Below are 288358 nucleotides of genomic sequence, written 5' to 3'. Positions count from 1 at the left end.
CTTATCTTATTTATCAATGAACGTATAATCATGCCTTCAAATTCGAATAACAACTGTCGCTCAATCATATAAATCAAACTCTCACATATTCATTATATCGCCAACCAAAACATAGTCATTTATTAAAAATCATACATAAAGTTCTATCAATTTCTTTATAAGCACTTCCAAACTCAAAAATCCATAAACCAAATTCGCACAGACCAAATTCACATAAACCAAATTCGCATACTTGAATAATATAGTTAACCAAGATCAACTTTATTTTACTAAATATATATTACATATAAAGCATACACCAACTAAACCATTTTAATTTCATTATCTATTCAAGTTTTCAAACTAAAGATCATATAGCAAAGCCATGTTTCTTATTTCATAATTCTCATGTCTGAAACTTAGAACCATAATTTCATATAACGAACATATATATAACACATCATTAATTTATATACACTCATACCATTCTTTATCATATATTTCACATATAGTCATACGATACATATTTACCTTTCGTTTCTGAATTTCATATCAGGTCACATGTACCTAAATCGGATACAATTTCACATTTTTATTCATTTCTCGGAATGCCCATTGAACCATTCAGAATTAGATAGGACACTCGGATAATCACACATATCGCACAATGACAACGTCCCAGATGTGGTCTTACATGTAATCACATATCGATGCCACTGTCCCAAACAGGGTCTTACACAAAACAAATACGTTGCCGATGTCCCAGACATGGTATTACTTGTAACCACATATATCGATGCCAATGTAATAGACGTGGCCTTACTTGCACACATATATTGAAATCACATATCGATGCCAACGTATTAAACGTGGTCTTACTCGCACACATATATCGATGCCATGGTCTTACTCGTGCATCACATATCAGAATCCTATGTCATGACATATGTATCCCAACTATTCCTAACATTCATATGGGGCTTTTCGGATGTCGGAACTTTGTCGATACTTTTTCGGATGTCTCATATTTCTCAACTCGTATAATCATTCATTATAGTTCAATAGCTTATAATAAATAATAATTCAATTCATAATATATTTATTTGTATTACCATTTGGCACATATATGTATATTTATCACAAATCAAATTAACACATATAATATATATTTCAATTAAACAACCTTTATTTACTTATGATTTACCTTGTTCTAACACGAACGGACTAGAACGACTATTCAAAAATTTTTGACTTTCCCCGATCCAAATTTGATTTCCATATTTCTTGATCTAATTCAATACAAATTCGACTTATTTAATCATTTATTCAATCAAATTAATCCAAAAAACACATAAATGAGAAAATTACACTTTTTCCCCTAACATTTCATATTTTTCACAATTTAGTTCGTATTTCACAAAACACAAAATAAACAAAATTTCTATACACCCATGCTTAGCCGAAACTTTATGGTGTTCAAACAAGCCCACATATTTCATTTATTTCTCATTTTAGTCCCTCAAAATCTCATTTTTACAATTTAGCCCAAATTACACAAATTCATCAAAAATTCAAAGACAAAATATATCAACCCAATGCATATCTTTTATTTTCCAACAACTAACATCACAAAGCTCACAATTTCATCAATGGCATATTTCAAAATTATCAACAAAACCAGAAATTAAGACATGGGCTAGATAGAAGATAAAGCAACGATCTCAAAAATGTAAAAATCATAAAAAGCTGAACAAAATCCATACCTTAATTAAAGAACATAAGAGCCGAACCTAGCTTGCTTAAAAATGGTGTCTTTCACCTTTAAGATTCGGCAATAAAAGAAAGGACGAACAAAATGCATGTTATGTTTTATTTTATTATCATTTTATTACTAAATTACCTTATTAACCTTTATAAAATAATATAAAAGCTTATTATAGTTGTCCACTACCGTCCATGTTACTAATTATTGGCTTAATTGCAATTTAAATACCTCATGCCATTAAGACAACATCAATTCGGCCCTTTTACAATTAACCATCAAATTTTCACTTTACGCGATTAAGCCCTTTTAATTAAATCAACACTCAAACGGTAAAATTAAAACACGAAAATTTCACAGATATAAATTCACACATAAAATAATTGCTAAATATTTTTCTGACTCCAACTTGTGGTCCCAAAACCACTGTTCTAAATAGGGTCTAAACAGAGTTGTTACAACTCTCCCTCTAGGGATTTTTGTCCCCGAAAATCTTACCAGAGAGTAGATTAAGGATTTACTTCCACATAGTACATTACAAATTCACACATGATTTCGAATTTCATATTTCTTTAATCTCTTAAGTAAGATTCTGATCTGTCTTTCACTATACATCATATCAAACTGAACTGTTTATAACCGTATTGAATTACCTTCATTTTCTACTCAATTTCTTCGATAACATTAATCCCGCGGATAATTACCTCATAGAACTCAATCTCGAAACAATAGAGTTTGATAACTGCAACCATACGATACCTCATATTATGTCATTAATATAATCACATGATAGCTTATCGAACAACAATAGTCTTTCTTTGTTGCCTTCAAACTCTTACACATTGACAAAACATAGTTTCAAGAATTTGAATTTTGCTTTTTCTGATTATACCACAATCTCGTACTCAAAACTTATAGTAATTTCTTCCAGAATCACATATAACTTCTAGAATTCAATCTGAAACAATGATAAATGGGCACCACGTGCAAACTGACAATCCCTGAAATGAATAACTCAACTAATTTATCAAAAGAGAAATCCATGCATACAGAAAGACTTAACAGTCATCGATAATTCAGATAACATCTATCTTTTTTAAAGATAAAGATAATCCTGATACAGAATTGATCAACATTCTATTTCTATAATTAACAAATTCAAGAATACCACATTTCACATTCATTTAATGATATCACATCTCAAATTGTTGTGCATCTTGTTAATCCCGTATGAATAAACAAACTACCACTGAGAGTTTCTTGTAGCAGTTGTTGTAACACCTCTTACCTGTACCCAAGACTAGGACAAGGTACGAGGCGTTACCAGACACATACTCAGACACTTTCAAAAAATATGGGTTATAGAATTTCATTCTAATTTAAAACCGGCCAAATAACATCATAGTGTCCCAATTATGGACCTACAAGGTCCAAGACGTACATTAAAATTGATCCAGGACTAAACCGAGAACTATAGAAAATTTTTAAAAAATTTACTGGGGTTATGCCTCACACGCCCGTGTGCTTAGGGACACGGTCGTGTGTCCCACCCATGTTGAGTTACTTGGATTTATTTTTCATTTCAAACCTACAGGGATTTTCACACGGCCTAGACACGCCCGTGTTCAAAAACTTGAACATTCTGTTTATGACATCATCATTCATTTTGAGGCACACGGCCAAGGCACATGCCGTGTGCTAGGCCGTGTCCTCTACACGGTTGAGACACATGGCCGTGTCTCTACCGTGTGTTTACTACCATGAAAACTGACCTAAAATTTTAAGTGCAGGGGACACACGGCCAGGCAGCACGCCTATGGGGCTGACCGTGTATCACACACAGCCTAGACACATGCTCGTGTGTCTACCCGTGTGGACCTTTCTAGGATTATTTTCCAAGCCTTTGGTCACCCTCTTTCATCCATACACACTTAGAGACTTCAATGGTATTTAACATGGCCTAATTATACTCTTAAACAACCTTGACATAATGCATGTTAACCTCATCTCATCGGTTTAGTACATGCTGAATTATCCTTTTCGTATTAGGGATTAACATAACACATTTTATATTTTACACTTAGGCCATATTATAACCACATACCATTATATGCTATGTCCACTCTCAAATTATTAAGTCCCATTTCAATCATCCATTCATGATAAGCCTCATCATCATATCTCATAAAACATTTAAACATAGACATGCATCATTAGTAGGTTTACAACCTACATCAATATGAGCCATATCTCATGGCCATATACAAAGGAATAAGTATACCATTTAGGCCCTTACATTAGCTAGCCAAATGACCCATATAACAAAATAACCAAAAATCCTATACATGCCATTAAATAAAATAAAAGTATCTATATACTAAAGTAGAACAAGTTGATAGTGTGTTGATTCTCCAACCGTCTTCCAATCTTCACGAGTCCACGAGCTCTGTAAGACAGGGAAAGGAGAAAAGGGTAAGCATTTATATGCTTAGTAAGTCCGGACAACTGGAAAGTAAACTTACCGATTAATTAGCATACAATCATATTTAGGCAATAATTCCAACAAGCATGACATAGTTTCCTTATCACATACACTCAATCATCAAATTAGTCTCATAATAAAACATCATGTCATTAGTCTTAGATGAACTCATCAATTCAATATTTCCATTTCTATTTCTCATGTTAGTCTTGTTGAATTCCTCGGAAAGCTCAATAGATAGCCCAATTACCATCAAGTCATACAAGTGATCGTCTCAAGTACGCACCCCCGTGAACCTTATATCTTACGGCGAGATTACCAGTCCAGGCTAAATCCCCCTTAGTAGTAACTCATAGAGCAATGTCGAGATTACCAGTTCAAGCTAAATCCCTCTCAACAAAAATTGCTCTCATAAGCTGGAATCTGAATTTCCAGTCCAGGTTAAATTTAATCCTCAATCGGATTACCCGTCCAGGCTAAATCCTTAATGCACCCATATTCTTTGGGAGGCTCAATCACTCAAGGAACACCCATCTAGACTAGATCCTTTCTATTTTGAGATCATCGAATTACCCGTCAGGGCTAAATCCTTTTCTACAACACATGCAGGATCTCACGTCATGTAAGCCATAATTTATCCATCGGATCTCCCTTTCTATTTCAACCGAGACATTTATCATCTTTCATTTACTCAAGCACATTTCATGAATTATCATGCCATGAATATCTAAATTTTCATACATTCAAGAACATGCATGTTTAAGTGTATTAAAAGTTTACTTCGGGTTATACGAACTTACCTGGTAATTACTTCAGTTTCGTATTTCGATTATTTCGAAACCTTTCGTTTTCCACGGTCAACCTCTGGAATTGGTTCCTCGGGGTTATTGAGCTTGAAATGTTGAAAACCCTAGCTATGGAGAGCATGCAAATTTCGGCAGCATGGAGAAGATGAATGACATGATTTTGGCTTATTTTTCCCTTTTTATTCTTTAATTAACCAAATGACCAAAATGCCCTTCATTACTAAACTTCCAAAATTTTCCATGCATGCCCATTTTTGTCCAAAAACTTAAAAATTGGGAAAATTACTCTTTAAGGACCTCTAATTAATAATCCATAGAAATTTCATACTAATTGCTTCTAAAACCCAAGTTTTGCAATTTATTCAATTTGATCCTTAATTTCCAATTGGACACCTTACACATAGAATTTCTTCATGAAACTTTAACATATGCTTATTTTCATATCCTAGACCTCATAATGATTATAAAATGATTATTTTAACATCAGATTTATGGTCCCGAAACCACTATTTTGACTAGGCCCTAATTCGGGATGTTACAGTTGTTATGTAATCGTAGAGCTTTTCAGTATACACACTCTATCTCGAAATAACAATTAATCTTCGATTCCATATCTGAGGTTCTGAATAAAAAATCAATTTATGCTGAACCCCTTTTTAACTTATAATTCACTGACACATTTCTAAATTTACAACTTCGCTAAATAGACATTTATTTAGCTTCAAATCCAGCTAACGATTGTTCATCATCTGATAAGATCAATCACGTATTCGTTGCTCGTAAAAAACAAAAAAAATTCCCATTCAGAACATCCGAAACTATAATCATTTCCCTTAGATAATAATCACTTACAGACTCAAAAGTTTTTTTGATGATTTCGAGCTAGCCTTGTTGTGCCAAGTTCGGATCTTTCTCTGACATTAAACTTTTTAAACTCTTAGAGTCATCAAATATGTCACATAACTCTTTTTATGCAGTTTTAATTGTATGAAATCACAAGATATCTCTGTACATTCTTGTATTAGAACACATTTCGAATCATGCAATAACGTATGGCTGAAAATCATAAACTCTTTATTTAACTCAGATTGAACCAGAACTGATGTTTTAGCTGACAATATCTCCGTGCAAAAAGGAAAACTACAACAATTGAATTAACTTTAATTTACCACAACATTTCTCAAGTAGAATTGTTCCGACAGATATAATTCTTTATGAAGTCTTCAAGATTATCCCTTAAATCACATATGTACATTCAAAGCTCATTTCCAGTCTAATGGATAGAGTCAAATACATATAGTTTAATCATCTTTTTAATTAAATAATTCGAGTCAGACTAAATCACTGAATCGGTCTTTTCGAAGAAATCTTTTCTTCTCATTAAAAGGATAACCCCAGACATATCATTATACAGATTTAATCTTGATCTTCTATCACTTTTACTTTTGTCGATGTCAAATCTTTCATGAAAACTAGAAAAGAGTTTATAAGAAAGCTGTCTTCTATATTAATCATCACAGTTTTGAATTATACTTATCAGATAGAAATCATAATGTCATAATAAGACCGATGTTTTACTCGTAACAATAGATAATATCTCAGCTGTTAATAAAGCATTTGAACCCAGAAGAAAATCAAATATGATTTGAACAACAACCAATGTAAAAGCACAACTTTTATAACTCTGATAACGGTATTGCAGTATTCCCAAATTTCAAAATAGAAATTATGATTATAATAGATATAGCCATTTCTGTCAAATAGAGATCTCTTGCAGATAATCACATGGGATCATAAGAAAACCGGAATAGCAAAATTTTAATATCTGATGCTACACAGAATATCTGAGGATTACAACCCATATAGAATGATATCAATTCCGATGATATCCTAGAACAGGTCCAGAAAGAATAATGTCACTCATAAATACAGAAATCCACAATAACAGAAGCAATATAATCCTCACGTATATTCAATAGAACAATAGCCAGTAGAAACAAAATATTAGCCTTATTCAGATTTTACCGTCGACTTTCATATCCACACAATGGAATAAAATACCAGAGAAAGATGAAGCAATGTCGAACATAACTAAAACAAATCAACGATGCTTTTGTCTATTAGTATGTTTAGCTAATGTTTTCATGCGATAAATATCCTCTTGAAATTAAACAATCACATATACTTCTGAGGATAAATGTACACATAGAATATCCAGAAGAAATTATAGTAATTATCTAACTATAACCACTGCACTCAGCGATCTATACAATTCAAACATTATCCCTTCACTGACAGAAATCAATTCAGATAAGCTTTCAGTTAATACTTTCTTTAGATAACATACCTGAATGGGTCATTTGATCAGAGTTAACTTCTTTAACAGTGACGTTGCATAATCTGAATAGTCTTCAGAACTATTCTATATCTCTTTTAATACTGTCTTCATTTGCTGATTCATTCAATTTTCTAACCACATTATTAATTTTCTAAGCACAAAATTCTAAAATTCCACACTCATGATCTTATTCAATCCAAATATTACAGATTTCATTGTAACATTTTACAGATAAGGGGGTGAGGGTAGTAAAGTCTTAAGTTTAACGCATACACAAATACACATATCACATACTATCAGAAATAGCCAGTTCTTTACTAATTTCACATTCTCATTTCATTTAATAAACATTTGCTTTTACTCACTTTTGTGCTTGTCACATATTTATATGTCAACTCAATTTAATAATTTACAATAAAAACATTCCATATAGTAATCATAGGCCACATATCACAACTCATATAATCATATGAGTATCCTAGAAACATAGTCATATACCTTTATGAGTTTCAACTCATAATCAACATATTTCAATTCAAAAATTTGAATATACATTCTGTACTATCAAAATTAGCTCGGTTGGAAAACTTGTCTGTCTCATCAAAATAATTTTCGTTAGAGTCAGGAGATATCACACTATCGCAGGTTATCTATGGCATGTATAGCTAGACTCACATACGCTATGGTAGTCCTAGAATCGACTAAATCATAGCTCTGATACCAACTAAATGTAACACCCCTAACCCGTATCCATCACCAGATTAGGGTTACGAGGCATTACCAAACAAAACACACCTCAAAATAGTCTTTCAATTTAAAACATGTACAAAATCATAATGCATGTACCTTACAAAGCTTAGTTTGAACCACATGTGTTTCACATTCATATATCGAGCATACTTCAAGTCATCCGTATGTAGGCATTTGATTCATTTAAAAATTACTAATCAAATCACATATAAAACACATAGCTAATGAAATCATTCAAGTTTTATTAGTAAAAAATCATATACGAACCATGCTTCATCAATTCAATTACTTCAATATTATTGATCAATTCCAATTATTAGAACTAAGTTATTATACAACAAAACCAATTTACACATGTTTCGTATTTATAGGATTTAAACCGTCTAAGCCATTTCAATCCATGTCTTTAACTAAATAACAAACGTAACATTTAATAAACATTATTCCTATGCCTGTTAAACTAATTTGGTCAAATCTCACAGTTCAATAATCATTTGCACATAAAATGTTAGTAACTTTATACATGATCAACTATTTATATATTGTCACTATCAACTTATATACATTACACCATAGTCATGTCAACAATTTTAAACATAAACAACCATTTTAAGTACACCTAATTTGTGTGCTAAATATCACATAAACATAACAAGTCCATTATCCCTATTTTCATCATTAAACATGAACATCATTTGCCCTTTTCTAACTATATTTGCCGAATTAAAACATGATAATTGCATATGCTATGCTTCACGCCAAAATGTCATATACACCACCAAATCATTTCTCACTTATTCAACTATCAAATTTTTAAATATAACACATTATAAAATAACCATATGACTACAAATCATAATCGTTAATAGCCATTACTTATGCACTTAAGTAACTAACAAATTAGCAATTAAAAACACATCCATTCCTTATCAAGACTTTAATCTGCATATATGACACATATCAAATTTGAGCATTAAACCAACCACCATGGTCTCTAAAATACCTATCCATGAATCAATAACATATGCATATAATTAAAATACATATATATACCTAGCACAAAGCCAAATGCATATACACATTATAAACCTAGTTTGTCTCATAATATGACTGAATCAAATTTATCAATTACAGTATTTTCCAGTTCAATTCACATAGTAAATTATACATAAAAATTAGGTCATTATTAAACCACACCAAATAGCCAAATTCACAAGGCATATCATATAACATCTTGATTTTGGGCATAATCGAAACAGTGGTTTTGGGACCACAAATCTGATGAGAAAATTTTCATTTTTATTACATTTTCATGGTATACAATTTCATGAAATGATTTTTTAAAAATTTCGTTCGAAAATTTTGACATTTGGGCACTCAATTTGGTCAAAAGGACTAAATTGTAAAAAGTGCAAAAGTTGAGTTCTACATATTAGAAGTGTCTAATTGTTGAGTTTCTAAATTAAAGGTCCTTAAATGGTAATTAGACCATTTTGAAGTTTGTGGACAAAAATAGACATGGTATGATAGGTTTTTAAAAGTTTGTCATTAAGGGCATTTTAGTAAATTGGTAATTAAATGAATTAAAAATGCCAAAATAAGCCAAATTTGCTCATCTTCTTCCTCATGGCTGAATGTCTCATGCAAAACACCATGGATAGGGTTTTCAAGCTTTCCAAGCTCATTTGTAAGTGATCCCGAGCCTCGTTTTTAATGTTCTTTACATTTTTGAAGTCCCGATAACATGTTCTAGCTATTTCTACCATTTATTTGAGCTAGGGTTTGTGTTTAAAAATTTACCCATGAATGATATGCATGTATTTTGATGTTTAATGGTAGAATATGAAGCTTGAGATTGTGTTAAACAACTTTTGCTAAGCGATTTTACGTGAAAACGAGTAAAATGACATAATCGGTAAAAATACCTAATGTTCATAAGTACATGCTAGAGTGAGAATTTGATGTTTCCATAGAAGGGAAAAATGATCACCATGTCATAAAACATAATAAAATAGGAAAAATTTTAATTTCCGAGCCTTGGGGCAAAAGTGAAAATATGCAAAAGTTTAGGGGTCAAAATGTAAATTTGTAAAAATATAATTTTTGGACCCGTATGAATAATATGACTAATTATTAGGCTAAATGTGATATTATAGATCAAGGAAATCGAGATTCAGGCTTAAATCGGGAACATACAAGGTTATAGACTAAAATGGTAAATTGCCGTTTGTGGATCGAGGTAAGTTCGTGTGTTAATAATAATGCAATACCATGCATGAATTGTATTTCTCTATTGATATGGCATAAATTTTATGATTTAATATGTTTAAGAGAAGTTGATGGATGGTGTGTATGATATGGAAAAATGTAATGCTTGTTGTGTCATGTGAAATTGAATGGCAAATTATTGTTACGTGAATTGAATGCTAAATTACTATTACTTGGGATGTATGAATTGCTACACGGTTGTATTTGACAAGATTTCAACAAGTAAGTTCGGATAACTTAAAGTAAACTTCTAACATGCCTAATTGTATGATTTATGAGTGCATGATAAGTGCATTTATTGATGGCATGAAATTACATGAAATGCATATTTGAAAATGATTTGTCAAAAAAATGTCTCGGTTGAGGTTAAAAAGGGAATTTGATGGATAAAACATGATTTACAAGCGAATTGAGATCCTGCTTGTGTTGCAGAAAGGATTTAGCCCGGACGTGTAATCCGTTGATCTCAATTATGAAAAGGATCTAGCCCGGACGGGTGTTCCTATGGATGATCGAGCCTCCCGAAGAATACATGTGCATTATGGATTTAGCCCAGACGGGTAATCTGATTAGGGTCTAAATTTAGCCTGGACTGGCAATTCAGATTCAAACTCAGTGAGGGATTTTGTCCCAAAAAGGGATTTAGCCTGGACTGGTAATCCTGACATCACCTTATGAGTTTACAATACTGGGGATTTAGCCTGGACTGGTAATCCCACCATAAGATGTTATGTTCGCGGGAGTGCATACATGAAATGATCATTCTTATGAATTGATGATAAATGGATAATTCATCGAATTTCCTAGAAGCTCAATGAGATTAATATGATGTATATCAATGAAATGATAAATGATGAGCTCTTCTAAGAAAAATTTACATTTTGCATTGTCATGAGACTAAGTGTGCCCATGATAAATAATAACTTTTATATTGAGCTCCATTGTGAAAAAAATGAGTAAGGGATCCATGAAATGGTAAGTTCATGATAGTTGGAAATGATCTTATGATAGTGATCATTATATTGTACCAAAATAGATTTGGACGCAGCATTTTTTTGAATTTGAAAATCCATTAAAAATAGTGGAAATTGAGTTAGAAGCTTAATAAAATATGAAATTAAAGCTTAATGAGTCTAGTTTCACATAAAGGAAACGGTGAAAGTAAAAAAGTTTCTGTATCATGAGATATTTTAATTCTTATGAGACAGAGTTAGAGTGATTCTAGACTCCCCTGTCTCAACTTTGGAAAATCAGTAGAAATTGTGAAAAAATAATTACAAGTTAAAATCTATATGAATGAAATCCTTAATGAGCTTATTTTTAGGAGAAATAGACAAAAACATTATCCAAGTCTCGTACCATGAGATAAATAAATTTTAGTGAAGAAAGGTCGAAGCTGTCAAATAGAAAAATAGGGGAGACTTTGAATAATAAACTGTACTTATTGGCTAGGCCAAAAATTCTGAAAATTTTATGATAAGAATAGATATGAGTCTAGTTTTTTGGAAAAGTAACAGATCTTTATTTGGAGTTCCGTAGCTCCAGATATAAATAATTTAATGATTGTGACTCGGGAAAATAGCCTAGCTAGAATTTGAATAAATAGAAAAAAAATGAAAATAGCATGTTATCGCATTGCTTGTTATTTTCATGCGAGCTTACTAAGCATAAAGCTTACTCCATCCTTTCCATTTCTTTTAGTTTTGTCAAGTTAGCTCAGGGTTGGAGATCATCGAAGGCAGCATCACACTATTGAGCCATTATCTGTGGAGTATTGATATGTGTATGTTAAATGTTTTCAAATGAGTGGCATGTATAGGGACTTAGTTTTTCTATGATGACTATTGTTGTGATTAGCCAAGGGTATTGGTTTATATTGATTTTTTGTTTATAGCCATGAGATATGGCTTATAATGATTTTGGCTTGTAAGCCTATTTATCCATGATGTGTGTTAATGTCTTGTGATGTGGTTATGTGATTGTGCTTGTTCACTATGTATGAGAAGTATATGGCATATGTACATGATGAATGCCATTGAAATCGTGTATGTGTGTGTATGTAAAGATCACAAAAAGGCTTGGAAATTAGCCTAAGTCTTGACCACACGGGTAGAGACATGGCCGTGTGGAGAACACGGCTTTTGGCCACGGGTGTGTGCCTTGGCCATGTGCCCAAAGACTTTTGAAAGTTCTCTGTTTAGTCCTGAACCACCCTGATGTATGTTATAGGCTTCGAAGGCCTGTATAAGGAACAATATGCATGTGTTTGAAAAGTTTTAGTTTTGGGCGAAATTTGGTAACCCAATTTTGTATTTTTGTGAATGTTTAAGTTCGGTAATGCCTCGAACCCTGTCCCGGAGTTGGATACGGGTGAGGGGGTGTTACATAGTAATATCATCTCATAACTTTTCTTATAAGAACGTATACAATGAAGCAAAAACACATTCATCAACTAAGATATACCATATATCATAATTCCAAAATGAGCTACTTATGACTGGAAGTACGTAACCAATAACAACATTATTAAGTCATTTTCGCATGGCTAAATATATACAAATTAAAAAAAAACAAATTGAAACTAGCCTATACATGCCACCTAACCAAATCTCAAAACATTATTTACGGAAATGATAACCGGATAGTGTGATGACATCTCCTACAACTTCCAACCTGAGCTGTCCCTGAAATTCTATAAGCATAGGAAAAACACACAGAGTAAGCTTTGAAAGCTTAGTAAGCCATAAGCAAATAAATCATTTCAATGATATTTATAAACCAATGTCACTAAGCCAAATTTAACAAATCTAAATCATATACAAACATTCATTGTAATCAGAAATTCATATAACTACATAAAATAACTCCACTTATCTTATTTATCAATGAACATAGAATCATGCTTTCAAATTCGAATAACAGCTATTAGCTCAATTATATAAATCAAACTCGCACATATTCATTATATCGCCAATCAAAATATAGTCATTTATTAAAAATCATACATAAAGTTATATCAATTTCTTTATAAGCACTTCCAAACTCGAAAATCCATAAACCAAATTTGTATAACCAAATTCACATAAACCAAATTCACATACTTGAATAATATAGTTAACCAAGATCAACTTTATTTTACTAAATATATATTACATATAAAACATACACCAACTCAACCCTTTTAATTTCATTATCTATTCAAGTTTTCAAACCTTAAATCATATAGCAAAACCATGTTTCTTATTTCATAATTCTCATGTCTGAAACATAGAACCATAATTCATATAACAAACATATATATAACATATCATTCATTTATATACACTTATACCATTCTTTATCATATATTTCACATATAGTCATATGATACATGCTTACCTTTCATTTATAAATTTCATAACAAGTCACACATACCTGAATCGGATACAATTTCACATTTTTATTCATTTCCCAGAATGCCCATTGAACCGTTTGAAACTGGATAGGACACTCGGATAATCACACATATCGCACAATGGCAACGTCCCAGACGTGGTCTTACATGTAATCACATATCGATGCCACTGTCCCAAATAGGGTCTTACTCGAAACAAATACGATGCTGATGTCCCAGACATGATCTTACTTGTAACCATATATATCGATGCCAACGTACTAGACATGGTCTTACTCGCACACATATATTGAAATCACATATCGATGCCAACATATTAAACGTGGTCTTACTCACACGCATATATCGATGCCATGGTCTTACTCGTACATCACTTATCAGAATCCTATATCATGACATATATATCCTAGCTTTTCCTAAGGTTTATACGGGGCTTTTCGGATGTCAGAACTTTGTCGATACTTTCTCGGATGTCTCATATTTCTCAACTTGTATAATCATTCATCATAGTTCAAGAGCATATAATAAATAATAATTCAATTCATAATATATTTATTTGTCTTACCATTTGGCACATATATTTATATTCATCACAAATCAAATTAACACATATAATATATATATTTCAATTTAACAACATTTATTTACTTATGACTTACCTTGTTCTAACACGGACGGACTGGAACAACTATTAAAATTTTTTTGACTTTCCCCGATCCAGATCCGATTTCCACATTTCTTGATTTAATTCAATACAAATTCAACATATTTAATCATTTATTCAATCAAATTAATCCAAAAACCACATAAATGAGCAAATTACACTTTTGCCCCTGACATTTCATATTTTTCACAATTTAGTCCGTATTTCACAAAACACAAAATACACAAAATTTCTATACACCCATGCTTAGCCGAAACTTTATGGTGCTCAAACAAGCTCACATATTTCATTTATTTCTCATTTTAGTCCCTCAAAATCTCATTTTTACAATTTAGCCCAAATTACCCAAATTCATAAAAAATTCAAAGACAAAATATATCAACTCAATACATATCTTTTATTTTCCAACAACTAACATCACAAAGCTCACAATTTCATTAATGGCATATTTCAAAATCATCAACAAGATCAGAAATTAACACATGGGCTAGATAGAAGACAAAGCAACAATCTCAAAAACGTAAAAATCATCAAAAACTGAACAAAATCCATACCTTAATTAAAGAACATAAGAACCGAACCTAGCTTGCTTAAAAATGGTGTCTTTCACCTTTAATATTTGGCAATAAAAGAAAGGATGGACAAAATGCATGTTATGTTTTATTTTATTATCATTTTATTACTAAATTACCTTATTAACCTTTATAAATAATATAAAATCCTATTATTGTTGTCCACTACCATCCATGTTACTAATTATTGGCCTAATTGCAACTTAAATACCTCATGCCATTAAGATAACATTAATTCGGCCCTTTTACAATTAACCGTCAAATTTTCACTTTACGTGATTAAGCCATTTTTATTAAATTAACACTCAAACGATAAAATTAAAACACAAAAATGTCAACGATATACATTCACACATAATAAACACATAAAATAATTTTTAAATATTTTTCTAACCACTGTTCCAAATAGGGTCTAAACCGGGTTGTTACACGATGAGATGGTATTTGATCATGTTTTGAGACATGAGAAAGGTTTGTAGTTAATGTGTATAATTGGTTGATTTATATTTATTTGATGAATTAAGTTATTCATATACGAGCTTGCTAAGCTATGAAGCTTACTTCATGTTATTTTTTTATGTTTTATAGTGAATCAAGGCTAGCTCGGATCCGGGAGTCGTCGGGGACATCATTGCACTATCGAACATCTATTTGGTACTTTTGAGTTGTATATACGGTATGTGGCATGTATAGGCTAAATGTGGTATTTTGGTTGTGAATATAGCCATTGAGTTGGCTTATGAATATCTATGTTTGGTTTGTATATGGCCAAGGAAGTTGACATATTTTGGTTGATTAGGTTGTGTTTATATTTGTACAAATGGCTTATATTATAAGGTGATGAATGAAATGTGTTGTTTGTTAATGATAGGTATTATGGATATCAAGTAGTAGAGTTTTATGTATGCTATTGAATCAAGATAAATAATGCATATTTGATTATGACCACATTGATGAATTATGATGATGAGTTTTCGGTAAGAAATTTGCATGGCCTAATTTGGTATTTGGATACTTGAATTGTTGATATTGGGAAAGCATGTTTTGATCTTGATTTGGTTGATTGGAATTATGCTATTATTATGTGTCATGTGAGCTGTGTAGGTGGATGATAAATTGGGGTGGCAAAATGGCTTGGTAAATAGCCTATTTTTTGTCTCAGCCATGTGTGACACACGGTCAAGTTGCACGGCCGTGTGTCCCGTGGTGTTGAAATTGAATTGAAGTCAGTATGCTCCACACGGTCTCATACACGGGCATGTGACTGGCCGTGTGGTACAAGTCAGTATACCCCTTAATTAGCTTACAATCTAGCACACGGGCGTGTGACTTGGCCTTGTTGCATAAGTCAGTATACCCTACAATTTTGGCTTGGCCTAGTACACGGCCTAGCACACGAGCGTGTGTGGCCACTTCAAAGGGCACACGGGCTGGACACACGGGCGTGTGGTTGGCTGTGTAACCCAAGTCAGTATGTATGCCCTATTTTCACATGGCTTGAGACATGGGCGTGTTTGGAGCTATGTGAGACACACGGCCAGTTCGCACAGGCGTGTGACCCCTGTATGTTTGAAATTTTACTAAGTTTTCAAAATTTTTGTATGATATCAATTTAGTCTCGAACCACTTATAAAGCTTGTTTAAGGCCTTGTAGGCCCTTGTAAGGGATAATGTGATTGTATTGAATGATTTATGTTTGATAAATGTATGCTATACATTGTGTATTGATCGGTAATACCTCGTAACCCTACTGTAACAGCCTGATTTATACCCTAATCGGAACGGTGGTTTCCGGGCCACGATTTTGAGTCAGAAAAATATTTAAAAATTATTTTCTGTGTTTATTTTGTGTGAATTTATATCTGTGAAATTTTTGTGATTTAATTTTATTGTTTAGGTGTCCGATTGAATAAAAGGACCTAATCACGTAAAATGCAAAATTTGCATGCTAATTATTGAAGTGCCTAATTGCCTTGTTCTTTTAATGTAGGGTATTTATTATGTAATTATACCCTTGAATTTTGCATGGACACATTCAGCCATTAGCTAGTGGGATATGAATAATTTAAACTAAGGCTAAATAGGTAAATTATGTAATAATAATATGCTTATAATAAAACATAAAAAATTAAAACATGGTTCATAATTTTTGTTCATGACCGAAATAAAAATAACAAAAGAAAAGAAAAGAAGCTAGGGTTCAGTCGATTCTAAGCTCAATCAAGGTATGTTTTTAGCTCGATTTTTGATAATTTTTACGTTTTTGAGATCGTTGCTAAGTTATCTTCAAGACCCATGCTTGAATTTTTTGTTTTGGTGAATATTTTGAGTTATGCCATTATTGAGAGCTTTTGATTATTGTTGTTTGATGATGAAATATGAAAGATATGTTTTAGATTAACATGTTTTGTATTGGAGTTTTTGATGATTTTGAGTAATTAGGACTAAATTGCAAAAATAATAATTTGAGGGACTAAAATATGAAATAAATGAAATATATAGACTTGTATGAATACTAGGTATATTCAGCGAAACATGGGTATATTGAAATTTTGCATATTTTCTATTTTGTGCAATAGGGACTAAATTGTGAAAAGTGTAAATATCAAGGGTAAAATGGTAATTTTCCCATTTATGTGTTTTTGGACTAAATGGAATGAAAATATGTTTGAATGAGTTTAATTTGAATATTTTTAGATCAAGAACCAAAGAAATCGGATTTGGATGGGGGAAACTGAAAGTTGTCGACTAATTGTCCTATTCCATTTTATATCGTCCGAGGTAAGTTTATAAGCAAATAGACATACTTAATTTTAATTAAATGCAATATATATATGCTGAAATGAAATATATGATTTTATACATGTTATAGACGAATGTGAAAAAGCTTGGTTAGTATGTTTCCAAATTCATTTCGACCGAGTTACGACGTCCGAAAGCCCCGTATGAACCTTAGGAATAGTTAGGATACATATGTCATGACATAGGATTCTGATATATGTGTGCGAGTAAGACCATGGCATCGATATGTGACTCTGATATAAGTGTGCGAGTAAGACCCTGTATGGGATAGTGGCATCGATATGTGACTACATGTAAGACCACGTCTGGGACGTTGGCATTGTACGATATATGTGTGACCATCCTACTGTCCTATCCAATTCCGAATGGTTCATCGAGCAAAGATAATTTGTGTTCGAATGTGTAAAAAGAGTTAATGGGCAGGTATGAATTAGTTTGTTATTACTTAAAATGAGGTAAGTGTATTCGGGCTTGTGAATATTATTGAATGAGTTTTAATTATATGCATGTGTGATTGTGTATATTCGGCAATTTAACACCCCAAACCCGGCCCGGACATTATGGCCGGATCTGGCATGTGATTGAAGTGTTTTAGTAAAAATCTTGTTTTCTTTAAAAACCCTTCCTTGAAAAAAAATATGAAACCTTAATAAACTTATTAAACTCTCTTTTCAATCACAAATACCTGTTTATAACATATAATTTTATGAAAACCTATGAAAACCTGTCATTTTGAAATTTAGTTGCGGAAACGTAGTATATAAAAAACTAAGGTTTAGAAAATCCATGTTCAACTTCTAGTAATTACAACGTATAAAATAATAATCCAAATAATAACAAAAAGGAAGCCTTATTACATTCCGGTCTGAAAGTACTTAATAAAATAAAGAACTTATATGCTTTTAAAAAAGAAACAAGTCCAAGTCGTCTTGCTAGCTGGTCACCCAAAGTCCCTCCAAACAGCGAACCTTCTACTGAGCATCACCTGAAAATAAAATAAAAGAGGGGCATGAGTTTACGAAAACTCAGTGTGTACAACCCTCGAAGAGTAACAATCATTCAATATTCACCATACATTAAACATGCAATGCAATGCAGTGCAATGTCATCCCAATAATCCATCCGCTACACACCAGCTCCGTCCCCTGATACACATCATGTGGGGATATAAATATCGACCCACCCAACCGATACACATCCATGGTAGCCCGGTTGTGGAACTACCTTCATTTATACATTGGGCTTAAAAGCTGTCAGTTGATCCACGATTGTCAAGCAACCATGTGATCCTCATATACTTCCTCCGTTCCATATTTCCCAACCCCTATGCAACTTAAGCAGAATATCATATGTATGCAGCAGATATGCATGTCATATCCATAAAACCTACATTCAACACATAGGGGTATTTCAGTCATCTTTGCCCTTAGGGGCATTTCGGTAATTTTCCCATTATTATGGTTTTCACTTACCTTGTCCCATTAACAAATCCCGTGAGCTAAGATGATGAATACTATGCACCAGGTAGGATTCTAGAGAAGAGGAGGTGAGTCATTAAGACCGCTTAAGTACCAAGCTCTCTCTCTAGATCCAATCCTAGACATGCATATACCTGTTGCCATATCTTAACCCTATGACTTGTCCATGGTCGCATTAAATTAATTAAGTTTTATGTAGTCATCATATACTAGTCCCAAAACCCCTTACAAAGCCCAGACAAGTTCACATACCTGTATATGGCCAACTAGACCCAATTATATTCACATGGCCCATTAGGCGCAGATCACATTATATGGCCCTTTAGGCCCAAATCACATTTATATAGCCCTTTAGGCCCAAATCACATTATATTCATGCTCACATACGAGTTTCTATCACATAGCATCAATGATCAATTTTTGGCTTATTATGGGCCCAATGGCCAATTGGGCCCATTAAGCCTATTCTGGCCCGGTTGGCCAATTCACAGCCCAAGTCCATGGAGTCGCCCATGGGCCTCAGATAACCTATTGATTTTCTCCTCATAAGTGTTCGCGCACTCGCAAGACTACTGTAGCTAAACTTTCGGCTTTTTGGCATTTCGACTTTTGTCGATCTACTTATGTGTGCAGTGTATGTACACACCTGGTAAGCAAGCGTGCTACGATTCCCTTAGTCACCAACCTACAAACAATATCACCCTTCAATTAATCGCATGCTTAATACATATCTTTACTAAAACCGAAACCTCACCTTAACCTTACCTTGTGCGATAAGTATAACAGCACCTTCTTAAATCACTAATCACGATCAACTCCTAGATCTGCACCAATCTTAACTATTAAAACCAGAATAATAGGTGACTCGTATCCAACACAAGTCCCCTTACCGTAACTATGAACATTTGGCCACCTTAGCCAATGGGAGAGGAATACTTACCAAAATCGCAAACACCTAAAGAGCAATTTCGGCAGAGAGCTAAGATCTGAGATCCGATACTAATTCCTTACCAATGTTGATTGAAAAGAGTAAGGGAGGGGAGTAATCAGTATTAACAATACTAGCTGAAAAAGAGATAAGGTACTTACCCCAAAAGAGTATTCGGCCCAAGGGAGATTCAGCTTTTCGACTTTCAAACTAATATGGAGAATAAGGTTTATTTGGTACAAATTAAAGAATAAGGGTAGAAGAAGGAATCGACTAACCTAAAGGGTAAATCAAAAGAGATCTGAGGAGAGAAAGAATGGCAAAAGAATCAGCTAGCAAAGATGGAAAGCCAATCGGCACTTAAAAAAAATGAAGAATTTGGCATTAGTCTAGGATCCCAAACTCAGTACATATTTATAGCCTCTAGCCAAATTGCCTGACCCTCAATTCCCAATTCAGCTCCATCACTTCCCCCTTCTCATCTCCTCATTTTTCTCCCTAATAACTCCTCAATCCATTTCCTAAATTTTCTCTTCTGAACACTCCCCTTAGAGCCCATCTTCACGCCACTTCCAACCTTCTAGAAGGCCAAAATTAAACTTTTAAAAAAAATACTAACCTAGGATTCGAACCTAGGATCTCCTTGCTATCTACTAATGCCACCTCCCTACACCCTAAGTGGCGTCAGTTAGCCACTCTTCCACAAGGCTTTTTGAAGCCATTTCCCCCTTTCTTTATTTAAAAGCCCAACTACTCCCAACCCTGATTCCTTTAATAATTAAATTAAAATTCCTCCACCATAAAACTCAAACCCAGAACTTCTCCAACATACCTTGACACTTCAAATTCCTTAAACCCTTAAAGCCAACATGTCATTTGTCATTTTCTTGCTCACTTAAAAATTTTATGAGACCCAAAGCCCATTTTATCTAGGCCCAAAATTCGGGGCGTTACAACTCTACCCCCTAAAAGAAATTTCATCCTCGAAATTCCCAACTATTAGTACAGCTGCATAACATAAACTACCACACCACACTCCCGCTGCGTACTCTAATTCCAAACTAAGTAAATAGCACCTCATGGATAAAGTACGTACCAATATCTGCCTCTGAAGCGTCTCCGTCCTCTCGACAACGTGCTGCATAGACCAACGCTGACTGTCTCACCTTAACATGACCAGCACCTCTGCCTGGTGCTCCACGGCCCAAGCCGTTTCCACCCCTAGCCTGACCATGGCCTCTCGGCGGCTGTTGACCACCCCTCGGTGGCTATACATCACCTTTACCCATGCCTGGCACCTGAGCTGGTATTTTAGGGCAATTCTTGATCCTATGCTCCATACATCCACAAGCTAGACAGGCTCCTATCCTCTTTCAACACTCGCATACATGACGTTTCCCACAATCAGCACAAGGTGGCACCCCTGGATTAACAGCAGGGGGCCCTGCTCTAACTGGCCCATTATCTCTGGCCCTAGCCCTAGGCCTCTCTCCAACACCAAGTGTAATAGCCCAAAATTGGGTCTAGTTGGAATAGAAGTTTCGGGACCACAAAATCCGAGATAAAAATAATTATTTTATGATTATTTTTAGGTCTATGATATGATTGCATGATTTTGTGAAAATTTCGTGAAGAAATTCTATGCATAAAGTGCTCAATTTGAAGTTAGGGACTAAATTGAATAAGTTGTAAAACTTGCATTCTAGAAGTTTCTAGTATGAAATTGCTTTGAAATATTAATTAGGAGGTATTAAATAGAAATTTGACCAATTTCTAAGTTATGAACAAAAATTGGACATGGATGGAATTTTTGAAAGTTTAGTAAGGAAGGGCATTTTGGTCATTTGGTAATTAAAAGAAATAAAAAGGGAAAATAAAGCCAAAATTGACTCATCTTTTTCATGGAGGCCGAAATTAGCATGGGGGAAGCCATGGCTAGGGTTTTCAAGCTTTCCAAGCTCAATAGTAAGTTCGTTCTAACCCCATTTTTCAAGTTCTTTACGTTTTTGGAATCCCGGTAATTTGATTAAGCTTATTCTAGCAATAATTAAAGCTAGGGTTCATATTTGGAAATATACCCAGAGGAGAAATGTGTTTATTTTGATGTTTTATGATAGAATATGAGGTTTTATATTATGTTAGACAACTTGTGCTACTCGGTTTTGAGTGAAAACGAGTAAAAGGGCTTAATTGGTAAAAATACCTAATAGTCATAAGTATATGTTAGAGTGAGAATTTGATGTTGCCATAGGAGGAAAAGTGATCAGCATGTCATAAAACATAAGAATAAGGGATGAAGTTTAATTCCCGAGCCTAAGGGCAAAAGTGTAAATATGCAAAAGTTTAGGGGAAAAATTGTAATTTTTCCAAAGTTTGAGTTAAGGACTGTTTTGAATATTAAATTAATTAAATAAGTAAAATATGATGTTTTAGATATCGGAAAATGAGATTTGAACCTAGAATGAGAGAAAAATCGAAAATTGGGAATGTTGGTAAAATGGCCGTTTTAGTATCGAGGTAATTTCATATGTATAATAAGCATTAATTTACGCATGTTTCAATGTAAAATTGATATATTTACTATGATTTCCGAGGTGTTGAAAGTATGTAAGTTGGTGTGATAATAATACAACAATAATGTTGTAATTTATATTTGAAAGTTAAATTTAGTGAATTAATTGAATTATGTTAAATTAAATGTTTATGGTGCCCAGTTTATGAATTGATTTAAAAATATGTATATGGTACATGAAGTGCATTGAATTATCATACATAAATGTGATTTCTATGATTATGGATATTATGAGAAATTGTAAGTTTATATGATTTTTAATAAGGCAATGTGTAATTTAATGTTATTACCTTGATATTAAATGAGATGTAAGTTTATATGTAAGTAATACATCAATTTTACTTGTATTATGATATTTTATAATAATATTGGAAATATGTTTGTTGATAATTACTTGATTGGTGAAATTGTTGGAAAAGAGAGAGAAATCCCGGTTGAAACTTCGGAAAGATTGGATGATACAGATGGTATGTAGCTAGGTCACATGTATGGTGCTGAGTGCACATCATGTGTACAAGAGAGCTACAAAACATTATGATATAGCTAGGTCGCATGGGTGATACTATGTGTACACCATGTAGACAAGAGAGCTACGAGATATATGTATCTAGGTCACATGCGTGGTTCCAGGTGAAGGACACCATGTAGACAAGAGAGCTACGAGATAAACTGGCTAGGTCACATGGGTGGAACTAAGTGCTCACCATGTGTACAAGAGAGCCGAACTATATGATGGGTGGAGCTATGTCCTGAAACCACCAAGTATCGAGGATTGATCCGAAGTGTTCAACAAGAGACTCTCTATGTATTGCTTTGTGAGTTTTGTGATGAATAAGTGCAGGAACTTGGTTATGTGAATGATGCGTACATTAAGTGACCGGGATGTGGTAAGGTTATAAACAAGTAAATTATACGTGAGGATGATTTTATGGTGACCTTGTAATCATGGGCCTATACTTATGATGTATGAAATGTGGTGAAAATGATTTGTGATATGTATGTTAAAATGAGGTTAATACAAAGAAAGTGTGAAAGAGTGAATTAGCAATAAAATTATTTTGGACAGTAGCAGTGACGTGATTTTTAAAAATCACCAAAAATAGTATAAATTGAATAAGAGACTGAATGAGATATCAAATTAAAACTTAATGAGTCTATTTTCATATAAAAGAAACAGAGCAAGAAAAGGATTCTATATTTTGAGATATTTATGTTTTTGTGAGACTGGTTTAGAATGATTATGTGATCCCCTGTTCTGACTTTGGAAAATTACAAAAATTTGGAAAAAAATAATTAGAGGCTAAAACTTATATTTTTAAAATCCCTAATGAGTCTATTTTCAAGATAAATTAACAAGAACATTGTCTGAGTTCTGTACTGTGAGATAATTAATTTTTAGTGAAGAGAGGTCAGAACTGTCAGAAAGTGAAATAAGGGAAAATTTAATGAATAAACTGTACTAATTGGATAAACCAAAAATTATGAACATTTTATGGTTGAAATATATATGAGTCTAGTTTCAGGGGAAATTTACGGATCTTAATTTGGAGCTCTGTAGCTCGAATTATAAATAAGTAAGTGATTATGACTCGTGTGGACAGTTTGTTGTGAGCATTTATTAGTAAATTGTGAAATCGTACTTACAAGAATGCTATTACATTAAGGATGTGGAATGGAGAGGAGGAGGAGGAAAATAAATATATGTGGAATACATGGAAACTATGGTATATGGAATATTGATATAATGAAATAAATGATATGTGTTTATAAGAAAACAGAAAGAGAATGATATGTATCATGACATGTATATATATATATATGACTAGTCTCAATGTAATGCTTGTTGGGTATGGAGTTGAATTGAAATGTTTCAGGCAAACATGTTATTCTGCGCATCTAAATTGTGGTATTTTATAAAGATATGATCTAGCTTTAAATATGAATGCTTGATGATTAAGCTGAAGATATTTGGTAAGATGAATGTCTTGGTATAAATGTATAAGTGTGTAAGAGATTAAGGTTGACCAAAGCTTGGAAAATAGCTTAGGTATATTCCACACAGGCAGAGACATGGCCATGTGTCTCAGCCGTGTATGGAACACAACTTTGGGACACGGGCATGTGGAACCTTAAAGCATAAAATTTCCAAGATTTTCGTAAGTTCTCAGTTTAGTGCTGAACCCTTTCTAAAGTATGTTTTGGGCTTCGTAGACTCAAATAAGGGACTGTGTAAGTGAATGAACGTTTTGAAATATGAATGAAATTTTATGGCCTGTATTTTAGTTTAATGTTTGTATGTTTGTCCGGTAACGCCTCGTACCTTATCCCGGCCTCGGGTACGGGTAAGGGGTGTTACACCAAGAGTCTCAGCCTCCCTTTTATTCTTACCCCTTTCTTTTTCCTGATTCAGGCGCTCAGTGCGCTTCACCTCCTCTGCTATCTTCGCTTTCTCTACCAACTTCGAGAAAACTCACCCCTTTGTGGAGCTATCAACACCCTGAGGCTATCTCTTAGTCCATCCTCAAATCTAATGCAACGCTCATAGTCCGTTGCCATGCAACGCTCATAATCCATTGCCACCATAACTCTTGCATACCTACTAAGGCATAGAAATTCTGTTTCATACCCCGCCACCGATTTATTTCCCTGTGTCAAGTTCAAGAACTCCTTCCTTCTAGCGTCCACGTAACTCGGACCTACATACTTCCCCTGAAATGCCACCTTGAAGAACTCCCACGTGACCCGCTCAGGTTGGATGCCCTCTTTCACTGTTAGCCACGACTGGTAAGCTTATTCCCTAAGTAGTGACACCGCCCCTTTCAGCTTTTGTTCAGGTGAACAGTTCAAATCCTCCATTATCCTTTCCGTGGCCTCCAACCAGTATTCAGCTACATTAGGAGCCACACCAGCCATGCCCTTAAAAATCTCAGCCCAATTTGATCGAAGTTGTTTCGGAATGGACCCCCGATTCCCTATGCCATATTGGGTCCAGCGACCCTTTCCAAAATCCTTATCATTGCCTGAGACAATGCATCTTCTCCCGTGGCCTGATCATACGGTCCATTCCTAGCCACAGGTGAGGCCGGAGCCTCTTCTACTCCAACATCGGGCATATGGCCCGATGCCGATGATTCAGCCCTAACACTTTCGCGACCTCGGTCAAGGCCTCTCGTACCTCTTCTAGCACTCATTGTCGATTCACGTATTTTTTTGATTAGAAATTTTATGAAGTTTTAGTTAGTTTCAATAATTAAACCGATGTTTTACGAAGGTATTTAAAGAGAAGGTTGTTTTCGTAAATCCTCTACAGTTTCAAGATTCTATGGGCTTTAGTTCTATTCTAACATAATCATATGGACACTCAGCAATTTAAACAGTCTTAAGAACAAAAGAACTTACTTGGTTTGACGTCGGAGACTCGGTGTGCTGCTCAGCAAGACTTCTCTTTTTCCAAAACATTGTGAGTCAAAATTTTTTTAAAACACAAAACCAAGTAATAAGGCCCACTTCACAGCCCGAGTTTTGTAATCGGGGTCTGATACCACTAAATGTAACACCCCAAACTCGACCCGAACATTATGGCCGGATCTGGCGTGTCACATTAAAGTGTTTTAGCGAAAAACTTGTTTTCTTTGAAAACCTTTCCTCGAAAAAAAATGTGAAACCTTAATAAACTTATTAAACTCTCTTTTCAATCACAAAAACCTGTTTATAACATATGAGTTTATGAAAACCTATGAAAACCTGTCATTTTGAAATTTAGTTTCAGAAACGTAGTATATAAAAAACTAAGGTTTAGAAAATCCATGTTCAACTTCTCGTAATTACAATGCATAAAATAATAATCCAAATAATAATAAAAAAGAAGCCTTATTACATTCCGGTCTGAAAAGTACTTAATAAAATAAAGAACTTATATGCTTTTAAAAGAGAAACAAGTCCAAGTCGTCTTGCTAGCTGGTCACCCAAAGTCCCTCTAAACATCGAACCTTCTACTGAGCATCACCTGAAAATAAAATAAAAGAGGGGTGAGTTTACGAGAACTCAGTGTGTATAACCCTCGAAGAGTAACAATCATTCAATATTCACCATACATCAAACATGCAATGCAATGCAGTGCAATCCCATCCCAATAATCCATCAGCTACACACCAGCTCCGTCCCTAAATTACACATCATATGTGGATATAAATATCGACCCACCCTGATTCCTTTAATAATTAAATTAAAATTCCTCCACCACAAAACTCTAACCCAGGACTTCTCCAACATACCTCGACACTTCAAATTCCTTAAACCCTCAAAGCCAACATGTCATTTGTCATTTTCTTGCTCACTTAAAAGTTTTATGAGACCCAAAGCCCATTTCATCTAGGCCTAAAATTTGGGGTGTTACAGGCCACATAATTAATATATGTATATGAAACTATATTGTGACACATGAGCTTATGTGTTTATGGTATGTGAACTAGGTTTGTAATAATTATTTAGCTGTGGAAGTTAAATGATAACACTGATAATTTGGTTACATGAACATTCGGCCAAGGTGATATTTAAGAATGAATATATATATAATTTGAACTTTATATGTTTGAACCCAAATGTGTTATGATAATAAAATTTGGCTTGGTTTAATTAGGTTGATAATGTTATTTGGTTGTACATTTTCTTATGAGTTACTAAGCTATAAAAGGCTTACTCTATGTTTATATGTGTTTCTGTTTTATAGATTTTAAATCAAGTTACGAGCTCAGGGATTGTCAGCAAGATCATCACACTATCTACTAATTTTGTTACCTTTATAGTTAAACTCGAATTATGGCATGTATAGGTTAGAGTATGTTTCAAATGATGAACTTTGGTTTTGTATAATGGCCATGCGAAAATGGCTTAATTTCTATGTTTGATTTCAGTTATGCTTGGTTGTGGCTTGAAATCATTTTGGTTATATTGTTAAGTACTATGAAGGCATAATGTTCATGATAGGTGTTTTATGTTTTGGAAATGGTTAATGATTTTGGATGAATATATGGCTCACTCAACTAAGGTATACATAGAGTAGGGTATATGTGAATGGGGTGGTTGTATTAGGATAATGAATTATATGTGTTTCGGCATTATAGGTTGGTTTATTATGTCCGAACATGAAATAACTTTGTCTTGATATGTTCATTATATGGTATGGCAATATTCATGTTACTAATATAAATATGTATTAGTTAAATGACCATAAATGAAGTAATGGCATTCGAATATGAGATGGGAGATATGAATATTTCTTTTTGAGCTACCTATGGTTCGGCATTTGTGATGATTCATGTATTGAAGTGGTTTGATGTATCATTTGAATTATATGTTTATAAAATAAAATGATTTAGAATATGGGGATTTGGAAATTCGGTTGTGGTCTATGTTCATTGATAAGTATGAAATTTATATATTTAGTTATAAGTATTCGGTTACCTTGACAAAACATTCATTTAAGTCATAAAGGTTAGTTTCATAAATGAACTATTACATGGTATTAGCATGCATAAATGTTCGGCAAAATTATGTGACTTATGTGGTTGTTTTCTTTGAAGTTAGATATTCGGCACTAATTGGGTTAGTCATTCTGCAAATATTTATTAAGATATTTGTTTGTATAATGTGTTGACATATGATTTAAGTATAAATATAATTGATATTAGATAATAATATGATGCTTGAATTTGGGTTGAGTAATGATATCATTAGCAGTTAATTTGGAAAATAAGTGTATACTCATGTATTTAAAATAACTAAATAATCATTTAGATTTATATCATATCCTTGTTAAAGTCCGTAAATGCTTTAATATTTGAATGTTATAAATCATTTTATGGCATGTGAATGATATGACTGTATGTTTATGTATGATATAAAATGCTTCAAATTTAAGTGCTATGTTAGTTCATGAAATAAATTTTGACTGATTTTCAAGACTCGTTCATGTGTATATATCAATGTTTGGAATTGTGCTTTTGATTGGTAATGCCTCATAACCCTAATCTGATGACGGATACGGGTTAGGGGTGTTAGCTACTCCGGTGATGAATACAGGATAGGGGTGTTACAACTAGCCATTCCAATGGCTAGATTACAAACAACCATTTACATGCCAACATTGACCAAGTTAACCTATACATGCCATTATACCAAAACAAGTTTACTATTTACACCAAAACGAGCTGAACGTGTAACACCCCTCACCCCTATTCAATTTCAAAATAGGGTTATGAAGAACTGCCAGGCTTATAACACATTTTAAACCTACATTTCACATACAATTAATCAAATCATGTACATTTCATGTAACATCTCGATTTAAGGTCTAGTCGGAATAGGGGTTTCAAGACCACAAATACGACATAATAAAATCTATTTTCATTATATTTCTATGGTCTACGATTTCACGAAATGATTTTTGTGAAAATTTTGTTTGAAAATTTTGACGTTTGGGCACTCAATTTAGTCAAAAGGACTAAATTGTAAAAAGTGAAAAAGTTGAGTTCTACATCTAGAGGTGTCCAATTGTTATGAAATTTTAAATTGGAGGTCCTTATATGGTAATTAGACCATTGGTTAATTTGTCAGACAAAAATGTACATGAAATGGGTGAAATAGAATATTTTTAAGTTAGGGGCATTTTGGTCATTTGGTAATTAAAATAATAAAAAGGAAAAATAAAAGCCAAAATTATGCTCATCTTCAACCTTTGGCAAAAATTTTGCATGGAAGCCACGGCTAGGGTTTTGTTCAAGCTTTCCAAGCTCAATAGTAAGTTCGTTCTTGCCCCATTTTTAATGATTTTCACGTTTTTGAGATCCTTGAAGCATGATCTACCTATTTCTAGCCTTATTTTGAGTTAGGGTTCATGTTTAAAATTTACCCATGTGTTACATGTGTGTATTTTGATGTAAGTTTGATGTTTAATGGAGGAATATGCAAGTTTGATGTTTGAGAAACGACTTTTACTAAGTGATTTTCGGTGAAAATGTATAAAAGGGCCTATTTGTAAAAGTTATAAAATTTGTCATAAAAGTGTGATTTAGTGGAAATTGTGGGCTGATATAGTTATGAAAATGACTCAGCTAGGCTTAAAAAGTGAGGAAGTTGAATAAAAATCATTTTATGAGCCCAGGGGAAAAAGTGTAAATATGACAAAGTTTAGGGGCAAAAACATAAATTTTTCATAATGTGATTTTTGGATCACATTGAATCATGTGACTAATAAATAAGTTAAATGTGATGTTTTAGATAAAAGAAAATGAGGTTTTGACCAAGAACGGGGGAAAAACGCATATTTGATGGTTAGGTCCTTTTCATTATTTTTGGTATCGAGGTAAGTTTGTATGAAAATAATGCAACAAGTTGTTATTATTATATATCTAATGTTTAAACATTGCATGAAATGTATATGTGAGCCAGTGTAAGACCATGTTTGGGACATGGCATCGACGTTGATATGTGACCAGTGTAAGACCATGTTTGGGACATGGCATTAGCATTGATATGTGAGCCAGTGTAAGACCATGTCTAGGACATGGCATCGGCGTGGATATGTGAGCTGGTGTAAGACCATGTCTGGGACACGGCATCGGCGCTGATATGTGTGCTAGTGTAAGACCATGTTTGGGACATCGCATTGGCATTGTCATGAGATTTTGTATAAGACCATATTCGAGATATGGCATCTATATGTGGATTCATGTAAGACCATGTCTGGGACATGGCTTTGGCACACTATTTGGTGCATGATGATTTCGAACGTCCTTCAGTATTCCAAGTGGTTCAACAGGTAATTCAAAGATGATATTAAAGTTGTGAAAAGGAATGATTGTCATGATGTAGTACAGGTATGTACACAAAACTCATGAGAAATGATTTGGTTTAAGATGCATCTTTGGTAAGGATGCAAATAAGTAAGTCATGTAACACCCCACACTCGTACCCCACGTCGGGAAGGAATACGAGGTGTTATCTGACTTGAACACATACATTCACACATTTTTGAGTCGCCAAAAAGTTAAGTCAAATTTAAAACCTTTCTGATCTTTATCAAGAACTTCATAATAAAGGCCTACGAGGATCCAAACATTCATTTAAAATCATTCAGGAAAGATTCAGATCTTCCCACAAACTCTGAAAAATATTACTAGACACAGGGGCACATGTCCGTGTGGGAGGGGCAACACGCCTATGTGACCAATTCGGCATGGTTATGCTGCCGGTTAGTGTGGCTCACACACCTAAACAATACAAGGACACACTCGTATCCTCTACCCGTGTGGAATTAGTTCTAAATTCACACCTACAGGGGTTTTCACACGGCCTAGCACACGCTCGTGTCCTTCACACGGCCATGACAAGCCCGTGCACAAAAACCTGGACATTATGTTTCTGACGTTAGCAATTCTTAAGGGTCACACGGCCAAGGCACACGCCCATGTGCTAGGCCGTGCCCTTCACACGGCTAAGACACACGGCCGTGTCTCTGCTCGCGTGTTTACTATCATGCATACTGACTTGTAAATTTTACGTGCAGGGGGCACACGATCGGATCAGTAGCCCATGTGGCGGGCCCTAGACACACGCCCGTGTGCCTACCCGTGTAGACAAAATGAGGCTATTTACCAAGCCTCTTTGCCACCCTTAGATACATAACCTGCATAAAATCACTCTATGCCAAAACAAAGGTATATCACATAGCCAAAATAGCCACAATGGACAACATTTCATTTGTATAATATACTCATCCATGAAAATATCATCTTCTATTTAGGAATATCAAAATGAGTATTGACCATCATCCATGGCCTTATACAAAATTAAATGTATTCATTCCTAGCCAACACATTTGGCTATTTCTCAATGACACACAACATTAAAGTCTAGCCCTATACATGCCATATGCAAAAACAAGAATTCTAACTATGCCGAGTGTTCAGGATAATAGTGTGATCGTAGCCTCCGAGGTCCGATGATCCTCGAGCTATTTATGCGAACTATAAGAAAATAGAAAAAAGAGGGAGTAAGCATAAAGCTTAGTAAGAAGCATGCAAATACATAGGAGCAACTATACCATTCATCAACATGCTATTAATATAAAATAGTTATAAGCATAACTTACTCATCACATCCCCCTACACATCATATAATATATTTTGAACTCATGTCTCATACATACCAAATAGGTACCTGTATCATTCATAATACGGTTATACTTTTCTCTTAATTTTAAACCATAACTCTCACCGTTGAACCATTCAGAACATTATCGGATATTCAATAAGCCTCAACATGGGATAGGATATTGATGCCATGTCCTGGACATGGTCTTACACTAGCTTAACTCATAGCAGATGCATGTCCTAGACATGTCTTACACTGGCTTACATCTCGAGGCTGATGCATGTTCGAGATGTGTCTTACACTAGCTCTCGTCTCACTATCGATGCCATGTCTTGGACATGGTCTTACACTAGCTTAACTCGTAATGTGGCTGATGCATGTCCCAGACATGTCATACACTAGCTCATAATAGTCCATACATCATGGCATGAATATCCGATTTATTTCCCATGGTTCAAACGGGAATTCTACTATCTTAATTATCATCATGCCTTCTCATTTCCACAATCAAGTAATTCATGCTAAATTAACTCATTGCATATAATGACAATGTAGTTGTAATATTTGCATACAACTTACCTAGATTACAAAATATGGTGTCTAAACTGTTGAATCAACTTGTTTGGCCTTCCCCCGGTCTAAGTTCTGATTTGGTATTTCTTGATCTATAATAACAAAAATTCACAAATTTAATCATTTTATCAATCTAGGCACCCAATAATCTATATTTGGGCAAAATGACCATTTTGCCTTTAGACTTTTGTAAAATGATTATTTTACCCCTAGGTCTGAAAATCAATTTTTATCGAATTTCTTCCTATTAAAATCTTATCCAAACCATTTTTACTCTTATAGCAATCCAAAATTCCCACTATCTCGCACATTTATTATCAAACTTTCAACTTATGCAAAATAGTTCCTACTAGGGTTTTCATGAGAAATCCTTTCACAAAAGTTGTTTATTACAATCTAATACTCATATTATTCCATAAAATTTTAGAAAACTATGCATATGCTTTAATGGCAAAACCCTAAACTCTCCACCATTTTGCAAAATTCTCCCCTTAATAGAAAGCTTATGCTTTAAGTGGTACAAAAATGTAAAAATCATCAACAAAAAGTATGTAAATCACTTACTTGCAAGAGGAATAAGTTGCTGAAATATTTTAAGCTCAAAACCCCTAACAATGGCTAAAAAATTGGTGGGAGAAGGAAGAATGAAAGAAAAAAAAAGATGATAGCTAGGCTTAGGCATTATTTTATTACACATTATGTCATCCATTTAACTAATGTTGACTTTTCAACATTTTTATCTTTCATGGCCAGCCAAGCTAAGATCTAAGGGTATTTTTTCCCTTTAAAGACTCCAAATTAAGATTCATAACAATTGAAGACTTTTGCACTTTATGCGATTTAGTCCTTTTTCGCAATTGGGCTTATAAACGTCAAAATTAACTCACCAAATTTTTCATACACTACTAATAACATGCTATGACTCTGAAATAATAATTAAAATTTTTTTCTGACTTCAAATTTGTGGTCCCGAGACCATTATTCCGATTAGCCCTAAAAATCGGGCTGTTACAAGTCATGTTTATGAGAATGATTTTGTGATGACCTTATGGTTATGGGCATATGTTCATGAGGTATAAATATATGGTAAATTTAATTGATGATCATGTGTGAAGCTTTTAAGCCAAATTGAATTGAGGTACTATGTGTTTATTTCTTTAATTTTGTGGTTCAATGAATAATGAAAAGAGGAAAGGATCAGCGTAAATGCCTATTAAAAATGGTTATGAATGTATGGATAGATAAGGGTTTTTGGACATTTGAATGATGTTAGGTTATATGCTTGGAAATGTGAATATACAAAATTAATGTGTACTAAAATAGTCATGGACAACAGTAGCAGTCCAACTTTGAAAAACCACCAAAAATTGTAGAAATCAAACTAGAGGGTAAATAAAATATGAAATTAAAGCTTATTAAGCCTAGTTTCACATAGAAGAAACTGTGTAAGCAAAAGGAAATTCATATTATGAGATAATTAAATTGTTGTGAGATAGGGTCAAGTGATTTTGGGCTCCCCTGTCTTAACTTTGGAAAATCATTAAAAATTACACAAAAATTATTATAGGTTATAATTTATATGATTAGAATCAAATGAGTTTATTTTCAAACAAAACAAACAGGAACATCTTCTAAATCCCGTATAAAGAGATAATTAAATTTTAGTGAAGAGGGGTTAGAACTATTGAACAATGAAATAGGGGTGAATTTGAAGAATAAACTGTACTTACTGGCTAAACCAAAAATTCTGAAAATTTTATGGTAAGATTATGTAATAGCCCGGTTTAGACCCTATTCGGAATAGTAGTTTCAGGACCAAAAATTTGAGTCAAAAAAATATTTTAATATTATTTTCCGTGCTTATAATGTGTGAATTGATATTTATGAAAATTTTGTGATTCAATTTTATCGTTTTTGTCGAATTTTGAAAAAGGACTTAATTGTGTAAAATGCAAAACTAGCATGCTTTATGTAAAAGTACCTATTTGCTATGGCTTTTATTATATCCAATCATTATGTTGTAAATTAACCATTAGAATTATGCATGGACAAAAATGGAAAACCATTATAAAGTGATTATATTATTTCATTAAGGTTAAAATGGTAAATTATGAACTAATGTTAATAAAATAAAAATAAAATAATGAATTAGTGGCATTCATATTTGTTTTGTCGAATCTTGAGAAGGAGACGTTCATCCATGGAGTTTTAGGGTTTGTCAATCTTAAAGCATAATTTGGGTATGTGTTTTGCTCGGTTTTTGATGATTTTTACGTTTTTGAGATCGTTGCTTTGTGTTCTAGCTAGCCCATGTCTCAATTTTAGAAATTGATAATGATTTTGTGTTTTTCCATTGTTGAAGGCTTGATGATTTTTGTGTTTGATAATGAAAAATAAATATATGTAGTTAGATCAATATGTTTAATTAAGTATTTTTTTTATAAAAATGCCTATTTAGGACTAAATTGTAAATTTTACAAATTGAGAGGTCAAAATGTGAAATAAATGAAACATATGGGCTTATATGGGCTAGGGGTAAATTCAGCCTAACATGGGTGTAGTCAAATTTTGAATATTTTGTGTTTTGTGAAATAGGGACTAAATTGTGAAAAATGTGAAATGTTAGGGGCAAAAGTGTAATTAGCCCATTTATGTGTTTTTGGATGAATTTGATTGAGTATTTGATTAAATAAGTTTAATTTATATTAATTTAGATCAAGAAAAGAGAAATTCGAATTTGGATCAACGGAAATCTAAAGTTGTTGAATAGTCGACTCGGTCTATTTGTCTTCGTACGAGGTAAGTTCATAAGTAAAAAATGTTGTTAAATTCAATTGTATATATTATATTTGTGCCGAATAGAAATATTGCTTGTATATATATGTTCAAGCTGAATTTGTTTAAGATGGAGAAGTACTATAAGCCTGAATCGATCGAGTTACGACGTCCGAAAGTCCCGTACGAACCGTAGGAATAGTTAGGATACATATCTCATGACATAGGATTTCCATATGTGATTTCGAGTAAGACCATATCTGGGACATTGGCATCGATTTGTGATTTACGTGTAAGACCATGTCTAGGACATCGGCATCGTACACGAGTTTGTGTAAGACACTGTCTGGGACAATGGCATCGATATGTAATTACATGTAAGACCACGTTTGAGATGTTACCATTGTACGAGCCTTTCGATTATCTATCCTTATTAATTCTAAATGGTTCCACGGGCAATATCGAATATTGATCGAATGTAAAATCGAGCCAAGAGGTCAGGTATGTGCTAAGTTAAAAGGTTGGGAAAAATAAGGTAAGTGTGTACTTGTGATATATATATATATGAAATATGCATATAAAAGTTAGTATTATATATGTTTATGAGTATATGTACATTCGGCCATTGATATTAAAATGTTCATGTTTATGAGATATGTTTGAACTTACAAGAATGATATATGTACATTTAGTTAAGGTTTGTTTGGTTTGGATATATGTACATTTAGTTAAGGTTTGTTTGTTTGGTCTGCTTTAATTGAATTAAGGATGTTATTAAAAATAAATTATTTGCTTATGACTTACTAAGCTATTTTAGCTTATAGTGTGTATTTGTTTATTGTTTTGTAGATTTTGGGAGTTGGTTACGAGCTCAGGGATCGTCAAGGAAATCCGTCAAACTATCAATCGTTATTTCAGTATTACAAAAGTTTAAAACTATGAACTTATGGCATGTATAGGCTAGCCTTTGTGTTAGTTTATTTTGAATGTGTATATATTTAGCCATGCGAAAAATGGCTTAATCTTTATATTAATGCTTATATGCATTCAGTTAAGACTTATTATTAGAGTATATTTCATGGTGTATATATGTGTGGTATTTGTCTATATGGTTCGGCTTGATTATTAAGTTAGTTGATGGTTTAGTAATGTGACATGGGATAAGTACATTTTGGTAAGTATGTTCCATGACATGTTTGAACGGTGTTTTGGTTATATGTTTTAGTCGAGTACTGATATGAATGAATTATAAATTAGTTCATGTTGATAAGCTTAATACATGACATATATGTTTGTCGTGTTTGATCATATGTTTCGGTAGTGAGAAATGCTCAATAAGATTTTTATATATATTAGCTTTATAAGTGACGTTTTGGCATATTACAAAGTATATAAAATTTGTATGATTCTTGTGGTTAAATTTAATACCCGAATTGATAAGAAGCAAGTTGGTCTTATGTTATATTTTGGTATAATGCATAGTATGTGTAATAAACATGATTTGATTCGGCATTTGTACTTATAAATTAGGATGAATTCGTTTGATTTCATGATTATATTATAAACATGTTGTATTGGTTATATGACTAGTTAATAAGTGGATTAAATGCATGATTATATTCGAGTAGTAATAGGTTTAATTAATAAATTATGCCTATTAAGTCATTGGCTGTGAAATGATCAACTTTGTTATGATTAGAAAATGGTGTATTTAAGCTTGTGGTTGAATGGCATAATTTGTACTATATATGTGGTTAACCTTGATAGCCGAATAAGTAAGGAATGAATTTGTTAAGTGTGTTTGAATTTTGACATGATGATTAGCTTATAATGTTATTATAGATAATTTTGCATTGGAGTTTATTATAGCTATGTTTATTTTTATGGTGACTTGCGCATATTTCAATAAAGTTTAAACGTAGATAGGATTATGCTATAAAGTTAGTTAATGATATATAACCATGTGATATGGATTGGTATAGTTATTTTTGTGTTTAGTTTATAAAGTGAAACATACATAGTTTTAATTTAAATGTTTGAACATCATGGTATAATGGTAATTAAAGCATATTTGGTCATATCTTTATATCACTAATGCCGCACAAATGAATGAAAAATTTTAGTAGCGAAATATGGTTTGTTAGAAGTTTAATTTGTAATGTGAAAAAGCTTTATAATAATATGTTTGATATTCGATTAACGGAATAGTTGTTTTGTTATATGTTCTGAATATGATATGATTATATATATATGCTAGAATATATTTTAATTATGTAATGTTATGACTTAAGATTCAATATTTGATTAAGTTGCAAGCATTGATGTGATTGGATTTCGAGTTGTGAAATGTGATGTTTATTTGTATGAACTGTGATAAGACCAGTAATGCCTCGTAACCCTAGTCTGGCAATGGATATGGGTTAGGGGTGTTACATTTGATTAGTATTAGAGCTACGGTCTAGCTGATTCTAGGACTAACATAGCGCGTATGAGTCTAGCTATACATGCCATATTTATATATTGCGATAGTGTGAGGATTCCTAATAATTAGAATGTGTTTTTGTATAGTAAATGGATCCCAATCGAGCCACAACAGATGACGTAGAAAGTAATGCGCCTGCTCCTACTCAAGGGGTAGCGCCGACTGATTCTAGGCCGATTACGAGTAGCCACGATGGAGAGGCTAAACAAGCCTTCTTCGAGATAATGAATGAGTGGTTCACTCAATATATTAGAGCTAAAGGAATAAATTATGTAAATTCATGAGTATATATATTCTAGAAAGTATGATATAGAGATATACTTATTGGATTGCTCTAGCGGAATGATGTTATTACGAGTTAATGTTGTTCGGATTTGAAAAGTTAACACATTTATGAAAGCTTGAGTAGTTGGATTCGTGTTAGTAAAGTTTCAAACAGTTAAAGGTATGGTTAACCGAAGCAATGATTCTAGAATCGCCTGAATTGAGTAAAGAATTTGTGATTTTTGTGATGTACTAATGAACAGATTGGAATGTGTTTTAATACAAGAATATAAAGAGATAGTTTGTATTTTCAAACGATTAATGTCACATTCAAAAGAACTGTTACACTGGTGATTTAGAGATAGCTGTTATTATGTCTGTGTTGAAAATTGGATGATTTCGTGTGTTCAATGGGAAATGTCACGTGCTTACTGGTCCAAAAAGTTAAAGTATCGAATGTCCTAGAAAGATCGAAAATTTAAAACAGTGTTAATGATTTGCGATGATGAAAGATTTCGAGTTAGTTATTGATTTAATCTCAGAGAAAGCAATTATAGTTACAGATGCCTAGATGGAAAATATTTGTTTATTTTGTGAGTACTGGTTACTTGATTGACCTTATTTGATGATGGTCTAATTTTAGCTATATTAAATGCTAATGCGTGCCCCTATCCGCACGGGCGTGTGGCCCTGATTTATGGAAAATTTTATTAAGTTTCCAAAGTTGTCAGTTTAGTCCCAAACCACTCTCGATATATATTTTGGGCCTCTTAAGGCCATATAAGGGACAATATGCATGTGAATGAAATGTTTTAAATTGAACAAAATTTTATGGCCCGGTTATATATATGTATTTGTGATTAAGTCTAGTAATGCCTCGTATCCTGTCCCAACGTCAGACATGGGTAACGGGTGTTACATTTCATTCACAAACAATCATTTTTGTTCCTAATACAAGCCTATGAGGCCCTAAACATGCATTGAGAGTGGTTTGGGACTAAACCAATAACTTTGGAAACTTTTTGAACGCTTAAGAAATTTTCTCAAAATAAGGGACACACACCCGTGTGGCCCGGCCATGTCTCTCACATGGCCAAAGACACGCCCGTGCCGTAGGCCGTGTGGACATTTGAAATGGGAGCACATGGTCGTGTCCCAGCCTGTGTCTGACCCATGTAACTCATTGACTTGGGTCACACGACCAACACACACGCTCGTGTGGCTAGGCCGTATGCTCTAAAAATGGCCATACATGCCCTTGTGCCAAGCCGTGTGCTAGGCCGTGCCAAACCTGTAGGATATATTGACTTATGCCACACAGCCAAGTCATACGCTTGAGTGTGAGGCCATGTGGAGCATACTGACTTGGTTTCTAAATCAACACCAGGGGACACACGGTCGTGTACATGATCGTGTATCACACACGTCTAAGACACACTTCTGTGTCTCTGCTCGTGTGGACAAAAATAGGCTATTTACCAAGCCATTTTGCCACCCAAACTTGCATGTACCTATACCACAATTCAAAGGCACAAACACAAGGCATAAATAAGCACTCATCAACCTCAACCAAGTATCATTTATACCATTTCAATACTAGCAATATACAAGATACACAATATTCCAATTTGCCATCCAATTCATACCAATCTTTATCTTCTCAAATTATCAAAATGACCATTTACAAATATGCATGATTTGATCTAAACTCTCAAGCATTTCAGCCATTTAAAACTTAGCTATTAGATATTTATAATACTAACTATCCACAAGCATCACATGTTCAAATTTCAAAACATCACATAAGCTACATACACAAATATAAATACATGATTCAAACAACCAAAATAACCCAAAATAAGCCAACACTCATGGCTATATATACAAACCAAAATATAAAAATTTACAAGCCATTTCAAATGGCACAACACATTACCAAAATGACCTAAGTCCCTATACATGTGTAACACCCCGAACCCGAGACCGACACCGGAGTCGAACACGAGGTGTTAACAGACTTTAAACCCCTTATAAAAAATATTTCCCAGACACTGCCAATCTGCGTACTAGTCGCTTTAAAAATCATATCTTGAGTTTCACAACTCGAAAATCAGTTTCGTGATTTTTCCCTGAAACTAGACTCAAATTCCCATCTACATATTTTTTTCTAGAATTTTTGGTCAGGCCAATTAGTACAGTTTATTAGTCAAAGTCTCCCATGTTACAGGGATCGACTACCCTGACCTTTGCGCATTACGACTTGGATATCTCCTTGTACAGGGCTCCAATACTGATGCCGTTTGTTTCTATAGAAACTAGACTCAGAGAGGAATCTATACATATATGGTATGACTCCTAATTATCTCTGGTTAATTTATAATGAATTTCCAAAGTAGGAACAGGAAATCCAGAAACCGTTCTGGCCCTGTCTCACGAGAACCTGAATATCTCTTAACATACTGTCCGTATGATTGTTTCGTTAGTTTCCTATGAAAAGTAGATTCATCAAGGTTTGTTTACATAATTTATTCACTATTTAATTCCATTCCTACTATTTTTAGTGATTTTCCAAATCTACATCACTGCTGCTGTCAGCATCTGCCTTTAAGGTAGACTTTACGTATTTCATGGTTTCCATGATTCAACTAGCCCTTTTTGCATAAATAGCACAATTTATGAAAGTGATTAACCATCCCCGTGGCCAATCCTTGTCAAGCATATCCACACCAAATAATTATAACATTATACTCAAACACATATAAGCCATTTTCGCATGGCTCCAAAATTTATACAAGTCCAAAGGGTCCACGACCCACAACAAACGGGTAGTCCTATACATGCCATTTCGAAGTTCAACCAAAATTGTACCAAAAGGGGGGGCTTTGATAGTGTGGGTGACTTTGACTTCAAGGTCCCGAGTCCGATAGCTGGAGAACCAAATCTATAAAACAGAGGAGCAATGAAACGGAGTAAGCAATTTATGCTTAGTAAGTTTTGAGCAAGGAATTCCAGCACAACAAAAGTATAGCATTCATATAGCTAAACGGATAATTTCATATGCACAAATTTACGATATCGTACTTGCTTCACATTATCAACCCTTATGTACATACACAAAAGATCAACTCAGCCAAAGGCCGGTAGCTCGTTTATCAACTGAGCGAATACTTATTTGTAAGGGCTCAACTAAATTCAAGCACATACGAAACATACCTCAATGTTGGGATGTTTCGAGAGTATTAACTGGAATTTTACAGCAAGTTCATTCATTCCCAAATCACGTACCTTCGGAATTTAACCGGATATAGCTCCTCGTTCAAATGCCTTCGGGACATAGCCCGGTTATAGTAATTCGCACAAATGCCTTCGGGACTTAACCCGGATTTAGTAACTCGCACAAATGCCTTCGGGCTTAGCCCGGAATTAGTATCTCGCACAAATGCCTTCGGGCTTAGCCCGGAATTAGTATCTCGCACAAATGCCTTCGGGCTTAGCCCGGAATTAGTATCTCGCACAAATGCCTTCGGATCTTAGTCCGGATATTGTCACTTAGCACAAGCCTTCGGGACTTAGCCCGGACATCATTCAAATAACCATGCACATTTAACAATAAATCATGGCCCATTCATATTTCATTTTCGTTAGCAAAACTCAAACACAAGACATTTATCATTCTTGCAAATTCGGCTCAATAGCCACACAAAGAGCATGATTTTAATTTGCTTAAAACATGATCTAATCACATCATAATTTAAGCTCTCTTACTCAAGAACTTACCTCGGGTGTTGTCGAACGATTCCGATAGCTATTCGACCACTTTTTCCTTCCCTTTATCGGATTTAGTTCCCCTTTGCTCTTGAGCTTAATTAAACAAATAAATTGATTTAATCATTTGAGCATCGAAAAGAGGAACACAAGGCACTTAGCCCATATTTATACATTAGACATTAAAGTCACATATGTACGGAATCATGAATCAAACTCAACATTTTAGCTAATTTTTCCCCCTTGGCCGAATATGCATGTCTATTTTGGGGCCGATTTCAACACTTAATACATTCTACAAGTATGGTCACTTGTATTGACTAAACACCCTTTTGTTTCAAGTTCAAAACTTGGCTAATACACACATATACACACTAGTAAAGCATCCTCTCCCTTTCCATCAATTTAACACATGCATTGCTCATTAACATGCAAAAGTTATATTCGGCCTTAGCACACAACTTGCTAGCCGATTCTTCTCCATTTAGCAACCAATGCACATATGTGCTCACTCAAAAATGCTAAAAAGGAGGTTCAAGAATCATCAAGCCACCATCACATGCATCATTAACAAGCTTCATATTTAGCATGCAATGGCATTAACACAAACTCCACCTAGGCCGAATCTTAACTCATCCTCATGCCTCATCACCACAACATCAAACATCAACCAAGAATGATGCATCCATGGCCGAGTGTCATTTCCATCACATAGCAAGATTTAGACCATGGGCTAGGTAGAACTCAAGCTAACAACTAAAACATGCATGCATCTCATGGAACATCATCAAACATACCTTAGCCTAGCTACATGCATGGCCGAACCTCTTCAACCTTTCTTCTTCCTTCCTCCTTAAAATTTTTGGCCACGGATGAACCAAAGGATGAGCATTTTTTTTTCTTTGTTTTTTTTCTTTCTAGTTTCGGCTAAATGAAGATGAGAAAGGATGAACAAAAATTTTCTCCTTTCTTTTCTTTAGCTCACGGCAATGGGGGGGAAAACAACTACACACATTTTTTTTTTGTATTCATCATACTCCTTTTCATTATTTTATTGCCCATGCCCCTTATTTTATTTTTTTCCTACATACCTCACTAGGCCAACATGTTCCCAACATGTTTCCACCCATAGCATGGCCAACCACTAGCTCAAATTTTGGGTAATTTGACATGCAAACCCATCATTTTCACAACATGCATTAATAGACCATTTTAAATTAGCCTATCATATTTTCACCATGTCTCATATCAATCCCTATTTAATAATTTCTCATGAAATTGGCAAAATTGGAGAATGAAACTTCCACATACTCATGTACACACATAATAAGCATAGAATATGGAAATCAATTATTTTTATGACTCGGTTTTGTGGTCCCGAAACCACTTCCCGACTAGGGTCAATTTTGGGCTGTCACAACTCTCCCCCACTTAAGAAATTTTTGTCCCCGACAATCTTACTAGTAAATAGGTTTGGGTATCATTCTTTCATCGAGCTCTCGGTTTCCCAAGTAGGTTCCTCGATCCCGTGTTTGAGCCATAACACCTTCACTAACGGAACCCTTTTGTTTCGCAACTCCTTCACTTCACGAGCTAGGATATGCATCGGATCTTCTTCATAACTCATATTGGCTTGAATTTCAACCTCTGATGGGATAATTATGTGCGATGGATCAGATCGATAGCGTCGAAGCATCGAAACATGAAAGACGTCGTGAATCTTTTCAAGCTCAGGGGCAAAATCAATCTATACGCAACTGGACCAACTCGTTCGGAGATTTCGTACGGCCCAATGAATCTCGGGCTCAACTTGCCCTTACGGCCAAACTTGAGTACCTTTTTCCAAGGCGAAACTTTAAGGAACACTTTATCTCCCACCTAATATTCAATGTCCTTTCGTTTCAAATCCGCATACGATTTTTGACGATCTGTGGCTGCTTTCAGGCTTTCACGGATTACCTTTACTTTCTGTTCAGCATCCTTAATCAAATCAACTCCGAAAATTTTACTTTCACCGAGCTCGGTCCAAAACAACGGTGTACGACATTTACGACCGTACAAAGCCTCGTAAGGTGCCATCTTAATACTTGATTGAAAACTATTATTGTAAGCGAATTCAATCAAAGGTAAATACCGTTCCCATGAACTACTGAACTCGAGGATGCAACATCTCAACATATCCTCAAGTATCTGAATTATCCGCTCAGATTGACCATCGGTTTGGGGGTGAAAAGCAGTGCTAAAATGCAGCTTGGTACCCAAAGCTTCTTGCAATTTCCTCCAAAATCGCGAGGTGAATCTCGGATCTCTATCCGACACGATAAAAATAGGTACCCCGTGTAATCTCACAATCTGAGAAACGTACAATTCAACTAGTCTATCCAATGAAAAATCCATACACACGGGGATAAAGTGAGCCGACTTAGTCAGTCTATCAACAACAACCCAAATCGCATCCTTCTTACTTGTTGACAATGGCAGTCCGGACACAAAGTCCATTGTGACTCGATCCCATTTCCACTCGGGTATCATGATCGGCTGAAGTAATCCTGAAGGCACTTGATGTTCCGCTTTCACTTGTTGACATATTAAACATCTCGAAACAAAGTCGGAGATGTCTCGTTTCATACCATGCCACCAAAACCAACGTTTCAAATCGTTGTACATTTTCGTACTCCCCGGGTGACTTGACATTCGGCTACAATGGGCTTCGTTCAGAATCATCGAAATGAGTTCCGAACTCCTTGGAATACACAAACGACTTCTGAACCTCAAACAATCATCATCATCAATTTGAAACTCCGATTCCTTGTTCGGAGCACACTCAGCCCGTTTTGCAACCAATTCATCATCAACTTTCTGGGCTTCACGAATTTGATGAATCAATAATGGTTTGGCTTTTAATTCAGCTATTAACACATTGTCGGGTAGAACAGACAAGTGCACATTCATCGCTCGTAAAGCAAACAATGATTTCTGGCTTAAGGCGTCCGCAACCATATTAGCCTTTCTCGGGTGGTAATCAATGACAAGCTCGTAATCTTTCAACAACTCAAGCCAACGTCTTTGTCGCAGATTTAAGTCTCTTTGAGTCATCAAATTTTTGAGACTTTTGTGATCCGAAAATACATGGCACTTCTCACCAAATAAGTAATGTCGCCATATTTTTAAAGCAAATACGATGGCAGCTAGTTCAAGATCATGGGTCGGATAATTTTTCTCATGTGGCTTTAATTGTCTCGACGCATAGGCCACCACTCGAACTTCTTGCATCAATACGCAACCCAACCCAAGTAGGGATGCGTCACTATAAATGACAAACTCTTTGCCTGATTCGGGTTGCACTAAAATTGGAGCTTCAGTCAAATAAGTTTTTAGTTGATCAAAACTTTTCTGACATTTCTCCGTCCATTCGAACTTAACATCCTTTTGAAGTAGCTTCGTCATTGGTGTGGCTATCATCGAGAAACCATTGACAAATCGTCGGTAATAACCGGCGAGTCCCAGGAAGCTCCGAACTTCGGTAATATTTCTTGGAGGCTTCCAGTTAAGTATGGCTGAAATTTTGCTCGGGTCAGCTCGAATACCCGATGCGGATACCACATGACCCAAGAAGCTAACCTCTCTTAACCAGAACTCACACTTACTGAACTTAGCATATAACTGCTTATCCCGCAAAATTTGCAACACTAGCCTCAGATGCTCAGCATGTTCGGTCTCATCTCTTGAATAGACCAAGATGTCATCAATGAACACAACTACGAACCGATCCAAATATGGTCTGAAGATCCGATTCATCAAATCCATAAATACCGCAGGGGCATTTGTGAGCCCAAACGGCATCACTAAGAACTCGTAGTGACCATATCCCGTTCTGAAAGCAGTTTTGGGTATGTTCGAATCTCAAATTCGCAACTGATAATAGCCCGATCTCAAATCTATTTTTGAGAACATTGAGGCTCCCTTCAGTTGGTCGAACAAATCATCGATACGCGGTAACGGATATTTGTTCTTTATCCTCACTTTATTCAGTTGACGATAGTCAATGCACAACCTCATGGTTCCGTCCTTCTTTTTCACGAACAATACTGGTGCACCCCAAGGTGAGAAACTTGGTCGAGCAAAACCTCTATCCGTCAATTCTTGCAACTGAGCTTTCAACTCTTTTAACTCGGTTGGTGCCATACGATACGGAGCTATCGAAATCGGCGTAGTCCCAGGTACAAGCTCAATACCAAACTCTACCTCCCGAACAGGTGGTAAACCCGGTAATCCTTCAGGAAAAACATCCGGGTATTCACAAACCACCGGCACAGATTCGGGTTTCTTGTCTAATTCTTTGTCATCCAGTACATACGTAAGGTATGCTTCGCACCCTTTTCTTACATATTTCTGGGCCAACATTGCTGATATTACAGCTGGCATCCCCTCCAAGTCCGTAGACTCAACTCGGATTACTTCGTTATTTGCGCACCTCAAATCAATAGTCTTGCTTTTGCAATTCACAACCGCATCATGCGCGGTCAACCAATCCAAACCAAGAATAACATCAAATTCATCAAACGGCAAAAGCATCAAGTCCGCCGGAAAACAGGAACCTCGAATTTCTAGGGGACATTTCTTACACACTTTGTCGACAAGCACGTAACGACCCAAGGGATTTGACACCCGAATTACGAACTCAGTAGACTCAATAGGTAAAGTCTTACTGGATGCTAAGGTTTCACATATGTAAGAATGAGTAGAACCGGGGTCAATCAAAGCAATTACATTAGTATCAAAGAGAGTAAAAGTACCGGGAATAACATCAGGCGAAGAAGCATCCTCGCGGGCACGTATAGCATAAGCTCTAGCAGGCGCACGAGCCTCGGATCTGGTCGTAGCATCTCTAGATCCTCTCTGACCACCACTAGCATTGCCCGTATTTCCAGATGGTCTACCTCGAGCAGTGGTAGCACCCGGTTTCCCACTCTGATTTTCATTCTGTTCAAACAACCTCGGGCAATCTTTAATGAAGTGGTCAACTGATCCGCACTTGTAACAGGAGCGGTCAGGGAATCTACAACTCCTCGAATGCCATTTACCGCAATATCGACATTTCGTTCTATCTCGACGTTCATTCCCAACACTGGCGACCGAAGTGCCTCGTGTACCCACAGGGGGTCGATCACGATCTCGTCTAAAAAGGCCCGAAGTGCCTCTAAACTGGCCCGCATCATCTCGAAATTTCTTCGATGCCTGTTGAAGAGACTTTCCCGAAGATCTTTTACGAAACTCTCCAATTCCCACATCAACTTTTTGTTTTTCTTTTCTAAGCTCTTCGGCTTTACAAGCTCGCTCGACCAGTACTACGAACTCTCGTATTTCAAGAACGCCAACGAACATTTTTATATCTTCATTCAGCCCATCCTCGAAGAGTTTACACATGATAGCCTCGGACGAAACACATTCCCGAGCGTATCTACTAAGTCTAACAAATTTTCGCTCGTAATCAGTAACTGACATGGAACCTTGCTTAAGCTCAAGAAATTCCTTCCGTTTTTGATCAACAAATCTCTGACTGATATACTTTTTCCGAAACTCAGTTTGGAAAAACTCCCAAGTTACTTGCTCTCGGGGCACAACGGAAGTCAGAGTACTCCACCAATAATAGGCAGAATCACGTAGCAAGGAGATAGTACACTTTAGGCATTCATCGGGTGTACAAGATAGCTTATCGAGTACCCGGATAGTGTTGTCCAACCAAAATTCAGCTTGCTCGGCATCGTCGCTATCCGTAGCTTTAAATTCAGTAGCCCCATGTTTTCGGATTCTGTCAACTGGGGGCTTATTTGACCTTATTTGGTCAGTTACCGGAGGTATTGTAGGTGCGGGGGTGGTATTAGTTGGGAATGGAGGTTGTGGGACAGCCGTATTAGTTCGAATGTATTGGTTGAACCAATCATTCATCACGCTATAGAAAGCTTGTCTATCTTCATCATTCGGGTTACTAGCATTAGGTTGAGAGTCCGCCGGCGCTGTCCCTTGTGCGGGAGCAGGCGCTACACTCTCAAGATCATCAGCTACCTCTCGGTTGGGATCGGGATCCATTACTATAAATAAACACATTTACAATTGTCAGAAATCACCACACTATCAAGTAATCACATAAAATGGCATGTATAGCTAGACCCAACACATTACGGTAGTCCTAGAATCGACTAAACCGTAGCTCTGATACCAATCAAATGTAACACCCAGAACCCGAGACCGACACCGGAGTCGAACACGAGGTGTTAAAAGACTTTAAACCCCTTATAAAAAATATTTCCCAGACACTCCCAATCTGCGTGCTAGTCGCTTTAAAAATCATATCTTGAGTTTCACAACTCGAAAATCAGTTTCGTGATTTTCCCTGAAACTAGACTCATATGCCCATCTACATATTTTTTTCTAGAATTTTTGGTCGGGCCAATTAGTACAGTTTATTAGTCAAAATCTCCCATGTTACAGGGATCGACTACCCTGACCTTTGCACATTACGACTTGGATATCTCCTTGTACAGGGATCCAATACTGATGTCGTTTGTTTCTATAGAAACTAGACTCAGAGAGAAATCTATACATATATGGTATGACTCCTAATTATCTCTGGTTAATTTATAATGAATTTCCAAAGTCGGAACAGGGAATCCAGAAACCGTTCTGGCCCTGTCTCACGAGAACCTGAATATCTCTTAACATACTGTCCGTATGATTGTTTTGTTACTTTCCTATGAAAGTAGATTCATCAAGGTTTGTTTACATAATTTATTCACTATTTAATTCCATTCCTACTATTTTTAGTGATTTTCCAAATCTACATCACTGCTGCTGTCAGCATCTGCCTTTAAGGTAGACTTTACCTATTTCATGGTTTCCATGATTCAACTAGCCCTTTTTGCATAAATAGCACAATTTATGAAAGTGATTAACCATCCCCGTGGCCAATCCTTGTCAAGCATATCCACACCAAATGATTATAACATTATACTCAAACACATATAAGCCATTTTCGCATGGCTATCCAAATTTATACAAGTCCAAAGGGTCCACGACCCACAACAAACGGGTAGTCCTATACATGCCATTTCGAAGTTCAACCAAAATTGTACCAAAAGGGGGGCTTTGATAGTGTGGGGGACTTTGACTTCAAGATCCCGAGTCCGATAGCTGGAGAACCAAATCTATAAAACAGAGGAGCAATGAAACGGAGTAAGCAATTTATGCTTAGTAAGTTTTGAGCAAGGAATTCCAGCACAACAAAAGTATAGCATTCATATAGCTAAACGGATAATTTCATATGCACAAATTTACGATATCGTACTTGCTTCACATTATCAACCCTTATGTACATACACAAAAGATCAACTCAGCCAAAGGCCGGTAGCTCGTTTATCAACTGAGCGAATACTTATTTGTAAGGGCTCAACTAAATTCAAGCACATACGAAACATACCTCAATGTTGGGATGTTTCGAGAGTATTAACTGGAATTTTACAGCAAGTTCATTCATTCCCAAATCACGTACCTTCGGAATTTAACCGGATATAGCTCCTCGTTCAAATGCCTTCGGGACATAGCCCGGTTATAGTAATTCGCACAAATGCCTTCGGGACTTAACCCGGATTTAGTAACTCGCACAAATGCCTTCGGGCTTAGCCCGGAATTAGTATCTCGCACAAATGCCTTCGGGCTTAGCCCGGAATTAGTATCTCGCACAAATGCCTTCGGGCTTAGCCCGGAATTAGTATCTCGCACAAATGCCTTCGGATCTTAGTCCGGATATTGTCACTTAGCACAAGCCTTCGGGACTTAGCCCGGACATCATTCAAATAACCATGCACATTTAACAATAAATCATGGCCCATTCGTATTTCATTTTCGTTAGCAAAACTCAAACACAAGACATTTATCATTCTTGCAAATTCGGCTCAATAGCCACACAAAGAGCATGATTTTAATTTGCTTAAAACATGATCTAATCACATCATAATTTAAGCTCTCTTACTCAAGAACTTACCTCGGGTGTTGTCGAACGATTCCGATAGCTATTCGACCACTTTTTCCTTCCCTTTATCGGATTTAGTTCCCCTTTGCTCTTGAGCTTAATTAAACAAATAAATTGATTTAATCATTTGAGCATCGAAAAGAGGAACACAAGGCACTTAGCCCATATTTATACATTAGACATTAAAGTCACATATGTACGGAATCATGAATCAAACTCAACATTTTAGCTAATTTTTCCCCCTTGGCCGAATATGCATGTCTATTTTGGGGCCGATTTCAACACTTAATACATTCTACAAGTATGGTCACTTGTATTGACTAAACACCCTTTTGTTTCAAGTTCAAAACTTGGCTAATACACACATATACACACTAGTAAAGCATCCTCTCCCTTTCCATCAATTTAACACATGCATTGCTCATTAACATGCAAAAGTTATATTCAGCCTTAGCACACAACTTGCTAGCCGATTCTTCTCCATTTAGCAACCAATGCACATATGTGCTCACTCAAAAATGCTAAAAAGGAGGTTCAAGAATCATCAAGCCACCATCACATGCATCATTAACAAGCTTCATATTTAGCATGCAATGGCATTAACACAAACTCCACCTAGGCCGAATCTTAACACATCCTCATGCCTCATCACCACAACATCAAACATCAACCAAGAATGATGCATCCATGGCCGAGTGTCATTTCCATCACATAGCAAGATTTAGACCATGGGCTAGGTAGAACTCAAGCTAACAACTAAAACATGCATGCATCTCATGGAACATCATCAAACATACCTTAGCCTAGCTACATGCATGGCCGAACCTCTTCAACCTTTCTTCTTCCTTCCTCCTTAAAATTCTTGGCCAAGGATGAACCAAAGGATGAGCATTTTTTTTCTTTGTTTTTTTCTTTCTAGTTTCGGCTAAATGAAGATGAGAAAGGATGAACAAAAATTTTCTCCTTTCTTTTCTTTAGCTCACGGCAATGGGGGGGAAACAACTACACACATTTTTTTTTGTATTCATCATACTCCTTTTCATTATTTTATGCCCATGCCCCTTATTTTATTTTTTTCCTACATACCTCACTAGGCCAACATGTTCCCAACATGTTTCCACCCATAGCATGGCCAACCACTAGCTCAAATTTTGGGTAATTTGACATGCAAACCCATCATTTTCACAACATACATTAATAGACCATTTTAAATTAGCCTATCATATTTTCACCATGTCTCATATCAATCCCTATTTAATAATTTCTCATGCAATTGGCAAATTTGGAGAATGAAACTTCCACATACTCATGTACACACATAATAAGCATAGAATATGGAAATCAATTATTTTTATGACTCGGTTTTGTGGTCCCGAAACCACTTCCCGACTAGGGTCAATTTTGGGCTGTCACAACATGCCATATACTTAAAACATAAGCTCAAAAAGTACCAAAGTGATAGTAGGATAGTGTAACAAAATCTCCGACAATCCCCAAATCTGAGCTCGCTTTGAAGTCAATATAAAACATGGAAAATAAACAAAGTAAGCTTTATAGCTTAGTAAGCTCGTATGAAATAAAATCAATCTTAACATGAATATACAAATCATCAATTTGAACTTATCAACATGAATTCATTTAACTAACAAGCCTTTCACATTTTCAAACATAATCTTATATATGAACTTCACAACTTCTTCGATTTAAGCTTATACGGTTCATGTACATACCTGTACCATCTCGTATCAATCTCATACACAATCACATCTTTCATTTACCCTTTGAACCATTTGGAATACTATTGGATACTCAAGAAACTCGCACCAAAGTGCCAATAGCATGGCCTAAAGCCAGGTCAATGTATCTTGCACTCGAAGTGCCACATATATAGCTAAAGCTATCTCAATCTCATATCACATATACTGCTCACACTAGAGCTATCAACAAGCCTGCTCGCACAAGCTTTGGGTCAAGACATAGCTACACGGTGTTGCTCACACAAGCTGTGAAGTAACCGCAACACATGCCGGTATACTCAACCACCGATAGGACGTACAAGACTAGCACCCAGATCACATAATCACAATAATCCCCTAATGACATGTCACTTGTAATGCTTTAAAAATTTTGGGTTTGTAATTTTGCTAGTTTTAGCATAAATTCCTATTTGCTATAGTGGTTAGTTGATTTAGGTGTGTTTGAGGGTGTTTGGAAGGTCCTGGGTCCAAGTTTCAGTTTTTGCAGCATCTTTGTTTTTGCTCTTAAAAGAACCTAAGTGCTGGCACTTAGGCCTTATCAGTAATCGTGGTTGGTTGATGACACAAAGAGCCTTGTGGCTTAGTGGCAAGTGGCATGTGGAGCAACTGAGGAGGCATGAGTTCGAATCCCATGGCAAGCAAAAGAGTAATTTTGCTAGAAGGGGGCGGCAAGAGTTTGAAGTGGTTTCAAACTCTGCTGTGTGAGAGTTTGAATCGGTCTTAGGAGTGGATCATGGAGAGATAAGGGGAGGATTATGTGGAGAAAATCATGGAGATTATCATGGAATTTGAATTGGGAGGGAGTTGTAGCCGAATGGGTGTGTGTGGGGGTGCAAATTCGATCAAGAGGTTTAGGTTAGGCATTTTCGGCAATTGTTGTTTGGGGTAGGTACCGAATCCTTCTTTGCAAATTTTTGGCTTTTCTTTTTGCTACCCTTTGGTGCCGATTGTAAGTGACTTCTCCCTCCTCCCAATTTCTTCTCTTTTCTTCTTTGAGTCAAGCTTGCCGAATCCTCTTTAACCAAACATTAGTAACCTGTTTCTTTTTGTTGTCTCAAACATCTTTTCTTCTTGCTTCTAAAGTCGAAGAAACCGAACCCAACTACTCCTTCATCCTTTTCATTGTTCTTTCTCTCCTGAAGTTAGCCGCTTGTTTCTCTCTCTGTGTGACCGAAGCAGTGGTGGCCTAACTGATTCTTAGTCTCTGTTAATTAAAGGTAAGTGCTTTCGCTGGCCAAATAGTTAAAGCCTCCTTTTGTGTTCTTGTTTGATTTGGGTGTTCCTGAGCCAAATCCTCTTGACTGTCGTGAGGATGGGCTCATCTAACGTTTTCTTTTTCGTTCAAAGGGTGCTAGGGGGTTGTGACGTTACCCAAGGGGGTGGGCTGAATGCTATAGCCTTTCGTTTTACTTCACGTCGTGGTAAGAAGTGCGTTTGGTTTTGATGGAGTATTATTAAGTTGCTAAATAAATGGGTTGGTGATGCAGATTGTGGTTTATAGATGGGTGATCATTGGATAAGGGTGGTTTAAGCCCCATTGGTCTTAGCAAGGTAAGCGGTGCTTATTGTTGGGAATTGGTGAGTACGTAGTTGGGGTTAACCCAAGCGTTGGAGAATTAAGTAAGGTTCATAATTTTGGATTTAGGTTGAGCACGCAGGGCTCGACGTCTTTCTTTCCAAAAAAAGGTGTGTAACCGTACACCACTCTATTACTGATCATAAGAAAAAAGGGTGTGTACTCACACCACTGCGTAACTGTGAATCCGCAGAAGCCGAAGAGCCCAAGAGCCGAAACTTCGACATTTGCAACTGTATGAGCGCGTGAATGCTCGCAAGGTCAATCGAGCCACAAAACCTGTGTGACAGATTGTAAAGGCCACCGCGAGCGCTCTCGTGGGCTTAAGCTGTTGTGGGCCTCTATGGGCCGTATGGGCCAAATGGGCTCGTGGGTCCATGCAGATTAAAGTTTAAAAAAGATGGAAAATATTGGACTGGGCTGTGGAATTCGCATAGCCATGGCTAAAATTAGGTCAACGGGCCACACGAGTCTGTGGGCCACTTGGGCCGAATGTTGGGCTGAGGTCCATTTCACCGTTTCACTTGAATGAGTTATCGGAGTCACACAAGGTAATTGTAGGCCTTCGATGAGGTCATTATCTATATCGAGACTTTAAAATCTATTAAATGACCGAAATACCCCTAAAGGGTCGTAAGTACTGTTTTGCCCCTAATCGATGATATAACCTTTATAATGCTAGTGGTAGGTTAAATAATGTGCGTAGTACTTTTAAATGACTGGTTTTGAGTATGACATACTGCATGCACGTATTATTTATGACACGACATCTGCATGGGGTTGGGCTCATGATATGGATGAAGTACTGTATTGGTGACTTTGTCACATATATATTTCACTGGTGGCTTGCTACGCTGGCAGCTATGCTGCGTTATTATTACTACTAGCAGCTTTGCTGCGATATTGGTGTGATGGTTGGATGGGTCGATTGATATCCCCACAGGTGCGCTGGTTGGTACGGGTGGTGTGCTGGATGGTTATGGGATGGGTTGCATTATGCACTATAGTGATACTGAATAGGGCTTTTGCCCAGACTGTACTAATACTGAATAGGGCTTCGGCCCAGACTGTACTGATACTGTGTTGATCACTGTCTGATTGATATTGGGATTACACACTAAGTTTTTGTAAACTCACCCCGTTTTTAAACTGTGCAGGTAATCCCCAAGCTTAGATTGATTGGTGCTGTGAGGGACTCGGAGATGGCCACACTACTGCTTCTGTTTCTTTTAATTGCAGTTAGATTTCATCTTGGGTTTTAAATTTATGTAATAAAGCCGCTGGTGGGTTTTAAATTTTAATTTGGAATTTGATTGCTTATACTAAACCGCTAGTCTAGGAAAACACGGGTTTTCAAAATAGCACGCTTTTTTCTAAAGAACTCGAGCGTTCAACAACGAGTTTTTAAAATGCTTCCGTGGTTTAAAATGAAGTAATACCCCCAAGGGAAGCAAATTGGTAAACGTTTTGATGAGAACTTTAGTTAGGTAATAATAAAAGGATTAGATTCAGTAATGAATTTTTACCGAAACGATCAAATTTGAAAAACGGTTGAGGTGTCGCACCAAATTCGGCCGTAACGTCTAGGTTGGGTTTGGGGTGTTACATTTAGTAATATCAGAGCCAGGTTACAAAACTCGGCTGTGGTATGGGTAGCAGAAAAGTATTTTTCCTTCTTTTCTAAAATTGGGGTTTAAAAAGGTTTTTCTAAAATTTGGTTTTGGAAATTTTCAACGGTATTTGACTTGCTTCTGAAATGATGTTACTGAAGGTGTGGCACACCGAGTCTCTGGCGCCAAATCTGTAAGTTCTCTGCTGGTATTTACTATTGTAAGTTATAATGTGATGTTGGAAAACTGTTATAGATAGTAGCATTAAATCTCTAATTAGAGTAAACTGAGACTGTAGAAGACTGATATTGGTAGTGGGATCTCGATCTGTAGAAAAAGAACTCTAAATAATGTTTATCATAAAATATCTGTTAATGTCAAACTAGAATTATAAACTGATAGCATAAAACTTTTAAACGTATATCGATATGAGCACTAGGGGTACTCGTGGAAGTGGTACGCGAGGCCGTGGAAGAGGCCGAGGGGGTGCTAGGGCTGGGTCTTCAGCGTCGGGTCACATGCCTGCTAGGGCGTAACTGACTTCACTAGTAACTGAGACAGGGTCTCATGATCGAGCAATTGGGGATGACGCCTTGTCTCAGGCGATGCTGCAAGTTCTTGAAAGAGTTGCTAGAGCGAGTACGGGATTAATGACCCAGGGGTCATTTTCTGAATGACTCTGATCCAATGGGGAAGAGATTTTTAAGGGTATCTCTAGTGTAGCCCTGAACGTGGCAGAATATTGGTTAGAGGCTACGGAGTGGATAATGGATGATCTGGACTGTACTGTGGAGCAGAAATTGAAAGGGGCAGTGTCGTTACTGCGAGATGAGGCTTACCAATGGTGGCTCACTGTGGGGGAAGGTACACAAGCTGATCGTCTGACATGGGATTTCTTTAAGGCGTCCTTTCAGGGGAAGTATGTGGGCACGAGTTATGTGGATGCCCAAAGGAAGGAATTTCTAAACTTGACCCAAGGGAATAAGACTATGGCGGCATATGAGGCGGAGTTCCTGCGGTTGAGTCATTATGCTCGTGGGATAGTAGTAACTGAGTACGAATGCTGTATGTGCTTCAAGGATGGTCTTCGTGATGAATTGAGAGTTTTAATAGCTCCACAGAGGGAGCGAGACTTTGCTGCTTTAGTGGAGAAAGCATAGATTGCTGAGGATGTGAAGTGCTCTGCGCGCCAGAATCGTGATAAGGATAGGGGCAGAGGCAAAAGGGACTTTGGATCCTCTATTTCTGCTAGTAGGCCTGTTAAGAGGGCCAAGTTTGATGGCTGGTTCGAGTTGGAGATCCTGTTGTTGTTGCAGGACCGCAGCCCTGTGCTGAATGTGGAAGATCTCATTTGGGTGAGTGTTGGAAAAAGATTGGGGCGTGCTTCAGGTGTGGATCCTTAGATCATCAGGTAAGGAATTGTCCTCAGAAGCCCACTCAGATGCAAGTGACAGGACAGGGTCATGTTCAGCTAGTGAGAGGTGGTCAGCCACTGAGGGGTCGTAGATAGGCTAGAGGAGGAAATGGGTTTATACGTGGTCGTGGAGCACCGGGTAGAGGCACTGGTAATACTGAGGCGAGACAACCAGCCTTGGTTTATGCTACTCATCGCCGAGAGGATGGTGACGCCCCTGATGTCATAACCGGTACGTTCCTGATGTATAATTTTCCTTATGTTGCCTTAATTGATATTGGATCCATGCATTCGTATGTTGTGTGCACTGTGTCTGGAATGTTGGGTATTCAATCTGAGAACACTGATAGTAAAATGACGATGTTGAGTCCGCTAGATCAATCGGTCAGGGTGGATAAATTGTTCAGGGATGTGCCCTTGGAAGTTCAAGGGGTCGTATTTCTTGCGAATTTGATGGAACTGCCATTCGGGGAATTTGATATTGCTTTAGGCATGGATTGGCTAGTGAAGCATCGTGCAAAGCTGGATTGTGCTGCTAAGTAGTTGGTGTTGTAGACTGTGAAGGATGAGGAGGTGACTGTAATAGGGGAGAGAAGAGATTTTTTATCTAATGTGATATTGGCGTTAAGAGCCGAGAAGCTAGTTCGGAAGGGTTGTAAGGCTTTCCTGGCATATGTTAGCAACTTTGAGACTAAAAGTCTTGCTATTGAGGATGTTAGAACTGTTAAGGAGTTTTCGGATGTTTTTCTAGAAGAGCTTCCGGGCTTGCCCCTAGACCGTGAGGTGGAATTCAGAATTGAGCTTCTACCAGGAGTAGCTCCGGTGTCCGCCCCTGATAGGATGGCACCAAAGGAGCTAATGGAGTTAAACGCTCAAATTGAAGAGTTGTTAGACTGAGGATTCATTCGACCGAGTGTGTCTCCTTGGGGAGCACTGGTATTGTTTGTGAAGAAGAAGGATGTGTCCATGCGCATGTGCATTGACTATCATCAGCTGAATAGGCTAACCATTAAGAATAAGTACCCACTGTCGAGGATTGATGATCTATTTGATCAGTTACGAGGAGCTGCTATGTTCTCCAAAATAGATCTTCGATCTGGGTATCATCAGCTTAGGGTTAAGGAAGCTGATGTGTATAAGACAGCGTTTAGGACTGGTTATGGTCATTACGAGTTCCTAGTAATGCTGTTCGGGTTAGCGAATGCACCAGCTGCTTTCATGGACATGATGAACCGAGTATTTCAACCCTATCTGGAACGGTTCGTAGTAGTGTTCATAGACGATATTTTGGTGTATTCGGGAAGTGAGGAGGAGCATGATGAACACTTGCGGATTCTCCTTCAAATTTTGAGACAGAAACAGTTGTACACAAAATTCAGTAAGTGCGAGTTTTGGTTGCATGAGGTGACATTTCTGGGTCATGTGGTCTCTGCTGGGGGGATTAGGGTTGATCCTCGAAAAATTGAAGCTGTACTGGGTTGGAAACCACCAAAGACTGTATCTGAGATTCGAAAATTTCTGGGTTAGTGGATATTACAGACTTTTTGTGGAAGGGTTTTCGGTGATAGTTGCACCTTTGACTAAATTGCTACGAAAAAGGGTGCCTTTTGTTTGGTCCGATAAACAGCAGGAGAGTTTTGAGAAATTGAAAAAAGTCTTAACTGAGGCTCCTGTTTTGATACAGCTGGAGTCTGGGAAGGAATTTACCATTTATAGTGATGCATCACACGTTGGATTGGGGTGTGTGTTGATGCAAGAAAGGAAGGTGGTTGCTTATGCGTCGCAGCAGCTTAAACCTCACGGGATGAATTATCCCACTCATGATTTGGAATTAGCAGCGGTGGTGTTTGAACTAAAAATTTGGAGGCATTATTTGTATGGGGAAAGAACGATTATTTATACAGACCATAAAAGCCTCAAGTATCTCCTTACTCAGAAGGAGTTGAACCTTAGGCAACGAAGGTGGATTGAGTTGCTTAAAGATTACGATTGTTCAATTGAGTACCACCCAGGCAAGGCTAATGTGGTAGCTGACGCACTGAGCCGTAGAGTTATCTCTGATTTAAGAGCAATGTTTGCTCGCCTTAGCCTATTCGATGATGGTAGCTTGTTAGCTGAACTGTAAGTGAGACTGACTTGGACTGATCAAATTAAGGAGAAATAGTTGTTGGATGAATCGCTAGTTCCTCATTTTCAGCAAGTGGAAAAAAGTGAGACTTCAGATTTTGGGCAGAATGGGGTAGGGGTGTTATGTTTTTGTGGAAGAGTGTGTATGCCGAATGATTCTGGTCTGAGGCAGTCTATTCTACGAGAGGCGCATGGTAGCCCTTATGCCATGCATCCTAGTGGGAACAAGTTGTACTAGGATCTTCGTGAGTTTTATGGGTGGCCTAGGTTAAAACGCTAAGTTACAGATTATGTGAGTAAGTCCTTGACGTGTCAGCAGGTTAAGGCGGAGCATCAGGTACCTTCTGGGTTACTGAAACAAGTTAAGATCCCACTCTGGAAGTGGGAGAGGGTGACCATGGATTTTGTGAGTGGTTTACCCTTGACACCTTCTAAGAAGGATTCAGTTTGGGTGATTGTAGACCGACTGACTAAGTCTGCCCACTTTATACCGGTCCGCACATATTATTCGTTACGAAAATTGGCCAAGTTGTATGTGGCAGAGATTGTAAGGTTGTATGGAGTACCAGTTTCTATCATATCTGACAAAGATCCTAGGTTCACATCTCGGTTCTGGAGGAAATTACACGAGGCGTTGGGTATGCGACTGGATTTCAGTACTGCGTTTCAACCTCAGACAGATGGACAGTGTAACACCCCGAACCCGAGACCGACACCGGAGTCGGACACGAGATGTTAACAAACTTTGAAAAATTTTTCCAGACACTGCCCAGTCTGAGTACTAGTCGCTTCAAAAATCATATCTTGAGTTCCACAACTTGAAAATCAGTTTTGTGATTTTTCCCTGAAACTAGACTCATGTCCCCACCTATGTATTTTTTTCTAGAATTTTTGGTCAGGCCAATTAGTACAGTTTATTAGTCAAAGTCTCCCATGTTACAGGGGTCGACTACACTGACCTTTTCCCATTACGACTTGGATATCTCTCTGCACAGAGCTTCAATACTGATGCCGTTTGTTTCTATGGAAACTAGACTCAGAGAGGAATCTGTACATATATGGTACGACCCCTAATTATCTCTGGTTAATTTATATTTAATTTCCAAAGTCGGAGCAGGGAATCCAGAAACCGTTCTGGCCCTGTCCCACAAAAATCTGATTATCTCTTAATATACTGCCCATATGATCTTTTCGTTACTTCCTCATGAAAACAGACTCATCGAGCTTCGATTACATAATTTATTCATCAATTAATTCCACTCCTACTATTTTTAGTGATTTTTCAATCTCATGACACTGCTGCTGCCAGCATCTGTTACGAAAGTAACTAGGTCCATTTCATGCCTACCCTTGATCCAACTCAATCGAACATTCGTGCCATCTTCGCATGGCTTAAAGTTTACATGCCAAAGTTCAAACACAACGTAATAGCTTATACATGCCAAAATGTTCTTCTAAGCCAACTAAGAAGAAAGTACCAAAACTTGCTATCCGGTGTGATGACTTCGATGACGGCCTGACCCCGCAAAAATAGATGAGTCCAAGCAACCTATAATGGGTGACAAGGAAACACCGAGTGAGTTTATAACTCAGTAAGTCATAAGCTATGCACTACCATCCATCAATAACATTATCACAAGAGAAAACAAAATGGAACGAGGCTAATTACTCCATCCATTCCGAACCATACCATAGTTCCTCCAACCTATCGATTCAATTTCATATCAATTCATGCATTCACGTTCCATATACTCATCAATAGGACATTGAAGCATTTTCATAAATCAATTTATTTTCGTTACAATCAAACGACTAAACGGCCTTTCACCCATCCTATGATAAATTTTATGTACGTGACTTCAAGTATATTTGTCACATAGGTTCAAACTTACCGAGCTCAACACCAAGTATAAGCATAGCACCTATTAGCCATGTACTCAAGACACTTACCCGATCCGCTGTCCGCGATCGACTCAATAGTGTCGCACACGTAGTGTCCATAATGATTCACGAATGTATATTGAGTCCGCACACTCAGTGCTATATAATCAACTCGCACACTTAGTGCTACGTAATCAAATCGCACACTTAGTGCTACATAGTCAAACTCGCACACTTAGTGCCGCATGGTCAATTCGCACACTTAGTGCATCATATTCATTTCGCACACTTAGTGCAACATAGTCAAATCGCACACTTAGTGCTGTACAATTTAATCCCGCGCACTTAGCACCAATCTCATGGTCATAAATGGTTATATCCGCACGTTTAGTGCCGAGATCAACAACTCAGTACATCTTACCTCTTTTCTTTTCATTCAACAATTTCATCATCACATACGTACATGCATATATATATATGTATATTTATTCATTCCATTCAGCATCAATACATAAACATTATGACCATTTGAAATAATACCAACTACATGCTTAATGACTTACCTTGTGTTGGGTAAGACGGTTCCAACTCGGCTACTCGATGACCTTTTCTTTGCCTTTGCTCGATTCACCTCCTTTAACTCCTTGAGCTAAATCAAACAAATTTGACTCATTAAAGTCTCATTTTGCTAGCTTATGGCCGAATATGACAAGGAGTTTGATGGGTCATATGGCCACCTTTTAGCTCAAATACACAATGGTCATATACATTTTTAATCACATCAAATGATTCAATACAATTCACTCGAACATCAAAAGAGAACCTCAAGGTACTTAGTCCATATACACATTAGACATTAGAGTCACATATGTACGAATTCACGAATCGAATTCGACATATTGGCTAATTTTCCCTTTAGCCGAACCTTCTAAGTCAAGATAAAGCCATCAACATGCTTACCTTTGGCCGAACATACACATCAACTTAGGTGCTCATTTATGTGGCCGAACACACACATGTCTATGTTAAGGCCGATTGCAACACTCAATACATTCTACAAGTATGGACACTTGCATTGACTAAACACCATTTCTATTATTTTTACTCCAATGCCGAATGCCTCTCAAGCCCTAAGCTCATGATCCTTTCATCATTAAGCAAGTGTTATAGCACAACTAACATCCATTCTCAATTTGAACACCAACATAAAAATATTAAACATGAAAATCCATAGCCGAAACCTATACATGACATTACTCATTCCACCCATCGAAACAATATTTGTTCAAGACATCAAGCATTTTTATTTGGGTATTACATATATGAGCATTTAGAATTTATATTTTTAGCAAGATCAATTTCTTTCCTCAACACATTCTTCATCAAAACTTTAAGGAAGTAATCAAATTTCCTTCTTTAATAGCCATAGCCGAATGCTCCATCCATCCATCAAAGTTAAAAATTTTGCATGGTCTAAGTAAGAACCATGATAATTAACCTAAAACAAGCTAAAATTTCACAACTTTAACACGATATACTAACCTTATTAAGCATTCAAATGGCCGAAAGTTCTTTGCCCCTATTCCTTCCTTCAATTCGGCCAAGAAGACAAGGATGAAGCCTTTTTTTTTTTCATTTGCTTTCTTTCTTACTTTCACGGCAATGGGGAGGGGAAGAAACAATTACACACATCCTTTCCTTTTTCCATTTCTTTATTCCCCATACTTCTTATTATATTTTATCCTACATACCTCACTAGGCCAACATGTTCCCAACATGTTTCCACCCATAGCATGGCCAGCCACTACATATTAGGGAGGGGGAATTTGACATGCAAGTCCCCTTTTTCTTCCACATGCACTAATAGGTCCTCATGCATTGACCTATCACATTTTAAAATTTTCTCATATAAGTCCTATTGACTAAATTCACATGCAATCGACTAAATCGAAGCTTGAAATTTTCACACATTCCTGATTACATATTCTAGACAATAAACATCACATTCAAACCTTTCGGTGACTCGGTTTAGCGGTCCCGAAACCACTTCCCGACTAGGGTCAATTTTGGGCTGTTACAACTCTCCCCCACTCAGGAAATTTTCGTCCCCGAAAATCTTACCGGTAAATAGGTTTGGGTATCGTTCTTTCATCGAGCTCTCGGTTTCCGAAGTAGCTTCCTCGATCCCGTGTTTGAGCCATAACACCTTTACTAACGGAACCCTTTTGTTTCGCAACCCCTTCACTTCACGAGCTAGGATACGCATCGGCTCTTCTTCATAACTCATATCAGCCTGAATTTCAACCTCCGACGGACTAATTATGTGCGAAGGATCAGATCTATAGCGCCGAAGCATCGAAACATGAAAGACATCGTGCATCCTTTCAAGTTCAGGGGGCAAAATCAATCTATATGCAACCGGCCCCACTCGTTCGGAAATTTCGTACGGCCCAATGAATCTCGGGCTCAACTTGCCTTTACGGCCAAATCTGAGTACCTTCTTCCAAGGTGACACTTTAAGGAACACTTTATCTCCCACCTGATATTCAATGTCCTTTCGTTTTAAATCCGCATACGATTTTTGACGATCTGTGGCTACCTTCAGACTTTCGCGGATTACCTTTACTTTTTGTTCGGCATCTTTAATCAAATCAACTCCGAAAATTTTACTTTCACCGAGCTCGGTCCAAAACAATGGCGTACGTCATTTACGACCGTACAAAGCCTCATAAGGTGCCATCTTAATACTTGATTGAAAACTATTGTTGTAAGCGAATTCAATCAAAGGTAAATACTGTTCCCATGAACTACTGAACTCGAGGATGCAACATCTCAACATATCCTCAAGTATCTGAATTATCCGCTCGGATTGACCATCGGTTTGGGGGTGAAAAGCGGTGCTAAAATGCAGCTTGGTACCCAAAGCTTCTTGCAATTTCTTCCAAAATCGTGAGGTAAATCTCGGATCTCTATCCGACACGATAGAAATAGGTACTCCATGTAATCTCACAATCTGAGAGACATACAATTCGGCTAGTTTATCCAATGAAAGATCCGTACGCACGGGGATAAAGTGAGTCGACTTAGTCAGCCTATCAACAACAACCCAAATCGCATCCTTCTTACTTGCGGACAATGGCAGTCCGGACACAAAGTCCATTGTGACTCGGTCCCATTTCCACTCAGGTATCATGATCGGCTGAAGTAACCCTGAAGGCACTTGATGTTCCGCTTTCACTTGTTGACATATTAAACATCTCGAAACAAAGTCGGAGATGTCTCGTTTCATACCATGCCACCAAAACCGACATTTCAAGTCGTTGTACATTTTCGTGCTCCCCGGGTGAATTGACATTCGGCTACAATAGGCTTCGTTCAGAATCATCGGAATGAGTTTCGAATTCCTTGGAACACACAAACGACTTCTAAACCTCAAACAACCATCATCATCAATCTGAAACTCCGATTCCTTGTTCGGAACACACTCAGCTCGTTTTGCAACCAATTCATCATCGACTTTCTGAGCTTCACGAATTTGATGAGTCAATAATGGTCTGGCTTTTAATTCAGCTACTAACACATTGTCAGGTAGAACAGACAAGTGTACATTCATCGCTCGCAAAGCAAACGGTGATTTCCGGCTTAAGGCGTCCGCAACCACATTAGCCTTTCCCGGGTGGTAATCAATGACAAGCTCGAAATCTTTCAACAACTCAAGCCAACGTCTTTGTCGCAGATTCAAGTCTCGTTGAGTCATCAAATATTTGAGACTTTTGTGATCCGAAAACACATGGCACTTCTCACTAAACAAATAATGTCGCCATATTTTCAATGCAAACACAATGGCGGCTAGTTCGAGATCATGGGTCGGATAATTTCTCTCGTGTGGCTTCAATTGTCTCGACGCATAGGCCACAACTCGACCTTCTTGCATCAATACGCAACCCAACCCAAGTAGGGATGCGTCACTATAAATGACAAACTCTTTACCCGATTCGGGTTGCACCAAAATTGGAGCTTCAGTCAAATGAGTTTTCAGTTGATCGAAGCTTTTCTGACATTTCTCCGTCCATTCGAACTTAACATCCTTTTGAAGTAACTTCATCATTGGTGTGGCGATCATCGAGAAACCTTTGACAAATCGTCGGTAATAACCGGCGAGTCCTAGAAAGCTCCGGACTTCGGTAACATTTGTCGGAGGCTTCTAGTTAAGTATGGCTGAAATTTTGCTCGGGTCAACTCGAATACCCGATGCGGATACCACATGACCCAAGAAGCTAACCTCTCTTAACCAGAACTCACACTTACTGAACTTAGCATATAACTGCTTATCCCACAAAATTTGTAACACTAGCCTCAGATGCTCAGCATGTTCGGTCTCATCTCTTGAATAGACCAAGATGTCATCAATGAACACAACTACGAACCGATCCAAATATGGTCTGAAGATCCGATTCATCAAATCCATAAACACCGCAGGGGCATTAGTGAGCCCAAACGGCATCACTAAGAACTCGTAGTGACCGTACCTCGTTCTGAAAGCAGTTTTGGGTACGTCCGAATCTCGAATCCGCAACTGATAATAACCCGATCTCAAATCTATCTTTGAAAACACCGATGCTCCCTTTATTGATCGAGCAGATCATCAATACGCGGTAACGGATACTTATTCTTTATCGTCACTTTATTCAGTTGACGATAGTCAATGCACAACCTCATGGTTCCGTCCTTCTTTTTTACGAACAATACTGGTGCACCCCAAGGTGAGAAACTCGGTCGAGCGAAACCTCTATCCGTCAATTCTTGTAACTGAGCTTTCAACTCTTTTAACTCGGTTAGTGCCATACGATACGGAGCGATCGAAATTGGCGTAGTTCCAGGTACAAGCTCAATACCAAACCCTACCTCCCGAACAGGTGGCAAACCCGGTAGCTCTTCAGGAAAGACATCCGGGTATTCACAAACCACCGGCACCGATTCGGGTTTCTTTTCTAACTCCTTGTCATCAAGTACATACGCGAGGTATGCTTCGCACCCTTTTCTTACATATTTCTGGGCCAACATTGCCGATATTACAGTTGGCAATCCCCTTAAGTCCGTAGACTCAATTCGAATTATCTCGTTATTTGCGCACCTCAAATCAATGGTCTTGCTTTTGCAATTCACAACCGCATCATGCGCGGTCAACCAATCCAAACCAAGAATAACATCAAACTCGTCGAACGGCAAAAGCATCAAATCGGCCGGAAAACAGGATTCTCGGATTATTAGAGGGCATCTCTTACACACTTTATCAACAAGTACGCATTGACCCAAAGGGTTTGATACTCGAATTACGAGCTCAGTAGACTCAACAGGTAGAGTCTTACTGGCTGCTAAGGTTTCGCATACATATGAATGAGTAGAACCAGGGTCAATCAATGCAATCAGATTAGTATCAAAGAGAGTGAAGGTACCAGTGATGACGTCGGGGGAGGATGCCTCCTCTCGTGCGCGAATGGCATATGCTCTAGCAGGAGTACGGTTCTCGGCTCGATCGGCCGTATCAGAGGCCCCCTCTGACTACCACCCCTGCCTCCTAAAATTCTCGGTGGTCTACCTCTAGATGTCACTCCACTAGGTCTTGCACCTTGAATCTTATTCTTCTCATCCAGCTCCGTGCAATCTCTAATGAAGTGGTCCTTCGAACCGCATCCGTAACAGGCCCTGCTAGTAGACTTGCCCCAACATTCACCTAGGTGTCGTCTTCCACATTGGGGACATTCAGGTTTCTCGTGACGATTATTGCCCACACTAGCTACCGAAGTAGCTCGGGAGCCCATCGATGGTCTTGCCCTGATGGAAATTCCCGCAGTCGCCCTCGACTTATTAATGTCCTCCCTGAACTTCTTTACAGCTGAGAACGGAGCTTTACCCGTCGATCTTTTACGATAATCTCTAGCTTCAAATTCAGCCTTCCTCTTCTCCTTTCCAAGTTCTTCCGCCTTGCAGGCTCGTTCGACTAGTGTTACGAATTCTTTTATTTCCAAAATACCCATTAGTAGCTTTAAATCTTCATTCAATCCTTCCTCGAATCTTTTGCACATAGCAACCTCATCAGCTACACACTCCCGGGCATACCTACTGAGTCTTACGAATTCATGTTCGTATTCAGATACAGTCATACGGCCATGCTTGAGTTCCAAGAACTCCTTACGCTTCTGATCAATGAACCGTTGGCTAATAAATTTCTTTCGGAATTCCGTTTGAAAGAAGTCCCAAGTTACTCGCTCGTTCGGGACTATGGAAATCAAGGTCCTCCACCAATAGTAGGCTGAGTCCCGCAACAAGGATATAGCACACTTTAGACATTCATCGGGTGTGCATGACAGTTCATCAAACACCCGAATGGCGTTATCAAGCCAGAACTCGGCCCTTTCAGCATCATCAGTAACTATGGCCCTGAACTCCTCAGCCCCGCGCTTCCTAATCAAGTCTACAGGTGGCTTACTCAGCCTCACAGGATCAGTAACTGATGGCATTACTGGCTCCGGGGTGGATTATTCAAATTTGGGAATTGTTGGACAGCCGGGTTGGTTCGGGCATATTGCGCGACCCACTCATTCATCATGGTAAAGAAGGCTTGTTTAGCCCCCTCACCTTGATTATTCGCAGATGACTGAGGTTCAACAGGCGGCGTCCCTTGTGCAGGAGCAGCCGCTACGCTCTCAACGTCATCCGCTAGGGTTCTTTCTACACCGGGATCCATTTACTAATCAAAACAAAAACATTTCAACCGTCGGAAGTCATCACACATTTAAACATTAACATTCGGCATGTATAGCTAGACTCATACGCGAAATGGTAGTCCTAGAACCGACTAAACCATAGCTCTGATACCAATAAAATGTAACACCCCGAACCCGAGACCGACACCGGAGTCGGACACGAGATGTTAACAAACTTTGAAAAATTTTTCCAGACACTGCCCAGTCTGAGTACTAGTCGCTTCAAAAATCATATCTTGAGTTCCACAACTCGAAAATCAGTTTTGTGATTTTTCCTGAAACTAGACTCATGTCCCCACCTATTCATTTTTTTCTAGAATTTTTGGTTGGGCTAATTAGTACAGTTTATTAGTCAAAGTCTCCCATGTTACAGGGGTCGACTACACTGACCTTTTCCCATTACGACTTGGATATCTCTCTGCACAGACTTCAATACTGATGCCGTTTGTTTCTATGCAAACTAGACTCAGAGAGGAATCTGTACATATATGGTACGACCCCTAATTATCTCTGGTTAATTTATATTGAATTTCCAAAGTCGGAGCAGGGAATCCAGAAACCGTTCTGGCCCTGTCCCACAAAAATCTGATTATCTCTTAATATACTGCCCATATGATCTTTTCGTTACTTCCTCATGAAAACAGACTCATCGAGCTTCGATTACATAATTTATTCATCAATTAATTCCACTCCTACTATTTTTAGTGATTTTTCAATCTCATGACACTGCTGCTGCCAGCATCTGTTACGAAAGTAACTAGGTCCATTTCATGCCTACCCTTGATCCAACTCAATCGAACATTCGTGCCATCTTCGCATGGCTTAAAGTTTACATGCCAAAGTTCAAACACAACATAATAGCTTATACATGCCAAAATGTTCTTCTAAGCCAACTAAGAAGAAAGTACCAAAACTTGCTATCCGGTGTGATGACTTCGATGACGGCCTGACCCCGCAAAAATAGATGAGTCCAAGCAACCTATAATGGGTGACAAGGAAACACCGAGTGAGTTTATAACTCAGTAAGTCATAAGCTATGCACTACCATCCATCAATAACATTATCACAAGAGAAAACAAAATGGAACGAGGCTAATTACTCCATCCATTCCGAACCATACCATAGTTCCTCCAACCTATCGATTCAATTTCATATCAATTCATGCATTCACGTTCCATATACTCATCAATAGGACATTGAAGCATTTTCATAAATCAATTTATTTTCGTTACAATCAAACGACTAAACGGCCTTTCACCCATCCTACGATAAATTTTATGTACGTGACTTCAAGTATATTTGTCACATAGGTTCAAACTTACCGAGCTCAACACCAAGTATAAGCATAGCACCTATTAGCCATGTACTCAAGACACTTACCCGATCCGCTGTCCGCGATCGACTCAATAGTGTCGCACACGTAGTGTCCATAATGATTAACGAATGTATATTGAGTCCGCACACTCAGTGCTATATAATCAACTCGCACACTTAGTGCTACGTAATCAAATCGCACACTTAGTGCTACATAGTCAAACTCGCACACTTAGTGCCGCATGGTCAATTCACACACTTAGTGCATCATATTCATTTCGCACACTTAGTGCAACATAGTCAAATCGCACACTTAGTGCTGTACAATTTAATCCCGCGCACTTAGCGCCAATCTCATGGTCATAAATGGTTATATCCGCACGTTTAGTGCCGAGATCAACAACTCAGTACATCTTACCTCTTTTCTTTTCATTCAACAATTTCATCATCACATACGTACATGCATATATATATATGTATATTTATTCATTCCATTCAGCATCAATACATAAACATTATGACCATTTGAAATAATACCAACTACATGCTTAATGACTTACCTTGTGTTGGGTAAGACGGTTCCAACTCGGCTACTCGATGACCTTTTCTTTGCCTTTGCTCGATTCACCTCCTTTAACTCCTTGAGCTAAATCAAACAAATTTGACTCATTAAAGTCTCATTTTGCTAGCTTATGGCCGAATATGACAAGGAGTTTGATGGGTCATATGGCCACCTTTTAGCTCAAATACACAATGGTCATATGCATTTTTAATCACATCAAATGATTCAATACAATTCACTCGAACATCAAAAGAGAACCTCAAGGTACTTAGTCCATATACACATTAGACATTAGAGTCACATATGTACGAATTCACGAATCGAATTCGACATATTGGCTAATTTTCCCTTTAGCCGAACCTTCTAAGTCAAGATAAAGCCATCAACATGCTTACCTTTGGCCGAACATACACATCAACTTAGGTGCTCATTTATGTGGCCGAACACACACATGTCTATGTTAAGGCCGATTGCAACACTCAATACATTCTACAAGTATGGACACTTGCATTGACTAAACACCATTTCTATTATTTTTACTCCAAAGCCGAATGCCTCTCAAGCCCTAAGCTCATGATCCTTTCATCATTAAGCAAGTGTTATAGCACAACTAACATCCATTCTCAATTTGAACACCAACATAAAAATATTAAACATGAAAATCCATAGCCGAAACCTATACATGACATTACTCATTCCACCCATCGAAACAATATTTGTTCAAGACATCAAGCATTTTTATTTGGGTATTACATATATGAGCATTTAGAATTTATATTTTTAGCAAGATCAATTTCTTTCCTCAACACATTCTTCATCAAAACTTTAAGGAAGTAATCAAATTTCCTTCTTTAATAGCCATAGCCGAATGCTCCATCCATCCATCAAAGTTAAAAATTTTGCATGGTCTAAGTAAGAACCATGATAATTAACCTAAAACAAGCTAAAATTTCACAACTTTAACACGATATACTAACCTTATTAAGCATTCAAATGGCCGAAAGTTCTTTGCCCCTATTCCTTCCTTCAATTCGGCCAAGAAGACAAGGATGAAGCCTTTTTTTTTCATTTGCTTTCTTTCTTACTTTCACGGCAATGGGGAGGGGAAGAAACAATTACACACATCCTTTCCTTTTTCCATTTCTTTATTCCCCATACTTCTTATTATATTTTATCCTACATACCTCACTAGGCCAACATGTTCCCAACATGTTTCCACCCATAGCATGGCCGGCCACTACATATTAGGGAGGGGGAATTTGACATGCAAGTCCCCTTTTTCTTCCACATGCACTAATAGGTCCTCATGCATTGACCTATCACATTTTAAAATTTTCTCATATAAGTCCTATTGACTAAATTCACATGCAATCGACTAAATCAAACTTGAAATTTTCACACATTCCTGATTACATATTCTAGACAATAAACATCACATTCAAACCTTTCGGTGACTCGGTTTAGCGGTCCCGAAACCACTTCCCGACTAGGGTCAATTTTGGGCTGTTACAGACAGTCTGAGAGAGTAATACAGATATTGGAAGACATGTTAAGAAGTTGTGTTTTGGACTTCAGGGGCAGCTGGGAGGATTATTTTCCGATGGCGGAGTTTGCGTATAACAACAGCTACCAGTCCAGTATTCGAATGGCACCGTACGAAACGTTATATGGTCATAGGTGTGGTACCCCTACTTGTTGGACAGAACTGGGTGAGCATTGAATATTGGGGCTAGAGTTAATTGCTGGTACAGAAGACAAGGTAAAGCTGATTCGAGATCGATTGAAAGAGGCATTTGATAGGAAAAAGTCCTATGCAGACTTAAAGCAAAAACTGATCGTGTACTCTGTAGGGGATTATGTCTTTCTTAAGGTATCACCGTGGAAGAAAATTATGAGATTTGGACGGAAGGGCAAGCTGAGCCCTAGATTTATTGGGCCTTACCGGATACTTAAGCGGGTGGGACCGGTTGCGTATCAACTTGAGTTGCCTCCGGAGTTGGAGAAAATTCACGATGTGTTTCACGTTTCAGTGCTTAGGCGATACCGTTCTGATCCCTCGCACGTTGTACCAGTCGAGGAAATTGAAGTTAGGCCTGATCTAACCATCGAGGAAGAACCAGTGCAGATATTGGAGCGTGATGTTAAGGTATTAAGAAAGAAGCCTCTTCCACTGGTCAAAGTTGTAATGCCCCCGTACTCGAGACCGTTGCTAGAGTTGAGCACGAGGTGTTAACGAACTTAATTCATTAATTAAACAGCTCAAACAATTTATTTTAAAAATTTTCTAACAAGCTGACCAATTAGTACAGTTTATTAGTTAAAGTCTCCCCTGTTTCAGGGTTCGACTACTCTGACCCCTGTGTATTACAAATAGGATATCTCCCTGTACAGAGTTTCAATGTTTATGTCGTTTGTTTCTATTAAACTAGAATAAATAAGGAATCTGTACATATATAGTATGACTTCTAATTATTTTTGTACAATTTATGGTAAATTTTTAAATTCAGAACAGGGGATTCACAGACCACTCTGACCCTGTTCCACCAAAACCTAAATATCTCATAAAATATAACTCATTTACCTGTTTCATTCCTTCCATATGAAAATAGACTTATCAAGCTTTAGTTTTACTTATTTATCATTTAATTCCCGTTCTACTATTTTTAGTGATTTTTCAAATTCATGTCACTGCTGCTGTCTGATTCTGTTTTGTGGGCAAATTTATCTTTTCAGGGATTTTCATGGTTTAATAAAGACATAAAGCATACATGTTATCATATATAAACTTGATTAGCCTTTCCAATAACTAATAATTTACAAACTCTTTTCTTACCAAACCATAACCATATCATATCATCATTTACACAAAGTGAGTATAGTGCTATACATGCCACATTCAAAATATACAAGCCATTTACCAATTTAGGTCTTCGGATAATGTGAACGAGCCTTCGACCTATCCCGATTCTCAAGCTGGCTTGTCAAAACTACAATGAATGAAAAGGAGGAATAAGCATAAATGCTTAGTAAGTTCACATGCAATAATAAGTAACATGATCATGCAATCCAACATAAACATCATTAAAACACACATAACATAAGAATACTTACTATCTTACCACAATTTTGTCTCATCAAGTTCTCAACCAGGAATTTAAACTCGTACCTGTCCATTTTCACTTCTTCAACACATTCATCATCGAATCACTATCGTTTTAAGTATTCTCCATATTCTCTTAGGATTTTCTCATTGAACACATCGGAATATAATTTCGGATACGCGATAGTGTGCACGTAAGTGCTATACTCATAACTGAACAAGCTCAATAGCTTTTGAAATCTATGTTGCCAAGCTACCATGTAAGCCGCCCATAAACGAACTCGGACTCAACTCAACGAGCTCGGCGTTCGCATCCATAAGTGAACTCGGATTCAAATCAACGAGCTCGGATACCTAGTTACATCTCACGAACTCGGAACTCAACTCAACAAGTTCGGAACTCAACCATCATAGTGACATGTCACTTGTACCCTAATCTATTCCCAAGGTTCAAACGGGATTCTTCTCAATTTTACATTTTGATCACCTTCTTCGAAATGTAAAACCGATACTTGCTAACATCTCATACTTATCAAATTATTCACATAATTTGCATATTACCAAATAATAATTCACAAAGCACAATATTTCATGATAATAAATATCATATCATACAAATATCATTAAATCACTTAAAATAAAAATTATGTTACCTTATTTACACATGAACTTACCTCGATACAATATATTAGCAATCGAGCCTATTCCTTGTAAACCTTGTTTTTCACTTTATCACGACTTGAATCTTGTTTCTCTTGATCTATAATACCAAATTAATTTTATTTAATACATACATTCATCAAAACAGCCCTTAGTACGAACTTTGGCAAAATTAACATTTTGCCCCTACACTTTCACATATTTGCACTTTTGCCCCAAGGCTCGTAAATTAAACCTCATCCTATTTTCTTATGTTTTATGACATGCTGATCATTTTTCCCTTCTATGGAAACATCAAATTCACACTCTAACATGTACTTATGAATATTAGGTATTTTTACCGATTAAGCCCTTTTACTCGTTTTCACTTAAAACCGAGTAGAACAAGTTGTCTAACATAATTTAAAACCTCGTATTCTATCATAAAACACAAAATACACAAATTTCACCTATGGGTATTTTTCCAAATATGAACCCTAAGTTGACTTATTTCTAGCATAAGCTAAATCGAGCTATCAGGATTCCAAAAACATAAAAATCATTAAAAACGGGGCTTGAAATCACTTACTATGAAGCTTGGAAGTTGACGAAACCCTAGCTATGGAGAGAGGTAAGGTTCGGCCAAGGCTTGATGAAGATGAACACATTTTGGCCTTAATTTCCCTTTTAATTAATTTTAATTACAAAATGACTAAAATACCCTTAATATCTTTCTTTAAAAATTTTCATGTACAAGCCCATTTTTGTCCAAAATTTTAGAAATTGGTCAAATTGCTATTTAATACCTCCTCATTAATATTCCAAAGCAATTTCATACTAAAAACTTCTAGAATACAAGTTTTGCAAATTATTCGGTTTAGTCCCTAATCTCAACTTAAGCACTTTATGCATAGAATTTCGTCACGAAATTTTCACACAATCATGCAATCATACCATCAACCTCAAAATAAGTATAAAATAATTATTTCTATCTCAGATTTGTGGTCACGAAACCACTATTCCGATTAGGCCCTTATTCGAGATATTACAACTCTCCCCCTTTAAGGATTTTCATCCTCAAAAATCTTACCGGTAAATAGGTGTGGGTATTGATTTCTCATGGTTTCCTCAGGTTCCCATGTAGTCTCTTCTACCCCGTGCTTTTGCCACAATACTTTCACGAGAGCGACACTTTGATTTCTTAGTTGTTTGACCTCTCGAGCTAAAATCTTAATCGGCTCTTCTTCGTAAGTTACATCCGGTCGTAACTCAATTTCTGTCGGTGAAATTATATGTGAAGGATCCAAACGATACCAACGTAGCATAGATATATGGAAGATATCACGCATCTTTTGTAATTCAGATGGCAATGCTAGTCGATAAGCTACTGGTCCAACTTTTTCAATTATTTCATACGGCCCAATAAAACGCGGACTTAACTTGCCCTTCCCTCCAAATCTAAGAACTTTCTTCCATGGAGACACTTTTAAAAATACCTTATAACCAACTTGAAACTCGATTTCCTTTTCGTTTCAAATCCGCATAAGATTTCTGTCTATTCGAAGCAGCTTTCAAACTATCTCAAATCACTTTCACTTTTTCTTCAGTTTTTTTATTAGATTAACTCCATAAATCTAATTTTCCTTGAGTTCAGTCCAATAGAATGGCGTCCGACATTTACGATGTAACAGCCCAAAATTGACCCTAGTCGGGAAGTGGTTTCGGGACCGCTAAACCGAGTCACCGAAAGGTTTGAATGTGATGTTTATTGTCTAGAATATGTAATCAGGAATGTGTGAAAATTTCAAGCTTCGATTTAGTCGATTGCATGTGAATTTAGTCAATAGGACTTATATGAGAAAATTTTAAAATGTGATAGGTCAATGCATGAGGACCTATTAGTGCATGTGGAAGAAAAAGGGGACTTGCATGTCAAATTCCCCCTCCCTAATATGTAGTGGCCGGCCATGCTATGGGTGGAAACATGTTGGGAACATGTTGGCCTAGTGAGGTATGTAGGATAAAATATAATAAGAAGTATGGGGAATAAAGAAATGGAAAAAGGAAAGGATGTGTGTAATTGTTTCTTCCCCTCCCCATTGCCGTGAAAGTAAGAAAGAAAGCAAATGAAAAAAAAAGGCTTCATCCTTGTCTTCTTGGCCGAATTGAAGGAAGGAATAGGGGCAAAGAACTTTCGGCCATTTGAATGCTTAATAAGGTTAGTATATCGTGTTAAAGTTGTGAAATTTTAGCTTGTTTTAGGTTAATTATCATGGTTCTTACTTAGACCATGCAAAATTTTTAACTTTGATGGATGGATGGAGCATTCGACTATGGCTATTAAAGAATGAAATTTGATTACCTCCTTAAAGTTTTGATGAAGAATGTGTTGAGGAAAGAAATTGATCTTGCTAAAAATATAAATTCTAAATGCTCATATATGTAATACCCAAATAAAAATGCTTGATGTCTTGAACAAATATTGTTTCGATGGGTGGAATGAGTAATGTCATGTATAGGTTTCGGCTATGGATTTTCATGTTTAATATTTTTATGTTGGTGTTCAAATTGAAAATGGATGTTAGTTGTGCTATAACACTTGCTTAATGATGAAAGGATCATGAGCTTAGGGCTTGAGAGGCATTCGGCTTTGGAGTAAAAATAATAGAAATGGTGTTTAGTCAATGCAAGTGTCCATACTTGTAGAATGTATTGAGTGTTGCAATCGGCCTTAACATAGACATGTGTGTGTTCGGCCACATAAATGAGCACCTAAGTTGATGTGTATGTTCGGCCAAAGGTAAGCATGTTGATGGCTTTATCTTGACTTAGAAGGTTCGGCTAAAGGGAAAATTAGCCAATATGTCGAATTCGATTCGTGAATTCGTACATATGTGACTCTAATATCTAATGTGTATATGGACTAAGTACCTTGAGGTTCTGTTTTGATGTTCGAGTGAATTGTATTGAATCATTTGATGTGATTAAAAATGCATATGACCATTGTGTATTTGAGCTAAAAGGTGGCCATATGACCCATCAAACTCCTTGTCATATTCGGCCATAAGCTAGCAAAATGAGACTTTAATGAGTCAAATTTGTTTGATTTAGCTCAAGGAGTTAAAGGAGGTGAATCGAGCAAAGGCAAAGAAAAGGTCATCGAGTAGCCGAGTTGGAACCGTCTTACCCAACACAAGGTAAGTCATTAAGCATGTAGTTGGTATTATTTCAAATGGTCATAATGTTTATGTATTGATGCTGAATGGAATGAATAAATATACATATATATATATGCATGTACTTATGTGATGATGAAATTGTTGAATGAAAAGAAAAGAGGTAAGATGTACTGAGTTGTTGATCTCGGCACTAAACGTGCGGATATAACCATTTATGACCATGAGATTGGCGCTAAGTGCGCGGGATTAAATTGTACAGCACTAAGTGTGCGATTTGACTATGTTGCACTAAGTGTGTGAAATGAATATGATGCACTAAGTGTGCGAATTGACCATGCGGCACTAAGTGTGCGAGTTTGACTATGTAGCACTAAGTGTGCGATTTGATTACGTAGCACTAAGTGTGCGAGTTGATTATATAGCACTGAGTGTGCGGACTCGATATACATTCGTGAATCATTATGGACACTACGTGTGCGACACTATTGAGTCGACCGCGGACAGCAGATCGGGTAAGTGTCTTGAGTACATGGCTAATAGGTGCTATGCTTATACTTGGTGTTGAGCTCGGTAAGTTTGAACCTATGTGACAAATATACTTGAAGTCACGTACATAAAATTTATCGTAGGATGGGTGAAAGGCCGTTTAGTCGTTTGATTGTAACGAAAATAAATTGATTTATGAAAATGCTTCAATGTCCTATTGATGAGTATATGGAACGTGAATGCATGAATTGATATGAAATTGAATCGATAGGTTGGAGGAACTATGGTATGGTTCGGAATGGATGGAGTAATTAGCCTCGTTCCATTTTGTTTTCTCTTGTGATAATGTTATTGATGGATGGTAGTGCATAGCTTATGACTTACTGAGTTATAAACTCACTCGGTGTTTCCTTGTCACCCATTATAGGTTGCTTGGACTCATCTATTTTTGCGGGGTCAGGCCGTCATCGAAGTCATCACACCGGATAGCAAGTTTTGGTACTTTCTTCTTAGTTGGCTTAGAAGAACATTTTGGCATGTATAAGCTATTACGTTGTGTTTGAACTTTGGCATGTAAACTTTAAGCCATGCGAAGATGGCACGAATGTTCGATTGAGTTGGATCAAGGGTAGGCATGAAATGGACCTAGTTACTTTCGTAACAGATGCTGGCAGCAGCAGTGTCATGAGATTGAAAAATCACTAAAAATAGTAGGAGTGGAATTAATTGATGAATAAATTATGTAATCGAAGCTCGATGAGTCTGTTTTCATGAGGAAGTAACGAAAAGATCATATGGGCAGTATATTAAGAGATAATCAGATTTTTGTGGGACAGGGCCAGAACGGTTTCTGGATTCCCTGCTCCGACTTTGGAAATTCAATATAAATTAACCAGAGATAATTAGGGGTCGTACCATATATGTACAGATTCCTCTCTGAGTCTAGTTTCTATAGAAACAAACGGCATCAGTATTGAAGCTCTGTGCAGAGAGATATCCAAGTCGTAATGGGAAAAGGTCAGTGTAGTCGACCCCTGTAACATGGGAGACTTTGACTAATAAACTGTACTAATTGGCCCGACCAAAAATTCTAGAAAAAAAGACATAGGTGAGGACATGAGTCTAGTTTCAGGGAAAAATCACAAAACTGATTTTCGAGTTGTGGAACTCAAGATATGATTTTTGAAGCGACTAGTACTCAGACTGGGCAGTGTCTGGAAAATTTTTCAAAGTTTGTTAACATCTCGTGTCCGACTCCGGTGTCGGTCTCGGGTTCGGGGTATTACATTTTATTGGTATCAGAGCTATGGTTTAGTCGGTTCTAGGACTACCATAGCGCGTATGAGTCTAGCTATACATGCCGAATGTTAATGTTTAAATGTGTGATGACTTCCGACGGTTGAAATGTTTTTGTTTTGATTAGTAAATGGATCCCGGTGTAGAAAGAACCCTAGCGGATGACGTTGAGAGCGTAGCGGCTGCTCCTGCACAAGGGACGCCGCCTGTTGAACCTCAGTCATCTGCGAATAATCAAGGTGAGGGGGCTAAACAAGCCTTCTTTACCATGATGAATGAGTGGGTCGCGCAATATGCCCGAACCAACCCGGCTGTCCAACAATTCCCAAATTTGAATAATCCACCCCGGAGCCAGTAATGCCATCAGTTACTGATCCTGTGAGGCTGAGTAAGCCACCTGTAGACTTGATTAGGAAGCGCGGGGCTGAGGAGTTCAGGGCCATAGTTACTGATGATGCTGAAAGGGCCGAGTTCTGGCTTGATAACGCCATTCGGGTGTTTGATGAACTGTCATGCACACCCGATGAATGTCTAAAGTGTGCTATATCCTTGTTGCGGGACTCATCCTACTATTGGTGGAGGACCTTGATTTCCATAGTCCCGAACGAGCGAGTAACTTGGGATTTCTTTCAAACGGAATTCCGAAAGAAATTTATTAGCCAACGGTTCATTGATCAGAAGCGTAAGGAGTTCTTGGAACTCAAGCAAGGCCGTATGACTATATCTGAATACGAACATGAATTCGTAAGACTCAGTAGGTATGCCCGGGAGTGTGTAGCTGATGAGGTTGCTATGTGCAAAAGATTCGAGGAAGGATTGAATGAAGATTTAAAGCTACTAATGGGTATTTTGGAAATAAAAGAATTCGTAACACTAGTCGAACGAGCCTGCAAGGCGGAAGAACTTGGAAAGGAGAAGAGGAAGGCTGAATTTGAAGCTAGAGATTATCGTAAAAGATCGACGGGTAAAGCTCCGTTCTCAGCTGTAAAGAAGTTCAGGGAGGACATTAATAAGTCGAGGGCGACTGCGGGAATTTCCATCAGGGCAAGACCATCGATGGGCTCCCGAGCTACTTCGGTAGCTAGTGTGGGCAATAATCGTCACGAGAAACCTGAATGTCCCCAATGTGGAAGACGACACCTAGGTGAATGTTGGGGCAAGTCTACTAGCAGGGCCTGTTACGGATGCGGTTCGAAGGACCACTTCATTAGAGATTGCACGGAGCTGGATCAGAAGAATAAGATTCAAGGTGCAAGACCTAGTGGAGTGACATCTAGAGGTAGACCACCGAGAATTTTAGGAGGCAGGGGTGGTAGTCAGAGGGGGGCCTCTGATACGGCCGATCGAGCCGAGAACCGTACTCCTGCTAGAGCATATGCCATTCGCGCACGAGAGGAGGCATCCTCCCCCGACGTCATCACTGGTACCTTCACTCTCTTTGATACTAATGTGATTGCATTGATTGACCCTGGTTCTACTCATTCATATGTATGCGAAACCTTAGCAACCAGTAAGACTCTACCTATTGAGTCTACTGAGCTCGTAATTCGAGTATCAAACCCTTTGGGTCAATGCGTACTTGTTGATAAAGTGTGTAAGAGATGCCCTCTAATAATCCGAGAATCCTGTTTTCCGGCCAATTTGATGCTTTTGCCGTTCGACGAGTTTGATGTTATTCTTGGTTTGGATTGGTTGACCGCGCATGATGCGGTTGTGAATTGCAAAAGCAAGACCATTGATTTGAGGTGCGCAAATAACGAGATAATTCGAATTGAGTCTACGGACTTAAGGGGATTGCCAGCTGTAATATCGGCAATGTTGGCCCAGAAATATGTAAGAAAAGGGTGCGAAGCATACCTCGCGTATGTACTTGATGACAAGGAGTTAGAAAAGAAACCCAAATCGGTGCCGGTGGTTTGTGAATACCCGGATGTTTTTCCTGAAGAGCTACCGGGTTTGCCACCTGTTCGGGAGGTAGAGTTTGGTATTGAGCTTGTACCTGGAACTACGCCAATTTCGATCGCTCCGTATCGTATGGCACTAACCGAGTTAAAAGAGTTGAAAGCTCAGTTGCAAGAATTGACGGATAGAGGTTTCGCTCGACCGAGTTTCTCACCTTGGGGTGCACCAGTATTGTTCGTAAAAAAGAAGGACGGAACCATGAGGTTGTGCATTGACTATCGTCAACTGAATAAAGTGACGATAAAGAATAAGTATCCGTTACCGCGTATTGATGATCTGTTCGATCAATTAAAGGGAGCATCGGTGTTTTCAAAGATAGATTTGAGATCGGGTTATTATCAGTTGCGGATTCGAGATTCGGACGTACCCAAAACTGCTTTCAGAACGAGGTACGGTCACTACGAGTTCTTAGTGATGCCGTTTGGGCTCACTAATGCCCTGCGGTGTTTATGGATTTGATGAATCGGATCTTCAGACCATATTTGGATCGGTTCGTAGTTGTGTTCATTGATGACATCTTGGTCTATTCAAGAGATGAGACCGAACATGCTGAGCATCTGAGGCTAGTGTTACAAATTTTGTGGGATAAGCAGTTATATGCTAAGTTCAGTAAGTGTGAGTTCTGGTTAAGAGAGGTTAGCTTCTTGGGTCATGTGGTATCCGCATCGGGTATTCGAGTTGACCCGAGCAAAATTTCAGCCATACTTAACTAGAAGCCTCCGAGAAATGTTACCGAAGTCCGGAGCTTTCTTGGACTCGCCGGTTATTACCGACGATTTGTCAAAGGTTTCTCGATGATGGCCACACCAATGACGAAGTTACTTCAAAAGGATGTTAAGTTCGAATGGACGGAGAAATGTCAGAAAAGCTTCGATCAACTGAAAACTCATTTGATTGAAGCTCCAATTTTGGTGCAACCCGAATCGGGTAAAGAGTTTGTCATTTATAGTGACGCATCCCTACTTGGGTTGGGTTGCGTATTGATGCAAGAAGGTCGAGTTGTGGCCTATGCGTCGAGACAATTGAGGCCACACGAGAGAAATTATCCGACCCATGATCTCGAACTAGCCGCCATTGTGTTTGCATTGAAAATATGGCGACATTATTTGTTTGGTGAGAAGTGCCATGTGTTTTCGGATCACAAAAGTCTCAAATATTTGATGACTCAACGAGACTTGAATCTGCGACAAAGACGTTGGCTTGAGTTGTTGAAAGATTTCGAGCTTGTCATTGATTACCACCCGGGAAAGGCTAATGTGGTTGCGGACGCCTTAAGCCGAAAATCACCGTTTGCTTTGCGAGCGATGAATGTACACTTGTCTGTTCTACCTGACAATGTGTTAGTAGCTGAATTAAAAGCCAGACCATTATTGACTCATCAAATTCGTGAAGCTCAGAAAGTCGATGATGAATTGGTTGCAAAACGAGCTGAGTGTGTTCCGAACAAGGAATCGGAGTTTCAGATTGATGATGATGGTTGTTTGAGGTTTAGAAGTCGTTTGTGTGTTCCAAGGAATTCGGAACTCATTCCGATGATTCTGAACGAAGCCTATTGTAGCCGAATGTCAATTCACCCGGGGAGCACGAAAATGTACAACGACTTGAAACGTCGGTTTTGGTGGCATGGTATGAAACGAGACATCTCCGACTTTGTTTCGAGATGTTTAATATGTCAACAAGTGAAAGCGGAACATCAAGTGCCTTCAGGGTTACTTCAGCCGATCATGATACCCGAGTGGAAATGGGACCGAGTCACAATGGACTTTGTGTCCGGACTGCCATTGTCCGCAAGTAAGAAGGATGCGATTTGGGTTGTTGTTGATAGGGTGACTAAGTCGGCTCACTTTATCCCCGTGCGTACGGATCTTTCATTGGATAAACTAGCCGAATTGTATGTCTCTCAGATTGTGAGATTACATGGAGTACCTATTTCTATCGTGTCGGATAGAGATCCGAGATTTACCTCACGATTTTGGAAGAAATTGCAAGAAGCTTTGGGTACCAAGCTGCATTTTAGCACCGGTTTTCACTCCCAAACCGATGGTCAATCCGAGCGGATAATTCAGATACTTGAGGATATGTTGAGATGTTGCATCCTCGAGTTCAGTAGTTCATAGGAACGGTATTTACCTTTGATTGAATTCGCTTACAACAATAGTTTTCAATCAAGTATTAAGATGGCACCTTATGAGGCTTTGTACGGTCGTAAATGCCGTACGCCATTGTTTTGGACCGAGCTCGGTGAAAGTAAAATTTTCGGAGTTGATTTGATTAAAGATGCCGAACAAAAGTAAAGGTAATCCGCGAAAGTCTGAAGGTAGCCACAGATCGTCAAAAAATCGTATGCGGATTTAAAACGAAAGGACATTGAATATCAGGTGGGAGATAAAGTGTTTCTTAAAGTGTCACCTTGGAAGAAGGTACTCAGATTCGGCCGTAAAGGCAAGTTGAGCCCGAGATTCATTGGGCCGTACGAAATTTCCGAACGAGTGGGGCCGGTTGCATATAGATTGATTTTGCCCCCTGAACTTGAAAGGATGCACGATGCCTTTCATGTTTCGATGCTTCGGCGCTATAGATCTGATCCTTCGCACATAATTAGTCCGTCGGAGGTTGAAATTCAGGCTGATATGAGTTATGAAAAAGAACCGATGCGTATCCTAGCTCGTGAAGTGAAGGGGTTGCGAAACAAATGGGTTCCGTTAGTAAAGGTGTTATGGCACGGGATCGAGAAAGCTACTTGGGAAACCGAGAGCTCGATGAAAGAACGATACCCAAACCTATTTACCAGTAAGATTTTCAGGGACGAAAATTTCCTGAGTGGGGGAGAGTTGTAACAGCCCAAAATTGACCCTAGTCGGGAAGTGGTTTCAGGACCGCTAAACCGAGTCACCGAAAGGTTTGAATGTGATGTTTATTGTCTAGAATATGTAATCAGGAATGTGTGAAAATTTCAAGCTTCGATTTAGTCGATTGCATGTGAATTTAGTCAATAGGACTTATATGAGAAAATTTTAAAATGTGATAGGTCAATGCATGAGGACCTATTAGTGCATGTGGAAGAAAAAGGGGACTTGCATGTCAAATTCCCCCTCCCTAATATGTAGTGGCCGGCCATGCTATGGGTGGAAACATGTTGGGAACATGTTGGCCTAGTGAGGTATGTAGGATAAAATATAATAAGAAGTATGGGGAATAAAGAAATGGAAAAAGGAAAGGATGTGTGTAATTGTTTCTTCCCCTCCCCATTGCCGTGAAAGTAAGAAAGAAAGCAAATGAAAAAAAAAGGCTTCATCCTTGTCTTCTTGGCCGAATTGAAGGAAGGAATAGGGGCAAAGAACTTTCGGCCATTTGAATGCTTAATAAGGTTAGTATATCGTGTTAAAGTTGTGAAATTTTAGCTTGTTTTAGGTTAATTATCATGGTTCTTACTTAGACCATGCAAAATTTTTTAACTTTGATGGATGGATGGAGCATTCGGCTATGGCTATTAAAGAAGGAAATTTGATTACCTCCTTAAAGTTTTGATGAAGAATGTGTTGAGGAAAGAAATTGATCTTGCTAAAAATATAAATTCTAAATGCTCATATATGTAATACCCAAATAAAAATGCTTGATGTCTTGAACAAATATTGTTTCGATGGGTGGAATGAGTAATGTCATGTATAGGTTTCGGCTATGGATTTTCATGTTTAATATTTTAATGTTGGTGTTCAAATTGAAAATGGATGTTAGTTGTGCTATAACACTTGCTTAATGATGAAAGGATCATGAGCTTAGGGCTTGAGAGGCATTCGGCTTTGGAGTAAAAATAATAGAAATGGTGTTTAGTCAATGCAAGTGTCCATACTTGTAGAATGTATTGAGTGTTGCAATCGGCCTTAACATAGACATGTGTGTGTTCGGCCACATAAATGAGCACCTAAGTTGATGTGTATGTTCGGCCAAAGGTAAGCATGTTGATGGCTTTATCTTGACTTAGAAGGTTCGGCTAAAGGGAAAATTAGCCAATATGTCGAATTCGATTCGTGAATTCGTACATATGTGACTCTAATGTCTAATGTGTATATGGACTAAGTACCTTGAGGTTCTCTTTTGATGTTCGAGTGAATTGTATTGAATCATTTGATGTGATTAAAAATGCATATGACCATTGTGTATTTGAGCTAAAAGGTGGCCATATGACCCATCAAACTCCTTGTCATATTCGGCCATAAGCTAGCAAATGAGACTTTAATGAGTCAAATTTGTTTGATTTAGCTCAAGGAGTTAAAGGAGGTGAATCGAGCAAAGGCAAAGAAAAGGTCATCGAGTAGCCGAGTTGGAACCGTCTTACCCAACACAAGGTAAGTCATTAAGCATGTAGTTGGTATTATTTCAAATGGTCATAATGTTTATGTATTGATGCTGAATGGAATGAATAAATATACATATATATATATGCATGTACGTATGTGATGATGAAATTGTTGAATGAAAAGAAAAGAGGTAAGATGTACTGAGTTGTTGATCTCGGCACTAAACGTGCGGATATAACCATTTATGACCATGAGATTGGTGCTAAGTGCGCGGGATTAAATTGTACAGCACTAAGTGTGCGAAATGAATATGATGCACTAAGTGTGCGAATTGACCATGCGGCACTAAGTGTGCGAGTTTGACTATGTAGCACTAAGTGTGCGATTTGATTACGTAGCACTAAGTGTGCGAGTTGATTATATAGCACTGAGTGTGCGGACTCGATATACATTCGTGAATCATTATGGACACTACGTGTGCGACACTATTGAGTCGATCGCGGACAGCGGATCGGGTAAGTGTCTTGAGTACATGGCTAATAGGTGCTATGCTTATACTTGGTGTTGAGCTCGGTAAGTTTGAACCTATGTGACAAATATACTTGAAGTCACGTACATAAAATTTATCGTAGGATGGGTGAAAGGCCGTTTAGTCGTTTGATTGTAACGAAAATAAATTGATTTATGAAAATGCTTCAATGTCCTATTGATGAGTATATGGAACGTGAATGCATGAATTGATATGAAATTGAATCGATAGGTTGGAGGAACTATGGTATGGTTCGGAATGGATGGAGTAATTAGCCTCGTTCCATTTTGTTTTCTCTTGTGATAATGTTATTGATGGATGGTAGTGCATAGCTTATGACTTACTGAGTTATAAACTCACTCGGTGTTTCCTTGTCACCCATTATAGGTTGCTTGGACTCATCTATTTTTGCGGGGTCAGGCCGTCATCGAAGTCATCACACCGGATAGCAAGTTTTGGTACTTTCTTCTTAGTTGGCTTAGAAGAACATTTTGGCATGTATAAGCTATTACGTTGTGTTTGAACTTTGGCATGTAAACTTTAAGCCATGCGAAGATGGCACGAATGTTCGATTGAGTTGGATCAAGGGTAGGCATGAAATGGACCTAGTTACTTTCGTAACAGATGCTGGCAGCAACAGTGTCATGAGATTGAAAAATCACTGAAAATAGTAGGAGTGGAATTAATTGATGAATAAATTATGTAATCGAAGCTCGATGAGTCTGTTTTCATGAGGAAGTAACGAAAAGATCATATGGGCAGTATATTAAGAGATAATCAGATTTTTGTGGGACAGGGCCAGAACGGTTTCTGGATTCCCTGCTCCGACTTTGGAAATTCAATATAAATTAACCAGAGATAATTAGGGGTCGTACCATATATGTACAGATTCCTCTCTGAGTCTAGTTTCCATAGAAACAAACGGCATCAGTATTGAAGCTCTGTGCAGAGAGATATCCAAGTCGTAATGGGAAAAGGTCAGTGTAGTCGACCCCTGTAACATGGGAGACTTTGACTAATAAACTGTACTAATTGGACTGACCAAAAATTCTAGAAAAAAAGACATAGGTGGGGACATGAGTCTAGTTTCAGGGAAAAATCACAAAACTGATTTTTGAGTTGTGGAACTCAAGATATAATTTTTGAAGCGACTAGTACTTAGACTGGGCAGTGTCTGGAAAAATTTTTCAAAGTTTGTTAACATCTCGTGTCCGACTCCGGTGTCGGTCTCGGGTTCGGGGTGTTACATACGACCATACAATGCTTCATAAGGTGCCATCTTCAAACTCGTCTGATAACTATTATTATAAGCAAATTCTACTAACGGTAAGTACCTTTCCCAACTACCTTGAAATTCCAATACACAACATCTGAGCATGTCTTCAAGAATCTGAATCACTCTCTCTGACTGTCCATCAGTTTTTGGAAGAAAGGCAGTACTGAAATTTAACTTCGTACCTAATGCCTCTTGCAACTTTTGCCAAAACTGCAAAGTAAATCTCAAATCTCTATCCGAAATGATTGAAAAAGGTATTTCATGAAGTCTAACAATCTCACTTATATACAATTCAGACAACTTATTAAGAGAATAATCCGTACGTACCGGAATAAAATGAGCCGATTTAGTTAGTCTGTCAACTATTACCCAGATGGCATTTTTCTTCCCTGGAGTTAATGGATCCAATCCCATTTCCATTCAGGAATCATGATAGGCTGGAGTAGTCCCGAAGGTACTTGGTGTTCAGCTTTCACTTGTTAACAAATTAAGCACTTTGATACAAACTCGGAGATATCTCTTTTCATTCCACTCCACCAATACATTTTCTTCAAGTCATTATACATTTTCGTACTGCCCGGGTGAATTGCCAAACAACCATTATATGCTTCATGCTAAATCTTTTGAATCAACTCATCATTTTTCGGTACACAAATCCTGTTTTTAAACATCAAGCAACCATCAGAACCGATTCTGAAATCTGACCTTGTATCAACCTCACTTTGTTTTTTTTGGCTTGCAAATCTTCATCGCTTTTCTGAGCTTCACAAATCTCTTGTAAAAATATCGGTCTTGCTCTTAACTCTGCTTAAATCGAACCATCATCTGATACCTTTAATTGAGTATTCATAGCTCTCAAAGCGAATAGCAACTTTCCTGCTCAAAGCATCGGCAACCACATTTGCTTTTCCTGGATGGTAGTCAATAACAAGCTCGTAATCTTTCAATAACTCTAACCATCTTCGCTGTCTCCAATTCAAGTCTTTTTGTGACATCAAGTACTTAAGACTTTTGTGGTCGATATATACTCGGCACTTTTCACCATACAGATAATGCCGCCAAATCTTCAAAGCAAACACTATAGCAGCCAATTCCAAATCATGAGTCGGATAATTCCTTTCGTGAGATTTTAACTGCCTCGAAGCATAAGCCACCACTTTTCCTTCTTGCATAAGTACACATCCTAAGCCATTTCGAGAAGCATCACTATACACCACAAATTCTTTACCTGATTCGGGTTGTACCAACACTGGTGCTTCAGTTAATAACTTTTTCAATTCTTCAAAACTCTGTTGACATTCTTCCGTCCACTTAAATTTAACATCCTTTTGGAGTAGTCTAGTCATAAGAGCAGCAATTATAGAAAATCCATTTACAAACTGCTGATAATACCTAGCTAGCCCTAAGAAACTTCTAACTTCGGTTACATTTTTCGGTGGTTTCCAATCAACAATGGCCGAAATTTTACTAGGATCAACCCGTATACCATCACCTGAAACAATGTGACCCAAAAAATCCAACTTCTCGAAGCCAAAATTCACTTTTACTAAACTTGGCATATAACTGCTTATTTCTCAAAGTTTGTTTTCAAGTGCACGGCATGCGCTGTCTCATCTTTCGAATAAATTAAGATGTCATCTATAAATACCACAACAAATTTGTCCAAGTATGGCCGAAATATGCGATTCATCAAATCCATAAACACAGCAGGAGCATTTGTTAACCCGAATCGCATAACTAAAAATTCATAATGACCGTACCTTGTTCTAAAAGAAGTTTTAGGCACATCCGACTCTTTTACTCGTAGCTGGTAGTACCAGATCTCAAGTCAATCTTTGAAAACCATGTCGCTCCTTTCAGCTGATCAAACAAATCATCAATTCTCGGAAACGGATACTTGCTCTTGATTGTCACCTTTTTTAATTACTTATAGTCAACACACAATCTTATAGAACCATCATTCTTTTTCACAAATAACACGGGAGCACCCCAAGGTGAAAAACTCGGTCTCATAAAGCCTTTGTCAGTCAACTCTTGCAATTGCGACTTTAATTCTTTCAACTCTGCTGGTGCCATTCTATACGGAGCAATCGAGATCGGAGCTGCTCCCGGTATCAACTCAATACCAAATTCTACTTCCCTGACTGGAGGCAAACCCGACAACTCTTTTGGAAATACATTCGCGAATTCACACACAATCGGCACTGATTCAACTTTCTTTTCAATTTCTTTTGTATTAAGTACATACGCCAAATAAGCTTCATAACCCTTCCTTAAATATCTCTGAGCCAACATCGAAGAAATCACACTAGATAATGCCTCTGATTTGCCTGGTTCAACCTGCAGAATTTTTCCACTTTCACCCTTTAATTCTATAACCTTTTCTTTGCAATTTACTATAGCATCATGCAATGTCAACTAATCCATACCCAAAATAACATCAAATTCATCAAACGGCAACAACATCAAGTCGGTCGAATAGTAATGACCCTGAATCATTAAAGGGCATTTCTTGCATACTTTATCAACTATCACACATTTGCCTAATGGATTCGACACTCTGATCATAAATTCTGTGTACTCAATAGGTATATTCATACTAGACACCAATTTCATGCACATATATGAATGAGTAGAACCGGGATCAATCAAAGCAATAACATTAACATCATGAAGAGAAAATATACCAGTAATCACGTCAGGTGATGAAGCATCTTCACGTGCCTTTATGGCATAAATTCTAGCTGGAGCCCTTGCTTCAGGTTTAGCTGCTGAATCTCTGACTACATTCTTGCTGCTTGCTTCATTTCTAGCTTTTCTCGAAAATCTTCCCCTCAAGTCTGCACCACTAGCCTTTACACTCTGAAATTTTTCTTTTTCAACTCTCTCTGGGCAGTCTCTAATAAAATGATCCAGAGAACCACACCGAAAACATTCATTCACTCTACATGGGCCAAAATGATTTCTACCACACCGCTGGCACTCGGGCTTAACAAATCTCAAATTCCCCATACTAGCCACGGAAGTAGTCTGAGATTTAAGACCCACATTTTGCTTCTTAAAATTTCCATATGATTGTCCGGCCGAAATCTGAGAACCAGGATTCATATTTCTAGATTTTCTAGATTGCTATGAGAATGAACTGCTCGTTGATCTTTTCTTCCAATTTCTAGTCTCAGCCTCTACTTTTTTCTTCTCTTTAAGTAGTTCTTTAGCCTTGTAAGCTCGATCAACAAGTACTACCATTTCTTTTAATTCAAGAATCCTAACAAATACTTTGATGTCTTCATTGAGTCCGTCTTCAATTCGTCTACACATTTTAGCCTCTGTAGGAATATATTCTCTAGTATACTTACTCAACCTAACGAACTTTCTTTCGTATTCAGTAATTGGTGTATTTCTTCCGAAATTCTTCTTCAAAGAACTCCCAAGTTACTTTCTCTTTTGGTACTACTGAAATCAATGTCTTCCACCAATGATAGGCTGAATCCCTCAACAATGATATAGCACATTTCAAGCATTCCTCATGTGTACAAAACAATTCATCAAATACCCGAATAGAATTCTCAAGCCAAAACTCTGCTTTCTCGGCATCATCATCAACATTTGCCTTGAATTCTTTGACCCCTTACGGATTCTATCAACTGGAGTTCTGTGAAATTTCATCAGATCTACACCTTGAGGCATCGGGGGTACAGGTTGAGGAATCGGGGGAGGTGGGGGAGGTTGTGCATTCGGGTTCGTACGAACGAACTCAGTATACTAGGCATTCATCATCTGGAGAAAGGCTTCCCGAGCCCCTTCTCCTCCTCCTTGACCAACAATAGGAGGTGGATTTTCAGTTGGCACCTCCCCTTCAGCCGGAGCTGGTGTATTACTCTCTACATCATCAGCCACAGCTGGATCGGGATCCATTTACTATAAAAAAATCATTTAAAAGGTCAGAAGTTGTCACACTATCACAATATATATATGGCATGTATAGCAAAACCTATACATACAACACGTTAGTTCGAGAACCGACTAAACCTGCTCTGATACCACTAAATGTAATGCCCCCATACCCAAGATCATTGCTAGAGTCAAGCACGAGTTGTTAACGAACTTAATTCATTAATTAAACAGCTCAAACAATTTATTTTAAAAAATTTTAAACAAGCTGACTAACTGCGTCACAGTCGATTAAAAATTCATATCTTGAATTCCGAAACTCAAAATTAAGATCCATAAATTTTTTTTGAAACTAGACTCATATATCTATCTAATAATTGTTTTCAAGAATTTTTGGTTGGGAAAATTAGTACAGTTTATTAGTTAAAGTCTCCATTGTTTCAGGGTTTGACTGCTCTGACCCCTGTGTATTACAAATCAAATATGTCCCTTTACAGAGATTCAATGACTATGTAGTTTGTTTCTCTTAAAACTAGACTAAATAAGGAATCTGTACATATATAGTATGACTTCTAATTATTTTTGTACAATTTATGGTAAATTTTTAAATTCAGAACAGGGGATTCAGAGACCACTCTGACCCTGTTCAACCAAAACTTAAATATCTCATAAAATATAACACATTTACCTGTTTTGTTCCTTCCATAAGGAAATATACTTATCAAGATTCAGTTTCATAGCTTATTTGTCATTTAATTCAATTTCTACTATTTTTAGTGATTTTTCAAATTCACGTCACTGCTGTTGTCTGATTCTGTTTTGTGGGCAAATTTATCTTTTCAGGGATTTTCATGGTTTAATTAAGACATAAAGCATACATGTTATCATATATAAACTTGATTAGCCATTCCGATAGCTAATCATTTACAAACTCTTTTCTTACCAAACCATAACCATATCATATCATCATTTACACAAAGTGAGTATAGTGCTATACATGCCACATTCAAAATATACAAGCCATTTTACCAATTTAGGTCTTCAGATAGTGTGAACGAGCCTTCGACCTATCCCGATTCTCAAGCCAGCTTGTGAAAACTACAATGAATGAAAAGGAGGGAATAAGCATAAATGCTTAGTAAGTTCACATGCAAATAATAAGTAACATGATCATGCAATCCAATATAAACATCATTAAAACACACAAAACATAAGAATACTTACTATCTTACCACAATTTTGTCTCACCAAGTTCTCAACCAGGAATTTAAACTCGTACCTGTCCATTTTCACTTCTTCAACACATTCATCATCGAATCACTATCGTTTTAAGTATTCTCCATATTCTCTTAGGATTTTCTCATTGAACACATCGGAATATAATTTCGGATACGCGGATAGTGTGCACGTAAGTGCTATACTCATAACTGAACAAGCTCAATAGCTTTTGAAATCTATGTTGCCAAGCTTCCATGTAAGCCGCCCATAAACGAACTCGGACTCAACTCAATGAGCTCGGGCGTTCACATCCATAAGTGAACTCGGATTAAAATCAACGAGCTCGGATGCCTAGTTACATCTCACGAACTCGGAACTCAACTCAATGAGTTCGGAACTCAGCCATCCTAGTGACATGTCACTTGTACCCTAATCTATTCCCAAGGCTCAAATGGGATTCTTCTCAATTTTACATTTTGATCACCTTCTTCGAAATGTAAAAACCGATACTTGCTAACATCTCATACTTATCAAATTATTCACATAATTTGCATATTACCAAATAATAATTCACAAAGCACAATATTTCATGATAATAAATATCATATCATACAAATATCATTAAATCACTTAAAATAAAAATTACATTACCTTATTTACACATGAACTTACCTCGATACAAAATATTAACAATCGAGCCTATTCCTCGTAAACTTTGTTTTCCCTCGATCATGACTTGAATCTTGTTTCTCTTGATCTATAATACCAAATTAATTTTATTTAATACATACATTCATCAAAACAGCCCTTAGTACGAACTTTGGCAAAATTATCATTATGCCCCTAAACTTTCACATATTTGCACTTTTGCCCCAAGGCTCGTAAATTAAACCTCATCCTATTTTCTTATGTTTTTATGACATTCTGATCATTTTTCCCTTCTATGGCAACATCAAATTCACACTCTAACATGTACTTATGGATATTAGGTATTTTTACAAATTAAGCCCTTTTACTCGTTTTCACTTAAAACCGAGTAGCACAAGTTGTCTAACATAATTTAAAACCTCATATTCTATCATAAAACACCAAAAGACACAAATTTCACCTATGGGTATTTTTCCAACTAAGAACCCTAGGTTGACTTATTGCTAACATAAGCTAAATCGAGCTACCGGGATTCCAAAAACATAAAAATCATTAAAAACGAGGCTTGAAATCACTTACTATGAAGCTTGGAAGTTGAAGAAACCCTAGCTATGGAGAAAGGTAAGGTTTGGCCAAGGCTTGATGAAGATGAACACATTTTGGCCTTAATTTCCCTTTTAATTAATTTTAATTACAAAATGACAAAAATACCCTTAATACCTTTCTTTAAAAATTTTCATGTACAAGCCCATTTTTGTCCAAAATTTTAGAAATTGGTCAAATTTCTATTTAATACCTCCTCATTAATATTCCAAAGCAATTTTATACTAAAAACTTCTAGAATACAAGTTTTGCAAATTATTCGATTTAGTCCTTAATCTCAACTTAAGCACTTTATGCATAGAATTTCGTCACGAAATTTTCACACAATCATGCAATCATATCATAAACCTCAAAATAATTATAAAATAATTATTTCTATCTCAAATTTGTGGTCACGAAACCACTATTCTGATTAGGCCCTAATTCGGGATATTACAAAAGTACTTTGGCGCAATCACGGTGCAGAGGAGGCCACATGGGAACTAGTAGAGTCGATGTGGCATCAATACCCTCATTTATTCTGACCAGGTAAATTTCGAGGCTGAAATTTCTTTAAGGGGTAGAGTTGTAACGCCCTAAAAATTTAGGGTTTGTAATTTTGGCGATTTTAGCATAAATTCCTGTTTGCTATAGTGGTTAGTTGATTTAGGTGTGTTTGGGAGGTCCTGGGTCCAAGTTTCGGCTTTTGCAGCATCTTTGTTTTTACTCTTAAAAGAACCTAAGTGCTGGCACTTAGGCCTTATCAATAATCGTGGTTGGTTGATGACACAAAGAGCCTTGTAGCTTATTGGCAAGTGACGTGTGGAGCAATTGAGGAGGCATGAGTTCGAATCCCATGGCAAGCAAAAGAGTATTTAATTTTTCTAGAAGGGGGCGGCAAGAGTTTGAAGTGTTTTCGGACTCTGCTGTGTGAGAGTTTGAACCGGTCTTGGGAATGGATCATGGAGAGATAAGGGGAGGATTATGTGGAGAAAATCATGGAGATTATCATGCAATTTGAATTGGGAGGGAGTTGTAGCCAAATGGGTGTGTGTGGGGGTGCAAATTCGGTCAAGGGGTTTGGGTTAGGCATTTTTAGCAATTGTTGTTCGGGGTAGGTGCCGAATCCTTCTTTGCAACTTTTTGGCTTTTCTTTTTGCTACCATTTGGTGCTGATTGTAAGTGACTTCTCCCTCCTCCCAATTTCTTCTCTTTTCTTCTTTCAGTCAAGCTTGCCGAATCCTCTTTAGCCAAACATTAGTAACCTATTTCTTTTTGTTGTCTCAAACATCTTTTCTTCTTGCTTCTAAAGTCGAAGAAACCGAACCTAACTCCTCCTTCATCCTTTTCATTGTTCTTTCTCTCTTGAAGTTAGCCGCTTGTTTCTCTTTCTGTGTGACCGAAGCGGTGGTGGCCTAATCGATTCTCAGTCTCTGTTAATTAAAGGTAAGTGCTTTCCCTGGCCGAATAGTTAAAGGCTCCTTTTGTGTTCTTGTTTGATTTGGGTATTTCTGAGCCAAATCCTCTTGAATATCGTGAGGATGGGCTCATCTAACATTTTCTTTTTCGTTCAAAGGGTGCTAGGGGGTTGTGACGTTACCTAAGGGGGTGGGCCAAATGCTATACTCTTTCGTTTTAGTTCACGTGGTGGTAAGAAGTGCATTTGGTTTTGATGGAGTATTATTAAGTTACTGAATAAATGGGTTGTTGATGCAGATTATGGTTTATAGACGGGTGATCGTTGGATAAAGGTGGTTTAAGCCTGATTGGTTTTAGCAAGGTAAGCGATGCTTATTGTTGGGAATTGGTGAGTACGTAGCTGGGGGTTAACCCAAGCGTTGGAGAATTGACTAAGGTTCATTGCTTTGGATTTAGGTTGAGCGCGCAGGGGTCGACGTCTTTCTTTCCAAATAAGGTGTGTAACCGTACACCACTCTATTACTGATCATAAGCCAAAAGGGTGTGTACTCACACCACTGCGTAACTATGAATCGGCAGAAGCCGAAGAGCCGAAAAGCCGAAACTTCGGCATTTGCAACCGTACAAGCTCGTGAACGCTCGCAAGGTCAATTGAGCCACAAAATTTGGTCGACAGACTGTAAAGGCCACCGCCAGCGCTCTCGTGGGCTTGAGCCGTTGTGGGCCTCTATGGGCCGTATGGGCCTAATAGGCCCAATGGGCTCGTGGGCCCACGCGGATTAAAGTTTACAAAAGATGGAAAATATTGGACTGGGCTGTGGAATTCGCAGAACCATGGCTGGAATGCAACACCCCAAACCCGGCCCAGACGTTATGGCCAGATCTAACGTGTCACATGGACTTACGACTTAGTATGCATTCGCTGGTTTAAGTGATTGGGGTGGTCTTTGTAAAAATAGCGGTTGAATAAAAATCCGGTTTATCAATCTTTAGGCTATCCATTTGTTGTGCTTGTTGAGCCTTGAAAATGTTCATTAATTTTGAAAACCCGCGCAGCCTAACACTAGCAGTTTCGTCATAGTATAAATATAATCAGAAAATAAAATCATAGCGGAAAAAAAAATTAAATAGCGACCTTATTACAACTTAAAACCTAAAATTAAATCAAAATATAAAAATAATAAAAATAAACTAACTTAGAAAAACCAACTTTGCAGATGATGTGGCCACTCCGAATCCCTCACAGCTCCAAGCCCACTATGGTTGGGGATTTCCTGCAGAGATGAAAATAAAGGGTGAGTTTGGTAAACTCAGTGTGTAACATAACCCAACCATAGCCCAAAACAGATCAAACCTCAGAGTCAGACTTATCTGGGCCTTGGCCCAGTATAGAAATCAGAATGAAACCCATAGGCCCATAGCAGATACAGAACAAATATATCATGAATGCAGAAATCCCAACCCAGAGCCATCCATAACACCCCCGTACCAGCCTTACACCATGTGGGGAGACTACTCGAACCACCCAACCGCTACACACCATAGAAATTGCAGCAAGGCTGCCAGATATTGTGACGAAGTCACTAGATACAGATATTGTGGCTAGGCCACCAGAACAGATATATATATGTGGCGAAGCCACCAGATTGCAGCGAGGCTGCCAGATATTGTGACGAAGTCACCAAAACAGATATATGTGGCGAGGCCACCAGATTGCAGCGAAGCTGCCAGAACGCTTCCTCCATCAATATAAACCCATGTCCCATGCAATAGAAATAATATGTCATGGCATACGTATACAGAAACAGAACATCATGCTTTTCAAAAAAAAAACAACCCTAGGGGTAAAATTGTAATTTTGCATGCATAAGGGTATTTCAGTAATTATTACCTATTGCTAAGGTTTCATGCTCATTCTAACGTTTACCAAGTAATCAGAAGTACTTACCTTGTCTTTTTACCAAAGTGGGCCCGTTGGCCCATCGGCCCGTTTTCGGCCCATTAAGCCCAAAAATACCATTGTGCACGAAACTGCACACTCTGCACTCTAATCATCCAAATGCACCATATTAATTAACAACTGTCGCACGAGCGCTCGCACGCTCGCGAGTTCATAAAATACTAACGTTTCGGTATTTTGACTTTTACCGATTCAGTCATTTTACCCTCCAGGGGTAAATCAATATTTCTACCCTACAAGGGTATTTCAGTAATTCTATCCTACAGGGGTATTTTAGTAATTCTACAACTTATCCACTTGGGCCTACGGACCCATTGGGACCACATGGCCCATTTCAGCCCATCGCAGCCCGAAATAGTTGTCCTACTGCTAGAGTAATGAGAAATACACACCTGTTAGGAGACTGCAGTTAATCCGTGCTCCAAACACTCTTAGCTGACGCCCAACCCAAACGAGCACGTCACAAAGCAAAAGGGATCAGCCAAGAAGGGTATGCCTACTCTCCTCATGGTTTGCTCTATTTAAAGCCAGCTCTCCATCTACTCTTATGTTAGCTTCCCAATGTGGGATCCCTCCATCACCAGTGTTTAAAACCAACACCAACTCTTGTCGTCCCAACATAGCAAAATAATCAACCTTTACGTGCCAAGGGATTCAAACCAAAGTCCTCTCACATGCCAACTCCCACCACCACTAGGCCATCAACTCATTTGTGTCATAAATCCTACACATTAAACTTTAAATCGCACCTACTTGCTTCCAGATTTATTGAAAAGAAAAACCAAAATATATTGCAAGAGCCAAGACTTGAACCTTGGACCCCTTGCTTCCTCTATGGCGTCACTTCCTTGTCCCCTAAGTGGCGCCACCTTGCCACTACACCACACTCCTTTTTGTGTCATCTTTTACCGCTTTACTCTTAAAAGCCCAAACGCCAATGCACCACCTGTTCATAAAATTAAAATTCTGAAAACTACCACGGATTTAACTTAAGTTTGGGTCTTCCAAAGGACCACTAACCTACTAAAATATATATTTTAACCAACTAGAACACACACAAATTTTAAAAATCACAGAAACACAGAAAACCCAAAAATTGGGGCGTTACAAGGAATTAATCAATGGGCCACACGAGTCTGTGGGCCCACTTGGGCCGAATGTTGGGCTGAGGCCCATTTCACTATTTCACTTGAATGAGTTATCAGAGTGACACAAGGTGACTGTAGACCTTCGATGTGGCCGTTATCTGTATCGAGACTTTAAAATCTATTAAATGACCAAAATACCCCTGAAGGGTCGTAAGTACTATTTTGCCCATAATTGATGATATAACCCTTATAACGCTAGTGGTGGGTTAAATGATGTGCGTAGTACTTTTAAATGACTGGTTTTGAGTATGACATATTGCATGCACGTATTATTTATGACACGGCATCTGCATGGGGTTGGGCTCATGATATGGAGGAAGTATTGTACTGGTGACTTTGTCACATATATATTTCACTTGTGGCTTGCCACATTCACTATTACTGGCAGCTATGCTGCGTTATTATTACTACTGGCAGCTTTGCTACGATATTGGTGTGCTGGTTGGGTGGGTCGATTGACTTCCCTACAGGTGCGCTGGTTGGTACGGGTGGTGTGCTGGATGGTTATGGGATGGGTTGCATTATGCACTGTACTGATACTGAATAGGGCTTCGGCCCAGACTGTACTGATACTGAATAGGGCTTCAGCCCAGACTGTACTGATACTGTGTTGATCACTGTCTGATTGATATTGGGATTACACACTGAGTTTTCGTAAACTCACCCTGTTGTTAAATTGTGCAGGTAATCCCCAAGCTTAGATGGATTGGTGCTGTGAGGGACTCGGAGATGGCCACACTACTGCTTTTGTTTTTTTTAATTGCAGTTAGATTTCATCTTGGGTTTTAAATTTATGTAATAAAGCCGCTGGTGGGTTTTAAATTTTAATTTGGAATTTGATTGCTTATACTAAACTACTAGTCTAGGAAAACACGGGTTTTCAAAATAACACGTTTTTTTTCTAAAGAACTCGAGCTTTCAACAACGAGTTTTTAAAATGCTTCAGCGGTTTAAAATGAAGTAATACCCCAAAGGCAAGCAAGTTGGTAAATGTTTTGATGAGAACTTTAGTTAGGTAATAATAAAAGGATTAGATTCAGTAATGGATTTTTACCGGAAAGATCAAATTTGAAAAACGGTTGAGGTGACGCACCAAATTCAGCCGTAACGTCTAGGCTGGGTTTGGTGTGTTACATCACTAGTATCCAAATCTATTCCTAAGGTTCAAACGGGATCTTGAATGTCGAATCGTCATATAAGCGTTGTCGAACATGTCTGAAGTCTTGTATTCATAGTTTATGCAATATCAAAGCATTTAAAATACATTTATAATGAAACTTATTACATACGAACTTACCTCGGATCCTAAAACGGCAAAATGAGTCAACTATTCCGTAACTTTGTTCTTTTCCTGATCTAAGTCCGTATTTCACCTTTCTTGATCTAAATGTAAGCAAAATTAACTTATTTAATAACCTCTCTATTCAATTTATCCGAAATTCACTTTAAGGCATTTTTACATAATTGCCCTAGTATTTACATCTTTTACAATGTAGTCCTTATTTCATAATAACACAAATTAATGCAATTCAACCACAACTCATGCTAGCCGAATTCCAATTAAGTCCCTAACAACCCATATTTTTCATTTATTTTACATTTTAACCACAAAGTTTCCATATTTCACAATTTAATCCCTAATTTACATTTTCACTAAAAATCACTTAACATAACTTGTATAACTAAAATGAAACATTTATAATTTATCATCAAACATCAAATCACTTAAAAATTGCTATTCTTCATACTAAGAATCGGCTAAGGAAGATGAAAGCACTTAGAATTTGGTTTTTATTTTATTTATTATACTTTAAATAACCAAATTACCAAATTAACCTTAATATTAATTCATTAAAATTCATTAATCATGTCCATATTTGTCCACTCACACTAATCATGGTCTAATTACAACATAAGTACCTCTAATTTAAGATTCCTTAAGTATTAAATACCTTTAACTAATAGAACAACATTTTTACACTTTATGCGATTTAGTCCTTTTTCTCAAATTAACTAATTAAATGATAAAATTTCTTAACGAAAATTGTCCACAAACATATTATCATGCTGTAGAAATTAAAATAATAATAAAATAATTATTTCAACTTTAGATTTGTGGTCCCAAAACCACTGTTCAAATTTGACTAAAAATAGGCTGTTACAACTCTCCCCCTTAGGGATTTTCGTCCCCGAAAATCTTACCAGTGAACAGGTTAGAGTATTGTTTTCTCATAGCTTCCTCAGGTTTCCACGTAGCCTCTTCAACCCCGTGACATTGCCAAAGTACTTTCACGAGGCCTATGCTTTTATTTCTCAATTGTTTAACCTCTCGAGCTAAAATTCTGATCGATTCTTCTTAGTACATCATATTGGGTTTAATTTCAATCTCTGTAGAAGAAATGATATGCGATGAATGTGATCTATATTAGCACAACATTGACACATGAAACACATTGTAGATCTTTTCTAATTCTGACGGTAATGCTAGCTGATATGCCATTGATCCTATTCTTTCAATGATCTCGTACGGCCCAATGAAACGCGGACTCAATTAACCTTTACGACCAAATCAAAGGATTTTCTTCCACTGAGAAACTTTCAAAAACACTTTACACTACAAGAAAATAGACTTTTAGCGGCAATTTTTAAAAACTATTAGTAGCGTTTTCCCAAGCGCCGCAAAACAGCCGCTATAGGGAACGCCGCCAAAGTTTGCGGCGTTTATCTGAAAAAAAAGGGAAAAAAGATCAAGACTTTTAGCAGCATTTGTGAGAAAAGCGCCGCTAAAAGCCATGACTTTTAGCGGCGTTTGTTGGGGAAGTGCCGTTAAAAGTCATAACTTTTAGCGACACTTTTCTCACAAACGCCGCTAATTTTGGTAGATTTAAAATGTACATTTTACACCAATATCCAACCCTTTTGCATTAAATCCTACCAAAAACAGCAAATATAGCATGAAATCCAAGCAAAAACAGCAAATGTAATATAAAAAATACAATAAAAAACATTAAATCTAAATGATACTTCAATTTCAATGAAAGATCTATGATGTAAATTAATAAATTAAGTAATATTCTTACAATAATGTTAAATGTGACAATGTTAAAAACATTCTTACAAGGAAGAAACTAATGTCTAAGATGGCGGCTTTTGCGACTGCTAAAACATCTGCATCATTTGTTGAAGCTGTAGCTGGAGCTCATCGTACTTTCTACTCTTCTCTGCTGCCTCTGCCTCCCTTGCTACTACCGCTGCCTCCCTCGCTGCTGCCTCCGCTATAAGTTGTTGCTGGAGTTCTTCATATTTTTTTTGAACCTCGACAATTTGCTCAACTGTGCTCACTTGCATCTGAGCTATCTGGTCCCTTAACCTCTGAACTTCAGCTTGAGCTTGACTCTCGGAAGGCATGTATTGCTGGGAGCCGAATCCAAAATATTGGGTCGGGGTAACACCAGATCCTTGAAATCGAACCCGATCATACCTTTCAAGACCCAAAACTTCAGTGATAATTCTATTATCAATGTTCTAAAGATTAACAAAACTATCAGTCGAAGCAATCGCTTCGTACTCCACCTTCTTATCCTTTCTTTTCTCCTAATAAATCAATCAAAGAGTAAGAAAAGAAATATTTAATAAAAAGGAATGCAAATTTAACATTATTTAAAACCACTAACGACAAATTAAACCATTATAATTAAACATTATAAATATTTGTAATAAATCAAATTTTATTAAGTAAATATACCATAATTTCTCCAGCTTCGGATGTCATAGGAGATCCATCTTTCTTCTTATGCGTAATCTCAAAAAGCTGAAGGCGTCCAACTTTTTGACCTGACGAGACTTCCTACAATATAGTAGTGAAAATATTATTTAATAGTACAAAGTCATTAATATTTGACAGAATTAATAAATTCATAATACCTCAGCCTCAGTTACAGAAGCAAAACTTCTCGACCCTTCCATGTGCGTAAATTTTTATTTTTGCCTGTTGCTTGTTCCAACTCACTCACGGTCCTACATAATGAAATTATTATTATGTATATAGTAAACACTATATGTAAGAGTTTGGAAATACATAATACCTCTCATTTCTTTCAATTCCAGAATCTAACGGCATCTTCCTATTGGTACCTCAGCATTCCCGGCGGGACATTTCTCAATTTTTCCTCGAGGCTGATGTCTTTCTTAAAATATAGTTTTTTCAAAGTGCTTTTATGGTCTCTCCATTTTTTACCCAATGCCTTCTTGATATAGTCACCGGAGACCTCTAAAGCAAATCTCTCCTAAAGAAACACAAGTTTAGAATGTAAATATAAATGAAAGTTAAACTGAAGTATTATAAATTACTTTAATGTTTTGTTACCTTAATATTATCGAGAGCCTAATTTTTGTTGCTATCAGGCATGTGATGCCATGATTCATAGTTGATGGGCAACATATTGGCATTTGATGCTATAATGCCCAAATAACCTGCTAAAAGTCGAGCTTCAGATCCAACAGGCTAACCATGACTGTTTCTACTTACTTTGACACGCTCGACAGGATTTAAGTCGTATAAATCTTTAAGCAGTGTAGGTCCTCGACCTCTGCGCGTCCCACCACTTTCAGCTAAAAAATGGTATATTATTATATTAAAATTGACAAATAAATCAATAATAAAAGTCAACACATGTAAAATGAACTTAACATTACTTTGAAATTCTGCAGGCTTGTCAAGTGTCTCTGGCACATTCGAAGATCCAACAACTGTCTGCTGTTCACTATTTGCTTTTTCCGAATTTGGAGTATTCTGGACAATACTTAAATCTCGTAATCTTCTTCTACGCATTTTTCCTGCAATACACATAAAATAGTTGAAGTTTTAGTAACAAATTACAACAATAATAGTACATATAAAATAGTTAAATTATATAACATGACCAAGATTAAAATTATAATATTACATATAATTAAAAAATCGTAAAATCTTACTACATCATTATTCATAAATATCTTCATCCACATCATGTCGAACCCATTGATGTTGTGTTCTAGTACTAGGGATGTTTTCATCTAAGTTTTGTTCTGGAAAAGGTAATGTTTTTGATCTTTCGACGATGTCATATCTATTTACATTACCCATGTCAAACAAGTCTCTAGGGGTGTTCCGGAGTACAACATACCAACCCTCTTCAGTTGGATCTTTTGAATAAAAAACTTGTTTCACTTAAGAAGAAAATACGTATGGCTCGTCCATCAATTGTTGTCCAGTGTGAATCAAGCGTGAGAAATTAACCATTGTAAAACCAAATTGATCTTTTTTAATTTCGCGAGCAGTATTAACATCAGCCCAATCACATCGAAATAAGACAACTTTCCATTTGCCATAGTAATCCAACTTAAAAATGTCAGTAAGAAGTCCGTAATACTCCACATTACCCTCAACCGGATTACTGTCCCTAGCACTAGCATAACTTGTAATTGAAGAATTAACAACAATTCCACAATTTTGAGTTCTCCTCATTCTCTCGCAATATTTTGTATGAAATCTGTATCCATTGATGAGGAATGCATTATATCTTTTTATTACTCTGTTCGGACCTTAGGAAAGCCATTTAATTTCATCATTGACATCCTTCCCACTCCAAACCTATTGAATCGAAAGTAAATTGAGTAATTATAGATGTATTATGAACATTCTTATTTGATTAACTAAATTTTGCGATTATATGTAACTTATTAACTTCAGTTACATACCATTTGGCTTAACCATTCATGAAAAGATTCTGTGAATAACTTATTAATCTCTCGATGTTGTAATCTTCGAGAGCTTGCACAAGATCTCAAAATTTGTTTGTACTCACTATGTTAAAAACAAGTTTAATTGGTTAGAAGATAAACAAATAAAAATGATGAATATGTGAGGAAATTTTAGAACTTACTGGCGTAACAGTTCAACTGAATCGTGGTGAAAAAGTACATATCGATGTGCTTGTATCCACGATATATCATCTAATTCTGCAATTTCAACTTTGCCGATTGGTTCTCCATAACTTTGGAATAAATAAGTTTATACTAAGTTATGATCATTGAGCCCAGAATTTCTATTTGGTCTATTCAATCGTGTTTCAACATCTTCTAAATATCTAGAACAGAAGGTCATGCACTCCTCTGCCAAGTAGCCTTCAGCAATTGATCCTTCTGGTTAACGTTTATTGCGACAATAAGACTTCAGTTTGCTTAGGAACCTAAACATGATATACAATATTTATCAAAAGCTGTGACTAAATGTATAGAGTCCAATGAATGAATACTTCACAAATAAATTAGCACCTTTCTATAGGATACATCCATCGATAAAAAACCGATCCACCAAGTATTGCTTCATAAGGGAGATGAATTACCAAGTCCACCATAATAGTGAAGAAGGAAGGTGGAAAGATCTTCTCCAAATTGCATAAAGTCAAAGCGGCTCGATCCTGTACTTTCTCAAGTTTTTCAACATCCAAAACTTTGCCACAAATAGCTTTCATTATATTGGATAGTTCAATTATACAGGACGTCACATTTTTTGACATACAGCACCGTAAAGCAACTGGGAGTAAACCTTGCATCAAGATGTGGTAATCATGTGATTTTAATGAATATAATCTTCGATCTTTTAGACTCACACATCGAGATATATTTGACGCATACGCATCTGGGACCTTTATATCCTTCAACACCATGCAGAACACCTCTTTCTCTTTCTTTGACATTGAAAAAATAGAGGTGGCAATCGATATTTACCATTCGGAAGTACTTGAGGATGAAGATCACGCCGAATTCTCATGTCAACTAAATGAAGTCGACTCTGAAGATTGTCTTTTGATTTTCCATCGACATTCAAAATTGTCCCAATTATGTTCTCACAAACATTCTTCTCAATATGCATGACATCAAGATTGTGGCGTAAAATGTTGTGCTCCCAATAAGATAACTAAAAAATAATACTCCCTTTTTTCCACAAGTCAGCCTCATTAGGATCATTCTGTTCGTCAGATTCATCATCAGATTCATCCCTCGATCTTCCTTTTTTTTGCGTGTTAGGTGGTTGATTCATCTTCCCATAACTAAAGTTGATATCTTTTAACATAAACAAGATTTCAGATCCAATAGTTTACTCAGGAGCTCATCTGTACTCTTCAGTACCGTCAAATAGAGTCCTCTGAAATCTAAATTTATGATTTCCATCTAACCACAGACGATGGCCCATGTAAGAGAACTTCTTCCCATTATACAACCACTTCGAACAAATTTAGGCAGCACAATAAGGATAGGCATAACGTCCTTTAGTACTCCAACCCGATAAATTAGCATAAGCCAGGAAATCATTAATTGTCCACAACAAAGTTGCACGTAAATTAAAGTTCTCCTTTCTCAATACATCATATGTCTCAACACCTGACCATAACTGTTTTTAATCTTCAATAAGTGGCTGCAAATAGATGTCAATATCATTTTCGGGGTCTTTTTCTCCAGGGATAATCATTGATAAAATGAATCAAGATTGCTTCATGCAAATCCATGGAGGCAAATTGTAAGGAATAAGTACTACAGGCCAAGTACTATACGAAGTACTCATGATTTTAAAATGATTAAAGCCATCAACTGCTAGCCCAAGCCTCACATTCCAAGGATCGCTTGCAAAGCTTGGAAATTTACTGTCAAACGATTTCCAAGCTAAAGAATCAGCAGGATGCCTTAATAATCCATCATCCGTTCATTGATCATTATGCCACCTCATAGAATCGGTCGTCTTTGACGACATAAAAAGCCTTTGAAGTCTTGGTATTAGGGGAAAATATCGCAAAACCTTGACTGCATATTTCTTAACTGTACCCCACCTTCATCCGCATCCACATCTTCTATATTCTCATTCATCCAACAAGACTTACCGCAAACATGACAAGACTGTTGGTTCTTCTAATCACCCCAGTACAACATGCAGTCATTTGGGCAACTATGAATTTTATCGTACCCAAAGCCGAAATCTTTTATTAGTCTCTTCATATCTTGATAAGACTAGGGGATTTTTGCAAACGGAAACATCGCTCTCAGAAACTCTAGCAGCATTATAAAAGAGTTTTTGGTCCTTCCTTCCAAACATTTTAAGTTAAATAGACGAATGCAGAAGGACAATTTCAAATATTTTGATCCCTCGTAAAGTTCTTCGTTCATTTCATTCAGTAAATTGTAGAACTTCGCCACTTTTTCATTTAGCTCCTCATTAGGTGCACTTGTTTCCGTTTCGCAAAAAACATTTCCACCAATATTACAATCATCAGATGCAATAAAGTCAGGTGGAAACGATTGCTCAACATGACTGTGCATATTAAATGCATCCAATAACATACCTTCCATGTCATCTTGTCTAACATACTGGTGGTAATCAGTATTAGGATAAGTCGGATTAATTGTTGAAGAAGTTCCACTAGATGTATACTCTCCATGGAAAATTCATTTTTTATACCCCCGAATTAAGCCACCAACAATTAGATGTTCGTAGACAACTTTACGAAAATGCCAATTGATGTTGCCACACTTCTTACATGGACAAAGAATCATATTCTCTCGGCTTGCATTCTAAAATGCAAAATTCAAAAAAGTTCGTACTCCATTTCAATAGGCGTTCCTTACCCTTGACAATTTCATCCATGTAACACCCCTCACCCAGCCCCGACGCCGGAACAGGGTTCAAGGTGCTACCGAACACTTTTACACTATTTCAGGCTGTGGCATTCAAAAATTACCTTCACGGAATACATCTAATTTCAATTTTATTATTTATTTACGTATCGGGCCCATAGCACACATATAAGTGGGTTAGGAGATAAACCGAGACCCTTCAGTCACTTAAGAAATTTAGCATTTAACTACGTCACACGCCCGTGTGACATTAGACACGGTCATGTTATAAAATAGAATAGGGGTTTAAGTTGCAGGAGACACACGTCCTAAGAACACACCCGTATGGTGTGACCGTGTATCACACACGGCCTAGACACACGCCCGTGTGTCATCATGTGGACACTTCTACGCTATATGACAAGCCATTTGCCACCCTGAACAATCCTAAACACTCATACAATTATTCATACATTCAAAACTTTATAAACAATGAAATTATATCATATGATTACACATTATCATTATACATAACTTACACTCAGAAAAAATGGAGTCCCCTATACATGCCTTAAACCTTAATGATTTACAATCCTTCTCACCTCACATGATAACTCGATAGTGTGGTGTTATCTCTGGCCCTTCCAACTCGAGCTATTGTACAGACCTATAAGAAATGGGGTAAGAGAACAGGGAGTAAGCTTCAAAGCTTAGTAAGTTCATAAGAAAACAATTAGCAACTCATTAACAAGTTTTATCAATGTTTGCAACATAATCACAAATTCACTACAATCTGTCTTCTTGAGCAATAGTCACTAAATTATTTATAACTAGAGCTACGAAACTCCAAATCAAGTGCCGTTAATTTTCCCTAAAAATAGATTCATATATATTCTATCCATAAAATTTTCAGAATTTTTTGTTTAGCCATTCAATACCATATTTTCTTAAAATTTTCCCTGTTTCACTGTTTGACTATTCTGACCACTCTTAACTTCGAATCAAATTTATCATTGTACAGAATTCAAAATATGTTCTTGTTTATTTCATTTGAAACTAGACTCATCAAGGAGTCTAAGCATATAAATTTTATCTTATGTTCATTTTTATACAATTTATAATGATTTTATATAATAGAATTAGGGATCTAGAAGTCATTTTGACTCTGTCCCACATCACTTCAAATATCTCATTATCGGCAATTCTTTTGCTTACAAAGTTTCTTTTATAAGAAACTAGACTCATTAAGCTTTAATTACATATTTATTCAGCCTCTAACTCAACTCCCACAATTTATGGTGATTTTTAAAAATCGCATTACTGCTGCTATCCAAAGCAGATTTATTACAAATTTACTCTTTCACACATTCTTTTCATTCATATTATTTAAACATGTATATCACCATTCAATTTCATCACATTTTTATTCATCACAAGCATGGACCTATGATTACAAGGTCACCATAAATTCTATTTCAGATATATATAACATCTTCACATATACTTCTCATTTCACATCCATGATTCAATTCCGATCAATCTAACATATATAGGTATATAACATATACCTGGTCAACTTAATGTATTACACAAATTCAATTGCTGATCTAACATAAGGTCTCATAGTTGAACATAAACATGAAACTATTTCTCATATGTTCGATTCACATCAATCATCAAATTCATTTAATTCACATGTACATAATTAGGTTGTCCGTACCTGAATAATTTACTTTACGGAACGAATCCACATATCGTATTAGCCCATAGTCTTATAGCACCACACTTTAAATAGTTCACTGGAAATTTTCCTGCTAGGTAATAACCTGATTTCATCACCGGTAATAAGCCTGCTAGACCTTTAAGTCCGATATCATTTCACCGGCATTACGCCTGCTAGGCTCGGAGCCCGATAATATTCACCAGTTTAAAGCTTGCTAGACCTTTAAGTCCGATATCATTTCACCGGCATTACGCCTTCTAAGCTCGGAGCTCGATAATATTCACCAGCTTAAAACTTGCTAGACCTTTAAGTTTGATATCATTTCACCGGCATTACACCTACTAGGCTCAAAGCCCGAAATTCATCACCAGCACAAGGCCTGCTAGGTTTAAAACCCGAATATATATTATAATGTATAACTTATATCATCGATCACTAACATTTACCTCATCGAAGTTCACATTTAATCACTTTAGTACCAAGCCACATTCGGCTACCACATATGACGAATAATAATTTTACACACATCATGGTTTCCTTTAGATATTCAATAATCACAAATCGCGATATCTCTTCCAGCACATATACGGCATAGTTTATTCATTGTAACACTCATTTAGTGCATCAAATTTCCAAATCCAATTCAACTTAAGCATAATAGCCATAATCGACTTATAGCCTTAAATCATTATATATTCGGCACATTAACTAAATAAATTAACATTCTCTTTGCCATATTAATTTAACTCTTAGGCATATAAAAATAATCAAGTTTAAACACTTAAGAACTTACCTTGAATGTCATTGAACAATTACGGTTTGATTAATCAGCTACTTTTGCTTTCCCCCTATCCGAATTTGGCTCCCTTTGCTCTTGAGCTTAATTCAAGCAAACAAATAAACATTTATTCACCTTAATCCATCGCATGACTGAATGCCTTTAAGCTTAATAATAGCAATCCTTTAACAAAATAACACTCAACCAAAACAAATTCAGTTATACAACTATATAATTAAAAGCATCAATCATGCTTAACTAAACGTTAAGCTATAATCGAAATCACTCAAACATATTTATGGTCAAATATAGCAAGAAAACTAAATAGGCTTTATTAGCCACACTTAGCTCAATTATAACATAACTTCACTTACTTATAAGCACATTCGGCAACTTGATAACTAAGTTAATATCATGGTACCATAACTCAACATTTATCAACATGTCATTAGCAAAATATGCTCATGTTAAATTTGCTCCCAATCACATCTCAAAATTCAACAAGCTTAGAGCTCATTTAATAATTAAATTCCATTTCAAAGCATCAAAATATTATCAAATGTATACTCATCCCAAATGACCGAATGCACATTAACTAAGCACTTAACAATTTTCTTTAACCATTAAACTCATTCGGCAATGATAAGGACAAATTTACAAACCTTAAATTCAACTTATAATTGTGCATATCTCATTCAAAGCATCCACACCAATTTATTATCCAATCATCCATAGCCGAATACACATATTTCTTTCATTCATTCTTAACAAATTTTTATCAAGCTTAAATCTCCATTCCATCATTTTAAAATGCAAACATTACTCAAATGTTATCTAAATTCACATTCGGCAACTACACATACACACAAGCCGATTTCCCCTTATTATCTAATGCACCTATATGAACATTTAACTAGCTCAAACTTCACCCATCCACAATTACTCATTAAAACATAAAGACAACAACCATTCCCTTCAAATTCTTCCATGGCCGATTGCACATATCACCACAAAATTCAAAATTTTGACATGGGCTAAGTAAGGGACTTAGTAACTAGCTTAAAATATGCTAAAATTTCAAGAACTAACATGAATTACTTACCTTAATTCAAGCTTAAAGGTGACCGAATGGCTTAGCTCCCTTTTCTTTCTTTAAATTCGGCTAAGAAGAAACAAAAATGAGCACTTTGTTTTTTCACCCTTTATCTATTTTACTTATCTTTATTTTATATTATAAAACCATTTAGTTATTATAATACTAATATAAAATACATATATTTTGTATCAAATATCATCATGGCCTGCCACTATCTCAAAAGTGGGGAATTTGACATGCAAGTTCACATTTTTTTTAAACCATGCATTATTTGACCACTACAATTTAACCTATCACATTTTCAAAGTTTTACACATAAGTCCTTTTTAATAATTTCACATCCAAATGAAAAAATTAAGACATGATACTTTCATACATGATACTTCACATATAATAAACATAGAAAAGAGCATTTAAATAATTTTGTGACTCGGTTTTGTGGTCCCGCAACCACTTTCTGACTAGGGTGAAATTAGGGCTGTCACAATCCAACTCCTATCCATTTTGTAGTTCTTGAATTCTAAAGTTGACAATAAATTACACGGGTAAGTTGTTTATTTATAACTCTAATTAAGTTATGTAAGTTATGATATGATATATATTTATGTATTATGTAAGTTATGTAAGTTATGTGAGTTATGTAAGTTATGTGAGTTATATGAGTTATGTAAGTTCAAATATATATTTTACATACTAGTGATGTATTCAAGTATATATATTTTTAGAATCTTATAAATTTTGCACATTAAGAATTTATACAGTATAAATTCTTATATATTAAAATGATATAATATTTTAATTATTTTCAGCATTCCATATTCTTAGATTTAATATGTTCTTATATATTAAACTTGGCAATAAATTTATTACTTCAGCATTCCATCTTTTATACCTTGGAAAAAAAATAAAAATAAATTTTGACGATGTGGAAAATCACATGGAAAAAAAATTATTTTAATTAAATAATATTTATATTAATTTAATAATATTTAAATAAATTAATCCAAATTATATTATTATATTAATTAAATAATATTTAAATAAATTAATCTAAATTATATTAATTAAAATAAGATTGAACCTTGTTTTAATATAGACATGTCTTTTGCTTTTATTTGACAAATCACATGTGCAGTTAAAATATAGATGTACAATAGTCCACATTTAATTTAATTTATGTTTTACAAGTTATCTTTTCTTAAGTACATGTTAAAGCATTGTGTGAACATCCATATTTAGCTTAAAAGCTATGATTTATTTTGAATAAAATGTTTTAACTTAAATGATAAAACGGACGAGAATATTTCAATAATAATTTAAATTTAATTATAAAAAATATAAAAAATATTTTATTAAATATTTGTATCGGTGATGGGACATATTATACTAATAATTTAATTTATTAAAAATCGTGATAGAAATATAGAAATATTTAATCACAAATTACAAAAATAGGGTAGAAAAAAATTCACGTGGCAGGCATACATGTAGAGAGGTATAATATTATTAAAAGGTTGCTAATTGAGCAAAAATTCACTTAGCTCATGGAATACATGGCAGATTTCAATGTAGAGACATCAAATAAAGATTTATCAAATTAAATATACATACCTCTTAGAAATTGTAAATTGGATGGTAGAGTCAATTCTAGCAAATTAAATTAAACCTGCAAACAATGAACAACCATGAAATTAAAAAATAATCCAAGGATAAACATGAATAGTAATTTGATTTTTACATTACAAAAAATGTACAGTAATAAACTTGAAAATTTATAGACTAAAATGGAAATTCAAAAACCCTTTGAAATTAGACTAACATGGGTTTACTACATCCACCATTTACAACATGGGTTTATTGATTCTATAAACTCAAATTAGACATTGTTGAGGAAATATAACACATTCTGATAAAGTACAAGGCTAATGGATATCAAAAGTTAATCCATAAGTAGAAAACCTCACAACTATAAACCTGTTAATTTGCAACATCAATTTCATTACACAGGAAATTTATGTGTAATCAAATCTGCATTAACCAAATAGATTATCCAGTATCATCATCACACGTGTAATGGAAAAATGCATTAAACAAACTGATTGTGAATCTCAAAGTTCTTGATATTAGAAAAGTGCTCCCAAAAAATGACTTATTTCATAGTGCCTGTGAACTTTAAAGCATTTGAAACGTATACCTGATATTGAAAATTGCAAATTGAGTAGTAAAAAAATGCATTAAACAAAGTGGACGAATCCCATCCAAGGAAGCAGTGCATTAAACCTATATCATTAACCTATAAGTTGAATTCTATCAATTTGTAAATAAGTAAAGAAAAATGAAATGGCATTACTCTATGTGTTCCTTGCTATTGATACTATACTAGTGGGCCTACCGTACTATATATGAACCAATACCTAAAACACGAGATGAGGAATTTTATGAAACAAATTTTTTCATTTCACAAACTTGAACGTTAAAAATTATGTCGAATAAATTAGTTGAAAATGGTCTTCCACCTTCTCTGGCAGCCTCCTAAGCATTTCTAGTGCTATATATGAACCAATAGAGTGCCCTACCTTCATGGAAACTTAAACATCTACAACGAGTTTAATCTTAGAAATCAGAATCAACTGCAAGAATTTTGGAATATATCACTTTATGAAATTTTAGTGTTTCTTTCCAAGCCAAAATATTGTTCACTAGTAGGAATCAAAATCAAACATGTGTCCTTAACAGAAAAACAAATAAAAAGGCACTTATTGAAAAAGATGTTGCACATTATCAAATGTTAGATCGAAAACTATATGCCAAGAATGAAAAAGATATTTCTCCTTGTATCGGGGGAAAAGAAAAACATTTCAAGAGGTTATATTCTTGGAAGAAGAAACTATTTCTACGACTAGCAGAAAGATAAAACAACAGAAAGAAATTAGTCTTACATGAACTAAAGGGGCTTCAATATTTTGCACTTTGATGAGCTCAATCTGTAAAAGTAAAAATTAAAGCAAAGTTATAATCCTTTATGATGAATTGGTAAGCTAAACACGGTTTTCATCGTGATTCTGAGCTAAAGATCTTCATCTAGAAAGATAGGCTAGGTAAAAAGGATAACCAATAATCCAATTCAACAAGAAAAAGAAGCTTGGTCAATTGTGGAGAATAGTTAATTTGATTTTCAAGCGACTAACACATAAAACTTTAGTTCTCAAGTTTATCCTAACTAAATTCAGTCTTCCAACCACGGTAGTCAGTACCGTACCAATACTTGCCAGTAAGTACTGTTCCAGTCCTAAACTGGTATCAAGTAGTCTATTTTCTGTTTCAGTCAAATTTTAGGTGCATTGTGGATATTTCGGTGTGTTTCAGCCTATATCGGTCAATTTCAGCCCATACCGATTGGTACACAATTTTGATATTTTAATCCAATCTTTTTAAATGTTCCTTTTTTTATTTTTCTATAATTATATTTAAAATTAAAATATAGTTATAAATTAAGTTATTGAACCTAATTAATAATTTTAAAACTTATATTTACATATAAATATATTTATATGGATGTAATTGAGATATATTATGTATATATAACATATATGGATGTAATTGAGATAAATCATGTATTATAACATTTAAGTTATTAAGAAACTAAAAATTAGAATAAAGATATATATGTGAAAAATATTTAAAAATACTAATACACTGAAACATGTGGGTACTGGTACGAACTAGTATCAAGGCAAAAACGGTACGCCCACCAGTATGGTATTGACTAACTGGCTTCCAACTCATATTATATGCATAAATTTTAATACAATTTCACTTCAGTAAAAATTCATTACTCTTACATCACCGGGTAAATGATTCTTTACTTATTTGTAAATAAGTATGGTACTGACTATCTGATTTAATTATATGAGTTACTTTGCTTTTGATCATATTTTTATATTGCTGCATCTTTTTAGTTATACTATTATATGCATAAATTTTAATACAATTTCACTTCAGTAAAAATTCATTACTCTTACATCACCGGGTAAATGATTCTTTTTTTACAAATGGTCAACAACAGTAACTGTTGTATATGAACAACATGAACACAAGATCTCATAACATGAACAAACTGGAAAACCCTTTTCTCAAACTCGAAAACCCTTTTCTCAAGATCTCATCATTTCCTAAACACCCAAGTAAGACACATTGTACTCGTAAAAAAAATATAAATTCGAAGCTTATAAAGTAATAAAATACAACCTAACAAAATCAATATAAACAAAAAGATGACATGCATTATCCATTTTCAAAGAGACTAAAACTAAATAAAATGTCCATATAAGTAGTAACAATACCTATAGGACTCGAAATTCCAGCAAAAGCGGCGGAGAGAAGAGGCAGACGCAGACGCAGACGTAGTTAGGGAAAATGAGAGAAAGGAAAATGGGTAAATGGGGGAATGAAATCGAGTTTAAGTTGGGGAAGACACAAACACAGTTAGGGTGCAAAATCAAAAATTTTGATTTGGGGTTATGGGAAAACTATTGATAGCAGAGCAAATCAAAGGGACTTCGGGGAAAACGATTTGAGGATATCCCTTTGGGGGAAATTATAGGGGATTTCTGAAACCAGGGTTTGGAAGTAATGGGAAATTTTAAGGGATTTCTAAAACAGACGAAGTAAAGGGAAAAGCAATCGGGGTAAACTAAATTGGGGAAAAGTAAAAGGAACTTAGGGTTTCAAAAAAATGACACCATTTTCAATCTATTAATAAATATTTGTGGCATTTTTATAAAGAACTACTAATTAGAAGGCTACAAACGACGCAATTTTTGCAATCTGTTAATAGATTTTTATGGAGTTTCTAGTGAAAACGGTATTTCACACCTTTTGTGGAGTTTATAAAAGCGCCACTAATTAAAGGCTATAAAACGACGATGTTTTAAAATATCTTTAGATGTTTTGTGGCGTTTTGATAAAAAGCACCACTAATAATAGGGTAATAACGACGCTGTTTTGCAATCTATTAATAGATGTTTGTGGCGTTTTCTAGTGAAAACGTTTGTAATTCACACCTGTTGCGGCGTTTATAGAAGCGCCACTAATAACAAAGATGTAAATGACGTCGTTTTACATTCTCTTAATAGATGTTTTGTGGCGTTTTTTTAAAAGTGCCACTAATAACAAAACTTCAAAACGACATAGTTTAAACTATTAATACATGTTTGCGGTGTTTTTTTTCTAAAACACCACTAATTATGCAATATTTTTTCATTCCTTTTTTTTCTCTTTATTATTATTATTATTATTATTATTATTTACTATTAATACATGGTTAAATTTTAATTTGGTCTCTCTAATATATTTAAATTTCAGATTTATTTGCATATACTTTAATTTTTAATATCATTTATTCTATATATTTTTATAATATTATTAATTAATCTAAATAGTTAATATTATTAACTTTTTTATTAAAACATTACATGGTATATATAATTTGAATATTTAGAGAATAGAGATTGAAATGTGGTTTCCCATTTTTTATATGTTTGTGTCGTTCTTTTACATTAATATCTATATATCTATATATATCCATATGAAATTTATTCTTACATGTTTAAGATTTAGTATTTAAGTGTTTAAGGGTTTACTGTCTATAGTTTAAGGTTTTATGGTTTTGGATTTAGGGTTTATAGTTTTAAGGTTTATAATTTAGGGTCTAGTGATTTAGGTTTACAGTTTTATGATTTAGGAATCTATATTTAAGGGTTTAAGGGTTCAGTGTCTATAGTTTAGGGTTTTATAGTTTAGGATTCAAGGTTTAATATTTAGAGTTTAAGGTTTATAGTTTAGGGTTTATGACTAGAGATTTAGGGTTTGGGATTTAAAGGGTTATTGATTTAAGGGGCTAGGGTTAGGGATTAGAGAAAGCCATAACATTGATTTTAACAGCTTCGTAACTTAATTAAATGAAAACTTCTAAATAGTTTATTTATCAAACTGTAACTTTTCACAATTAAGTAACTTTCCCATAGCTAAGTGAATGGTGTAGTTAATTTATATTGTTTATAAAGTCGGTTTTAGATATGATCAAAATAAAATCGAATTCAAAATAAAAATAAGGCCTTATTTAATTTGTTATAATTTGGTCCTATCCAAAATAGATAATTACATATCCATATCAATCTGTTACTTTTTTTTATTTATTTTTTAATAAATAATTTGTTATAATTTTAATATAATATTAAAATTAATATTATCTCTTTTACAATTATATAAGAAATTATTTAATATATAAATTAAAAAATACTAATTAATCTAAACCCTAAGCTACAATCTCCAAAACCTTAAATCATAAAACATAAACCATCAAGCCTAAACCCTAACCCTTAAACCCATAATCTATAAAACTTAAAATAGCTTAGATCTATAACGGCGTTTTCCATAAAGCGCTGCTAATGCCACTAAAACTCAAAGAAAAACGATGTCGTCCTGCTTAATCTTTTTAGCGGTGTTCTTTTAAAAACGCCGCTATATGTGGACCATTAGCGGCGCATTATTAAAAACGCCGCTAATGCTAGATCTATTGCAGCGTTTTTTAGGAAGCGCTGCTAACAACATAAACGACGTCATTCTGTTTAATCTTTTAGCGTCGCTTTCTTAAAAACGCCGCTAATGTTGGATCTATTGTGGCATTTTTTGCAAAGCCCTGCTAATGCCACTGAAGCTCAAAAAAATGACGTCGTTCTCTTTAATCTTTTAGCGGCGTTTTTAAAAATGTGCCTCTATAGGTTGATCTATAGTGACGCTTTCTCAAAAAAGCCGCTAATACTCGATCTATTCAATTTTTAGTGGCGTTTTCTTTTCAAACACCGCTAAAAATGCCACTAAAACCCTATTTTGGTGTAGTGTTATCACCGATCTGAAATTCAATGTCTTTTCATTTCAAATCCGCATACGATTTCTGTCGATCTGAAGCTACTTTTCAGTCTCTCGAATCAAATCAACTCCTTGATTCTTTTTCTCACTCAATTCAATCCAATACAATGGAGTTCTACATTTACGACCATACAAAGCTTCATATGGTGCCATCTCTATACTCGATTGAAAGCTGTTATTATATGCAAATTCAACCAACGACAAATATTTCTCTCAATTGCCTTTGAACTCCAAAACACAACAATGAAGCATATCTTCGAGAATCTGAATTACTCTCTTAGACTGATTGTCAGTTTGTGGTTGAAATGCTATACTAAAATTCAACCTCGTACCCAAAGCTTCTTGCACTTTCTTCTAAAATCGTGATGTAAACCTCGGATCTCTATCTGAAATAATCGAAATTGGCACCCCGTGCAATCTAACGATCTCAGATATGTACAGTTCAGCTAATTTATCAAGTGAATAGTCTGTACGTACCAGAATGAAATGTGCGAACTTCGTTAGTTGATCTACAACAACCTTGATAGTATCTTTCTTTTTTGGAGACTAAGGTAAACCCGATACAAAAGCCATCGTAACTCTATCCCATTTCCACTCTGGTATCATCACTGGTTGTAACAATCCCGAAGGTACTTGATGTACAGCTTTAACTTGTTAACACACTAAATATCTTGATACAAATTCTAAAATGTCTCGTTTCATACCCGACCACCAATACAGTTATTTCAAGCCATTTTACGTTTTGGTACTCCTAGGGTGAACAGATAAACAATCACTATGTGCTTCGTACAAAATTTTCTGAATGAGCTTGGAATTTTTTGGTACACAGATTCTGTTTCGGAACATTAAACAATCATCAATTCCGATCTAATATTCTGAATCACTATTCGACTCATATTGCACTCTTTTAGCTTGTAACTCGGTTTCACACTTTTGAGCTTCACAAATTTGCTGAAGAAAAACTGGTTTTAGCTTTCAACTCTGCTAGAATCGAACCATCATTAGACAAAATCAATCTTGAATTCATCGCTCTCAAAGCAAATAGAGATTTTCTACTCAAAGCATCTGCGACTACATTGCTTTCCCCGGATGATAATCAATTACTAACTCATAATCTTTCAATAGCTCGAGCCATCTCTGCTGTCACAAATTCAAATCTTTCTGAGTCATTATATACTTTAAACTTTTGTGGTCAGTACAGATATGACACTTTTCACCGTACAAATGATGTCTCCAAATTTTCAATGCGAAAACAATAGCGGCCTGTAACACCCCAATCTCGGCCTGGACGTTATGGCTAGATTCGGCGTGTCACATTGAAGTGTTTTAGTGAAAACCGTGTTTTCATTAAAAATCCTTCTTAAAATAAAAGAAAATCTTAATTATCAAAAAAATACTCCTTTCAATCACTTGTTCAAAACATATGATTTGATGAAATAAGTCACTTTAAAAAAAAAATTAGTTGCGGAAACAAAGAAAAGACATACTATAGTTTAAGAAACCATGTTCAACTTCTTATAATTACATCACATAAAAATAATAATCCAAATAAAAAAATGGGAGGCCTTATTACAATCCAGTCTGTAATCACTTGATAATCAGAGACTTATAAGCTTTAAAATGGAAAAAAAAACAAGTCCAAATTGTCTTGCTAGCTAGCCACCCAGAGTCCCTCAAAATATCGAACCTCCTACTGAGCATCGCATGAAAATAAAATAAAATAAAAGAGGGGGTGAGTTTTCACAAACACAGTGTGTACAACCCTCAACGAAAAACAAGCATTCAAAAATTATCGTACATCAAACATGCAATACAATACCATCCCAATAATCCATCCGCTACACACCAGCTCCGTCCCCCGTCACATCATGTGGGGAAATAATATTGACCCACCCAACCGACATATCAATGGTAGCCCGGTTGCAGAACTACCTTCATTTACATATTGGGCATAAAAGCCGTCGGTGGATCCATGATTGTCAAGCAACCATGCGATCCTCGTATACTTCCTTCGCTCCATACTTCCCAACCCATATGCAATCTAAGCGGAATATCATATGTATGCAGCAGATATGCGTGTCACATCCATAAAATTTACATTCAACACCTAGGGGTATTTTGGTCATTTTTGCCCTTAGGGGCATTTCTGTAATTTTCTCTTTAATACGGTTTCCACTTACCTCAGCCTGTGAAGAAATCCTGTGAGCTAAGATGAATGAATACTATGCACCAGGTAGGATTACAGAGAAGAGGAGGTGAGTCATTAAGACCGCTTAAGTACCAGGCTCTCCCTAGATCCAATCCTAGATATGCATATACCCGTTGCCACACCTTAACCCTATGACTTGTCCACGGTCACAATATATTAATTAATTTTTATGTAGTTATCATATACTAGGCCTAAAACCCCTACATACATGCATATGGCCCACTTAGCCCAATCTCATTTATATGGCTTACCAAGCCCAATTCACATTCATATGGCCTATCAGGCCCAAATCTCCTTTATATGGCCCGTTAGGCCCAAATCACCTTATGTTCATGCTCACACACAGATTTTCTATCACATAGCATCAATTATCAAATTTTACCTATTATGGGTCCAACATCACATATACTTTCACGTATACACTTTGTCTTGGCTGAATCTACATCTATCATTTTCCAATGAATAATTCAATTTCATGCCATACTATCATTTCATATTCGAATACTTATAAACTTACAATTTCACAAATTTTAATATCAAAGATCCATCTAACACTCATATATCATTTTACAATATCACAAATTAGAATTCACCTATGGGTTTAATCAATAGCTTATGAGCAACAAAAACAAGTTTTATCCATGTTTACAACATAACCACAAATTCTCTACAAGCTGTTTTTCCTGAGCAACAGTCGTTAAATTATTTGTAACTGGGGCTACGAAATTCCAAATTATGTGCCGTTAATTTTCCATGAAAATAGACTCGTATATCCTCTATCCACAAAATTTTCAGAATTTTTGGTTCGGCCAATAAATACCAGATTTTTCTTAAAGTTTCCCCTGTTTCACTGTTTGACTAATCTGACCACTCTTTACTACGAATCAAATTTCTCATCGTACAGAATTCAAAATGTGTTCTATTTGATTTCATTTGAAACTAGACTCATTAAGGAGTCTAAGAATATAAATTTTATCCTATAACCATTTTTGTACAAATTATAATGATTTTCTAAATACAGAACAGGGGATTTCGGAGTCATTCAGACACTGTCTCACACAACTTTAAATATCTCTTAATAGGAAATTTCTTTGCTCACACGGTCTCTTTTACAAGAAACTAGACTAATTAAGCTTTGATTACATATTTTATTCAGCCTATAATTCCACACCAACAATTTATGGTGATTTTCTAAAACCACGTTACTGCTGCTGTCCTAAGCAAATTATTACAATTTGCTCTTAAATTTCCAAGTCCAAACACTTATGAACTTACCATTTGAGTTTAAAACATATCATGGCCACATCATATCTTATTAAATCAACTCATTATGTCCTATTATGATTGAATTTACTCAACATTTAATCACTTAAAACTTACCTCGGAAGTGGTCGACGACTAGATATCCACGACTATTCGTTTACTTTCTCTTTTCCCCTATCCGACTTTGATCCTCTTTGCTCTTAAGCTTAATTAAAACAAATGAATTTGTTTCATTACTTATTCAACATTACTTCTTTAATAGTCACAGTTGATAATCGTATAACTTCAGTGCATAATGTGTTTATGAAATATACCATGACTAACTTTTATTTTTATTTCACTAATACCCAATTCACATGCACAAACAAGAATTCACATTACTTGCCATTATAAATGGAACCTAGATAGCCAATTACCATGGCCGAAAATACAGCCACTTATATAAATAACACAAAGTGATACAAATTTATTTTTACCATTACAAATCATAAAAAAAATGACCAACGCATACGACATCAACAATATATATACATACCAAATACCTATATTGTATACTTATCAATATGAACTTAAAGCCCTATCCTAATACTCATGTACATATTATCCACCATTTTCAAACCAATTCATCAATGCAATCATACCATTACAAATCAACCTAAAATAACCATATCTAATAATCAAATACCTATAGCATTGCATATTTCTCACATAGCAAGTACAACTAAATTCATTATTAATATATATATCTAAATACTTAACTACAAGATTTAATCACCATTATCAAATCCTAAAACAGCTTATAATCATCATCTATATTTACTTCACATAAACCGAAATATCCATTACATCATCTTTAATACACTTAGCATTTTACCCATTTAATCAAGCCAAATCTCAAGACCATTCCATCACACAAATTATACCATAAATCATACTTACAATTTAAGTTAATACATGACCGAAAATCACCATCCTTAACATCGTTATCAAACGAAAACCAAAACACATCTATCATCCGTATACCAAGCTTACCAAAACAAACTACTATGAGTTTCAAGCTTATTGACCGAATGTCAAACCTCAAAATTCTAAGTTTAATCTATGGGATAAGTAGAGTTTGAACTAATCATCTCAAACATACATAGATTTTCAAGAATCATTCAATACATACCTCATTCTAGCCATCTTCTAAGCCAAAAATCAAAGCAACCAAACTTTCTTCTCCCTCCCTTTAGGCTACGGCAATGGAGGACAAGGATCAACCAACTTTTGATTCAATTTTCTCTATGACCGAATGCACATACCTTAAATTTTTAGCTTGCTATCTTGCCGAAATCCTCAAAACATATTTCTTCTTTCTTTCTCAAACATTCGGCAAGAACAAGGTAAGGATGTATGGCTCTCTTTTCTTTTAATACTTATTTCCTATTATAAAACCATGTAGTCATTATAATATTAATACAAAATGCATATATTTTGTATCCCATACCATCATGGCCGGCCACTTCCTCTAAAGTGGGGAATTTGACATGCAAGACCATTATTTTCAATACATGCTTTAATAGACCCTTATAGATTAACCTATCACATTTCAAAAATGTCACACATAAGTCCTATTAACTAAATTTGCATGCAATTTACTAAATCAAAGCTTAAAACTTTCACACATTCATATTCACATATAATAAACATAAAATATGACGACTAATTATTTTTATGACTCGATTTTGTGGTCCCGAAACCACTTTTCGACTAGGGTCAAATTAGGGGTGTCACAATAGCTCTCAAGTCTGACTAGCCCTACGACTTAACGCGTCGGCTACAACATTTGCTTTGCCTGGGTGGTATTCAATCTTGTAATCATAATCCTTCAATAATTCCACCCACCTATGCTGCCTAAGGTTTAGCTCCTTCTGGGTAAGGAGGTACTTCAAACTCTTGTGGTCCGAATAAATTACGCACTTCTCCCCATATAAGTAATGCCTCCATATCTTTAGTGCGAAAACCACTGCAACTAGCTCCAAATCATGGGTTGGGTAATTCACCTCGTGAGTCTTAAGTTATCGTGATGCATACGCAACCTCCTTTCCTTCTGGCATCTATACACATCCTAAGCCAACATGCGACGCGTCACTATAAACTGTAAACTCCTTCCCAGGCACTGTCTGAATCAACACAAGGGCCTCCGTTAAAACTTTATTAAGTTTTCCAAAACTCTTTTGCTGCCTGTCCGTCCAAACAAATGGTACCCCATTCCTCAACAATTTAGTTAAGGGTGCAACAATTACTGAAAAGCCCTCAACAAACCGTCTATTGTATCCTACCAAGCCCAGAAAACTTCAAATTTTCGATACTGACTTGGGTGTTTTCCATTCTAACACTGCCTCGATTTTTCGGGGATCTACCTTAATCCCCTGAGCTGACACCACATGTCCTAGAAAAGTAACCTCCCTTAGCCAAAATTTGCACTTACTGAATTTGGCATACAGCTGCTTCTCCCTCAAAGTCTGCAACACAATCCTTAAGTGCGCATCATGCTCATCCTCATCCCTTGAGTACACCAAGATGTCATCTATAAAGACTACCATGAACCGATCCAAGTAGGGTTGGAAAACCCGATTCATTAGATCCATGAAAGCGGCAGGTGCGTTCGTCAGCCCGAATGGCATCACCAAGAACTCGGAGTGCCCATAACGAGTCCTGAAGGTTGTCTTATGAACATCCGCCTCCTTAACCCTCACTTGGTGATACCCCGACCGCAGATCAATCTTCAAGAAAACAGACGCTCCCTTAAACTGATCAAAAGGATCATCGATTCTCAGCAGAGGTTACTTGTTTTTAATAGTTAACTTGTTTAACTGTCGATAGTCGATGCACATTCGTAAGGTTCCATCCTTCTTCCAACACTCGCCTCTGTGGCTTCTCCTACAATCAGTACAAGGTCGTACCCCTAGATTAGCAGTCGGGGCCTCTGCTCTAATTGGCCCGTTATTTCTGGCCTTAGCCCTAAGCCTCTATCCAACAACCGGGGTCTCAGTCTCCCTCTTATTCTTACCCCTTTCTTTCTCCCGATTTAAGCGCTCAGTGCGCTTTACCTCCTCCACTATCTTTGCTTTCTCCACCAACTCCGAGAAAACTCGCTCCCTTTGTGGAGCTAGCAATACCCTAAGGCTATCTCTCAGTCCATCCTCAAACCTAACGCAACGCTCATAGTCCGTTGCCACCATTACTCTTGCATACCTACTAAGGCATAGAAACTCTGCCTCAGACTCCGCCACCGATTTGTTTCCTTGGGTCAAGTTCGGGAACTCCTTCCTTCTAGCATCCACATAGCTTGCACCCACATACTTCCCTTAGAATGCAGCTTTGAAAAACTCCCAAGTGACCCGCTCCGATTGGGTGCCCTCTTTCACCATTAGCCACCACTGGTAGGCTTCTTCCCTAAGTAGTGACAGGCTCTTTTTAAATTTTGTTCCGGTGAATAGTCCAGGTCCTCCATTATCCTTTCAGTGGCCTCCAACCAATATTCCACCACGTTAGGAGCCACACCAGCCACGCCCTTAAAAATCTCAGCCCCATTTGATTGAAGTCGCCCCGGAATGGATCCTCGATTTCCAGTGCCATTGTTGGGCCCAACGACCCTTTCCAAAATCCTCAGCATTGCCTGCGACAATGCATCTTCTCCCGCGGCCCGATCATATGGTCCATCCCCAGCCACAGGTGAGGCCGGAGCCTCTTCTACTCCAACATCAGGCATATGGCCTGATGCTGACGATTCAGCCCTAACACTTTCGCGGCTCGGCCACGGCCTCTTGCACCTCTTCTAGCACTCATCATTGATTCACGTATTATCTTGATTAAAAATTTTATGAAGTTTTCATTAGTTTAATAATTAAACTGATGTTTTATGAAAATATTTAAGAAGAAGATTATTTTCAAAAATCCTCTACAGTTTCAAGTTCCTGCGGGCTTTTGTTCCATTCTAACAAAATCATCTAAAGTAGCCCTTTAACTATCTACTATATAACAATTTAAACAAACTTAACAACAAGCATACTTACTTGGTTCGACGTCGGAGACTCGGTGTGTCACACAACAAGATTATGATTCAAAATATTGTTAAAATCAAAGTAATACGTAGAAAAATGAAACCAAATAATAATAAGGCCCACTTCACAGCCCGGGTTTTGCAATCGGGCTATTATACCACTAAATGTAAACCTCAATCCCGGCCCAGACGTTATGGCAAAATTCAGCGTGTCACAATAAAGTGTTTTAGCAAAAACTATGTTTTAATTGAAAACCCTTCTTAAAATAAAAGAAAATCTGAATTATCAAAAAAAAAACTCCTTTCAATCACTTATTCAAAACATATGATTTGATGAAATAAGTCACTTTAAAAAAAAATATTTGCGAAAACGTAGAAAAGGCATACTATAGTTTAAGAAACCATGTTCAACTTCTTATAATTACATCACATAAAAATAATAATCCAAATAACAAAATGGGAGGCCTTATTAGAATCCAGTCTGTAATCACTTGATAATCAAAGACTTATATGCTTTAAAATAAAAAAAAAGTCCAAATTGTCTTACTAGTTGGCCACCCAGAGTCCCTCCAAACATCGAACCTCCTACTGAGCATCACTTGAAAATAAAATAAAATAAAAGAGGGGGTCAGTTTTCACAAACTCAGTGTGTACAACCCCCAACGAAAAACAAGCATTCAAAAATCATCATACATCAAACATGCAATGCAATCCCATCCCAATAATCCATTCGCTACACACCAGCTCCGTCCCCCGTCACATCATGTGGGGATATAAATATTGACCCACCCAACCGACACATCAATGGTAGCCCGATGGCGGAACTACCTTCATTCACATATTGGGCTTAAAAGCCGTCAGTGGATCCACGATTGTCAAGCAACCATGCGATCCTCATTTATTTCCTCCGTTCCAAACTTCCCAACCCATATGCAACCTAAGCAGAATATCATATGTATGCAGCAGATAGGCGTGTCACATCCATAAAATTTACATTCAACACCTAGGGGTATTTTGGTTATTTTCACCCTTAGGGGTATTTCGATAATTTTCTCTTTTATACGGTTTCCACATACCTCAGCCCGTTAACAAATCCCGTGAGCTAAGATGAACGAATACTATGCACCAGGTAGGATTCCAGAGAAGAGGAGGTGAGCAATTAAGACCGCTTAAGTACTAAGCTCTCCCTAGATCCAATCCTAGACATGCATATACCCGTTGCCATACCTTAACCCTATGACTTGTCCACGGTCGCAATATATTAATTAAGTTTTATGTAGTTATCATTTACTAGGCCCAAAACCCCTACATACATGCGTGTGGCCCACTTGGCCCAATCTCATTTATATGGCCCATCAAGCCCAATTCACATTCATATGGCCCATTAGGCCCAAATCTCCTTTATAGGGCCCGTTAGGCCCAAATCACCTTATATTCATGCTCACACACAGATTTTCTATCACATAGCATTAATTATCAAAATTTGCCTATTATAGGCCCAACAGCCCATCGCGCCTATTAAGCCTATTCTGGTCCGGTTGGCCAGATCACAGCCCAAGTCGATGGAATAGCCCGTGGGCCTCAGACAACCTATCAGTTTCCTCCTCACGAGTGTTCGAGCACTCGCAAGACTACCGCAACCAAACTTTCAGCTTTTTAGCATTTCGACTTTTCAACATTTTGGCTTATACCGATCTACTTGTGTGTACAGTGTATGTACACACCTGGTAAGCAAGCGTACTGCGATTCCCTTAGTCACCAACCTACAAATGATATCACCCTTCAATTAATCTCATGCTTAATACATATCTTTACTAAAACCGAAACCTCACCTTAACCTTACCTTGCGCGATAAGTACAACAGCCCCTTCTTAAATCACTAACCACGATCAACTACTAGATCTGCACCAATCTTAACTATTAAAACCATAATAATTGTATCCAACACAAGTCCCCTTACCTTAACTCTGAACATTCGGCCACCTTAGCCAATGGGAGAGGAATACTTACCAAAACCGTAAACACTTAAAGAGCAATTTCGGTAGAGAGCTAAGATCCGAGATCCGATACTAATTCCCTACCACAGTTGATTAGAAAGAGTGAGGAAAGAACAGTGTAATAGATTCTTAGCAAAACCGGTTGGAATAACAAACAGTTACACTAGATTCGGTCGAAGAGTATTTGGCTCTTGGAAGATTCAGCTTTTCGGCTTTTAAACTTAGTATGGTAATAAGGTTTATTTTGTATAGATTAAAGAAGAAGAGTATAAGAAGGAATTGGCTAAGTGAAACAAAGAAAATTGTGTAGAGAAAGAATAGAAATTGGCACAAAGAAAAGAGAATAAAACAAAAGGGTTTTCGGCTTTTAGGGAAAAGTGTTTTCGGTAACAGGATGAAGGAAATTCAGCATTAGCTTGGCAACCTTGCATTCGGCACTTATTTATAGCCCCTATAGATGAATTGCCTGGCCCTTAATTCCCCATTCGGCTCCATCTCTTCCCCCTTCTCATCTCCTCATTTTTCTCCCTGATAACCCCTTGATCCTTTCCTAAATTTTCTCTTCTGAACACTCCCCTTGGAGTCCATCTTCACGCCACTTTCAACCTTCTAGAAGGCCAAAATTAAACTTTTAAAAACACTAAGCTAGGATTCAAACCTTGGATCTCCTTGCTAGCTACTAACGCCACCTCCCTAAACTCTAAGTGGCATCACTTAGCCACTCTTCCACAAGGATTTTTGATACCATTTTCCCCTATCTTTATTTAAAAGCCCAACCACTTGCCAAAAAGGTTCTTTTAATTATTAAACTATAATTTCTTCTACCCTTAGATTTGAACTCAAACCTTGACCAAGACCTACTATCGTGTAACTAACACTTAACCGGAATTGCTAAGCACAAAAAGGTCAGGATTTTTGGGTTTTGGGATTTTTGGGGCATTACACGGCCAATTTTAAATCATATGTTGGATAATTCTTTTCATGCGGTTTCAACTGTCTGGAGGCATAAGCTATGACTTTTTCTTCTTGTATTAAACGTAACCCAAACCATTCAATAATGCGTCGTTATAAATCATGAATTCTTTACCCGGCTCAGGTTGAACCAACACTGGTGCATCTGTTAACAATGCTTTCAACTGATCAAAACTCTGTTGACATTTCTCGGACCACTCAAATTTTACATCTTTCTGTAGCAATCTAGTCATTGGTGTAGCAATCATTGAAAATCCCTTTATAAAATGTTGATAATAACTAGCTAACCCCAGAAAACTTCTAACTTTAGATACATTCTCGGTGGTTCCTAATCAACAACTGCTGAAATCTTGCTCGGATCAACTCTTATACCTTTTGCTGAAACAATGTGTCCTAAAAATTTGACCTCTCATAGCCAAAACTCACATTTGCTTGTTTTAGCATACAGTTGCTTATATCTCAAGGTTTGTAGCACAATTCTCAAATGCTCAGCATGCTCAGACTCATCTCGAGAGTAGATCAGAATGTCGTCAATGAATCCAACAACGAATCTGTCTAAATACAGTCTAAAAATTTGATTCATCAAATCCACAAAAACTACAGGAGCATTAGTCAATCCAAAAGGCATAACAAGAAATTCATAATGTCTGTAACTCGTTCAAAATGCAGTTTTTGGCACATCTAAGTCTTTAACTTGGAACTTATAATAGTCAGATCTCCAATCAATCTTTGGAAACACTGTTGCCCTTTTCAACTGATCAAACAAATATCTATTTGTGGCAACAGATACTTATTCTTTATTGTAACCTTGTTGAGCTGTCGATAGTCAATACACATTCTCACTGACCCTTCTTTCTTCTTTACGAACAATACTGGCGCACCCCAGGGCGAAAAACTAGGTCATGCAAAACCTCTATCTGTTAACTATTGCAACTGAGATTTCAACTCTTTCAATTCTATCGGAGCCACTCTGTATAGAGCTATAGTTATTGGTAAAGTTCCCGTACTAACTCAATAGAAAATTCAACCTCTCTAATTGGTGGTAATCCCGGTAATTCTTCTAGAAACACATCTGAAAACTCACAGACTATCGGTACTAATTCAATTTTCAATTCAGACAGTTTTGTATCTAAGACATACGCAAGGTACGCTTTGCAACCTTTCCTCACACGTTTCTAAGCTGACATCAATGAAATCACAAATGGCAACCCACTCAACTCATTAGATTCAATTCGAAGGATTTTACTATTCTGACATTTCAATTCTATAGTCTTTCGTCTACAATTGACAACGGCATTACGTAGCATTAACCAATCCAAACCCATAAAATAACAATGAATTCATCAAAAGGTAGTAGCATCAAATCAGCCAGAAAACAGTAAACCCCTAGTCATTAAAGGACAGTTCCTGCAAACTTTATCAACTAGCACATACTTGTCTAAGGGGTTCGATACTTTAATCTCAAACTCAGTAGACTCAATAGGAAAATTCTTACTAAACACTAAATTCATACAGATATATGAATGAGTTGATCCAAGATCAATCAATGCAATCACATTAGTGTCGTAAAGAGGAAATGTACCAATGATAACATCATGTGACGACACCTCTTCGCGAGCGCGAATAACGTAAGCTCTAGCATGAGCTCTAGCCTCAAATCATGCTGTAGAATCTCTCGTAGTACCACGATTACCACTCGCATTTCCTGCATTTCTTGGTGGCCTCCCTCTAGTGGCTGTGTTACCCCATCTTGCATTTTGAATATTATTTTTCTCCACTAGTTTTGGGCAATCTCGTATGAAATGATCTTGCGAACCACATTTAAAACAAGCTCAATTATTCATGCTACATTCACCAGGATGTAATCTTCCACATTGCTGACATTCAGGTCTATAACTTCTCACACTGCCAATACTCGATACCAATGTAGCTTGAGCTTTAGGACTTGAGAATTGTTTTCCACGATCTCTACTCGAATACCTGATTGAAACATTTGGATAAGTGAACGAATCTCAGAATTTCTTTGACGAAGATTGATATGACTTACTCATCAATCTTTTTCTCGAGTCTCTAGCCTCTGAATTTACTTTTCTCTTTTCTTTGCTCAGCTCCTCGACATTGCAAGCTCTATCAACCAGGACAACAAATTCTTTCAATTCTAGAATTCCAATGAGAAGTTTTAATATCCTCATTCAACCCATCAACGAACCACTTGTACATGATTTCTTCCGTAGAAACATATTCTCGAGAATACTTACTCAATCGTAAAAATTCTCTTTCATACTCACTTTAGTCATACGACCCTGTTTCAATTTTAGAAACTCTTTGTGCTTTCAATCAATAAATCTCTAACTTATATATTTCTTCTGGAACTCAGTCTGAAAGAATTCCCAAGTTACTCTTTCTCTTGGTACCACAGATACTAGGGTGTTCCACCATTGATACACAGTGTCCGTTAATAATGAAATAGCACATTTTAAACTCTCAGCTGGTGTGTACGAAAGCTCATTGAATACCCGGATAGTGTTTTCAACCTAAAATTCAACTCGCTTGGGATCATCATCAACAATAGCTCTGAACTCTTCAGCCCCATGTTTTCAACCTAAAATTCAGTAGTTGAAGTTCCACAACTTGAGGAGCTACAAGAACAGGTTGGGAATTAGGTGGTGGTGAGGTTGTTGAGCAGCTGGATTTGTCTGGAAAAATTGCATGAACCATTCATTCATCATTTGGAAAAAGGCTTCTTTAGCCTCTCCTCCGTGACTACTCGATACATTTCTAGATTCAAACGGTGTTGTCCCTTAGGCAGGAGATGGCGCATTAATCTTGACATCGTCAGATAGAGCTCGATCGGGATCCATTTACTATATGAAAACAAATTTTAAATTGTCAAGAGTCATTACACTATCACATGTTATATATAGCATGTTTAGCTAGACTCTCACACAAGCTACGTTAGTTTGAGAATCGACTAAACCGTAGCTTTGATACTAATAAATGTAACACCTCTCATCGGTATTCAATGTCAGAATAGGGTTATGAAGCATTACCGGACTTATAACACATTTTAAACATACATTTCACATACAATTAATCAAATCATGTACATTTCATTCACAAACAATCATTTTGTTCCTAATATGAGCCTCCAAGGCCTTAAACATGCATTGAGAGTGGTTTGGGACTAAATCGATAACTTTGAAAACTTTTTGAACACTTAAGAAATTTTCTCAAAAACAGGGGACACACACCTGTGTGGCCTAGCCGTGTCTCTCACACGGCCAAAGACATACTCGTGTCGTAGGCCGTGTGGACATTCAAAATGGGAGCACATGATCATGTCCCAGCTCGTGTCCGACCCCGTGTAACTCACTGACTTGGGTCACATGGCCAACACACACGCCCGTGTGGCTAGCCCGTGTCCCCTAAAAATTGCCATACACACCTATATGCTAAGCCGTGGCTAGGCCGTGCCAAACCTGTAGGATATACTGGCTTATGCCACACAGCCAAGTCACACGCCCGTGTGTTAGGCCGTGTGGAGGATATTGACTTGGTTTCTAAATCAACACTAGGGGACACACGGTCATGTGCATGATTGTGTCTCACACACTGCTGAGACACCCACCCATGTCTCTGCCCGTGTGGACAAAAATAGGCCCAACCAAACTCGCATGTACTTATACCATAATTCAAAGTCACCAACACAACGCATAAATAAACATTAATCAACCTCAACTAAGTATCATTTATACCATTTCAATCTACAATATACAAGACACACAATATTTGTAACACCCCAAACCTGTAACCGTCGCCGAAATAGGTTAAGAGGCATTACCTGACTTGTGACTCATTTTAGAACAATCATTTATCAAATGTCATCTCATTTCAGTATCTATCATCCATTCATATTCAATATTTACCTAAAACATGCATACAAAGCTTAAATCATGCATTTGGGACTAAATCAATAACATATAAAAATTTTCAAGTTTTCAAGTGTCACACGCCCGTGTGAATAGGCCATGTGTCTCACACGGCTACCAGACACGCTCGTGTCATAGGCTGTGTGAAAATAGGGCATACATACTGACTTGCACCACACGGTTGAGGACACACTCGCGTGCCAGGACATGGGACAATTAGGGAGGTTACTTACTTGGGTCACACGGCCAGCCACACGCTTATGTGCCAGCCCGTGTACCACACACGACCAATAGACACACCCGTGTGTCTAGGCTGTGTCAAACCTGTAGGGTATACTGACTTTAATTTGAATAGGGGACACACGGCCGTGTAGCATGACCGTATGTCACACAAGGCTAAGATACACGCCCATGTCCCTTCCCGTTTGGACAAAAATACGCCATTTGGAAAGCCATTTTGCCACCCTATAAACACAAGCTTTTACTAGCACAATTGACCATATTTTTACAGCTTAATAGGCAGCCAAAATAATCATTTCAATACACATTATATGTCATGTCAAACCTACCAATTTCATATCCAATTACCTATTTAACAACGTGCATAATCCATTCATTTAACATCAATATATCAAGACTTCACTTGAATAGTTTCATTTCATCATCCCTTGCCAAAACACATCATAATTGAACACTTCAATTCAACCAAAACCTAACATCAAAATAAGCCAAATCACATGGCTTACATATACATAGTAATATACCAAAGTCATAATATCAAATAACATAACCAACATCTTTCAAAATAGCCTATACATGCCATATTTACAAATATCCACAAGATTAAAAGTACCAATTGGGAATTGGATAGTGTGATGTCCAACTCTGATTTGTCCAGAATGAGTGAGCAACGAGCCTCTATAAAAACATAGAAGAAACAAAGTGAGCTTTATAGCTTAGTAAGCCCGTATAATTCAAAATTAAACTTACCATTTATACATAATCAAAGCAATACAAAAATGCAACCAATTCAATCATCCAACACATAATCACAAGTATTCATCACATGTTAGTCATTTTACAAATACATGAAATCATCCATTCATACAATACTTTGTATCATTTCAAAGTCACATATCATATATAATATTATAACTTGTAACTTATCTGTATAAGTAGTATTTATGCCCATTGAACTTATTAAAACTTGAAAGGATACTCGAGTGAACATCATTAGTAGTCCATCAATTCATTATCATATTTGCTCTTTAGAGCCATGACCGGTAAGCTCCTCCTAAGCTAATGAACAGTAAGCTCTAATGAGCTAAAACGGTAAGCTCTATTGAGCTGAACAGTAAGCTCTTACAAGCTGATATATCGATAAGCTCATACGAGCTGTGGTGAGTCTGCGACAAATGCAGGAGCTCAACCAAAACAGTAATCCAAGTAACATGTCACTCATATCCAATGAATTATTACAGTTCAAACAGGACTCGATAACATATACATTGTACCACCCCAAACCCGGCCCAGACGTTATGACTAAATCTGGCGATGTCGCCATGAAGTGTTTTTCGTAAAATATAATATCGTTGAAAAACCCATTCTATTCTAAATCTCTTTGTGGTCTTCATGAAGATTTAGGATGTCTCATTCATTGTTAAAACTCAAGTAGTTTAGAAAAATGTTAATCATAATAATTTTTTATTACTTTTTAAAATATTGTTTCTGCGAAAGATTTTAAAATATGTTGCGTAAATGTGGTGTTTTGAAAAACATTTATCTTTTTGAAAACCCGCGTCCTACTATTAGCAGTTATGATTCAAAATAAATAAAACCCCATATTAAAACTTAAAATTTAAAGAGGCCTTATTACATCAAAATATCCAAATTAAATTAGTTTTAAATAAAAAGTCGAATGTGTAAGCAAGTGCGGTTATGTGGCCACCTTCGAGTCCCTTGTAGCATCGATCCTCCTAGGGATTACTTGCACAAATAAACAGTAGGGTGAGTTTATGAAAACTCAGTGTGTAATCCCTAAGTAACAAACAGTCAGTTATACAGTAGGCAAATATAGTTTAGGCCTAAGCCCATATTAATAATCGTTCAGTTTCAGTTAGGGCCTTAGCCTAATACAGTAACAGTATCAGTATGGGCCTTAGCCCATTTCACTAATAGTAACAGTACATATATGCAATCAGAAATCCTACCCAACCAGCCTCTACACTCCACTTCGTCTAGCCCTACACTCCATGTGGGGATAAAATCAACCCACCCATCCCTACACTCCAAAATAGCACCGGTTGCAACACTAAACAGTATATGCAGCAGATGTGCCAGTACATTACACTTCCTTCAATCATAATAAACCCATCCCAATGAAACATATCATAATATCATGCATTTATGCAATATATATAAAATGGCATGTTCGATTACAGTCATACATCTCATAAGGGCATAATAGTCAATTTAGCACAAAGGGGTATAACAGTCATTTTATCAATTTGGTGGTCAAGGTATACTTACTGACCCAACAGTAGGTCCACAGTCATCTCGGGCAATCCTTGCAACCTTAACAGTCAAACAATGAAAATGGGCCCAAGGCCCATATTACAGGTCCATGTAGACCCACACGCCTGTGCGGCCCACATAGCTCAAAAATGACCTTGGCCGCGTGGATACACATCCTGGCCCAATATTCTCTACACATCCGTGCGATTTACCCGTGTTGAGCCCACAAGTTTGTGGGGCCCACATGGCCCATTTCGGCGTAACATGGCCCAAAACAGCCTAAGCCCACGAAATCGCTCATGGTGGCCTCTACGGTCAAACGCCCACGAGCGATCGTACGTTTGTGTTGTGTCAATGGTCACATTTTTCGGCTTTTGTCGATTTATGATTTGGGCAGTGTTTACCTGTTTGGGAAAAAGTGCAACAAGCCCACGAGCGCTCCAACCTATTTCAAACAGAAGCTTCGGTTAATAGGCTAACAATTGAGTCGAAGTGAACTCTAATCAAAACACTTATTCATAAGATTACCTATCACTTGTGCAGATCAAACACACACTAAAACCGTTGCAAGAGATCGCTTGGAATCCTTAAAGAATACCTGCATCCATATCACAATTTGTTAACTAAACCATACCCGTAAGCCACTGAACCAAATCTATAGTAACATACCAAAAGTGCACAGTCGGAAAAGGAGAAGAAACAAATCGGCCCACACCCCCAACAAAAGCCGAAAGCACCTGATTCGACAAAAGAAAGGGCTAACAAAACTACACTCCTATTAGAACCGGCAACATAGAAGGGTTAGGTAAATAGACTTATACAGCTGAAAGAGGAAAAAACAATAAATGTGCACTCGAACCTGATATGGAATATTTGGCTAACACAAAAAGTAGAGAATCGACAAAAAATAATGAGGGGAAGAGTATTAGGTTTTAACAATGCAATGAGGGGCACTCGAAAAGAGTCGAAAGAATAGAGAGAAAGGGATAAAGGGTATTCGGCTACCACTGGAAGAAAGGGAAAATTTGAGAGAGGAAAAAAAGGGGATAATCGGCCAAAGTTTGAGAAAGGGAGAGACAAAGAGTATTCGGTTTTAACAAACAAAAGGGAGAATAAAGTTGCAAAAATAGGAAGGACATACTCGAATAGTCTTTCCTATGCTCAGCCCCAAGAAGAGAGGGAATAATCACAAAAACAATAGAATACCAAAATGCAATATTCGGCCTTAAGAGAGATAAGAACCGAAAAGAATGACAAAACCCACAGTGATTTGCACAAAACCAAAAATGCAAATAGGCAGAGTTCCCATTCGGCACACTCTCCTCCACACTCTTCAAAATCTCTTAATTTCTCTCCCCATAACACTCTTAAGATCACTCAACTATATCTCACCAATCCACATCCCAACCAGCCAAAATTCCCTCCAACAAGCTCCTAAAATTCAGCCACAAATCCCTACACTCCTCAAACACTCAATTTTAGTCAAACCACAACACTTCCACGGTGTCAGTTGCAAAATAAAATACTCTTTTTAAATCGCCAAGCCTCGAGCCTCAGACCCCATGGAACACTCTGCACCCCTCTATCCCTTAGACCAGCAGGCCTTTTCTGACATGTTTTACCCACAATAATTTAAAAGCCTACTGACTAGAGACAAGGGTTTATTCAAGTAAAAACAAAATTTTGCACATGCCAAGGCTTGAACTCAGGACTTCTCCTACACTCCTCAGGACACTTGACCACTGAAGCAAGCATGTACTTATGCAACACAACATACAAAAATAGTTACTCAAAATTTGAGGCGTTACAACTCTACCCTCTAAAAGAAAATATCGGGCTCAAAATTTACCTAGTCAAAACAGATGTGGATATTGTTGTTGCATCGCCTGCTCTGGTTCCCACGTGGCCTCCTCTGAGCTGTGATTATGCCCTAGTATCTTAAACAGTGGGATAGACTTCTTCCTCAAAGCTTTCACATCATGATCTAAAATCTGAACGACTCCTCCTCAAAAGTTAGATCTGGCCTAACCTTAACCTCCAAAGTTCAAATGCCGTGCGTGTGATCAGAGTAGTAGTGCCTCAACATAGAGACATGGAACACATCATGAATTTGGTCTAACTCTGGAGGTAACTCTAGCTGATATGTAACTGGTCCGACATGTTTCAGTATGTGGTAAGTCCCAATGAACCTAGGGCTTAGCTTGCCCTTCCGTCAAAATCGCAGTACCTTCTTCGATGGCGAGACCTTAAGGAAACAAAGTCTCTTGTAGAATACTCAATCTCCTAATGCTTTAGATTCACATACGACTTCTGTCTGTCTGATGCTGCCTTCAGTCGATCCCAGATTAGTCTAACTTTATCCTCAGTATCAAAGACCAATTCAGCACACAAAACATACTGCTCGCCTCAGTCAGTCCAACACGAAGGAGTCCAACACCTACGACCATGTAATGCCTCGTAAGGTGCCATCTGTATGCTAGAATGGTAGCTATTGTTGTACGCAAACTCTGCCCCAGAAATCTATTACACAACTCCTTAACATATCCTCCAGTATCTGAATCACCATCTCTGACTGACCATCTGTCTGAGGATGGAACGCAGTACTGAAGTCCAACCTTGTACCCAATGCTTCATACAGCTTCTTCTAGAACCGAGACGTGAAGCGAGGATCCTTTTCAGATATTGTGGAAATCAGTACCCCATGCAGTCTCACTATCTAAGACACATATAGTTTAGCTAGCTTCTGGAATGAGTAATTGGTACGAATTGGTATGAAAACGACAAATTTGGTCAATCGATCCACGATGACCCATACTGAATCCTTTTTAGAAGGTGTTAGGGGTAGCCCACTAACAAAGTTCATAGTTACACTCTCTCACTTCCAAAGTGGAATCTTAACTGGCAGAAGCAACCCTGAAGGCAAATGATGTTTAGCCTTAACCTGCTGGCAAGTCAGGCATTTACCCATGAAGTCAGTAACCTCACGCTTGAGACCTGGCCACCAATGCAACTTACAAAGGTCTCAGTACATATTGTTTCCACGAGGATGCATAGCATAAGGGCTACTATACGCCTTTTGCAGTTTAGACTACCTCAAATTAGTATCCTTCGATACCCAAACTCTCCCACGAAAATAGAGTACTAATGTGCTACCATTCTCAATCTGTCAAAATCGAAGACCCAGTGACTCATCCTCCAGCTGTTTACCCTTAATCTACTCAATCCATGTCGGTTTAACCTGAATCTCAGCCAACAGAATACCATCATCAAATAAGCTAAGACGAGTAAACATCTCCCTCAGATCAGTGGTAGCCCTACGGCTCAACATGCCAGTGACAATATTGGCCTTCCCCGGATGGTATTCATCGTATAGTCATAGTCTTTTAATAGCTCAATCCATTTACGCTGTCTAAGATTAAGCTCCTTCTGAGTGAGGAGATACTTAAGGCTCTTGTGATCCTTGTAAATGATACACTTCTTACCGTACAGGTAATGCATCCAAATTTTCAGTGCGAATACCATAGCGGCCAATTCCAAGTCATGCGTAGGATTATTCGCCTCATGAGTCTTAAGCTGACGAGATGCATATGCCACCACCTTACCCTCTTGCATCCACACACATCCCAAACCAACATGTGATGCATCGCTGTAGATAGTGAATTCTTTCCCAGACACTGGCTATATTAGGACAGGGGCCTTAGTCAGAACCTTTTTAAGTTTCTCAAAACTCTCTTGCTGCTTATCAGTCCAGTAAAACTGTACCCCTTTATGCAACAACTTAGTCAGAGGTGCCGTAATCAACGAAAACCCCTCAACAAAACGTCTATAATACCCTCCCAGACCCAGAAAACTTCAAATCTTAGATACCATCTTAGGCGGCCTCCAGTCTAGAACCGCTTCAATTTTTCGAGGATCCACCCTAATTCCTTTAGCAGATACCACATGGCTTAAAAATGTTACCTCTCGTAACTAGAACTCACACTTACTGAACTTGGCGTATAGTTGTTTCTCCCTCAGAATCTGCAAAACAACTCGGAGATGTGCATCATGTTCATCTTCATTCTCGAATTCACCAGGATGTCATCAATAAAAACCACTACGAACTAATCCAGATAGGGCTAGAACATTCAGTTCATCAGATGCATAAAAGTCACTAGTGCATTCGTCAGTCCAAACGGCATCACTAGAAACTCATAATGACCATAATGAGTCCTAAACGCTGTCTTATATACATCAGCCTCTTTAACTCTCAATTGATGGTACCCTGATTGGACATCAATCTTAGAGAAAATCGAAGCTCCGTGAAACTGGTCGAATAGATCATCAATTCTCGGTAGGGGGTACTTTTTCTTAACAGCCAATTTATTTAGTCCCCGGTAATCAATGTACATACCCATGGATCTATCCTTCTTTTTCATAAATAAAACCAGTGCTCTCCACGGAGACACACTAAGGCTGATGAACCCTCGATCCAATAATTCTTGAGTTTGAGCTTTAAGCTCCACAAGCTTCTTTGGTGCCATTCTATAAGGGACGATGGACACCGGAGCTGTACCAGACAGGTGCTCAATCCCAAACTCAACTTCACGGTTTGGAGGTAACCCCGGTAGCTCATCAGGAAAGACATCCGGATAGTCTTTAACTGTTCTGATATCCCTAACAGAAGAACTCTCAGAATCTAAAACACCAATGTAGGCTATATACGCCTCACAACCCTTATGAACCAATTTCTCGGCCCTAAGCACAGAAATCACAATTGACAAATAATTTTGATGCTCCCCAATCACGACTACCTTGTCACCCTCTACAGTTTTCAGTACCATCCGCTTGGTAGCACAATCTAAGTTCACTTGATGTGTAACTAGCCATTCCATACCCGGTATTAAGTTGAATTCTCCAAAAGGGAGTTCCATCAAATCCACCAAAAATATGGTTCCTTGAACCTCTAAAGGTACATCTCTAAACAATTTATGTACCCTCACTGATTGCCCTAATGGACTCAACACAGTAACCTCACTCGTAGTGCTTTCAACCATGAAACCCAAGGTCTCAGATACAATACATGCTATATAGGAATGAGTAGATCCAACATCAATCAGTGCAATATAAGCTACATTATGGATAAAAAGCGTACCTGTGATAACATCTGGGCCATTTCCATCCTCTCGGCAATGTGCAACATAAACCAGAGCTACTGCCTCGCCTCAATATGACCAGCACCTCTGTCCGGTGCCCTCTGTCTACAACCCATACCATTACCACCTCTGGCCTGACCACGGCCTCTCGGTGGCTGTTGACCACCCCTCGGCGGCTGTACATTACCCAAACTTGTAGGTCGCATATGCTCGGGCCTCCATGGGCAACTCTGATACGAAACTCCAATGATCTACACCTCAAACATGCTCCAAATTATTTCCAGCATTCGCACAAGGCTGTGGTCCAATAGCAGTAACAGGGGGCCCAACTCTGATTGGCCCATCAACTCTAGCCTTTTTCTTAGGCCTCTAAAATGAACTTGAGGGCTCTGGATCCCTCTTGTTCCTACCCTTTTCCTTCTCACGGTTCTGGCACTCAGCGCGCTTCACATCCTTAGTGATCTTCGTCTTATCGACCAAAGCAACAAAATCTCGCTCCCTCTATGGAGCTATCAAAACCCGTAAACTGTCCCTGAGGTCGTCCTCAGAACGAACGCAATGCTCATATTCAGTTGCCACCATCCTACGCGCATAGCGGCTCAATCGTAAAAATTTAGCCTCATATTCAGCTACTAATTTATCCACCTGAGTCAAGTTCAGAAACTCTCCCCTCCGAGCATCTAGATAACTAGCACCAACATACTTTCCTTGGAACGTGTCTTGAAAAATTCCTAAGTCAACTGATCGGGCTGAGTACCCTCTTTAATTGTAAGCCAACACTGATAGGCTTTATCTAGCAACAATGACAGTGCACCTTTTAGTTTCTGATTGGGGGAGCAGTCGAGGTCGTCCATGATCCTCTCTATAGCCTCAATCCAATATTCAGCCACATTAGGGGCAACTCAGCAATACCCCTAAAAATCTTAGCCCCATTAGACTGGAGTCGTTCTGTAGCCGACCCACGACCCACAGTACCAGTATTGGGCCCAGCGACCCTCTCCAGAATTTGCAACATAGCTTGGGACAGTGTGTCATCCCCAGCCGCACGATCGTGAGACCCAGTCTCAGTCACAGGTGAAGCCAGTGCCTCTCTAGCTTCAACGTTAGGCATGTGCCCAGATGACGAAGACCTAGCCCGAGCACCTCCACGGCCTCCGCTGCGGCCTCTTGTACCCCTTCCACAAGTACCTCTGGTGCTCATATCGAATTATGCTTTATCTGTTTTAAAATTTTATGCATCAGATTACAGTTCCAGTATTCATTAAAGAATATTTTATGAAAAGCAGTATCAGTATTTCAGAGTTTATTTTCATAGATCACAGTCTTACTATAGTTTTCCCCTACATAGAGTATTTCAAAAAAGTTTTACTACCTACAGTAGTCTCACTATTTCAATTCTAAACAAGTAATAGTTTTTAAAAGACTTATAGAATCGGCGCAGGAGACTCGGTGTACCACACATTTGATAAAAACATTTAAAATATTTCTAAATCATTTGGAACAGTTCTTTTGGAATTTCAAGTTTTTAGAAAAAACCCAAATCTACAGTCGAGTTTTGTACCCTGGCTCTGATACCACTAAATTAACACCCTAAACCCAGCCCAAACATTGTGGCCAAATTCGGCGATGTCACCGTGAAGTATTTTTCGCAAAATATAATATCATTGATTGTTAAAACTCACGTCGTTTAGCAAAATGTTAATCATATTAATTTGCTATTACTTTTTAAAACATTGTTTGTTCGGAAGCTTTTAAAATATGTTGCATAAACGTGGTGTTTTGAAAATCGTTTATCTTTTTAAAAACCCACGTCCTACTATTAACATTTATGATTCAGAATAAATAAAACCCCATTTTAAAACTTAAAATTTAAAGAGGCCTTATTACATCAAAATACCAAACTATATTACTTTTAAATAAAAAGTTGAATGTGTAAGCAAATGAGGTTGTATGGCCACCTTCGAGTCCCTCGCAGTATCGATCCTCCTAGGGATTACCTATGCGGATAAAAAGTAGGGTGACTTCATGAAAACTCAGTGTGTAATCCCTAAGTAACAAAAAGTCAGTCATACAGTAGGCAACTACAGTCTCGACCTAAGCCCATATCAGTAACCGTTTAGTTTTAGTAAGGACCTTAACCCAATACAGTAACAATATCAGTGTGGGCCTTAGCCCATTTCAATAACAGTAATAGTATAGATATGCAATCAGAAATCCTACCCAACCAGCTTCTACACTCCACTCCGTTCAGCCCTACACTCCATGTGGGGATAAAATTAACCCACCCATCCCTACACTCCAAAATAGCACCGTTTGTAGCACTAAACAGTATATGCAGCAGAGCTGCCTGTACAGTACACTTCCTCCAATCATAATAAACCCATCCCCATGCAACATATCATAATATCATACATGTATGCAATATATATAATGGCATGCTCGATTACAGTTATACATCTCATAAGGGCATAATAGTCATTTTAACACATAGGGGCATAATAGTCATTTTATCAATTTGGGGGTCTAGGTATACTTACCAACCTAATAGTAGGTCCACAGTCATCTCGGGCGACCCGTGCAACCTTAACAGTCAAACAATAAAAATGGGCCCAAGGCCCATAATGTGGGCCCATGTGGACCTACACGCCCGTGTGGCCCACATAGCTCAAAAATGACCTTGGCCACGTGGATACACAGCCTGACCCAATATTCTCTACACATCCATAAGATTTACCCGTGTAGGGCCCATGCGGCCCATTTTGACCCAACATGGCTCAAAACGGCCTAAGCCCACGAAATCGCTCATGGTGGCCTCTATGATCAAACGCCCATGTTTATACGTTCGGATTACCACACGAGCGAGCGCACGCCCGTGTACCATCAATGGTCACATTTTCTAGCTTTTACCGATTTATGATTTGGGCAGTGTTTACACACCTGTTTACGAAAAAGTGCAACTAGCCCACGAGCGCTCCAACTTATTTCCAACAGAAGCTTCGGTTAATAGGCTGACAATTGAGTCGAAGTGAACTCTAATCAAAACACTTTTTCATAAGATTACCTATCACTTGTCCAGATCAAACACACACTAAAACCGTTGCAAGAGATCGCTTGGAATCCTTAAAGACTACCTACATCCGCATCGTAATTTGTTAACTAAACCATACCCGTAAGCCATTGAACTAAAAGTATAGTAACATACTGAAAGTGCCAAGTCAAAAAAGAAGAAGAAGCAAATCGGCCCACACCCCCAACAAAAGCCAAAAGCACTCGATTCGACAAACGCAAGGGCTAACACAATTACACTCCTATCAGAATCAGCAACATAGAAGGGTGTTAGGTAAATAGACTTTTATAGCAGAAAGAGGAAAAAAACAATAAATGTGCACTCGAACTTGATATGGAATATTCAGCTAACACAAAAAGTAGAGAACCAATAGAAAATAATGAGGGGAAGAGTATTCAGATTTTAACAATCAAGGAGGGACACTCGAAAAGAGTTGAAAGAATAGAGAGAAAGGAATAAGGGGTATTCGACTACCACTGAAAGAAAGGGAAAATTTGAGAGAGGATGGAATAGGGGATAATCGGCCAAAGTTTGAGAGAGGGAGAGACAGAGAGCATTCGGTTTTAACAAACAAAAGGGAGAATAAAGTTGCAAAAATAGAAAGGAGATACCCGAATAGTCTTTCCTATGCTCGGCCCTAAGAAGAAAGGGAATAATCACAAAAACAATAGAATACCAAAATGCAATATTTGGCCTCAAGAGAGAAAATAACAGAAAAGAATGACAAAACCCACAGTAATGACAAAACACACAGTGATTTGCACAAAACTGAAAATGCAAAGAGGCAAAGTTCCCATTTGGCACACTCTCCTCCACTCTCTTCAAAATCTCCTAATTTCTCTCCCCATAACACTCTTAAGACCACTCAACTATATCCCACCTATCCACATCCCAACCAGCCAAAATTCCCTCCAACAAGCTCCTAAAATTCTGCCACAACTCCCCACACTCCTCGAACACTCAATTTCATTCAAACCACAACACTTCCACGACGTCAGTTGCAAAATAAAATACTCTTTTTGTATCGCCAAGCCTCGAACCTCAGACCCCATGGAACACTCCACACGCCTCTATCCCCTAGACCAGTAGGCCTTTTCTGACATGTTTTACCCATAATAATTTAAAAGCCTACTGACTAGAGACAAGGGTTTATTCAAGTAAAAACAAAATTTTGCACATGCCAAGGCTTTAACTCAAGACTTCTCCAACACTCTTCAAGACACTTGACCACTGAAGCAAGCATGTACTTATGCAACACAACATACAAAAATAGTTACTTAAAATTTAGGGCGTTACATATATTATATCAATAAAGAATTCATACTTCAAGTATTTCAATTATACATATTCATTTAACTAATTACAAGTATAGAAAAGTTTGATTCAAATTATATGAATTTACCTCGTATCCTCGGATAAAACTATAGGGTATTCGTCCACTTTTCGTTTTCCCCGATCTAGTTCCGGTATTTGCTTATCATGATCTATATAATACCAAATTAACTCATTTGGGGAACTATAGGGATCAGTTGGGGAACATGTGGGGGTGGAGGTTGCGGAACAGCAGGGTTCATACGAATGTACTATGTGAACCACTCATTCAATATCTGAAAGAAGGCTTCTTTAGCCTCACCCCCATGACTACTCATCATGGGTCTAGATTCCGTAGGCGCTATTCCTTGAGCGGGAGCTAGCGCGTTACTTTCTACATCATCTGCTACAGCTCGTTCAGGATCCATTACTATATAAAACACATTTGAAAATGTCAGGAGTAATCACACTTCACAGTTTTATATATATGGCATGAATAGCTAGACTCACATATGCTAGTTAGTCCTAGAATTGACTAAACCATAGTTTTGATACCAACAAATGTAACATCCCTAACCCGTAACCATCGTCGAAATATGTTAAGAGGCAATACTGGACTTGTAACTCAATTGAGAACAATCATTTATCAAATTTTATCTCATTTCAGTAACTATCATCCATTTATATTCAATATTTACCTAAAACATGCATACATAGATTAAATCATGCATTCGAGACATGTAACACGTTGAATTTGGGCCTAGAAGTTTTGGGCCTTGAGCATGGGAGCGGTTGAAGGCAGCTTATAATATTCTGTTGTGCATGAAAATTTTGTTAATGAAGGCTTGTTTTAATGGTTAAGTGTGCCGAGAAGTGTTGGAGAAGTCCTGGGTTCAAACCTGGACTCAAGCAAAAATTTTGGTTTAAGGTGAATCAACCCTGGGTGTAGTAGGTAGGCCTTAAAAATATTGTTGGAGAAATTGTGACACAAAAAGCCTTGTGGCTTAGTGGCAAGTAGCGTGTGCAGCATTTAAGGGGAGGCATGGGTTCGAATCCCATGGCAAGTAAAGAGCATTTATTTTGCTAACAGGGGGCGGCAAGAGTTGGTGTTGAATTTAAACTCTGATGATGGAGGGATCCCACATCGGGAAGCTAACATAAGAGTGGATGAGAAGCTGGCTTTAAATATAGAGAACCATGAGGAGAGTAAAGGTACCTTTCTTGGCTGATCCCTTTCGCTTTATTGCGTGCTCGTTTGGGTTGGGCGTCGGCTAAGAGTGCTCGGAGTGTGGATTAACTCCAGTCTCCAATCAGGTGTGTTTTTTTTACTACTCTAGCTGTAGGATGGCTACTTCGGGTCGCGATGGGCCGAAAGGGGCCATGTGGGCCTAATGGGCCTACGGGCCCAATTGGATAAGTTGTTTGGACTAGGCTAGGTGAATCTCATATCTGTGGCTAGATTTGGGCTAAAAGAGCCACACGAGCGTGTGGGCCCATTTAGGCCGAGAATAGGCTTTAGGCCCATTTGTATTGTTATACCTGTTTAGAATACTTTAGTTTACCAAATTACCAAAATACCCCTGGTTTGTAAAATTACTAAAATACCCTTAGTTTATAAAATTACCAAAATACCCCTATTTTGTAAAATTACCAAAATACCCCTGGTTTGTAAAATTATCAAAATACCCCTAGTTTGTAAAATTACCAAAATACCCCTGATTTGTGAAATTACTGAAATACCCTCAACGTAAAATTATTGAAATACCCTCGACTTGTAAAGTTACCAAAGTATCCTCGATTTATAAAATTACCTAAATATCCTCGATTTGTAAAATTATCGAAATACCCTCAATTTGCAAAATTACTGAAATACCCTCGATTTGTAAAATTACTAAATACTCTTGTAAGATAGAATTACCATTTTACCCTCGATTTACAGAATTATCGTTTTACCCTCAATTTATAAAATTACCATTTTACCCTCGATTTACAAAATTACTGAAATACCCTTGGTTTACAAAATTACCAAAATACCCTCGATTAATAAAATTACCAAAATACCCCTGGTTTGTAAAATTACCAAAATACCCCTGATTTGTGAAATTACCAAAATACCTTTGTAGGGTAAAATTACTGAAATACCCTTGTAGGGTAGAATTACCAAAATACCCTTGTAGGGTAGAATTACCGAAATACCCTTGTAAGGTAGAATTACCGAAATACCCCTGTAAGGTAGAATTACTAAAATACCCCTGTATGGTAGAATTATCGGAATACCCCTGTAGGGTAGAATTACCGAAATACCCCTGTAGGGTAGAATTATCGCAATACCCCTGTAGGGTAGAATTACCGGAATACCCCTGTAGGGTAGAATTATCGCAATACCCCTGTAGGGTAGAATTACCGAAATACCCCTGTAAGGTAGAATTACCGAAATACCCCTGTAGGGTAGAATTACCGAAATACCCCTGTGGGGTAGAATTACCGAAATACCCCTGTAGGATAGAATTATCGAAATACCCCTGTAGGGTGGAATTTCGAGACACCTTGTGGGGTAAAATTACCATTTTGCCCATATGGTGTTAAATGACTATTTTGCCTTTGTGGCCAAGTGACTAACTTGGACTGTGTGGTTGACAAATTTGATTGTGAATATATGTTGGTATATGAATGACTTGACTGTGATTGTTTGATTCAAATATGGGCATGACATTCTGCATACATGGCATGTTGCATGGGTTGGGATTTTGTACGGAAGAAGATCTGATCTGTTAGGATTGCATGGTTGCTTGACGATTGTGGATCCACCGAAGGCTTAAGAGCCGTATATTCGTACTGATTTGATAAGGTCGCACGGGTCGCCCAAGATGACTGTGGACCGATCAATGGCTGAGTGCCGATCATATTTACCCGAGGCTGTGCCGACTATATTACCGTCGCTGATGGCTATGTGCCTAACATGATACAGCTATCGATGGCTTAAAGCCTTCTGATTATGGCTTTGTGTCAACCTACATATGGCTCTGTACCAACCTGATTATGGCTGTGTGCCAAACGTATTTGCCTAAGGCTATGTGCCAATATATGGTTATTGACGACTCTGTATCGATTATGTTACTCTAGTTGATGGCTATGTGCCTAACATAATGCAGTTATCGATGGCTTTGTGCCGCGTATTCTGTTAAGTGGCTTTGCCACATTATCTGTTTCTGGTGGCTATGCCACAAATATCTATTCTGGTGGCTCTGCCACAATATCTGTATCTGGTGACTCTGTCACAATATCTGATAACTGAGCAGCAATGCTACAACTGTGGAGTGTAGGGCTAGGTGGGTTGAGCTATTCTCTACATGGAGTGTAGGGCTAGTACGGGTGGACTGTAGCGGTTGGTTATAGGCTGGATTAGGTTGGGATTGCATTCACATTCTGATTTTTGATTCTGTTACCTGATACTGATTCTGATTCTGATTCTGTCACCTGATTCTGATTCTGATTCTGATAATGTTTCTTATTCTGTAATGGGTTAAAGCCCATCTGGTACTGTCTGTTAAAATGGGCTAAGGCCCAATTGATACTGAAACTGTAAGTAGGGCTGGGGCCAACTTTTAATTCTTTTATACGATTGACTGTTCCTTTTATATAGTAGGGGATTTCACACTGAGTTTTTGTAAACTCACCCCGTTTATTAGCCTTTCAGGTAATTTCTAGCCTTAGACGGATCGGGGCTACGAGGGGCTCGGAGGAAGCCACACACACTGTTTATGTTATAGTTTTGATTATTGCTTTTAAATGTTTTTATGTGGGTTGTAGTAAAGCCGTTGTAATTTTCTGGATTTCAAATTTGGAATTTTATTTATTGTTCTTATAATTGCTAGTATTAGAACACGGTTTTCCAAAGCAACTACTGTTGTTCAAAACATCACGTAACTGCAATTGTTTTTAAATTAAGCTTCCACAACTGCCAGGATTTTTTACAAAGTTGTTAAGAATGTTATTCAGCTGAGGTTGTCTAACAAGGTTTAAAAAGGGTACAAGTTTTTAATTATTAAAAAGGGTTTTTAATGGAAACATGGTTTCTGAAAAACACTTCAATGTGACACGCCAGATTCGAGCCAAACTTCTAGGTCGGGTTTGGGGTGTTACAAGACTAAATTGATAACATATAAAAATTTTAGGAACTTAGAAAAATTTTCAACTTTTCAAGTGTCACACGCCCGTCTGAACAGGCTGTGTGTCTCATACGGTTACCAGACACGCCCTTGTCATAGGCCTATGAGAACAGGGCATACATACTGACTTACACCACACGGCCGAGGACACGCTTATGTGTCAGGTCGTGAGAAAATTAGGAAGGTTACTGACTTGGGTCACACGGCCAGCCACACGCTATGTGCCAGCCCGTGTACAACACACGGCCAGTAGACACACCTGTGTGTCTAGGCCGTGTCAAACCTGTAGGGCATACTGACTTTAATTCGAAAGGGTGCCCTAGGGGATACACGAACCGTGAAGCATGACAATGTGTCACATACGGCTGAGACACACGCCCGTGTCCCTTCCCGTGTGGACAAAAAATAGGCTATTTGCAAAGCCATTTTGCCACCTTATAAACACAAGCATTTACAAGCACAATTGACACCCCATTTTTACAGCTTAATAGGCAGCCAATATAATCATTTCAATACACATTATAAGTCATATCAAACCTACCAATTTCATATCCAATTACCTATTTAGCAACATGCATAATCCATTCATTTAACATCAACATATCAAGACTTCACTTGAATAATTTCAGTCCATCATTCCTTGCCAAAACACATCATAGTTGAACACTTCAATTCAACCAGAACATAACATCAAAATAAGCCAAATCACATAGCTTACCTATACACAATAATATACCAAAGTCATAATATCAAGTAACATAACTAGCATCTTTCAAAATAGCCTATACATGCCATATTTACAAATATCCACAAGATCAAAAGTACTAATTGGGAATTGGATAGTGTGATGTGCAACTTCGATTTGTCCAGAACAAGCAAGCAACGAGCCTCTATAAAACATAGAAAAGAAACAGAATAAGCTTTATAGCTTAGTAAGCCCATATAATTCAGAATTAAACTTACCATTTATACATAATAAAAGCAATAAAAAAATGTAACCAATTCAATTATCCAACACCTAATCACAAGTATTCATCACATGTTAGTCATTTTACAAATACATGAAATCATCCATTTATACAATACTTTGTATCATTTCAAAGTCACATATCATATATAATATTATAACTTGTAACTTATCTGTATAAGCAGTATTTATGCCCATTGAACTTATTAGAACTTCAAAGGATACTCGAGTGAACATCATCATCAGTAATTCGTCAGTTCATTATGATATATGCTCTTTAGAGCCATGATCTATAAGCTCCTCCTGAGTTGGTGAACAGTAAGCTCTAATGAGCTGAAACGGTAAGCTCTATCGAGCTAAACAATAAGCTCATACGTGCTGAAATGATCAGCTCTAATGGGCTAAAAATAGTAAGCTCTTACGAGCTGATATATCGGTAAGCTCATATGAGAAGTGGTGAGTCTACAACAAATGCAAGAGCTCGACCAAAACAGTAATCCCAGTAACATGTCACTCGTATCCAATGAATTCTTACAGTTCAAACAAGATTTAATAACATATACATTATATTAATAAAGCATTCATACTTCAAGTATTTCAATTATACATATTCATTTCAATAATTACAAGTATAGAAAGGTTAGATTCAAATTATACGAACTTACCTCGTATCCTCGGATAAAACTATCAGGTATTCGTCCACTTTTCGTTTTCCCCGATCTAGTCCGGTATTTTCTTATCTTGATCTATATAATACCAAATTAACTCATTTAAACTTTCATTCAATTTAATTTAGCCTAAAACATTCATTTTGGCTAATTTCCAAATTTACCCCTAGACTTTTGACGATTTTGTAATTTCGTCCTTAACACATAAAAATGCAAAATTACACAATTAGGTCATAACCCATAGTAGCCAAATTTCTTATATACTACTAGCAACCCATATCTTTCATTATTTCACACTTTTAACCACCTAATTTTACACATTTCTCAATTAAATCCCTATTTGACATTTTTGTCAAAAATCATTTGACAAAACTAGTTTAACTATTAACAAATATTCAAAATTCATCATCAAACATCAAATAACTCAAATATTCAATAATGGAACTTCACAAAATCATGAACAAATTCAAAAATTAAGGCATGGGCTAGCTAGAGTACAAAGCAACAATCTTAAAAACATAAAAATCATTAAAAACCGATCCAAAAACATACCTTAGCCTAGCCCTTAAAGTAGCCGAATGTTTAAACTTGTAAAGTTACCAAAGTATCCTCGATTTATAAAATTACCTAAATATCCTCGATTTGTAAAATTATCGAAATACCCTCAATTTGCAAAATTACTGAAATACCCTCGATTTGTAAAATTACTAAATACTCTTGTAAGATAGAATTACCATTTTACCCTCGATTTACAGAATTATCGTTTTACCCTCAATTTATAAAATTACCATTTTACCCTCGATTTACAAAATTACTGAAATACCCTTGGTTTACAAAATTACCAAAATACCCTCGATTAATAAAATTACCAAAATACCCCTGGTTTGTAAAATTACCAAAATACCCCTGATTTGTGAAATTACCAAAATACCTTTGTAGGGTAAAATTACTGAAATACCCTTGTAGGGTAGAATTACCAAAATACCCTTGTAGGGTAGAATTATCGAAATACCCTTGTAAGGTAGAATTACCGAAATACCCCTGTAAGGTAGAATTACTAAAATACCCCTGTATGGTAGAATTATCGGAATACCCCTGTATGGTAGAATTACCGAAATACCCCTGTAGGGTAGAATTATCGCAATACCCCTGTAGGGTAGAATTACCGGAATACCCCTGTAGGGTAGAATTATCGCAATACCCCTGTAGGGTAGAATTACCGAAATACCCCTATAAGGTAGAATTACCGAAATACCCCTGTAGGGTAGAATTACCGAAATACCCCTGTGGGGTAGAATTACCGAAATACCCCTGTAGGATAGAATTATCGAAATACCCCTGTAGGGTGGAATTCCGAGATACCTTGTGGGGTAAAATTACCATTTTGCCCATATGGTGTTAAATGACTGTTTTGCCTTTATGGCCAAGTGACTAACTTGGACTGTGTGGTTGACAAATTTGATTGTGAATATATGTTGGTATATGAATGACTTGACTGTGATTGTTTGATTCAAATATGGGCATGACATTCTGCATACATGGCATGTTGCATGGGTTGGGATTTTGTACGGAAGAAGATCTGATCTGTTAGGATTGCATGGTTGCTTGACGATTGTGGATCCACCGAAGGCTTAAGAGCCGTATATTCGTACTGATTTGATAAGGTCGCACGGGTCGCCCAAGATGACTGTGGACCGATCAATGGCTGAGTGCCGATCATATTTACCCGAGGCTGTGCCGACTATATTACCGTCGCTGATGGCTATGTGCCTAACATGATACAGCTATCGATGGCTTAAAGCCTTCTGATTATGGCTTTGTGTCAACCTACATATGGCTCTGTACCAACCTGATTATGGCTGTGTGCCAAACGTATTTGCCTAAGGCTATGTGCCAATATATGGTTATTGACGACTCTGTATCGATTATGTTACTCTAGTTGATGGCTATGTGCCTAACATAATGCAGTTATCGATGGCTTTGTGCCGCGTATTCTGTTAAGTGGCTTTGCCACATTATCTGTTTCTGGTGGCTATGCCACAAATATCTATTCTGGTGGCTCTGCCACAATATCTGTATCTGGTGACTCTGTCACAATATCTGATAACTGAGCAGCAATGCTACAACTGTGGAGTGTAGGGCTAGGTGGGTTGAGCTATTCCCTACATGGAGTGTAGGGCTAGTACGGGTGGACTGTAGCGGTTGGTTATAGGCTGGATTAGGTTGGGATTGCATTCACATTCTGATTTTTGATTCTGTTACCTGATACTGATTCTGATTCTGATTCTGTCACCTGATTCTGATTCTGATTCTGATAATGTTTCTTATTCTGTAATGGGTTAAAGCCCATCTGGTACTGTCTGTTAAAATGGGCTAAGGCCCAATTGATACTGAAACTGTAAGTAGGGCTGGGGCCAACTTTTAATTCTTTTATACGATTGACTGTTCCTTTTATATAGTAGGGGATTTCACACTGAGTTTTTGTAAACTCACCCCGTTTATTAGCCTTTCAGGTAATTTCTAGCCTTAGACAGATCGGGGCTACGAGGGGCTCGGAGGAAGCCACACACACTGTTTATGTTATAGTTTTGATTATTGCTTTTAAATGTTTTTATGTGGGTTGTAGTAAAGCCGTTGTAATTTTCTGGATTTCAAATTTGGAATTTTATTTATTGTTCTTATAATTGCTAGTATTAGAACACGATTTTCCAAAGCAACTACTGTTGTTCAAAACATCACGTAACTGCAATTGTTTTTAAATTAAGCTTCCACAACTGCCAGGATTTTTTACAAAGTTGTTAAGAATGTTATTCAGCTGAGGTTGTCTAACAAGGTTTAAAAAGGGTACAAGTTTTTAATTATTAAAAAGGGTTTTTAATGGAAACATGGTTTCTGAAAAACACTTCAATGTGACACGCCAGATTCGAGCCAAACTTCTAGGTCGGGTTTGGGGTGTTACAAGACTAAATTGATAACATATAAAAATTTTAGGAACTTAGAAAAATTTTCAACTTTTCAAGTGTCACACGCCCGTCTGAGCAGGCTGTGTGTCTCATACGGTTACCAGACACGCCCTTGTCATAGGCCTATGAGAACAGGGCATACATACTGACTTACACCACACGGCCGAGGACACGCTTATGTGTCAGGTCGTGAGAAAATTAGGAAGGTTACTGACTTGGGTCACACGGCCAGCCACACGCTATGTGCCAGCCCGTGTACAACACACGGCCAGTAGACACACCTGTGTGTCTAGGCCGTGTCAAACCTGTAGGGCATATTGACTTTAATTCGAAAGGGTGCCCTAGGGGATACACGAACCGTGAAGCATGACAATGTGTCACATACGGCTGAGACACACGCCCGTGTCCCTTCCCGTGTGGACAAAAAATAGGCTATTTGCAAAGCCATTTTGCCACCCTATAAACACAAGCATTTACAAGCACAATTGACACCCCATTTTTACAGCTTAATAGGCAGCCAATATAATCATTTCAATACACATTATAAGTCATATCAAACCTACCAATTTCATATCCAATTACCTATTTAGCAACATGCATAATCCATTCATTTAACATCAACATATCAAGACTTCACTTGAATAATTTCAGTCCATCATTCCTTGCCAAAACACATCATAGTTGAACACTTCAATTCAACCAGAACATAACATCAAAATAAGCCAAATCACATAGCTTACCTATACACAATAATATACCAAAGTCATAATATCAAGTAACATAACTAGCATCTTTCAAAATAGCCTATACATGCCATATTTACAAATATCCACAAGATCAAAAGTACTAATTGGGAATTGGATAGTGTGATGTGCAACTTCGATTTGTCCAGAACAAGCAAGCAACGAGCCTCTATAAAACATAGAAAAGAAACAGAATAAGCTTTATAGCTTAGTAAGCCCATATAATTCAGAATTAAACTTACCATTTATACATAATAAAAGCAATAAAAAAATGTAACCAATTCAATTATCCAACACCTAATCACAAGTATTCATCACATGTTAGTCATTTTACAAATACATGAAATCATCCATTTATACAATACTTTGTATCATTTCAAAGTCACATATCATATATAATATTATAACTTGTAACTTATCTGTATAAGCAGTATTTATGCCCATTGAACTTATTAGAACTTCAAAGGATACTCGAGTGAACATCATCATCAGTAATTCGTCAGTTCATTATGATATATGCTCTTTAGAGCCATGATCTATAAGCTCCTCCTGAGTTGGTGAACAGTAAGCTCTAATGAGCTGAAACGGTAAGCTCTATCGAGCTAAACAATAAGCTCATACGTGCTGAAATGATCAGCTCTAATGGGCTAAAAATAGTAAGCTCTTACGAGCTGATATATCGGTAAGCTCATATGAGAAGTGGTGAGTCTACAACAAATGCAAGAGCTCGACCAAAACAGTAATCCCAGTAACATGTCACTCGTATCCAATGAATTCTTACAGTTCAAACAAGATTTAATAACATATACATTATATTAATAAAGCATTCATACTTCAAGTATTTCAATTATACATATTCATTTCAATAATTACAAGTATAGAAAGGTTAGATTCAAATTATACGAACTTACCTCGTATCCTCGGATAAAACTATCAGGTATTCGTCCACTTTTCGTTTTCCCCGATCTAGTCCGGTATTTTCTTATCTTGATCTATATAATACCAAATTAACTCATTTAAACTTTCATTCAATTTAATTTAGCCTAAAACATTCATTTTGGCTAATTTCCAAATTTACCCCTAGACTTTTGACGATTTTGTAATTTCGTCCTTAACACATAAAAATGCAAAATTACACAATTAGGTCATAACCCATAGTAGCCAAATTTCTTATATACTACTAGCAACCCATATCTTTCATTATTTCACACTTTTAACCACCTAATTTTACACATTTCTCAATTAAATCCCTATTTGACATTTTTGTCAAAAATCATTTGACAAAACTAGTTTAACTATTAACAAATATTCAAAATTCATCATCAAACATCAAATAACTCAAATATTCAATAATGGAACTTCACAAAATCATGAACAAATTCAAAAATTAAGGCATGGGCTAGCTAGAGTACAAAGCAACAATCTTAAAAACATAAAAATCATTAAAAACCGATCCAAAAACATACCTTAGCCTAGCCCTTAAAGTAGCCGAATGTTTAAACTTGTTTTATAGCTTTCTCAAGCTTTCATTTCGGTGGAAAAGATGAACATTTGCATGTATTAACAAATTTTACTTTAGTTAATAAATCTTAATAGACATTTTACTATTTTAAACTTTGTAATTAAACATAAAAACCACCTATAACATGTCCAAGATTGTCCACTTACATTATAAATGGACTAATTACATAATAAGGACTTCCATATTAGTAAACCATAGCTATTTAATACTTTTAAACAATAGAACTCAACTTTTACGCGTTACGCAATTTAGTCCTTTTTACCGAATTAAGCAATTAAACAATAAAATTTCTTAACGAAGCTTTTACATAATTAATATATCATGCTAAGACCTTATTAAAATAATAAAATAAATACTTTGACTTTGGATTTGTAGTCCCAGAACCACTATTCCGATTTGAACTAAAAACGGGCTGTTACAATATTCCAATTTGCCATCCAATTCATACCAATCTTTATCTTCTCAAATCATCAAAATGACCATTTACAAATATGCATCATTTGATCTAAACTCTCAAGCATTTTAGCCATTCAAAACTTAGCTATTAGATATCTATAATACTAACTATCCACAAGCATCACATGTCCAACTTTCAAAACATCACAAGCCACATACACAAATATAAATACATGATTCAAACATACCAAAATAACCCAAAACAAGCCAACACTCATGGCTATATATACAAACCAAAATATAAAAATTTACAAGCCATTTCAAATGGCACAACACATTACCAAAATAACCAAAGTCCCTATACATGCCATATACTTAAAACATAAGCTCAAAAAGTACCAAAGTGATAGTATGATAGTGTGACGAAATCTCCAACGATCCCTAAATCTGAGCTAGCTTTGAAGTCACTATAAAACATGGAAAAATAAACAAAGTAAGCTTTATAGCTTAGTAAGCTCGTATGAAATAAACTCAATTTTAACATGAATATACAAATCATCAAATTGAACCTATCAACATGAATTCATTTAACTAACAAACCTTTCACATTTTCAAACATAATCTTATATATGAACTTCACAACTTCTTCAATTTAAGCTATATGGTTCATGTACATACACCTGTACCATCCCGTATCAATCTCATACACAATCACATCTTTCATTTACTCGTTGAACCATTTAGAATACTATCGAATACTTGGGAAACTCGCACCAAAGTGCCAATATCATGGCCCAAAGCCAACTCAATGTATCTCGCACTCAAAGTGCCACATATATTGCCGAAGCTATCTCAATCTCATATCACATATACTACTCACACTAGAGCTATCAACGGGCCTGCTCACACAAACTGTGAGTCAAGACGTAGCTATACGGTGCTACTCACACAAGCTACCAAGTAACCGCAACACATGCTAGTATACTCAGCCACCGGTAGGACATATAGGACCAGTACCCGGATCACATAATCACAATAATCCCCTAATGGCATGTCACTAGTATCCAAATCTATTCCTAAGGTTCAACTGGGATTTCGAATACCGAATCATCGTAGAATCATTGTCGAACATGTTTGAAGTCTTATATACACAGTTTATACAATATCAAAGCATTTAAAATACACTTATAATGAAACTTATTACATACGAACTTACCTCGGATGCTAAAATGACGAAATAAGTCAACTATTTTGTAACTTTGTTCTTTCTCTGATCTAAGTCCATATTTCACTTTTCTTGATCTAAATATAATCAAAATTAACTTATTTAATCACCTCTCTATTCAATTTAGCCCAAAATTCACTTTAAGGAATTTTTACACAATTGGCCCTAGTATTTTACATTTTTTACAATGTAGTCCTTATTTCATAATAACACAAATTAATGCAATTCAACCACAACCCATGCTAGCTGAATTTCAATTAAGTCCCTAGCAACCCATATTTTTCATTTATTTCACATTTTAACCACAAAGTTTCCACATTTCACAATTTAATCACTAATTTTCATTTTCAGTAAAAATCACTTAACAAAACTTGTATAACTATAATCAAACATTTATAATTTATCATTAAACATCAAATCACATGCTTATTCAACAATGGAAACATTCAAAATCTTTAACGGTTATGTAAATTAGTCCCTGGGCTAGCTAGACCTAGTTGCACGATCTCAAAAAAACAAAAATCATTAAAAATAGAACAAAAACTGTACCTTAATTAGCTATCCAAGCTTAGCCGAATTTAAAAGCTTAAAAATGGCAATTCTTAATACTAAGAAACGGTTAAAGAAGATGAAAGCACTTAGAATTTGGTTTTTATTTTTTTTATTATACTTTGAATAACCAAATTACCAAATTAACCTTAATATTAATTCATTAAAATTCATTAATCATGTCCATCTTTGTCCACTTACACTAATCATGGTCTAACTATAACATAAGGGCCTCTAATTTAAGATTCCTTAGGTCTTAAATACCTTTAACTAATAGAACAACATTTTTACACTTTACTCGATTTAGTCTTTTTTCTTAAATTAAATAATTAAACAATAAAATTTCTTAACGAAAATTTCACACAAACATATTATCATGCTGTAGACATTAAAATAATAATAAAATAATTATTTCGACTTCAGATTTGTGGTCCCGAAACCACTGCTCTTATTTAACTAAAAATAGGCTATTATAGAAGGATAGTGTGATTATGCTTCGACCGATTCCAGCCTTTACGAGCTTTCGAGCACTATAAAATAGAGAAAAGAAAATTGCGTAAGCATTTTCAAATGCTTAGTAAGTTCGTATAACAAGAATTTAACTTACCAATCATGTACATTCAAAATAAGTATACAAACATGCATCCAAATCATTATGGACATTTGCCTAAACATATATGATCTCAAGAAACTTGTTAGTCATGTATATCATTAAAATATCGAAAATCAAAGATGAGCTCATCATGTAATAACTTTCATATCATATTTTTTCATATAACATTTGCATTTCATAGTTAATCATCTTAAGTTCAATTCAACCATGTCAAAACTATTCCCGTTGAATTTATTTGAAATATTGATGGATACACATGTAGTACACTCAAAGTGTACATAATTGTAAACCGTCAACTCAGATTGAGGGGTACCAGACTAGGGCACATAATCAAGAAGCACTCTCTCGAGCCATATAATAGGATGCTTATGTGAGCCATGTAACAAGAAGCTTATCCGGGCTAAATCAAGAAACTCATAAGAGTTTAGAACAGGAAGGTCATTGAGCTTAACATGTAAATCTGAAGAGCTATTATCAAGGAGCTCCGGATAGCTATATAATAGGATGTTCGAGCGAGCCATGTAAGGATAATCACAAAGAGTCTATATCAGGATGCTCATAAAGAGCTGCGTTTGTGTCTGTAATATATGCAGGATCACAACCGATCATATGACAAGACGCTCACAAAGAGCTGCGATTGTAACACCCCAAACCCGGCCCAGACGTTATGGCCAGATCTGACGTGTCACATGGAGTTACGACTTAGTATGCATTTGTTGGTTTAAGTGATTGGGGTGGTCTTTGAAAAATAGCGGTTGAATGAAAAGCCAGTTTATCAATCTCTAGGCTATCCATTTGTTGTGCTTGTTGAGTCTTGAAAACGTTCATTAATTTTGAAAACCCGCGCAGCCTAACACTAGCAGTTTGGTCATAGTATAAATATAATCAGAAAATAAAACCATAGCGGAAAAAGAAATTTAAATAGCGGCCTTATTACAACTAAAAACCCAAAATTAAATCAGAATATAAAAATAATAAAAATAAACTAACTTAGAAAAACCAACTTTGCAGATGATGTGTGTGACAGCCCAAAGTTGACCCTAGTCGGGAAGTGGTTTCGGGACCGCTAAACCGAGTCACCGAAATGTTTGAATGTGATACTTATTGTCTAGAATATGTAATTATGAATGTGTGAAAATTTCAAGCTTCAATTTGGTTGATTTCATGTGAATTTAGTCAATAGGACTTATGTGAGAAAATTCTAAAATGTGATAGGTCAATGTGTGAGGACCTATTAGTGCATGTGGACAAAGGGGGGACTTGCATGTCAAATTCCCCCCCTACTAGTAGTGGCCGGCCATGACAAGCATGGTAGACCAAGTTTGATGGCCAAGACATGTCATAGACATGTTTTGTTGGTGCATCATGGGTGGAAAAAAATAAAATAATAGGCATGGAAATTAAATAATGGAAAGGAGTATGATGAATACACAAAAAAAAATGTGTAGTTGATTCTTTTCCCCCCCATTGCCGTGAGCTAAAGAAAAGAGAGGAGAAGATCTTTGTTCATCCTTTTCTCACCTTCATTTAGCCTAAATTAGAAAGAAAAACAAAGAAAAAAATTTCTCATCCTTTGGTTCATCCTTGGCCAAAAATTTTAAGGAGGAAAGAAGAAGAAAGGTGAAGAGATTCGGCCATGCATGTAGCTAGGCTAAGGTATGTTTGATGATGTTCCATGAGATGCATGCATGTTTTAGTTGTTAGCTTGAGTTCTACCTAGCCCATGGTCTAAATCTTGCTATGTGATGGAATTGGCACTTGACCATGGATGCATCATTCTTGGTTGGTGTTTGATGTTGTGGTGATGAGGCATGAGGATGAGTTAAGATTCGGCCTAGGTGGAGGTTGTGTTAATGCCATTGCATGCAAAATATGAAGCTTGTTAATGATGCATGTGATGATGGCTTGATGATTCTTGAACCTCCTTTTTAGCATTTTTGTGTGAGCACATATGTGCATTGGTTGCTAAATGGAGAAGAATCGGCTAGCAAGATGTGTGCTAAGGCCGAATGTAACTTTGCATGTTAATGAGCAATGCATGTGTTAAATTGATGAAAAGGGGGAGGATGCTTTACTAGTGTGTATATGTGTGTATTAAGTGTTGAAATCGACCCCAAAAATAGACATGCATATTCGGCCAAGGGGAAAGAAATTAGCTAATATGTTGTGTTGATGCATGATTTTTGCATGTATGAGACTTTAATGTCTAATGTATAAATATGGGCTAAGAGCCTTGTGTTCATCTTTTTGATGCCTAAATGATGAAATCAATTTATTTGTTTAATTAAGCTCAAGAGCAAAGGGGAAATAAATCCGATAAAGGGAAGGAAAAAGTGGTTGAATAGCTAGCGGAATTGTTCGACAACACCCGAGGTAAGTTCTTGAGTAAGAGAGCTTAAATTACGATGTGATTAAATCATGCTCTATGTGTGGCTATTGAGCCGAATGTGCAAGGACGATATGTGCCTTGTGTTTGAGTTTCGCAAATGAAAATGAAATATGAATGTGCCATGAATTATTGTTAGATGTGCATGATTAATTGAATGCTGTCCGGGCTAAGTCCCGAAGGCTTTGTGCTAAGTGAATATATCCGGACTAAGATCCGAAGGCATTTGTGCGAGATACAAATTCCGGGTTAAGCCCCGAAGGCCTTTGTGCGAGATACTAAATCCGGGTTAAGTCCCGAAGGCATTCGTGCGAGTTATTAAATCCGGGTTATGTCCCGAAGGCATTGTGTGAGTTACTAAAACCGGGCTATGTCCCGAAGGCATTTGAACGAGGAGCTATATCCGGTTAAACCCCGAAGGTACGTGATTTGGTAATGAATGAGCTTGCTGTAAAATTCCAGCGAATACTCGAAAAACATCCCAATATGGGGATATGTTACGTATGTGTTGAATTTAATCGAGCCCTTACAAATAAATGTTCGCTCAGTTGATAAACGAGCTACCGACCTTCGGCTAAGTTAGTCTATTGTGTATGTACATAAGGGTTGTTAATGTTGTGAAGCAAGTGTGATATCGGTAAGTTGCGTATTATGAAATATTCCGTTTAGCTAAATGTGTGTTATTCTTTGTTTATGCTGGAATTCCTTGCTCAAAACTTACTAAGCATAAATTGCTTACTCGTTACACTGCTCCTCTGTTTTATAGATTTTTGGTTATTTCGATCTCAAAAATATAAAAATTACTTCAAACGGGACATAATTACCTACCTAATTAAGCTTGCTTGGTTTTCTTTCTCTTTCCTAGGGTTTCCATAGGAAATTTGGGGATGATGATGAAATAAGATGACATTAGGCTATTATCATCTTTATTTATTCCAAATTCCAATTTAGTCCTTTTCTTTTTCTAATTTTCCATGGATGATTCATCCTAAATATCTACTAACTCCATTTAATGGTCTAATTACCATATAAGGACCTCAAGTTTTAAATTCCATATCTATTTGATACTTATAGCTACTAGAACTCAACTTTTACATTTTATGCAATTTGGTCCTTTCTATAATTAAACACAAAATCAGTAAAATTTTCTTATCGAAATTTTCATACGTCGTTCCTATTATAATGCAGACCATGCAATACTGTTAAAATAAATTTTCTTTCTGTGTCGAATTTGTGGTCCCGTAACCACTATTCCGATTTCACTAAAAACGGGCTGTTACAACTCTCTCCCCCTTAAAGAATTTTTGTCCTCAAAAATCTTACCAATAAATAGGTTCAGATATTACTTTCTCATGATATCCTCTGCTTCCTAGGCAACTTCTTCAATCCCATGTCGTTGCCAAGGAACTTTTACTAAAGCCACTTTTTTATTTCTTAATTCTTTTGTCTTTTGCGCCAGCATTTTAATCGGTTCTGCAATGTAAGTCATTGCAGGCTGAATTTCACTTCTGTCGAAGAGATAACATGTGATGGATCTGACCGATATCATCGTAACTAGACACACGGAAAACATTATGAATTCTGTCAAGCTCTAGTGGTAATACTAATCGATATGCAACAGGTCCAATTTTTTATGTGATCTCTTATTATCTAATGAACCGTGGACTTAGTTTTCCTTTACGACAATGCAACACCCCAAACCCGGCTTAGATGTTATGGCCAAATCTGTGATGTCACATTGAAGTGTTTTTTGAAAAACATAATTTCATTGAAAATCCGTTCTATATCAAACCCTCTTTGTGATTTTAACAAAATTCTAGGATATCATGTTCATTGTTAAGACTCAAATCGTTTTAGCAAAATGTGGATCATATTAGATTGTTATTACACTTTAAAACAATGTTTGTTGTGGAAGCTTTCAAAATAGGTTGTGTAAACGTGGTGTTTTGGAAAAGCATTTATTTGTTTGAAAACCCGTGGCCTACTACTAATAGATATAAATCAAAGAAATAGATCCAAAATTAAAATAAAAACTTATAGAGGCCTTATTAAAAAATAAATACCCAAATTAAATTACTTAAAAATGAAAAGTTAAAAATGGAAGCTAATGTAGTTGTGTGCCCACCTTCGAGTCCCTCGCAGCACCGATCCGCCTAAGGATTACCTGTACAGTTAAAATAGATGGGTGAGTTTACAAAAAATCAGTGTGTAATCCCATATAAGCAAACAATCAAAAAACAAACACAGTCTGGGTCTATGCCCTTTTTAGAACAGTGACAATATCAGTGTGGGCCTTAGCCCAATTCAGTAGCGGTCACAGTATAGATATGCAATCACAAATCCTACCCAGCCAGCCTTAACACACCACTCCATCCAACCCTACACACTATGTGGGTATAAAACCAACCCACCCATCACCTACACACCACTCCGTCCAGCCTTACACCCATCCCTACACACCAAAAATAGCACCAGTTGTGACACTAAACAGAAATTGCAGCGGAGCTGGCAGTACAGTACACTTCCTCCAATCGTAACAACCCATCCCCATGATACATATCATAATATCAATCATGTGTGCAACATATAAAAATGGCATGCTCAATACAGTCATACATCTTATAAGAGCATAATAGTCATTTTACCTCATAGGGGCATAACAGAGATTAATAAATTTTAGGGTCAAGGTATGCTTATCGACCCAACAGTAGGTCCAGAGTCGTCTCGAGCGACCTGTGCAATCTTCGCAGTCAAATAGTGAAAATGGGCCCAAGGCCCATAATGTAGGCCCATCTAGGCCCACACGCCCGTGTGGCCCACAAGCCCATATCTAGCCTTGGCCGTGTGAACTACACAGCCTGGCCCAACATTTTCCATTCATCTGTGTGGTTTACCCGTGTGGGGCCCACACAGCCCATTTAGGCCCAACGTGGCCCAAAACGGCCTAAGCCCATGAAATTGATAATGGTGGCTTTGACGATCCAGCACCCATGTTTTTGTGTTTGAACTACCACACGAGTGAGCTCACGTTCGTGTGGCACTGATAGTCTCTTATTTAGGCTTTTGCTGATTTACGAGTAGAGGCAGTGTTTAACACACTATGCTCACGAAAACGTGCTAATAATGTAACACCCTGAATTTGGGCCTAGAAGTTTTGGGCCTTGAGCATGGGAGCGGTTGAAGGCAGCTTATAATATTCTGTTGTGCATGCAAATTTCGTTAATGAAGGCTTGTTTTAGTGGTTAAGTGTGTTTAGAAGTGTTGGAGAAGTCTTGGGTTTAAACCTGGACTCTAGCAAAAAATTTGGTTTAAGGTGAATCAAACCCTGGGTGTAGTAGGTAGGCCTTAAGAATATTGTTGGAGAAATTGTGACACAAAAAAGCTTATGGCTTAGTGGCAAGTGGCGTGTGGAGCATTTGAGGGGAGGCATGGGTTCGAATCCCATAGCAAGCAAAGAGCATTTATTTTGCTAATAGGGGGCGGCAAGAGATGGTGTTGAATTTAAACTCTGATGTTGGAGGGATCCCACATCGGGAAGCTAACATAAGAGTGGATGGGAAGCTGGCTTTAAATAGAGAGAACCATGAGGAGAGTAAAGGTACCTTTCTTGGTTGATCCTTTTCGCTTTATGGCGTGCTCGTTTGGGTTGGGCGTCGGCTAAGAGTGCTCAGAGCGTGGATTAACTCCAGTCTCCAATCAGGTGTGTATTTATCACTACTCTTGTTGTTGGATGGCTACTTCGGGCCGCGATGGGCTGAAAGGGGCCATGTGGGCCCAATGGGCCTACGGGCCCAATTGGATAAGTTGTTTGATTGTGTAGTAAATATTGGACTAGGCTAGGTGAATCGCATATCTTTGGCTAGGTTTGGGCTAAAAGGGCCACACGAGCGTGTGGGCCCATTTGGGCCGAGAATAGGCTTTAGGCCCATTCGTATTGTTATCCATGTTTAGAATACTTTAGTTTACCAATTACTGAAATGCCCTCGACTTGTAAAATTACCAAAGTACTCCCGATTTACAGAATTACTATTTTACCCTCGATTTACAGAATTACCATTTTACCCTCAGTTTACAGAATTACTGTTTTACCCTCGATTTACAGAATTATCGTTTTACCCTCGATTTGTAAAATTACTGTTTTACCCTTGATTTACAGAATTACTGGTTTACCCTCAGTTTACAAAATTATCATTTTACCCTAAATTTACAGAATTACCGTTTTACCCTTGATTGTGAAATTACTGAAATACCCCTGTAGGGTAGAATTTCCGAAATACCCCTATAAGGTAGAATTACTAAAATACCCTTATAGGATAGAATTACCAAAATACCCCTGTAGGGTAGAATTATCGAAATACCCTTGTAGGGTAGAAATACCGAAATACCCCTGTAGGGTAGAATTACCGAGATACCCTTGTGGGGTAAAATTACCATTTTGCCCCTAGGGTGTTAAATGACTGTTTTGCCCTTGTGGGCATGTGACTGACTTGGACTGTGTGTTTGACGGATTTGATTGTGAATATATGTTGGTGATATTAATGACTTGACTGTGATTGTTGGATTCTAATATGGGCGTGACATTCTGCATAAATGACATGTTGCATGGGTTGGGATTTTGTACGGAGGAAGCGTTCTGGTGGCTATGCCACAAATATCTGTTCTGGTGGCTCTGCCACAATATCTGTATTTGGTGACTCTGTCACAATATCTATTGACCGATCGATGGCTAAGTGCCGATCACGCTACCGAAGGCTGTGTGCCGTTGTTGTGGGCTTCGTGCCGATTATAGACCCGTTTTTAATGGCTCTCTGCCAACCTAAATATGGCTTTGTGCCATCTTGACTATGGCTTCGTGCCAAACGTATTTACCTGTAGCTATGTGCCTAACATATTTGTTGATGACTCTGTGTCGATCATATTTACCGAAGGCTGTGCGCCAGTTATATTACCGTCACTGATGGCTATGTGCCGAAGTTATTACAGTTATCTATGGCTTTGTGCCACATATTCTGTTAGGTGGGTTTGCCACATTATCTGATTCTGGTGGCTCTGCCACAATATCTGTATCTGGTGACTCTGTCACGATATCTGTTCTGGCAGCCATGCTGTAAATTCTGTGGTATGTAGCGGAAGGGTGGGTCGAGTTGTCTCCCCACATGGTGTAAGGTTGGTACAGGGGTGTATACGGCTGGATTGGGTTTGGATTGCATTCACATTCTGATGCTGATTCTATCACCTAATTCTGATTCTGATTCTGATTCTGTTACTAATACTGATTCTGATTCTGATTCTGTCACCTAATTCTGATTCTGATTCTGATTCTGTTACTAATATTGATTCTGATTCTGATTCTGTTATTGATTCTGATTCTAATTCTCATTTTGGTTCCAATTCTGATAATGTTTCTTATTCTGTAATGGGCTAAGGTCCATCTGGTACTGTCTGTTGTAATGGGCTAAGACCAGATTGGTACTAAAATTGTAAGTAAGGTTGGGGCCAGACTTTTAATTCTTTTAGATGACTGACTGTTCCTTTTTTATAGTAGGGGATTTCACACTAAGTTTTCGTAAACTCACCCCGTTTATTAACCTTTCAGGTAATTTCCAGCCTTAGATGGATCGGGGTTGCTAGGGGCTCGGAGGAAGCCACACATACTGTTTATGTTACAGTTTTGATTATTACCTTGAAATTATTTTATGTGGGTTGTAGTAAAGCCGTTGTAATTTTCTGGATTTCAAATTTGGAGTTTTATTTATTGTTCTTATAATTGCTAGTATTAGAACACGATTTTCCAAAGCAACTACTGTTATTCAAAACATCACGTAACCGCAATTGTTTTTAAAGTAAGTTTCCGCAACTACCAAGATTTTTACAAAGTTGTTAAGAATGTTATTCAACTGAGGTTTTCTAACAAGGTTTAAAAAAGGAATAAGTTTTTAATTATTAAGAAGGGTTTTTAATGGAAACATGGTTTTCGAAAAACACTTCAATGTGACACGCCAAGTTCGAGCCAAACTTCCAGGCCGGGTTTGGGGTGTTACAAATAATCCCCAAGTACTCCAACCTACATTCAATCATAAGTTCTGGTTAATCGCATCGTAATGGAATTGTCAAAACCCCACCAAAATACTTGATCAAAGGATTACCTACACTTGCTTAGATCAGTCGATTGTGGCTTGCCCATTTAAACCGTTTGCAAGAGACAAATCACTAGGCCTTAGGGGGTTATTTGCACTTCAACCAAACCTTATCAACCATCAAACAAAAGAACAATTTGAACTAGACAAAAAGTCACTTACTAAAAACGCAGAACAGATAAGAAGAACATTCGGCCCACACCCACACAAAAGCCGAAATAACACAGAATGGTAGAGGCAAAGTGGAATAATTGCACCCCTAGTTGTAATTGGCAAAGGGAAGAAGATGTTAGAAGATAGATCACAACGGCAGAGAGAAACAAGAGAGAATTATGTACACTTATAGATTTGTCAGAGAACCGTTACTAAACCAATATCGAAAATAAAAGAGAAGAAAACAATAACTGTGTACTCGAACTTGAGATGGAATGTTTCGCTAATATAAAACGTAGAGAACTGACAGAACTAAATGAGGGGAAGAGTGTTCTGTTTTAGCAATACAAGGAGGGACACTCGAAAAAAGTTGAAGGAATAAAGAGAAAAGGGGAAAGGGGTATTCGGCTATTACTGGAAGAAAAGGAAAATTTGAGAGAGGACGAAATAGGGGATAATTAGCCAAGCACAAGATTTAGAAGAGCAGGATTGATAGTGTCAAAAGAACTGAGAGAGAAAGAGGAATGAGAGAATTCGACTAAGAAGAAGGAGGGAAAGAAGAGCAAAATGATGAAATGAGGGACCTCAAGAGAAGTGAAAAATTGATGCCAGCAAAAATGAATGATACTACCAAAACCTCCCTATCATTATTCGGCCTCCACAGAAAAAGAGAGAGCCAATATGTTCATAGCACCCAAAAATAGATGGCTAAACTCACCAAAATCGAAAGTCCAGAGTGCAACAAATCCCATTTGACACCAACTCTTCTCCTACCACAAAACCCCACGATTTTCTCCTATAATCTCTCCTAAAATCCCTCTAACCAAACACTATCCACATCCCAACATTCCCTCCTACAAGCCCTCCATGACCAGTTCAAACTCCACTCCACTCAGCAGTGTTTTGGTCAAACTCTACTACCCACACAACTTAGGCAGCAAAATAGAACCCCCATTGCGTAAACCAGGACTCAAATTTCAGACCTTAGACATTAGTAACATGACACTTATCCCCTGGACCAGCATGCCCCTTTGTTCATGTTTTTCCTTTATTTACTTAAAAGCCTACTGCCTAGAGACAGTGTTTATTCCTTTAAAAACAAAACTTTTTGCATTTTCTTAAGCTTGAACCCAAGACTTCTCAGACACTTCCTAGAACACTTAACCACTGAGGTAAGCATGCATTTGTGTCACCGTCTTGCACAACTAAATATTTATGTACATCCTTCTAACTATACCCCTGCTCAAAACCTAATACTTCTAGGCCCAAAATTCCGGGAGTTACAATTCACCCCACTTTAAAGAAATTTCGTCCTGAAATTTCCAACTATCAGATTAGTCACATAACATAGTCATCACCACTACGCTCCCGCTGCGCACTCTAGTTTCGAAATGCAACCACATTTAACTTGAATGATTCCAATACGGTCTATAGATAGATCAGAACAATGCGTTAATCCAATACTCAGCCGCACGATCATGAGACCTAGCTCGAGCACTCCCGGGCTGCTGCCACCGCCTCTTGTACCCCTTTCGCAAGTACCTCTGGTGTTTATTATCGAATTCCGTTTTATCTTATTAACAGTTTTATGCATCAGTTTACAGTTCTAGTGTTTATTAACGAATATTTTATGAAAATTATTATTAGTATTTCAGAGTTTTGTTTTCGCAGATCGTAGTCTTACAACAGTTTTAGTTTACCATAAATAGGATATTTCAGTATAGTCTACTACCTACAGTAGTCTCAGTATTTCAATTTAAACAGACAGTAATTTCAAAGGACTTACAGAATCGGCTCCGGAGACTCGGTGTACCATACATTTAGTAAAACATTTCCAAGTACAGTTCTTTTTCGAAATTCCAAGTTTTTAGAAGAAACCCAAATCCACAGCCAAGTTTTGTAAACTTGGCTCTAATACCACTAAATGTAACACCCCAAACTCGGCCTAGACATTATGGCTGAATCTGCGATGTAACATTAAAGTGTTTTTGAAAAACATAATTTTGTTGAAAGTTCGTTCTATATCAAAACCTCTTTGTGATCTTAACGAAAGTTTAGGATATCTTGTTCATTTTTAAGACTCAAATCGTTTTAGAAAAATGTGGATCATATTAGATTGTTATTACACTTTAAACAATGTTTGTTGTGGAAGCTTTGAAAATAGGTTGTGTAAACGTGATGTTTTGGAAAAGCGTTTGTTTTTTTTGAAACATGCGTCCTACTACTAACAGATATAAATCAAAGAAATAGATCCCATATTAAAATAAAAACCTATAAAGGCCTTATTACAAAAAAAACCAAAATTAAATTACTTAAAAATGAAAAATTAAAAACGGAAGCTAATGTAGTTGTGTAGCCACCTTCAAGTCCCTCGTCGCACCAATCTGCCTAAGGATTACCTATACAGTTAAAAAAGTTGGGTGAGTGTACAAAAACTTAGTGTGTAAGCCCATACAGACAAACAATCAAAAAACAAACACAGTCTAGGCTTAAGCCCTTTTTAGAACAGTCACAATATCAGTGTGGGCCTTGGCCCAATTCTGTAACGATCACATATAGACATGTAATTAGAAATGCTTCCCAGCCAGCCTCTACACACCACTCCATCCAACCCTACACACTATGTGGGGATAAAATCAACCCACCCATCCCTACACACCAAAAATAGCACTAGTTGCGGTACTAAATAGAAATTACAGCAGAGCTGCCAGTGGAGTACACTTCCTCCAATCATAACAATCCATCCCCATGCAACATATCATAGTATCATGCATTTATGCAACATATATAAAATGGCACGCTCAATACAGTCATACATCTTATAAGGGCATAATAGTCATTTTACCTCATAGGGGCATAACAGATATTTATAAATTTTGGGTTCGATGTATGCTTATCAACCCAACAGTAGGTCCAGAGTCGTCTCGAGCGACCTGTGCAACCTTCGCAGTCAAATAGTGAAAATGGGCACAATGCCTACAATGCAGGCCCATCTGGGCCCACATGCCCGTGTGGCCCACAAGCCCATATCTAGCCTTGGCCGTGTGAACTACATAACCTGGCCTAATATTTTCCATTCATCTGTGTGGTTTACACGTGTGGGGCCCACGAGCCTGTGGGGACCACACGACCCATTTCAGCCCAACGTCGCCCAAAACGGCCTAAGCCCATGAAATCAATCATGGTGGCCTGTACAATCCAATGCCGATATTTTTGCGTTCAAACTACCACACGAGCGAGCTCACGTTCATGTGGCACCGACGGTCTCTTATTTAGGCTATTGTCGATTTACGAGTAAAGGCAGTGTTTAACCCACCTTTCTCATGAAAATGTGCGAATAATCCCCAAGTACTCCTACATTCAATCACAAGTTTCAGTTAATCGCATCCTAATGGAATTGTCAAAAGCCTCACCAAAATACTTAATCAAATGATTATCTAACACTTGCTTAGATCAGTCGATTGTGGCTTGCCCATTTAAACTGTTTGCAAGAGACTAATCTCTAGGCCTTAGGGGGTTATCTGTACTTCAACCAAACCATATCAACCATAAAACAAAAGAACAGATTGAACTAGAAGAAAAGTCGTTTACCGAAAATGCAGAGTCCAGATAAGAAGAACATTTAGCCCATACCCACACAAAAGCCAAAGTCACACAGAATGGTAGAGGCAAAGTGGAATAATCACACCCCTAGCAGTAATCAGCAGAGGGAAGAAGATGTTAGAAGAAAGATCACAACGGTAGAGAGAAACAAGAGAGAATCATGTGCACTTACAGATTTGTTAGAGAACCCTTACTAAACCGAAATTGAAAATAAAAGACAAGAAAACAATAACTGTGTACTATAATCTCTCCTAAAATCCCTCCAACCAAACACTATCAACATCCCAACATTCCCTCCTACAATCCCTCCATGACCAGTTAAAACTCCACTCCATTCAGCAGTGTTTTGGTCAAACTCTACTACCCACACGGCTTAGGCAGCAAAATAGAACCCCCATTGCGCAAAGCAGGACTTGAACTTCAGACCTCAAACATTAGTAACATGACACTTATCCCCTGGACTAGTAGGCCCATTTTTTCATGTTTTTCCCTTATTTACTTCAAAACCTACTGCCTAGAGATAGTGCTTATTCCTTTAAAAACAAAACTTTTTACACTTGCTCAAGGTTGAACCCAAGACTTCTTAGACACTTCCCAGAACACTTAACCACTAAGGCAAGCATGCATTTGTGTCACCTTCTTGCACAACTAAATATTTATGTACATCCTCTTAACTGTACCCCTGCTCAAAACCTAATACTTCTAGGCTTAAAATTCTGGGCGTTACAGGCCAAACCAGAGAACTTTCTTCCAAGGTGATACTTTTAAGAATACCTTGTCTCCAACTTGAAATTCTATCTCCTTTCGTTTAAGATCAACATAAGACTTTTGACGATTAGAGGCTACTTTCAAACTATCCTAAACCACCTTCACCTTTTCTTCAATTTCACGATTTAGATCAACTCCATATATCTTTTTCTCACTGAGTTACGTCCAGTACAACAGAGTTCTAAATTTACGACCATACAGAGCCTCATACAGTGCCATTTTAATACTTGACTGATAACTATTATTATATGCAAATTCAACTAAAGGCAAATATTTTTCCCAGTTACTTTCAAATTCCAACACATAACACCAAAGCATATCTTATAAAATCTGTATCACATGTTTAGATTGTCCATTAGTCTGAGGATGGAATGCAGTACTAAAATGTAACCGTGTACGCAAAGCTTCTTGCAACTTGGTCCAAAACAGGATGTAAATTGAGGATCTCTATCAGAAATAATAGAAATCGGTACCCCATGTAAATTAACAATATTAGAAACATATAATTCTACTAACCTGTCCAGGGTGAAATCCATACGTAGCAGAATAAAGTGTGCAAACTTTGTTAATCGATCGATGATTACATAAATGAGATCTTCCTTTTTTGGAGATAGGGGTAACCATGATACAAAATCAATAGTAACTCTTTCCTATTTCCATTCCGATATCATAATTGGCTGTAATAATCCAGAAGGTACCTGGTGTTCAGCTTTAACTTGCTCACATATCAAACACTTAGACACAAATTCAGAAATATCGCGTTTCATTCTCAACCACTAGTACATCTTTTTCAAATCATTGTACATTTTGTTACTTCTTGGATAAACAGGCATAATACCATTATGAGCTTCGTTCAAAATCTTTTGTACATGTTCTGAATTCCTCGATAGACATATTCTACCTCTAAATAATAGATAATCATCAGACCCAATCTGAAATTATGAATTAGAATTCAACTCACACTGTACCTGTTTAACTCGTAGTTCATCATTATTTTCCTGAGCTTCAGAAATCTACTGCAAAAAGTCAGTCTAGCTTTTAACTCAACTATGATTGAACAATCATCAGATAACAACAATCAGGTGTTCATTGCTCGTAAGGCAAACAGGGATTTTCTACTCAGAGCATCTGCAACCACATTAGCTTTTCCCAGATGATAATCAATAACCAAATCATAATATTTTAATAGTTCAAGCCACCTGCGCTATCTCATAATCAAATCCTTTTATGACATCAAATACTTTAAACTTTTATGATCAGTAAATATATGGCATTTCTCACCAAAAGAAATGTAACACCCCAAACCCGGCCTGGAAGTTTGGCTCGAATCTAGCGTGTCACATTGAAGTGTTTTTCGAAAACCATGTTTCTATTAAAAACCCTTTTTAAACCTTGTTAGAAAACCTCAGTTGAATAAAATTCTTAACAACTTTGTAAAAATCTTGGCAGTTTCGGAAGCTTAATTTAAAAACAATTACGGATACGTGATGTTTTGAACAATAGTAGTTGCTTTGGAAAACCGTGTTCTAATACTAGCAATTATAAGAACAATAAATAAAATTCCAAATTTGAAATCCAGAAAATTACAACGGCTTTACTACAACCCACATAAAACATTTAAAAGTAATAATCAAAACTATAACATAAACAGTGTGTGTGGCTTCCTCCGAACCCCTCGCAGCTTCGATCCGTCTAAGGCTGGAAATTACCTGAAAGGTTAATAAACGGGGTGAGTTTACGAAAACTCATTGTAAAATCCCCTACTATAAAAAGGAACAGTCAGTCATATAAAAGAATTAAAAGTCTGACCCCAGCCCTACTTACAGTTTCAGTACCAATTGGGCCTTAGCCCATTATAACAGACAGTACCAGATGTGCCTTAGCCCATTACAGAATAAGAAACATTATCAGAACTAGAATCAAAATGAGAATCAGAACCAGAATCAAGTGATAGAATCAAAATTAGAATCAGAATCAGAATCAGAATTAGGTAACAGAATCAGAATCAGTATCAAGTAACAAAATTAGAATCAGAATGTAAATGCAAACCCAACCCATATCCATCCGTATACACCCCCGTACCAACCTTGCACCATGTGGGGAGACAACTCAAACCACCCATCCGCTACACACCATAGAATTTGCAGCATGGCTGCCAGAACAAATATTGTGACAGAGTCACCAGATACAGATATTGTGGCAGAGCCACCAAAACAGATATTTGTGGCATAGCCACCAGAAACAGATAATGTGGCAAAGCCACTTAACAGAATACGTAGCACAAAGCCATCGGTAACGGGTTTATAATCGGCACGAGGCCCACAATATTGATACGAAGCCCACAATAACGGCACACAGCCTTCGGTAACATGATCGGCACTCAGCCAACGATAACGGGTCTATAATCAGCACGAAGCCCACAATAACGGTACACAGCCTTCGGTAACATGATCGGCACTCAGCCATCGATCAGTCCACAGTTGTCTGGGGCGACTCATGCGACCTTATCAAATCAGTATGAATATACAGCTCCTAAGCCTTTGGTGGATCCACAGTTGTCAAGTAACCATGCGATCCTAACAGATCAAATCTTCCTCCGTACAAAATCCCAACCCATGCAACATGTCATGTATGCAGAATGTCATGCCCATATTTGAATCAAACAATCACAGTCAAGTCATTCATATCACCAACATATATTCACAATCAAATCCGTCAACCACACAGTCCAAGTCAGTCACTTGCCCATAAAGGCAAAACAATCATTTAACACCCTAAGGGAAAAATGGTAATTTTACCCCACAAGGATATCTCGGTAATTCTACCCTACAGGGGTATTTTGGTATTTTACAAATCGAGGGTATTTTGATAATTTCACAAATCAGGGGTATTTTGGTAATTTTATAAGATAGGGGTATTTTGGTAATTTTACAAACTAGAGGTATTTTGGTAATTTTGCTGATCGAGGGTATTTTGGTAATTTTTTAAACCAAGGGTATTTCAGTAATTTTGTAAATCGAGGGTAAAACAGTAATTCTGTAAATCGAGGGTACTTTGGTAATTTTAGAAGTCGAGGGTATTTTAGTAATTTGGTAAACTAAAGTATTCTAAACAGGGATAACAATACGAATGTGCCTAAAGCCCATTCTCGGCCCAAATGGGCCCACACGCTCGTGTGGCCCTTTTAGCCCAAATCTAGCCACAGATATGAGATTTACCTAGCCTAGTCCAATATTTACTACACAATCAAACAACTTATCCAATTGAGCCCGTAGGCCCATTGGGCCCACATATCCCCCTTTCGACCCATCGCGGCCCGAAGTAGCCATCCTACAGCTAGAGTAGTGAAAAATACACACCTGATAGGAGACTGGAGTTAATCCGCGCTCCGAGCACTCTTAGCCGACGCCCAACCCAAACGAGCACGCCATAAATCAAAAGGGATCAGCCAAGAAAGGTACCTTTACTCTCCTCATGGTTCTCTCTATTTAAAGCCAGCTTCGTATCCACTCTTATGTTAGCTTCCCGATGTGGGATCCCTCCATCATCAGAGTTTAAATTCAACACCAACTCTTTCCTCCCCCTGTTAGCAAAATAAGTGCTCTTTGATTGCCATGAGTTTTGAACCCCGGACCTCCTTGCAAACTCTATGATGCCACCTTCCTGCCTCTTATGTGGCACTACTTTGCCACTAGACCACAAGGCTTTTTGTGGCACAATTTCTCGAACAATATTCTTAAGGCCTACCTACTACACCTAGGGTTTGATTCACCTTAAACCAAAATTTTTGCTAGAGTCCAGGTTTGAACCCAGGACTTCTCCAACACTTCTCAGCACACTTAACCACTAAAACAAGCCTTCATTAACGAAATTTACATTCACAAAAAAATATTATAAGCTGCCTTCAACTGCTCCTATGCTCAAGGCCCAAAACTTCTCGGCCTAAATTCAGGGTGTTGCAAAAATAGTGTCACCAAAATTTCAAAGCAAATACAATGGCTGCCAATTCTAAATCATGTATCAATTAATTCTTTTCATGTGGTTTTAGCTATCTAGAAGCATAAGCTATTACTTTACCTTATTGCATTAAAACACAAACTAAACCATTCAATGTTGCATCACTATAAATTACAAATTCCTTACCCGATTCAGGGTGAACTAGTATGAGTGCTTCAGTCAACAAGGCTTTCAACCTATCAAAACTCTGCTGGCATTTATTAGTCCATTCAAATTTCACATCCTTCTTTAACAAATGGGTCATTCGAGAGGCTATCATCGAGAAACCTTGTACAAATCTCCAATAGTAACCAACTAATCCTAGAAAACTTCTGACTTCAGACACATTTTTTGGTGGCTTCTAATTAACAATTGCTGATATTTTATTCGGGTCAACTCCAATGCCTTCAGAAGATACTATATGTCCAAGAAAACTAACTTCCTGAAGCCAAAATTCATATTTACTAAATTTGGTATACAGTTGTAATACAATTCTCAAATGATCAACATGCTCATTTTGATCTCGAGAATATGCCAGGATATTATTAATAAATACTACCACAAATCTATCTAAATACAGTTTGAAAATTCTATTTATCAAATCCATAAATAATGGAGGTGCATTAGTCAAACTGAACGGCATCACAAGAAACTCATAGTGCCTGTACTAGGTTCTGAAGGCTATATTCAGTACATCTGAGTCTTTCACTTGTAACTGATAATAGCAAGAACAAAGATCAATCTTTGAAAATACAGTGTCCCTTTTCAAATGGTCAAACAAATCGTCAATATAAGGAAATGGATACTTGGTCTTGATTATAACTTTGTTGAGCTGTCTGTAATCAATACATAATCTCAACGGCCTATCTTTCTTCTTAACAAATAAAACTAGTGTACCCCAAGGTGATCAACTGGGTCGAGCAAAACTTTTATCTGTTAGTTCTTGCAATTGTGCTTTCAACTACTTTAATTCAGTAGGAGCCACTTTGTAGGGTACTATGGATATCGGTGTTGTCCCCAGAACAAGATCTATAGAAAATTCTACCTCTCTAACAGGTGGTAAACCAGGTAATTTTTTCGGAAACACATCAAGAAATTCACAAACAACTGGTACTGACTTAATCTTCAATTCAGACACTTTACTGTCCAACACATATGCAAGAAAAGCATCATACCCTTTTCTGACATATTTCTGTGCTGATATAGCTAAGATTATAATGAACAACCCATCCAGTTTATCAGATTCAATACGAAGTAATTCACCATTCTGACATTTTAACACAATGTACTTCTGTTTACAATTTACCACTGCATCATGCTAAGTTAACTAGTCTATACCCAAAATTATATCAAATTCATCAAATGGCAACAACACTAAATCAGCCAAGAAACAATAGCCCTGTACCATTAATGGACAATTTTTACAAACATTATCCACCATCACATACTAGCCCAAGGTATTTGAAACTTTAACCACGAATTTAGTGGACTCAATAGGTAAATTTTTAATAGACACTAAATTCGTGCATATGTATGAATATGTTGAACCAAGATCAATTAAATTAATAATATCAGTATCAAAAAGAGAAAATGTACCAGTAATAACATCAGGTGCAAAAGCATCCTCACGTGTACGTATAGCATATGCTCTGACTGGTGCTTGTCCTTCAGATTTAGCGGTTGAATCTTTTGTAGCACCTCGGTTACCACTGACATTTCTAGGATGATGGGGTGGTCTACCTTTCCAGCTGGGGTTACTTGGCTTCAAAGTCCGAACAGTATCATTTCAAGCCTTTCTGGACAATCTTTAAGATAGTGGTTGAGAGAACCACATCTAAAGTAGGCTCTGCTTCTCATATGACATTCCTCAAAATGAAATGTATTAGAATATTTACATCGAGGTTTGGGACTACCAACACTTCCAGCACTTGCAACTGATGGAGACAGAAATCTTAAATTAAAGCATTGAGAGCCTCGATCCTTTCTAGAATACCCAATAGATAAGACAGAATGATCATCATATTTCTTTGATTTTTTTGAAGCTGACAATTGTGATTTCCCCATAAATCTTTTATTCAAAGTTTGGGCTTCCATCTCTGCCTACCTATTTTCTTTATTTTATTCTTCAGCTTTATGTGCCCAGTCAACCAGTACAACAAATTCTTTTAATTCTAAAATCCCAGCTAACAACTTGATGTCTTTATTTAATCCCTCTTCAAACTATTTACACATAGCACCTTCAGTCGGGATAATTCTTTGGCATATTTACTCATTCTGACAAATTCTCGTTCATACTCAGATACCGTCATATTCCCCTGTTTGAGCTCTAAAAGTTCTTTCTTTTTTTTTGATTAAGAAATCTCTAGCTAATTTACTTCTTTTTGAATTCTGTTTGGAAAAGTTCCCATGTAACATTTTTTCTCGGTACAACAGAAATGATGGTATTCCACCACTGAGAGGCTGAGTCTTTTAGCAAAGATACAACACATTTCAAACATTCTTTAGGTGCGTAAGACAATTCATCTAAAACCCTGATTGTATTTTCTAATCACAATTCAACCCTTTCTGGATCATCATCGGTAGTAGCCCTGAATTCTTCTACCCTATATTTCTGAATTTTATATACCCGAGGCTTATGAATTCTAACAGATTCAACATCTTGTGGCATATCGGGAACCGGTTGAGTGGCAGGAGGGGGAGGTTGTTGTACAGTAGGATTTGTTCTCAAGAATTCTGTGAACCAATTATTCATCGTATGAAAGAAGGCTTCTTTTGCCTCCTCATCTCAGCCCTCAGATCCGGGCCTTCTATTACTACTAATGTAGCTCTTTGAACCAAAGTTGGAGCATTGCATTCAGCTTCCTCGAATTCAGCTCTAGCTTGGTTGGACGATATTACTATATGACAAACACATTTAAAATGGTCAAAAGATATTACACTATCACAAATTATATAATGACATGTATAGCTAAACTCATACTTGCTATGTTAGTCTGAGAATCGACTAAACCGTAGCTCTGATACCAATAAATGTAACACCCCTAACCCATATTCGTAGCTGAAACAGAGTTAAGAGCATTATCAGAGTTTACAGAACAAATACAATTAATTCATGTCAATTACTATTTATATCAGGAATCAATCAAATTTAATCATATTGTCCCTTATTGAGGCCCAATTTATGCATTTGAAACAAGTTGGGACTAAATTGTGAAATTTCAAAATTTTTCTTAAGTGCAAGGGACATACGCCCGTTTGGTCAACATGCCCCTGTCCCAGGTCGTGTGGGCATTTGATGTGAGACACACGGTCGTGTCCTTGCCCGTGTTCATACCCGTATAACTCTCTGACTTGGGTTACACGACCAACCACACACCCGTGTGTTAGGCCATATGGACAATTTAATTTTCAAAAATTGTGTGTAGGATTCAGACGGCCAAGACACACGCTTGTGTCTCTACCTATGTGACTAATTCTGAGCATTCTATTTCTCAATTTTTAAGATACAGGGGACACATCGCCAAACTACACGCCCATGCACATGGCCATGTGTCATACATGATTGAGACACACGCTCGTGTATCTACCCGTGTGGACAAAAAAAAGGCCACTTCCAAGCCTTATTTGGGTACGTGATATTCGCGACAGGTTTTAAATATTTATAATTAATCATTCTTGAAACTAACTATTATTACAATGTAGGTAAGTGTACTTATCGAACAGTAGTATAGCAAGACCGGATTGTCAAAACCAAAGGAACCAAGAGTACTAGTAATTACTTTCTTTTTATTATCTGACCTAAAAATTAAGAGATTTGTTTATCTAGACTAATTAACTAAACTAAGGGTGCACAGAGAAAAAATTGGGAAAAAGCTTTTGGGAAAACTCAATTGACTAAGACAATACCCAAGGAAAAATCTACCTAGACTTCACTTGCTATTTGACTCTGAATCAGACGATTTATTCATTTGAGTTGATCCGTAAAATTCCCTAAGTTATATTATTATCTCTCTCGAGACTAATAATGTCTAACCCTAGGTTGATTAATTAAAATCTCTTTCTAATTAACGCCTTAGTGTTGCATTAACTCAATCTATGGATCCCCTTTATTAGGTTTCACCCTAATCCGGTAAAATCTTATCACCTTGTCTCTAGGCGTGCAATTGACTCCGCTTAATTATGACAAATTTACTCTTATACAGGTCTATTCCTCCTCTGAATAAGAACATTAACTTAAATCAATATCCTGAAATATTAAAATAAGAATTAAGAATACATAATTAAGAACAAGTCAAATATTTATCATACAATTCAGATAATAATAACAAGATCTATTCTTAGGTTTCATTCCCTTAGGTATTTAGGGAGTTTAGTTCATAATTATAAAAGAAAACATCTCAGAAGAATAATGAATACAAAACATAAAGAGAACCCAAAACCCCTGAGTGGAAATTGAAGGGAGATTTTCAGTCTTGACGATGAATCCGGCTTCTGAGATGGATCAATCGGCTTCCCCTGAGTAATTCCTTGCCTCCTACTTCGTGTGTCCCTTTTAAGTGACTCATCAGGTGTTTAAATAGGCTTTATAATGCCTGAGAGCCTTCAAAAGTGGCCTTTTTCGAATAGGACTATACTTGGGCTCAGTAGGGACACGCTCGTGTGCGATTACTCCAGCCCGTGGTCAAAGCTGTTGAATAGGAATGGGTGTGTAGCCTACCCGTGAAAATCGTCCTTCGATCCTGCCACATGGACATGGCCATGTGCCACGCCCATGTGAGGAAGTCTAGGCCGTGTTAATTTCTCACGTGGGTCTATTTTCTCCATTTTCGGCCCGTTTCTCGCTCTTTTTACTCTCTTGTGCTCACCTAAGTATAAAACATGAAATTAAAGAATTAGGGGCATCGAATTCACCAAATCTAAGGAGAATTCATCCATAAATGTGCTAAGCATGGGATAAAAAGATGTATAAATTGGTTTATCAAATACCCCCACACTTGAGCTTTTGCTTGTCCTCAAGAAAAATCCTCAACTCACATTCAAAATAAATTCTTCTCAATTTATAATCCCTATCAATAATATCTCAAAATAATCCATAAGTAACCATACATTGAAAATTCAACTAAAAGTAATCAAAGTCTCTAACATTCCAAGTTGAGCATTTTATCATGTAAACATAGGTGTCCCCCCTCATCTAAGTAATCATCTTTGATCAAAATATCACAGAGTTTAACATCCTCACTAAAGATTCACTCAAATCACTCGAGGTGTTTAAGGACATCAAATAAAGCACACATTAGTCAATATGAAAAGTTATTACCATAGGCTTGCATGAAAATAAAATCTCCACCAATAGAAATTGAGATGATACAACAATCAAAAAGGTCTTTAGAGGCTTGTAATGTGGCTTTGGTTAGGGGGTGTGGTCACAAGCTGAAAGAAAATGTTAGAATCGAGATTGATTTGAAGAAATCACCTAACTAGAAAAATAACTAATTATCAGTTGAATACAAGTGAGCTTCTTCTAAGGATATGGAATGAACATCCAGGCTCAAAAATGAGGAATTACTACTAATATGTATGTATTTTTTTTAAGAACAAGTCAAATAACATAGAACTTTGAAGAATAAAACATAGCTAAGCAATTGATTCAAATCAAACCTCGAAAAAAATAGGGATCAAATTAGGGGATTTCATCAATAATGAGTTATGGGTTAATATTGAGGGTAAATCAATTAATGGCTTGTTAGGCTCAAAGGGGTTTACTAAGTTTTAATTATGAAGGTAGGCTTTTGTGGAGTGAGTGGGTTAAACTAAGTGCCTTTGTCATCTCGACATATCAAATCAAATGGTGTGGCCTTGACATGCATAATCAATCAAGTTCTAGAATAACAAATCAATACTAACGCACTCATAGTAAAAGTGAGCATGAAAGAAATAAAATATGCTCTAAAGGCTCAAGATCTCACACAAATTATGGGTTTTTGATGTTTAAACTTGTGAATTTCAACTCAAAATAATACCTAAACTTAGGGAAGCAACCTAAAAGTTATTAATTCTTCAAAAATCAACTTATCATGCTTGATTCCTTAATGTCTCAAAGTTTAAACAATCAATGCATAAATGCCTATGTTTTAATTCAATACATATCAATAAAAATTATAAATTAATTAAAATTCATTCTAATAGTGATATGAGTGATTCACATGAGAATAAGACAAAATTTAGGGATCTCTAATAATGATATGAAAGAACCCCCCACACTTAAGATGTACATTGTCCTCAATGCACAAAGATAGATATATTAAAAAATATAGATATATAATCATAAGATAGAGAGAGAGGTGAAACTTCCTAAACGATGAATGAACTCCTTGAATTGGAGTTATGGAGAATAATCAGCCAAAGGCAATGATAAGACTGGAGGAGGATACTCTGGTGGTGGTAGAGGTTGGGTTCCACAACCACAGTATCCATTGAAGAGGTTATCGTAGTGGTCGGGCAGGACATGGTAGTCGTAGAGAACCTTTTCCAATGGAGTGTCAAGTTCCTAAGTGATGGTAAGCTTTGGAGCTCTTAATAACTGTGATAAAATAAAGAACTTTTTTAGGAGATAAATAGGGGCAGAAATACTTGTAAAGAAATAGCCAAAAGCATAATTTGTTCAATATAAATTATAAAACCTAAATAAGAGAAATACGTTTAAAGAGGAATAAAATAAAAAAAATAGTCTTAAAAAGATAAAAGTAAAAACATAAAAAATAAAAATAAATAAAAATTTTTAAACATCTTCATCGCTAGATTGTTCGCGAGGTGGGGGTGGTAATGAGATATGGAAGTGCTGACAAATCTGATGTAGAGTCGCATCAATGTGATCAAAGTGCTGAAAACATTGCTGCTCAAATCGTGTAAGGCACTCAGAGATGTCAGACAGTGAAGCCGCCGCATGAACTGAACGATGAGGTGCTGGTGGCTGAGTCGGAAGGTCCTCTTGATGTGGAGGGACATCATCAGTAATGTCCTCTGGGTCCTCCTCCTCGGTGGACTGGATGAGGCGGTACTGAGGAGGGTAGGTGCCATGTCATTTCTCGATCATTCTCATATGTAGCATGCTCGAGATGCCCTATGGGGACATCTGACCGATGAGAGTGAGGGAGGACGATTGTGCCACTGTGTTAAGGAGCTCGTAGTGCCGAGCCAATTGAGTCACATAGGGCCCGATTGGGATGACTCCTCTCCTATGTTACTTCGTTTGATGGTGGATGGCGAGGGCAATGAAATAGGCAAGGTCGACAACGTGCCCATTTGCCATGCACCATAGAAAGTGAGCGTCGTGAGTGTTGACGATGTCGGTGCCCTATCGTCTCCCTGTTAGAGTGTGAGCCAAGATGGCGTGTAAGCACCTTAAGGATGAAAGGAGAGCTGATGCCTTGGAGCGGCTAGGATCGTAGGTGGCTGAGGCAAGGACGAGGGCGTTCCAACACTTCGAGGAAGAGTAGTAGATATGGCGATGGAGGCTGTCGAAGTCTTCCTCATCCATGAACTCCTCAACTAGCAGACTAGACCTCCGAGATGAAACTAGATCGTTCCAGGATCATCAAAGTTGGTCATGACGGTCTGAAGATGGAACATCGAGTAGAGTTCCAATGTGAACTCGAGATACGTCGACTCGATGATCTCAAAGAAGAGCCTCCACAGGTCAGTCGTTAGGAGGGCTCGAACCGCGTCAGCCAATTAGATCTGTTCAAGTGCTGCCCAGTCAATGTAGTAGCCTACACCTAGGGGTCGGGCCCGTAGTATTTGATATAATTCCTCCTGGGGTCCCAAGGGAACCTAGAGGAACGGGTGCCTAATCTCTGCGGTAGGACTCGAGGATAACGCTGCTTCTTTCCTCTTCTTTGAGGTGGGGATGGCAGTTTTCTTCCCTCGTGAAGATGACATGTTATGTCTATAGTAAAAGAAAAAAAATCGAAGTTGAACCAATACGCCCCAAAAATAACATGGAAAAAAAAAACAAAACTAAATAGGAATATTTCATGAGACTCACGAACTAGATGAAGAAAACAAAACTAAAAATAACTAAAGCAAATATATCAAGTTATTAAATTAGAACTCTGAGAATAATGCTATGGGAATATCTAATGCATGAATGCTGTGGGTAAGCATAAAATCCACGGAAACACGAAAAATGGATGAATGTAGTATGAAATTTGGCAATATTCTTTAATGACAAGCATGAGTATGTCTATTATTCTACTATGAATATTCACTTAAGATAGTCAAATGGATCAGAGAAATCATGAAATAGGCAAAATATTTAAAGAAAATAGAGAGAAAAGAGTAAACAAACACAAAAGGGAGAAGCTTGGGTCGTCAAAAATAGTGTTGTAGGTGGCACACAGGCGTGGCAGGTAGGGCTTGTGGAGTTGTAGCGACTAGGGTTAGGGATTTTTGGGAAGGGAGATGATGAATAGTGAAGGGTTTATATAGATTCCATGTGCCCTAATTTTGCTCGTGTGTTTCGTGATCTTCAAATTTGGGCGCGTTTGACATTCGATCCACGCCCGTGTTCCTTGGGCATGTGGGTGTACACAGCCGTGTCGCACGGCCGTGTCCTTCTTGTTCGCTTCTTTCACATCTGTGTATATAGGTCCACGCCCGTGTTAGTTTGACAGAGTCAACCACGGGTAAATAGCACGGGCATGACTTACGCTCGTGCTAAATTCTCAGGTTCAACCATGGTTTCAAGACACGGGTGTGTCACATGCCCGTGTTATTTTGGCAGTTTCACCGACGGTAATGTCGCACGGCTGTGGCAACATATCGCATCCCGTGTTGGGGAAAAATTTTGCCTTGTTTTTACACGGCCGTATCGCATGGCCGTGTCTCCTCCTATGGTGTGAGCATGGCCTAACGCACGCCTGTGTGCATGGCCATGTGGATGGGAAAGCCCTGTGTTCCCAGACTCAATTTGTAGGTTAGATGTGAAAAACTAGAATTTAAAGAAATCAATACTGTTAGTGCTTGGGTTGCCTCCCGAGAAGTGCTTATTTATAGTCTAAGCTTGACTTACCTCTCTGGTGTGTGATCATGGTGGCTCGAGGAGTTTACACTCATCATCCCTGCTATCAACTTTTTTAATATAAGGTTTAAGACGAGTATTATTTACCTTAAAAGTGCTGAATTTGGGATGAATTACCTCGATTGTACCATATGGGAAAATACTGAGTACCGTGAGAGGAATTTCTTCATTAGGTTCAGAAGTGGCAATGCAAGCATCTGCTGCATCTAGTAGTACTTTGTCTCCAACCTTAAGTTGATTTGGTGAGGTATTGAGCTCATCCTGGCTCAGTTTTGGTTTATCAGGTGTTCTCAGTTTCTTGTCCGCCATTCATCTAGCCCCTCGATTTGTAGCCTTCGTTCTTCATAGATAGGTCATTTGATGTTGCTTGAACATGGCTCATATATGTTCTTCGAACCTGTTTCCTGTAAGGTAGGTTGTACCACATGGTTAGTTTTAATAGTATAATTTATACAACCGCCTTCAATTTTCGATGTGTTATTCGAATTGCGAGCTTGAAGAGTGACTGTTTTGTCTCCCACACGAAGTGTGAGTTCACCTATGCCAACATCAATAACTGTTTTAGCGGTTGCTAAAAAGGGCCTCCATAAAATTAAAGGAACATTACTATCCTCCTCTATGTTTAGAACAATGAAATAACTGGGAATATAAATTTGTTAATTTTAACGATTACATCTTCAATACTCCCCCTAGGAAATCGGATTGTTTTATCGGCTAATTGAATACTCATCCTAGTTTGTTTGGGTTTCCCAAGACCTAGTTGCTTAAACATTTTGTAAGGCATAACATTGAAACTAGCCCCTAAATCAGCCAAAGCATTATTAACATCTAGGCTACCAATTAGACAGGGAATCGTAAAACTCCTTGGATCTTTTAATTTGTTGGCCAGCTTATTCCGTAGTATGGCTGAGCAAACCACATTTAGCTCTACATGCGACGCCTCATCCAACTTCTGCTTATTTATTAAAAGCTCCTTTAGGAATTTGACTGTATTTGGCATTTGCGAAAGAGCATCAATAAACGAAAAGTTAATATGTAACTTCTTTAATAATTTAAGGTATTTACCGAATTGTTCTTCTGTACAGTCTTTCCTTCTCACGTTTGGGTATGGCAGACGAGGTTTGTATTCTGTACTTACCGGTTTCTGGTCATTGTGGTCCACCTCACCTTTACCTTTACTTAGCACAGTTTCTTACCTTGGTTCTGGTTCATGTGCAGCTAACCCTTCCTCATCTTGAACGATAATTTCATTGATTTGCTCACTTGGGTTAGGTTCAATGTTACTCGGCAGGCTACCTTGTGGTTGTTCAGATATCAATTTAGCGAGACAACCTATCTGAGTTTCGAGCCCTTGGATTGAAGCTTGTTTATTTTTAAGTGCTATTTCAGTATTTTGAAAATGAGTTTCTAACTCCGAGATGAATTTTGTTAGCATCTTTTCAAGGTTTGGTTTTTTCTCTTGTTGGTAGGGTGCTTGTTGGAAGCCTGGAGGTGGTGGTGGTTTCTTATTTCCTTGGCCTCTCCATGAAAAATTTGGGTGATTCCTCCAACCTGCATTGTAAGCATTACTATAAGGATTATTTTAAGATCGAGAATTATTACCCATGTAATTTAACTGCTCGTTGGGTATTCTAAATTGCTTGATCCACCTCCACTTGCTTCGTATTGCATTACTAGGTGAACCTGTGAAGAACCGAGAAAACCGTCAATTTTTCTATTCAAAAGTTCTACCTGATTAGAGAGCATGGTGACCGAATTGATGTTAAATACACCGACTGTTTTTGTTGGTTTTGTCCTCATGACTTGCCACTGATAATTATTCAGTAACATCTCTTCTATAAATTCATATGCATCCTCAGGTGTCTTATTATTGATAGTTCCACCAGTGGCTGTGTCAATCATTTGTCAAGTCAAAGGATTCAGGCCATTATGAAACGTTTGAACCTGTAGCCAGAATGGTAACCCATGGTGAGGACACCTTCTCAAAAGGTCCTTGTATCTCTCCCATGCATCATAGAGTGTTTCTAAATCTATCTGCACAAAAGAACAGATATCATTACGTAATTTGGCTGTTTTAACTGGCGAAAAATATTTTAATAAAAAATTTTCGATCATTTTTTCCCAAGTAGTGATTGACCTCGTGGTAACGAGTTCAACCATTATTTATCCTTATTCCTCAATGAAAAGGGAAACAACCGAAGGCGAATGGCATCATCAGAAATGTGATTGATTTTAAAAGTGTCACCAAACTCTAAGAAATTCGTCAAGTGAGCGTTGCGATCCTCGTCCTGCAAACCATCAAACTGAACAAACTGTTGGATCATTTGAATGGTGTTAGCTTTCAGTTCAAAATTATTTGCAGCAACAACAGGCCTAACTATGCTCGATTTAGTTCCTGTTAAAGAAGGTTTAGCATAATCATACATAGTACGTGGAGTAGGATTCTGATTAGCAGCAATTGTAGGAGGTAGCAGATTTTCTTGGTTTTCAGCCATCTCTTCGGTTGTGGTTGAAGTATCATCCTCTTGCTCTTCCTCTGTATGTCGTAAGCTTCTCCTTATTTCTCTTCGATTTCTGCAAACTGTGCGATCGATCTCACTATCAAACAGTAATGGTCCTGACGGGTTTCTTCTAGTCATACACTATAAAAACCTGCTCAGAACGAATAAAATAAAAATTAGAAAGGAAAATAGAAATTTAAATAAATAACGTAAAATGGCTAAAGTACTAAAAATCAAGTGTTCCTAATATCTTAGTCCCCTAACAATAGCGCCAAAAACTTGGTACGTGATATTCGCGACAGGTTTTAAAGATTTATAATTAATCGTTCTTGAAACTAACTATTATCATGATGAAGGCAAGTGTACCTATAGAACAGTAGTATAGCTTTAGCAAGACTGGATTGTCGAACCCAAAGGGAAACAAGAGTACTAGTAATTACTTTCTTTTTATTATCTAACCTAAAAATTAAGGGATTTGTTTATCTAGACTAATTAACTAAACTAAGTGTGCACAGAGAGAAAATTGGGAAAAAGCTTTTGGGAAAACTTGATTGACCAAGACAATACCCAAGGAAAAATCCACCTAGACATCACTTGTTATTTGACTTTGAATCAGACGATTTATTCATTTGACTTGATCCGTAAAATTCCCTAAGTTATATTATTATCTCTCTCGAGACTAATAACGTCTAACCCTAGGTTGATTAATTGAAACCTCTTTCTAATTAACACCCTAGTGTTGCATTAACTCGATCTATAGATCCTCTTATTAGGTTTTACCCTAATCCAAAAAAATCTTATCTCCCTATCTCTAGGCGTACAATCGACTCTGCTTAATTATGACAAATTTACTCCTATACAGGGTCTATTCCTCCTCTGAATAAGAGCATTAACTTGAATCAATATCCTAAAATATTAAAACAAGAATTAAGAACACATAATTAAGAACAAGTCAAATATTTATCATACAATTTAGATAATAATAACAAGATCCATTCTTAGGTTTCATTCCCTTAGGTATTTAGGGAGTTTAGTTCATAATTATAAAAGAAAACATCTCAGAAGAACAATGAACACAAAACATAAAGAAAACCCAAAACCCCTTAATGAAATTGAAGGGAGATCTTCGATCTTGACGATGAATCCAACTTCTGAGATGGATCAATCGACTTCCCTTGAGTAATTCCTTGCCTCCTACTCTGTGTGTCCCTTCTAAGTGCCTCATCAGGTATTTAAATAGGCTTTAGAATGTCTGAAAGCCCTCAAAAGTGGCCTTTTCTGAATATGACTATACTTGGGCTTGGCAGGGTGATGTGATCCGGCTCGGGTGGTTGAGTTGAATTCACGTAGTTGCCTGATCATAGACGAGAAGGGTCGTTCGTGCCTCGGTCTCAGAAATAGAATTGAAAGAATAGGTTTGAATTAGCGGAAGGTTTTCAAAGATATGCAAAAAGGTAGTGATAGGTTCGGCTAAGGAAACAAGAAAGGGATGTTGAAGGGATGGTTCGGTTTTAAAAAAATAAGAATGAGATAATGTAAGGTGAAGATGGAATAGTGAACTTAACGTCAGGAATGATTCAACACTAAAAAGTGTCACCCCGGTTCCTATATTGTTAAGGTGGAAAGATGGATAGAAGGATAGGTGAACGCCACACCAAGGATGGTGATAAGTTCAAACAAGGTTGATTGACGCCACTAGCAAAAACTAGATAAGTCTTTCGAAACTTGTACGAGATATGAGAGGAAGCAACCTCACAAGAACAATGTTCATTAACAAATTGGCAAAAAGTCCTTTTACAATGAAATGAACAAACTATTTATAGTCTAACAAGTGATAGCCGAATGGTCAAGTTATCTAGCTTAAAGACTAGGCAAATTCGGTCATGAACTAGCTAGAATGTTCTAGAATGAAACATTAATTGACTAAGTCTTGATTCAGCTGATGGGGATGTATTGGACAGTTTCATGTATGAGCTTTAAACACCTTGAATGAATGCGAGCCTTTGGAAGCTCAACGGGTTGTCTAGGTTCAGCCATGGGGTGCATGAAGCTTCCAAGAGGTGTCTCTTGGCCGAATAGGTGCATAGAAACTCCAAGGGTCCTCCTACATACATTCGGCTATACATGGAACTTGGAAGAGAGCTTGAACCTAGCCGTACATGAACTTGCATTAATTGTCCTTCATTCATGCATGTGTGCCGTCCAAAGGAGATGTATTCTTCAATATCCATTGCATGCAATTAATCCTCCATGTACATGAATATAAGTCCTCCAAACATTGAACCGAACCATGCATGAACCCTCTCATGCAATGAACAAACCTGTACATGCACCTTGCCATTAATATACCTCCACATTCGGCTGAACCTACAAGAATTAAACACATAATTAAAAAATATAATTATTCATATAATTATAATTTAAAATAGTAACTAAACAACTTAATAACACTAACTAAATTCAGACACATTAATTAAAGGTCACCTAGCATAATAAATTCGGCTAGCTCAAATAATCAAAAACACTTAATGAACTAATTTGATCTAGGGAATTCAGCATGAGCTGTAGCAAATCAGGTTAAAAACTAAGTTTAAGCATAGTTTATTGTAATGGAAAAGAAATGAGCTGAAACGAGCTAAAACGAGCTCAAGTGACCTGCTTGGAGCTGAATGGAGCTGGAGGAGCTGGAGAGGAGCTGAAATCGGATTGCTCCTTAGCTAAAATGAATCTTCGAGGAGTTGTCCTTAGCTCCTTCAACGTCATGGACCTTGATATCATCCCAAATACGCATCACCAAGGCTGAGAAAGCGCCTTGAAATTGCTTGGTTCGAGCTCGAGTCACGGGGCCTTATGGAAGCTCGATTAGTTCTTGATTTGCATTCGAGGATGCCCCCGGTGTGCTTACATCACATGGAAATGCCTATGTACGATTACTCCAGCCCATGGTCAAGGCTATTGAATAGGCATGGCGTGTAGTCTACCCGTGTAAATCGTGCTTTGATCCTGCCAAATAGACACGACCGTGTCACACCCGTGTGAGGAAGTCCAGGCCGTGTTGATTTCCTACGTGGGTCCATTTTCTCTGTTTTCGGCCCATTTCTCACTCTTTTTACTCTCCTATGCTCACCTAAGTATAAAACATGAAATTAAAGAATTAGGAGCATCAAATTCACCAAATCTAAGGAGAATTCATCCATAAATGTGCTAAGCATGGGATAAAAATATGTATAAATTACGGTTTATCATATTTCTTACCCAAAATTTTCCTTGTACCTACATTAATACTTGCATACATATACCAATCAATTCAAGATGTTAAAACCCAGCTAGCATTCACATTATACTTGATATATCATCACATGTATTCAAACTTACCTTTTTAAAAGATATATATGTTTACCATATTTCAATCTAACCATACCAAGCATACATATATAAATCATATTATAACCTCAAGTATATATTCACTAAATATACCAATACTAGTGTAACACCCCTTACCCGTATTCGATGCCGGAATAGGATACGAGGCATTACGGACTTATACATAAGCAATCGTGAAGAACTGAGACATATATTTCCATCCAAATTAAAACTTTTCAAAACATTCGTATCGTCCCTTAGAAGAGCCTACGAGGCCCAAAACATACATTGGAGGTAGTTCGGGACTAAACCGAGAACTTTAGAAACTTTCCAAACACTTAGAAAATTTTTCACAAAAATAGGGGTCACACGTCCGTGTGGCTTGGGACACGCCTGTGTGGGTAGGGTGTGTGGTCACACACGCCCTTGTCCCTAACCCGTGTAACTCTCTGTTTATGACATCATCAACAACTTAGGATCACACGGCCAAGGCACACGCTCGTGTACTAGGCTGTGTAGGCAATTTATTTTTCATAATTTTTTTTCCTAAAATAGGTATAGACTTCATACGCCCTAGGCACACGCCATGTCCCTAGGCCGTGTCTTTCACACGGTTGAGACACACGGCTGTATCTCTGCCAATGTGGCTAATTTGAAGCTAAAATTCAAAAATGGAGGGGACACACGACCAAATCAGACACTCAATGGGTAGCCGTGTGTCACACGCAACCTAGACACACGCCCGTGTGTCTACCTGTGTGGACAAAAATAAGGCTATTTGCCAAGCCTTTTTGCCACCTTTACTTGCACCAATCTACACAACATCAAACAACACTAATCCAAGCATATACATACAACCAAGACATCCTCACGTCAATTACATGCTATTTTCTATCACATAGAACATCTCATACTTATCATCACAAACCATGCAATAACCACATCCATGAAAGGCATCATCATATGTATAAATACTTAACCAATATTAGCCATTACAAAATGGCCATTTACAAAATGAATCAAATACCATTACAATCCAACACATTTGGTCAAATCAATAATGACACATATCACAAAAAGACCAAGTCCCTATACATGCCAAACTCAAAATAATGTAATAATAAGTACCCAAAACTATAATTTGATAGTGTGAGTGGATCTCCGATCGTCTTCGATCCTCGAGCTACCTTGATGACACTATAAGGAATAAAAAGGAAAGGGGTAAGCTTTAAGCTTAGTAAGTTAGCATGTAAATAACAATCAACTTTAAACATACAATTACATACACATAACTTAATGTAAATTAGCAAAAAATCATCAAGTGATCATAGACATATCTTACTCATTTGCATCCTTACCAATAGTGCATCTTAAACTGAGATCATTTCTCTTGAGTTTTGCGTATGTACCTGTACCACATCATAACATAATCATAACCTTTCACATTTTTGACATAATCTTTAAATTACCCGTTGAACCACTTGGAATACTAAAAGATACTCGGGATTTGCATTCACGTAGAATCATACCAATGCCATATCCCAAATATGGTCTTACATGGGATCTCATATCGATGCCAATAGCCCAGCTATGGTCTTACACGATTCACATATCGATACTATGTCCCAGACATGGTCTTACACGAAATCTCATAACGATGCCATATCCCAGATATGGTTTTACACGTAAACTATAGCCTTAATGTCATGACATTTGTATCCTAACTATTCCTAAAGTTCAACCGGGAATTTTGCCATAACGAATCTTTGCCGAACGAATTCGTAATGATAGTTGTACAAGTCATGCAATAACAAGACATTAAATACATAATATAAGTTGCATTATTTACACATGAACTTACTTGGTACACAGTATGGCTAACTAATTCGATTTAGTCTACAACTTTGTTCTTTCCCCAGTCTAGGTCCGGACTCTGTTTTTCTCGATCTATAATAGCAAATTTAGCTCATTTAATTATCACATTGTTCAAATCAGTCCAAAAACCATACTTTGGCAAAATTATAATTTTTCCCTTAAACTTTCACATATTTACAAATTAGTCCTTAGGCTCGTAAAATGAAATGTACTCATTTTCTTTGTTACCCTAGCCTAGATGAGCCTATATAATGCTTATACCAGCCCAGAGTTTTCATCAAATCACATTTCTACTACCCATTTTTATAACTATTCCAAATAAGTCCTTTTTAGGTGTTTTCATCAAAAGTCACTTAGTAAAAGATGTTTACCACACATCAACTTTCATAATCTACTATGAAACATCAAAATACATGCATGTCACACATGGGTCAAACCTTAGGAATCAACCCTAGGTCAAATAAATGTAACATCTCGAATTAGGGCGTAGTCAATATAGTGGTTTTGAGACCACAAATTTGAGATGGTATAATTATTTTATGATTATTATAAGGTCTATGATGTGTCTCTATGCTTGTGTGAAAATTTCATGAGGAAATTTTATGCGAAAAGTGCTTAATTAGACTTTAAGGACTAAATTGAATAATTTGTAAAACTTGTGTTCTAGAAGCAATTTGCATGAAATTGAATTAGAATATTAATTAGAGGTCCTTAAAGAGTAATTTGACCAAGTTATAAAAATTTGGACAAAAATGGGCTTGGAACGGTAAAATTTGAAACAATGGTAAAAAGGGCATTTTGGTCATTTAGGGGTAAAATGAATTGAAATACAAAAATTAAAAGCCAAATGTGTCCATCTTCCTCCCATGGTTGTGTGAATCAAGAGGGGAGCCATGCCTAGGGTTTCCAAGCTTTCAAGCTCAATAGAAAGTGATCCTGAGCCCCGTTTTTAATGTTTTATTCATTTTTGAAATCCCGGTAACATGCTCTACTCATTTCTACCATTATTTTGAGTTAGGGTTTATGTTTAGAAATTTATGCATGCATGACATGCTAGTATTTTGATTTCTAATGGTAGAATATGAAAGATTGGAGTGCATTTAACACCTTTTACTAAGTAATTATTCATGAAAAAGCCTAAAAAGGACTAAACTGAAAAAGGTGTAAAATAGGTAACTAAAAATCTATTTTAATGAGAAATGTGGGCTTCCATAAGCTTGAATATGGTTCAGCTAGGCTTGGCTAATCAAGAAATTGAACACATTTTATTTTACGAGCCTAAGTCTAAATTACAAATATGTGAAAGTTTAGGGGCAAAATTATAAATTGGCCAAAATATATTTTTGGGTCAATTTGAAATATGTGAGTCCAAAATAGGCTATATTTGAAATGATAGGTCAAGGAAATCGAGATTCGGGCTTAAATCGGGAAAATACAAGGTGATGGATTAAAATGGTATTTTTGTCATTTTCGTATTCGAGGTAAGTTCGCGTGATTTAATAAGCCTATTATTCATGTTATTATTGTTACACATGAAATATATCTTGCTATAATTGTATTGAATTTGATGTAAATGAAAATTTGATGGAATATGATATTTTAAATGAAATGAGTAAGTTTGTATAGAAACAAGGTGACATGTTATTTTGATTGTATGGATTTATACTCAAATAAACATGAAAATGTGTTGATTTGAATGTACATTGCATGATCATCAATGCATATTGATATACTTGATGAAAAGAGAAAATCTCGGTTCACTGGTAATTCAGCCTATAGTGATCAAGCCTCCCGAAGAATATGTGTGCTGAAATGGATTTAGCCCAACGGGTAATCCAATTAGGGTCTGAATTTAGCCTAGACTGGTAATTCAGATCTGAGCTAATAAGAGTGTATGTCGTTGCAAGGGCTTTAGCTTGGACTAGTAATCCCGACATTGCTCTATGAGTTTATGTTACGGAGGATTTAGCCTGGACTGGTAATCCTACCGTAAGAGCGAGGTTCGCAGGAGTGCATACTTGATAATGATCACTTGCATGGTAAATAGGATATCCATCGAGATTTCGAGAGATACAATGGGATTAATATGAGAAATGGAATGGAAATACTTGAAATGATAAACTCATCTATGCTTAGTTGATACTAGTATGATGCATATGATTGTCTTGTTTGGAGGGTGGTTGTGCTAAGAGATAGCACAGGTATGTACTCGAAGCCCATGAGCATGTGTTTGGCATGTGAAATGAAATGGACTTGTGGTAATAATGCAAATAAATAAGTGATACATATAAGAATAATTTCTATGACAAATTTGTGATAGTCATCATTATGTTGCACTAAAATAGATTAGGACAATAGCAGTGGTCTAATTTTGAAAATCCCTCAAAAATTGTAGAAACTAAATTAAAGGCTGAATAAAATATGGAATTAAATCCTATCGAGTATAGTTTTTTATAAAGGAAATGGTGTGAGAAAATAAATCTCCTATTATGAGATATTTGAATTTTTGTGAAACAGGGTCAGAGTGGGACTCCGCTGCCTTAACTTTAGAAAATCATTAAAAATTGTAAAAAAATTATTATGAGTTATAAATTATATTCTTAAAATCATTAATGAGTCTATTTTCAAGGGAAATAGACAGGATCATCATCCGAGTCTTGTACTATGAGATAATAAATTCGTAGTGAAGAGAGGTCAGAACTGCCAGACAGCGAAACAAGGGTAATTTTAAAGAATACACTATACTTATTGGCTAGACAAAAAGTTCTAAAAATTTTATGGTAAGAATATATATAAGTCTAGTTTCAGGGAAAATTAACAAATATTAATTTGGAGTTTGATATTTATAGATATAAATGATTTAGTGACTGTGACTCAAGAAAATAGCTTGACTGGATTTTGAATAAATAGAGAGAAATTGAAATAGAATATTAATTCATTGCTTATTATTTTCATGCGAGCTTACTAAGCTTAAAGATTACTCCCTCCTTTCCATTTCTTTTATGTTTTCAAGTCAGGACAAGGTTGGAGAACATCGGAGGCAACATCACACTACCAAGGTATCACCTTGGGATATTGATACATAGGTTGAGAAGTTTCAAGTGAGTGGCATGTTTAGGGAATAGTTTTTATGATAAGTGTTCTATGATTAGGCCAAATGTATTGCCTTATTCTGATTTATTTGTATATTGCCATAAGGTGTGGCTCATATTGAGTATAGTTTGTAAATCGATCTATCCATGCTATGTTATAATGTTTGTGATAAAATGATGTGAGCATGATGGTTGGCCATGCATGATTCGTATTGTGACATGCATGTGTGATGAATGGTTCACGACCATTCGAAGTGGTCATGACCATGGTTAATGTATAATAGGGAAAGTAAGATAATAATGCCTTGAACGTGAATGCTGGATAGATAAGTTGATTATCATGGTATAATAGAATAAGTGGTAAAGTATTTGACTTGGTCAAATAGATGAGATTTGGTATGCCTAGAATTGATATAATGTAAGAATAAGTAAAACGTGTATGATGCCTAAAAAATGTCATGTTGTGTCTTAATAAAGAGTGTTTTAATCATTAAAATGTTGCTATGAATTGTGATTATGTTGTGTATAAATATGTAGGGGATTGTGGGTAACATGAAGGCTCAAAAAATAGCCTAAGTGTTGGCCACACGGGCTGAAACACGGCCGTGTGTCTCATCCGTGTAAGGGACACGACCTGGTGACACGGGCGTGTGGCCTGGCTGTGTGGTTCAAATTGTGTGCTGACGTCATAAACAGAGAGTTACACGCCCTGAGGACACGGGTGTGCCCTTGTGCCCACACGGGTGTGTGACCCTATTTTATGAGAAAAATTTCTAAGTTTTCCTAGAACTTTCCAAAGTTCTCAATTTAGTCTCGGACCATTTTAAATGCATGTTATGGGCTTCGTAGGCCCATAATAGGGAAACTATGAATATATTCGATTTGTTTTAATTTGGAACGAAAATTTTATAGCTCGAATTGCATGATTGTTTGCATTTAAGTCCAGTAATGCCTCATATCCTGTCCCGACATTGGATACGGGTAAGGGGTGTTACAATAAATAGTATAAATGGCTAGATCGGTTGATAAAAACTTCAAAAACGTAAAAAAAAATAAAAACGGGGATGGAATGCACTTACAATCAAGCTTAAAAGTTGAAGAAACTCTAGCTATGGTGACCTTAGGAATTTAGGCTACGACATGGAGAAGATGAGAAAATTTTGACTTAATTTTCCCTTTTTATTCTTTTATTAACCAAATGACCAAAATGCCATATTCATGCCCATTTTTGTCCATGAAAATAGAATTTGGTCAAATTGCTATTTAAGGACCTCTAATTAATAATCTATAGCTATTTCATGCTTAAACCTTCTAGAATCACATATTTTGCAACTTTTGCAAGTTAGTCCTAAAAATCAAATTGGACACTCTATCAACAAAATTTCTTAACCAAACTTTCATACAATCAAGCAAACATATCACAGCCCTCAACACATTCATAAAATAATTATTTCTACTTTATATTTGTGATCTCGAAACAACTATTCTGACTAGGCCCAAATCGGGATGTTACAACTAGCCATTCCAATGGCTAGACTACAAACAACCTTTTACATGCCAACATTGCCCAAGTTAACCTATACATGCCATTATACCAAAACAAGTTTACTATTTATACCAAAACGAGCTGAAGGATAGCATGATTCCAACCTTTACGAGCTTTCAAGCACTATAAAAGAGAAAAAAAATTGAGAAAGCATTTTCAAATGCTTAGTAAGTTCATATAACAAGTATTTAACTTACCAATCATCTACATTCAAAATAAGTATACAAACATGCATCCAAATCATTATGGACATTTGCCTAAACTCATATGATTTCAAGAAACTTGTTAGTCATGTAGATCATGTAAAAATAAAAAATCAAGATGAGCTCATCATGTAATAACTGTCATAACTATATGCTTTTTCATATCATATTTCCATATAATATGTGCATTTAGTCAATCATCTTAAGTTCAATTCAACCATGTCAAAACTATTCCCATTGAATTTATTTTAAATATCAATGAATACACATGCAGTACACTCAAAGTGTACATAACTATAAACTATCAACTCATATTCAAGGGTACTCGATTAGGGCACTGTAACGCCCATTTTTAGTGAAATCAGAACAGTGGTTTCGGAACCACAAATCCGAGTTAAAAATAAAATTTATTTTAAGGTCATTGCATGGTCTGTATTATGATAGGAAGGATGTATAAAAATTTTGATAAGAAAATTTTACTAATTATGTGTTTAATTATGGAAGAACCAAATTGCATAAAATGCAAAAGTTGAATTCTAGTAGTTAGAAGGATCAAATAGCTATGCAATTCAAAATAAGAAGTCATTCTTTGGTAATTAGACCATTAAATAAAAGTTAGTAGATATTTTTGGTGATTCATCCATGGAAAATTAGAAAAAGAAAAGGATGAAATTGTAAAGTGGAAAAATTAAAAGATGATAAATTAAATAAAGGTTTAATATCATCATTTTATATCATCTTCATCCCCAAATGCATGGAAACCCTAAGAAAGAGAAAGCAAGCTTTCTTGGCTTAATTGGATCTGGAAAGAACAAATATGAAATTGGATCGAGGAAAAAGAAAAGTAATGGATTAGTAGACTTTTATACATGAACAAGTGTCGTGGTAAGTTCATGTAACTAAATTGTGTTTATTTTTATGCTTGATTTGAATGTGGTATTTGATTACATGAATTATATAAATGTTATAAATATATGAAATAATCACATATCAAATTATGTCCGAAAGATGTTAAATTCCACTTGAATAATGAAATTTGATGAATACAAGATTTCTGTACTGATTATAGTCCTGCATATGTTGTAGATATTATAGCTTAGACGAGCATCCTGTTAAAAGGCTTTTCGAGCATCTTGTTATATAGTTCCTACAAGCATCCTAACTGGTAGTGATTCTGCATGTGTTGCACACACCGAAACTCTTTATGAGTATCCTGTTACATGATTCGATTAGTTGTGATCTACTATATAATGCAGACAATGTAGCTCTATGTGAGCATTTTGATATAGGCTTTCATGAGCTTCCTGACATGGCTTGCTTGAACTCTCTATTAAATGGCTATCTGGTGCTCCCTGATAATAACTCTTCAGAGTTTCCTGTTAAGCTTTATGAGCTCCTTGATTAAAACTCTTATGAGTTTCTTGTTTAGCCCAAATAAGCATCCTGTTACATGGCTCATTTGAACATCCTGATATGTGGCTCGAGAATGTGGTCCCTAATCATGTACCCTATCGAGTACCCCTGAACATGAATTGACAGATCACTGATTTGTATACGTCACGTATACTACTTGAGTGTCTATCGAAATTTCAATAATTCAACAAATAAAACTCCTGACATGAAAAATTAAGAGATTAGAAGTATTACGTCTCGAACGCTTCTAAAATATCTGAATGTTTATAGCATGATGAGCTCATCCATGTTTATTTGATATACATGTGAAATACGTGACTAACTTGCTTAATTGAGTGTATGTGATTAGACAAATTGCCAAATTGTTGGAAAGCATATTATTGAATGCTTATTTTAATGAATATTATTGGTAAGTTTAATTCCTATTATATGAACTTACTAAGCATTAAATGCTTTCTAGGTTTTCTTTTCTCTATTTTATAGTGCTCAAAAGCTCTCAAAGTTAGAGACCGGTAGGAGCATCATCACACTATCTACTAGCTTGTTTTGGTATAAATAGTAAACGTATTTTGGTATAATGGCATGTATAAGTTAACTTGGCCAGTTGTTGGCTAGAAAATGGTTGTTTATAATCTAGCCATTGGAATGGCTATTGATAGTTTGTTTTGGTATATTTATAAGGTTAAATCATTGTAAATACATATGTGTTTAGTATGGTTTAATTGAGTTATGTTAAACATGTATGCTTATAAAAGGTATAATCCATGAATGCATGTGATGATATAATATGCTATATGATAGAATTGGCTCGGTTATAATGCTTGAATTGGTTGGTATATGGTTGCAAGTATTGGTGTAGGTTGTTGGCAAATTTGTGTGTAACAGTCTAGTTTAGACCTTAGTCGGAATAGTGGTTTTAGGACCACAAATCTAAGTCAGAAAAATATTTTAATATTATTTTTCGTGCTTATTATGTGTGAATTGACATGTGTGAAAGTTTCGTGTGAAAATTTTATTATTTGTGTGCTTAATTTGCAAAAAGGACCTAATTGCAAAAAATGTAAAAATGGCTTTCTAATTGTTAAAGTGCCTATTTGATAAATATTTATAATTGAGAGGTCCTTATGTTGTTATTTTACCATTGGAAGCTTGAGTGGACATTAATGACCTTGTATGTTAATGGTTTATGTAACACCCCTTACCCGTGTTTGACGCCGGAACAGGGTACGAGGCATTACCGGACTTAATCACTAATCATCGTATAAAAACCGATTCATAATTTCACTCTAATTTAAAACTTTTGCAAACACATTCAAGCTGTCCCTTAAAAAGAGCTTACAAGGCCCATATCATGCTTTAATTCAACCACACACATAGGCAAGCATGCACATTCATAATGTAACACCCCGTACCCGAGACCGTTGTCGGAGTCGAACACGAGGTGCTAACCGACTTAATTAATTTACTTACACAGTCCACTTTAAAAAAATTCCAGGCAGTTGGCTAACTGTGTCACTGTCACCTTAAAAATCATATCTTGAGTTCCAAAACTCGAAAATCAGTTTCGTAATTTTTCCATGAAACTAGACTCATATGTCCATCTACAGATTTTTTTCTATAATTGTTGGTCAGGCCAATTAGTACAGTTTATTAGTTAAAGTCTCCCCTGTTACAGGGTTCAACTACACTGAGCTTCATGCATTACAACTTGGATATTTCCCTGTACAGGGCTTCAATACTGAATACTTTTGTTTCTATAGAAACTAGACTCCAAAAGGAATCTATACATATATGACATAACTTCTAAATGTCTCTGGTTAATTTATAATGAATTTCCAAAGTCAGATCAGGGGATCCAGAAACCGTTCTGGCCCTGTCTCACGAAAACTTTAACATCTCATAATATACTATTCACATGAACGTTTCGTTACTTTCCTATGAAAATAGATTCATCAAGGTTAGATTACATAATTTATTCACTATTTAATTTCATTCCTACTATTTTTAGTGATTTTTCACATCCACATCACTGCTGCTGCCAGCATCTATTTTTAAGGTAAACTTTACCTATTTCATGATCCTCCATGGATCAACTAGAGTTGTCATACATATACCAAAAGTGATCATGAATAACCATCCCCATGGCTAACCGTTACCAACAAATTCCATACCTCTCGACGGACAACATACAAAATGATTATAATGCTATGATCAAAGTATATTTAAGCCATTTTCGCATGGCTATCCAAATTTACTCAAAACCGAAGGGTACATGACCAACAACAAAGGGTAGTCCTATACATGCCATTTCAAAGTTCAACCAAAAGTATACCAAAAGGATCTTTGATAGGGTGGGCGACTTCGACTTCAAAAATCCCGAGTCCGATAGCTGAAGAACCAAAATCTATAAAATAGAGAATTAAATAAACGGAGTAAGCATTAAATGCTTAGTAAGTTTTGAGCAAAGAATCTAAGCACAACTGAAGTATAGCATTCATATAACTAAACAGATAATTCCATATATACATATTCTCAAATAATTCCTACTTCACATTCCAACCCCTATATTCATACATAAGGGGATCATCTTAGCCAAATACCGGGAGCTCATTACTCGACTGAGTGAATATTATTCGAAGGGAATCAACTATTCCAATGCACATACGAAACATACCTCATTGTTGGGATTTTACAAGCGTATTAACTGAAATTTTTACAGCAAGATCGCTCATTCCCAAACTCAAGAAATCTTCGGGATTTAGCCGGATATAACTACTTGCACAAGGCCTTCGGGTCTTAGCCCGGATGTGGTCACTAGCATAAATGCCTTCGGGACTTAGCTCGGATATAATCGCTAGCACAAATGCCTTCAGGTCTTAGCCCGGATATAGCAACTCGCACGAATGCCTTCGGATCTTAGTCCGGTTATAGTCACCTAGCACAAAAGCCTTCGGAACTTAGCCCGGATATCATTCGAATAACCATGCACATATATCAATAAATCATGACACATCCATATTTCATTTTCATTACTAAAGCTCAAACACAAAACACTTATCACACTTACAAATTTCGACACAATAGTCACATACAAAGAGCATGATTTTGATTTACTTAAGACATAATCTAATCGAATCATAATCTAAGCTCCATTACTCGAAAACTTACCTTGGATGTTGTCGAACGGCTTCAACGGCTATTCAATCACTTTTTCCTTCCCTTTATCCAACTTTGTTCCTCTAGACTCTTGAGCTTAGTCTAGCAAACCACCATAGCCGATTTTCTCAAGCTCTTCCCCTTCTTCTCTTTCTTCTATTCGGCCAAGAACAACCAAAGAATGAAGCCTTTTTTTTTCTTCTAGTTTCGGCAAAATGGGGGGGGGGAACATGGATGAGATAATTTTTTTTCATCATCATACTAACACTAATACTTTATTGCCCATGCTCTTTATTTTATTATTCCTTACATAATGCATTAACCCAACATGTTTATGACATGTTTTTAGCCATAACATTTTGTCCACCCATGCTCATGGCCGGCCACTACTAATTAGGGGGGAAAAATTGACATGCAAGTCCTCCCTTTTGATTACATGCACTATTAGATCCTTGTAGATTAGCCTATCACATTTCAAAAGTGTCACACAAGTCCTATGTACTACATTCACATGCAATTAACTAAATCGAAGCTTAAAATTTTCGCACATTCATATTCACATATTTTAGACCATAAATATCATATTCAAATAATTTGGTGACTCGGTTTAGCGGTCCCGAAACCGCTTTCCGACTAGGGTCACTATAGGGCTGTCACAACTCTCCCCCACTTAAGAAATTTTCGTCCCCGAAAATCTTACCGGTAAATAGGTTTGGGTATCGCTCTTTCATAGAGTTCTCGGGTTCCCAAGTAGCTTCTTGGATCCCGTGTTTGAGCCATAACACTTTCACTAACGGAACCCTTTTGTTTCGCAACTCTTTCACTTCACGAGCTAGGATACGAATCGGTTCTTCTTCATAACTCATATCGGCTTGAATTTCGACCTCGGAGGGGTTTATTACGTGCGAAGGATCGGATCTGTAACGTCGAAGCATCGAAACATGAAAAACGTTGTGCATCCTTTCGAGTTCAGGGGGTAAAAGCAACCTATATGCAACTGGACCAACTCATTCGGAGATTTCGTACGACCCAATGAATCTCGGACTCAACTTGCCCTTACGGCCAAATCTGAGTATCTTTTTCCAAGGTGAGACCTTAAGAAACACTTTGTCTCCCACCTGATACTCAATATCTCTTTGTTTTAAATCCTCATACGACTTCTGACGATCTGATGCTGCCTTCAGACTTTCACAAATTATTCTTACTTTCTGTTCAGCATCTTTAATCAAATCCACTCCGAAAATTTTACTTTCACCGAGCTCGGTCCAAAACAATGGTGTACGGCATTTACGCCCGTACAAGGCCTCGTAAGGTGCCATCTTAATACTTGATTGAAAACTATTGTTGTAAGCGAATTCAATCAAAGGTAAATACCGCTCCCACGAACCACTGAACTCGAGGATGCAACATCTCAACATATCCTCAAGTATCTAAATTATCCGCTCGGATTGACCATCGGTTTGTGGATGAAAAGCAGTGCTAAAATGCAGCTTGGTACCCAAAGCTTCTTGCAATTTCTTCCAAAATCGCGAGGTGAATCTCGGATCTCTATCCGACAAAATAGAAATCGGTACCCCGTGTAATCTCACAATCTGAGAAACATACAATTCAGCTAGTTTATCCAATGAAAAATCCGTACGTACGGGGATAAAGTGAGCGACTTAGTCAGTCTATCAACAACGACCCAAATCGCATCTTTCTTACTTGCCGACATTGGCAACCCAGATACAAAATCCATCGTGACTCGTTCCCATTTCCATTCAGGTAACAGGATCGGCTGAAGCAAACCCATAGGCACTTGATGTTCCGCCTTCACTTGCTGACATACTAAGCACTTCAAAACAAAATCGGAAATGTCTCGTTTCATACCATGCCACCAAAACTGACGTCTTAGGTCGTGGTACATTTTCGTACTCCTCGGGTGAATTGACATTCGGCTACAATGAGCTTCATTCAGAATCATCGAAATGAGTTCTGATTTTCTTGGAACACACAACCGACTTCTGAACCTCAAACAATCGTCATCATCAATTTGAAATTCGGATTCCATATTCGGAACACATTCAGCCCGTTTTGCAACCAATTCATCGTCGACTTTCTGCGCTTCACGAATTTGATGAATCAATAATGGTTTGGCCTTTAATTCAGCTACTAACACGTTGTCGGGTAGAACAGACAAGTGTACATTCATCGCTCGTAAAGCAAACAGTGATTTTCGGCTTAAGGCGTCTGCAACCACATTAGCCTTTCCCGGGTGATAATCAATGACAAGCTCATAATATTTCAACAACTCAAGCCAACGTCTTTGTCGCAGATTTAAGTCTCTTTGAGTCATCAAATATTTGAGACTTTTGTGATCCGAAAATACATAGCACTTCTCACCAAATAAGTAATGTCGCCATATTTTCAAGGCGAATACGATGGCAGCTAATTCGAGATCATGGGTCGGATAATTTTTCTCATGTGGCTTTAATTGTCTCGACGCATAGGCCACAACTCGACCCTCTTGCATCAATACGCAACCTAACACAAGTAGGGAGGCGTCGCTATAGATGACAAACTCTTTGCCTGATTTGGGCTGCACTAAAATTGGAGCTTCAGTCAAATAAGTTTTCAGTTGATCAAAACTTTTCTGACATTTTTCCGTCCATTAGAACTTAACATCTTTTTGAAGTAGCTTCGTCATGGGTGTGGCTATCATCGAGAAACCTCTTACAAACCGTCGATAGTAACCGGCAAGTCCCAAAAAGCTCCGAACCTCAGTAATATTTCTCGGAGGCTTCCAGTTAAGTATGGCTGTAATTTTGCTCGGGTCAACTCGAATACCCGATGCAGATACCACATGACCCAAGAAGCCAACCTCTCTTAACCAGAACTCACACTTACTGAACTTAGCATATAACTGCTTATCCCGTAAAATTTGCAACACTAATCTCAGGTGCTCAGCATGTTCGGTCCCATCTCTTGAATAGACCAAGATGTCATCAATAAACACAACCACGAACAGGTCCAAATACTGTCTGAAGATCCGATTCATCAAATCCATAAATACCGCGGGGCATTAGTGAGCCCAAACGGCATCACTAAGAACTCGTAGTGGCCGTATCTCGTTCTGAAAGCAGTTTTGGGTATATCCGAATCTCGAATTCGCAACTGGTAATAACCCGACCTCAAATCTATCTTTGAAAACACTGAGGCTCCCTTTAGTTGATCAAACAAATCATCAATACGCGGTAACGGATATTTATTCTTTATCGTCACTTTATTCAGCTGACGATAGTCAATGCACAACCTCATGGTTCCGTCCTTCTTTTTCACAAACAATACTGGTGCACCCCAAGGTGAGAAACCTGGTCGAGCGAAACCTCTATCCGTCAATTCTTGCAACTGAGCTTTCAACTCTTTTAACTCGGTTGGTGCCATACGATACGGAGCTATCGAAATCGGCGTAGTCCCAGGTACAAGCTCAATACCAAACTCTACCTCCCGAACAGGTGGTAAACCCGGTAATTCCTTGGGAAAAACATCCGGGTATTCACGAACCACTGGCACAGATTCGGGTTTCTTTTCTAACTCTTTGTCATTAAGTACATATGCAAGGTATGCTTCGCACCCCTTTCTTACATATTTCTGAGCCAACATTGATGATATTACAACTGGCAACCCCTTTAAGTTTGTAGACTCAACTCAGATTATCTCGTTACTTGCGCACCTCAAATCAATAGTCTTGCTTTTGCAATTCACAACCGCATCATGCACGGTCAACCAATCCAAACCACGAATAACATCAAATTCATCAAACGGCAAAAGCATCAAGTCCGCCGGAAAACAGGAACCTCGAATTACTAGGGGACATTTCTTACACACTTTGTCGACAAGCACGTAACGACCCAAGGGATTTGACACCCGAATTACGAACTCAGTAGACTCAATAGGTAAAGTCTTACTGGATGCTAAGGTTTCACATATGTAAGAATGAGTAGAACCAGGGTCAATCAAAGCAATCACATTAGTATCAAAGAGAGTTAAAGTATCGGTAATAACATCTGGCGAGGAAGCAACCTCGCGTGCGCGTATAGCATAAGCCCTAGCAGGAGCACGAGCCTCAGATCTGGTCGTAGCATCCCTAGATCCTCTCTGACCACCACTAGCATTGCCCGTATTTCTAGATGGTCTACCTCGAGCAGTGGTAGCACCCGGTTTCCCACTCTGATTTACATTCTGTTCAGACAACCTCGGGCAATTTTTAATGAAGTGGTCAACTGATCCGCACTTGTAACAGGAGCGGTCATGGAATCTACAACTCCCCGAGTGCCATTTACCACAATACTGACACTCCATTCTGTCTCGACGGTCATTCCCAACACTGGCGACCGAAGTGACTCATGCACTCACAGGGGGTCGATCGCGATCTCGTCTTGATAGGCCCGAAGTGTCTCTAGATCGGCCTAAGCCATCTCTAAATTTCTTCGATGACTGTGGGAAGGGCTTCCCCGAAGACCTCTTACGAAACTCCTTTGCTTCCACCTCAGCTTTTCTTTTCTCCATACTGAGCTCCTCGGCTTTGCAAGCCCGCTCGACATGTGCCACAAATTCTCGAATTTCCAAAATGCCAACATACAACTTTATATCATCATTCAGCCCATCCTCGAAACGTTTACACATCACGGCTTCTGAAGAAATGCATTCCCGCGCGTACCGGCTAAGCCTTACAAATTTTCGTTCATAGTCGGTAACCGACATGGAACCTTGTTTAAGTTCAAGAAATTCCTTCCGTTTTTGATAATGAATCTCTGACTGATATACTTCTTTCGAAACTCGGTTTCGAAAAACTCCCAAGTTACTTGCTCTCTGGGCACAACAGAAGTCAACGTATTCCACCAATAGTAGGCAGAATCACGTAGCAAGGAGATAGTACACTTTAGGCACTCATCGGGTGTGCAAGATAGCTCATCGAGTACTCGGATAGTGTTGTCCAACCAAAATTCCGCTTGCTCGGCATCATCGCTGTCCGTAGCTTTAAATTCAGTAGCCCCAGGCTTTCGGATTCTGTCAACTGGGGGCTTATTTGACCTTATTTGGTCAGCTACCAGAGGTATCGTAGGTGCGGGGGTTGTGTTTATCGGGAATGGAGGTTGTGGAACAGCCGTATTAGTTCAAATGTATTGGTTGAACCAATCATTCATCACGCTATAGAAAGCTTGTCTAGCTTCATCATTCGGATTACTAGCATTAGGTTGAGAGTCCGCCGGCGCTGTCCCTTGTGCGGGAGCAGGCGCTACACTCTCAAGATCATCAGCTACCACTCGGTCGGGATCGGGATCCATTGCTATAAATAAACACATTTTCAATTGTCAGAAATCACCACACTATCAAATAATCACAAAATGGCATGTATAGCTAGACCCAAACGTATTACGGTAGTCCTAGAATCGACTAAACCGTGGCTCTGATACCAATAAAATTGTAACACCCCGTACCCGAGACCGTTGTCGGAGTCGAACACGAGGTGCTAACCGACTTAATTAATTTACTTACACAGTCCACTTTAAAAAAATTCCAGGCAGTTGGCTAACTACGTCACTGTCACCTTAAAAATCATATCTTGAGTTCCAAAACTTGAAAATCAGTTTCGTAATTTTTCCATGAAACTACACTCATATGTCCATCTACAGATTTTTTTCTATAATTTTTGGTCAGGCCAATTAGTACAGTTTATTAGTTAAAGTCTCCCCTGTTACAGGGTTCGACTACACTGACCTTCATGCATTACGACTTGGATATCTCCCTGTACAAGGATTCAATACTGATGCCGTTTGTTTCTATAGAAGCTAGACTCAAAAAGGAATCTATACATATATGGAATAACTTCTAAATGTCTCTGGTTAATTTATAATGAATTTCCAAAGTCAGATCAGGGGATCCAAAAACCGTTCTGGCCCTGTCTCACGAAAGTTTAACATCTCATAATATACTGTTCATATGAACGTTTCGTTACTTTCCTATGAAAATAGATTCATCAAGGTTCGATTACATAATTTATTCACTATTTAATTCCATTCCTACTATTTTTAGTGATTTTTCACATCCACATCACTGCTGCTGCCAGCATCTATTTTTAAGGTAAACATTACCTATTTCATGATCCTCCATGGATCAACTAGAGTTTGTCATACATATACCAAAAGTGATCATGAATAACCATTCCCATGGCTAACCGTTACCAACAAATTCCATACCTCTCGACGGACAACATACAAAACGATTATCATGCTATGATCAAAGTATATTTAAGCCATTTTTGCATGGCTATCCAAATTTACACAAAACCGAAGGGTACATGACCAACAACAAAGGGTAGTCCTATACATGCCATTTCAAAGTTCAACCAAAAGTATACCAAAAGGAGCTTTGATAGGGTGGGCGACTTCGACTTCAAAAATCCCGAGTCCGATAGCTGAAGAACCAAAATCTATAAAACAGAGAATTAAATAAACGGAGTAAGCATTAAATGCCTAGTAAGTTTTGAGCAAAGAATCTAAGCACAACTGAAGTATAGCATTCATATAACTAAACGGATAATTCCATATATACATATTCTCAAATCATTCCTACTTCACATTCCAACCCCTATATTCATACATAAGGGGATCATCTTAGCCAAATACCGGGAGCTCATTACTCGACTGAGCGAATATTATTCGAAGGGAATCAACTATTCCAATGCACATACGAAACATACCTCATTGTTGGGATTTTACAAGCGTATTAACTGAAATTTTTACAGCAAGATCACTCATTCCCAAACTCAAGAAATCTTTGGGATTTAGCCGGATATAACTACTTGCACAAGGCCTTCGGGTCTTAGCCCGGATGTGGTCACTAGCATAAATGCCTTCGGGACTTAGCCCGGATATAATCGCTAGCACAAATGCCTTCGGGTCTTAGCCCGGATATAGCAACTCACACGAATGCCTTCGGATCTTAGTCCGGTTATAGTCACCTAGCACAAAAGCCATCGGGACTTAGCCCGGATATCTTTCGAATAACCATGCACATATATCAATAAATCATGACACATCCATATTTCATTTTCATTACTAAAGCTCAAACACAAAACACTTATCACACTTACAAATTTCGGCTCAATAGTCACATACAAAGAGCATGATTTTGATTTACTTAAGACATAATCTAATCGAATCATAATCTAAGCTCCATTACTCGAAAAATTACCTCGGATGTTGTCGAACGGCTTCAACGGCTATTCAATCACTTTTTCCTTCCCTTTATCCAACTTTGTTCCTCTAGGCTCTTGAGCTTAGTCTAGCAAACCACCATAGCCGATTTTCTCAAGCTCTTCCCCCTTCTTCTCTTTCTTCTATTCGACCAAGAACAACCAAAGAATGAAGCCTTTTTTTTTTCTTCTAGTTTCGGCAAAATGGGGGGGGGAACATGGATGAGACAATTTTTTTTTCATCATCATACTAACACTAATACTTTATTGCCCATGCTCTTTATTTTATTATTCCTTACATAATGCATTAACCCAACATGTTTATGACATGTTTTTAGCCATAACATCTTGTCCACCCATGCTCATGGCCGGCCACTACTAATTAGGGGGGAAAAATTGACATGCAAGTCCTCCCTTTTGATCACATGCACTATTAGATCCTTGTAGATTAGCCTATCACATTTCAAAAGTGTCACACAAGTCCTATGTACTACATTCACATGCAATTAACTAAATCGAAGCTTAAAATTTTCGCACATTCATATTCACATATTTTAGACCATACATATCATATTCAAATAATTTGGTGACTCGGTTTAGCGGTCCCGAAATCGCTTTCCGACTAGGGTCACTATAGTGTTGTTACACATAAATTGCATCATTTAATTAATAACATAATCAAGACTATCTACATTAAATGACTTTATACAATAGAGACCTTCAAATAACATAGGTCAGTATTTTAAGCCAATTACTAGAAACTTAATAAAAATTAAACGAGTCTCCATACATGCCGAAGACTTAAAATACTTTAAAACCTTTATATATCGATCAATAGTTTGATAGTGTGATTTAACCTCAGGCGACCTCAACTCGAGATAACATTTGCGACACTATAGGAAAAAGGAAAGGAAGGGAGTAAGCATTATAGCTTAGTAAGTAATTATGTAAATATTAATAAACAATACATTATCATACTTTAAACAAAGCGACAATATGTTCCCGGAATATTACCATCACAAACACACATACTTTCACTATTACAATCATAAACAGGTTCAAAATAAGCTGTCTAGCAGAGTACCAGCAACTAAATTATTTATTTTTGGAGCTACAGAACTCCAAATTACAAATAGTTAATTTTCCTTGAAACTATATTCACATATATTCTTACCATAAAATTTTCAGAATTTTTGGTCTAGCCAATTAGTACAGTTTATTCATTGAAGTTACCGCTGTTTCACTGCTCACCTGTTCTGACCACTCTCCACTACGAATCCATTTTCTCTTTGTACAGAGTTCAAAGAATGTTCTAGTTTATTTAATTGGAAACTATACTCATTAATAATTTCAAGCATATAAATTATATCCCCTAATTATTTTTTTACAATTTTTAATGATTTTTCCAAGTTAGAACAGGGGATCACGTAGTCATTCTAAACCAGTCTCTCAAAAACTTAAATATCTCAAAATATAGAATTCCTTTGCTTGCTTTGTTTCTATTATATGAAAAATAAACTCATTAAGCTCTAATTTGATATCTCATTCGGACTCTGTGTGACAGCCCTAAATTGACCCTAGTCGAGAAGTGGTTTCGGGACCACAAAACCGAGTTAAGAAAATAATTAAAAGTTATATTCTGTGTTTATGAAGTGAGTAAATGCATGTGTGAAAGTCTCATGCATTAATTTGATCATCTTTATGTGAATTTATTTATATGGACTTATATGAAACTTTGTTGGAAAGTGAGAGGTTAATTTTACAATGGTCTAATAGTACATGCATTGAAAGGAGGGGTTTTGCATGTCAATTTACCCATGATAAACATGGTGGCCGGCCAAGGAAGGAATATGCTCCACTAATTCAAAAATTAAAATAATTTTGTATTAACAAAGGATTTAATAATTGATATTAAAGGAATTATAGTATGGAAGGAAATAATATAATGAGAAGTGGGAGGAGAAACCAAAGTGACTCATCCTTACTCCTCCATTGCCGAAACTAGAAGAAAGAAAGAAGAAAAACTCTTGTTGAATTTCGGCTAAGGTGTTTTGATACAAAAAGGTATGTTTTATGCCACTCTTGAAAATGTATGCATAATTTGGAGGTTTGGTTTAAAAGCTACTTGAATCTTGGATTGAAGTTAGGTTATTATGAGGGTTGAATTTCGGCCTAGGAGCTTAAAATTTTTAGTAGAAGTTTTGATGACATTAGATGGATAGTTAGGTTGGATGTGTTAAATTGTTAAGTGTTCTAGCTTGAAAGTTAAGGTTAATATGGCTTATGGGGTTGCCGAATCTAGTTTAGAGAGAAAGAAAAATATATGTATTCGGATGTGCTTCAAGGAATGACATTAGGGTAGCTAGAGTCTAAGAACTTTCGGTCAAGGACTATTGTGTGAGCAAATTCGGTATAGAGGTTTAATTGTTAAGTGCATTGTGTTTAATGTTTAAAGAATGGGTAGTAGCTAATTAAAGTTAAGAAGGCTGGAATTTCTTTTAAGGGAGGTGTGACCTTAACATGAACAAAATAGAATCAGCCTTAAGCTTGACTAAATGGTTCGGTTATTATTAGTTTAGAAGAAACCTATATGAAATGGTTGATATATGGTGAATTGGTAGTACTCTACTTGGGACAGCAGTAGTAAGGTGATTTTCGAAAATCGCCATAATTTGTAGGAGTTGAATTAGAAGCTGAGTGAATTATGTCATTAAAGCTTCAAGGGTCTATTTTCTTACAAAAGAAACTATAGAAACAAAGGAGTTACCGATCTAGAGATATTTGAAGTATTATGGGGCTGAGTCAAAATGACTGCTGGATTCCCTGTTCTGTTTTTAGAAAATCATTATAAATTGTACAAAAATGATTATAAGATAAAATTTATATGCTTAGACTCCTTAATGAGTCTAGTTTCAAATGAGATTAAATACAACACATTTGGAATTCTGTAAAGTGAGAAATTGGATTCGTAGTGAAGAGTGGTCAGAATAGTCAAACAGTGAAATAGGGGAAACTTTAAGAAAAATCTGGTATTGATTGGCCAAGCCTAAAATTCTGAAAAATTTATGGATGGAAGATATACGAGTCTATATTCAGGGAAAATTAACGGCAAGTGATTTGGAGTTTAGTAGCTCCAGTTATAAGTAATTTAGTAACTACTGCTCAGGAAAACAGCTCGTAGTGAATATGTGATTTTGTTGTAAACATTAATGAAAGTTTGCCGATGAATTATTTATTGATTAATATAAAGCTTGCTATAATCTATGTGTGTGAAAGTCGGATCAATATATATAATATTATTCGGAAAGTAATATTTGAATAGTCGATTAATGACTATTTTAATTTTTGTTGAACTTAAGCTCAAGAGCAAAGGGGAACTAGATCCGATAAAGGGAAGGAAAAAGTAATTGAATAGCCGTTGAAGTCGTTCGACGACATTTGAGGTAAGTCTTCGAGTAATGACCCTACTTGAATTATATTGAAATGGTTAGTCATATTATGACGGATAGCCGAATGTGCATAGAGACTATGTTATAAAGCCAATTGAAATCATGCTCTTTGTGTGTGGCTATCGAGCCGAAATTTGAAAGATTTAATAAATGTTTTGTGTTTGAGCCTTAGTAACGAAGAAATGATATGGATGTGTTATGATTATTGATATATGTGTGCATGAGCATTGGAATATATCCGGGCTATGACCCGAAGGCAATTATGCGAGTTGATATATCCGGGCTAAGACCCGAAGGCAATTATGCGAGATGATATATCCGGGCTATGACCCGAAGGCAATTATGCGAGATAATATATCCGGGCTATGACCCGAAGGCAATTATGCGAGATGATATATCCGGGCTAAAACCCGAAGGCAATTATGCGAGATGATATATCCGGGCTAAGACCCGAAGGCAATTATGCGAGTTGATATGTCCGGGCTAAGACCCGAAGGCAAATGTGTTTGCGGTTGCATTCGGTTAAATACCGAAGAAACTTGGGTTGAATGTGAGCATTTTGTGCTGTAACTAATTTAATAATTATGCTTGACCAACCCGAATGATAAGGTATGTTTGCATGTGCATTGGAAAGTCGGTTTGTTTTAAATGGTATTCGTGCGATCGGCTAACGAATTCTCGGCTTTTATAAAGGTTGATACCTTGTGTACCTATGTGGGTGAAGTGTGAAGTAAGTATGAGTATGAGAATGTGTGTTAATAAAGTGATTTAGTTAACTATGTGAATGTAATACTGTAGTCAAAGCCGATTTCATTACTTGAGACTTACTAAGCTTTAAATGCTTACCCGGTTGCTTTGGCTCTCTGTTTTATAGATTTTGTTCGTTAGCTATCGGATTCGGGATCAGCGAAGTCGAAGTCATCTACACTATCAAGCTCTTTTGGTACTCCTTTAGTTGAACTCTGGATATGGCATGTATAGGACTACCCCCTATTGTTTAAGTTCTTTTGTGATGTATGTGTGTAAAGCCATGCGAAAATGGCTTGTAAAAGTGGAGTATGGCATTAGACCATTTGTGTGTATGTATGTATATATATGGTTTCATGATGTGACTATGGTTTGAAATGGAAGTGTTGGGCTAATGATCAGCCATTGGAATGGCTAAATATGATCACATGTGGACCTATGTAGGGCAAAATTCTAGTTGGTCCATGGTGACCACAAAATAGGTAAAGTTTATCTTGAAAACAGATTTTGACAGCAACAGTGGTGTAGAATTGAAAAATCACATAAATTCGTAGGAGTGGAATTAAATAGTGAATAAATTATGTAATCAAACCTTGATGAATCTACTTTCATATGGAAGTAACGAAACAATTATAGGAACAGTACAGAAAGAGATATTCCGGTTCTTGTGGAACAGGGCCAGAACAGTTTCTGGATTCACTGTTCCGCCTTTGGAAATTCACTATAAATTGACCAGAGATAATTAGGGGTCATACCATATATGTATGGATTCCTCTCTGAGTCTAGTTTCCATAGAAACAAACGGCATCAGTATTGAAGCTCTGTGCAGAGAGATATCCCAGTCGTAATGGGAAAAGGTCAGTGTAGTCGACCCCTGTAACATGGGAGACTTTGACTAATAAACTGTACTAGTTGGCCCAACCAAAAATTCTAGAAAAAAATCCATAGGTGGGGACATGAGTCTAGTTTCAGGGAAAAATCACAAAACTGATTTTTGAGTTGTGAAACTCAAGATATGATTTTTGAAGCGACTAGTACTCAGACTGGGCAGTGTCTGGAAAAATTTTTTTCAAAGTTTGTTAACATCTCGTGTCCGACTCCGGTGTCGGTCCCGGGTTCGGGGTGTTACAATTTAGTGGTATCAGAGCTACGGTTTAGTCGATTCTAGGACTACCGTAATGTGTTGGGGTCTAGCTATACATGCCATTTTATGTGATTAATTGATAGTGTGGTGATTTCTGACATTTGCAAATGTGTTTATTTATAGTAATGGATCCCGATCCCAACCGAGCGGTAGCTGATGATCTTGAGAGTGTAGCGCCTGCTCCCGCACAAGGGACAGCGCCGGTGGACTCTCAACCTAATGCGAGTAACCCGAACGATGAAGCTAGACAAGCTTTCTATAGCGTGATGAATGATTGGTTCAACCAATACATTCGAACTAATACGGCTGTTCCACAACCCCCATTCCCGACAAATACTACCCCCGCACCTACAATACCTCCGGTAACTGACCAAATAAGGTCAAATAAGCCCCCAGTTGACCGAATCCGAAAACATGGGGCTACTGAATTTAAAGCTACGGATAGCGACGATGCCGAGCGAGCTGAATTTTGGTTGGACAACACTATCCGGGTACTCGATGAGCTATCTTGTACACCCGATGAATGTCTAAAGTGTGCTATCTCCTTGCTACGTGATTCTGCCTACTATTGGTGGAGTACTCTGACTTCTGTCGTGCCCAGGGAGCAAGTAACTTGGGAGTTTTTCCAAACTGAGTTTCGGAAAAAGTATATCAGTCAGAGATTTGTTGATCAAAAACGGAAGGAATTTCTTGAGCTTAAGCAAGGTTCTATGTCAGTTACTGATTACGAGCGAAAATTTGTTAGACTTAGTAGATACGCTCGGGAATGTGTTTCGTCCGAGGCTGTTATGTGTAAACGCTTCGAAGATGGGCTGAATGAAGATATAAAAATGTTCGTTGGCATTCTTGAGATACGAGAGTTCGTAGTACTTGTCGAGCGAGCTTGTAAAGCCGAAGAGCTTAGAAAGGAAAAACAAAAAGTTGAGGTGGGAACCGGGGAGTTTCGTAAAAGATTCTCGGGAAAGTCTCATCAACAGGCATCGAAGAAATTTCGAGATGATGTGGGCCGGTCTAAAAGCACTTCGGGCCTTTTTAGACGAGATCGTGATCGACCCCCTGTGGGTACACGAGGCACTTCAGTCGCCAGTGTTGGGAATGAACGTCGAGGCCGAACGGAATGTCGACATTGCGGTAAATGGCATTTGGGGAGCTGTAGATTCCATGACCGCTCCTGTTACAAGTGCGGATCAGTGGACCACTTCATTAAAGATTGCCCGAGGCTGTCTGAACAGAATGTGAATCAGAGTGGGAGACCGGGTGCTACCACTGCTCGAGGTAGACCATCTAGAAATATGGGCAATGCTAGTGGTGGTCAGAGAGGATCTAGAGATGCTACGACCAGATCCGAGGCTAGTGCACCTGCTAGAGCATATGCTATACGTGCCCGCGAGGATGCTTCTTCGCCTGATGTTATTACCGGTACTTTTACTCTCTTTGATACTAATGTAATTGCTTTGATTGACCCCGGTTCTACTCATTCTTACATATGTGAAACCTTAGCATCCAGTAAGACTTTACCTATTGAGTCTACTGAGTTTGTAATTCGGGTGTCAAATCCCTTGGGTCGTTATGTACTTGTCGACAAAGTGTGTAAGAAATGTCCCCTAGCAATTCGAGGTTCCTGTTTTCCAGCGGACTTGATGCTTTTGCCGTTTGATGAATTTGATATTATCCTTGGGTTGGATTGGTTGACCGTGCATGATGCGGTTGTGAATTGCAAGAGCAAGACTATTGATTTGAGGTGCGCAAATAACGAAGTAGTCCGAATTGAGTCCGCGGACTTGGAGGGGATACCAGCTGTAATATCAGCAATGTTGGCACAGAAATATGTGAGAAAAGGGTGCGAAGCATACCTTGCATATGTGCTTGATGACAAAGAATTAGAAAAGAAACCCGAATCTGTGCCGGTGGTTTGTGAATACCCGGATGTTTTTCCTGAAGAATTGCCGGGTTTACCACCTGTTCGGGAGATAGAGTTTGGTATTGAGCTTATACCTGGGACTACGCCGATTTCGATAGCTCCGTATCGTATGGCACCAACTGAGTTAAAAGAGTTGAAAGCTCAGCTGCAAGAATTGACAGATAGAGGTTTCGCTCGGCCAAGTTTCTCACCTTGGGGTGCACCAGTATTGTTCGTGAAAAAGAAGGACGGAACCATGAGGTTGTGCATTGACTATCGTCAACTGAATAAAGTGACGATAAAGAATAAATACCCACTACCGCGTATCGATGATTTGTTTGATCAACTAAAGGGGGCCTCAGTGTTCTCAAAAATAGATTTGAGATCGGGTTATTATCAGTTGCGGATTCGAGATTCAGACGTACCCAAAACTGCTTTCAGAACGAGGTACGGTCACTACGAATTCTTAGTGATGCCGTTTGGGCTCACTAATGCCCCGGCAGTATTTATGGATTTGATGAATCGGATCTTCAGACCATATTTGGATCGGTTCGTAGTTGTGTTTATTGATGACATCTTGGTCTATTCAAGAGGTGAGACCGAACATGCTGAGCACCTGAGACTAGTGTTGCAAATTTTACGGGATAAGCAGTTATATGCTAAGTTCAGTAAGTGTGAGTTCTGGTTAAGAGAGGTTAGCTTCTTGGGTCATGTGGTATCCGCGTCGGGTATTCGAGTTGACCCGAACAAAATTTCAGCCATACTTGACTGGAAACCTCCGAGAAATGTTACTGAAGTTCGGAGTTTTTTGGGGCTCGCCGGTTATTACCGACGATTTGTGAAAGGTTTCTCGATGATAGCCACACCAATGACGAAGCTACTTCAAAAGGATGTTAAGTTCGAGTGGACGGAGAAATGTCAGAAAAGTTTCGACCAACTGAAAACTCATTTGACTGAAGCTCCAATTTTGGTGCAACCCGAATCGGGTAAAGAGTTTGTCATCTATAGTGACGCATCCCTACTTGGGTTGGGTTGCGTATTGATGCAAGAAGGTCGAGTCGTGGCCTATGCGTCGAGACAATTGAAGCCACACGAGAGGAATTATCCGACCCATGATCTCGAACTAGCTGCCATCGTGTTTGCTTTAAAAATATGGCGACATTATCTGTTTGGTGAGAAGTGCCATGTATTTTCGGACCACAAAAGTCTCAAATATTTGATGACTCAACGAGACTTGAATCTGCGACAAAGACGTTGGCTTGAGTTATTGAAAGATTACGAGCTTGTCATTGATTACCACCCGGGAAAGGCTAACGTGGTTGCAGACGCCTTAAGCCGGAAGTCATTGTTTGCTTTGCGAGCGATGAACGTGCATTTGTCTGTTCTACCAGACAATGTGTTAGTAGCTGAATTAAAAGCTAAACCATTATTGACTCACCAAATTCGTGAAGCTCAGAAAGTCGATGATGAATTGGTTGCAAAACGGGCTGAGTGTTTTCCGAACGAGGGATCAGAGTTTCAAATTGACGACGATAATTGTTTGAGGTTCAGAAATCGGTTGTGTGTTCCAAAGAATTCGGAACTCATTTCGATGATTCTGAACGAAGCCCATTGTAGCCGAATGTCAATTCACCCGGGGAGTACGAAAATGTACAACGATTTGAAACGTCAATTTTGGTGGCATGGTATGAAACGGGACATCTCTGACTTTGTTTCGAGATGTTTAATATGTCAACAAGTGAAAGCGGAACATCAAGTGCCTTCGGGATTACTCCAGCCGATCATGATACCCGAGTGGAAATGGGATCGAGTCACAATGGACTTTGTGTCCGGACTGCCTTTGTCAGCAAGTAAGAAGGATGCGATATGGGTTATTGTTGATAGACTGACTAAGTCGGCTCATTTCATCCCCGTACGTACGGATTTTTCATTGGAGAAACTAGCTGAATTGTACGTTTATCAAATTGTGAGATTACATGGGGTACCTGTTTCTATCGTGTCGGATAGAGATCCGAGATTCACCTCACGATTTTGGAAGAAATTGCAAGAAGCTCTGGGTACCAAGCTGCATTTTAGCACTGCTTTTCACCCCCAAACCGATGGTCAATCCGAGCGGATAATTCAGATACTTGAGGATATGTTGAGATGTTGCATCCTCGAGTTCAGTAGTTCATGGGAACGGTATTTACCTTTGATTGAATTCGCTTACAACAATAGTTTTCAATCAAGTATTAAGATGGCACCTTACGAGGCTTTGTACGGTCGTAAATGCCGTACACCATTGTTTTGGACCGAGCTCGGTGAAAGCAAAATTTTCGGAGTTGATTTGATTAGAGATGCGGAACAGAAAGTAAAGGTAATCCGTGAAAGTCTGAAGATAGCCACGGATCGTCAGAAGTCGTACGCAGATTTGAAACGAAAAGACATCGAGTATCAGGTGGGAGACAAAGTGTTCCTTAAGGTTTCACCTTGGAAAAAGATACTCAGGTTTGGCCGTAAGGGCAAGTTGAGCCCAAGATTCATTGGGCCGTATGAAATATCCGAAAGAATTGGTCCAGTGGCATATAGATTGATTTTACCCCCAGAACTTGAAAGGATTCACAATGTTTTTCATGTTTCGATGCTTCGACGTTATAGATCCGATCCGTCACATGTGATTAATCCCTCGGAAGTTGAAATTCAATCTGACTTGAGTTATGAAGAAGAACCAATTCGCATCCTAGCTCGTGAAGTGAAAGAGTTGCGAAACAGAAGGGTTCCGTTAGTTAAGGTGTTATGGCTTAAACACGGGATCGAGGAAGCTACTTGGGAAACTGAGAGCTCGATGAAAGAACGATACCCAAACCTATTCACCGGTAAGTTTTTCGGGGACGAAAATTTCTTAAGTGGGGGAGAGTTGTGACAGCCCTAAATTGACCCTAGTCGGGAAGTGGTTTCGGGACCACAAAACCGAGTTAAGAAAATAATTAAAAGTTATATTCTGTGTTTATGAAGTGAGTAAATGCATGTGTGAAAGTCTCATGCATTAATTTGATCATCTTTATGTGAATTTATTTATATGGACTTATATGAAACTTTGTTGGAAAGTGAGAGGTTAATTTTACAATGGTCTAATAGTACATGCATTGAAAGGAGGGGTTTTGCATGTCAATTTACCCATGATAAACATGGTGGCCGGCCAAGGAAGGAATATGCTCCACTAATTCAAAAATTAAAATAATTTTGTATTAACAAAGGATTTAATAATTGATATTAAAGGAATTATAGTATGGAAGGAAATAATATAATGAGAAGTGGGAGGAGAAACCAAAGTGACTCATCCTTACTCCTCCATTGCCGAAACTAGAAGAAAGAAAGAAGAAAAACTCTTGTTGAATTTCGGCTAAGGTGTTTTGATACAAAAAGGTATGTTTTATGCCACTCTTGAAAATGTATGCATAATTTGGAGGTTTGGTTTAAAAGCTACTTGAATCTTGGATTGAAGTTAGGTTATTATGAGGGTTGAATTTCGGCCTAGGAGCTTAAAATTTTTAGTAGAAGTTTTGATGACATTAGATGGATAGTTAGGTTGGATGTGTTAAATTGTTAAGTGTTCTAGCTTGAAAGTTAAGGTTAATATGGCTTATGGGGTTGCCGAATCTAGTTTAGAGAGAAAGAAAAATATATGTATTCGGATGTGCTTCAAGGAATGACATTAGGGTAGCTAGAGTCTAAGAACTTTCGGTCAAGGACTATTGTGTGAGCAAATTCGGTATAGAGGTTTAATTGTTAAGTGCATTGTGTTTAATGTTTAAAGAATGGGTAGTAGCTAATTAAAGTTAAGAAGGCTGGAATTTCTTTTAAGGGAGGTGTGACCTTAACATGAACAAAATAGAATCAGCCTTAAGCTTGACTAAATGGTTCGGTTATTATTAGTTTAGAAGAAACCTATATGAAATGGTTGATATATGGTGAATTGGTAGTACTCTACTTGGGACAGCAGTAGTAAGGTGATTTTCGAAAATCGCCATAATTTGTAGGAGTTGAATTAGAAGCTGAGTGAATTATGTCATTAAAGCTTCAAGGGTCTATTTTCTTACAAAAGAAACTATAGAAACAAAGGAGTTACCGATCTAGAGATATTTGAAGTATTATGGGGCTGAGTCAAAATGACTGCTGGATTCCCTGTTCTGTTTTTAGAAAATCATTATAAATTGTACAAAAATGATTATAAGATAAAATTTATATGCTTAGACTCCTTAATGAGTCTAGTTTCAAATGAGATTAAATACAACACATTTGGAATTCTGTAAAGTGAGAAATTGGATTCGTAGTGAAGAGTGGTCAGAATAGTCAAACAGTGAAATAGGGGAAACTTTAAGAAAAATCTGGTATTGATTGGCCAAGCCTAAAATTCTGAAAAATTTATGGATGGAAGATATACGAGTCTATATTCAGGGAAAATTAACGGCAAGTGATTTGGAGTTTAGTAGCTCCAGTTATAAGTAATTTAGTAACTACTGCTCAGGAAAACAGCTCGTAGTGAATATGTGATTTTGTTGTAAACATTAATGAAAGTTTGCCGATGAATTATTTATTGATTAATATAAAGCTTGCTATAATCTATGTGTGTGAAAGTCGGATCAATATATATAATATTATTCGGAAAGTAATATTTGAATAGTCGATTAATGACTATTTTAATTTTTGTTGAACTTAAGCTCAAGAGCAAAGGGGAACTAGATCCGATAAAGGGAAGGAAAAAGTAATTGAATAGCCGTTGAAGTCGTTCGACGACATTTGAGGTAAGTCTTCGAGTAATGACCCTACTTGAATTATATTGAAATGGTTAGTCATATTATGACGGATAGCCGAATGTGCATAGAGACTATGTTATAAAGCCAATTGAAATCATGCTCTTTGTGTGTGGCTATCGAGCCGAAATTTGAAAGATTTAATAAATGTTTTGTGTTTGAGCCTTAGTAACGAAGAAATGATATGGATGTGTTATGATTATTGATATATGTGTGCATGAGCATTGGAATATATCCGGGCTATGACCCGAAGGCAATTATGCGAGTTGATATATCCGGGCTAAGACCCGAAGGCAATTATGCGAGATGATATATCCGGGCTATGACCCGAAGGCAATTATGCGAGATAATATATCCGGGCTATGACCCGAAGGCAATTATGCGAGATGATATATCCGGGCTAAAACCCGAAGGCAATTATGCGAGATGATATATCCGGGCTAAGACCCGAAGGCAATTATGCGAGTTGATATGTCCGGGCTAAGACCCGAAGGCAAATGTGTTTGCGGTTGCATTCGGTTAAATACCGAAGAAACTTGGGTTGAATGTGAGCATTTTGTGCTGTAACTAATTTAATAATTATGCTTGACCAACCCGAATGATAAGGTATGTTTGCATGTGCATTGGAAAGTCGGTTTGTTTTAAATGGTATTCGTGCGATCGGCTAACGAATTCTCGGCTTTTATAAAGGTTGATACCTTGTGTACCTATGTGGGTGAAGTGTGAAGTAAGTATGAGTATGAGAATGTGTGTTAATAAAGTGATTTAGTTAACTATGTGAATGTAATACTGTAGTCAAAGCCGATTTCATTACTTGAGACTTACTAAGCTTTAAATGCTTACCCGGTTGCTTTGGCTCTCTGTTTTATAGATTTTGTTCGTTAGCTATCGGATTCGGGATCAGCGAAGTCGAAGTCATCTACACTATCAAGCTCTTTTGGTACTCCTTTAGTTGAACTCTGGATATGGCATGTATAGGACTACCCCCTATTGTTTAAGTTCTTTTGTGATGTATGTGTGTAAAGCCATGCGAAAATGGCTTGTAAAAGTGGAGTATGGCATTAGACCATTTGTGTGTATGTATGTATATATATGGTTTCATGATGTGACTATGGTTTGAAATGGAAGTGTTGGGCTAATGATCAGCCATTGGAATGGCTAAATATGATCACATGTGGACCTATGTAGGGCAAAATTCTAGTTGGTCCATGGTGACCACAAAATAGGTAAAGTTTATCTTGAAAACAGATTTTGACAGCAACAGTGGTGTAGAATTGAAAAATCACATAAATTCGTAGGAGTGGAATTAAATAGTGAATAAATTATGTAATCAAACCTTGATGAATCTACTTTCATATGGAAGTAACGAAACAATTATAGGAACAGTACAGAAAGAGATATTCCGGTTCTTGTGGAACAGGGCCAGAACAGTTTCTGGATTCACTGTTCCGCCTTTGGAAATTCACTATAAATTGACCAGAGATAATTAGGGGTCATACCATATATGTATGGATTCCTCTCTGAGTCTAGTTTCCATAGAAACAAACGGCATCAGTATTGAAGCTCTGTGCAGAGAGATATCCCAGTCGTAATGGGAAAAGGTCAGTGTAGTCGACCCCTGTAACATGGGAGACTTTGACTAATAAACTGTACTAGTTGGCCCAACCAAAAATTCTAGAAAAAAATCCATAGGTGGGGACATGAGTCTAGTTTCAGGGAAAAATCACAAAACTGATTTTTGAGTTGTGAAACTCAAGATATGATTTTTGAAGCGACTAGTACTCAGACTGGGCAGTGTCTGGAAAATTTTTTTTCAAAGTTTGTTAACATCTCGTGTCCGACTCCGGTGTCGGTCCCGGGTTCGGGGTGTTACACTCTGATTCAATTTCTACTATTTTTGGTAAATGTTTAGATTCACGGCACTGCAACTATACAGAACAGTTTTATTGTCAATTTTGATCTTTCACACTTCAATTGTATTCATCACTTTCCCATAACAATCTTTCCAATTTCCAATCACATATCGAGCATATTTCTCATAAGTTACACACGTATATACTTACACTTATCATCACAAAGTCATACACAATTTCATTTAATAAATTTCCCAGTTGAATGCTTCGGAATAATAACAGATACGCGATGGTATCGCACACAGCCCACCTTTAAAATCGAAGCTCTCTTGTACACATAGTGGCCTCCACTTAGCACCACTCATGTAACCTAGCTCGATTGTACACATAATTTTGGCTCTGTTGTACACATGGTGAACACTTAGTACCACCTATGTGACCTAGCCAGTTTATCTCGTAGCTCTCTTGTCTACATGGTGTCCTTCACCTGGAACCACGCATGGAACCTAGCTATATATATCCCGTAGCTCTCTTGTCTACATGGTGTACACATAGTACCACCCATGTGACCTAGCTACATCATAATGTCTCGTAGCTCTATTGTACACATGATGTGCACTCAGCACCATACATGTGACCTAGCTACATACCATCTGTATCATCCAATCTTTCCGAAGGTTCAACCGGGATTTCTCTCTCTTTCTAATACTTGATTGCATACTTCCAATAGTCAATTATGATTCAAAAATCAGCTACAATATATAAAATATGCTGAAATACAAAAACATAATAAAGATAATGTATTATTTACATACAAACTTACACATACTTTCTCATTTCCATGTCGAATTAATATTGAACATTAAATCATCATAATGATACTTACTTTCAACACCTCGGCAATCATAGTAAATATATCAATTTTACATTGAAACATGCATAAAGTAATGCTTATTATACATATGAACTTACCTCGATACTAAAACGGTCATTTTACCAACTTTCTCGATTTTCAATTTTCTCCCATTCTAGTTTCAAATCTCGTTTTTCAGGATCTAAAACATCATATTTTATTTATTTAATTAATGTAATATTCAAAACAGTCCTTAACTCAAACTTTGAAAAAATTACAATTTTGCCCCTAAACTTTTGCATATTTACACTTTTGCCCCTAGGCTTGGGAATTAAACTCCATCCCTTATTCTTATGTTTCATGACATGCTGATCATTTTTACCTTCTATGGCAACATCCAATTCTCACTCTAACACATAGTTATGAACAATAATAACTTTTACCGATTAAGACGTTTTACTCATTTTTGCTTAAAATCGCTGAGCAAAAGTTGTTTAACATAATTTCAGCCTTCATATTCTACCATAAAACATCAAAATAAAGACATTTCACCTATGGGTATTTTTCCAGATATGAACCCTAGCTTAAATTATTGCTAGAATAAGCTTAATCAAGTTACTGGGATTCCAAAATCGTAAAGAACTTTTAAAACAGGGCTAGAACGGACTTACTGTTGATCTTGGAAAGCTTGAAAACCCTAGCCATGGCTTCCCCCATGCTAATTTCGGCCTCCATGAAAAAGATGAGTCAATTTTGGCTTTATTTCCCCTTTTTATTTCTTTTAATTACCAAATGACTAAAATGCCCTTAAGGCCTTTCTTTAAAATTTTGTCCTATTCATGCCCATTTTTTTCCAGAAGAAATATAATGGTCTAATTCAATTTAAGGACCTCCTCTTTAAACCCCCATTTGAATCAAGTACCTATGAATTAGAACCCATATTTTGTAACTTTTGCAATTTAGTCCTAAAAGGCCAATTAAGCACTTTATCAGTAAAATTACTTAACGATAATACACAATATTTTAATCAATAAATAAACCTTAAAACTTAATCGGAATAAATTTTTTGACTTCAAATTTGTGGTTCTAAAACCATCGTTCCGTTTAGGCCCTAAATCGGGTTGTTACAGCAACTTCTGCAAATAAGCCCTAATAGGCAAATTAAACTTGCAATCTATAAAATTTCTTATCAATACTCTAACACATGCATCTAATCACTCGGTAAATCATAAAAATTAATTGAAATAAATTTTTCTATCTCAAATTTGTGGTTTCGCAACCACAATTCCATTTAGGCCCTATTTCGAGATGTTACATTTCTCCCCCTTTAGGGATTTTCGTCCCCGAAAATCTTACCGGTAAAAAGATTCAATATATTTTCTCAAAATTTCTTAAACATCTCCAAACAAATTTTCTTCAAAGCACTTTCAAAATCACCCCACTATCAAATTGAAATCCAATATAACTAAGTTTCAACTCCGTATGACCTCTATATTAATCGAAAACTATTTCCAATTCTCACATTTGCTATCACTTTTTTTTAAACCAAAAACTCTGGATTTAGCTATTAATACAGCCCAATCATTATTCTTCTGTCTAATTTTATAATTACTAAATCCACATTATCTCATTCACAATCAAAATTTATTTTTTTAAAAAAAATTCAGCAATCATATACTTTAAGCATCATACTTGGATGAGTTAATTAACTAAGTCTAATCTTTCTTTAACTGTAACATTTCAGAATTCAGAAAAATCTTCATATTAACCTGACATCTTTTCTGCAACTGAGTTCATTTATTAAACCATTCTCAAATGCTATCACATTGTCAATTAATCTTATTGGAAGGGGGTGACGCTGTAACACTTCTAACTTTCCTGTTACATATTCATGCATATAACTCAACACTCATCAATATATATATAATTAGCTTCAAATAACTCAACATGCATATTCATTTTACACAACCCTCATATCATCTTATGCAAAAAATACACTTATACATGCGTTCATAATTCTCAAATAGAATTACTCATAACATTCATTTAATTTCACAAGTTACAGTCATAGCATCACACAATTGGCAATCAACATGTACACTTATCATAATATAAACTTTCCCTTCATCTCATCTTTCATATTCCAAGAGAAATTCTTATTCACGACTCATTCATTATCACATAAACATCATGAACTAATACTCTTACCTTTTACGAGTCTCATTTCATCTTAATATTATCATGGTTATATAATTCACTTTAGACAAACTTACACACATATTCATATTTTAAAACAAATTCACTCAAACATACATTCCACAAATTTGGGTAAATCTATTTACCACATTCACTTAGTCAAATAAGTTAAACACATAATATCATGTCAATGTCAAACGAACATGGATGAGTTTATAACGGGGTAAACTTTCGTTTCTTTTCACTTTTCTATATTTCTCCACTTATGTCTTTCATTTTACACTTGATCTCACACATATCATCACAAGTCACTAAGATCAATTTAAGTACACCAATATATCCACCAAATTATACGAACTTACTTAACACCTTTTTACATTATCGATGGTAGCTCGGTTGGAAATCACTTCTATCTCAACAGAACTATTTCATCGGGATCGGAAGGCATCACACTATCATAGGTAGTAATATGGCATGTATAGCTTAACTCTTACACATACTAGGTAGGTCTGAGAACCGACTAAACCATAGCTCTGATACCACAAAATGTAACACCCCTTACCCGTGTTTGACGTCGGAACAGGGTACGAGGCATTACCGGACTTAATCACTAATCATCGTATAAAAACCTATTCATAATTTCACTCTAATTTAAAACATTTTCAAACACATTCAAGCTGTCCCTTAAAAAGAGCATACAAGGCCCATATCATGCTTTAATTCAACCACACGCATAGGCAAGCATGCACATTCATAAATTGCATCATTTAATTAATAACATAATCAAGACTATCTACATTAAATGACTGTATACAATAGAGACCTTCAAATAACATAGGTCAGTATTTTAAGCCAATTCCTAGCAACTTAATAACAACTAAACGAGTCTCCATACATGACAAAGACTTAAAATACTTTAAAACCTTTATATACCGATCAATAGTTTGATAGTGTGATTTAACCTCCGGCGACCTCCAACTCGAGCTAACATTTGCGACGCTATAGGAAAAAGGAAAGGAAGGGAGTAAGCATTATAGCTTAGTAAGTAAGTATGTAAATATTAATAAACAATACATTATCATACTTTAAACAAAGTCACAATATGTTCCTATAATATTACCATCACAAACACACATACTTTCACTATTACAATCAGAAACATGTTTAAAATAAGCTGTCTAGCAGAGTACCAGAAACTAAATTATTTATTTCTGGAGCTACAGAACTCAAAATTACAAATTGTTAATTTTATTTGAAACTAGATTCACATATATTCTTACCTTAAAATTTTCAGAATTTTTGGTCTAGCCAATTAGCACAGTTTATTCATTGAAGTTACCCCTATTTCATTGCTCAACTATTCTGACCACTCTTCACTACAAATCAATTTTCTCCTTGTACAAAATTCAAAGGATATTCTAGTTTATTTCATTTGAAACTAGACTCATTAATAATTTCAATCATATAAATTATATCCCATAATTATTTTTGTACAAATTTTAATGATTTTTCCAAGTCAGAATAGGGGATCACGTAGTCATTCTGCACCAATCTCTCAAAAACTTAAATATCTCATAATATAGAATTCCTTTGCTTGCTCTGTTTCTGTTATATGAAAATAGACTCATTAAGCTCTAATTTGATATCCCATTCAGTTTCTGATTCAATTTATACTATATTTGGTAAATTTTTAGATTCACGTTACTGCAACTATCCAGAACAGTTTTATTATCAATTTTGATCTTTCACACTTCAATTGTATTCATCACTTTCCCATAACAATCTTTCCAATTTTCAATCACATATCGAGCATATTTCTCATAAGTTACACACGTATATACTTACACTTATCATCACAAAGTCATTCACAATTTCATTTAATCAATTTCCCAGTTGAATGCTTCGAAATAATAACAGATACGCGATGGTATCGCACACAGCCCACCTTTAAAATCGAAGCTCTCTTGTACATATAGCGGCCTTCACTTAGAACCACTCATGTGACCTAGCTCGATTGTACACATAATTTTGGCTCTCTTGTACACATGGTGAACACTTAGTACCACCCATGTGACCTAGCCAGTTTATCTCGTAGCTCTCTTGTCTACATGGTGTCCTTCACCTAGAACCACGCATGCAACCTAGCTACATATATCCCGTAGCTCTTTTGTCTACATGGTGTATACATAGTATCACCCATGCGACCTAGCTACATCATAATGTCTCGTAGCTCTCTTGTACACATGATGTGCACTCAGCACCATACATGTGACCTAGCTACATACCATCTGTATCATCCAATCTTTCCGAAGGTTCAACCAGGATTTCTCTCTCTTCTAATACTTGATTCCATACTTCCAATTGTCAATTATGATTCAAAAATCAGCTACAATACATAAAATAGGCTGAAATACAAAAACATAATAAAGATAATGTATTATTTACATACAAACTTACATACTTTCTTATTTCCATGTCGAATTAATATTGAACACTTAAATCATCATAATTATACTTACTTTCAACACCTCGGGAATCATAGTAAATATATCAATTTTACATTGAAACATGCATAAATTAATGCTTATTATACATAAGAACTTACCTCGATACTAAAACGGTCATTTTACCAACTTTCGCGATTTTCGATTTTTCTCCCATTCTAGATTCAAATCTCATTTTTCGGGATCTAAAACATCATATTTTACTTATTTAATTAATGGACTATTCAAAACAGTCCTTAACTCAAACTTTGGCAAAATTACAATTTTACCCCTAAACTTTTGCATATTTACACTTTTTCCCCTAGGCTCGAAAATTAAACTTCATCCCTTATTCTTATTTTTTATGAAATTCTGATCATTTTTCCCTTCTATGGCAACATCAAATTCTAACTCTAAACACAGTTATGAACAATAACAACTTTTACCGATTAAGTCGTTTTACTCATTTTTGCTTAAAACCGCTTAGCCAAAGTTGTTTAACATAATTTCAGCCTTTATATTCTACCATAAAACATCAAAATAAACACATTTCACCTATGGGTATTTTTCCAAATATGAACCCTAGCTTAAATTATTGCTAGAATAAGCTTCATCAAGTTACCGGGATTCTAAAATCGTAAAGAACTTTTAAAACTGGGCTAGAACGAACTTACTGTTGAGCTTGGAAAGCTTGAAAACCCTAGCCATGGCTTCCCCCATGCTAATTTTTGCCTCCATGAAAAAGATGAGTCAATTTTGGCTTTATTTTCCCTTTTTATTTCTTTTAATTACCAAATGACTAAAATGCCCTTAATTTCATTAAAATTTTGTCCTATTCATGCCCATTTTTGTCCAGACAAAATATAATGGTCTAATTCCATTTAAGGACCCCCTCTTTAAACCCCCATTTCAATCAAGTACCTATGAATTAGAACACATATTTTGCAACTTTTGCAATTTAGTCCTAAAAGTCCAATTAAGCACTTTATCAGTAAAATTACTTAACGATATTTTTACACAATATTTTAAGCAATAAATAAACCTTAAAACTTAATCAGAATAAATTTTTTGACTTTGAATTCGTGGTTCTAAAACAATCATTCTGTTTAGTCCCTAAATCGGGCTGTTACAACAACTTCTGCAAATAAGCCATAATAGGCACAAATTAAACATGCAATCTATAAAATTTCTTATCAATACTCTAACACAGCATCTAATCACTCAGTAAATCATAAAAATTAATCGAAATAAACTTTTCTATCTCAGATTTGTGGTTTCGCAACCACTATTCCATTTAGGCCCTATTTCGAGATGTTACAGTTTAAATGTTAATTAACTAAAGGTATAATGGTAAATGGTGTATTAATATGTGTTAAAAAAAAGAAATGTTAAAATTAGCTCATTTTAAGTGTTCTATTTCTGAAAATACTAAGTAAAAGTAGAAGAAAAGTTCAAGTTCGGGTTCGACACTTGTGGTTGTTGATTCAAGGTTTGTTTTTGATTCATTTTCGATAATTTCTACGTTTTTGTGATTGTTGCTTAGTGGTCTATAAAGCCCATGTCTGAATTTTGGAAATTGCTGATGATTTTGAGTTGAGCTATTCATGAAATTATGAGTTTTATGAAGTTAGATGATACTACATTGAAGCTTGATGTTGGGTTAACATATTTTGTCTTTGAATTTTTGACAAATTTGAGTAAAATGGGCTAAATTGTGAAATTTGTAAATTGAGGGACTAAAATATGAAATAAATGAAATATGTGACTTATATGAACACTATGAAAATTTGGCTAAGCTTGTGTAAAAGGAAATTTTGAGTATTTTCTGATTTTGTGAATTAGGGACTAAAGTGTCAAAATGTGAAAATGTGAGGGCTAATATGTAAAATGCCTTAAATGTGTGCTTGTGAATTGATTTGAATGATTTGGTGAATAAAAGAGTTAAATTTGAATTTATATAGATCAAGAACAAAAGAAAATGAAATTAGATCGGGGTAAATTGAAAGTCGTCGAGTAGTCGACTCCGTTCGTCCGAATTCGTACGAGGTAAGTCTATATACAAATAAATGTATTTGAAATGATTTAATTATCCTTATATGCTATTGAACAATGATGAATGACTTTATGCCTTGAATATGAGATATTTGAGAAAGTATCGACATAGTTCCGGAGTCCGAAAAGCCCCATATGAACCATATGAATAGTTAGGATACAAATGTTGTAACAACCTGATTTTGGGCCTAGCCGGAACAGTGGTTTTGGAACCACTATTCTGTGGCCGGAGAAAATTATTTTGATGTTATTTTATGTGCTAAAAATATAATTTTGTAAGTGCATGTAAATTTTGGTAAGTTAATTTCAGCGATTTCTAGTCCAATTTGGAAAAAAGGACTAAATCGTGTGAAAGGTAAAAGTTGTGTTTTGATGCCTAAGGTGTTAAATTGCTTTGTGTCTTAAATTGGGGGACTTTAAAGTGAAACTAGACCCCTAAATAAAGCATGACCGGTCATGGGGGAAAAATTGTTGAAAAGTCAAAATTAGGTGAAATTGGTCACCAATTTTGACTAGTTATATTATTAACAAATCAAAAAGAAAAAGCTATCATTTTCCCTCGTCCTCCACCGAAATATGTAACAAAGAAAGGTTTTTGAGAGCTTGAAGCTTTCAGCCACTTAGTTTCTCTTCTAGTAAGTGATTTTAATGCTTTTTCTTAAAGATTTTTACATTTTTGTAACCCCTAAAGCATGAGCTTTCAAATGATGGGTCTAGTTTGCAAAATGATAAAGGGTCTAGGGTTTTACCATGAATTCATATGTGTTGTTTGCTGAGTTTTTATGGAAGAATATGAATTGTAGTTGTCTAATAAACAACTTTTGTGAAGGAAATTTGCATGAAAATACCTTAAAAAGGTTATTATGCAAAGTTGTAAAACGGGTTGTTAATGTGTGTAATAATGATTTTTGTGAGTTTCCATAGTTATGAAAATGGTTTATCTAGGCTTAAAGAGTAAAGATATCGAATAAAAATCATTTTTCGAGCCTAGGGGTAATTTGGTAATTTTGGCAAAATATAGGGGCAAAATTGTAAAAATTGCCCAAGTGTGTCAATGGACTAATTTGATTAGTACATTGTTTTAATAAGTTGAATGTTATGTTATAGATGATGAAAGTCGAGGTTTGGACTTAGAACTGAAAGAAATCGATTAAGGGATGATTACGTCTTTTTCACCTTTGTCGTATCGAGGTAAGTTCGTATGTAAACAATACCATGCTATACATGTATTTAAATGTTATCATTACATGAATTGTACAGATATTAAGAGTATGTGATTAATAGAAATATGATAAGACAAAGCCTTAATAGATGAGGAAAAATCCCGTCTGAACCTTAGGAATAGAATAGGATACGAGTGACATGTCACTAGGAATTATGAGTCTAGATGACTAGCCCAAGAGTGAGCATTTAAATGTCATGAGATATGAGGTAGCTTTAGCTACAATTGAGGCACTTATGTGCAAAGGTTTTTCCGAGTATCTAATTAGTATTCCGAGTGTTCAATGGGTAATCCAATGATAGAGCTGATGATGGTCCCAATGAGTGAAGTCATTGGTGAGTATGCACTTGAGTTCTGTTATGAGTTATGCAGGTATGTACACTAAGCCTATGAGAATGCCTTGGTATGTGAATGATATATGATGCATAAATATGTGTTCTTACCATGATGGATGAAATGATGTTGTATTAATTTTGTGAACAATGATCATGAATAACTTAACCTTGACAGATTTGAGTTACTACAGTAGTGTAACTTTGAAAATACAATAAAAATAGTGAAAAATGAGTTATAAGCTCAATAAAATATGAGAATAAATCTTATTGAGTCTAGTTTCTTATAAAAGAAACCATGTAGGCAAAAGAATTTCCTATAATGAGATATTTGAAGTTGCATGGGACAGAGTTAGAATGACTTCGAGATCCCCTATTCTAATTTGAGAAACTCATTATAAATTGTACAAAAATGGTTATTAGTTATGATTTATATGATTAGAATCCTTAATGAGTCTAGTTTCAATAAAAATAGATGAGAACATTATTAAAGTCCTGTGCTATGAGATAATTGAACTTTAGTGTAGAAGGGTCGGAACTGTTAGACAACAAATTAGGGGTAAATTTGAGTAATAAAATGTACTAATTGGATAAACCAAAAATTCTTAAAATTTTGTGCAAGAAAGGTACATGAGTCTCGTTTCAAGGAAAATTAACGGAACTTAATTTTGAGTTTCGTAGCTCTAGATATAAATAATTTAGTGACTAAATCTCAGGAAGACAGTTTGTCATAAACTTGAGAATATGTTGTAAACATTGATAAAACATGTTAATGAGTTTCTTATTGTTTTCATATGAACTTACTAAGCGTAAAGCTTACCCCCCTTTCTTTCCCATGTTCCCTAGGGTTGGTAGGTTAGCTCGGGTTGGAGGCCGTCAGAGATATTATCACACTGTCGAGTTAACGCTATCGGCGTAAGTAAATCCTAGTGTTTCGAGTCTATAACATGTATAAAGTTTTAATGTTAAGTATGTGATATTATGATTCAACCAAAGGCATTGGCTTGTTATTAAGGTAGTATGTAGTTGGGTAAATTGGCCTATGTCGGCTAATGATGTTATGGGCCTATATGAGTATTCTTATGCATGTATGTTATTATCTCTTGTGATGTGGCATACAACATGTATGCCTAGAGATTGAATTGAGATTCATTGATGAGTTAGTAACTGATGCAAGATTAAGTGATTGGTAAATACTTAATAATGTCTCATGAATGGGTTGTGGATATGATTATGTATGCCTAGTGATAGACATGAGGTTTGTGACGCAATGATAGTTATGACAAGTATGTGGTAATTATGTGAGTAAAATCTATGATATTTATTGCATAAGAAATTAACATGAGCAGAACATGTTTGTAGATGTTTAAGAGCTCATTTAGGCCATGTTGTATGTTATTGGATAAGTATTTGTGCATATGTTGTGAGGATGACATATGGCTTCAAAAATAGCCTTATAATTGTCTACAAAGGTAGACACACGGGCGTGTGTCTAGACCGTGTGTGACACATGATCTGCCCCTATGGGCATGTGTCATGGCCGTTTTTTAAAGTCAGTGTTGCACACGGGCTAAGGGAACCGGCGTGTCCCAAGCCACACGGGTGTGTGTGACCACACGGTCTATATCTACACGGGCGTGTGGAGCCTTAAAGCATGAAATTTTTTAAGTTTTTCTTAAGTTCTCGGTTTAGTCCCGAACCACCTCTATGCATGTTTTGGGCCTCGTGAGCCCGTTTAAGAGACGAAATGTATGTGAAATGAAAAGTTTTAAATTGATTGAAATTTTACGGCCCGATTTTTGTGTGTGATTGGTTGAGCTTAAGTCAGGTAACACCTCGAACCCTGTCCCGGTGTCGGATACGGGCGAGGGGTGTTACATATGTCATGACATAGGATCCGATATGTGTTATTGTGTAAGACCAAGTCTGGGACGTTGGCATCAACTTATGATTTACGTGTAAGACCATGTCTGGGACATCGGCATCGTATTTGATTTCGTGTAAGACCCTGTCTGGGACAGTTGCATCGATATTTGATTACATGTAAGACCACATCTGGGATGTTGGCATTGTACGAGCTTTCCAAGCTACTTACGTATCCTTATGATTTTGAACGGTTCAACAGGCATTCTGAGAAAATGAATAGTTATGTGAACATGTTTTCGATTTAGGTATGTTTGAAATGTATATCATATTTGATGTTAAAAGGTAAGTATATGTACTTTAGTAAACAAGTGATACAAAGGTATGAGAAAATATACTTTATGAGCAAATGAATTGGGAATATGTGAATTGTATATGAACTATGTGGTATGTGATAATATTTGGCTATGAAGTACATGTATTTTATGATGCTTATATGCTTAAGATGATAAGTTTATTTGTATATGGCTTACTAAGCTTTTGAAAGCTTACTTTGTGTGTGTTTTCAACTGTTTTATAGATATCGTAGCTACTGGGAGCTCGGGGATCATCAAAGATCATCACCACACGATCGAACTCTATTTCGGTACATTTTGAAAGTATGTATATTAAATGGCATGTATAGGCTAGAAGTACTTTGACTATGTTTTGTGATGTATATATTTAGCCATGTGATATGGCTAGTTTTGGTTGTGATTATGGTTTGATTTTGGTATATGAAATGAGATGCAGTATGATCAATATGATATGTTTATGAATGTCCAAGAGATTTGGTAAGTTTGGTAAGTTTTGATAAGAGCCTATTATGGAATTTTGTAAGGATTTGGCATGAGATTGATTGTGTGATTAGAGAATATGAAATCCATGTTTTGGTATGATTTTGGCTTAAGGTTTGGTATGTTTTGGTAGTGAATTGGTTGTAAATTTGGTATAAAATGTTGTGGTTTTGATGCTTGTAGGGAGGACCCTTAATAGGTGGCAAATTGGCCTTGTAAATGGCCTATTTTTGCCCACCGGGCAGAGGCATGGGCGTGTGTCTCAGCCGTGTTGCTCGAGGGCCATTTCAAAATGAGCCTGGGAAGACCACACGGTCGCACACATGGACATGTGTTAGGCTGTGTGGCCAAGTCAGTTTCAACAACGGGTTAGACACACGGGCATGTGATCAGCCGTGTGGCTAAGTCAGTAGCCTCTCTAATTTTCACACAGCTTGTTTCAGACGGGTGTGTGACCTATATAACTTTGGAAAATATTTAAGTTCTTGAAAAAATTTCTATGAGCTCGGTTTAGTCCTAACCCCTTTCTAAAGCATGTTTAACGTCTCGATGACCTATATTGTAACACCCCAAACCCGACCCAGATGTTATGGCTAAATCTGGCGTGCCACATCAAAGCGTAGTTCAAAAATTGATTTGTCATTAAAAGTTCATTTCTATGATTAAAACCTTTTGCTCGAGGTTAGCAAATCATCTTGTCAAAAATGTTTACTTAATGCCTGGCATTGATACTTTAAGTTATTTCAAATCGTGGAAGCTACTAAATTTTGAAATATAAAAACGTCTATTTTTAAGTGTTTTTGAAAATAGTTATTAATTTTTAAAAATTCGTGTTAGCAGTTTTAAATAAGGAAATCAAAAGCCCAATTAAAAATTTAATCCCTCAAAGACATTATTATACAATTAAAACTCCAAAATATAGAATTCAAATAAAAAGATTATAGCAGAGCATTAGCGGTCGCGTGGCCACCTCTAAGTTACTCGCGACTCTAAATCGCCTATGGCTGGGGATTACTTGTGCAGTTAGACAGAAGGGTGAGTTTGCTAAACTCAGTGTATAATCCCTTATAATACGAATAGTCAGACATACAATATGCGAAAATAAACTGGGCCTGAGCCCATCATAGAAACAGTATCAGGTGGCCTTAGCCCATTAACAGAATCAGGTGGGCCTAAGCCCAATACAAAATCAGTATCAGATGCAGATATGCAGATAGATATCCAGCCCAGTCCAACCAATACACCACCCGTACCAACCAACACACCATGTGGGGATAAAATCAACCACCCAACCAACACACCAAGCTTCGCATCGGTTGCGGCACTAAGTCAATAGAACGGCTCAGTGCCATAGATAGAATGGCTAAAAGCCATAAATATTGTAGCAACGCTGCCAATTAATAGAACGGCTAAAAGCAATAAGTAGAAAGGCTGTAAGCCTTGAACAGAATGACTACAAGCCATACACTTCCTCCGTCAATATTAACCCAACCCCATGCAGGATGACATATCATAGTAACATACGTGAATGCAGGATGTCATGCTCGATATCAATCATATAACTTTCATACATACATCAGTCAACCTACCACTAAGGGTGTAACCGTCATTTCGTCAGTTAGGGTAAACGGTAATTTTACCTAGGGGTATTTTGGTCAATTTACCAATATTTGGGTCTCAGTATAGATAATGACCCTTCCGAAGGTCTAAAATCGTCTCGAATGACTCAGATGACCTAAATGGTCACATCAGCGTAAATGGGCTTTACGCTCACTACTCACCCAAGTGGGTTCGCACGCTCGTGTGGTCCATCTAGCCCAAAAATAATCACAACCATGTGATTTACAAGGCCCAGTTCTGTATTTTCCCCTTATTAAGTGTTTCATCCGTGTGGGCCTACGAGCCCATTGGCTCACATGGCACATTTCTGGCCAAGACCATGAGGACGCTCACGGTAGCCTCTACAGTCTCATGCCTATGTCTCACAGGCTCAGTTTGCCCATGTGCGTTCGCATGCTCATAAGGTCACGAATGTCGAGGTTTCAAAATTTTAGCTTTTTAGATTTTTTTGATTTATAGTTAAACAAGGGTGTGAATACACACCTTCCCGGCCCTTCGAAAGTAAAGGATTTCGATGTACAGTTACACACCTTTTTCAAAATAGCACAGAAACCCCCGAATGTCAAACCTATTATAACAGTAACTTCGATTAAAACCTTAACACACAAATTGACAGAATCTTAATCAAGACTTGATCGAATGATTACCTACCTGAGCCTTGCTTGATCGGATGCCCCTATCCTACTTAGACTACTAACAGAATCGATCATTCGATTAATCGTGTATCTGCCTGACCATGGATTCTATTAAGTGATTGAAAACATCAAAAGATTTAGGAACCCAACACCAGAATAATCGGCTAACACCCTACAATATTAGCCCAAATGATTACCTTAGATTGCGAGATAAGAAAAGGATTGACTACCACTACGATTCTTGACAAACCTCTTCACCCCTTACAATGATCTAAAAACCAAAAGTGCCACCACCATCATCGGGGAGGAAAAAGGGATTTGAACACGTGTGAACAACCAAAGGAAACATTTATTAAAGAAAGAGAAAATGCTTAGCATCCAACAACCCAAGAAAGAACAAGAGCTTACCGAAAGTCTAGGTGACCTCCAAACCGCGACCAACCATAGCGAAAGAAGAACGAGATTGCTATCTAGTTCAAGGCTATGAGCCGAAAGGAAATAGAAAGAGAAATAGAGATTAAAGAATATGGTATTGCGAGAGAGAAGTTCGGTTGTGAAGAAAAACCAAAAGAAATAGTAAGAAGAAGAAAAACTATTCGGCCATAGAGAAACTGAGAAGAAAAACAACAACATAAGATTCGAGAGGGGTTGAATTGGGTCGAGAGAGAATAGAAGCAGAGAGATGTTGAGTTCGACCAAAGAAGAATGAGAGAAAAAGACTTCAAAAAGAAATAATTAGAATTAGGCACTTGATGTTTTATGTTTCCGACAGAGTGACCAAAAGCCAAATGAGCAATGATATCGAAAGAAAGCAGGATCTGAATGGTAAAAAAATGTGCCAAAATAAGAAAACAAAACCCGAAATTACCAGAAGAAGTCAGCACCTACTCACTCTCACATTGCTGAAGTGCACCAAATGGGTTCCCCTAGCCGAATTTGCACATAGAAGTTGCACAACTTGAAAATCTCCTCAAATCTCCCCCCTTATCCCTCCTTGATATCCTCCATAACAACCTCCAAGACACATTCAAACTCTCACCCAATAGAGTTTGAAACCACCTCAAACTCCTATCGCCTTATGCTAGCAAAATAAATGTCCTTTTTGCTTGCAATGGGATTCGAACCCAAGCCCCCTCAATAGCTCAACACGCCACTTGCCTCAAGCTATTTTGTGTCACACTTTATCCTTAATCAATTATAAGGTCTATAGGCCAAAGTCCAGGTTCCTTTAAAAGAAAAACCAAACTAAATTGCAAGAGCTAAGACTTGAACCCAGGCTCCCTTGCAACCTTAATGACGCCACAACCACTAGACCACATGCTTCCTTGTGTCATTTACTTAACACAATATTTAAAAGGCCTTCATCCAAGCATCTAGGGTTTTATTCACTTAAAACTAAAATTTTTGCTAAAGCCCAGGTTTGAACCCAGGACTTTTCCAACTCCTCTCAGGACCCTTAACCACTTAAGCAGATATTTATTTGTGTCATTTCCTAGCTCACATAAACTTTTATGCACAATTTCCTAATCGTTCCCTTGCTCAAGGCCCAGTACTTCTAGGCCCAAATTTTGGGGCGTTACATATATAAGGGACTCTATGGTAATGTTTGATTATGATTGTGGACGATGTTTATGAATTGTTTATAAAATGTTTTGATTTTTCTGGTAACCCCTTTAACCTTAGTTTGGCGACGGATATGGATTAGGGGTGTTACATTTGGTTGGTATCAGAGCTACGGTTTAGTCAATTTTAGGACTAACATAGCGTATGTGAGTCTAGCTATACTTGGCATTTTTATAAATTGCGATAGTGTGAAAAAATCCTGTCAATGAAAATTTATTTTTTATTTAGCAAATGGATCCCGAACTAGCCATAGTTGATGATGTTGAGAGTAATGCGCCTACTCCCGTGCAAGAGACAGTGCCATCCAACTCTAGACCGGGTACGAGTAGCCATGATAGAGAGGCTACACAAGCCTTCTATCAGATGATGAACAATTGGTTCACCCAATATATCTGAACTAATCCAGCAGTTCAACAACCCCCAACTCCACTTAATCCTCCGCAAGTTTTCGCTATGCCATAAGCGAATCTGATTCAGTTAAGTAAGCTACCTGTTGATAAGATAGAAAATATGTGGCTGAAGAATTCCGTGCTACTACGAATAAGGATGCTGAGAGAGTCGAGTTCTGGTTAGAAAATACAATGAGAATATTCAATGAATTGTCATTGACTCCGGATGAATGCCTTAAATGCGTAGTATCACTTTTGAGAGATACAACATACCATTCGGAAAGACATTGATATCGGTGATTCTGAGAGAAAGAGTCACTTGGGATTTCTTTCAAGCTGAATTCTGAAAGAAATACATTAGATAGAGATTCATTGATCAGAAACACAAAGAGTTTCTAGAGCTGAAACAAGGTTGTATGTTTGTTATAGAATACAAGTAAAAATTTGTGAGACTGAGCCAGTATGCACGAGAATATGTCTCGACTGAAGTAATAATGTGTAAAAGGTTTGAAGACAGTTTGAATAAAGATATCCATTTGTTAGTCGGGATCTTAGAGATAAAAGAGTTTGTTGTGCTTGTTGAACGAGCATGTAAAGCTGAAGAGCTCGGGAAAGAGAAAATAAAAGCTAATTCTAAAGCTAGGGATGTGAGAAAAAGATCTACAAGTAAATCATTTCAGTCTGTGTCAAAGAAATTTAGAGATGATTATAGCCATTCAAAGGCTAGTGTGGGACATCCGAGTAGAGTTGGTGCTAGATCGCATTCGAATTTTAGAGCTCCAGCTACATCTGTTGCCAATGTAGGAAATGTTAGATCTGAACGACTTGAGTGTGGACATTATGGTAAAAGACATCCCGAAAATTGTAGATTGTATGATTGGGTTTGTTTCAAATATGGATCATTAGATCATTTTATTCGAGATTGTTTCGAATCTGTTGAGCAAGAGATTGTACAAAATATGAGGCCAAGTGGCAATGCAACTCGTGGTAGACCTCCAAGAAATATGGGAAACATGAGTGGTAGGCAAAGAGGGACTAAAGACACTGCTGTTAGATCCAAGGCTTACGCACCTGCCAAAGCCTACGCCATTCGAGCTCGTGAGGAAGCTTCATCTCCCGATGTGATAACTGGTACTTTTACTCTTTACGATACTTCTGTGATTGCATTGATAGATTCAGGATCAACGCATTCGTATATATGCATGAATTTAGTATCCAGTAAGACTTTGCCTGTAAAGTCTACTGAATTCATGATTAAAGTATCGAACCCCCTAGGTAAAAGTGTTTTAGTTGACAAAGTCTGTAAGAACTGTCCGTTAATGTTTTGAGACATTTATTTTCCGACTGATTTGATGTTATTACCTTTCAATTAATTTGATACAATTCTGGGTATGGATTGGCTAACTTTGCATGATGTTATTGTGAACTACAAATGGAAAACTATTGATTTGAGATGCAAGAATGATGAAATAGTCCGAATTGAATCTAGTGATTTGAATGGTTACTGACTGTGATATCTTTGATAAGCTCTGAGTATTGTGAGAAAGGGTTGTGAAGCCTACTTTGCCTATGTAATTGATTCGAAAGTGTCAGAAAAGAAAGTTGAATCAGTACCTGTTGTCTGTGAATTTCCTGATGTATTTCCTGATGAGTTACCAGGATTACCTCCGATCCAAGAAGTTGAATTTGGCATTGAGTTGGTACCAGGTACTACTCATATTTTAATAGCTCTATATAGAATGGCTCCAACCGAGTTAAAAGAATTAAAGTCTCAGTTGCAAGAATTGACTAATAGAGGGTTTGCTAGATTGAGTTTCTCATGTTGGGGTGCTCCTATTTTTTTCGTGAAAAAGAAAGATGGCACAATGAGAATGTGTACTGATTATCGTCAGTTGAACAAAGTGGCTATCAAGAATAAATACCCTCTACCTCGAATTGACGATTTGTTTGATAAGTTAAAAGGAGCTACCGTGTTTTCAAAGATAGATCTGAGATCGGGCTACTGTCAGTTGAGAGTAAAAGATTCAGATATTCCAAAAACTACTTTTTGAACAAGGTACGACCACTATGAATTCTTAGTTATGCCTTTCGGATTAATGAACGCACCTGCTATATTTATAGATTTGATGAATAGAATTTTTATACCATATTTAGATCGATTTATGATTGTATTCATTGATGACATTTTGATTTATTCGCGTGATGAAACCGAACATACTGAACATCTGAGAATAGTGCTACAGACTTTGCGAGATAAGCTATTGTATGCGAAGTTTAGTAAATGTGAATTCTGGTTGCCCGAAGTTGGTTTTCTAAGTCATATTGTGTTAGCATCAGGTATCCGAGTCGATCCGAGCAAGATTTCAGCTATTCTAGATTGGAAACCTCCAAGAAATGTGTCTGAAGTTCGTAGTTTTCTAGGACTAGCTAGTTATTATCAAAGGTTTCTAAAAGGCTTTTCGATGATTGCGACTCCGTTAATGAAATTGCTTCAGAAAGATGTCAAGTTCAAATGGTCTAAAAAGTGTCAGAAAAGCTTTGATAAGTTGAAAGCCCTATTGACAAAAGCTCTGGTATTAGTACAATTAGAATTGGGTAAAGAATTTTTCATATATAGTGATGCATCGTTGAATGGTCTGGGTTGCATTTTGATACAAGAAGGAAAAGTCATAGCTTTTGCCTTGACACAATTAAAGCCTCATGAAAAGAACTACCCGACACACGATCTGGAATTAGCTGCAATTGTGTTTGCTTTCAAAATTTTGGTGCCACTATCTGTTCGGTGAGAAATGTCATTTTTATTCTGATTACAAAAGTTTTAAATATCTGATGACTTAGAAAGATTTGAATCTCCAACAAAGAAGATGGCTAGAACTACTAAAGGACTAGGAGATTGTTATTGATTACCATCCGGGAAAAGAAAATGTTGTTGCTGATGCTTTGAGCCGAAAATCACTGTTTGCATTGCATGCAATGAATGCTCATTTGGTTCTGTCCGATGATGGTTCTGTAACACCCCTAACTCATATCCGTCGCCGAATTAGGGTCATGAGGCATTACTAAACATTTCACAAAATATAGACAAATCATATATTCAACATTTTAATGATATTCAAATATCTAATAAATATCAAACATTTTAATTCATATTTTTATTGTTGTACATATTAAATCAAATAAAACATATCACATGACATTTTGTCCATTAGCATATACGGCATTAATAACATCACCAAATGATCAAATATGTTTCATTAAACAAATAAAACATTATACACATTTAACCATATCAAACTTGGACCATTTTCAAACATTAATAATAAAACATGTCAAGTTTAGTTCACATACTAAAAATTATACCCAAATCATCTAAATATAGTCAACCATTTTCTAGTACAAGTAATGACTTAAAACACACTCAATTCACATGCCAATTATCATGCTTAAAATGAATATACACAACCAATCTATTTTTAACCAATTCAGACATTCATAATCACATAAAACGCATATAATCCTCTTGATTTACTAATGCACAAATCACTATTCATTTGGACTTGGTTTAAACTTATATTGAAAGTTTCTTCAAGGTATATGATGTTATGGAGTTGTTTATGTGTTTCGGCCATAAGATAAATAATGCTCGTTAAATGAGCTAAGGTATATAATGGCCTAAACACCAAAATCTTTATTCAAATGAACATTTGTATTTACTCAATCATTTGATATATGAGCTAAGGTATATAATGGCCAACCATAATTCACATGAAGATATAATCTATCATAGCTTAGTAGGTCATAAGCAAGTAATAATCAAATGAACATTTGTATTTACTCAATTAAATAGTCTTTATTCAAATACACATTTTACATTCTTGAAACACATATATCATCACATGATTAATATTTAATTATAGTAACTTAGCCGAATACATATAAGTTCATAAACATATATAATTCTCAATTACATAATGCATATTTCATTCATTCATCTCAAGTATATACTTACCTTAACTTTCGAATCAACTAACTTAGCACATACCTGACATTTTAGCTCGATATCACAGTCGATCTTAACTTGATATTGCCCACTGAACCATTCAAAATCAAATAGATTACTCGAATAATGACATATATCATACAATGCCAATGACCTAGACATGGTCTTTCATGCTATCTCATATCGATGCTACTGTCCCAGACAGGGTCTTACTCGAATTCACATATATCGATACCAACGTCCCAGACGTGGTCTTACACGAAAACACATATATCGATGTCAACGTCCTAGACGTGGTCTTTCTCAAAGACACATATATCGATGCCAACATCCTAGACGTTGTCTTACACGAAAACACATATATCAGAATCCTATGGTTTGAACGGGGCTTTCAGACGTCGTAACTCAATCGAATCGAACTCGTAGACTTAGTTCCCAAGTATATTCACATGTGACTTTCACAAATATAATCTCATATAATTTAATTTCAGCATTTAAACTTGTATATAATTAGAATTAACAATATCTATTTCCTTATAAACTTACCTCGGACGATGAAAAATAGAACGGGACGACTAGTCGACAACTTTAGTTTTCCCCCGATCCAAATCCAATTTCCTTGGTTCTTGATATAAAAATATTTTCACTCATTTTAGTCCAAAAACACATAAATAAGAAAATTACCATTTTACCCCTGACATTTTACACTTTTTACAATTTAGTCCAAATTGCACAAAACACAAAACATGCAAAATTTGCACATACCATGCTTAGGCCAAATGTTCCATGTGTTCATACAAGTCCATACATTTCATTTATTTCACATTTTAGTCCCTAAATTTATCATTTTTGTAATTTAGTCCTAATAACTCAAAATCATCAAAAATTCCTATAACACCCCAAACCTGGCCCAGTAGTTAGGCCCGAATTTAGCGTGTCATGGTAAACTGTAAATTATACATATTTTTACCCCATGTTTAATGCATTTTATGGATGATTTCCCATTAGAATTGGTGAATTTGATGCTCCTAATGCTTTAATTTCATGTTTTATACTTAGGAGAGCATAGGAGAGCGAAAGGAACGAGAAACGAGCCAAAAATAGATAAAATGGGCCAAAGTACTAAATCAACACGGCCTGGACCTCCTCACACTGGTAGATCACATAGCCGTGTCAATTTGGCAGGCTCGAACACAGGCGTGTGCCCTTAATTTTAGGGCGCCCATTTTTAGCCATTGTTAGGGCTGTAATCGATCTGGGCGACGGTAAATTGGTACTTAGAGTAGGTGATGAGGAGATTATATTTAAAATTTATGATGATATGAGGTTTTCTAGGGAACAGGATGATTCATGTTATTTTATTAACTCTATTGATCATACTACTCAAGACTCTTTACAGGAAATTATACAGAAGGACACGATGGAACTGTATCTAGCTCAAGAAGAGGAGACAGATGATGAAGCTAATGAGTATTCTTCAAGACAAGTAGAATATGAGGGCATTAAGCTAAACGATAAACTTAAGCAAAAACCCTCTATTGAAGAGCCTCCCAAACTGGAACTTAAACAATTACCAAACCACTTGGAGTACGCATTCCTTGGAAATAACTCTATGTTACTAGTTATTATTGCTTCCAACTTGCAACCCAAGGAGAAAGAGGAATTGATCCAAGTATTAAAGGAACATAAAAAGGCCATAGCTTGGAAAATTTCCAACATTAAAGGAATCAGCCCTTCTTTTTGCATCCACAAAATTTTGATGCAAGATGAATACAAACTGTGTGTGCAAGCTCAAAGACGACTGAACCCTAACATGAAGAAAGTTGTAAAAGCTGAGGTAATTAAACTTCTAAATTCTAGAATTATTTATCCTATTTCTGACAGTTCTTGGGTAAGTCCAGTGCAGGTTGTCCCTAAGAAAGGAGGCATGACGATTATGACCAACGAGAAGAATGAATTAATCCTAACAAGAACAGTCACAGGATAAAGAGTTTGCATAGACTACAGGAAACTGAATGATGCCACAAGAAAAGATCACTTCCCCTTGCCATTCATTGACCAAATGTTGGAAAGACTATTCGGACACATGTATTACTGCTTTCTAGACGTACTCTCTAGTTACTTCAAAATCCCAATAGCTCCTGAAGATCAAGAAAACACGACATTCACATGCCCATATGGTACGTTCGCTTATCGTAGAATGCCTTTTGGATAATGTAATGTTGCTGCCACTTTTCAGCACTGTATGATGGCCATCTTCGACGAACTCGTGGAAGATATCATGGAAGTATTTATGGATGATTTTTTGGTATTCGGTAACTCTTTCCATCTCTGCCTTAAAAATTTAAAATGAGTTTTAATAAGATGTGAGGAGACAAACCTTGTGCTTAATTGGGAGAAATGTCACTTCATGGTTCAAGAAGGTATTGTATTAGGGCATAAAATTTCTAGTAAAGGAATTGAGGTGGGCAAATCTAATATAGAAACAATCGAAAAATTACCACCTCCTAGTTCGGTTAAGGCTATTGGAAGCTTTTTAGGACATGCTGGTTTTTACAAAAGATTTATTAAGGATTTTTCTAAAATAGCTAAGCCTTTGACTAAATTGGTAGAAAAAGATATACCTTTTAATTTCGATCAGGAGTGCTTAGAAGCATTTAATACTTTAAAGGATAAGTTAATTAATGCTCCAATCACAATTGCACCTGATTGGAACTTACCATTTGAACTAATGTGTGATGCGAGCGACTTTGCAGTAGGTGAAGTATTGGGACAGCCAAGAGACAAGCATTTTCAACCTATCTATTATGCTAGCAAAACCTTAACGGCTGCACAAGAAAATTATACTACTACAGAAAAAGAGTTGCCAGTTGTGGTTTTTGTATTTGATAAATTTCGATCATATCTCATATTGTCTAAAGTTGTTGTTTACACTGACTATTCCGCCCTCCGCTACCTTTTAACTAAAACTGATGCAAAACCTCGACTCATTCGATGGATTCTCCTATTGCAGGAATTTGACTTGGAGGTTCAGGATAAGAAAGGAGCTGAAAATTTCGCGGCTGATCATCTGTCCAAGCTCGAGGAATCCAATACCAGAGAAATAGATGATGTTGAAATAAATGATTCATTCCCTGAAGAGAAATTTTTTGCTATAACTAACTCTGAGGTACCTTGGTTTGCACACATCGCAAATTTTTTAGCTGCTAACATTATCCCAAAAGGGTTAACACACCAGCAAAAGAAGCGATTCTTTAATGATGTGAAAAACTACTTTTGGGACGACCCCTTTCTATTTCGCAGATGTGCAGATCAAGTCATTAGAAGTTGCGTTACAAGATCAGAAACATAAAAATATTGGAACATTGCCACTTAGGGCCAACGGGAGGACACTATAGTGAAACTAAGACCGCACACAAAATACTTGAATCAGGTTTTTATTGGCCTTCATTATTCAAAGATGCTATCAGGTATGTTACTTTATGTGAGAAATGCCAATGGACAGGTAACATATCTAAACATGATGAAATGCCTCAAAACTATATGCTTTCATGTGAAATATTTGACGTTTGGGGTATCGATTTCATGAGACCATTCTCCAGTTTTGGGAATACATACATCTTAGTAGCAGTTGATTACATGTCCAAATGGGTGGAAGCCCAAGCTCTACCTAGTAATGATGCTAGAGTGGTAGTATGTTCCCTTAAAAAACTCTTCTTGAGATTCGGAACACCTAGAGCAATTATCAGTGACAGGGGCACTCATTTTTGTAATACCCAATTTGAAAAAACCCTTAAGAAATACGAAGTTCATCATAGAACAACCACCCCATACCATCCTCAAACTACTGGACAAGTTGAAGTAGCAAACCGAGAAATCAAACGAATCCTTGAAAAAATAGTAGAATCAAACAGAAAAGATTGGGCAATGAAAGTAGACGATGCCTTATGGGCTTACAGAACTTCTTTTAAGACCCCCATAGGGAAATCACCTTACAGACTTGTTTATGGAAAAAGTTGTCATCTACCATTTGAACTAGAGCATAAAGCTTTTTGGGCTATAATTTCTAAACCTTGATCCCGAACTTGTAGGAAAAAATAGGTTGATGCAGCTGAATGAGCTTGATGAGTGGCGAGCCAATGCATATGAAAATTAACGCCTATACAAGGAAGCAACAAAGTGACACCACGACACTCGCTTAAAGCAACGAAAACAATTTGAAGTTGGAGATCTTGGCTTACTATATAACTCAAGACTAAGATTGTTTCATGGGAAACTTAAATCACGATGGTTAGGACCTTTTGTAATTCAATCTGTTCTTCCATATGGCACAATAGAGGTGAGTCACCCATCATACGGTACTTTCAAAGTAAATGGACATAGTCTCAGACTTTATAATGGCGAGAATTTTAAAAATGATGGAGAGGCGCTACGACTCCACAAATCGCTCTGAATAAACCAACAAGGTAACAGTCGAGCTTAGACTATAAACAAGCTCTTTTCAGGAGGCAACCCAGTACTAACTATTTTAAATTATTTAAATTTCAAGTTTTAAACATTTAGGTCACTAATAGAGTATTTGAAGCACAAGTTTCCAACTCCACATGGCTGATCACACGGCCGTGCTTAAGGCCATGTGACCAACACAGACGGAAACACAGCTGTGCAAAAATAGGGTAAAAGTTATCTTTCCCAACACGGGATACGATAAGTGGCCATGGGCGTGCGACCTACCTGTGGTCAAATCTGCCAAACAAACACGGGCGTACGACACGCCCGTGTCTATCTCCCGTGGATGACATTGACAAGATGACACGAGCGTGCGAAGACCTACATGACCATGGGAGAAGCAAACCACATCACACACGGTCGTGTAACATGACCAATGAAGACACACGGCCTATACACACGGGCGTGCCCGAAGGCCATGTGACGACATCTCACTTCGCGACAAACACGGGGGAGACACGATCCACACAGGCGTGTGAACCGGTCGTGCCACTTAAAAAATTAGACTATCTATCCTATTTTATTTTATTTTTTTATTTTATTTTATTAATTTTTGAAGATTCTTCTATTTTTTTAACATGGCTTATCTTTATAATTGCTACCAAATTATTTCCCCAATCCTCGTATTATTCTAGAACTTGCTTGATTATGCATGTCAAGACCACACCATTTGATTTGATATGTCAAAATGATTAAGGCACTTAGGATTAACCCACTCATGCCATGAAAAACCTACATCCATGATTAACTCCTAGTAAACCCCATTGAGCCTAACAAGCCATTTCTTGTATTAACATTAATATTAACCCTTAACCCATTATTGTTGAAATCCCGTAAATTAATCCCTATTTTTGTCGAGATTTGAATTGAATAAATTGCTTAGCTATGTCTTGTTCTTAATAGTTAGTCTATGTTATGTAACTTGTTCTTAAAAAAAAACTATGTATACATATTAGTAGTTCCATATTCTGAGAAGAAGCTCAGTTGTACGCAAGTGAAGATTAACTCTTTTTCTAGTTAGGCAATTTTTCAATTCAATCTCGATTCTAACCCTTTCTTTCAGCTTGTGACCACACCCCCTAACCAAGCCTCACTACAACCCTCTAAAGACCTTTTGATTGACCTATCATCTTAAATTATAGTGGTGAATATTTGATTTTCATGCAAGCCTATGATAATGACTTTTCATTATTTGCTATTGAGTGCTTCATTTATTGTCCTTAAACACCTCGAGCGATTTGAGTGAATCTTTAGTGAGGATGTGAACTCTGTGATATTCTAAATCAAAGGTAATTACTTAGACGAGGGGAGGCACCTATGTTTACATGACTAGATATTCAACTTGGAATGTTTGAAACTTTTATGTTCTTTTAGTTGAATTCTCAATGTATGATTACTTATGGATTAATTTGAGATATTATTGATAAAAATTATAAGTTGAGAAGAATTTATTTTGATTATGAGTTGAGTATTTTGCTTGAAGACAAGCAAATGCTTAACTGTGGGGGTATTTGATAAATCGTAAATTATACATATTTTTACCCCATGTTTAATGCATTTTATGGATGATTTTCCATTAGAATTGGTGAATTCAATGCTCCTAATGTTTTAATTTCATGTTTTATACTTAGGAGAGCATAAGAGAGTGAAAGGAATGAGAAACGGGCCAAAAATAGAGAAAATAGGCCAAAGTACGAAATCAACACGACCTGGACCTCCTCACACGGGCAGCCACATAGCCGTGTCAATTTGGCAGGCTCGAACACAGCCTAAAGTAATCGAACACAGGCGTGTGCCACGAGCGTGTCCCTGCTGAGCCCAAGTTGAGTCCAATTTGGAAAAGGCTAATTTTAAGGACTCTTAGGCATTCCAAAGCCTATAAATACACCCTAGAGGAGGAAGAAAAGGGAGACAGAGAGTAGGGAGTAAGTAATTACTCCAAGGAAGCCGATTGATTCATCTCAGAAGCCGGATTCATCATCAAGATGAAGATCTCTCATCAATTTCCCTTCAGGAGTTTTGGGTTCTCTTTATGTTTTGTATTTTTTATCATTCTGAGATGTTTTCTTATTTAGTTATGAACTAAAACCCCTAAATACATAAGGGGAATGAAACCTAAGACGAATCTTGTTATTATTTTTTGAATCGTATGATAAATATTTAACTTGTTCTTAATTATGCGCTCCTAGTTCTTGTTTTGATATCCCAAGATACTGATTCAGGATAAGCTCTTATTCAGAGGAGGAATAGACCCTGTCTAAGAGTACATTTATCATAATTAAGCGGAGTTGATTGCACGCCTAGACATAGGGTGACAAGATTTTGCCGGATTAGGGTGAAACCTAATAAGGGGATCCATAGATCGAGTTAATGCAACCCTAGGGTATTAATTAGAGAAAAGTCACAATTATTCAATCTAGGGATTAGATGTTGTTAATCTTGAATAGGGATAATAACATAACTTAGGGATCTCTACAGAACAAGTTGAATGAATAAATCGTCCGATTCAGAGCCAGAATAACAAGTAAAGTCTAGGTGGATTTTTCCTTAGGTATTGTCTTACGTCAATCGATTTTCCCCAAAAGCAATTCCCCAATTCTTTTCTTTGTGAGTTCTTAGTTTAGATAATTAATTATTTAAAACAAATACCTCTTTATTCTTAGGTTAGATAATAAAAAGACAGTCATTACTAGTACTTTTAGTTCCTTTGTGTTCGACAATCCGTGTAACACCCCGAACTTATGGCCGTTACCGGAAATCGAACACGAGGTGTTACCGGCTTACTTCATTTATTTCCCCCTATATTTTTTTTGTTCCAGGCAAGCTGGCTACTGTATCGTGGTCGTTTTAAAAATCATATTTTGAGTTATAAAACTCGAAATCCAATTCTGTAAATTTTCCCCGAAACTAGACTCATATATATATATGGTGGAATTTTTGTAGAATTTTTGGTTGGGCCAATTAGTACAGTTTATTTGTTAAAGTTTCCCCTGTTTCAAGGTTCGACTACACTGACCTCTGTACCTTACGATTTAAATGTCTCCCTGTAAAGGGCTTCAATGCCTATCCCGTTTGTCTCTAATGAAACTAGACTCGATAAAAAATCTGTACATATAAGGCATGACCTCTAATTATATCGATAAAATTTACGGTGAATTTTCTAAGTCATAACAGGGGATCCAGAAATCGCTCTGGCACTGTTTCACAAGAATTTAATTATCTCCTAACATAAAGTTCATATGGTCATTTCGTTTCTTCCATATGAAAATAGACTCATCAAGCTTCGATTACCTAATTTATTCATTATTTAATTTCATTTCTACTATTTTTAGTGATTTTTCAATCTCACAACACTGCTGCTGTCAGCATCTGTTACTAAAGCAGACTATGCCTATTTTGTGATTTTTCCTTGATCTAACTAATAATTCATCATACATGCCACAATTTATGACCATGACTAGCCATGCCAAAGACTAATCATCACCGAGCATCTCCCCACTACACTATTACCAAATCATGAATTTAACACCGAAAATAAATTAGCCATGACATATGGCGTAATAATCGAGTAGACCTCAACCAATACTCAACCACAACCGAATTACCAAGACTTGTGACCAAGCATCATAGAACCAAATCCAAACGAACATTTATGCCATTTTCGCATGGCTAAAAGTTTACATACCAAATTTCAAACAAAACATAATAGCCTATACATGCCGAAATGTTCTCCTAGACCAACTAAGAAGAAAGTACCAAAAGTTGCTAGCCGGTGTGATGACTTCGATAACGGTCTGAGCACGCAAAAAAGACGAGTCCAAGAAACCTGAAATAGGTGACAAGCAAACACCGAATGAGTATATAACTCAGTAAGTCATAAGCAATGCACTACCATCCATTAATAACATTATCACAAGAGGAAACAAAATGGAACGAGGCTAATTACTCCATCCAAACCGAACTATACCATAGTTCCTTAGACCTTTCGGTTCAATCTCATACCAAGTCATACATTCACATTCCATATACTAATCAATAGGATATTTGAGGCATTTTCATACATCATTTTATTTTCGTTACAATCATACAACTAAATGACCTTTCACCTATTCCACGATGAACCTTATGCATGTGACTTCAATTATAATTGTCACATAGGTTCAAAACTTACCAAGCTCAACTCCAAATATAAACATAGCGCCTATTAGCCATGAACTCAAGGTACTTACCCCTTTCTGCTGTCCGAAATCGACTCGGTAAGGTCGCACCCTTAATATAAATAATTGATAGAAAATATATATATAGTGGGTTCGCACACATAGTGCTTAATAATCAACCACGCACACTTAGTGCCATGTACTTTAAACTCGCACAATTAGTGCCATGCATTTCAAGCCCGCACACTTAGTGCCAATCTCACAACCGTGAACACTTATTGCCCGCACACTTAGTGCCGAAAACCAACCACTCTATACGCTTCACTACCTTTTTACATTCGACAATTTTATCTCTACATACATATACATTTGTATACATTTCATCTCATTAAACACAATTGCATAGGTATTACGATCATTTAAATCAATACCAACTATATGCTTAATGACTTACCTTGTGTTGGGTAAAATAATTCCAAGTCGGCTACTCGATGACCTTCGGTTTCCCCTTGTTGGACGCCTCTCCTTTAGGATCTTGAGCTTAAACAAATAAATTAACTCATTCAACCGATTTGCTACATATATTGGTATTCACATTTTAATGATTTTATGACATACGGAACGGCATGGTAAAATTTTTATCTTGCTACCTGTTCTTAGCTATTCGGCTAATAACCTTATGCAATTACCATACTTTCAATAATCTAATCACACATGCATATGCATACTTGGACATTCGGCAATCACCTTGCTAATTTTAAACTCAACATCACATAAGCTCCCAAGTGATGGCCGAATATGTATATCTATACTATCACCTATAATTCATCAAATCACAAAATTTCATCTCATGAACACTTGACCCATTTTTACCCCATATGGCCGAATGTGCAAGATTAAATTCAACACCACCTATGTACTTAATTAGGTGGCCGAATATACCAAGTTAGACTTGACATTATACGTCACAAGAACTCTAATTTAATTTGTCAATTGCTTGGCCAAGAACTCACAAGTGCCTTATCTACAACCTATTCGGCCTTACTACTTAATCTTAGCCTTTCATACACTTATCTCTATTGTTTTAGAAGGCCGAATCCTTATGTGTTCCAACATCTAGCTTACTCAATTCAACACATCAAAACGACATTTAGGCCGATTTTGCTAGCACACAAGCCTTTGACCGAATGTCCTTGACCTCTAGTCACCTAATTTTTTATTCTTTAAAACTCATCCAAGACCACATTCGGCACCTCCAACCAATAATTTAGATATTCTCAAGTTCATTCACATGTACAATTATATATCACATTAAGCATTAATCATTTTGCAACATGAATTCTATAGCATGGCCGAACACTCATGCACATACACACATAACAACAAGAACTCAATGACACAAAAATCTCCTTTCCAAAGTACATACATGTGACATCCCAAAATTGACCCTAGTCGGGAAGTGGTTTCGGGACCACAAAACCGAGTCATACTAATAATTAGCCATCATATTTGATGCTTATTATATGTATATATGCATGTGTGAAAATTTCATGTTTGAATTTTGTTAATTGTAAGTGAATTTTATTATATAGGACTTATGTGAGAAAATTTAGAAATGTGCTAGGCAAATGTGAAGTGGCCTATTAATGCATGTTATGAAAATGATGGGTTTGCATGTCAAATTACCCAAAATTTGAGCTAGTGGCCGGCCATGCTATGGGTGGAAACATGTTGGGAACATGTTGGCTTAGTGTGTTATGTTAGAAAGAATAAATAAAGGGTTAGTAATTAAGTAATGAAAAGGGAGGGGTGATGAAAACAAAGTTGTCTCATCCATCCCCCCCATTTGCCGTAACTAGACAAAGAAAAGAAAAAAAAAGAAAGGGTGTTCATCCTTTAACACCTTGGCCGAAAATTTGAAGGAGGAAGGAAGAAGAAAGGTTGAAGAGATTCGGCCATGCATGTAACTAGGCTAAGGTATGTTTGATGATGTTCCATGAGATGCATTCATGTTTTAGTTGTTAGTTTGAGTTCTACCTAGCCCATGGTCTAAATCTTGCTATGTGATGGAGATGATATTCGGCCATGGGGGTTGTCTTTCTTGGTTGGTGTTTTGATGTTGTGGTGATGAGGCATGAAGATGATTGAGCTTGAGTGTTTAATAAAACAAAAGGTTCTTGGATATTCGGCCTTGGTGTTTCTAATTGGAGGTATGTTGTTTTTATTTCTTGATAATTTATGTGAATTTGAGTTAATTTTTAAGCTCCTTTCATAGCCCATGAATTAATATTTGTTATTGGTTGGAAATGATGCATTCGGTTATGGGTTGATTGGGTGTCTTTCAAAGTGTTAAATGTGTTGGAAATGGTTTGATAATGATGATAGTTATGAGGTATAATCGGTCATGTAATTAGCTCAATTTGAAAATTTTGTTTGTTGTGTAAGTGCATGAGATACTTGGGTAAATGAACCGGTTTGAGTAATGCTTTAGTTGGGAATGTGTTTTTGTTAAAATGCAAATATATATATATTCGAGTGGGTACTAATTATTATGAAATGGATGCAATGACAATGTATGTGATTGTATCTTACATTGAAATGATTAGTTTGTGCCTTAATTGTGGCTCGACAAGAAAGTATATTAGGTCATTATGGGTTTATTTATATGATGATGCTATAATTGTAGTATTGAATAATTGTAGCCTAATAATGTGTTCGGTTGTGCATGAGTAGGGAATATATATATGGTGTTTAAATAACTAGTTATTAAGGTCATTTGTAGCTTAACTATATGATATACATGTATTAAATTAAATTGCCTATTTGATAAGTGATTAAATAGTAAATGATATTGGTTAAGTAATTAAATAAATCTATTTGTTTTATATTAAGCTCAAGAGCAAAGAGGGTCGAAGTTGGATAGGGGAAAAGAGAAAGTAATTGAGTAGCCTTTCCGCAACCGTTCAAGTATATCCGAGGTAAGTTTTAAGTGTTTAAACGTTGAGTGTAACACCCCGTACCCGAGACCGTTGCCGGAGTCGGACACGAGGGGTTCACAGACTAAATTCGCTTACTATCGCAGTCCATTTTAAAATTTTCCAGGCAGTTGGCTAACTGCGACACTGTCACCTTAAAAATCATATCTTGAGTTTCACAACTCGAAAATCAGTTTCGTAATTTTTTCCTGAAACTAGACTCATATGCCCATCTACATATTTTTTTCTAAAATTTTTGGTCAGGCGAATTAGTACAGTTTATTAGTCAAAATCTCCCATGTTACAGGGATCGACTACACTGACCTTTGCGCATTACGACTTGGATATCTCCCTGCACAAAGCTTCAATACTGATGCCGTTTGTTTCTATAGAAACTAGACTCAGACAGGAATCCAGACATATATGGCATAACTCCTAATTATCTCTGGTTAATTTATAATGAATTTCCAAAGACGGAACAGGGAATCCAGAAACCGTTCTGGCCCTGTCTCACGAGAACCTGAATATCTCTTAACATACTGTCTATATGATCATTTCGTTACTTTCCTATGAAAATAGATTCATCAAGTTTCGTTTACATAATTTATTAACTATTTAATTCCAATCCTACTATTTTTAGTGATTTTCCAAATCTACATCACTGCTGCTGCCATAAGCCAATCCTACTATTATGCTCGAACATATATAAGCCATTTTCGCATGGCTATATACATTAACCAAAATATTCTTCCGCCACTAGTCTATTTTATACATGCCATAAGACAATCCGAAACATAGCAGTACCAAACAGTGGATAGTGATAGTGTGACTAGTTGCTGACGATCCCCGAGCCTGTAGCTTCGCATTGAGATCTATAAAACAGAGGAAACAGAGTAAACGGAGTAAGTATTACAATGCTTAGTAAGTTTTAAGCAGTGTCAACAGATAACAATCAAATTATAACATAGTTGTTCGTATTTTTATTTCACTCTTCCTTCGGGCATACCATCCCTTTACCGAATCTGCACATCTCATCATATACAATAGGCAGATAAACTTTCACATAAAAGTGAGCTCATGTGACATAGATATATCGTATGATTTCACATCACCTCTCACACTGATCCGATGTCACATAATCATAGGAATAGTCTCATAGATTGCTCTCGTATGCATCACATAACTACCTTATGATTTAGTGCAAATCAAGCTCACATATAAACTTGGAGTACATACCTGTTTAACCTTTCGCATTGAATATATTTATAAGCAATTCTTATTACGAAGTCTTACCCGGACATAATCTCCACACGAAGTTATCGGGTCTTACCCGGACAAAATCCCCACACGTAGTCATCGGGTCTTTAGAGCTCGATATAGTACAAGCACGAAGCTTAAGGACATTAATCAGTGATAATATTCTCGCATAAAGCCTGCGGGGTTTTAACCCGGATATAGTACTGACACAAATGCCCTTCGGGACTTATCACATTTATGCACTTTCACATCCATCACATTGGCCACTCGGCCCTGTCACATATATACACTTTCACATTCATCACATCGGCCATTAAGCCTTATCACGCATATACACTTTCACATTCATCACATCGGCCATTAAGCCTTATCACATATATATACACTTTCACATTCATCACATCGGCTATTAGGCCTTATCGCACATATACACTTTCACATTCATCACATCGGCCATTAAGCCTTATCACATATATATACACTTTCACATTCATCACATCGGCCATTAGGCCTTATCACATATATACACTTTCACATTCATCACATCGGCCATTAGGCCCTATTCACATATATACACTTTCACATTCATCACATCGGCCATTAAGCCTTATCACATATATATACACTTTCACATTCATCACATCGGCTATTAGGCCTTATCGCATATATACACTTTCACATTCATCACATCGGCCATTAAGCCTTATCACATATATATACACTTTCACATTCATCACATCGGCCATTAGGCCTTATCACATATATACACTTTCACATTCATCACATCGGCCATTAGGCCCTATTCACATATATACACTTTCACATTCATCACATCGGCCATTAAGCCTTATCACATATATACACTTTCACATTCATCACATCGGCCATTAGGCCTTATCACAATTTAGAATTCACATATGGGTTTAATCAATAGCTTATAAGCAACTAAAACAAGTTTATCAAGGTTTACAACACAATCTCAAATTCAGCACAAGCTGTTTTTCCTGAGCAATAGTCACTAAATTATTTATAACTGGAGCTACAAAACTCCAAATCACTTTCCGTAAATTTTTCCTGAATATAGACTCGTATGTCTTCCATCCATAAAATTTCCAGAATTTTACGTTTGGCCAATCAATACCAGATTTTTTCTTAAAGTTTTCCCCTGTTTCACTGCTTGACTAATCTGACCACTCTTCACTACGAATCAAATTTCTCATTATCAGAAATTCCTTTGCTTACACGGTTTCTTTTATAAGAAACTAGACTCATTAAGCTTTAATTTCATGTCTCATTCAGCCTCTAATTCAAATCCATGAATTTATGGTGATTTTCTAAATTCATGTTACTGCTGCTGTCCTGAGCAGGTTTATCACAATTTTACTCTTCTGACATATCCTTTCAGCACTTCATAATATCATATCCATTTGGCAACATATCATATCAATAACTTACCTATACTTCATAATAACCATTAGGCTATATGCATAAAGATTTACAATAGAGTTATGATTCTTTTAATATGTGCTTAACATATCATACTCAATCACATTATAGGCTTTAATACTTAAAACTTACCTCGATCGCTAATGTACGTCAATTCCGACTATTCGACCAATTTCCCTTTTTCCACGATCCGACTTTGTTTCCTTGAGTTCTTGAGCTAATGAACCAAATTTAAACTTATCACATCACTATTGTGTAAAACCACATTCGATTATATTATAATTCGGTTAGCAAGAAATACACTTATTCCTTATAACATTTAGCTTCGAGATCAGCACCTCAATCATCTCAAGTACCAAACATGCATTAATACTCTCTTTAGTACAATTTCGTTACTTTAACTAAATACTAAACATATCCTTTTGCTTATCTATACACATCCGCATTTTAACTCATACCAATCATAACAAATAGCATAATATTTGTTAACATATAAAATTATGGTTGACATTACATCATTTACTTCCACTAACCATTTAAGCATAACCTAAGCGCATACATTGCATTGACAAACCAAACCAAAATATCCAATACATAGTCAAACATATAATCGTTATTTCACTCCTTTTCGAACTAATTTATAAAATGCATTCTCAAAGCCATAGCATATCATACATGAAACTTACCAAAGATGAATTAATCATAAGCTATTTATAGTACCTTAACCAAACACAACAACTAACTTCACACATATTTTTTTCTATGCAAATACCAAAGCCGAATCAGCTAAATATACTTATGAATATATATATCATCATCGAAATCACCTAAGCTTAGACATCATTTCTTAATTCCAAGCAAGTTGCCGAATGCAACCTTACTAAATTTTCATGAATTCAAATCATGGATTCAATATACCATTACCATGAAATCAACAACCAAAAATTCATAGACAATTTAGGAAAAATCACATAAAATCGTAACACAAAAGGCATTCATCTAACACTTGATTTTTAAATTCTAACATCAAACTCAAATTTCTTAGCTCATCAACTCATGGCCGAACATCAATTATTCACCAAAACAAATTTTAACTCATGGGTTTTAGAGAAAATTAAGTAAGGGATTCAATGATACTAAAAATTAACAAAACAACTTGAATTTCCACCTTGAATTGTTGCTTCCAAATGGCCGAAACTTCAAAGCCACAAATTTTATTTTCTTTCTCCTTTGTTCGGCCTCCAAGATGAACTACATGCATGTTCTCTTTTTTTTTTTCTTTCTAATCTCAAGTTACGGCAATGGTAGAGTGAGGATGAACCACCTTTGTTTTTATCACCCATTTCTTCTTTTAATTATTATTTCTTCCATAATATAAAGCCACTAACTATTATCATGCTAAAATGAAATGCATAAAATATCTATCAACTATCATTATGGCCGGCCACTAATTAAAAGTGGTCCATTTGACATGCAAGTCCCTCATGTCAATAACTCATGCATTATTTGGCCACTTTAAATTTCACCTATCACATTATCAAGTCTTATCACATGGGTCCTTTCTTATAAATTAACACCGCCTTGATAAAAATCAAGGCACGAAATATTCACACATACAAATTCCACATACAATAAGCACAGAATATAACATCTAATTATTTTTGTGACTCGGTTTCGTGGTCCCGAAACCACTTTCCGACTAGAGTCACTTTAGGGGTGTCACATTGAGTAAATTCAATTATAATAGGACATGATGAGTTGATTTAATAAGATATGATGTGGCCATGATATGTTCTAAGCTCAAATGGTAAGTTCTTATGTGTTTGAGCTTGGGAATTTAAGGGTAATTTGAAATAGTCTGCTTCGGACAGCAGCAGTAACGTGACTTTAGAAAATCACCATAAATTTATGGACTTGAATTAGAGGCTGAATGAGACATGAAATTAAATATTAATGAGTCTAGTTTCTTATAAAAGAAACCGTGTAAGCAAAGGAATTTCCGATAATTAGATATTTAAAGTTGTGTGAGACGGTGTCGGAATGACTCCGAAATCCCCTGTTCTGTTTTTAGAAAATCGTTATAAATTGTACAAAAATGGTTATAAGATAAAATTTATATGCTTAGACTCCTTAATGAGTCTAGTTTCAAATGAAATCAATACAACACATTTTGAATTCTGTAAAATGAGAAATTTGATTCGTAGTGAAGAGTGGTCAGATTAGTCAAACAGTGAAACAGGGGAAACTTTAAGAAAAATCTGGTATTGATTGGCCAAACATAAAATTCTGGAAATTTTATGGATGGAAGATATACGAGTCTATATTCAGGAAAAATTAACGGAAAGTGATTTGGAGTTTTGTAGCTCCAGTTATAAATAATTTAGTGACTATTGCTCAGGAAAAACAGCTTGTGCTGAATTTGAGATTATGTTGTGAACCTTGATAAACTTGTTTTAGTTGCTCATAAGCTATTGATTAAACCCATACTTGAATTCTAAATCGTGATATTGTAAGTTTATGAGTATTCGAATATGAAATGATAGTAAGGCCTAATGGCCGATGTGATGAATGTGAAAGTGTATATATATGTGATAAGGCCTAATGGCCGATGTGATGAATGTGAAAGTGTATATATGTGATAAGGCCTAATGGCCGATGTGATGAATGTGAAAGTGTATATATATGTGATAAGGCCTAATGGCCGATGTGATGAATGTGAAAGTGTATATATGTGATAAGGCCTAATGGCCGATGTGATGAATGTGAAAGTGTATATATATGTGATAGGGCCTAATGGCCGATGTGATGAATGTGAAAGTGTATATATGTGATAAGGCCTAATGGCCGATGTGATGAATGTGGAAGTGTATATATATGTGACAGGGCCGAGTGGCCAACGTGATGAATGTGAAAGTGTATATATGTGATAAGGCCTAATGGCCGATGTGATGAATGTGGAAGTGTATATATATGTGACAGGGCCGAGTGGCCAACGTGATGGATGTGAAAGTGTATAAATGTGATAAGTCTCGAAGGGCATTTGTGTCAGTACTATATCCGGGTTAAAACCCCGCAGGCTTTATGCGAGAATATTATCATTGATTAATGTCCTTAAGCTTCGTGCTTGTACTATATCCGAGCTCTAAAGACCCGATAACTTCGTGTGGAGATTATGTCCGGGTAAGACTTCGTAATAAGAATTGCTTATAAATATATTCAATGCGAAAGGTTAAACAGGTATGTACTCCAAGTTTATATGTGAGCTTGATTTGCACTAAATCATAAGGTAGTTATATGATGCATACGAGAGCAATCTATGAGACTATTCCTATGATTATGTGACATCGGATCAGTGTGAGAGGTGATGTGAAATCATACGATATATCTATGTCACATGAGCTCACTTTTATGTGAAAGTTTATCTGCCTATTGTATATGATGAGGTGTGCAGATTCGGTAAAGGGATGGTATGCCCGAAGGAAGAGTGAAATAAAAATACGAACAACTATGTTATAATTTGATTGTTATCTGTTGACACTGCTTAAAACTTACTAAGCATTGTAATGCTTACTCCGTTTACTCTGTTTCCTCTATTTTATAGATCTCATTGCGAAGCTACAGGGTCGGGGATCGTCAGCAACTAGTGACACTATCACTATCCACTGTTTGGTACTGCTATGTTTCGGATTGTCTTATGGCATGTATAAAATAGACTAGTGGCGGAAGAATATTTGGTTAATGTATATAGCCATGCGAAAATGGCTTATATATGTTTGAGCATAATGTTATAATCATTTGGTATGGAATGGTTAATCGCTATCATGATTTGTGCTATTTATGCTAAAAGTGCTAGTTGAATCATGGAAACTATGAAATAGGTAATGTCTACCTTAAAGGCAGATGCTGGCAGCAGCAGTGATGTAGATTTGGAAAATCACTAAAAATAGTAGGATTGGAATTAAATAGTGAATAAATTATGTAAACGAACCTTGATGAATCTATTTTCATAGGAAAGTAACGAAATGATCATATGGATAGTATGTTAAGAGATATTCAGGTTCTCGTGAGACAGGGCCAGAACGGTTTCTGGATTCCCTGTTCTGACTTTGGAAATTCATTATAAATTAACCAGAGATAATTAGGAGTCATGCCATATATGTATGGATTCCTCTCTGAGTCTAGTTTCTATAGAAACAAACGACATCAGTATTGAAGCCCTGTAACATGGGATACTTTGACTAATAAACTGTACTAATTGGCCTGACAAAAAATTCTAGAAAAAAAATATGTAGATGGGCATATGAGTCTAGTTTCAGGGAAAAATTACGAAACTGATTTTCGAGTTGTGAAACTCAGGATATGATTTTTAAGGTGACAGTGTCGCAGTTAGCCAACTGCCTGGAAAATTTTAAAATGGACTGCGATAGTAAGCGAATTTAGTCTGTGAACCCCTCGTGTCCGACTCCGGCAACGGTCTCGGGTACGGGGTGTTACAATTTTATTGGTATCAGAGCCAGGTTTAGTCGATTCTAGGACTAACGTAGCACGCGTGAGTCTATTTATACAGGCCATAAAGTGATAAAATGATAGTGTGATGATTTTTGGCTATTAAAATGTGTTTGTTTTATTGTAATGAATCTTGATCCCGATCGAGCTGTAGCAAGCTTCTGACTATGAGAATTTGCGATATAACTTCACTTAGATATGCCTAAATTATTAAGTTGATCAGGTACGTATCATGTACTCGTATTTGAATTTCGATTTGGATTGAATTATAAGGGTATAAGTGATGCAATTTTGAAAGAGTGTTATGACTATAAATGTGATTTTTGTATGTGGCTATGGAACTGGAAGTTGAATGGTCGATAAGCATGTTGTGTTTGTATTCAAGTAATGTAAATGATATACTAATGTGTATTGCTATATGTGTATATGTATGTAGAGACGAAATTGTCGAATGTAAAAAGGCAGTGAAGCGTATAGAGTGGTTGGTTTTCAGCACTAAGTGTGCGGGCAATAAGTGTTCACGGTTGTGAGATTGACACTAAGTGTGCGGGCAATAAGTGTTCACGGTTGTGAGATTGGCACTAAGTGTGCGGGCTTGAAATGCATGGCACTAAGTGTGCGAGTTTAAAGTACATGGCACTAAGTGTGCGTGGTTGATTATTAAGCACTATGTGTGCGAACCCACTATATATATTTTCTATCAATTATTTATATTAAGGGTGCGACCTTACCAAGTCGATTTCGGACAGCGGAAATGGGTAAGTTCTTGAGTAATAGAGCTTAAATTATGATTTGATTAGATCATGCTTTAAGCAAATCAAAACCATGCTCTTTGTGTATGGCTATTGAGCCGAAATTGCAAGAATGATAAGTGTCTTGTGTTTGAGTTTTGCTAATGAAAATGAAATACGAATGTGTCATGATTTATTGTTAAATGTGCATGGTTATTCGAATGATGTCCGGGCTAAGTCCCGAAGGCTTTGTGCTAAGTGACCATATCCGAACTAAGATCCGAAGGCATTGGTGCGAGTTACTAAATCCGGGCTAAGTCCCGAAGAGCATTCATGCTAGTGATATATCCGGGCTAAGTCCCGAGGAGCATTCGTGCTAGTGATGTATCCGGGCTAAGTTCCGAAGAGCATTCGTGCTAGTGATATATCCGTGCTAAACCCCAAAGAGCATTCGTGCTGGTGTTATATCCGGGCTAGGTCCCGAAGAGTAATCATGCTGGTGACGTGTATTCGGGCCTTCGTGCCTAGTAGGCTTTGTGTCGGTAATTTGAGCAAAGTTTAAGTGCTCATTACTATACGAATTTAAATTTAAATGAGATGATATGTTTAAAAGTGTACATACATGATGTTTATAGACTTGGTTAAGTCATATCAATGTGTATTAACGAATGAATAAGAGCACTATGTATGTGAATGATTAGAGGCACTGTGTGTGTGCGAATTCCTTTAACCGAGCACTATGAGTGCGAGATCGGTCAGTGGGCACTAAGTGTGTGAAGTGGAGTTCATGTAAGACCTCGTTTGGGACGAAGGCATTGATTTGAGATAGTGTGTAAGACCATGTCTGGGACATGGCATCGGCTCGATATGTGAGAATATGTAAGACCATATCTAGGATATGGCATTGTAAGAGCTATATGTGCTATTGCTGAATGGACACTATTTTGTTAATCTTGTTCAAGAAATTATTTTGATTAAGTTTCGACATTCGAAAGTTTGAAAGAATTTTGATGAATGTTGATAATTTTGGATATACGAGTTATGCGCTAGAATAAATCTCATGCCAGTGTATTATATTAGGCTTTATGCCTATTCGACTGTATACGGGTAACGTTAACTATGATTGAATGTGCTAAATGAACTAAATGTTCAGGTACGTGGAAGTTGACTTTTCTTTTGGAAATGAGTTTAGTTGAATATTGAGATGTGATAAAGTTATAAAGGATATTTATCGGGATGTTTGAGTATATGTGTACTTTCGGTTAGGTTACAACTTATTCATGAATGAAAATGTGGGTTACAAATATGTGGGTTGATGATGTGAATTATACATGTTAATATGTGCTCAATATGTGTTTGAAATGCATTTGTGAATTAAGTTAAGTGATTATTGCTTATGAAATCAAGAAAATGAGATATATGTGCATACTTGTAGAAATGTTTATGTATTTGTTTTAAGATAAGAAAATGATTTTATGGATCGATGCGATATCAGTAATGAATTACAATTGCTGTTGATGAGCTAATGTTTATATGGATATAATTCAACAAGAGGACGTTATCCTAAACTATGCTTCGGTAGAAATTTTCGAGGACGAAAATCCCTAAAGGGGGGAAGAGTTGTGACATCCCAAAATTGAACCTAGTTAGGAAGTGGTTTCGGGACCACAAAACTGAGTCATACTAATAATTAGCCATCATATTTGATGCTTATTATATGTATATATGCATGTGTGAAAATTTCATGTTTGAATTTTGTTAATTGTAAGTGAATTTTATTAAATAGGACTTATGTGAGAAAATTTAGAAATGTGCTAGGCAAATGTGAAGTGGCCTATTAAAGCATGTTATGAAAATGATGGGTTTGCATGTCAAATTACCCAAAATTTGAGCTAGTGGCCGGCCATGCTATGGGTGGAAACATGTTGGGAACATGTTGGCTTAGTGTGTTATGTTAGAAAGAATAAATAAAGGGTTAGTAATTAAGTAATGAAAAGGGAGGGGTGATGAAAACAAAGTTGTCTCATCCATCCCCCCCCCCATTTGCCGTAACTAGACAAAGAAAAGAAAAAAAAAGAAAGGGTGTTCATCCTTTAACACCTTGGCCGAAAATTTGAAGGAGGAAGGAAGAAGAAAGGTTGAAGAGATTCGGCCATGCATGTAACTAGGCTAAGGTATGTTTGATGATGTTCCATGAGATGCATGCATGTTTTAGTTGTTAGTTTGAGTTCTACCTAGCCCATGGTCTAAATCTTGCTATGTGATGGAGATGATATTCGGCCATGGGTGTTGTCTTTCTTGGTTGGTGTTTTGATGTTGTGGTGATGAGGCATGAAGATGATTGAGCTTGAGTGTTTAATAAAACAAAAGGTTCTTGGATATTCGGCCTTGGTGTTTCTAATTGGAGGTATGTTGTTTTTATTTCTTGATAATTTATGTGAATTTGAGTTAATTTTTAAGCTCCTTTCATAGCCCATGAATTAATATTTGTTATTGGTTGGAAATGATGCATTCGGTTATGGGTTGATTGGGTGTCTTTCAAAGTGTTAAATGTGTTGGAAATGGTTTGATAATGATGATAGTTATGAGGTATAATCGGTCATGTAATTAGCTCAATTTGAAAATTTTGTTTGTTGTGTAAGTGCATGAGATACTTGGGTAAATGAACCGGTTTGAGTAATGCTTTAGTTGGGAATGTGTTTTTGTTAAAATGCAAATATATATATATTCGAGTGGGTACTAATTATTATGAAATGGATGCAATGACAATGTATGTGATTGTATCTTACATTGAAATGATTAGTTTGTGCCTTAATTGTGGCTCGACAAGAAAGTATATTAGGTCATTATGGGTTTATTTATATGATGATGCTATAATTGTAGTATTGAATAATTGTAGCCTAATAATGTGTTCGGTTGTGCATGAGTAGGGAATATATATATATGGTGTTTAAATAACTAGTTATTAAGGTCATTTGTAGCTTAACTATATGATATACATGTATTAAATTAAATTGCCTATTTGATAAGTGATTAAATAGTAAATGATATTGATTAAGTAATTAAATAAATCTATTTGTTTTATATTAAGCTCAAGAGCAAAGAGGGTCGAAGTTGGATAGGGGAAAAGAGAAAGTTTTAAGTGTTTAAACGTTGAGTAAATTCAATTATAATAGGACATGATGAGTTGATTTAATAAGATATGATGTGGCCATGATATGTTCTAAGCTCAAATGGTAAGTTCTTATGTGTTTGAGCTTGGGAATTTAAGGGTAATTTGAAATAGTCTGCTTCGGACAGCAGCAGTAACGTGATTTTAGAAAATCACCATAAATTTATGGACTTGAATTAGAGGCTGAATGAGACATGAAATTAAAGCTTAATGAGTCTAGTTTCTTATAAAAGAAACCGTGTAAGCAAAGGAATTTCCGACAATTAGATATTTAAAGTTGTGTGAGACGGTGTCGGAATGACTCTGAAATCCCCTGTTCTGTTTTTAGAAAATCATTATAAATTGTAAAAAAATGGTTATAAGATAAAATTTATATGCTTAGACTCCTTAATGAGTCTAGTTTCAAATGAAATCAAATTCAACACATTTTGAATTCTTTAAAATGAGAAATTTGATTCGTAGTGAAGAGTGGTCAGATTAGTCAAACAGTGAAACAGGGGAAAATTTAAGAAAAATCTGGTATTGATTGGCCATACATAAAATTCTGGAAATTTTATGGATGGAAGATATACGAGTCTATATTCAGGAAAAATTAACGGAAAGTGATTTGGAGTTTTGTAGCTCCAGTTATAAATAATTTAGTGACTATTGCTCAGGAAAAACAGCTTGTGCTGAATTTGAGATTATGTTGTGAACCTTGATAAACTTGTTTTAGTTGCTCATAAGCTATTGATTAAACCCATACTTGAATTCTAAATCGTGATATTGTAAGTTTATGAGTATTCGAATATGAAATGATAGTAAGGCCTAATGGCCGATGTGATGAATGTGAAAGTGTATATATATGTGATAAGGCCTAATGGCCGATGTGATGAATGTGAAAGTGTATATATGTGATAAGGCCTAATGGCCGATGTGATGAATGTGAAAGTGTATATATATGTGATAAGGCCTAATGGCCGATGTGATGAATGTGAAAGTGTATATATGTGATAAGGCCTAATGGCCGATGTGATGAATGTGAAAGTGTATATATATGTGATAGGGCCTAATGGCCGATGTGATGAATGTGAAAGTGTATATATGTGATAAGGCCTAATGGCCGATGTGATGAATGTGGAAGTGTATATATATGTGACAGGGCCGAGTGGCCAACGTGATGAATGTGAAAGTGTATATATGTGATAAGGCCTAATGGCCGATGTGATGAATGTGGAAGTGTATATATATGTGACAGGGCCGAGTGGCCAACGTGATGGATGTGAAAGTGTATAAATGTGATAAGTCCCGAAGGGCATTTGTGTCAGTACTATATCCGGGTTAAAACCCCGCAGGCTTTATGCGAGAATATTATCACTGATTAATGTCCTTAAGCTTCGTGCTTGTACTATATCCGAGCTCTAAAGACCCGATAACTTCGTGTGGAGATTATGTCCGGGTAAGACTTCGTAATAAGAATTGCTTATAAATATATTCAATGCGAAATGTTAAACAAGTACGTACTCCAAGTTTATATGTGAGTTTGATTTGCACTAAATCATAAGGTAGTTATGTGATGCATACGAGAGCAATCTATGAGACTATTCCTATGATTATGTGACATCGGATCAGTGTGAGAGGTGATGTGAAATCATACGATATATCTATGTCACATGAGCTCACTTTTATGTGAAAGTTTATCTGCCTATTGTATATGATGAGATGTGCAGATTCGGTAAAGGGATGGTATGCCCGAAGGAAGAGTGAAATAAAAATACGAACAACTATGTTATAATTTGATTGTTATCTGTTGACACTGCTTAAAACTTACTAAGCATTGTAATGCTTACTCCGTTTACTCTGTTTCCTCTGTTTTATAGATCTCATTGCGAAGCTACAGGCTCGGGGATCGTCAGCAACTAGTCACACTATCACTATCCACTGTTTGGTACTGCTATGTTTCGGATTGTCTTATGGCATGTATAAAATAGACTAGTGGTGGAAGAATATTTTGGTTAATGTATATAGCCATGCGAAAATGGCTTATATATGTTTGAGCATAATGTTATAATCATTTGGTATGGAATGGTTAATCGCTATCATGATTTGTGCTATTTATGCTAAAAGGGCTAGTTGAATCATGGAAACTATGAAATAGGTAATGTCTACCTTAAAGGCAGATGCTGGCAGCAGCAGTGATGTAGATTTGGAAAATCACTAACAATAGTAGGATTGGAATTAAATAGTGAATAAATTATGTAAATGAACCTTGATGAATCTATTTTCATAGGAAAGTAACGAAATGATCATATGGACAGTATGTTAAGAGATATTCAGGTTCTCGCGAGACAGGGCCAGAACGGTTTCTGGATTCCCTGTTCCGACTTTGGAAATTCATTATAAATTAACCAGAGATAATTAGGAGTCATTCCATATATGTATGGATTCCTCTCTGAGTCTAGTTTCTATAGAAACAAAAGGTATCAGTATTGAAGCCCTGTGCAGGGAGATATCCAAGTCGTAATGCGCAAAGGTCAGTGTAGTCGATCCCTGTAACATGGGAGACTTTGACTAATAAAATGTACTAATTGGCCTGACAAAAAATTCTAGAAAAAAATATGTAGATGTGCATATGAGTCTAGTTTCAGGGAAAAATTACAAAACTGATTTTCGAGTTGTGAAACTCAGGATATGATTTTTAAGGTGACAGTGTCGCAGTTAGCCAACTGCCTGGAAAATTTTAAAATGGACTGCGATAGTAAGCGAATTTAGTCTGTGAACCCCTCGTGTCTGACTCCGGCAACGGTCTCGGGTACGGGGTGTTACAATACATACCCATACATATGGCAACTTCCATTCCTTTCTCCCAACAATGAATCCATGAATTTTGCCATGGGTTAACTAGACTATACCCATATCAACTAAATCTCAATATCAATTAGAATAAAAATCACAATGCATACCTTTCCATTGAAATAGCCATGGCCGAATGCCTTGGTTTCTTTTTTTTTCAATCTTTCCTTTCTCAATTTCAGCAAATGAAGAAGATGAAAGATGAGCCTTCCTTCACCTTTGATTTCTTTACTCACGGCAATTGTAACAAGGAAAAGGATGAACACTCCTTCTTCCTCCCTTATTTTATTCATCTTTTTCCTTTTTAATTCCTTTCTTTAATTTATTTTATCTCCAATAACCCAATTTCTTATTATAATATCTAATTCAAACAAATATATTGCCCATCATCAATCTATCTTGGCCAGCCACTATAAGGGAATTGGGCAATTTGACATGCAAGTCCACCCTTGTGTTGACATGCACTAATAAGCCCTTTAAAATTAGCCTATCATATTTCACCATGTCTCATGTTGATCCCTATTTAATAATTCCTCATGCAATTGGCAAAATTAGGGAATGAAACTTCCACATATGCATGTACACACATGATAAGCATAGAATATAACAATTAATTATTTTTATGACTCGGTTTTGTGGTCCCGAAACCACTTTCCGACTAGGGTCACATTAGGGCTGTCACAATCCGGTCTTGCTAAAACTATACTACTATTCAATAGGTACACTTGCCTACATTGCGATAATAGTTAGTTCAAGAATGAGTAATTATAAATATTTAAAACCTATCACGAAATCACACGATCATGTCATATTGAAGTGTTTTTCGAAAACCATGGTTTCATTAGAAACCATTCTTATTTAAAATGTAGTACATTGAAAACTTATTAATTTTATTCCAAAAATTCCTCTTTGGGTTGCAGAAGCTAATTTTAAAACCTATTTATGAAAACGTGATATTTAAAAGTTAAGTTGCGAAAGCGTAGTGTTTTGAAAACAGTTGTTGTTTTGAAAAATCATGATTTACTACTAACAATTATAAAACATAGTAGATAAAATCTCAAAGTTTAAAATAAAAACCAGAATTAAGAGAGGCCTTATTACAACCCAAATAATAAAATAAAATACGCACAAGTGAATGAACAAATCTGAAAATTTAAGCAATTGTGGCCATCTCCGAGTCTCTTGCAACACTGATCCATCTATCGTTGGGAATTACCTTACAGTTAATAAATGGGGTGAGTTTACAAAAACTCAATGTGTAATCCCCTAGCATCCAAACAGTCAGTCAAAAAAATAGAATTTAGAACCATTCTGGGCTTGAGCCCTATCCCGTAACAGTACAGTCCAGTTCAGAATATATGTGGGCCTAAAGGCGATTCATTAACATTTGGGTCTCAACCCATCACAGTCTCAATTGGGCCTAGCCCATATCAGAATCAGTATCAGTTGGGCCTATTCCGTTTCAGTATCAAACCCATATGAATAATGCATGATAACCCATCCAACCCTGCACTTGCCTCCGTCCAACCCTGCACTACCTGTGGGGAATAAATCACCCACGCCATCCCTACACTTATAGTGTTAGCACCGGTTGCAGCACTAACTAGAATCGCAACAAAGCTGCTAATATCATAATATGTGGCACAACCACCAATACAGTTTCTTCCTTTATAAAAATATCTCAGTCCCAAGCGGTATGTCATGTATGCAGAATGTCATGCACAAAATCAGTCATACAAATCACAGACAAATAAGTCATTTACCCTCGAAGGGCAAAACAGTCATTTTACCCTTTAGGGGTATTTTGGTCATTTTACTAATTTTAGGGTCCCAGTACAGATTACAACCTCATAGATGGTCTACTGTCACCTCCAGCGACTCAAGTAACCTAGATGTCCAAAACGGTGAAAATAGGCCCATGGCCCATACTCGGCCCATGTGGGCCTACATGCTCGTGTGGCCCATTTAGCCCAATTTCAGTCACGACTATGCGAACACCATAGCCCTATTCATTATTTGTCACTTATCATAGATTTTATCTGTGTGGGGCCCAGGAGCCCATTGGGCCTACACGGCCCAATTTGGCCCAACGTAGCCCAAATTGGCCTATGCCATGTACACGACATGACAAGCCCAACTACTTCTCACCTACAGTTAATTTTTCACAAGCGGGCCCACGGGCCCATCGAGGCCCATTGAGGTCCAAGTCCACGAGAGCGCTTGTGGTGGCCTCTACAGCCTATCGCCCACGCTTTGTGGGTTCGGATCGCCCCACGTGGGTTCGCACGCATGTGAGGCCTCGAATGTCGGCTTTTTAGCATTTCGGCTTTTCGACTTTTTTCGATCTACAGTCATAGCAGGGTAACCTCACACACATTTTTGGCTTTTCAATTGATTATCAAACAAGGCATCCGATTACACACCTGATCACGTAGAGTACTAAGTATTCATGATTGCCAGAACCTATTTCAACATAACATCGGTTAATCACTTAGCAATATTGTTAAAAGAATCTTAACAAAACCCGTAGCCAAAGGATCGACTACCACTTGCCTTGGTCAACTGCGATTTGCCTACTTAATCCAAAGGTTGGTGCAGTTACCCTTCCAGAACCTGACAGAATGTTCCAAACTGCAGAGGTTACGTGTCCAATCTCAGCTGGCATCCTACCTGATTTGTAACACCCCAAACCCGGCCCAGACGTTATGGCCAGATCTGACTTGTCACATGGACTTACGACTTAGTATGTATTCGCTGGTTTAAGTGATTGGGGTGATCTTTGTAAAAACAGCGGTTGAATGAAAAGCCGGTTTATCAATCTTTACGCTATCCATTTGTTGTGCTTGTTGAGTCTTGAAAACATTCATTAATTTTGAAAACCCGCGCAGCCTAACACTAGCAGTTTCGTCATAGTATAAATATAATCAGAAAATAAAACCATAGTGGAAAAAAGAAATTTAAATAGCGGCCTTATTACAACTTAAAACCCAAAATTAAATCAGAATATAAAAATAATAGAAATAAACTAACTTAGAAAAACCAACTTTGCAGATGATGTGGCCACTCCGAATCCCTCAGAGCTCCAAGCCCACTATGGTTGGGGATTTCCTGCAGAGATGAAAATAAAGGGTGAGTTCGGTAAACTCAGTGTGTAACATAACCCAACCATAGCCCAAAATAGATCAAACCTTAGAGTCAGACTTATCTAGGCCTTGGCCTAGTACAGAAATCAGAATGAAACCCATAGGTCCATAGCACATACAAAACAAATATATCATGAATGCAGAAATCCCAACCCAGAGCCATCAATAACACCCTCGTACCAGCCTTACACCATGTGGGGAGACTACTCACCGACCCAACCGCTACACACCGCAGAAATTGCAGGGAGGCTGCCAGATATTGTAACGAAGTCACCAGATACAGATATTGTGGCTAGGCCACCAGAACAGATATATATATGTGGCGAAGCCACCAGATTGCAGCGAGGCTGCCAGATATTGTGACGAAGTCACCAGAAAAGATATATGTGGCGAGGCCACCAGATTGCAGCGAGGCTGCCAGAGCGCTTCCTCCATCAATATAAACCCATGTCCCATGCAACAGAAATAATATGTCATAGCATATGTATACAGAAACAGAACATCATGCTTTTTAGAAAAAAATAACCCTAGGGGTAAAATCGTAATTTTGCATGCATAAGGGTATTTCAGTAATTGTTACCTATTGCTAAGGTTTCATGCTCATTCTAATGTTTACTAAGTAATTAGAAGTACTTACCTCGTCTTTTTACCAAAGTGGGCCCGTTGGCCCATTGGCCCGTTTCGGCCCATTAAGCCCAAAAATACCGTTGTGCACGAAAATGCACACTCTGCACTCTAATCATTCAAATGCACCATATTCATTAACAACTGTCTCACGAGCACTCGCACGCTCGCGAGTTCATAAAATTCCAACGTTTCGGTATTTTAGCTTTTACCGATTCAATCTAAGGGAAGGTGTCGTTTACACACCTGGTTGATGACGATTGATGACGATATCTCCCACGCGATAATCCTACCATCAATCACTAACACATTAGACTTACGAATTAATGATAACTAACATAAATCCACGTCAACTAACCCAATCATCACACAAGTTAGTCATTTATGCACGAGGGGCAAAATAGTTATTTTACCCTCCAGGGGTAAATCGGTAGTCCTACCCTCAGGGGTATTTTAGTAATTCTACAACTTATCCACTTGGGCTTACAGACCCATTGGGACCACATGGCCCATTTCAGCCCATCGCGGCCCGAAATAGCCGTCCTACTACTAGAGTAATGAGAAATACACACCTGTTAGGAGACTACAGTTAATCTACGCTCCAAACACTCTTAGCTGACGCCCAACCCAAACGAGCACATCACAAAGTGAAAGGGATCAGCCAAGAAGGGTATGCCTACTCTCCTCATGGTTTGCTCTATTTAAAGCCAGCTCTCCATCTACTCTTATGTTAGCTTCCCGATGTGGGATCCCTCCATCGCCAGAGTTTAAAACCAACACCAACTCTTGTAGTCCCAACATAGCAAAATAATCAACCTTTTCGTGCCAAGGGAATCGAACCAAAGTCCTCTCACATGCCAACTCACACCACCACCACTAGGCCATCAACTCATTTGTGTCATAAATCCAACACATTAAACTTTAAAGTGCACCTACTTGCTTCCAGATTTATTGAAAAGAAAAACCAAAATATATTGCAAGAGCCAAGACTTGAACCTTGGACCCCTTGCTTCCTCTATAGCGTCACTTCCTTGTCCCCTAAGTGGCGTCACCTTGCCACTACACCACACACCTTTTTGTGTCATCTTTTACCCCTCTCTTAAAAGCCCAAACGCCAATTGCATCACCTGTTCATAAAATTAAAATTCCAAAGACTACCATAGATTTAACTTAAGTTTGGGCCTTCCAAAGGCCCACTAACCTACTAAAATATATATTTTAACCAACCAAAACATACACAAATTTTAAAAATCACAGAAACACAGAAAACCCAAAAATTGGGGTGTTACATGATCTCTTCTCAGACTGATTACCACCTGTCACCTTTTCTAAACTTTTACCCATCGAGAGTTTTAGGAACCCAAGGAACCCACGCATATAAGAGAAGAGAACATGAATCGACATTAGGGCCCGTATGAACAAGAAGCACTCGATCTACTAAAAAGAATAAGAAGGAATAAATTTGAACGAGAGGAGAAAGTATGAACACCTAAACAAATTTGAACGAGAGGAGAAAGTATGAACACCTACCATTGTTAGGATTTCTCGCAGAATCGAAATAACAGTACTCGCAGCAAAACACGAAGATAATCATCGAAGAATAGAAGGAAGTGAATAAGAGGAAACACAAAAAGGCTGTGAGCAATTTAAAGAAGAGGAGAATAGAAGAAATATGAAGAGCATGGAATGGATAGAGGTTCGGCTGAAAGAAAAGAACTAGTGGGAAAAGACAGACAAGAGTATTCAGCTATATCATAAGAAAAGAGGAAGAGAAACAGTAAAAGGGAAAAGAAGAAATTTTGTTCGGCTAGAAAAGAAAGGAATAGGCAACAGACATTTGGCCTAGTCTTGGAAAATAGAGAAATGTTAGGAGTAGAAGAATGATCCGGCAAATGGAAGAAAGTTGAGGATGGGGATTTTGGCACTAAAAACATACATTAAAAAAATCCTGAAAGAGCGCGAAAGGTTACTTGTTAAACCGACACTAGGGAGAAAAGAAGCTAGAAATGCCAAAAGATCAAAATCCCGAAAAGACAGAGGGAAATTAGGCACCTCTTCACTCACTAGTTGTCGAAAATGCATACCCAAAGACTCCCGTAGCCGAATGCACATACAAGTCTCCCAACCAGCTACAACTCCCCAACTTTCCAATCCCTTGAAAATCTCCACAAACCTCTCCCTTTATCCCTCCTTGATATCCTCCATAACAACCCCCAAGACCCATTCAAACCCTCACTCAACAGAGTTCAAAAACACCTCAAACTCCTGTTACCTCATGCTAGCAAAATAAATATCCTTTTTTGTTGCAATAGGATTCAAACCCAAGCTCTCACAATAGCCATGTCATGCCTCCACCACTAGGCCACAAGCTCATTTCTGTCACAAAATATCCTCAATTAATTATAAGGTCTATAGGCCAAAGTCTAGGTTTCTTTAAAAGAAAATCTAAAATTGATTGCAAGAGCCAAGACTTGAACCTAGGCTCGTTTACAACCTTAATGATGCCCCAACCACTAGCCCACATGCTTCCTTGTGTCATTTATTTAACACAATAATTTAAAAGGCCTACTTCCAAGCATCAGAGTTTTATTCTTTTAAAACCAAATTTTTTGTTAAAACCCAAGTTTGAACCCAAGACTTCTCCAACACTCCCAAACACTCCTAATCACTTAACCACTGCAACAGACAATCAATTGTGTCATTTTCTTGCACAATTAAATACTTATATACAACCTCCTCATGGACCCATACTCAAGGCCTAATACTTCTAGGCCTAAATTTGGGGCGTTACAATTCCAATACAAAACATGTTAATCTATCACATATCTTTTATTTTCCATCATCAAACAACAAAAATCACAAGCTTTCAACAATGGCATAACTCAAAATATTCATCAAAATAAAAAAATTCAAGCATGGGCTTTGTAGATAACATAGCAACGATCTTAAAAATGTAAAAATTATCAAAACCGAGCTAGAACTCACCTTGAATCAAGCTTGAGAATGGCCGAATAACCTAGATTTGTTTCCTTATTTTTCTTTTTATTATTAGGTCACAAGAAAGTATGAACAAAGTTATTTTAATTATGTGATATTTTAACATATATTAACTTATTATTTAATTTACCTATTTAACCTTTATTATATATTATACAAAATTTATAAATCATGGCCATTTACCGTCCACTTATATTGTCAATGGCTTAATTGCATTATAAATGCTTCACAATACAAAGACAACATCAAATAAGCACTTTCACATTTAACCACCAAATTTTCATTTTACGCCGTTAAGTCCTTTTATTTAATCGGGCATTCAAATGATAAAATTAAAGCATGAAAATTTCACACAAATAAATTCACACATAATAAACATAGAAAATAATTTAAAAATATTTTTTGACTCGGATTCGTGGTCCCAAAACCACCGTTTTGAATAGGGTCTAAATCGGGTTGTTACAACTCTCCCAACTTAGGGATTTTCATCCCCAAAAATCTTACCGGTGAATAGGTTCGGATAACGCTTTTTCATTGCATCCTCTGGGTCCCACGTTACTTTCTTAACTCCATGTTTATGCCATAGTACTTTAACTAACAAAATTTTCTTATTTCGCAATTCTTTAACCTCGCGATCAGAATGCGAATTGGTTCTTCCTCATATGTCATATCGGGCTTAATCTCAACCTTTGACAGACTAATCACATGTGAGAGATCAGATTGATATCTATGAAACATTGAGACATGGAATACATTGTGGATCTTTTCTATTTCAGGTGGCAATAATAGTCTATAAGCAACCGACCTAACACACTCTATAATCTCATACGGCCCGATAAATCTCGGACTCAATTTACATTTACGACTAAATCTGAGTATTTTCTTCCACGGTGAGACTTTCAAAAATACTTTGTCTCCGATCTGAAACTCTATATTTTTTCGTTTCAAGTCCGCATATGATTTCTGATGATCTGACGTTGTTTTCAGACTTTCATGGATCATTTTAACTTCCTGTTCAGTCTCTCTGATCAAATCGACCCCGTGTATCTTATTTTCACTGAGCTCGGTCCAATACAATGGTGTAAGACATTTACGACCATATAAAGCCTCGTAAAGTGCCACTTTTGATACTCGATTGAAAGCTATTATTGTACGCAAATTCAATCAGAGGTAAGTATTGTTCCCATGTACCTTCAAACTCGAGAATGTAACATCTCAACATATCCTCAAGTATCTAAATGATTCGTTCAGACTGACCATCTGTTTACGAATGAAAAGCAGTACTGAAATGTAATTTTGTACCTAAGGCATCTTGCAATTTCTTCCAAAACCGCGATGTAAATCTCAGATCTCTATCTGAAACAATAGAAATAGGCACACCATGTACTCTCACAATCTTAGAAACATACAATTCAGCTAACTTATCGAGTGAATAATCTGTACAAACTGAAACAAAGTGAGTTGATTTAGTCAATCTATCCACAATAACCCAGATTGCATATTTTTTCTTAGTCTCAGCGGTAAACTGGATATAAAATCCATCGTGACTCTGTCCCATTTCCACTCAGGTATCATGATCGGCTGAACCAATCGGAAGGTACCTGATGCTTGGGTTTTACTTGCTGGCAAGCCAAACATTTTGAAACAAATTTAGAAATGTCTTACTTCATACCATGCCACCAGTAAAGCTATTTCAGATCATTATACATCTTCGTACTACCCGGGTGAACAGATAACCGACTGCTGTGAGCTTCGTTCAAAATCATCTGAATCAACTCTGAATTTCTCAAAACACATATTCGGTTTCTAAACCTCAAACAACCCTCAACATCAACTCTGAACTCTGAATTAACATTTGAATCACATTGAGCTCATTTTGCTAACAAATCATCATCAACTTTCTGAACATCACAAATTTGTTGAATAAATAATAGTCTTGCTTTTAATTTAGCTATTATCAAACTATCATCAGACATAGCCATATGCACATTCATTGCACGCAAAGAATACATTGATTTTCGGCTTAGAGCATCAGTAACAACATTAGCCTTACATGAATGGTAGTCAATCAGAAGCTCGTTGTCTTTTAGCAACTCTAACCATCGACGTTGTCTCAAATTCAAATCTTTCTGAGTCATCAAATATTTCAGGCTTTTGTGATTAGAATAAACATGACATTTCTCATCGAACAGGTAGTGGCGTCATATCTTCAATGCAAACACAATAGCTACTAACTCTAGGTCGTATGTCGGATAGTTCTTTTCATGTGGCTTTAACTGTCTCAAGGCATAAGCTATGACTTTGCCTTCCTACATCAAAACACAGCCCAAACCATTTAAAGATGCATCACTATAGATAGCAAATTCTTTACTCGATTCTAGCTGAAATAGCACTGGAGCTTCGGTCAAAAGGGCTTTCAACTGATCAAAACTTTTTTGACACTCAAATTTAACATCATTTTATAGTACCTTTGTTATTAGGGTTGCAATAATAGAGAAACCTTTCACGAACCGTCTATAGCAACCAGCAAGTCCTAGAAAACTTCAGACTTCAGAAACATTTCTCAGAGGTTTCCAATCAAGTATAGTCAAAATCTTACTCAGATCAACTCGAATACCTGATGCTAATACAACATGGCCCAGAAAACTGACTTCTCGTAACCAGAACTCACATTTACTAAACTTCGCATACAATTGTTTATCTCGCAAAGTCTATAACATAAGTCTCAGATATTCGGCATGCTCAGTTTCTTCATGAGAGTAGATCAAAATGTTATCTATGAACACAACCACAAACCGATCCAAATATTGTCTGAAGATCCGATTCATTAAATCCATGAAAACAACAGGTGCATTAGTAAGTCCGAAAGGCATAACTAAAAACTCATAATGTTCGTACCTCATTTGAAAAGAAGTCTTTGGCACATCGGAGTCTCTAAATCGCAACTAATAGTAGCCGATCTCAAATCTAACTTTGAAACACACTGTAGCCCCTTTCAGCTGATCGAACAAGTCGTAGATCCATGGAAACGGATACTTATTCTTTATAGTTACCTTATTGAGCTGTCTATAGTCAATACATACTCTCATAGTTCCATATTTCTTTTTTACAAATAAAACTGCTACACCACAGAGAGAGAAACTCGGTCGCGCAAAACCTCTATCTGTTAACTCTTGCAGCTGAACTTTCAATTCTTTTAATTCAGTCGGTGCAATTCTATATGGAGCAACCGATATCGGAGTCAACCTCGGCACTAATTCAATACAGAACTCAACTTCTCGAATAGGTGGCAAACCCGACAATTCTTCAGGAAACACATTCAAATACTCGCACACAACTAGTACTGATTCAATATTCCTTTTGGTCACTTTAGAGTCAAGCACATAGGCAAAATAAGCTTCGCAACCTTTTCTCACATATTTCTTATAACGGTCCGATTTAGACCCTAGTCGAAATAGTGGTTTCGGGACCATAAATCTAAGACATAAAAATGTTTAAATATTATTATCTGTGTTTATGATGTGTGAATTAGCATGTGTGAAAGTCTCGTATGAAAATTTAAATGTTTGTGTCCTTAATTTAATAAAAATGAGCTAATCACGTAAAATGTAAAAGCTATGTGCGAGATGTTAAAAGTGCCTATTTGATTTGGCTTTATAAAGTAGGGGTCTTTATGATGCAAATAGACCATTGGTTTAATGAATGGACAAATATGGACAATAGTTAATGGAATTTTAATGAAATAGATAAGGTTAAAATTGGCATTTAGTAATTAAGTTATGTTAAATAAAACATATCATAAAATCATCCTTATTATCATCATTTTTGACCAAAAATTTGAAAAGAAGAAAGCCAAAGGCTAGGTTTTCATTCGGCTATGGTTGAAGCCTGATTAAGGTATGAGTTTTGTTCGGTTTTTGATAATTTTTACATTTTTGTGATTGTTACTTAGTATACTATCAAGCTCATGTCTCAATTTCTGATTTTGTAGATGCTTTTGAGTTATGCCATTGATGAAACTATGAGCTTTGTGATGTTAGTTGATGAATTATGAAAGATATGTTTTGGGTTAACATATGTTGTCTTTGAATTTTTGATGAAATTGAGTAATTTGGGCTAAATTGTAAAAATGTTATTTTGAGGGACTAAAATGTGAAATAAATTATGAGAGCTATGAAAAATTGGCTAAGCTTGTGTACAAGAAAACTTTGTGTATTTTGTGATTTTGTGAATTACGGACTAAAGTGTCGAAATGTGAAAATGTGAGGGCTAGTTTGCAAAATGCCCTAAATATGTGTCTATGGAATGTTTTGAATAATTTAGTGAATAAAAGGGTTAATTTTGGATACTTATAGATCAAGAAAAGAGGAATTTGGATTTAGACCAAGGGAAGTCAAAGATTATATAGAGTAGATGATCCGAGTCGACAATTTCAAGTACAAGGTAAGTTCGTACGTATAACATGATGTTATAAGTATGTTTTGATGCTTTGTTTATACGTAGATTGTATATACATTTATTTTGGATGAATACAATGACAAATCAATGGTATTTGGCACTAAGTGTGCAATTTAAATTACCTTTGGCTATATGAGGCACTAAGTGTACGATACCGAGATAGCTTTGGTTAATTGAGAAAGCACTAAGTGTGCAAAATTATTATAGCTTCAGGTAATCTTTAAAGCACTAAGTGTGCGGATGTTTAAAGCATTGGTAATCATTGAAAGTATTAAAATATCTGAACAAGAGGTGAGAATGAAAATGAATGAATATGGGAATGTTCAAGTAAGTATAATACCTATGTGGTAGATGGTATTATGCATATAAAATTTATTGAATTGGTGTAAACATATGGATGATGTTGGCATGAAATTGATAGATGAGTTGATAATTTAGAAGTACTTATGTGTTGATATTTCATATTTTATATACTGTTGATGATTTTGGTACGAACTTACTAAGCTTTTGAAAGCTTACTTTGTGTGTGTTTGCATTGTTTTATAGATATCGAAGCTACAGTGAGCTCGGGGATCGTCAAGGATCATCACCACACTATCGAACCTCATTTTGGTACTTTGATAATGTATACATTAAAGTATGGCATGTATAGGCTAGAAATTGTGGGATTATGTTTTTGTGATATATATATTTAGCCATGTGATATGGCTTGGTATGGTTGTGGATATGTCATGGTTTTGGTATAAGATATGTGATGCAATATGATATATTTGATATGTTTTAGTTTGACAAAAGAAACGGTAAATGTTGGTAAGTTTTGGCAAAGTTTTAGCATGAAATTGAATGATGTATAGAAAGAAATGTTTTGACAAGCTTTTGACTTATGTTTTGATATAGATTGGTACGAATTATGAGTATGTATTTGATTGAAATTGATATGTCATGAGTGGCTTATGTTTTGGTTTGGAGTTTGGCTGAATTGGTTGCGCTTATATGCTTATTTCTTTGCTTGTAGGTTGACCCAAATTGGGCTGGCAAATTGGCTAGTCAAATGGCCTATTTTTTTCCACACGGGCAAAGACACGGCCGTGTGTCTCAGCCTTGTACAACACATGGTCACGTTACACGACCGTGTATCCCCTAGGTTACCCTACAAATTAAAGTCAGTATACCCTCCAGTTTTGACACAGCCTAGACACATGGGCGTGTATATTGGTCATGTGTGGCACACAAGTTGGCACACGGACGTATGGTCAGCCATGTGGCCAAGTCAGTAGCCTCCCTAATTTTCACATGGCCTGGCACACGGGCGTGTCTTGTGGCTTTGTGGACAAGTGAATATGTATGCCTTGTTTTGCCATGGCTTAGACATATGGGCATGTCTAATGCCGTGTGAGGCACACGGCCTGTTCACACGGGCGTGTGACCTTTTAAAAGTTGAAAATTTTTATAAGTTCTAAAAAGTTCACATGTTTTCGGTTTAGTCTTAGATGCATGGATTAGACCTTGTATGCTCGGTTCAAGTTCGTAATGAACATGGTATTTTATTTAATTGAGATGGTATTTGATATTTGTTTGTTTTGATCTAAGTTACGAGTCTGGTAATGTCTCTTAATCTCGTCTGGCGACGGATACGGTGTAACACCCCGTACCCGAGACCGTTGTCGGAGTCGAACACGAGGAGATGATACCAATAAAATTGTAACACCCCGTACCCGATACCGTTGTCGGAGTCGAACACGAGGTGCTAACCGACTTAATTAATTTACTTACACAGTCCACTTTAAAAAAAATTCTAGGCAGTTGGCTAACTGCGTCATTGTCACCTTAAAAATCATATCTTGAGTTCCAAAACTCGAAAATCAGTTTCGTAATTTTTCCATGAAACTAGACTCATATTTCCATCTACAGATTTTTTTCTAGAATTTTTGGTCAGGCCAATTAGTACAGTTTATTAGTTAAAGTCTCCCCTGTTACAGGGTTCGACTACACTGACCTTCATGCATTACGACTTGGATATCTCCCTGTACAGGGCTTCAATACTGATGCCGTTTGTTTCTATAGAAACTCTACTCAAGAAGGAATCTATACATATATGGCATAACTTCTAAATGTCTCTGGTTAATTTATAATGAATTTCCAAAGTCAGATCAGGTAATCCAGAAACCGTTTTGGCTCTGTCTCACGAAAACTTTAACATCTCATAATATACTATTCATATAAAAGTTTCGTTACTTTCCTATGAAAATAGATTCATCAAGGTTCGATTACATAATTTATTCACTATTTAATTCCATTCCTACTATTTTTAGTGATTTTTCACATCCACATCACTGCTGCTGCTAGCATCTATTTTTAAGGTAAACTTTACCTATTTCATGATCCTCCATGGATCAACTAGAGTTTGTCATACATATACCAAAAGTGATCATGAATAACCATTCCCATGGCTAACCGTTCCCAACAAATTCCATACCTCTCGACGGCCAACATACAAAACGATTATAATGCTATGATCAAAGTATATTTAAGTCATTTTCGCATGGCTATCCAAATTTACACAAAACCGAAGGGTACATGACCAACAACAAAGGGTAGTCCTATACATGCCATTTCAAAGTTCAACCAAAAGTATACCAAAAGGAGCTTTGATAGGGTGGGTGACTTCGACTTCAAAAATCCCGAGTCCGATAGCTGAAGAACCAAAATCTATAAAACAGAGAATTAAATAAACGGAGTAAGCATTAAATGCTTAGTAAGTTTTGAGCAAAGAATCTAAGCACAACTGAAGTATAGCATTCATATAACTAAACGGATAATTCCATATATACATATTCTCAAATCATTCCTACTTCACATTCCAACCCCTATATTCATACATAAGGGGATCATCTTAGCCAAATACCGAGAGCTCATTACTCGACTGAGCGAATATTATTCGAAGGGAATCAACTATTCCAATGCACATACGAAACATACCTCATTGTTGGGATTTTACAAGCGTATTAACTGAAATTTTTTACAGCAAGATCGCTCATTCCCAAACTCAAGAAATCTTCGGGATTTAGCCGGATATAACTACTTGCACAAGGCCTTCAGGTCTTAGCCCGGATGTGGTCACTAGCATAAATGCCTTCGGGACTTAGCCCGGATATAATCGCTAGCACAAATGCCTTCGGGTCTTAGCCCGGATATAGCAACTCGCACGAATGCCTTCGGATCTTAGTCCGGTTATAGTCACCTAGCACAAAAGCCTTCGGGACTTAGCCCGGATATCATTCGAATAACCATGCACATATATCAATAAATCATGACACATCCATATTTCATTTTCATTACTAAAGCTCAAACACAAAACACTTATCACACTTACAAATTTCGGCTCAATAGTCACATACAAAGAGCATGATTTTGATTTACTTAAGACATAATCTAATCGAATCATAATCTAAGCTCCATTACTCGGAAACTTACCTCGGATGTTGTCGAACGGCTTCAACGGCTATTCAATCACTTTTTCCTTCCCTTTATCCAACTTTGTTCCTCTAGGCTCTTGAGCTAGTTCACACAAGTTTAACTTATTATAGTCTCATTATGCTAGCTTATGGTCGAATATGACAAGAAATTTAATAGGTCATATAGCCACCTTCTAGCTCAAATACACAATGGTCATACGCATTTTTAATCACCTTGAGCAATTTAATACAATTCATTCGAACATCAAAAGAGAAGCTCAAGGTACTTAGCCCATATATACATTAGACATTAAAGTCTCATATGTACGAAATCACGAATCGAATTCAACATATTAGCTAATATTCCCCTTAGCCGAATTTTCTAAGTCAAGATAAAGCCATCAATATGCTTACCTATGGCCGAACATACACATCAACTTATGTACTCATTCATGTGGCCAAACATACACATCTATGCTAAGGCCGATTGCAACACTTAATACATTCTACAAGTATGGTCACTTGTATTGACTAAACACCATTTTGTTTCAAGTTCAAAACTTGGCTAATACACATATATACACTATTAAAGCATCCTCTCCCTTTCCATCAATTCAACACATGCATTACTCATTAATATACAAAATTATATTCGGCCTTGGCACACAACTTGCTAGCCGATTCTTCTCCATCTAGCAACTAATGCACATATGTGTTCATTTGTTAGACTCTACTTCATCTAACAACAACCATATTTCCCTTCTACTTCCTACCATGGCCGAATCCATCACAACACCATACCATTTCAATTTTGGTCATGGTTAAACAAAGAACTTAATGTCTCACTCAAAAATGCTGAAAAGAAGCTTCAAGAGTCATCAATCCACCATCACATGCATCATTACAAAGCTTCACTTTTAGCATGCAAATGACATCAACACAAATCCACCTTAGCCGAATATCATCTCCATGACATAGTAAAGATTTGAACCATGGGCTAGTTAGAACTCAAACTAACAACTAAAAACGTGCATGAATCTCATGGACAACATCAAACATACCTTAGTCTAGCAAATCACCATAGCCGATTTTCTCAAGCTCTTCCCCCTTCTTCTCTTTCTTCTATTCGGCCAAGAACAACCAAAGAATGAAGCCTTTTTTTTTCTTCTAGTTTCGGCAAAATGGGGGGGGAACATGGATGAGACAATTTTTTTTTCATCATCATACTAACACTAATACTTTATTGCCCATGCTCTTTATTTTATTATTCCTTACATAATGCATTAACCCAACATGTTTATGACATGTTTTTAGCCATAACATTTTGTCGACCCATGCTCATGGCCGGTCACTACTAATTAGGGGGGGAAATTGACATGCAGGTCCTCCCTTTTGATTACATGCACTATTAGATCCTTGTAGATTAGCCTATCACATTTCAAAAGTGTCACACAAGTCCTATGTACTACATTAACATGCAATTAACTAAATCAAAGCTTAAAATTTTCGCACATTCATATTCACATATTTTAGACCATAAATATCATATTCAAATAATTTGGTGACTCGGTTTAGCGGTCCCGAAACCGCTTTCCGACTAGGGTCACTATAGGGCTGTCACAACTCTCCCCTACTTAAGAAATTTTCGTCCCCGAAAATCTTACCGGTAAATAGGTTTGGGTATCGCTCTTTCATAGAGTTCTTGGGTTCCCAAGTAGCTTCTTCGATCCCGTGTTTGAGCCATAACACTTTCACTAACGGAACCCTTTTGTTTCGCAACTCTTTCACTTCACGAGCTAGGATACGAATCGGTTCTTCTTCATAACTCATATCGGCTTGAATTTCGACCTCGGAGGGGTTTATTACGTGCGAAGGATCGGATCTGTAACGCTGAAGCATCGAAACATGAAAAACGTTGTAGATCCTTTCGAGTTCAGGGGGTAAAAGCAACCTATATGCAACTGGACCAACTCGTTCAGAGATTTCGTACGGCCCAATGAATCTCGGACTCAACTTGCCCTTACGGCCAAATCTAAGTATCTTTTTCCAAGGTGAGACCTTAAGAAACACTTTGTCTCCCACCTGATACTCAATATCTCTTCATTTTAAATCCGCATACGACTTCTGACGATCTGATGCTGCCTTCAGACTTTCACAAATTATTCTTACTTTTGTTCAGCATCTTTAATCAAATCCACTCTGAAAATTTTACTTTCACCGAGCTCGGTCCAAAACAATGGTGTACGACATTTACGCCCGTACAAGGCCTCGTAAGTGCCATTTTAATACTTGATTGAAAACTATTGTTGTCAGCGAATTCAATCAAAGGTAAATACCGCTCCCACGAACCACTGAACTCGAGGATGCAACATCTCAACATATCCTCAAGTATCTGAATTATCCGCTCGGATTGACCATCGGTTTGTGGATGAAAAGCGGTGCTAAAATGCAGCTTGGTACCCAAAGATTCTTGCAATTTCTTCCAAAATCGCGAGGTGAATCTCGGATCTCTATCCGACACAATAGAAATCGGTACCCCGTGTAATCTCACAATCTGAGAAACATACAATTCAGCTAGTTTATCCAATGAAAAATCCGTACATACGGGGATAAAGTGAGTCGACTTAGTCAGTCTATCAACAACGACCCAAATTGCATCTTCCTTACTTGCCAACATTGGGAACCCAGATACAAAATCCATCGTGACTCGTTCCCATTTCCATTCAGGTAACAGGATCGGCTGAAGCAAACCCGTAGGCACTTGATGTTCTGCCTTCACTTGCTGACATACTAAGCACTTCGAAACAAAATCGGAAATGTCTCGTTTCATACCATGCCACCAAAACTGACGTATTAGGTCGTGGTACATTTTCGTACTCCCCGGGTGAATTGACATTCGGCTACAATGAGCTTCATTCAGAATCATCGAAATGAGTTCTGATTTTCTTGGAACACACAACAGACTTCTGAACCTCAAACAATCGTCATCATCAATTTGAAATTCGGATTCCATATTCGGAACATATTCAGCCCGTTTTGCAACCAATTCATCGTCGACTTTCTGAGCTTCACGAATTTGATGAATCAATAATGGTTTGGCCTTTAATTCAGCTACTAACATGTTGTCGGGTAGAACAGACAAGTGTACATTCATCGCTAGTAAAGCAAACAGTGATTTCCGGCTTAAGGCGTCCGCAACCACATTAGCCTTTCTCGGGTGATAATCAATGACAAGCTCATAATCTTTCAACAACTCAAGCCAACGTCTTTGTCGCAGATTTAAGTCTCTTTGAGTCATCAAATATTTGAGACTTTTGTGATCCGAAAATACATGGCACTTCTCACCAAATAAGTAATGTCGCCATATTTTCAAGGCGAATACGATGGCAGCTGATTCGAGATCATGGGTCGGATAATTTTTCTCATGTGGCTTTAATTGTCTCGACGCATAGGCCACAACTCGACCTTCTTGCATCAATACGCAACCTAACCCAAGTAGGGAGGCGTCACTATAGATGACAAACTCTTTGCCTGATTCGGGCTGCACTAAAATTGGAGCTTCAGTCAAATAAGTTTTCAGTTGATCAAAACTTTTCTGACATTTTTCTGTCCATTCGAACTTAACATCTTTTTGAAGTAGCTTCGTCATGAGTGTGGCTATCATCGAGAAACCTCTTACAAACCGTCGGTAGTAACCGGCAAGTCCCAAAAAGCTCCGAACCTCAGTAATATTTCTCGGAGGCTTCCAGTTAAGTATGGCTGAAATTTGCTCGGGTCAACTTGAATACCCGATGCGGATACCACATGACCCAAGAAGCCAACCTCTCTTAACCAGAACTCACACTTACTGAACTTAGCATATAACTGCTTATCCCGTAAAATTTGCAACACTAATCTCAGGTGCTCAGCATGTTCGGTCTCATCTCTTGAATAGACCAAGATGTCATCAATAAACACAACCACGAACCGGTCCAAATACTGTCTGAAGATCCGATTCATCAAATCCATAAATACCGCGGGGGCATTAGTGAGCCCAAACGGCATCACTAAGAACTCGTAGTGGCCGTATCTCGTTCTGAAAGCAGTTTTGGGTATATCCAAATCTCGAATTCACAACTGGTAATAACCCGACCTCAAATCTATCTTTGAAAACACTGAGGCTCCCTTTAGTTGATCAAACAAATCATCAATACGCGGTAACGGATATTTATTCTTTATCGTCACTTTATTCAGCTGACGATAGTCAATGCACAACCTCATGGTTCCGTCCTTCTTTTTCACAAACAATATTGGTACACCCCAAGGTGAGAAACTTGGTCGAGCGAAACCTCTATCCATCAATTCTTGCAACTGAACTTTCAACTCTTTTAACTCGGTTGGTGCCATACGATACGAAGCTATAGAAATCGGCGTAGTCCCAGGTACAAGGTCAATACCAAACTCTACCTCCCGAACAGGTGGTAAACCCGGTAATTCCTCGGGAAAAACATCCGGGTATTCACGAACCACTGGCACAGATTCGGGTTTCTTTTCTAACTCTTTGTCATCAAGTACATACGCAAGGTATGCTTCGCACCTCTTTCTTACATATTTCTGAGCCAACATTGATGATATTACAGCTGGCAACCCTTTTAAGTTCGTAGACTCAACTCGGATTATCTTGTTACTTGCACACCTCAAATCAATAGTCTTGCTTTTGCAATTCACAACCGCATCATGCACGGTCAACCAATCCAAACCAAGAATAACATCAAGTTCATCAAACGGCAAAAGCATCAAGTCCGCCGGAAAACAGGAACCTCGAATTACTAGGGGACATTTCTTACACACTTTGTCGACAAGCACGTAACGACCCAAGGGATTTGACACCCGAATTACGAACTCAGTAGACTCAATAGGTAAAGTCTTACTGGATGCTAAGGTTTCACATATATAAGAATGAGTAGAACCAGGGTCAATCAAAGCAATCAAATTAGTATCAAAGAGAGTAAAAGTACCGGTAATAACATCTGGCGAGGAAGCATCCTCGCGTGCGCGTATAGCATAAGCCCTAGCAGGAGCACGAGCCTCAGATCTGGTCGTAGCATCCCTAGATCCTCTCTGACCACCACTAGCATTGCCCGTATTTCTAGATGGTCTACCTCGAGCAGTGGTAGCACCCGGTTTCCCACTCTGATTTACATTCTGTTCAGACAACCTCGGGCAATTTTTAATGAAGTGGTCAACTGATCCGCACTTGTAACAGGAGCGGTCATGGAATCTACAACTCCCCGAGTGCCATTTACCACAATACTGACACTCCATTCTGTCTCGACGGTCATTCCCAACATTGGCGACCGAAGTGACTCGTGCACTCACAGGGGGTCGATCGCGATCTGTCTAGATAGGCCCGAAGTGTCTCTAGATCGGCCTAAGCCATCTCTAAATTTCTTCGATGACTGTGGGAAGGGCTTCCCCGAAGACCTCTTACGAAACTCCTTTGCTTCCACCTCAGCTTTTCTTTTCTCCATACTGAGCTCCTCGGCTTTGCAAGCCTGCTCGACAAATGCCACAAATTCTCGGATTTCCAAAATGCCAACATACAACTTTATATCATCATTCAGCCCATCCTCGAAACGTTTACACATCACGGCTTCTGAAGAAATGCATTCCCGCGCGCACCGGCTAAGCCTTACAAATTTTCGTTCATAGTCGGTAACCGACATGGAACCTTGTTTAAGTTTAAGAAATTCCTTCTGTTATTGATCAATGAATCTCTGACTGATATACTTCTTTCGAAACTCAGTTTGGAAAAACTCCCAAGTTACTTGCTCTCTGGGCACAACAGAAGTCAACGTATTCCACCAATAGTAGGCAGAATCACGTAGCAAGGAGATAGTACACTTTAGGCACTCATCGGGTGTGCAAGATAGCTCATCGAGTACCCGGATAGTGTTGTCCAACCAAAATTCTGCTTGCTCGGCATCATCGCTGTCCGTAGCTTTAAATTCAGTAGCCCCATGCTTTCGGATTCTGTCAACTGGGGGCTTATTTGACCTTATTTGGTCAGCTACCGGAGGTATCGTAGGTGCGGGGGTTGTGTTTGTCGGGAATGGAGGTTGTGGAACAGTCGTATTAGTTCGAATGTATTGGTTGAACCAATCATTCATCACGCTATAGAAAGCTTGTCTAGCTTCATCATTCGGATTACTAGCATTAGGTTGAGAGTCCGCCGGCGCTGTCCCTTGTGCGGGAGCAGGCGCTACACTCTCAAGATCAGCAGCTACCGCTCGGTCGGGATCGGGATCCATTGCTATAAATAAACACATTTTCAATTGTCAGAAATCACCACACTATCAAATAATCACAAAATGGCATGTATAGCTAGACCCAAATGTATTACGGTAGTCCTAGAATCGACTAAACTGTGGCTCTGATACCAATAAAATTGTAACACCCCGTACCCGAGACTGTTGTCGGAGTCGAACACGAGGAGATGATACCAATAAAATTGTAACACCCCGTACCCGAGACCGTTGTTGGAGTCGAACACGAGGTGCTAACCGACTTAATTAATTTACTTACACAGTCCACTTTAAAAAAAATTCCAGGCAGTTGGCTAACTGGATCACTGTCACCTTAAAATTCATATCTTGAGTTCCAAAACTCGAAAATCAGTTTCGTAATTTTTCCATGAAACTAGACTCATATGTCCATCTACATATTTTTTTCTAGAATTTTTGGTTAAGCCAATTAGTACAGTTTATTAGTTAAAATCTCCCCTATTACAGGGTTCGACTACACTGCCTTCATGCATTACGACTTGGATATCTCCCTGTACAGGGCTTCAATACTGATGCCGTTTGTTTCTATAGAAACTCTACTCAAGAAGGAATCTATACATATATGGCATAACTTCTAAATGTCTCTGGTTAATTTATAATGAATTTCCAAAGTCAGATCAGGTAATCCAGAAACCGTTTTGGCTCTGTCTCACGAAAACTTTAACATCTCATAATATACTGTTCATATAAAAGTTACGTTACTTTCCTATGAAAATAGATTCATCAAGGTTCGATTACATAATTTATTCACTATTTAATTCCATTCCTACTATTTTTAGTGATTTTTCACATCCACATCACTGCTGCTGCTAGCATCTATTTTTAAGGTAAACTTTACCTATTTCATGATCCTCCATGGATCAACTAGAGTTTGTCATACATATACCAAAAGTGATCATGAATAACCATTCCCATGGCTAACCGTTCCCAACAAATTCCATACCTCTCGACGGACAACATACAAAACGATTATAATGCTATGATCAAAGTATATTTAAGTCATTTTCGCATGGCTATCCAAATTTACACAAAACCGAAGGGTACATGACCAACAACAAAGGGTAGTCCTATACATGCCATTTCAAAGTTCAACCAAAAGTATACCAAAAGGAGCTTTGATAGGGTGGGTGACTTCGACTTCAAAAATCCCGAGTCCGATAGCTGAAGAACCAAAATCTATAAACAGAGAATTAAATAAACGGAGTAAGCATTAAATGCTTAGTAAGTTTTGAGCAAAGAATCTAAGCACAACTGAAGTATAGCATTCATATAACTAAACGGATAATTCCATATATACATATTCTCAAATCATTCCTACTTCACATTCCAACCCCTATATTCATACATAAGGGGATCATCTTAGC

The 288358-nt window shown here is 37.0% G+C and overlaps 1 protein-coding gene and 1 non-coding gene across 2 annotated transcripts; both read left to right on the top strand.

The window, feature by feature from the left end:
- The first annotated feature begins 55207 nt into the window (after nucleotides 1-55207).
- On the top strand, nucleotides 55208-57090 carry LOC107944592 (uncharacterized). The gene is made up of 6 exons (XM_016878401.1): nucleotides 55208-55235; nucleotides 55341-55418; nucleotides 55518-55882; nucleotides 55973-56134; nucleotides 56290-56697; nucleotides 56749-57090. Exons 1-6 carry the CDS (start codon nucleotides 55208-55210, stop codon nucleotides 57088-57090), a joined length of 1383 nt encoding a protein of 460 aa, XP_016733890.1.
- A 126903-nt stretch (nucleotides 57091-183993) lies between these two features.
- On the top strand, nucleotides 183994-184100 carry LOC121208409 (small nucleolar RNA R71). Its single transcript, XR_005903429.1, has one exon. It is a non-coding gene; the product is annotated as a small nucleolar RNA R71 (small nucleolar RNA).
- Nucleotides 184101-288358: the final 104258 nt, after the last annotated feature.

The sequence above is a fragment of the Gossypium hirsutum genome, chromosome A01 (genome assembly GCF_007990345.1).
Source record: "Gossypium hirsutum isolate 1008001.06 chromosome A01, Gossypium_hirsutum_v2.1, whole genome shotgun sequence".
NCBI lineage: Eukaryota > Viridiplantae > Streptophyta > Magnoliopsida > Malvales > Malvaceae > Gossypium > Gossypium hirsutum.
Note: the sequence above shows the minus strand (reverse complement) of the source record. Positions and strands in the feature narration are given on the sequence as shown.

What these genes read in the sequence shown, in the direction of transcription:
- LOC107944592 (XM_016878401.1), top strand. Translation starts at nt 55,208, where the DNA reads ATGAGCACTAGGGGTACTCGTGGAAGTG. An exon ending in TAGGGGTACTCGTGGAAGTG is followed by an intron (nt 55,236 to 55,340) that starts GTACGCGAGGCC and finishes TAACTGAGACAG; the next exon opens with GGTCTCATGATCGAGCAATT. An exon ending in CTTTAGGCATGGATTGGCTA is followed by an intron (nt 56,698 to 56,748) that starts GTGAAGCATCGT and finishes TTGGTGTTGTAG; the next exon opens with ACTGTGAAGGATGAGGAGGT.